Here is a 288358-nt window from a genome sequence, read left to right as displayed (position 1 = left end):
CTGCATGGGTTCACCCCCAGACAAGTCATCCCCAGGAGGCGTGGGAGGAGAGGGAGGCACGGGTGGGACAGCAAACGTAGGCGCCAATCTGTTAGAAGACCTCCGCAGGCTCTCCTTAAAGGAAGGTCTCTCCCTGAGTCTGGTGTCAATCAAAATCAGGAAAGAAATAAGAGACTCGAGCTCCACTGGTAGGTCCTTAGCTGCAACCTCATCCTTCAAGGCATCCGAGAGACCATGAGAGAAAGCAGCGACCAGAGCCTCATTATTCCAGCCCACCTCTGCTGCCAGGGTACGAAACTCAATGGCGTATTCAGCTACGGATCGTGAACCCTGTCTGATGGACATAAGGAGCTTCGCAGCAGAGGCAGCACGAGCCGGCACATCGAATACCTTCCGAAGAGAAGCAACAAAACCGGAAAACTCGGCAACCACCGGATTGTTGTTCTCCCATAAAGGGCTGGCCCAGGCCAAGGCCTTGTCCGAGAGCAGCGAGATCAAGAAGCCCACCTTTGATCTCTCAGTAGGAAAGGCATGTGGCAGCAACTCGAAATAAATGCCCACCTGGTTAAGGAAACCTCGGCACTGAGTTGGCTCTCCCCCAAACCGCTGTGGAAGGGGGGCAGAACCGGTCATACCCCGAGACACCGCAGGCGCAGCAACAGGTGTCGGGGTAGACTCTGGCGCAACAACCGGAGCGGCAGTAGGAGCGGGCCCAGGAGCGACAACCGACCCATCGGCAACGGAAGCGAAATGAGCCGTGCGTTCAAGCAGGGTTTGCAACGCCACAGCGAACCGACCCAACACTTGATCCTGCTGATCAAGTCTGGCAACCAGCGTAGGTAGCGAGGATGGCCCTGTACCGTCAGAATTCATGGCTTGGTCCTAATGTCATGGAACCATGAACCAGACGTACAACAAGAGATAAGTGGAAATAAGAAGGCTTTATTGAAAATCAAGCCGTAAGCAAAAGTCCAAACGGATGGCTAAACCGAAGCAGGGTCTTGCGTAGACAGAGGTCAGGAACCAGAAGGGTAGTCAGACGAAGCCTGGATCAGGAACCAGCAGGGTAGTCAGACGAAGCCAGGATCAGGAACCAACGGGGTAGTCAGACGAGGCCAGGATCAGGAACCAGAAGCAGCAGCAGTCTTAGAAGCATGTGAACACAGGAGGACCAAGCAAGGAACTGAAGCCACAGACCTCCTATAAGAAGGTAAGACCATGACAACCCCCCACCCCCTGTCACTTATTAACCCCTTATTAACCCCTGATCACCCCGTCATTGATCACCCCCCTGTAAGGCTCCATTCAGACGTCCGTATGTGTTTTGCGGATCCGCGGATTTGAAAAACACTGACACCGGCAATGTGCTTTCCGCATTTTGCGGATCCGCACATTGCCAGAACTATATAGAAAATGCCTTTTCTTGTCCGCAAATGTTCCAGTGTTCGCCCGATCAGGCCTGATCTTGTGCGCACACTTGCGTTCAGTCCGCCCCACCGCAGTGCCAGAATTTTCTGATCACTGCAAAAACACCGTAAAATCGCTGCGGTGCTATAAAAAGATCACTTTTGAGGGGCATGGCGAGTTCATAGAAGAATTTTTTTTGGGCACAAGTTAGCGGAAATTTTTCAGTCTCATATTCCACTAACTTGTGACAAAAAATAAAATCTCACATGAACTCACCATACCCCTCACGGAATCCAAATTTGTAAAAATGTTTAGACATTTATATTCCAGACTTCTTCTCACCCTTTAGGGCCCCTAAAATGCCAGGGCAGTATAAATACCCCACAATTGACCCCATTTTGGAAAGAAGACACCCCAAGGTATTCCGTGAGGGGCATGGCGAGTTCCTAGAATATTTTATTTTTTTGGCACAAGTTAGGGTAAAATTTTATTTTTATTTTTTTCTCTTACTAAATCATTTTCCGCTAACTTGGGCCAAAAAATATATATTTTTACAGGTAGCTCTGTAAGTAGCACCAAACACCACTACACTACACCCTCCACCCCCTGTCACTTATTAACCCCTGATCACCCCATCCCCCTGTCATTGATCACCCCCCTGTAAGGCTCCATTCAGACGTCCGTATGTGTTTTGCGGATCCACGGATCCGCAAAACACATACGGACATCTGAATGGAGCCTTACAGGGGGGTGATCACCCCATATAGACTCCCTGATCACCCCCCCTGTCATTGATCACCCCCCTGTAAATATTCTAGGAACTCGCCATGCCCCTCACGGAATACCTTGGGGTGTCTTCTTTCCAAAATGGGGTCACTTGTGGGGTATTTATACTGCCCTGGCATTTTAGGGGCCCTAAAGCGTGAGAAGAAGTCTGGAATCCAAATGCCTAAAAATGCCCTCCTAAAAGGTACTCATTGGAATTTGGGCCTCTTTGCGCATCTTGGCTGCAAAAAAGTGTTACATGTGGTATCGCCGTACTCAGGAGAAGTAAGGCAATGTGTTTTGGGGTGTATTTTTACATATACCCATGCTGGGTGAGAGAAATATCTCTCTAAAAGACAACTTTTCCCATTTTTTTATACAAAGTTGTCATTTAACAGAGATATTTCTCTCACCCAGCATGGGTATATGTAAAAATACACCCCAAAACACATTGCCCTACTTCTTCTGAGTACGGCGATACCACATGTGACATTTTTTTGCAGCCTATGTGCACAAAGGGGCCCAAATTCAAAAGAGTATCTTTACGATTTCACAGGGCATTTTTTACGCATTTGGATTCCAAACTACTTCTCACGCTTTAGGTCCCCTAAAATGCCAGGGCAGTATAACTACCCCACAAGTGACTCCATTTTGGAAAGAAGACACCCCAAGGTATATCGTGAGGTGGTGAGTTCATGTAAAATTTTATTTTTTGTCACAAATTTGTGGAATATGAGACTTTGTAAGAAAAAAAAAAAAAAGTCAAAATAAAATAATTGTGACAAAAAATAGAAACTTCCATGAACTCACTATGCCCATCAGCAAATCCCTTAGGGTTTCTACTTTCCGAAATGGGGTCATTTGTGGGGCGTTTCTACTGTCTGGGCATTGTAGAACCTCAGGAAACATGACAGGTGCTCAGAAAGTCAGAGCTGCTTCAAATTGCGGAAATTCACATTTTTGTACCATAGTTTGTAAACGCTATAACTTACCCAAACCAATAAATATACACTTGTTGCATTTTTTTTTTATCAAAGACATGTAGAACAATACATTTTGAGAAAAATGTATATAGAAATGTAGTTTTATTTGAAAAATTTTACAACCGAAAGTGAAAAATTTCATTTTTTTGCTAAACTTTTGGTAAATTTCGATTAATATCAAAAAATAAAAATGGCAGCAGCAATGAAATACCACCAAATGGAAGCTCTATTAGTGAGAAGAAAAGGAGGTAAAATTAATTTGGGTGGTAAGTTGTATGACCGAGCAATAAACCGTTTAAGCTAGGGTTGCTGAGGTGGCTAAGGGAGCTCCAGTCTCCAACAGCCGTTCCCTAATGATGCAACCTCGATGAGCTGGCAGATTGTTGTCCATGAAGATGAAATTAGGCTTGTGTTATTCATGCAGAGGCACAATGACTGGATTAATAATGTTATTCAAGTAGCATGGGTTTGTCACTGCACCATTTACAAAATGTAGGGCAGTTCTGTATTGACTAGACACACCTGCCCACACTGTAACACCGCCACCAAAGGCTTGTCTGGTGACAACAGTGGCTGATGCACAGCGTTCTCCTTGATGTCTCTAACATTGTTGGTGGCCATTATTAATGCTCAGCGTGAATTGACTTTCATCAGTGAACAGCACTTAGGTCCACTGGTCCCTCATCCAGTGTAGATGCTCCCTGGCCCCTGCATTCATCATTCTGTTCCGCAGGGCATTGTTCACAATGATGCGGTCATCAATGTGGGATGTGGCCAAAGGCTGTCCACTTCTATGCTTTTCTGTGACTCTTCCAGTCTCTCTGTTGCAACCTGCGATTACTCTGTGACACTCTAAGCTAAGTGGCCACTTCAGTCTGAGAGCATTCAGCTTCAAGCCACGCAATGGCGAGGTACTGTTGATATATTGTTAGGTGTCGTCTTGGTCTCATGATGTCAAAATGTGAACAGCATGATGAGGAGGACTGTTTAAATACCAATTCTAATTGAACCAGGAAATGTATTGGGCAATTCATGGATCAAACACCTGTCTGAATTTTGCTGCTAAGCTCCTTGTTAGAGAACAGCAGGTTGTACAAAAAGTACTGAAACATTGAACAGTTGGACATGAAAGGTCACATTACGTTCACCCGTAAAGGTTAAAGTACATTTTAGGTTCATCTTGAAATTCTACCCACAAGCCAAATATACTTTACTTTTTGTGAGTAGTGTATGACCCCTGTTCATACAAGTGCTGCAAATGGAAGGAGCAGGGAAAAGATAAAGTAAGCCTCCTTCCCAATATTTGTTCAAAAGATGGAGAACCTCTTTAGCGTCTTCCCGACATCCCCCGTAAACGTATCGCAGATGTCCAGTTTTAAAGAGCGAGCACCATAGCTGCCAGGGGCCTGCTGTTTTGCACAGCAGACACTCGAAGCTAATGTCTATAAATGGCGGTAATGGCGATCGCAGACATTTAACCCCTCAGATTCCGTGGTCAAATGTGACCATGGTATCTAAAAGGCCAAAAACCCAAAAGCGCATACTTTCCAGGAGGAATGCCCCTCCCTCCTCCCGGCTGAGATTGGGAAAGGCGTTTCTTTGAAGTAATAAGCCACATACTAGGCTTCTAGACTTATTACTGGTATATTCCAATTCAGGCCTGTAGGTGGCAGCACTGTATTGAACTATACTAGGGATGGGCAAACTGCGGCTCTCCAGCTGTTGTAAAACTACAACTCCCAGTATGCCCAGTCTGCCTACAGCTATGAGGCGCATTCATTAAAGATTTCACCTGACCCACTTCTATTTATCACAGGACGCTGTCACTGTACATGTGTAATGATATAAGTCTCTATAGGTTACATGCCAATTTGAAACTCAGAACTGATAACGGTCTTGATTTTACAAATGTATAAGGATTAAACCAGGCACTCAAATATGGATTATAGGTCAAAATTTTAATCAAATATAAAATATATCGATATACTCATAAAATGCAATATAAAATACAATATAAAATGCAATAGAATGACATAGAAATTCACATAAGGATAACCATAAATTACTAGCAGCAATGTGGCCAATAGTTATAGCAGCTATAAGTTGGAATAACCACAATCCGGACAAAGGTCTATATAAAATTCCAGGCGGTTTTTAGTTAAGGACCGCACCCTTGATTGTAGCCAGAACCAGCCTGGATGGTTGAAGTTCAGACAGCCGCAATTGTTATGTCAGTCTTTAGAGAAAACCGCAATCCCAAGTATATTAAAACGGGTCTTGTGAAACATTCACCGATCCTACTCGGTTTAAGGTAAAGGTGACTGTGCACTAAGGTGGCGTCCCACCTATTCAAGCAATTTTACAGCTTTACCTTGGTCGATGTTGCTTTGTCCTATGTCCGGACCCAAAGGAGATATGCTGTGGATGCCGAGTCAACCTTGTATCTGCTCACAGAACTATGTTTGTGGCTCTTTCTTCCGGTGCTCGTTCCTTTTACTCACAGCTCTTTAAACTTGAAGTCCAGGGGAGCTACTGTCCCAGCATGCCGGTATGAGGTGTCGGACCAAGGTAAAGGTTGACTTCGGCATCCACAGCATATCTCCTTTGGGTCCGGACATAGGACAAAGCAACATCGACCAAGGTAAAGCTGTAAAATTGCTTGAATAGGTGGGACGCCACCTTAGTGCACAGTCACCTTTACCTTAAACCGAGTAGGATCGGTGAATGTTTCACAAGACCCGTTTTAATATACTTGGGATTGCGGTTTTCTCTAAAGACTGACATAACAATTGCGGCTGTCTGAACTTCAACCATCCAGGCTGGTTCTGGCTACAATCAAGGGTGCGGTCCTTAACTAAAAACCGCCTGGAATTTTATATAGACCTTTGTCCGGATTGTGGTTATTCCAACTTATAGCTGCTATAACTATTGGCCACATTGCTGCTAGTAATTTATGGTTATCCTTATGTGAATTTCTATGTCATTCTATTGCATTTTATATTGTATTTTATATTGCATTTTATGAGTATATCGATATATTTTATATTTGATTAAAATTTTGACCTATAATCCATATTTGAGTGCCTGGTTTAATCCTTATACATTTTATACAATTTTTAGTGACCGGGTGGGTCACCTAAACCAAGAGCACCTTAAATCCACAAATCAGCTGTAGTGATCCACAGATTTTTCGATTTGATTTTACAAATGCTGAAGCGGTGTGAAGTTTGATAATGGACCCAGTGGAATACAGAGCAGCCATCAAGTTCCTTTACTTAAAAGGCTGCACACCAAAGTAGACGTTCAATGAGATGAAAGAGGTTTATGGTGATGATTCCCCATCATATGATGTAGTCAAGAATTGGCATCGTCAATTCAAATGTGGTCGGACTTCAATGGAAACAGCTCCAATTCCAGGGCAACCCCACTCTGCTATCGATGAACACACCATCCAGGAAGTGGAGGTCGCCATTTTGGAAAATCGCTGTGTAACCATTCGCCACCTAGTCCAAAATGTCAAGATTAGAGTGGGGTCCGTGGAAAAAATCATCAAAGACCATCTTCACATGCATAAGGTATCTGCTCGCTGGGTTCCTCGGCTGCTCACACCTTTCCAGAAGCAGGAACGATCTGAATGCTCTTTGGTTCTATTGACGATGTGCCATGGAAACCAGGAGGACTTTTTCAACAGACTGATCACACAGGATGAAAGCTGGGTCTATCACTATGATCAGGAGACTAAAGTCCAGTCTATGCAATGGAAGCATGATGATTCACCGCCTCCAAAGAGGCCCAACCCTCAGCAGGCAAGGTCATGCTCACAGTGTTTTGGGACCAGCACGGAGTAGTATTGATGGATTTCCTAGCAAAGGGTACCATGATCACAGGCGCATACTATGCTTCACTGCTGCGGAAATTGCGGGATGCCATCAAAACCAAGAGACGTGGTATGCTCACCAAAGGTGTCCACCTTCTGCAAGACAATGCACCAGTTCACAACTCACATGTTGCCCAAATGCCCAAATGGAAGCATGCTCCTGTGGCTTTAAAATGTTAACGCATCCCCCTTATTCACCCGACCTCGCACCATCGAACTTCCACCTGTTTCCAACAATGAAGTTATTTTTGAAGGGCAAGCATTTTCCAGATGATGAGACTCTGATTTCTGAAGTCACAACGTGGCTTTTAGAGCAACCTGGCGACTTCTACAAGCGAGGTGTTTACAGTTGCATAAAAAGATGGGAGATGTGTGTGTCCATAAATGGGACGTATGTAGAGAAGGACTAATAACTATGCCAAGTTTCACTGCTATCAGTCCACAGGAAGTGGGTCAGGGGAAATCTTTAATGAGCACCCCTCGTATGAGCCTACAGCAGGGCATGCTGGGATGTGCAGTTTTACAACAGCTGGAGAGCCGCAGTTTGCCCATCCCTGGACTATACCAATCTTTGCATATTGCAATGGATAAAGTTCCATTACTTTATACAAATTGCAATCTAATAATGGCATCTAAAAAAAAGTTAAATTTTTTACTTTTAAAAATTTCCCCAAAATTAAAATAAACAATAAAAAAGAAACATCATGGGAATTGCTGTGCCTGAAAATGTCTGTACTATTAAAATAAAAAATGTATCCCATGTGGTGAATCGTGTAAAAAAAAATATATATATGGCCGATTTGCCGTTTTTTCATCACTTCACCTCCCACCAAAAGATAGAATTAAAAGTGATTAAAAAAAAGTCATATGCACCCCAAAATAGCATCAATAAAAACTACAGATTGTCTCACACAGCTCCAAAAACATAACTATAGTAAAGTTATGGGGGTCAGACTATGGCGATGGAAAAGAAAGTTTGTTTTTTTTTTGTTTGTTTTTTAAACGATATCTGGTATCGCTGTAATCGTACTGACCAGGAGAATTAAGTGCACGGGTACGTTTTACCACATAGAAAATGCCATAAAAAATAAAAACCCATAAAACTATGGAGGAATTGCATTTTTCCCCGAATTCCACTACATTTTTGTCAGCTTTTTGTCAGCTTCCCAGGACATCATATTCAATATTAAATGGTGCCATTAGAAAGCACAACTTGTCTTGCAAAAAAAAAAAAAAAAAAAGCCCTCAAACGGCAATGTGAAAGGAAAAAGGAAAAATAAAAAAGTTATGGCTCCAGGAAGGACGAGAATACAAAAAAAAGGAAGAGTCCTGAAGGGGTTAAAGATACTTTTGCTATGAGCCTGAATAATAGCAGTTTGTATTATTGTAGTAACAGCGGTGATAGCATTCCTTTATACCGTTCTATAGAAAACGGCCGGGCCTCATACACGAAGGCTTCTTCTCCCCTTGTGGCTGGGCGCTACCACTTTAACAACGCATCGCAGCACAGGGCAGCGGAACGTGATGACGTCACGGGTGCAGCTGACTGGCCACGTACGCCGCAGAGAGCTGGATGGTACAGTGTCCTATGAGGGAAAAGCAGGCAGCGGAGGAGAGGGAGAGACGTGAGGGTGAGTCCGCGCCCGGTAACTGGAGGGGGCGCCGTGACGTCCTCTCACCGACCACCAGAGCGGACAGTGGGCGCGGTTATCTGCCGCCCATAGCGCTGCATTGTCTGTCATTCCTGCCAGAACACTCAGACTTTGCTCAGTGCTGTGGCATGTGTTCAGCAGATAGCACATACGTCTGAATGTGTGTGTATATATATATGTATTGCGTGCATGTGTGTGTATAATATATATGTATCTGACTCAAACACCTCAGTACTGTTTGCATTGCTTGCTGCCTTCCTCACGTTTATGGAATATGGAGAAGTACTTTATAATGGACGCTGCTCAGATAACTTTGATATGCTTTTATGAAATATTAAAGGCATATTCTTCTTTCGGTAAATTAAACTTCGCAGGGGCTTCTCGCTTCATAATAAACCCTAGTTGCCATATAATTATATAATATAATAATGTTTTCTTTGTTATACCATTCTGTAGCACTCTGTTTGCTGTCAGTGAATGTAATGAGTGTATTGTTTACGTCCGGAGGCAGAAAACTATAGACTTGCCGCAGTTTACGTCTTTGTTTTAGCCTCCATCACGGATTATGTCAAATAAAAAGGGTTGTCCTTCTCTCCCCACAGAATAAGGGATTAGTGTGTCTGATCATGGGGTCCGACTACTGTGGCCCCCACTGGTCACTGGAATGGAAGGGCGGACATGCATGCTGGCGCTCTGTGGGGCTGCTGAGTACAAGCGCTCTGCTGTCTCTTGCATCCCATAGAGTTGAATGGAGCAGCAGCAGCATGTCCACCTCTCTCATTCTAGTGATCGTCACGGAGTTGGACTCCATGATCAGACACGTATCCCTTAGGCTAGTTTTAGATGAGCGTCTGTACTTCCATAATGTCGTCAGTACAAATCATTACAGTTGAGGTCCGGCAGAGACACACAGCATTATAAATCATTATAATGCCATGCGGTCCGGGCAAAGGAGCAGAGTTTACCACAGGAATTCACTCTCCGACACGCCGTGAACACGCTCGTCTGAAACTGGCCTTATCCTGTGGATAGGGAATACGTTTTTGTAAGGGTACTTTCACACTAGCGTTATTCTTTTCCGGTATTGAAATCCGGTAAAGGGGCTCTATACCGGAAAAAAAACGCATCAGTTTTGTCGTAGTGCATTCTGAATGGAAAGCAATCTGTTCAGTATGCATCGGGATGTCTTCCGTTCCGTCCCTTGTACGGTATTTGACCGGACAAAATACCGGAACACTACCGCACTTACATTAAGGATCCGGTACCAAGTGTTCCAGAAATTGCCACGTTGCCGGATCCAGTATCCCGGTCTGCGCATGCGCCAGGACATAGGAAGAGCTAATTTCGCCTTCGAAAAAATTTAAATACCGTATCCAGTATTTCTCCGGATCTGTCTAACGGATCCGGGAAAAACTGATATCCGTTTACATACAGTTTGCCGGCAGGCAGTTCCGTTGCCGCAACGCTAGTATGAAAGTACCCTAAGGGCCGCTTCACACGAGCGGATGCCGTGCGTGGCATCCGCTCCGTGAAAGAGTGCCAAGACCCGCTGCAGACTGCAGAGGCACGGAGCAGTAACATGACTGTTAATGCTCCGTGCCTCTCTGTGATCTCTTTACTACGAAATCACAGTGACAACTGTGATTTCGTAGTAAAGAGATCACAGAGAGGCACGGAGCATTAACAGTCATGTTACTGCTCCGTGCCTCTGCAGTCTGCAGCGGGTCTTGGCACTCTTTCACGGAGCGGATGCCACGCACGGCATCCGCTCGTGTGAAGCGGCCCTAATAGACAACCCCTTTAATGGTGACCACCCTGGAAACCCATTGGTCTCCATTATAATAAGTGGGAACCGTTGGAGCCGGTAGTTTCCACCGAATGATCGGCACTGGCATTGTTAGTTTTTCTGGTCCTGTGAAGAAAAAACCTGAAATCCAGATGCAGATGTGAACCCAGCCTAAGGTCTCGTTCAGATGTCAGTGATTCACAGGCGTGTGCTTTCAGTGTTCCCCACATCCAGCACCGTACCAATTTGTTCTAATGTGTGTATCCACATATCCTTCATTTACAATGGTCCTGGGGTCCATGAAAAATCCCGGACACAACATGGCATCCATGTTGTAGTTTCAGAACAACTGGAGTGCCGGAGGTTGCTGTTCCCTTGTATCGTCTAGTTGACTTTTCTGAGCCTGGACGAGATACAGTAATAAATATTGCTGAATTATCATTTTTCTCCTATCTCCTAGGATTGGTGCAGAAACTCTCCCGCCATGCATCAGAAACTGCTTAAGAGTGCCCATTACATAGAGCTGGGCAGCTACCAGTACTGGCCAGTCCTGCTCCCCAGGGGAATCCGGCTCTACACCTATGAGCAGATCCCTGTCTTCCTTAAAGACAATCCATACATCACTGATGGCTACAGAGCTTTTCTTCCATCCCGTCTGTGCCTGAAGAGGTGAGATTAGTATTTCCACTCTATGCGTATACATTTTTCTATTGGTTATGTGTCTTTCCGTTCTGGGCCTCTGACCAAGTCTCTTAAAGGGGTTGTCCGGGTTCAGAGCTGAACCCGGACATACCCTTATTTTCACCCAGGCAGCCCCCCTGAGGCTAGCATCGGAGCATCTCATGCTCCAATGCGCTCCCTTGCCCTGCGCTAGATCGCGCAGGGCACTGGCTCTTTTGTTTATCATAACACACTGCCGGGCGGAAGCTTCCGCCCGGCAGTGTGTTCGGTGACATCACCTGCTCTGATGGGCAGGCTTTAGCGCTGCCCTAGCCGTTTTACTGGCTAGGGCAGCGCTAAATCCCGCCCATCAGTGCCGGTGATGTAACGGGGCTTCCTGGCAGCCCCATGGAGAGCCCTGGTACGTCACCGGATCTCCAAAAAAAGCCTTTGCCCTGCGCGATTTAGCTCCAATGCTCTTGTCAGGAGGGCTGCCTGGGTGAAAATGGAGGTATGAACCCGGACAACCCCTTTAACAGATATGAAATGGAACCACTAGGCCATCACTTGTTAAGAGCCTATCATGGGACTTAAAGGGGTTCTCCAGGTATTTTATACTGATGACCTTTCCTCAGGATAAACAAAGTTAAGCCTTTATTAGGGTACTTTCACACTTGTGGCAGAGGATTCCGGCAAGCAGTTCCGTCGCCGGAAACTGCCTGCCGCATCCGGAAATCCAGATGCAAAATGATGGTATTTATCAGACGGATCCGACAAACAACTGGACAGTGTGGGGATGAGTGATGGTGTAACGATTGCTCCTCCCCATAATGTGGAGAAGATAACTGCATGTAATAGCAGCGATCTCCTCCGCTAGCGAGCAGGCGATTGCCGGGAAGGAACACTTCCCTCCCGAGAGTCACCTGCTAGATCGTTTAATACAGCCCTTAGTCAGCCCCTCCTGTAAAATGGCTGAAAATACTAAATTACAAGCAAATAAAGCATTAGTTCATACATTCTATGCTTGTACTACCCTCCGGATAGGTCATCTGTATCTGATTGGTGGGGGTATGACAACTGGGGCCCCCACCGAGCAGCTGTTTGAGAAGCTCATGACGCTCCAGTAAGGCACAGCGTTGTCCATTGTATAGCAGATCTGCTTGGTAAAGCAGCTCAGCCCTCTTCACTTGAATGGGACTGAGCTGCGCCTAGACCAAGTGACCAATGAATAGGATGTCACTAGGGAAAGCCATGGTGCTTACTGTTCTCTTCATACAGCTGATAGTTGGGCCGCTGGAAGTCAGACACTCACCAATCTGATATTGATGACCTCTCCTGAGGATAAGTCATCAATATAGGAAACGTTTAGAACCCTTTTACAACAAAATATCACGTATGCTGCGGTTTAACAAAGGAAAAAAGAAAAGCTGGACACACTTAAAAAAATAAATAAATCTGGTTTTCAACTACATTAGGGTTGGGTTATTATAACTAGTACGAGAGCTAGGATCTTACCTGAAATCCGGTTGCTATGGGCCACTTGTCAACTTCTCCTCTGCCCCACATGATAAATCTCCCCCGCTGTGTACACAGGATGTTTTCCCTAAATCCAGCTCACTACAATGTGGCTGCTGCACTACAATACCAGGTTGGCCAAAATGCAGCTATATTGTTAGTATTCGGGTGCAGTTTTTTCCAGTAAAGATTTGTGTAGAAGTGACATATAAATGTGATCAATGGACGGTGACTTTTTGATTCTCCTGCAGCCTCTTTATTCTATCCAATGAGACGGTTAACATTTGGAGCCACTTGCTGGGCTTCCTGCTCTTCTTCAGTCTGGGAGTTTATGACATGATGTCTGTTTTGCCATCAGCGAATGCTTCCAGGGAAGACTTTGTTATCTGTTCCATTTGCCTGTTCTGTTTCCAGGTAAGCACATACCTGCTTTGGGTTTTCTTAAATCTTTTTTTTTGTGCCATTTTCATGTGTTCTAAGTTTTTTTCATACATTCTAAAACAATATACAAAAAACGCCATAAGGGTCCCTCAGGTTGCTTCACGAAGCATATTCTACATTTTTCAAACCTATATGAATCATTACAATGTCATTAGGTCATGTCACAGAGCAGCGTTCAGCTCGGCAAGTACCCCTGACACATGGGAAGTGTATTTCACGGACTCTACTCGCTCGTGTGAAATCAGCCTTATGTTACATGCACACGAACGTTAGGGCTCTGTGCTCGTGCTGCAGACCGCAAATTGCTGTCCGCGGTGCACGGGCACAGACTGTGGGGCAGCCGCATGCGGATCGCGGACCCATTCACTTGAATGTGGTCCTCGATCCGCATCTGATGGTCCCACCGCAAAAAAGTAGTGCATGCTCTACTTTTTTGCGGTGTGGAGGCACGGCCAGAAACACCATGGAAGCACTCTGTAGTGTTTCCGTGGGGTTCCGATCCGTGCCTCCATTTCGAATGGGTCCGCGATCCATGATGCGGAATGCACGCGGCCGTTGCATGTAGCCTTAAACTGAGACCCCAGCTTAATAATTAAGAATTCATCAAACAGGATAACTAAAGGTTATGGCAATTTTTTATTATTGTATTATACTCATTTCAAGCTAAAAATAATTTTTTCAATTGATCTTTATTAAAAAAAAATATTGAGCCCTTTTTCCTGCACAGCTATGAGTTTATCTAGTAATTGGTTCTGAATTTCCTCTCTTCCATCAGGCAGGGAGCTGAGGGCTCTTCATCTCTGACCTTGTAAACACTCATTTATAGCTCAATTCTTAACTTACTGATGAGGGTGTGGCTTAAATTAGTGTTTATGACCTTTTAGTAATTGACAGATAAGGGTTATTAGGGCACAAAGTGAAAGTGCGATCCACGCAGCTAGACAAACTGTTAACCCTTTGTAACAGAACAACTCAATATTTTTTATAAAGACCTACTGAAAAAAAAGATTTTTAGCCCAGAATGAGTAAAAAGCAATCATAAAAATAAAATTGCCCCCAAAGGTGTACATAGACTTTAAATATGGGATTTGTAAATCAGACTGCCCCTTTAATTTATATGTTGTGTCAGGTTCATCAGTGCATTGATGTTGTAGGTGAAGAGCCATAGGAGCCCATGTTACAGAGGACAGTAGTCTTCTGTGAATTCTCAGTAGCTGTGCCATACAGAAGACATCCAGTAGTCTGATCTGCGCAGTAGTTAGTGGGACCAGTAGTGGCAGCACTTATTGAGCCCAAGCCAAGATTTTGTTTGCTCTTGGTCTCCTATATGCCATAACTAAATTTTCAGTCCAGGAGACAGATTATCTGGTGCCTAAAGGGGCTATGACACTGCCCGATGTACAGGCCGTGCAAGCTGAATGGATGAGAGTACATCCGTCAGTGCTCGTTTGCACCGGCCTGATTACACAGGAGGAATGATTGGTACTGCAGTTGTTCCTCCATCATTCTGTTCTATTCATTATTGGCAGCACACCCCGGATTACACATCCTGATGCAAGATGCCCATCAGCCGATGAACGAGCCAGTTATCGCGAACTAGCATTCCTATGAACGCTTGTTCTCCATGATTTGCCGATAATCGTATGGTCTAATAGGTCATGATTAAGATGCTTGGTCAAAATGCGTAGACCGTTAATTGTTCTGGTCAGCCTATGGATTTTAAAAGAAAATAATAAAGAAATTGGATTTTATCCATGGCCTGTCTGCTGGAATTTCCTCGTTGTTTACAATAGAAAATCTTTATTCAGTTGATACTACAAATCAGTAAGAACACATAAAATGCAAAGAGGGTTGTGTACGTAACAAATCAGTGTTTAAACGGTTAGTCATTCCTACAGTAGTTACATGAACTCCATATTTTACAAATCAAGATCCCTGGATAGGATACAAATCCACAGACTAATACCATATGCTACACGCTGAAGTGCTATTAAACCTATCCCTCTAAGACCATAACAAGATTCGACACCACTGATATACTTAGGTAAGCTTACAGACTACAGTGTCTCTGACGTGTATCTCGTACGTCCAGGGTGGCACTTCAGTAGCCAAGGATATATGCATGAAGGTGTCTGTGAGTATAAAGTGCTGAGTGGCATTTTGACAATGTGCTGGGGGCGTCTACTTCAGAAAATATGGCTAAGTGGTTAGTATGATTTTTTGTATTTACTTAGGTTTTATATGTATATGTGGAAACTGTGAAAATTGTCCTGGCTACCAGAGTGGCAAAATGTCCAAACACCCATGATAGCAAAAGGGTTAAAGGGAGTTGCCAGAAAACTCACTGATAAACCAGGCACAGATCTTTGTAGGACTATATCAGCTGATTGTAACAGTGCCTTTCCCTTAGTGACTCACTTCTTCATTCTGGAGAAAAAGTCATTGTAATCCATATGAAAACCAGCAGTTAAGTGCACCAAGGACGGGCCCAAGCCACTGTGTGCCTCTTTATTTCTCCTGCTTCCTCTGGCTGCCCCTCCTTCTCTGGATTGTCAGGGCTTGACTCCTCCATGGTCATCTTCCCTACATGTTCAGCTGCTGGAGAAGCTACGACCCCAGCTTATTAATTTAGGGTTCGGTAACAGGGGATTTGTAAACCGGACCCCCTCCTTAATTTATATTATGATTTAAATTGATATGATGATAAAATGCTATGCTTTCTAAAATGCTTTTCTAAAACCACACAACATTAAGAAACCTCTGAAGCCCATGTTAATTAGGTAGTCACAGCAATAACACCCATAATTAACATATGAATATGCATAGATCTACATATTCGTATGTATCCCCTACTGGTAATACCACACCAGGCCCCAAATATTTTATAATCGAAAATCTTTATTCAGTTGAGACTACAAATCAATAAAGACCCATAAAATTGTAACTGAACACATAAAATGCAAAGTGTGTTATGTAAGTAAAAATTGGTGAAATACCAGCATTTAAATGGTTACAGTCATACCTACTTGAACTCCGTATTTTACTAATCAAGATCCCTGGATAGGATACAAATCCACAGACTAATACCATATGCTACACGCTGAAGTGCTATTAAACCTATCCCTCTAAGACCATAACAAGATTCAAGACACCATTGATATACTTAGGTAAGCTTACAGACTACAGTGTGTCTCTGAAGTGTACACAATGTGCCGGGCATCTACTTTCAGAAAATATGGGTATGGAGGGATAATATGATTTTTTTGTTTTGTTTTATTTTTATATGTGAAAACTGTGCAACATGTCCAAACCCATGGCAAAAATAGGGGTTAAAGGGAATCTGTTGCCAGAGAATTCACTGTTTAAACCAGGCACAATGCCTTGTAGGCCTAGCTCAGCTGAATGTAATGTCACCTTTCCCTTTGCGATCCATTGTTTAACCCCTTCCCGACTGCCATACGGCTATGTACGTGCTATTTGCACATACCCCGTGCAGCTAGCACGTGTATAGACGGCAAGGCAGCTCTTTAATCCAAGTGCTGCAAAACGCTTGGATTAAAGCTTCTGTCCCTGCTCTGCTGCTGTCATGGACAGCATACGGTCTAGTAATGCCGGCAAGGGACAACCTGCTCTATAAAAATAGCACAGGATCTCTACCCTGTCAGATGCATCTTGTTAAAAAAAAAAAAAAAAAAATAAAAAAAAACGGTGCCAAAACCGTGCCATTTTTTTGTTACCTCGCCTCACAAAAAAACGTAATATAGAGCAATTCAAAATCATATGTACCCCAAAATAGTACCAATAAAACTGGCATCTTATCCCCTAGTTTCCAAAATGGGGTCACTTTTTGGGAGTGTCTAATGTAAGGGTGCATCAGTGGGGCTTCAAATGGGATATAGCATCTAAAAATCAGTCCAGCAAAATCTGCCTTCCAAAAACCATACGTACCTTTTCTTCGGTGCCCTGCTGTGTGCCCATACAGCAGTTTACGATCATATGTGGGGTGTTTTTGTAAACCGCATAATCAGGGTAATAAATATTGAGTTTTGTTTGGCTGTTAACCCTCGATGTGTTGAAGAAAAGAAAAAAATTTATTAAAATGGAAAATCTGCCAATTCTTGTTGAACACCTAAAGGGTTAACAAAGTTTGTAAAATCAGTTTTGAGTAACTTGAGGGCTGTAGTTTCTAAAATGGGTTCATTTTTGGGTGGTTTCTATTATGTGAGCCTCACAAAGTGACTTCATAACTGAATTGGTCCTTTAAAAAGCAGTGCTCCAGACTAAAAAAAAATACCTAGTAGCCATTGGCTCCTGAACTGAAAAATTTAGGAGCCAAATCAAATTTTTTGTCGCCAAATCGAAACAGAATCAAAATTTTGGTATCGTGCCAAAATTTGGATTCGCTTTCGTCACCATAAAAAAGTATTGCGATACTCAATACCGTGCAAAAAAAAAAAAAAAGCCGCGTGCATTTTGCATTTTATGAAACGTTCGGCCCATAATAGAACAGTCCTATCCTATTTTTTGGGGTGACAAGGTGACAAAAAAATAGCGAATACTCACCGCATAGGAGATATTTTGTAATAATTTAATAGTTTGGACAGCGCTATGTAATATGTTTATTTATTGTTTATATATTTTATATGTAAAATTGGGAAAGGGGGGGATTTAAACGTAATATTTTAGGCTACTTTCACACTAGCGTTTTTCTTTTCCGGCATAGAGTTCCGTCCTAGGGGCTCTATACCAGAAAAGAATTGATCAGTTATATCCCAATGCATTCTGAATGGAGAGCAATCCGCTCCGGATGCATCCGGATGTCTTCAGTTCAGTCATTTTGACTGATCAGGCAAAAGATAAAACCGCAGCATGCTACGGTTTTATCTCCGGCGAAATAAACTGAAGATTTACCTGAATGCCGGATCCAGCATTTTTCCCCATAGGAATGTATTAGTGCCAAATCTGGCATTCAAAATACCGGAATGCACCCGCACTAAATCCGGACCCATTCACTTCTATGGGGCTGTGCACATGAGCGGTGATTTTCACACATCACTTGTGCATTGCTTGAAAATCGCAGCATGCTCTATGTTGTGAGTTTTTCACGCAATGCAGGCCCCATAGAAGTTAATGAGGCTGCGTGAAAATCGCAAGCATCCGCAAGCAAGTGTGGATGCGGTGTGATTTTCACACATGGTTGCTAGGTGACAGTCTATTCACTGTATTATTTTCCCTTATAACATGGTTATAAGGGAAAATAATAGCATTCTTTAACCACTTCAACCCCGCTAGCTGAAACCCCCTTAATGACCAGGCCACTTTTTACACTTCTGCACTACACTACTTTCACCGTTTATTGCTCGGTCATGCAACTTACCACCCAAATGAATTTTACCTCCTTTTCTTCTCACTAACAGAGCTTTCATTTGGTGGTATTTCATTGCTGCTGACATTTTTACTTTTTTTGTTATTAATCAAAATGTAATGATTTTTTGCAAAAAAAAAGACATTTTTCAATTTCAGCTGTAAAATTTTGCAAAAAAAAACGACATCCATATATACATTTTTCTCTAAATTTATTGTTCTACATGTCTTTGATAAAAAAAAATGTTTGGGCAAAAAAAAAAAAATGGTTTGGGTAAAAGTTATAGCGTTTACAAACTATGGTACAAAAATGTGAATTTCCGCTTTTTGAAGCAGCTCTGACTTTCTGAGCACCTGTCATGTTTCCTGAGGTTCTACAATGCCCAGACAGTAGAAAACCCCCACAAATGACCCCATTTCAGAAATTAGACACCCTAAGGTATTCGCTGATGGGCATAGTGAGTTCATAGAACTTTTTATTTTTTGTCACAAGTTAGCGGAATATGATGTGTTTTTTTTTTTTCCCTTACAAAGTCTCATATTCCACTAACTTGCGACAAAAAATAAAAAATTCTAGGAACTCACCATGCCCCTCACGGAATACCTTGGGGTGTCTTCTTTCCAAAATGGGGTCACTTGTGGGGTAGTTATACTGCCCTGGCAATTTAGGGGCCCAAATGTGTGAGAAGTAGTTTGCAATCAAAATGTGTAAAAAATGGCCTGCGAAATCCGAAAGGTGCTCTTTGGAATGTGTGCCCCTTTGCCCACCTAGGCTGCAATAAAGTGTCACACATCTGGTATCGCCGTACTCAGGAGAAGTTGGGGAATGTGTTTTGGGGTGTCATTTTACATATACCCATGCTGGGTGAGAGAAATATCTTGGCAAAAGACAACTTTTCCAATTTTTTTATACAAAGTTGGCATTTGTACCTGTGTGGTACTTCCGGAAACACTCCCCTAAGCATAGGGCAGGGTAGTCAGGACAGAAATAGCGGATGTCACGCCTTATTCCACTCCTGCTATAGACACAACATCTTTTTCGGGGAGACGGTTGGGTTGAGGTACCGGCAACGACATTGGGGAAATGTCGCTCGTGTAGACGGCTAACTACACTGGTGGATGGGGCCACGGAACCTCCTGGGTACAGGAGGTTCTCGATGATCTCTTCCTGAAATTTGAGGAAGGATCCTGTTCTCCCAGCCTTACTGTAGAGAACAAAACTATTACACAGAGCCAATTGAATCAAATATACAGACACCTTCTTATACCAGCGTCTGGTTCTGCGGGACACTAAATATGGAGACAACATCTGGTCATTGAAGTCCACCCCTCCCATGTTAAGGTTATAGTCGTGGACTGAGAGGGGCTTTTCAATGACACGGGTTGCTCGCTCAATTTGGATTGTCGTGTCTGCGTGAATGGAGGAGAGCATGTAAACGTCACGCTTGTCTCTCCATTTCACCGCAAGCAGTTCTTCGTTACACAAGGCAGCCCTCTCCCCCCTTGCAAGACGGGTGGTAACGAGCCGTTGGGGGAAGCCCGCGCGACTAGTTCGCGCGGTGCCACAGGCGCCAATCTGTTCTAGAAACAAATGCCTAAAGAGGGCCACACTTGTGTAGAAATTGTCCACATAAAGATGGTACCCCTTGCCGAATAAGGGTGACACCAAGTCCCAGACTGTCTTCCCACTGCTCCCCAGGTAGTCAGGGCAACCGACCGGCTCCAGGGTCTGATCTTTTCCCTCATAGACACGAAATTTGTGGGTATAGCCTGTGGCCCTTTCACAGAGCTTATACAATTTGACCCCATACCGGGCGCACTTGCTTGGGATGTATTGTTTGAAGCCAAGGCGCCCGGTAAAATGTATTAGGGACTCGTCTATGCAGATGTTTTGCTCAGGGGTATACAAATCTGCAAATTTCTGGTTGAAATGGTCTATGAGGGGCCGCATTTTGTGGAGCCGGTCAAAAGCTGGGTGGCCTCTGGGACGCGAGGTGGTGTTGTCGCTAAAGTGCAGGAAACGCAGGATGGTCTCAAATCGTGTCCTGGACATAGCAGCAGAGAAAATGCGATAAATTGGGTTCGTGGACCAATATGACCGCAATTCATGCTTTTTAGTTAGACCCATGTTGAGGAGAAGGCCCAGAAAAGTTTTAATTTCGGAAACTTGGACTGGTTTCCACCGGAAAGGCTGGGCATAAAAGCTTCCCGTGTTGGCGGTTATAAATTGTGTGGCATACCGGTTTGTTTCGGCCACGACTAAGTCTAAGAGCTCCGCAGTCAAGAACAGCTCAAAAAATCCCAGGTCCGTACTGATCTGAGCTGTCTCAACCCGAACTCCAGACTGTGCGGTGAAAGGGGGAACTACAGGTGCGGCTGAAGTTGGGGACTGCCAATCAGGGTTTGCCAGCACCTCAGGGATTCTAGGGGCTCTACGGGCCCGTCTTTGCGGTGGCTGCGACGGGGTCACTACTGCTCGTGCCACCGTACCAGCTTCAACTGCCCTTCTGGTGCTCACCACTTCACCAGGTTGTACGGCAGTGCTGGTACTAGGTCCAGGAAGGGCTGCGCTGCTGGTGTATGCCTCACCACGTAATCCGACAGCACCAGCCCCACTCTGCTGCTCTTGAAGCGGATCCTGCGCAACCTGTGGTCTAGCGACACGGGGCCGGGTACGCCTGGTGCTATCATGGACCTCAGCCTCCTTGTCCGAACTTTGGGTCAGAGAGCCACTGCTTTCTACAGGTTCATATTCTGACCCGCTAGATTCATCAGATGAGGGTTCCCATTCCTCATCCGACTGGGTCAGAAGCCTGTAGGCCTCTTCAGAAGAATACCCCCTGTTTGACATTTGGGCAACTAAATTTAGGGGTATTCCCTGAGACTACCCAAGAAAAAAAGCAAGCCTGTCTTACAAATGGGAGGCTAGCGAAGTACCGGAGGCTGCTGCGGTTGATAAAAAATATCAAAACTGATTTTTTTATCGCCGCAGCGCGTGTAAAGTGAATGTGCAGTGATAAAAAAAAAAAATAATTTGTCACTGCGGTGGGGCGGGCGTGGGTGAAAGCACGTGTGGGCGACCGATCAGGCCTGATCGGGCAAACACTGCGTTTTGGGTGGAGGGCGAACTAATACTATTATAGATCTGACCGTGATCAGTTTTGATCACTTCCAGATACTATAAAAGTACAAATGCTGATTAGCGATACGCTAATCAGCGAATAAGGGACTGCGGTGCGGTGGGCTGGGCGCTAACTGATCCCTAAACTACCTAACCAAGGGGCCTAAACTATCCCTAAAACCTAACAGTCAATACCAGTGAAAAAAAAATGTGACAGTTTACACTGATCACTTTTTTCCTTTCACTTTTTTGATCCTACCGACGAAAAGGACCAGCAGAGGAGCAGGACAGCCATCTAACAGATCATATTTACGAACTGACTTCTCCGTTCGGCTTCATGGAGCGAAGTGCGCATGCGCCGGCACTTCGCTCAACCTCCCAATGACCTGAACGCTGGCGCCAGCCTTCAGGTCATCGGGAGGATGAGCGAAGTGCTGGCGCATGCGCAGTTCGCTCCATGAAGCCGAACGGAGAAGTCCGCACGGGCGCATCAGGCACAGGCCTGTGCGCACGTGCGGGATGTTAGAGAAGAAGGAGGGGGGAGTGAGGGAGAACCGGAGGCGTAGCAAAGGATTCTGATGCGGCGCTGATGTCATAAAAAGGAGGAGCAGGGCACGAACGGCGGCGGGTGTGGGCGGCATCTGGAAGACATGAGTATCCCCTTGGGCACCTTAGTTGGATGAATGACAGGTTAGTTATAACGTTTTTTTAGACAAAATGAGCCTACAGATTTCAGTTATAAGACCACATTAGGAATCACTAAAGCTCCATGAACATAACCATATTTTTAAATGGAGGGGCAAAAAACTGGTGACAGAATCCCTTTAATGCAGAATGCTTAGTAGAAGGTCAATATAATAAACATTGGTGGCGCAGTGCGTCCCCCCCCAAGACCCCAGTATAATAAACATTGGTGGCGCAGTGCGCCCCCCCCAATATAATAAACATTGGTGGCGCAGTGCGCCCCCCCCCCCATACAATAAACATTGGTGGCGCAGTGCACCCCCCCAATATAATAAACATTGGTGGCGCAGTGCACCCCCCCAACACCCCAGTATAATAAACATTGGTGGCGCAGTGCGCCCCCCCCCCAATAAAATAAACATTGGTGGTGCAGTGCGCCCCCCCCCAATATAATAAACATTGGTGGCGCAGTGCGCCCCCCCAATATAATAAACATTGGATGCGCAGTGCGCCCCCAACACCCCAGTATAATAAACATTGGTGGCGCAGTGTGCCCCCCAGTATAATAAACATTGGTGGCGCAGTGCGCGGCCCCAATATAATAAACATTGGTGCCGCAGTGCGCCCCCAACACCCCAGTATAATAAACATTGGTGGCGTAGTGCGCCCCCCCCCCCTCAATATGATAAACATTGGTGGAGCAGTGGGCAGTGCCAATGAGGTTTAAAAAATAAATAAAAAATGAACTCCTGATCGTCTCCTGTTCTTTCTTCAGGACCTGTCAAAGGACCTTTGGTGACATCACTGTACTCATCACATGATCCATCAGTGACGTCACCACAGGTCCTGAAGAAAGAACAGGAGACCGGCAGCTACGCGATCAACTGGAGGAGGTGAGTTAATTTTTTTATTATTTTTAACCCTCATTGGCACTTCCCACTGAACCACCAATGTTTCTTATACTGGGGTGTTGGGGGGGCGCACTGTGCCACCAATGTTTCTTATACAAATACAGGAGCCGGGTGGCAGAATCAAATAGCCGGCACCCGACCTTTGTGACAGGGAGCTGCGATCAGCGGCAGTTAACCCCTCAGGTACCGCACCTGAAGGGTTAACTCAACTGCAGCTGATCGCAGTTCCCTGTCACAAAGGTCGGGTGCCGGCTATTTGATTCCGGCACCCGCCTCCTGTATTTGTAGAGAACTAACAGCTCCTGGGCCCGCCGCTGTTCAACGGCAGAGCTGCGGTGGCGGGTCTAGTCGTAAATGGTGACAAGACTAAAAAGTCTTGTCGCCATTTGTAAATTCTAAGTCGCATTGGCGACCATTTTGGTTGCCATCTGGAGCCCTGAAAAGTGGGTTTTGGAATTTTTGAAAACATTTTAAAAATTGCTTCTAAAATTCTAAGCCTTTTAACGTCCTAAAAAAATAAAATGAGTTTTGCATAATGATGCCAACATAAAGTAGACATATGGGGAATGTTACCGTATTTTTCGCCCTATAAGACTCACCTGCCCATAAGACGCACCTGGTTTTAGAGGGTGAAAATAGGAAAAAAAAAATTGGGGACAAAAGGTGTGTCAAAACTTTTAATAAAATAACAGACCAATATTTTAACAATGTAAACATTAACAGTAGTAACCAGCAGCATTAATAACCATCATGTACAGTACTCTATTCATCAGGGAACCCCCAAAACTCCTCATCACTACTGTCCAGTTAATCGCCCTCTGTGGCTCAGTATCACTAGTATCTCTGCCTTCAGATTCGTCGTACAGCATATTGTCCTCAGTGCCATCCAAGGCATTGCTAATGCCACACTTTTTAAAGGATCTGACGACGATTTCATCGTTGACTGCCTGCCATGATGTTTTCACCCACTCACAGACTTGGGTGATGGTGGGCCTCTTCATCCGTCCAGTGGGAGTCAGGTCATGGTTCCCAGCTGCCATCCAGTTGTTCCATTCCTCCCTCATGAACACTTTAAATGGCTTATTAATGGAACCGTCCAGAGGTTGTAGCTGGCTGGTAAGCTCCCCAGGAATTACCGCCAGATGGGTGTTCACTTCCTTAAATCTTGTTTTTGTGGATTCGGTGATATGTGCCCGAAACTGGTCAAGCACTAGTAGGGCAGGTTTCTTCAGAAGTTCTCCAGTGCCTTTGGACCACACCTTTTCGATCCATACTTTCATGCCATTTTCGTCCATCCACCCTTTGTCGTAAACATGGACAATCACTCCTCGTGGGATCACCTCTTTTGGCATGGTCTTCCTTTTAAAAATCTGCATTGGTGGCAGTTTGGTGCCATCTGCGCAGCAGGACAAGATAACCGTATAATGCGTTTTCTCGTGTCCAGATGTCTTTACAGTTATGAATTTTGCGCCTCTCACATCGACGGTCCTATTCGATGGAACATCGAAGGTTAACGGAACGTTATCCATGTTCCCAATCTGGCCTATTTCATAGCCATGTTTCTTTCTTGAATCCAGCACAAATTTATGAAAAGAAAGAATCTTGGACTCATATTCTTTGGGCATTTTTTGTGCAATTCTTGTTTTGGTGCGCATAGCAAGGCCACATCTTCTCATGAATCTGTAGCACCATGATGCCGATCCAGTGAAGTCTTCAATGCCTTTCTCTGATGATCATTTTTGTGGATACTGAGAAGCCGTTGTTCCTGTGACATGTGATCCACTCTTTCATGTCCACGTCTAGCTGTGGCCACTTTGCAGCACACCCACGAAGAGTGTGTTTACTTTTCTCCACTTTCTCCAACTGATCCTCTTGTTTCCTCCGTGCACGAATCATCTTTTCAGTTGGAGGCGGCCCAAAATGTCTCTCCGCTGCCCTGTTTCCATGCTCTTTGGCGTACTTTATCAGCTCTAGTTTAAAAATAATTTTATAAGAAAGCCTTTTCTGCTTTGACATCGCTCAGAAATGTACAGTATGCAGCAGGAGACTACGGTAATTTTCTGCAATAGAATACAGTAATAGAAGAACTGTTAGCACTAGGGTTGTTGCGGGTATCGAAATTTCGATACCCAATCGATACTTTTGTCCCGGTATCGATACGATACCGGGATTTCCGTTTTTTCGATACTGGGCTGCGCTTCTGCGCAGTCTAGTATCTCTGAACATGAGCGCGCTGCTATCGGCGCGCTCATGTTCTCTCAGCAGCACAGGGAGAAGGAAGCTGTCCCCCCCCCCCCCCCCCCTGTGCTGCTGCCGCTGCCACCAATGAGAAGAGAGGGGCGGAGGAGGGGCGGCAATGAGAAGAGAGGGGCGGCAATGAGAAGAGAGGGGCGGAGGAGGGGCGGCACCACGGAGGAGGGGCGGCAATGAGAAGAGAGGGGCGGAGGAGGGGCGGCAATGAGAAGAGAGGGGCGGCAATGAGAAGAGAGGGGCGGCACCACGGAGGAGGGGCGGCAATGAGAAGAGAGGGGCGGAGGAGGGGCGGGCGCACTGCGCCACCAATGATAGGATTATTTCCACACAGAGCGGCGCCCAGCGATGTCTCTGCACTCACCATTAGTCCTGGGCGCCGCTCCGTTCGCCCGCAGTGCCCCATTACTGTCTCCTCTCCTGCTCCACATGCTGCTGATTACTATCGGAGCGATGGGAGGAGACATCAGCTTCACTAGTGGGCGTTCCTTTTCCCTGCGCTGCGATTGGACAGCGCTACAGCCAGGGAGAAGGAACGCCCACTAGTGAAGCTGATGTCTCCTCCCATCGCTCCGATAGTAATCAGCAGCATGTGGAGCAGGAGAGGAGACAGTAATGGAGCACTGCAGGCGAACGGAGCGGCGCCCAGGACTAATTGTGAGTGCTGAGACATCGCTGGGCGCCGCTCTGTGTGGCCTGATAGTGAAAGTCTGGAGTCCCATATAGTAGTCAGTCTTTAACACATACAGGAGGCGGGTGCTGGCAGCAGAATCGCATTGCCGGCACCCTGCCCCTGACAGGGAGCTGCGATCAGCGGCAGTTAACTGCCGCTGATCTGCCAGTACCCGCCTCCTGTATAAAGGGGTAATTATCATTGGTGGTGCAGTGTGCCCCCCAACCCATTAAAATCATTGGTGGCACAGTGCGCTGGCCCATCTCAACCCCCCAGTATTAAAATCATTGGTGGCAGTGGCCACAGGGACCTCTCCCCTCCCCCTCATTGGTGGTGCAGTGGCAGCTTCTGATCGGAGCCCCAGCAGTGTAATGCTGGGGCTCCGATCGGTTACCATGGCAGCCAGGACGCTACAGAAGCCCTGGTTGCCATGGTAACATCCCTGATGCTGTGTGCACAAAGCACAGAGCAGCAGGGACAGTGTGAAGTCCTATTCACCCTGATAGAGATCTATCAGGCTGAATAGGAAAAGGGATGAAAGATCCCAGGTTCTAGCCCCTAAGGGGGGGAAATAGTTATTAAATAAAAAGTGTAAAAAAAAAACTAAAATATGAAGTATAAATCACCCCCTTTTCCCAATTTCACATATAAAATATATAAATAATAAACATATTACGTCGCCACGTCAGAAAAGTCCAAACTATTAAAATATAAAAAAAAATCTAGGTGGTGAATGCCGGAACAGAAAAAATAAAATAAAAACTGCGCGATTCGCCATTTTTAAAAGTGAGGAATGCACGTGGCTTTTTTTGTTTATTTTTTTTGCGTGGTATCGAATGGTATCGAGTATCGCAATACTTTTTCATGGTATCGAAACCGAATCAAAAATTTGGTATCGCAACAACTCTAGTTAGCACTACAATTATGGGGGTACTGTAGCTAAGAACATCATTGGATGACAATGTTATTGGGGGGATCTGCCACTAACACAATGTTATAGGGGGATATGCTGCTGACATACGGTACTGTACTTATTGGGAAAGGCGGGGATCCAATGACACTTTAAAGGGACACTGACAGGGCCAATAAGCATATTGAGGTATATATATGGCAGTACAGGTCTTATAATGGGTATTACAATCATCTAAGTATCCCCCCTGTCCACATTATACATACAGTAAACTTAAGTTTTATAACCTGCTCCAACGGTCTTCAATCTGCCCAAGGGGCGGCGTTTCACCTCTCTTGCGCCCAGCCAGCCTCCCCCAACTGCCGCTTTGAAGCGCCGCCCAGCTCATGAATATTCAGTTTGCTGGGCGGCTTCAGCGGTCCCCGCTCTGAAGCGCTGCGCTGAGCAGTGCCCTGCGCATGCGCCGGATCTTGTGAAGTCGGGGACAGTAAGCGCCGCCCAGCGAAGTGAATATTGATGAGCTGGGCGGCGCTTACTGTACAGGACTTCACAAGATCCGGCGCATGCGCCGGGCACTGTTAAGCGCAGCGCTTCAGAGCGGGGACCGCAGAAGCCGCCCAGCAAACTGAATATTCATGAGCTGGGCGGCGCTTCAAAGCGGCAGTTGGGAGAGGCTGGCTGGGCGCAAGAGAGGTGAAACGCCGCCCCTTGGGCAGATTGAAGACCGTTGGAGCAGGTTATAAAACTTAAGTTTACTGTATGTATAATGTGGACAGGGGGGATACTTAGATGATTGTAATACCCATTATAAGACCTGTACTGCCATTTATATACCTCAATATGCTTATTGGCCCTGTCAGTGTCCCTTTAACCACCTCCGTACCGCCTAACGCAGATGTGCGGTCCGGGGGTGGCAGCCCTGCGCAGAGTCACGCATATATGCGTCATCTCGCGAGGGCCGGGATTTCCTGTGAACGCGCGCACGCTTACAGGAACGGAAGGTAAGCGAGTGGATCTCCAGCCTGCCAGCGGCGATCGCTCGCTGGCAGGCTGGAGATCCGAATTTTTTAACCCCTAACAGGTATATTAGACGCTGTTTTGATAACAGCGTCTAATATACCTCCTACCTGGTCCTCTGGTGGTCCCTTTTGTTAGGATCGACCACCAGAGGACACAGGTAGGTCAGTAAAGTCGCACCAAACACTACACTACACCCCCCCCCCCCCCCCCCGGTCACTTATTAACCCTTTATGAACCCCTGATCACCCATGATCACCCCATATAAACTCCCTGATCACCCCCCTGTCATTGATCACCCCCCTGTCAGGCTCCGTTCAGACGTCCGTATGATTTTTACGGATCCACGGATACATGGATCGGATCCGCAAAACACCTTCGGACGTCTGAATAGAGCCTTACAGGGGGGTGATCAATGACAGGCGGGTGATCACCCATATACACTCCCTGATCACCCCCCTGTCATTGATCACCCCCCCTGTAAGGCTCCATTCAGACGTCCGCATGATTTTTACGGATCCATGGATACATGGATCGGATCCGCAAAACACATGCGGACGTCTGAATGGAGCCTTACAGGGGGTGATCAGTGACGGGGGTGATCACCCCATATACACTCCCTGATCACCCCCTGTCATTGATCACCCCCCTGTAAGGCTCCATTCAGACGTCCGCATGTGTTTTGTGGATCCGATCCATGTATCCATGGATCCGTAAAAATCATGCGGACGTCTGAATGGAGCCTTACAGGAGGGGTGATCAGTGACAGGGGGGTGATCACCCTGATCACCCCCTGTCATTGATCACCCCCCTGTAAGGCTCCATTCAGACGTCCGCATGTGTTTTGTGGATCCGATCCATGTATCCATGGATCCGTAAAAATCATGCGGACGTCTGAATGGAGCCTTACAGGGGGGGTGATCAGTGACAGGGGGGTGATCACCCTGATCACCCCCTGTCATTGATAACCCCCCTGTAAGGCTCCATTCAGACGTCCGCATGTGTTTTGTGGATCCGATCCATGTATCCATGGATCCGTAAAAATCATGCGGACGTCTGAATGGAGCCTTACAGGGGGGGTGATCAGTGACAGGGGGGTGATCACCCTGATCACCCCCTGTCATTGATAACCCCCCTGTAAGGCTCCATTCAGACGTCCGCATGTGTTTTGTGGATCCGATCCATGTATCCATGGATCCGTAAAAATCATGCGGATGTCTGAATGGAGCCTTACAGGGGGGGTGATCAGTGACAGGGGGGTGATCACCCTGATCACCCCCTGTCATTGATAACCCCCCTGTAAGGCTCCATTCAGACGTCCGCATGTGTTTTGCGGATCCGATCCATGGATCCGTAAAAATTATACGGACGTCTGAATGGAGCCTTACCAGGGGGGTGATCAATGACAGGAGGGTGATCAGGGAGTCTATATGGGTGATCACCCCCCTGTCATTGATCACCCCCCTGTTATTGATCACCCCCCTGTAAGGCTCCATTCAGACGTCCGCATGTGTTTTGCGGATCCGATCCATGGATCCGTAAAAATTATACGGACGTCTGAATGGAGCCTTACCAGGGGGGTGATCAATGACAGGGGGGTGATCAGGGAGTCTATATGGGTGATCACCCCCCTGTCATTGATCACCCCCCTGTCATTGATCACCCCCCTGGTAAGGCTCCATTCAGACATTTTTTTGGGCACAAGTTAGCGGAAATTTTTTGTTTGTTTTTGTTTTTCTTTTTTCTTACTAAGTCTCATATTCCACTAACTTGTGTCAAAAAAATAAATCTCACATGATCTCACCATACCCCTCACGGAATCCAAATGCGTAAACATTTTTAGACATTTATATTCCAGACTTCTTCTCACGCTTTAGGGCCCCTAAAAAGCCAGGGCAGTATAAATACCCCACATGTGACCCCATTTCGGAAAGAAGACACCCCAAGGTATTCCGTGAGGGGCATATTGAGTCCATGAAAGATTGAAATTTTTGTCCTAAGTTAGCGGAAAGTGAGACTTTGTGAGAAAAAAACAAAAAAAAATCAATATCCGCTAACTTATGCAAAAAAATAAAAATTTCTAGGAACTCGCCATGCCCCTCATTGAATACCTTGGGGTGTCTTCTTTCCAAAGTGGGGTCACATGTGGGGTATTTATACTGCCCTGGCTTTTTAGGGGCCCGAAAGTGTGAGAAGAAGTCTGGGATCCAAATGTCAAAAAATGCCCTCCTAAAAGGAATTTGGGCCCCTTTGCGCATCTAGGCTGCAAAAAAGTGTCACACATGTGGTATCGCCGTACTCAGGAGAAGTTGCGCAATGTGTTTTGGGTGTCATTTTACATATACCCATGCTGGGTGAGAAAAATATCTTGGTCAAATGCCAACTTTGTATAAAAAAATGGGAAAAGTTATCTCTTGCCAAGATATTTCTCTCACCCAGCATGGTTATATGTAAAATGGCACCCCAAAACACATTCCCCAACTTCTCCTGAGTACGGCGATACCAGATGTGTGACACTTTTTTGCAGCCAAGGTAGGCAAAGGGGCACATATTCCAAAGTGCACCTTTCGGATTTCACAGGCCATTTTTTACAGATTTTGATTGCAAGGTACTTCTTACACATTTGGGCCCCTAAATTGCCAGGGCAGTATAACTACGCCACAAGTGACCCCATTTTGGAAAGAAGACACCCCAAGGTATTCCGTGAGGGGCACGGCGAGTTCCTAGAATTTTTTATTTTTTGTCTGGGCCTGTAGTGATAACCTCATGTTCATTGTTCCGAAACTGCTGCAGCCAGTCACTGGCCTCAGTGGTCGGGTGTGTATGAATGCCACAGGAATGAAGAACAGCACATTACTGCTGTAGATCCAGCAGGGACCAGCGCGGGCATTTAACCGCTTGCCGCACACCTAACGCCGAAAGGCGTCATTGCTGCGGCGCTCTCAGGCTACACTATCGCGTGAGCCGAGATTTCCTGTGAACGCGCGCACACAGGATCGCGTAGTGCACAAGTTCATCTACAGCCTGCCGGCCGCGATCATTGGCTGGCAGGCTGTGGATTTTTGAATCGACCAATGAAATGGTTATGTCAGCTGCTATTTTGAAAATAGCGTCTGATATAACTGCTACCTGCTCCTCTGGTAGTCCCTTTTGCTTGGATCGACCACCAGAGGACACAGGCAGCTCTGTAAGTAGCACCAAATCACCACACTACACATTAGATATTACCCTGTCCACATTAGATAATAACCCCTTATTTGGCACCTGATCACCCATATTAGACTCCCTGATAACCCCCTTATCCACCCCCCTGTCATTGATCACCCCCCATGTAAGGGTCCCTCATCCCTGCCAGGTAGTTAGCTACTTGCTAGGTAGTTTAGCGCCCAGCCCACTGCACCGCAGTAACTGATTAGTCGTTGATTAGCGTCATCGCTGTCGCTAATCAGCACTAGTACTATATAGTATCTGTAAGTGATCAATACTGATCGCAATCAGATCTATATCAGTACATTAGGGTCACCTTAGGTTCTACAAAAAACGCAGTGTTCGCCCGATCAGGCCTGATCTTGTGCGCACACTTGCGTTCAGTCCGCCCCACCGCAGTGACAGAATTTTTTTTTTATGATCACTGCAAAAACACTGTAAAATCGCTGAGCCGCTATAAAAGATCACTTTTGAGCTTTTTGGATCTTTATTAGCGATCGCAGCTTTACTTCGCAAGCACTCCTTTTTACTAGGTAGGTTTGCTCTTTTTCCCGGGTAGTCTCAGAGGAATACCCCCTAAATTTAGTGAACCCAAAATGTCAAACAAGGGATATTCTGCTGAAGAGGCCTACAGGATTCTGGCTGTGATGGATGAAAGCGATGGGGACGCCTCATCCGCTGAATCCAGTGGTTCAGAATATGAACCTGTAGACAGCAGTGGCACTCTAACCGCTAGCGAAGATGACGAGGTAGAGGTCCCTGCTACGGTCAGGCGTACCCGATCCCATGTCAGAGTTCTGCATACCCCGCATGATGATCCTCATTTGCAGCAGAGTGGTGCTAGCGCTGATCTTGTTTATGGTGCGGCATACACCAGCAGCGCAGCACACCCTGTATTCCCTGGTGAAGTGGCTAGCACCAGAAGGGCAGTTCCAGCTGGTACGGTGGCACGTGCAATAACTCCCCTGTCGCAGCCACCGCGTTCACAGGCCCGTAGAACCCTTAGTCTCCCAGAGGTGCTGGCAAATCCTAATTGGCAATCCCCTGCTTCCACCGCACCCGTATTGCCCCCTTTCACCGCCCAGTCTGGAGTTCGCGTGGAGACGGCTCATTTAGGATCGGCCCTTCAGTTTTTTGAGCTGTTCTTCACCCCGGATCTCTATGACCTAGTTGTGGCAGAAACCAACCGCTACTCCACACAGTTTATTACCGCCAATCCAGAAAGCTTCTATGCCCAGCCTTTCCGGTGGAAACCAGTCACCGTTTCCGAGTTTAAAATCTTTTTGGGCCTTCTCCTCAGCATGAGTCTAACTAAAAAAAATGTATTGCGGTCATATTGGTCTAAAGACCCAATACATTTCATGCCCATGTTCTCTGCTGCAATGTCTAGGGCGCGTTTTGAGGCCATCATGTGCTTTATGCATTTCGCTGACAATAGCACCACCTGTCATCCAAGAGGCCACCCTGCTTATGACCGGCTCCATAAAATTCGGCCCCTCATAGACCATTTGTCATCCAGATTTGCAGATGCGTATACCCCTAATCAAAACATCTGCATAGACGAGTCCCTAGTACATTTTACCGGGCGCCTTGGCATAAAACAGTACATCCCCAGCAAGCGCGCCCGTTATGGGGTCAAACTGTATAAGCTCTGTGAAAGGGCCACAGGCTATACATATCGCTTTAGGGTCTATGAGGGAAAAGACTCAAAACTGGAGCCGGTCGGATGTCCTGACTACCTGGGGAGCAGTGGCAAGATTGTCTGGGACTTGGTGTCACCCTTACTCCACAAGGGGTACCACTTATACGTGGACAATTTTTACTCAAGTGTGGCCCTCTTTCGGCACTTACATCTAGTCGGAATTTAATGCTGTGGCACCGCACGACTTAGTCGCCGGGGCTTCCCCCAATGGCTCGTTAGTACCCGACTTGCACGGGGGGAGAGGGCTGCCTTGTGTGACCAAGAACTGCTCGCGGTGAAGTGAAGGGACAAGAGGGACGTTTACCTTCTGTCCACCATTCACGCAGACACGACTGTCCAAATTGAAAGGGCAACTGGAGTCATTGTGAAACCCCTCTCTGTCCACGACTATAACCTTCACATGGGAGGGGTGGACTTCAATGACCAGATGTTGGCTCCCTAGTTAGTTTCCTGACGCACCAGACGCTGGTATAAGAAGGTGTCTGTATATTTGATCCAATTGGCTCTGTATAATAGTTTTGTTCTCTACAGTAAGGCTGGGAGAACAGGATCCTTCCTAAAATTCCAGGAAGAGATCATTTCGGAAATCCTGTATCCAGGAGGGTTCTTTGCCCCAAGGCCCTGATGTAGTGAGCCGGCTACATGGCAGACACTTCCCGTCTGTCTATCCTGGTACCCCAACTCAACGTTCCCCAAGAAAAAGATGTTGTGTCTGTAGCAGGGGTGGAATAAGGCGTGACACCACCTTTTTTTGTCCTGACTGTCCTGACCAGCCTGCCCTATGCATAGGGGAGTATTTCCGCAAGTTCCACACTCAGGTACACTATTAGTGTAGGGATTGCGTCACACAGGACAGGCACACAGGGGTCTTAGGGCCCTTTCACACAGAGCTGCCACAAACCTCTCCTTTCACCTGGGACAAAGTGCATAATGTACTTCGCCACATCTCTGGGCGCTTTGCACATTGTCCCATGGGGTGTCATTTTACATATACCCATGCTGGGTGAGAGAAATATCTTGGCAAAAGACAACTTTTCCAATTTTTTTATACAAAGTTGGCATTTGACCAAGATATTTATCTCACCCAGCATGGGTATATATAAAAAGACACCCCAAAACACATTCCCCAACTTCTCCTGAGTACGGCGATATCACATGTGTGACACTTTTTTGCAGCCTAGGTGGGCAAAGGGGCCCACATTCCAAACAGCACCTTTCGGATTTCACAGGCCATTTTTTACAGATTTTGATTTCAAACTACTTTGCACGCATTAGGGCCCCTAAAATGCAAGGGCAGTATAGCTACCCCACAAGTGACCCCATTTTGGAAAGAAGACACCCCAAGGTATTTCATGATGGGCATAGTGAGTTTATGGAAGTTTTTATTTTTTGTCACAGGTTAGTGGAATATGAGACTTTGTAAGGAAATAAATAAAAATTCATCATTTTCCGCTAACTTGTGACAAAAAAGTTCTATGAACTCACTATGCCCATCAGCGAATACCTTAGGGTGTCTACTTTTCAGAAATGGGGTCATTTGTGGGGTTTTTCTACTGTCTGGCCATTGTAGAACCTCAGGAAACATGACAGGTGCTCAGAAAGTCAGAGCTGCTTCAAAAAGCGGAAATTCACATTTTTGTACCATAGTTTGTAAACGCTATAACTTTTACCCAAACCATTTGTTTTTCCCCAAAACATTTTTTTTTTTTTTTATCAAAGACACGCGGGCCGGCAAAATTTCAAAGACAAGTTCGTCATCAACCTGCCAGCCAATGATCGTGGCTGGCAGGTTGTTGATTTTCAAAAAAACGAATCAGCAGCCACCTAACAAATCATATTTAGTAAATATGATGTGGTTAAATGGCTGCTGTGCTCCTCTGCTCCTTCTTTTGGTCGGTTGGTTCCAGCAGAGGAGCACACATCACTGTGGGTACCCACCAACACCACACTTAGCCCCCAGATCACCTCCCAGCACCCCAATTAACCCCTTGATCACCCCTTCTTGCCCCTGTCAATCACTAGTGAAAAGGAAAAAAGTGATCAGTGTAAACTGTCACTTTTTTTTTTTTTCACTGTTATTGACTGATAGGTTTTAGTATAGTTTAGGTCCCTTGGTTAGGTAGTTTAGCGATCGGTTAGCGCCCAGCCCACCGCACCGCAGTCCCTTGTTCGCTGATTAGCGTATCGCTAATCAGCATTTGTACTTTTATAGTATCTGTAAGTGATCAAAACTGATCACGGTCAGATCTATAATAGTATTAGTTCGCCCTCCACCCAAAACGCAGTGTTTGCCCGATCAGGCCTGATCGGTCGCCCACACGTGCGTTCACCCACGCCCGCCCTACCGCAGTGACAAAAAAATTATTATTTTTTGATCACTGCACATTCACTTTACACGCGCTGCGGCGATAAAAAAATCAGTTTTGATATTTTTTTATCAACCGCAGCGGCCTCCGGTACTTCGCTAGCCTCCCATTTGTAAGACAGGCTTGCTTTTTTTCTTGGGTAGTCTCAGGTAATACCCCTAAATTTAGTTGCCCAAATGTCAAACAGGGGGTATTCTTCTGAAGAGGCCTACAGGCTTCTGACCCAGACGGATAAGGAATGGGAACTCTCATCTGATGAATCTAGCGGGTCAGAATATGAAGCAGTAGAAAGCAGTGGCTCTCTGACCCAAAGTTCGGACGAGGAGGCTGAGGTCCCTGATAGCACCAGGCGTACCCGGCCCGTGTCGCTAGACCACAGGTTGCGCAGGATCCGCTTCAAGAGCAGCAGAGTGGGGCTGGTGCTGTCGGATTACGTGGTGAGGCATACACCAGCAGCGCAGCCCTTCCTGGACCTAGTACCAGCACTGCCGTACAACCTGGTGAAGTGGCGAGCACCAGAAGGGCAGTTGAAGCTGGTACGGTGGCACGAGCAGTAGTGACCCCGTCGCAGCCACCGCAAAGACGTGCCCGTAGAGCCCCTAGAATCCCTGAGGTGCTGGCAAACCCTGATTGGCAATCCCCAACTTCAGCCGCACCTGTAGTTCCCCCTTTCACCGCCCAGTCTGGAGTTCGGGTTGAGACGGCTCAGATCGGTTCGGCCCTGGGATTTGAGCTGTTCTTGACTGCGGAGCTCTTGGACTTAGTCGTGGCCGAAACAAATCGGTATGCCACACAATTTATATCCGCCAACCCGGGAAGCTCTTATGCCCAGTCTTTCCGGTGGAAACCAGTCCAAGTTTCCGAATTTAAAATTTTTCTGGGCCTTCTCCTCAACATGGGTCTAACTAAAAAGCATGAATTGCGGTCATATTGGTCCACGAACCCAATTCATCACATGCCCATGTTCTCCGCTGCTATGTCCAGGACACGATTTGAGACCATCCTGCGTTTCCTGCACTTTAGCGACAACACCACCTCCCGTCCCAGAGGCCACCCAGCTTTTGACCGGCTCCACAAAATTCGGCCCCTTATAGACCATTTCAACCAGAAATTTGCAGATTTGTATACCCCTGAGCAAAACATCTGCGTAGACGAGTCCCTTATACATTTTACCGGGCGCCTTGGCTTCAAACAATACATCCCAAGCAAGAGCGCCCGGTATGGGGTCAAATTGTATAAGCTCTGTGAAAGGGCCACAGGCTATACCCACAAATTTCGGATCTATGAGGGAAAAGATCAGACCCTGGAGCCAGTCGGTTGCCCTGACTACCTGGGGAGCAGTGGGAAGACAGTCTGGAACTTGGTGTCACCCTTATTTGGCAAGGGGTGCCATCTTTATGTGGACAATTTCTACACAAGTGTGGCCCTCTTTAGGCATTTGTTTCTAGAACAGATTGGCGCCTGTGGCACCGCGCGAACTAGTCGCGCGGGCTTCCCCCAACGGGTCGTTACCACCCGTCTTGCAAGGGGGCAGAGGGCTGCATTGTGTAATGAAGAACTGCTCGCGGTGAAATGGAGAGACAAGCGTGACGTTTACATGCTCTCCTCCATTCACGCAGACACGATAATCCAAATTGAGTGAGCAACCCGTGTCATTGAAAAGCCCCTCTCAGTCCACGACTAGAACCTTCACATGGGAGGGGTGGACTTCAATGACCAGATGTTGGCTCCGTATTTAGTGTCCCGCAGAAGCAGACGCTGGTATAAGAAGGTGTCTGTATATTTAATTCAATTGGCTCTGTATAATAGTTTTGTTCTCTACAGTAAGGCTGGTAGAACTGGATCCTTCCTCAAATTTCAGGAAGAGATCATCGCGAACCTCCTGTACCCAGGAGGTTCCGTGGCCCCATCCACCAGTGTAGTTAGCCGTCTACACGAGCGACATTTCCCCAGTGTCGTTGCTGGTACCTCAAACCGACCGCCACCCCGAAAAAAATGTTGTGTCTGTAGCAGGAGTGGAATAAGGCGTGACACCCGCTATTTCTGTCCTGACTGTCCTGACCACCCTGCCCTATGCTTTGGAGAGTGTTTCCGGAAGTACCACACACAGGTACACTTAGCATAGGGATCACATCTCACCAGGACAGGCACACAGGGCTATTAGGGCCCATTCACATACAGCTGCTGCAAACCTCTCCTTTCACCTGGGACAAAGTGCATAACGCACTTCGCCACATCTTTGGGCGATTTGCGCTTTGCACATTGACCCATGGGGAAGGAGAGGTTTGTTCTATAAAGGTAAAAAAAAAAAAGTAAGCAAAAAGGTTAATGTTTAGTTCAAAAAGTTAAAGTTTATATGTTTTGTTCCAAAGTTAATAAAATTATTGCGTTGCGGCCTGCAAGACGAGATTTCTACTCTGCAGTAAAAGATATGTTTGCCAAGGCATACGAGCTGAGGAGGAGGCGGCGTTCCTATGCTTTGGCAAACACTTTGTATATAAAAAAAAATAAAAAAATCCCGGCAATGATTTATTCATCCACATCGATTGATGTGAATGGAGAAATCTGGTTTGCCAGGGCATACGAGCTAAGTGGGTATGGATGTTGGGCGGAGCTCCTATGTCCTGGCAGACGCCTTTCCCCTCCTTTTTTTTTTTTTGGGCAGAGATTTTTCCATCCACATTGATCGATGCGAATGAAGAAATCTGTGCCGTTCATTTTGCTGGCCATACATGTAATGATTGCGGAGACCCTCAAATGCCAGGGCAGTACAAACACCCCACAAATGACCCCATTTTGGAAAGAAGACACCCCAAGGTATTCGCTATGGGGCATATTGAGTCCATGAAAGATTTAAATTTTTGTCCCAAGTTAGCGGAAAGTGAGACTTTGTGAGAAAAAACAAACAAAAAAATCAATTTCCGCTAACTTATGCCCCCAAAAAATATTTATATGAACTCGCCAGGCCCCTCATTAAATACATTGGGGTGTCTTCTTTCCAAAGTGGGGTCACATGTGGGGTATTTATACTGCCCTGGCTTTTTAGGGGCCCTAAAGCGTGAGAAGAAGTCTGGGATCCAAATGTCTAAAAATGCCCTCCTAAAAGGAATTTGGGCACCTTTGCGCATCTAGGCTGCCAAAAAGTGTCACACATTTGGTATCGCCGTACTCAGGAGAAGTTGGGGAATGTGTTTTGGGGTGTCATTTTACATATACCCATGCTGGGTGAGCTAAATATCTTGGTCAAATGCCAACTTTGTATAAAAAAATGGGAAAAGTTGTCTTTTGCCAGGACATTTCTCTCATCCAGCATGGGTATATGTAAAATGACACCCCAAAACACATTCCCCAACTTCTCCTGAGTACGGCGATACCAGATGTGTGACACTTTATTGCAGCCTAGGTGGGCAAAGGGGCACACATTCCAAAGAGCACCTTTCGGATTTCGCAGGCCATTTTTTACACATTTTGATTGCAAAGTACTTCTCACACATTAGGGCCCCTAGAATGCCAGGGCAGTATAACTACGCAACAAGTGACCCCATTTTGGAAAGAAGACACCCCAAGGTATTCCGTGAGGGGCATGGCGAGTTCCTAGAATTTTTTATTTTTTGTCGCAAGTTAGTGGAATATGAGACTTTGTAAGAAAAAAAAAAATGAAAAATCATCATTTTCCGCTAACTTGCGACAAAAAATAAAAAATTCTAGGAACTCGCCATGCCCCTCACGGAATACCTTGGGGTGTCTTCTTTCCAAAATGGGGTCACTTGTGGCGTAGTTATACTGCCCTGGCAATTTAGGGGCCCAAATGTGTGAGAAGTACTTTGCAATCAAAATGTGTAAAAAAATGGCCTGCGAAATCCGAAAGGTGCACTTTGGAATATAGTGCCCCTTTGCCCACCTTGGCTGCAAAAAAGTGTCACACATGTGGTATCGCCGTACTCAGGAGAAGTTGGGGAATGTGTTTTGGGGTGTCATTTTACATATAACCATGCTGGGTGAGATAAATATCTTGGTCAAATGCCAACTTTGTATAAAAAAAAATGATACCAGATGTGTGACACTTTTTTGCAGCCTAGTTGGGCAAAGGGACCCACATTCCAAAGTGCACCTTTCGGATTTCACCGGTCATTTTTTACAGATTTTGATTGCAAAGTACTTCTCACACATATGGGCCCCTAAATTGCCAGGGCAGTATAACTACGCCACAAGTGACCCCATTTTGGAAAGAAGACACCCCAAGGTATTCTGTGAGGGGCATGGCGAGTTCCTAGAATTTTTTATTTTTTATCGCAAGTTAGTGGAATATGAGACTTTGTAAGAAAAAAATAATAAAAAATCATAATTTTCCGCTAACTTGTGACAAAAAAAAAAGTTCTATGAACTCACTATGCCCATCAGTGAATACCTTAGGGTGTCTACTTTCCGAAATGGGGTCATTTGTGGGGTTTTTCTACTGTCTGGGCATTGTAGAACATCAGGAAACATGACAGGTGCTCAGAAAGTCAGAGCTGCTTCAAAAAGCGGAAATTCACATTTTTGTACCATAGTTTGTAAACGCTATAACTTTTACCCAAACCATTTTTTTTTCCCCAAACATTTTTTTTTATCAAAGACATGTAGAACAAAAAATTTAGCGAAAAATTTATATATGGATGTCGTTTTTTTTGCAAAATTTTACAGCAGAAAGTGAAAAATGTCATTTTTTTGCAAAAAAATCGTTACATTTCGATTAATAACAAAAAAGTAAAAATGTCAGCAGCAATGAAATACCACCAAATGAAAGCTCTGTTAGTGAGAAGAAAAGGAGGTAAAATTCATTTGGGTGGTAAGTTGCATGACCGAGCAATAAACGGTGAAAGTAGTGTAGTGCAGAAGTGTGAAAAGTGGCCTGGTCATTAAGGGGGTTTCAGCTAGGGGGGTTGAAGTGGTTAAGTGGTTAAATGTGAGTAAGATGTTGTTTTGTTTTTTTACATTTTTACAAAGCACTCTCTGCTCCCCACCAGATTTGTAACAAATCTTGACGATCCCCCAAGTGTCTAGTACTGGTTGGCTACACGATGTGCCCTGTCCTCAGGGATGGCTGAGTCTTGATGTGTAGTCTTTCCCTGTCTTTCTGGTTGGCTGATTATCCAATGTGTAGTCTCTCCCTGTCTTTCTGGTTGGCTGATTATCCAATGTGTAGTCTCTCCCTGTCTTTCTGGTTGGCTGATTATCCAATGTGTAGTCTCTCCCCGTGTTTCTGGTTGGCTGAGTCCTGACGTGTAGGCACTCCCCGTCTTTCTGGTTGGCTGAGTCTTGACGTGTAGGCACTCCCCGTCTTTCTGGTTGGCTGAGTCTTGACGTGTAGGCACTCCCCGTCTTTCTGGTTGGCTGAGTCTTGACGTGTAGGCACTCCCTGTCTTTCTGGTTGGCTGAGTCTTGACGTGTAGGCACTCACCGTCTTTCTGGTTGGCTGAGTCTCATTGTAGTCCCTCCCTCTCCTTTGGATTGGCAGTGGCTGAAAGAGTGCAGCAGTGTAGACTCGCTTCATAGTATTCTTGTGTGGGTAGACCACAAGCTATAGCAGCTCCCCAAAGTTTAGCATGGTATTTGTTAGGCCTGCACGATATATCGCCAAAGCAATCCTATCGCGATAATCGACTATGGCGATTTGGCGGACCCAAAAATGCTGTGATTACCTACAATGATACACGGCCGCCGCACAGCGAGGTCGGTGGGTGTATCAACAGAGGGAGAATGGGCTGGGGGCCGGCATCTGTATTCGGAATGACAGCGGAGACCAGTGCAGTTCATGTATTCTAATGCACCGGCCCCGCTCACTGTTGTATAATCTTATCTAACCTGTAGGCATTGTTCAAATATAATAATCATGTGTAATCCACCTGTATTACTTACAACAAGTTCCGTAGGAGGGAGGGTGGGCGGTGCGTCACTCACTACGTCATTCACCTGCGCCGCCCACTTCATGAATGGAGCAGGTGGCGCGGGCGCGTGACATAGTGAATGACGCGCCGCCCGCCCTCCTGGCCTGCCTCCTCCCTCCTCTTTGCTACGGAACTTGTAAGTAATACAGCTGGATTACACATGATTATTATATTTTAACAATGCCTACAGGTTAGAAAAGATTATACAACAGTGAGCGGGGCCGGTGCATTAGAATACAGGGACTGCACCGGCCCCCGCTGTCATTCCTAATCCAGATGCCGGCCCCCAGCCCCTGTATTGGGGGTCATTCACACTGCAGGGACACTGTTATGGGGGGCGGGGGGAATCTGTGGATGGCACATAGCATATATGCTATATATGTGCCATCCACAGATTCCCCCATCACAGTGCCATCCACAGATGCCCCCATCACAGTGCCATCCACAGATTCTCCCCCCCCCCCCCCATAACAGTGCTGTCCACAGCAAATAGACCTCTAGCACAATTCCCTTAAAATATTGCATCGCATATCGTGAACGCAATTTTTAGGCCCTAATCGCAATCGCACAAAATTCCCATATCCTGCAGCCCTAGTATTTGTGGTTTTGACTTTAGTTGTATCTGATAAATCTTTTATTCTATTGGCTTTAGGAATGAAATGTACATCTTTATTTTGCAGGTGTGCATGTTATGCTCGGTGGGATATCACCTCTTTTGTTGTCACCGCTCAGAGAAAACCAGTCGGCGATGGATGGCACTGGATTACGCTGGCATTTCTATCGGCATCTTGGGTTGCTATGTCTCTGGGGTGTTTTATGCTTTTTACTGTAACAATGTAAGTAATCATTCATTCTGCATTTTCATACTTGATCAGTGCAGGAAGCCATTCATTTCCTGGCTGAAATCAATGAAGCCATCACATTGCTTTCCAGTGCCTCAGGCAAGGTTTTATTTTGTATTCTCCAGACCTTGAGTCTTATTTATCCTGCTAATGAGCACTGTTGGGAGCTGAAGTCCACATAATTTTCATGAGTGAATTTCCATATTAAAAATAACGAGTGAAGGGACATTTGAACTCGTGCCTTCTGTGCGTCCTGTTTGAACACGCTTTGCCAACTGCATCTGCAGCGCTAGAGCTTACACAGCAGTACTTCAAAAAGAGCCTTTTATGGCAGGGAGGCAAATGCCAACGGAGTCATTGGGGGTTCATTAAATATATATTCTGTAATTGGGGAATTGAGTGGGTCAGTGGATAGTGAACGGATTATGTACGAGATGCACACGGCTTACATAATCCGTACACTAGCTTCCTGCTGAAGTTGGGGAACAACTTATTGTTTGGTGAAACCATTTCTTTCTACAGCACAGATTACAAATCTTCTATTTTTGCCTTTCTACTAATTTTTACTTGCATTATATTCTTATTAGTGAATTACAGTAAGTTAGCCCGGGTTTACTGTTTTCTTAGTATCACAAGCAGCATCTTCTTGTTTTATCAGCACCTACAGAGATTTTTGGGTGTCAGTTTGGAGTCAGCAATAGTAAAGCCTTGTTTGCAGTGTATCCTTACTCATAGCAATGTCACGTGCTGAACTGTAGCAAGTGGCATTTTTACCCCCAAACATTTGTATACAAAAGTATGAAGGGGCGTGTCCTCCTAACTAGCTGGCAGTGCCAATGGAAGCCTGAGTGTAGCAGTGGCAGTGCCTCTGCTCAAAGCTTGAATGTGTGGACATGGACCAGGATGCAACTAAGGGTCCAATCACTCGTCCGTTTGTGTTTTGCGGATCCACAAAACACGGACACCGGCAATGTGTGTTCCGCATTTTGCAGATTGCACATTGCCGGCACTCTCATAGAAAATGCCTTTTCTTGTCCATAATTGCGTGAACATGTATGTTCTATTTTTTTTTTTTTTTTACGAATCTGGAAGTGCGGATGCGGACAGCACATCCCTGCCCCTTTGAAAATGAATGGGTCCGCACCTGTTCCTCAAAATTGCGGAATGGATGCAGACCCATTTTGTGGACGCGTGAATGGACGGATGTGCGTTTTTGAGTGATATTGTGGAGAAACGGCTGCGTCACCCAATGTTTGGCTATAAAGCAAAAAACTGTAAAATTAAAACATGGAAGTTCTAACTATTACTATTTTGACTGTGTAAAACTGATATTTTCAGTAATGCACTGCAGTGCTGCTGTATTGCAGAGTATTATTGCAGTAAAGTACTGACAGGCAACCTATGGGCAAATACATATGATAGGTGGCATAGGTTGGTGATGTGCCACAGCATCTCCTTACCAGCTTTCCCCTCCACAGCGGCACTCCTGGATTCATTTGAATAGAGCTGTCTTGCAGGGCCCTGCACAGTCAGTGGCTGAGAAAGCCCTCATGCATGGAAAATTTACAACCCATCAGAAATTGATGCCATACCCTGCTGACGCACATGTTAGGGAAACTAAACCCGTGAACATGCAACCTACAGTGCATTGCTTTAAATAGAAAACGTGACCTCATCATTTTCTTTACACTGAGGGATGCACTGGGGGCGAGCTTGGTCTGGTCAGCAGTACTTATATTGTATTATGATGATCATAAATTTTTGTTTTGTGTTTTTGCAGTACTGGCGCCAGGTATATCTGATCACAGTGTTGGCTATGATCTTGGCTGTCTTCTTTGCTCAGATTCATCCTAGCTACCTCACACAGCAGTGGCACAGACTGCGTTCCATCATATTTTGCTCTGTAACTGGTTATGGAATTATTCCTACTGTCCACTGGATTTGGATCAATGGAGGTATCGGGGCTTCTATAGTCCAGGTAGGTACTTGATACCAAGTAGCTCCTGTATTTTAAGTCAGTGACACTGAGCAGATCATATTTACTGTTGTATTTCTTCTTTTCCAGGAGTTTGCACCTCGGGTCATTGTCATGTATTTCATTGCAGCCTCCGCATTTCTGTTTTATGTTTCTAAAGTTCCGGAGAGATATTTTCCAGGTAACAAGCAATATAACATATTTTTTTTGTAACTTGTGCTACTTTTTGGGCTTCTAATGTTGCTTCTTTGTTGCTCCCAAATGCCCTCAACAGTTGATTTTAATTGCTGGTCAGATTACGTTTAACTCCTTTCTGACCTTGTGATTTTCAGGGTTTTTTTTTTTGTCGTTTTCATTTCTACCTTCCGAGAGCATCTTTTTTTTTTTTTTCTGTTCACGCAGCTTTTTTTTTGCGGGGCAAGTTTTTTAATGGCGCCATTTAATATTGCATATAATCTGGTTGGAAAAGTTCCAAATGGAGTGTAATCGGAATACCACAATACCCAATTTATATACTTTTTCTTTGTGTTTTAATCCTGAACCCTGCAGTGTAGAAATAACATTATAGTCAGGCAATTACCAGTACTCACTTGAGGGTCCAAGGCTCCCTTGTCACTTGCTTACAAGGGTTTTCATTACCGTATTTTAACATTAGCTGGTGTATAAGGCAATTAAAAATGAATTGATAAGTATGTAAAGAAGGAACTCTGCAATAACGCCATAAAATAATAGAAGTTCTATGAATTTAAAATCTGGTTTGATTTTTGTTTGTCTGAAGATGGCCTTAGAGCCGTGGTGGCGAACCATTTAGAGGCCGAGTGCCCAAACTGCAACCCAAAAGCTACTTATTTATCGCAACATTCCAACACGCCATATTTAACCTGAATACCAATATAGTATATCTTCCATGTACTTTATCATTTAACTATAATAGCCTGCCTACATTACATGCACTGCCTGTGCTGTTCATAGTGCACCTTGCGCTGATGAATGGCAGGAAAAGTCTAAGGCATATTGGTACGCCATAGACACCATTTTTTCCAGGGATTGGGTGTCCACAGAGAGGGCCCTGAGTGCCGCCTCTGGCACCTGTGCCATAGGTTCGCCACCACTGCCTTAGGCTACATGCACACGACCGTTGTGTGGTTTGCAATCCGTAAATCACGGATCCTAAAAACATGGATGGCGTCTGACAGCCTTTAATATAACTGCCTAGTCTTTTCTGCAAAGCGCGGACAAGAATAGAACATGTTATATTTTTTTAGCAGGCCACGGAACAGAGCAACGGATGCGGACAGCATCTTTTGCGGCCCCATTGAAGTGAATGGGTCCGCATCCGAGCTGCCAAAACTGCGGCTCGGATGCAGACCAAAACAAGTGTGCATGAGGCCATAGTGTAATTAATAATGCATACTACAAGTACACAGTACTGCATCCAATATTTATCATCCTTGTATTTAAAAAATTTTTGTGATTAAAATGGTGTCCTTGATGCTGTATTAAATTGTAAAGCTTCTGAGTTTCATGCAACACTTTTTTTATTTTTTACAGGGCAGCTAAACTACCTTGGTTCCAGCCATCAACTGTGGCATATTCTTGCAGTGGTAATGTTGTATTGGTGGCACCAGTCTACAGTTTACATCATGCAGTACAGACACAGCCAACCGTGCCCTACACATATGGATCATTCATGAGGTGGGGGAGGTCAGTGAAGTTATGCCAACAGTAGGCTGCTTCTTTTGAATAATAGCATGTGAAGGTATAGATACTAGTGTTGAGCGAACTTGTGTTTCAAGTTCAATGTACATAGTTCGGGTTATCTAAGAATTCCGTTATGGATTCCGTTACCACGGACCATAACTTATGGTTCCTGGTAGCGGAATCCATAAAGGAAATCTTAGATAACCTGAAGTTTGTACGCCTAGCTTGAAACACAAGTTCGCTCAACACTAATAGACACCCCTCCTCTTTTCATGTTAAAGCGTTCCTGAGTGTTGAAGTTTGCGTAATGGCTGTGCTTATTTGTACAATCATAACTGTGAATGAACAGTTGTTTGGGCTTCCTTAATGTTTTTTTTTTTATTTATTTTTTATTTTTTCTTCAAGCCATATTCGCTGTTTCAGCTGCACAGCTAGGTGCATGTCACTCAGAAACAGGGGGTGTCTCCCTTCTGCCAGCACTGTACTGCTGTGACATCCTTTCCCTTACTTCCCACTATGTTAGTTTTCAGATCCAGAGCTCACAGAACAGGTAAGGAGGGATAAATAACACTTATAGAAAGGCCTCTTTCAGATGAGTGTATGTGCAATGCGTATATAGTCCAGGTTTATGCTACCAGAATCCGCTGCTCACATGGGTGTATCATTTCCGTCAGTATTTGAAATCCGCAGCATGTCCGAGTTTTGTGCGGATTTGTTTCCAAATATGCACATTCCAGTCTTTGCACTGTATAAATAATAAAGGAAGGAAGAAATATGCATGTAAATCCTGATGACAGTACTTATGGTATATCATCAGGATCCTGAGCTAGAATACTGACGGATTTCAATATGCTTGTCTGAAAGCGGCCAAAGGCAGGAAGCTCCTGTGATGTTCAGAAGCAGTTGTCAGCTAGCTCTGACACGCCCCCACTTCCTCTCAGCCATCTTTTGTGTCTCAGTTACTAGGGACGGATCTTGCTTGATAATAGGCAGTGGACTGCTACTTAGGTCGAAGTGAGACCCCTAGTGGGCATGACAGCTTTTTTTTTTTTAGGCGGATGCAGGCAGATTTTTTAAATTAAGTGATTTATAAAATTGCTAGTCACACCATTCTCTATTAAATTAAATTGTGTGAAAGTACAGTGACCCTTTAAATTATGTGCTGCCACGTCCTGCTACATAAACACCAAGTGGATAGGTGCTAAATATTGCACTTGATTCAGTATTACCAACCTGAAATGCCAAAGTGTGAAATCAAATTATTATTTTTTGAAACGTCTGAAGCCTTTTAAAGGTTTGTGAACGTGCGCTTAGTCATAGCTGGAGAAGTATGACTAGTTCTTTATGGTCCTGCTCATAATTGCCATATAGGCATTAGTGATCCTTGCACTCTTTGCTATATGGTCCAGAATTAATCAAGGTGCAGAATAGCATGACGACAAAGAATATCCACCTACATGTCATTATACCTATTGTGTCCCAATAGATATATTGCAACAGTGTTAAATGCACATTCTGAAAATGGTACGCAAATAGTTAAGCCGCCTGCACACGGACCAACGCACATAAGATCCGTACGAATTTCTGTGCAGATTTATGTGCATTTCTGCAGCATATCCACACCAAAATCAGCAATGTTTAACAGCGGTTTTTGGCGAGGATTAGATGCAGTTTTGCCGCAGATCTCACTCTTCCATTGAAAAGGGTGAAATCCACAGCTAAAACCGCAAACATAATTGAAATGCTGCAGATTTGGAGATCTGCATGGCAGGTCAATTTCTGCACAGAAAATAAATCTGCAAAGTGTACATGAGATTTGTGCTACACTTTGCTGGTACTGTACTACGCTGCTGCTTTTCTGCAACAGAATCTGCATGGAAAAACCGCATGTATTCCATAATGTGTGCAGGTGGCTTTAAAGGGTTTTGCCCATTTCTCACTTTGGTGGCATATTGCTGTCTCTAGAACGGGGCCCTCAAAGTGAACAAGGGTGCACTGCGCAATCGCGGCCACCCTCCATTCACTTCTATGGGAGTGCCAAAAATAGCTGAGTGCCAGCTCTGCTATTCCCTAAACTCCCATAAAGGTGAATGGAGAGGTAGCCATGCTTGCTGACCACTTGCTTCTATGCGAGGTCCGCAAATATAAAATCTGGCTCGCTTGCCTCTTTTTGAATCTCCCATAGAAGTGAATGGAGAGCTCACTGCGCTTGCCTTCCCATTGGGGGCCCCATTCTAGAGATTGGTGCAGTTCCCAAAGGTAGAACCCCCACCAGTCAGACTTTGGTGGCATATCCAAGTGATATGCCACCAAAGAGGGAGATGGGCCAACCCCTTAAACTCCTTATACTCCACTAATAAAACTGGTTTGTTTCCTCCAGAATCTTCTATTCTTGTCGTTTGAGCACTCGCTGATGAAGAAATCTTAAACATGGGTGCTGGTTCTTTTGTTTTAGTTCTGCCAAACCCATGAGGCATCCATTCAGAGTACCAGAGGTTTGCTGCTGGAATGGGATTTTAAGGTGACACTGCACTGAGGAGACTGATACAATGCTAGATAAAGTAGTAGTAACTCGAGAAGACACTGGGCATGGAACTGCAATGATGGATCTGGTCCTTACTTGACATATGGAAAGAACAAATCATATTTTAAATGATAATCTTATGGCTTTGGGCAAGCGATAGTCTAAATCATTCCATATCTATGCCCAAAAGAGTGTTTATCATTATGGTGACGTGAAATATTTCAAGCATCCATCTGACAGTGTCTACAGGCCTGTGTATACGGGCATATACGCAAAAACATACCGGGTGCCAAATCGGCATGTAAAGGTTTATTCCCTTTCATGCCATGTCATACTGAATACCGTAGTGCGGAAATATTACTAGTCATTCAGAGTTCGATGTCTACGTCAAGCCAGAAAATCATGGACTTTTATACAACGGAGTGAATGTTAATTATTGGATGTCCTGCTAATTTATTAACCTAATTTAAACCAAATCAAGTGAAGTATTTAAAAAATACATAACTTACAATAAAGGATTGTTTTTGTATTGAAAGAATGGATCAAGTACTGTATGTACTGTAGACTAGCTGCCGCACTTTGGGCTCATTTGCACAAAAAATTTGTAACTTCTTGCATTTTTACACCATTAGTACAAGTGTTTAAAGTTGCACCAAATTTAAGAAACCATGTGATGTTTGATAAATTTGGTGCAGTGTACTCCAGTGCAGTCTGACTTACTTTTATTATAAATTCCCCCCATGGTGTTTATTACAGAAAAAAAGCTAGTGGGTAAGTCAAAGGGCTTTCCATTTGTGCTTCCCGAATTTAACATTTTTTTTAAAATACATTTCTAAATTAATAAGAAATTTTACAGTGCTGCCGCGTTTGTTGGTGCTATATCAGCAGATGCAAATGAAAGCTGTGACAAAGAAAAACTGACTGCATCACCTGACATAAAGAGACACTCAATAATTACATATAGAATAGTGGTTATGCCTCATTTATTAAACTTATACAATCAAATTCTATTGTGGTGACAAAGCGCCACAAGACTCTGTTTTGTGAAGATAGGACATGATCAGCTAATTTATAGGTGCCCCAGGACAATTACTGTAAGTGACTATGGGTTTGACTTTTCAATTAGGCTACATCCACACTTGCACTAAAGTGTGAACAACCCGCCGGAGTTCTCTGGATCCAACCTAGTCAAGATATGGCCGTTCACCACCAGAGCCCATAGATTACAATGGGAACCGACGGGGATATGGCTGTATACCGTGACTCAGCTGGACAAAAACTGTTGCATGCAGCAATTCTTGTCTGGACGGATCCTGGCATTTATGACGGGGACGAGACGGATTCTCTTTGGATCCCATTATAATCTATGGGGTTCGGTGGGCACAAGGCACTATCCAGCTATGCCAGAACTCTGGCAGGCTGTTCCTCTGCTGGTGTGAAACTAGCCTTAAAGGTTTCTTCCCACCAATAACACTATGTTCACTTCTAGGGGACTGCCAAGTACAGTACAATAGAGGTGAATGGATCATACATACACACCACCCCTCTTTTCTCATAGGGACGTATGGAAATCCCATCAGTTGGACCACTGGCGATCAGACATTTATTCCTTAAAATGTGGAGTTGTCCCCACCAATCACCTTTTAAACTGAAGTCTACTCATCGAGCTGATACAGTCCAGCTGTTGAAACCCTTGGTGATCAGTGATGTTGCAAGGAAAGATGTGGGTGGCCACAAATGTAGGAGTACATGGCGCCACTCCTTAAAGCAGTTTTACGCTCTGGCTAAAGCCTCATGCAGATGTCCGTGAGATACCGGACTGGCATTGCAGGAGTGCACGGCGTCATAGCAACCAATGACGCCGTGCGCTCCTGCAGTGCCAGTCCGGTATCTCACGGACCGTGTACCACGGACGTCTGCTTGAGGCTTAATAGAGGAGAGTAGCCCCCAGGAAGTCTAAATGGCCTAATTGGATGTAATGATAGTTGGTGCACAGTTGGTACAACACCTTTAATGCCAGCATGATAACTGCTATCATAAAAGAGGTATGATTATTTTTAGCTTTGCTTCAAAATATAACTGATTAGATCTTAGTTCATAGCAACAATCCATAGCCACTGTTTACAGGATGTATGCAAGTTACTGAACAAAACAGGAGCAGTGACTGTAAAACAGTAACATAAAAAGATTGCAATGAAGTGGTCAACCCTTTAATAATTTAGTGCATCTTTGGCTGCCCTTTCACAAGACATTGAAATCTAGATTTGCACTATATTTTGCACCGGTTTGTGTAAGTGATGGCAAATCTTTTGGTGGCTCCAGTTCTTCCTACCAAACCCTGTCCACTTTTCTCTCTGCTTCTAATAAGTGAGAATGAGAGCTTTGAAAAGTCACAAATGTGCTATGTGCCATAATTTGGAACTCTTCTACGTCAGAAAGTGTACTCCAAAATGGTTCCAGTGAAAAAAAACTACAAATTGTCCTCATAAAGGTATGTTGACGGGGGTCATTATGATTGCAGCATATATATTTTTTTTAAATTCCCTAAAAACTTTTACACAATAAAACATTTTTATTGTAATGTTTTTAAAATAATTGTATGCCACATGGTAAACTGTAAATACTAATATTGGCAGAATAGTTTTTTTCTATCCCCCCAAGAAATAATATTAATAGTAGTTATTCAGTACAAAATATGGCTAGTATCATAGAAAAATACAAAAAGTTAAAGGGGTTCTCTGAGAATGATGAGTTTTTAGAAAGTGCCCAGAGCCTGCTTCTCTAAAAAGAAGATTCATACTTGCATACGTGGACAAAATTCTTGGTACCTTTCCGTTAAATAAACAAAAAAACACAATGGTCACTGAAATAATAAATTGAAACTGACAAAAGTAATAATAAATAAATAAAAAAAATACTGAAAATCAGCTAATGAAAATCAGACATTGCTTTTGAAATGTGGTTCAACAGAATAATTTGAAACTGGGCTGGAGAAAAATGATGGTACCCTTAACCCTTTGGCTACCGGAGTTTTTCTTTTTTTGTGTTTTCATTTTTCTTCCCTATTTTCCGTGAGCCATAACTTTTTTTATATTTCCAGTCACATAGCTGTATGAGGGTTTATTTTTTGAGGGATAAGTTGTACTTTTTAATGCCACTATTAATTATAGCATAAAATGTAGTAAGTGGGAAGCGGGAAGAAAATTCCAAATAAGGTGGAAATGGAAAAAAAAACGCAATCCCTCCACCTGGGTTTGTTTATGGCAAAACTGACCTATGCCCTTCATTCTCTTGAACTTTGAGAATTAGTTTTTTACATCGCCATCTTCTGACCACCATAACTTTTTTATACTTATGTCTACTGAGCTGTTTAGGGGCTCATTTTTGGGGGGACAATTCATAGTTTTCATTGATATCATTTTGAAGTGTGCATGACTTTTGGATCACATTTTATTTATTTATTTTGGGTAAGACAAGCAATGGAAAAATGGCAAATTTGCCATTTTGACCCATTTTTTCATTTCGCCATTCGCAATATTGATTTTTTTTTTAGATTTTAATATTATGGGCTTTTTTCAGTTGCTGTTTAATTATACGGAAAGGGGGTGATTTAAACTTTTATATTTTTTAACTTTTTTTTAAAAAATTATCAGCATTTTAAGGCTCATAAATGACCTTATAAATGTTATTTTTTTTATTTTGACCTATAATGGATAAAAAAAATTACATTTTCTTAGCATTTTGCTCATTTCTTATGTTGGCCTTCCATCTGGTGGCCAAAATAAGAATTGTAGCATTAATGCTCTGAATTTCTTCATAGAGAGGGGCAGTTTTTGCGCATTCAGGTGCCGTGATCTCATATGATCACGGCATCTAAAGCATTTAATTACTGCGATCGACATTATTGCCGGTTGCAGTAATTAGCCGCAGGTCTCTGCTGTTTGAAACAGCAGAGACTTGCCGGCCATGACGCCCGCTGCATACGCAAGCGGGCTTCATGCTTGCACAGCGCTACCAGCGTTGTACTTGTATGGCGCCGGTAGCGAAAGGGTTAACTTAATGTCTTGAGGCAATTACTGCAATCAAGGGATTTCTGTAAGGCCTCTTTCACACTACCGTTTTTTTTTCCGTTTTGCGGTCCGTATACGGAACCATTCATTTCAATGGTTCCGCAAAAAAACGGAATGTGTTCCGTATGCATTCCGTTGCCGTATTTCCGTTCCGTTGAAAAGATAGAACATGTCCTATATTTGGCTGCAAATCACAGTCTGTGGCTCCATTCAAGTCAATGGGTCCGCAAAAAAAACGGAACACATACGGAAATGCATCCGTATGTCTTCCGTATCCGTTCCGTTTTTTGCGGAACCATCAATTGAAAATGTTATGCCCAGCCCAATTTTTTCTATGTAATTACTGTATACTGTATATGCCATACGGAAAAACGGAACGGAACAACGGAACGGAAACGGAACCACAACGGAAGCAAAAAACGGAACAACGGATCCGTGAAAAACGGAACGCAAAACACTGAATTCAACATACTGTAGTGTGAAAGAGGCCTAACTCTCAATGAGACTTCTCAACCGGTATTTTGGCCCACTGCTCATAAGCAAACTGCTCCAGGTGTCTTAGGTTTGAAGGGTGCCTTCTCCAGACTGCATGTTTCAGCTCCTTCCACTGATGTTCCACAGGATTTAGATCAGGGCACATAGAAGGCCACTTCAGAATAGTCCAATTCTTTGCTCTCAGCCATTCTTGGAGGTTTTAGCTGTGTTTTGGGTCCTTATCCTGTTGAACCACAATTCAAAAGCAATATATGATTTTCATTAGCAGATTTTCAGTACATTTTTATTTATTATTACTTTTGTCAGTTTCAAGTTATTTCAGCGACCATTGTGGGTTTTTCTTTCGATCCTCTTCACTGCCTCTGATATGTCCATGTTCCGGTCCTGGAGTGTTTATATCTGGCACTGCTTGAGCATGATAACATGCTTCGCTGCAGCCAATGACTGGCTTCAGCAGTGACCTGCTGCTTCTTGCCACATCACCGCTGAAGCCAGACATTGTCTGCAGCAAAGCATGTGATGATTCCCATGCAGCACAGGATGTCAACACTGTGGGGACCAGAAAGTGGACATCGCGGAAAACAGGTAAATACAAATCTTCTATTTAGAGAGGCAGGCTGCGGGCACAATTCCTGGAGAAGCCCTTTTATGGCTCTCAGACTGCAGTAATGACAAAGCTATACCTGGTAGAACACCTTAGTTGTGTGCATTTTATTTCATCTTGGCCTTGCAAACTTTAGACTCTTTCAGAAGTGTCAGGAGTCTGCTGGTGATTATCTAATATCAATTCCAACAGGTATTAACTTGCATACATGCCATTTATTTCTAAACCACTGTTGCAGTAATGAATTGGGGGAGGGGGTTCTTTTTGCATGACGGTATTATTACCAATTCTGTGTACATATTTGTTGCAATTGACAGGAAAAAAAAATATTTTTATTTTTTATTTTTCTCTACTGTGATGTTACGCATCTTTAACAACAAATATAAGGACAGACTAGAGACTCCCAATATACAAGTGAACAAGCCCTATTATGATGTCATGCTGACAGTACAGGATTGATACATGCATTCAATTATTAAAGGAAATGTGTGAGCAGTTTTGACCATGCTAAACTGCCTCCAGTGCTAGGTAGGGGCTGGAGAGAGCAGGTCAAACATACATTCTGACAATTTTTAAGAAGAAGTAGCACTTGCATGAGCACTGTGAGTCCTTCAAATAACTGATCAGCTGGGTGCAGGGAGTCGGAACCCCATCAATCTGGTATTGACGACCTAGCCTGAGGACAATAGTCAGTATTAGGGCTCATGCATACAGCGGGTCCACAATACACAGGCACCGGCCGTGTGCACACCACATCACAGATGTGGACCCATTCGCTTGAATGGCTCCGCAATCAGGGAGATGGGGTGCCGAACGGAGGCACGTATCTGAGTGCTTCTGTGGGTTTTCTGTCCGTGCCTACGCACCGCAAAAAAGTAGTGCATGCACTACTTTTTTGCGGTGCGGTTTGTGCACCCCATTCAAGTAAATGGGTCCGTGATCCGCATGCGGCGGCCAGACGTTCGTGCCCGTGCATTGCGGACTACAATTTGGTGTCTGCAGCACGAGCCAGGCCAGCACAAGCCAATGAAGCACCAGCTCCTGGTTAATTGAAGGATCAGTGTTTGGCAGAATAATACTTCATATTCACACTTACTGATAATAGAAGCTCCCCCCAGTTTCTACTAAGTGCTGTCAGCAGTTTAAGGCTACACGCACACAACCGCACCATGTTTTACAGTCTGCAGTTTCTGGAACGGAATGCGCCGCCCATTTTAGAAATGCCTATTCTTGTCCGCGAAACGTTTTTTTTTTGCAGGGCCAAGGAATGGAGCAACGGATGCGGACAGCACATGGAGTGTTGTCTGCATCTTTTGCTGCCCCATTGAAGTGAATGTGTTCGCATCCGAGCCACGAAAAATGCAGACTCAAACGGTCGTGTGCATTTGGCCCAACATTGATGTGTCATCAGAAAATATCCTATTGTTGAAATTATGTTTAATGTTTAGCATATATTTTTTAAGAATTTTTTGTTATTTTTACATTTTCCATGATAATATCTATATTTCAACAAAAACCATGAAATCCTAGATTTCAAACTGGGCACTAAGCCTAATAATAGGCGCCAGTGGCGTCTGTACAAATGACTTTTCTGCAGTTGTATATCACCTCTGTGTACAGATAAGACAGGCCCCACCACTCACAATAGGTGATTGTCTTATCTATTCTTCCCTTGTACAATGACCTCTGTACAGGGCACAGAACATGCCTAGAAAACTCTCCTACAGAAGTCAATGATGTCCCCTCCTGACCATTGTGTCTATAAAACATGGGGCTGCTGTAAAGCAATTTCTTAATGCTCTGTAAATGCTGTTAAGAACCGTTCAGGCAAGATGGCCAACCCCAGAATAATGTTCAGAAAAATAGAATAAAATAAAAAAAAATCTGCAATCAGAAAATAAAATTGGATTAGAAAAAAAGGATGTGTGTTGCTATCTGGTTTTTACTGGCAGATAAAAATGTTGGTGACACATTTCCTTTAAAACACTAAACAGAAATTGCACCATAAATATCTGTCACAGCAGCTTTGTTGCAACCCCATTAATGTCTGTGGCTGCACTGCTACACAGCAATCCTTGGTCATGTCCTCCACTGTACAGTGACGGGCTGTAAAGGCAGCCAAAGTCTAAGGCTACTTTCACACCTGCGTTTGGTGCGGATCCATCTTGTATCTGCACATACGGATCCGCACTGATAATGCAAACGCTTGTATTCGTTCAGAACGGATCCGTTTGCATTATTCTTTAAAAAAAAAAAGTCTAAGTCAAAACGGATCCGTCCTGACTTACATTGAAAGTCAATGGGGGACGGATCCGTTTTTAATTGCACCATATTGTCTAAGTGAAAACTGAATCTGTCCCCATTGACTTACATTGCAAGTCAGGACGGATCCGTTTGGCTCCGCATCGTCAGGCAGACACCAAAACGCTGCAAGCTGCGTTTTGGTGTCCCCCTTCAGAGCGAAATGGAGGCGCAACGGAGCCAAACTGATGCATTCTGAGCGGATCCTTATCCATTCAGAATGCATTAGGGCTGAACTGATCTGAAACGGATCTCACAAGCAAACCCAGAAACGCCAGTGTGAAAGTAGCCTAAGGTGTATAGGGAGCTCTTGACTCTGAATCAAATATGTATGTTTAATCCGGAGTTGGGAGAGTTTTTTTCTGACAGCTGTTGAATCTTTATGGCTATGCCTACATTGTAGGCAATGTATATACCGGTAGGTGTGTATATATAAAGTGTGTGTTTATGTGTATACGGTGCCTTGAAAAAGTATTCACACACCTTGCACTTTTCCAAATTTTTTTTTTTTTTTTTGTGTTACACCCACAAACTTAAATGGATTTTATGTAAGAGACCAACACAAGCAAGTATGTGTGAACTGAAAAGAAAATTACGATGAATATAAATCTGGAAAGTGTGGGGTGCATTTGTATTCAGCCCCCATGAGTCAATACTTTGTAGGACAACCTTTCACTGCAAGTCTTTTGGGGTACGTCTCTATCATCTTTGCACATCTAGAGGCTGAAATTTTTGCCCATTCTTCTTCGGAAAATATCTCAAGCTCAGTCAGATTGGTTGAAGAGCATGTTGTGACAGATTCTCAATGGGATTTACCGTATTTTTCACCCTATAAGACGCACCGGCCCATAAGACGCATCTACGTTTTTGAGGAGGAAAATAAGAAAAAAATATTTTGAACCAAAAGGTGTGCTTTTGAACTAATTGTGGTCTGTGGATGGCGCACTGTTATGGGGGATCTGTGGGTGGCTCTTATTGGGGTCTCTGGATGGCACATATATAGCATCTTATGCTATGTGTCATCCACAGATCCCCTCCATAACAGTGTCCCTGTAGTGTGAAAGCATCTGCTTTTATAATGACAGCGGGGCCCGTGCAGTGACTGTATTCTACTACACGGGCCCCGCTCACTGTATATAATCGTATCTAATAGTTAATTGTTATGTATATAATCGGGTAATCAGCGCCTGTATACCTACAACTACAAGCGCTAGGTAGCAGGGAGGAGGCAGGACGGGCGCTGGCAGCGTGAGTCACTACGTAATGTGCCGACGCTGCCTGCTTCATTCATAAAGTGGGTGGCGCAGGCGCGTGCCGTAGTGACTCACGCTGCCAGCACCCATCCTCCCGGCCTGCCTCCTTCCTCCTCTCTGCTAACGAGCGCTTATAGTTGTAAGTATACAGGCGCTGATTACCCGATTATATACATAACAATTAACTATTACAGATACGATTATATACAGTGAGCGGGGCCCATGTAGTAGAATACAGTCTCTGCACGGGCCCGGCTGTCATTATAAAAGCAGATGCCGGCCCCCAGCCCCTCCTCCCTCTCAGCTGATACACCCGCCGCTCGGCATCGCGGCGGGTGTATCATAGAAAATTTTGCAAAATGCAGCATTCGCCCCATAAGACGCACTGCTATTTTCCCCCCACTTTTTGGGGGGGGGGGGGTTGGAGTTCGTCTTATAGGGCGAAAAATACGGTAGGTCTGGACTTTGACTGGGCCATTCTAACACATGAATATGCTTTGATCTAAACCAGGCATGCTCAACCTGTGGCCCTTCCGCTGTTGTATAACTACAACTCCCACAATTCCCTGCTGTAGGCTGTTCGGGCATGCTGGGAGTTGTAGTTTTCCAACTGGAGGGCCACAGGTTGAGCATGCCTGATCTAAACCGTTCCATTGCAGCTCTTGCTGTATGTTTAGGGTCGTTGTCCTGTTGGAAGGTGAACCTCCGCTCCAGTCTCAAGTCTTTTGAAGTGTCTTTGAAATGTAATTTTTACCCCTAACTAAACCTGATATTTGTCTGCTAATTTATTCACCCTATTGTAGAAAGCACTGCCTTTTGTCACTGTGCAAAATTTCTAAGTGTTTCATATTTTACAAATTATTATTTAAATGTATTTCTAAAGCTTTGTGGTTACTGTGTAATAAAAAGTATTTATGGTATAGTTATTGACTCACTTGACTTTCATTGTAGCAAGACCATTATGTACACTGTATTTCTAAAAAAAATAAAAAATGCATTGATCTTTCCACAAATAAAGCAGCCAGCTTCCTCTCTTCACATCCAGTGCTGGGAATTGTATATTTCCAGACACTATTCTTCTGTGACTAAAATTAGCAGTTTTCTAAAATATGGAATGGGGGGGGGGCAGGTTTGGGTACACAAGATTGCCCTCAAATATCCCGACAGAATGTGCAAACATATGATACATTTTACACAGAATATCCCTAATATGAATTTCTTTTATGTTAAACATAGTTTTCAGTTTGTGAAATTCAAAAATAATCCCAGATCTTTTCAGAACTATTTTATTTAAAAAATAGCAGGGTACAACGTACAATCTTCTGCATGTCATATACCTAGTATCATCCAATGAAACACATTGAACCGTAAAAACAAAGTCCGAGTGCCTTATTGCTATTTCCCTTTGCAAAAATGTATATTTAGAACACCTAAAAATGAACATTGACTGGTCTGCAATGCTGCTTTCTTTAGTTTCTCTGGAATCTAGAAAAACCTGGTTGGTCCATAATTTGTTATAAGACTCCTGGAATGTAGAATGCATATTTCTTAATGTTTGCTGCCCAATATTAAACGTTTCACATAAATTGATATCTGATATAAAAACAAAAATACAAACAGAGTCTAGAGAATTGAAAATGAAATGATGCTAGTGCCCCAAAGATACAGATTATAGATTCCCACACAGTACAGGAAACATCGTATTTTAGTTGTATGCTCCATGAACTCTATCAACATTGGAAATGGTGGTTGAGCGTTGCAATCTGTCATAAATAGGCAGTATTCACACAAACATATTAAAAGGTGATGTGTGCCTAGCCTAAGACAAATGGACAGTCGTCATGCGACAACCCCTTTAAAATACATTTCTGACTGCATTGTATGTCCGAAACCATTGTTTGGCCCTCATGACCAAATGGTGTTTTTGAATATTTTTCATAGGCTCCATTTACGTCAGCGGTGAGAACATAGCATCTTGCAGATTTTGCTCTTAGACCTTTCTAATACATTTGTGTGAATAAATCAATCATAAACACCACTTTTTGAGATTTACTGGGCAAGATCATGGATAATCACATTGTGGGTATGTTTAATTGTTTTGGCTAGGCTCTTTTATTCTAATGATAATAGCACTTTTTTCTGAAATCAGGTAGGCACAATCGATGTATGTTTCAAATAAACGTATTACTCTGTGAATGGCAGGTCAAGAGGGGCAATGAGACTATGACTGATTTTGTAACTTGTGAAGACGTAAGGCCTAGTTCATCCTGCAGTTATTTGGTCAGTGATTTTCATCAGTGACTGTGAGGCAAAACTAGAAATGGAGGCTACACATTGATAAGGTATAAATGAAAAGATTTGTTCCTGTTCTGTGTTTAGATCGCACCTTGTTTTGGCTCACAACTGACCAAATTACTGAAGTGTGAACTAGGCCTAACATGCTTGTCTCATTGTTACAGAAATATTGGTAAGATTACTGTTTATGATACAGTCTTGTGTCATCTATGTAAAGCATGTAAATTCTAACATCTAAGCATAAAAAAATCTATTTGCAGGATGTGATTTACAAAAGACCAAATTCCACAGAAAGAATCCTGCATCGTTAGCATTACACTCAGATGTGTGTCACATTTTTCAGGTATCGGAAGTAAACACTGCAATCATGGTACCCTGGATATTGACTAGAACATATATTACAATCATTTGATATAGACATTACACTTAAACCAAAGAAACCGGCCTCAGTGGTTCTCCAGCCAGTAATTTCTTGACTTAAAAGTCGCAATTTGTAGTAAAAGAAAACTACACACAGTTCCTGTTCCTCAGTGGATAATATACAAATGTAGAATACTTATATAAAGCATCAGTTCCAATTTGGCAATATTCATGTTTTAAAGCCCCCATGTGTTTACATACATGTAAACAATTAATGACATATAGTAGGTCCCTGACATATGGCACAAACAGTGGTCCTCCACTGAGCTTTGCTTTAAAGTCTATATTCCACGTACTCAGCACGGATGGCTTAAGCAATGTTTTGTGACGTCTACCACATTCAATTTCCTTAGATCAGGGTTTCTCAACTCCGGTTCTGGAGACCCACCTACCGGTCAGGATTTGTGAATATCCCACAGAATGAATACCTGTGGTAAGTCCTGATGCATGGAAACTAATTATAGCACCTGCTCAATACTAAGGAGATCCTGAAAACATGACTGGTACGTGGGTCCCGAGGATCGGAGTTGAGAAATACTGCCTTAGATAAAAGAGTTTTCCCTCTTAAGTAGCACATTTTAACTTCTCTTGAATTATCTAATAAAGGGTTCTCTCTGGGATTCCAGAAACATCACCACTATTGTCAATGGGCTGATCTGGTAATGTAGGTCATCCTAGTCTTTTTTTCTAATCCTGAAGAACCCCTTTGATGGATTTTAATTCTAATAGAAAACAAAAGCAAAACTGAATTTACATAATCTATCAGGATGTTACACACTTGCTAGTGAATAACATTAACCAGAGGCTACTGTAAATTAACAGTGTAAAAAAAGTGGTGAAACTGCCATCACTGTAGAAGGGTCATACACCTCTGCATGTGGTTTCACAGTCCACAGATCTGTACAGATGTGTCCTTCCTAACCTTGGCTTTTGCGAGACGACCAACTTTGAAAAAATAAAACTTTTGTGTTACAACACCCAACACAGTAATACAAAGATTTTTTTATTTTTATTTTTTTTAACGCTGATCATTTCACACCACGCATTCCAGGATATCTGAAACCAAGAGCCAAGGTAAGGAAGGACACATTTGCATGTTATACCAGCTAATAGGAACATTTACACTACTCCAGAAGTGCAAGTTTCAAGAAGGAATGTGTGAGACATATATTAAAGCTATTATAATTTCGCCATAGTATTTAAAATAACAATAAAAAATATAAATATGCTCCCAGACATTGTCTAGGTGTTAAAAATGTGCTAAAGATAATGCTTTGTGTTATCTAAGAGAGCTGTATAGTTTAGTATTAAAAGTAGAATATAACAATCCAATAGTCTAAATAAAAATTGTAATTACTGCTTTGAAGGAAAAGGGGCTGCACCAAATGGATCTAAATCTAATGGTTGTGATGGAGGCTGCTGGCTTTGTTGTTGTGTTACACTTTGTAACACTAGTTCAGTGAAAGGCACGGCACCAAAGTCATCAATTTTGGCATTATCACTGCTGAGGTAAGCTCCATGCAGTGAACTCTGCCTTGGCCTGCTGGCTGCTGCTGGGTGATGATCTCCACGGTTATCTCCAAGACCGTGATGTTGAGGTTGCCTCAAATCTTGAGGATGGAACGGTTTGGCACTGAAAGGGTCCACCATACTTTCATCTGCTTGTAAAATATTGTTGCGATCTTTAACATCATTAAGAGAAATGCTAATGTTTTCCTTTGAGTCAGAAATAGTAAGAAATTCGTTGCTGCTCTGTGAGTCACGTCTTCCCCCTTTTCTGTGACGGCGGACTTTTTCAGGAGTGCGGTAACTGGGCTTGGCTGTCTTTTTTGTGCTTGATGGAGTGCCATGGTGACGCTTTCCATTGTTGTTTGCTGGTTCCTGTTTTGTGCGTCTCTGACAAGATGATATTTTCTGCAGATTGCGTTGTTGCTTTACCTTTTGCTGGGTATGGTTTCCAGCTATTTCTTCAAATGGCACCAAACCAAAAATGTCCTCTCCACTACAAATCTTTTCTTCCTGCACTGAATGAGGGTAAAAGGGTGAGCAGCCAAAGACATCAACATTACCTGGAGAAACTGGAGACGTGACCTGACCATCTTGCATGTCTAATTTTCGACTGAATGGTGCTTGAGAAAATACATCAAATTCGTATTTTCCTTTTTCATCCATCCTAATTGGTTGTGCTTCCTTTATACATTGTTCTTCTGTAACTTTTTGTGTATTTAGATAATAAAATGGTATAGCACCAAATGCATCAAGCTGTGGATTAGTGGTATTTTCCCTAGAACTCTCAGTGGCACCTACTGGTCTACTTAGCTTCACATTGGAATTTTTTGTTTTTGTGCGGTCATTATCTGAATCTGAACTGTGCTTTTCTTCCTCCTCCTCTTCTGAATCCATTAACAGAGGCCTTTGTCCAGTGATCTCTGGCTCAGTGTCATTGTCTTCATGGAAGATGCCTTGGTCTCCATGTAAAGTATCTTCATCTTCTGGATCATCATCTTCACTGCTCTTGGGTGAAGGAGGGTCTGACTCAAAGTCACTTTCAGAGTCTGCACACTCCCTTGAGGCCTTTTGTGAAGACTTATTTTGGACATTTTGCTGTTGCTTTTGCCCTTTCAGGGAGACATTTTGTTTTTCAACTTTGGTTGATACTTTTGAAACATCTTCCACATCTAATAGAGTGTCAGATATTTGTCCAAGTGAACCTGTAAATGAAATTAAAATAATTTAGAAATGATATTGCTAAGCACCCAAATAATATGGAGTTTTAGTACAGTATTTATTACATGTAGTTTGTTTTGTAGACTGTAAACATATAAAATGACTGTACTTTTTAAAGATATTTTAGAATAGGTAAAATGATTTCTTCTATGGGTATATACCGTAATAAGTTGTAGCAGCTGTCTGGGCAACAGCTTTGGGTCAGTGATCTTGTACACAGTACTTAGCTACTTAAACTGGGTGTCTGGTTTACAAAACCGAGCAAACATAGGGGGCAGAAAGCTGCTACAAAGAGTGTCCCTTGCTATCTCTGGAGGACCTAGCTGGTTCCCTTGATTTCAGTTTCATTTCTTCAGCGATGGTGCTGCAGGGTGATTAAATATTTGGTGTCAGGTTCCACCATAGATTAAATGAGTTGTAAGAGATCAGAAGATTCTCAGGAGGAGAGAGCATTACTACACATTCAAAAGTTGTTTACATATTAGATGTACCGCATGTCAGCCAATGGGCTTTGGCTGAACCAGCTAATCATCCAATGGGTATGGTGACATACTGACTTTGCCCTGAAAGGAGCTGTTGGGGAAGAAAAGGATCAGGTTGCTGGATTTGAACATGCCCGATCTTTTCAATGTGAAAATCTGAAATCATATTTTTTTTTTATTGCTCTAATGCACCCGAAAAAATTTCAATAAGCAACTGTGCAGTAGGTCTTGATTACACTTACACTCCTATCGTTTTTTTCTATAGCTCCTTTGCAGATTTATGCATCTCTATGATAACAGACTACCGTTTATAGTCTGATACTGCAGTTATAATCATTCCACTAACATACAATTGTTAGGTAGGCACAAAGTAGGGGTTAGATAGAAGGGGATACAAAGGGAATGTTCATAGACTAATTGTGGTGTATGCCCAGGTCTGCATAGAAGCCATAGGCATAAAACAAAAGGACTGACTCCAAAGTTGTTACATTTTCATTTTAGATGTATTAGGATAATAAAATAAAATAGTTGTAAAGTTTCTACCTAGCCTTAAAGAGGACCTTTCACTCGTATACAAACTAAAAACTAACTCTATGGCCCCTTTCACACGGGCGAGTTTTCCATGCGGGTGCGATCCGTGCGGCGAACGTATGGCACCCGCACTAAATCCTGACCCATTCATTTCTATGGGGCTGTGCACATGAGCGTTGTTTTTAACGCATCACTTGTGCGTTCAGTTGAAATCGCAGCATGCTCTATATTATCAGATTTTGACGTGACGCAGGCCCCATAGAAGTGAATGGGGTGTGTGAAAATCGGATGGCATCTGCAAGCAAGTACGGATGCCGTGCGATTTGCACGCACGGTTGCTAGGAGACGATCGGGATGGAGACCCGATCATTATTATTTTCCCTTATAACATGGTTATAAGGGAAAATAATAGCATTCTGAATACAGAATGCATAGTAAACCAGCGCTAGAGGGGTTAAAAAAATAATAGAGCCGGGTGCGTTGCAGGAAAATGCACGATTTTCCCGCGCGAGTGCAAAACATTGTCATGCGTTGCACTCGCGTGAGAAAAATCGCGCATGTTTGGTACCCAAACCCGAACTTCTTCATAGAAGTTCGGGCTTGGGATTGATGTTCTGAAGATTGTATTATTTTCCCTTATAACATGGTTATAAGGGAAAATAATAGCATTCTGAATACAGAATGCATAGTAAAATAGCGCTGGAGGGGTTAAAATAAAATAAATTTAACTCACCTTAGTCCACTTGATCGCGAAGCTGGCATCTCCTTGTGTCTCCTCTGCGCTGAGCGGCTGAACAGGACCTGGGGTGAGCTGCTCCATTAAATATCGGTTAAGGACCTTCGATGACGTCACTCCGGTCATCACATGGTCTTTTACCATGGTGAATAACCATGGTAAAAGATCATGTGACGTACCATGTGATGACCGGAGTGACGTCATCGAAGGTCCTTAACCTGTATTTAATGGAGCAGCTCACCCCAGGTCCTGTTCAGCCGCTCAGCGCAGAGGAGACACAAGGAGATGCCAGCTTCGCGATCAAGTGGACTAAGGTGAGTTAAATTTTTTTTATTTTTTTTAACCCCTCCAGCGCTATTTTACTATGCATTCTGTATTCAGAATGCTATTATTTTCCCTTATAACCATGTTATAAGGGAAAATAATACAATCTTCAGAACATCAATCCCCAGCCCGAACTTCTATGAAGAAGTTCGGGTTTGGGTACCAAACATGCGCGATTTTTCTCACGCGAGTGCAACGCATGACAATGTTTTGCACTCGCGCGGGAAAATCTTGCATTTTCCTGCAACGCACCCGGCTCTTATCCGGGCAAAAAAACTGACGCCCGTGTGAAAGAGGCCTATCTGTGGGCAGAGCGGCGCCCAGGGGTCCCCCTGCCCTTACTAGTATGCCTGGGCGCCGCTCCGTCCGCCCGGTATAGGCTCCGGTATCTCAGCTCCGTCTATTGTACTGGACTGATTTTTTGTAGGAGGCGTGTCCCTTGCTGCAGCACTGGCCAATCGCAGCACACAGCTCATAGACTGGCTATAAGCTGTGTGCTGCGTTTGGCCAGCACTGCAGCAAGGGAAACGCCTCCTACAAAAAATCAGTCCAATACAACAGACTGAGCTGAGACCCGGGAGCCTATACCGGGCGAACGGAGCGGCGCCCAGGCATACTAGTAAGTGCAGGGGGACCCCTGGGCGCCGCTCTGCCCACAGATAGAGTTAGTTTTTAGTTTGTATACGAGTGAAAGGTCCTCTTTAAGTCTCTGGTGGTAAAATCTATGTGCAAAATGCCGTACTGTAAAGTGTAAATCGTTAGTTTAAAGAGGATCTTTCATCAAGCTAGCTCTAGTCTAATTATTATCCTACCTTATACTGGCAGCCCCCACTGATGCGATGGCACTTTTTTTTTTTTTTTCCCCCTAAAGAGTTCGTTCGGTTATACTAAGGCAGAGACTTGTATTTTCCCTGGGAGTGGTTATCTTCTCCCTGGCTGTGAGCGCATCCAATCAGAGCTCCCCGCTTTTAGCCAGGGAGAATGAGCTCATGTTCTCGTGAGCATCAGTGGGGGCCGCCCTATAAGGTAGGATAAAAATTTGACTACAGCTAGCCTGATGAAAGGTCCTCTTTAAGTAATTTAATGCAAAAGAACGTACAGAGATGGATTGGGCACAACCTGTGCCACTGGTGGTGTCACCTGTCTGTAATATACAGCTGGTTGGTATTCCACTGAAATGGGCGGGATCAAAGCTTTCTCCAATCAATCAGTAGTGACCGTGGTATCTAAGCAGTTGTAAATAGGGAGGTAGCTCCCTCTGTCACTCCATTGGCCTCCACAAGACGCGATCATGGGGTGCATATGGTTAGTATGGCAGTCGGGTCCAACAATGGGCTCTGGGTCGGCCTAGTACAGTAGTCTGCTAGGCCTTATAGAAAAAAAACTTGTACAAATCTGGTACCACATCCATAACGACCATTAGTATACAGTATGACATGGTAGTGGTGCTAACTCAGTAGCTAGGCCCACTCCATTGCTTTTGGGTGCCAGCTGTATTATACAGCTGGCACCCAGCTCTCACTGCTAGGAATGATGATCTCAGAATCCACATTTTAACCCATCTCACTGCTGAAGCCAGTCATTGGTCGCAGCAGTGCAGTTGACTATGTCCATTCCTTGGCAGGAAGAAAACAAGCCAGGGATCAGAAGATGGAGGAACAGGAGCCAGTATGCAGGGGCGGCAGGAAGCTAGTAAGTATGAATCTTTCAGTAGGTAGTTTAGGGGCCTTAAGTTAGTAGTTAATTAATCCTGGAAAACCAAACAAGGCCGCATCCTTAAGGGACTAACCCACAAGGTGAACTGTGGAAAAATCCAATATTGCTCTTTTTTGTTCATCCTGCCTCGCAAAAAAAAAGAATAAAAAGAAATCAAAAAGTTGCATATACCAATAAAACTATAGGTTGTTCTGTAAAAAAAATTTTTTAAAAAGCCCTCACGGAACTCCATCAGTTGAAAAATAAAAAGTTATGGCTTTTACAATAATGCAAGACAATTTTTTTTTTTTAAGATTATATATATTTTTTTAAACATGCAAATTGTTAATCCTTCCCAAAAAAACAAAAACAATATAAAAAGTGATCCAAAAGTCATATGCACCTTAAAATGGTACAGATTAAACCTACAGGTTTCTCTACTAAAAACAAGCACTCACAGCTCTGCTGATGGATGGAAAGGATAGAAAAGGTAGCAGGCAGAATAGGGTGAGGAAAACGAAAATAGCAATAGAAAAACAATCCAGAATAGCAGTTTTTTGTTCATTGTGATGTTTTAATATATGCAAATAAGTGTCTAGGTGCAATGGGGGCGGTGCTGGTACTCCTAGAGGCTCAGTTCTCTCTGCATCTGCAGCCCCCCCACCTGCACTTTGATTGACAGTGCCAGGCAGTGTAAATGTGATCACACCTGGCCTGACTTCTCCTAAAGTCAAAGAGCAGAGGGCACAGCAGTTGCAGAGAGAGTAGAGCATCTACCCCCATTGCTGCTAGTGGCTCATTTTCATATATTAATACTATATATTAGTTTTTCTCAGAAATGCAGACACATATGAACATGAGACCAACACAGATGCCTTCAGCTGCCAAGCACACATGTAACAGGTCAGCCAGTTTCATAGGTACAAATCTGCTGACAGGTGCCCTTTAAACGCACCAAACTGGCCAGTTTGGAAGGGGTTCATTTATTTTTGGGATCTTTTTAAACCCTTACTACAGCTTATGATGTCAGTGTTTATTTTGCAGAAATGCAGGAATGGTTGCAGTCTTGTGATTGCTTTTTTAGTATATATATCTTTTACTATGAAATTATTAGCCTCATTCTGGTTATTAATGGTAAATACTCAGATTGGGTCACTGTCACTAGTGGGGTACATCAGGGGTCAGTATTGGGCCCTATTCTCTTCAATATATTTATTAATGATTTTGTAGAAGGCTTGCATAGTAAAATATCAATTTTCGCAGATGACACTAAACTGTGTAAAGTAATTAACACTGAAGAGGACAGTATACTACTACAGAGCGATCTGGATAGATTGGAGGCTTGGGCAGATAAGTGGCAGATGAGGTTTAACACTAACAAATGTAAAGTTATGCACATGGGAAGGAATAATGCAAGTCACCTGTACATACTAAATGGTAAAACACTCGGTAACACTGACATGGAAAAGGATCTAGGAATTTTAATAAACAGCAAACTAAGCTGCAAAAAACAGTGTCAGGCAGCTGCTGCCAAGGCCAATAAGATAATGGGTTGCATCAAAAGGGGCATAGATGCCCGTGATGAGAACATAGTCCTACCACTTTACAAATCATTAGTCAGACCACACATGGAGTACTGTGTACAGTTCTGGGCTCCTGTGAACACGGCAGACATAGCAGAGCTGGAGAGGGTCCAGAGGAGGGCAACTAAAGTAATAACTGGAATGGGGCAACTACAGTACCCTGAAAGATTATCAAAATTAGGGTTATTCACTTTAGAAAAAAGACTACTGAGGGGAGATGTAATTACTATGTATAAATATATCAGGGGTCAGTACAGAGATCTCTACTATCATCTATTTATCCCCAGGACTGTGATTGTGACGAGGGGACATCCTCTGCGTCTGGAGGAAAGAAGGTTTGTACACAAACATAGAAGAGGATTCTTTACAGTAAGAGCAGTGAGACTATGGAACTCTCTGCCTGAGGAGGTGGTGATGGTGAGTACAATAAAGGAATTCAAGAGGGGCCTGGACGTAATTCTGGAGTGTAATAATATTACAGGCTATAGCTACTAGAGAGGGGTCGTTGATCCAGGGATTTATTCTGATTGCCTGATTGGAGTCGGGAAGGAATTTTTATTCCCCTAAAGTGAGGAAAATTTGCTTCTACCTCACAGTTTTTTTTTGCCTTCCTCTGGATCAACTTGTAGGATGACAGGCCGAACCGGATGGACAAATGTCTTTTTTCGGCCTTATGTACTATGTTATGTACTATGTTAGTACTATCTGCACATGCGATTTTCAGCATTTATACCAGAATTAACCTGCTTACTTTAAATTTCCCTGAAGGACACGAACATCAAGCTGTACATTTGGTCTGAGTCCAAGCTCAAATCTCTCTGTGTTAATTCCAAACGTACATCAAAATATTTACGTTTTGATTCTCAGTACCATCCTTGTCAAATTAAAAGTATATCTTTTCAAAATTTGGATTACATACTTTAGTATAAATGTTAGGTAACAGAGAAAAGAAAACATTAGTTGTTTTCTTGCTTTCACGCCTGACTTTGATATGAAAGACTTGACATTTCTTATTAAATTGTATAAAGGCCCTTTTATATGGGCAGTTGATTATCCAATGAACAGTCATAAAACATGCCCCATTGATCATATCTTTAAGGCTACCTGCACACGGGTGCTTTTAAACAGGCAGAAGATCCAAACAAATTTCTGTTTCCGTACCCAAACCACACCAAAAACAACCATCCTTTCAAACCCCTCCCAATAATTGCCATGTGAAAATGAAGATAAATGAACACAGATTGACTTACTATACCAGCGACTGTCAGTCCTTTTACATCTAAGGGTAATGTTAACTGTTTCAGTTTGGATTATTAGGGCAAAGTTTTGTTGTTTTGTTATATGGGCTTTTCGTGGCGTAATGTTTATATTATTTAACCTCTTAGGCTACTTTCGCATTAGCATTAAAATTTTCCAATATTGAGATCAGTCATTACCAGGAAAAAAAAAAAAACGCTTTCGTTTTGTCCCCATTCAAAACCTCCAAAATGCATTCCATACCATTCTCATACTTTCCGTCCTGAGATGCGGAGCAAAACTGATCCGTCATGACCCACAATGCAAGTCAATGGTGACGGACCCGTTTTCTCTGACAATAGAAAATTGATCCGTCCCCCATTGACTTTCAATGGAGTTCATGATGGATCCGTCTTGGCTATGTTAAAGATAATACAACCGGATCCGTTCATAACAGATCCAGATGGTTGTATTATCAGTAACAGAAGTGTTTTTGCTGAACGCTGCCGGATTCAGCAAAAACGCTAGTGTGAAAGTAGCCTTATCCAGCCAATTTTCTTTTTAATTTTCTCCCTGGCTTCCAAGAGCAATAACTTTTTTATTCTTCCGTTCACGTAGATCTATAAGGACTTGCTTTATGCATGATAAGTTGCAGTATCTATTGGTACCATTTAAAGGGGTTGTACAGGACTAGAAAAGCATGGCTGCTTTCTTCCAATAACAGCGCTACTCGTGTCCACAGGTTGTGTGCAGTCTTGAACATGCGATAATTAGACTGTTTATACCATAGACTGCAGGGCTTAAAGAAGCTTTTCTATGGCAAGCCTAGAAGCCTTCAGAAGTTTCCTAGCTGCCACAGCAACCAAACAGCTCTTGGAATCTCATTGTAGGGGGCGTTCGGTCACTAGCAGCAACCCGATTCCAATAAATGACTTCTCAGATGCCTTTGTCGGAATGGATCATAGCATCTGAGGGGTTAAATGTCCACTGCCAGCAGGTGTCTGCTGTATAATACCGCATTTACCAGTTAGCTATGGTGTCTCTTAGCTCCATATATAGCAGATGTCACTAATGGGTTAAACGATTACTATAGGTTTTGTATATACTTAAAAGGGTTTTCCAGGACTAACCGGATAGATAATCAATGTAAGGCCTCATGCACACAACAGTATTTTTTCACTGTCCGCAAAACGGGGTTCCGTGTCCGTTTTTTCTTCCGTGTGTCTTCCGCGATTTTTGGAGGATCACCAGACATGAAGGATTTTTTTAAAAAAGTCGTTTTGGTGTCCGCCTGGCCGCGCGGAGCCAAACGGATCAGTCCTGACTTACAATGCAAGTCAATGGGGACAGATCCGTTTGACGTTGACACAATATGGTGCAATTGCAAACGGATCCGTCCCCCATTGTCTTTCAATGTAAAGTCAGGAGTCCCTATCGGAGTTTTCTCCAATCCGATGGTATATTTTAACTTGAAGCGTCCCCATCACCATGGGAACGCCTCTATGTTAGAATATACCAACGGAATTGAGTTACATCGTGAAAACTCAGATCCGACAGTATATTCTAACACAGAGGCGTTCCCATAGTGATGGGGACGCTTCAAGTTAGAATATACTAAGAACTGTGTACATAACTGCCCCCTGCTGCCTGGCAGCATCCGATCTCTTACAGGGGGCTGTGATCCGCACAACTAACCCCTCAGGTGCCGCACCTGAGGGGTTAATTGTGCGTATCATAGCCCCCTCTAAGAGATCAGGACCCCCCCCCTCCCTCCCCAGTTTTAAATTCATTGGTGGCCAGTGCGGCCCCCCCCCTCCCTCCCCTGTATTAAATTCATTGGTGGCCAGTCCGCCCCCCCCCCCCCTCCCTCCCTCCCTTCCCTGTATTAAATTCATTGGTGGCCAGTGCTTATAGCACAGACCTGTCACTTACCAGTAGGAGGAGCGCCCGGCCGGTCACAGACAGCGCAGGTAAGTATAATGCTTCTAAAATTGCTAAGTAACCATGGCAGCCAGGACTGCAGTAGCATCCTGGTTGCCATGGTTACTGATCGGAGCCCCAGCGATTAAACTGGGACTCCGAGCGGAACTCTCCGCTGCCACCAATGATTGGGGGGGGCCCGCACTGGCCACCAATGAATTTAATACAGGGGAGGGAGAGAGGGGGGGCCACACTGGCCACCAATGAATTTAAAACTGGGAAGGGAGGGGGGTCTGCCCCCCTGCTGCCTGGCAGCACCTGATCTCTTACAGGGGGCTATGATACGCACAATTAACCCCTCAGGTGCGGCACCTGAGGGGTTAGTTGTGCGGATCACAGCCCCCTGTAAGAGATCGGATGCTGCCAGGCAGCAGTTATGTACACAGTTCTTAGTATATTCTAACTTGAAGCGTCCCCATCACTATGGGAACGCCTCTGTGTTAGAATATACTGTCGGATCTGAGTTTTCACAATGTGAAAACTCAGCTCTGAAAAAGCTGTATGCAGACGGATCTGCGGATCCGTCTGTGCTAAAGTAGCCTACGGATCACGGACGCGGATGGCAATCTTGTGTGCCTCCGTGTTTTTTCACTGACCCATTGACTTGAATGGGTCCGTGAACCATTGTCCGTCAAAAAAATAGGACAGGTCTTATTTTTTTGACGGACAGGAAACACGGATCACGGACGCGAATGACAAACGGTGCATGACGGTGAATGACAAATGGGTCCGCAGAAAATCACGGAACAACGGACACGGATGCACACAACGGTCGTGTGCATGAGGCCTAGGATTGTGGAGGGGCCTGACATTCAGCATCACCGCCGACCAGCTATTAGCAGTATCCACAGATTCTGGGAGTAAACCACAGCTCCATACTTTGTGTAGTGGTCATTCTCAGGTACTGCAGCTCAGCTGCCATTCACTAGAATAGGAGTATCAGCTGCAGTTCCTTTTGAACAGCCACTACAAAGTGTATGGAGCTGTATTCTCTATTCTCGTTTAAAGGGGTTGTCCGGGTTCAGAGCTGAACCCGGACATACCATTATTTTCACCCAGGCAGCCTCCCTGAGGCTAGCATCAGAGCATCTCAAGCTCCGATGCGCTCCCTTGCCCTGCGCTAGATCGCGCAGGGCAAGGTCTCTTTTGTTTTCAATAACACACTGCCGGGCTGAAACTTCCGCCCGGCAGTGTGTTCGGTGACGTCACTGGCTCTGATGGGCGGGCTTTAGCGCTGCCCTAGCCGTTTTACTGACATCACTGGGCTTCCTGGCAGCCCCATGGAGTGCCCAGGTACGTCACCGGATCTCCAAAAAATGCCTTTGGCCAGCGCGATTTAGCACAGGGCAAAGGAGAGCATCGGAGCATGAACTGCTCCGATGCTCAAGTCAGGGGGGCTGCCGGGGTGAAAATGGAGGTATGTCCGGGTTCAGCTCTGAACCTGGACAATCCCTTTAAGGGGGTGTTCTTGTAATTAAGATTTTTTGTAAGTACCCGCATCCTGCCCCCTGTAACAGAAGATTCATACTTAACTGCTCCATGCCGCTTTGGAACTCCACTAAATCAATTTTCTAATCCTTGCACTGTTGTCTTCCGGCCAATGACTGGCTTCAGCAGTGTGTCCACAAGCAGCACGTCACCACTTAACCACTGGAGCGGGGCATGTAGGACCAGAGCGGCGTGGAGCAGGTAACTGTGAATAGTCTGATTCAGGGGGCCAGGCTGTGGGCACTTGCTCAAAAATCACTATAACCAGAAAACCCCTTTACACAATTTTTTTTTATAAAAGCGTTTTCAATCTTCTTTCTTTTTATTACTTAGGGCAATAATGGCTAACCTCCAGCACTCCAGCTGTGGTGAAACTATGACGACTCCCAGCATGCTCCATTCATTTCTATGGAGTTCTGACAACAGCCAGGCAAGTGTACCTCTTGGGAGTTGTAGTTTTACCACAGCTGGAGTGCCGGAGGTTAGCCATCACAGATTTGGGTATGTTTGAATTGTTAGTCCAAACGAGAAACAAGTGTTCATGTGAATCTTCATTCCTGATAATTAGATCATATAATCGTGCCGCTGACCCTGTGCAACCAGGAATGTTCTGCCAATAATCAGAAGAACCAATGGGGGGAGAATGAGTGTTATAGTAATCATCCCTCCCCCATATACTGTACTTTGCATCAGCCTGTGTAATAGGCTCATTCAAATGAGTGCTGATGGATGTGTTTTTATCAATCAGCCCTCGTTCTGCCTGAATATTGGGCAGTCTAACAAGGCCCTCAGGCTGGATATTTACAAAGATAATACAGATTTATAGGACAGATTTCTGCTGCAGACAAAAAGCCTCATAAAATGCCTGACTTGCTCAGCGTTTTATAATGTGTTTTTGTGTGTGTTTGCCCATATAGTGTGTGTTGTGTATGCCTTGCCTTTTCGTGCCACCGTATAATTTCACTCCCTTTGTAGAGCAGCATGGGGAAAATACACTGGTATAAAAAACACAATTAAAAACATCTGAATGTGTGCTTTCTTACAGCTACAAAAAAAAAAAAAAAACTACAATGGGAGAAAAATACTAGATAATGAGTGTCAAAAACGCATCTCAAAAGGTAAAAACACCTGTTTGTCCTGCCTTTAATGTTTCCCAAAATAAAATAAAGGTGTTCGCGCTGCCAAAAATTGTCAAGTCCAATCAGGAATCGGTTCTCCAGGTCAAGAGTTCCTCACAATGCAACCACACAATCAGAATCCAGACGTAGGACGCTCTTTCAAACGCCCAAATCCTGGAAAGAAGTTAGGTGCACAATAGTGAAGTGCACCTAACTTCTTTCCAAGATTTGGGCGTTTTAAAGAGCGTCCTACGTCTGGATTCCGATTGTGTGGTTGCATTGTGAGGAACTCTTGACCTGGAGAACCGATTCCTGATTGGACTTGACATTTTCTGGCAGCGCGAACTGGGATATTTAAGTGAACTTCACCCACATCACACGGTGGAGCCGCAGCGCCGATAAGTACCATAACAGCTTTACAGAGACGTTTCTATATTTCATTATTGTGGCTTTAATATTTCCCACAGATTTCCATGCAACATCTGAAGGTGGTGCTTTTTGCCTCAAAACATTAGCAAAAAGACCCACCAAAACCCATTGAAGACATGAAACAAAGCCTAGGTATGATACCAGCCTCACAGTTTTATTTCCAGGCTTGTTTTATACATAGGGCAAACGGCGCAGGCCTAAAGCATGCAGTAATTCCAGCTATGTCACTGCTCTACATCCTACATGGGAGCTCTCTTCCATCTCATCCTTGTTTTTCCTCAACTCTCTCCCCACTCAAACACGACTAATCGCTGTATAATGGTTGCTCCTATATAAACCAGGCCCCTGACCCCTCAGCTACACATTCTCATGGAGTCCTAACCCTAAAACACCATCTTCACATGACCGTGCAGGAATACAGTGCATGTCATGATTACTAGGGATGAGCGAATCGACTTCAGATGAAGCATTGTTCTAATATTGTACAGAGCAGGAGCTCCATACAGTATCAGAATGTACTGGCTCCGATGAGCCAAAGTTATTGCTTCGCGAAGTCTCGCGAGACTTCGAGCAATAACTTCATAAATTAATTTGTACTGTAAAAAAACATTTCCCGGATTCGAGTTCGGTTCCAAGGTACCACTTTTTGCATCTCTGGCATTTTTTTAAAAAAATACAGCATATTGAAGCTTTTGGCATATTTTCGTCCGCTTTGATGTAGAGAGAAAAAAAAAAGCCTGAACAAAAACTGCCACTAGAAACCACATGCAGTATTGAAAAACTCAAGTAGCTTCTAGGGCTTTTAGTTTTTTTAGGTGTAGAAAAACACCAGAGTGAATCCATGTATTTTTCTATCTAGTGCAGTAAGGTGGAAGCTATATTCCAGTGGTGTGGCTTGGAATGTATGAAAATGATGCGAGAAGGCCACAAAAAAAACACTGTCAAGTTTTGCACACATGCAAACTGAATTTGAAGTTGCACTTCTGACTTTCACTAATCACAAAAATTATTTCCTTAGAGTTAGATATCGGTAAAGCATCATCTGTCCTATATTTAATAAATGACTTGTTTTTCACAATTTATAGTTACTTCAAGCAGCAAATGCCATCTTTGCTTTCATATGTGCAACCTTCACTGAGCGATCAATGAAAAAAAATGTTATGAAATATAAGTGAAAACAATTCTGAGTCAACAGCTGCTGACAACGGAGGGCTTAAATTTCTCCACTTATAATCACGCCTGTAGCCTTTCAAGGACAATTGCTCATTCCTCTAGCAACAGTCAGGGGAGCATCTTTAATCATACAAGATCATCCCAATCTTCAAGGAAATGTTATGTTCTGATGTTCTTTTTCCCAACATCCGATTAAACCTGATTAATGCCTTGCAACCAGTAATTACATGCCTTCTGCTGCATCGTCATCTGGGGGGTGGGCGCAACAAGCTTTAGGTCTTCTCTCAATTGGTAACATACTGATACCATCTTTTCACAGCAATTGGCCACATGTCAGGCTCAAGGATTACCGAGACATTTCACCTAAATCTACACAATTTCTTTGAGGAATGGCAGAGAAGCATCTGCTCAACATTGCTGGAGATTTGTGGCACTGATGCTGCTGTTTTCAAGACATACAAAGACTGAAAATTAAAAAATGCCTCTGAGGTTTATATTTTGTAATATAAATCTTTGATGTAGGTCAAGCATAAAATACACAAGATCATTAAGACGACTATTCGTTCAGAGGGTTTTAAGCATTATGCAGTGAATTTCTGTAGTAGGAGATGACAAAATAAATTGGTTTGCAGAAGTATTATTTCCTATAAAAATGCAGTTTGTCACAAGATAATAAACTGTTGGTGGAATGGGGGTCAGTATATCATAATTACAATAAAGGGATAATTAAAAAGGGATTCATTGTTGACCATAACTGCTATAGTTCTCCAATTAGTTTTATACTGAAGCTCCGATTTATTTTTACATTTGCACACATATATATATATATATATAATTTTTTTTTCTTTTTTATTATTTGTCCCCAGAATGTTCACAAGTACAATGTATCATAAAAAATATAAAATTAAAACTGATCTAGACTGTTTACAATGCATCTATAGCCTTAAGCAAATGCCCTGTTTACTGTTTTTACTGCAAGACGTAAATAAAAAATATTGGGACTGATATGTTATTTGCTTTCCACAGATTTTTGGACACTTAAAAAAGTCCTCGGAAATTTTGCGATCTGTGTACATCCTGCACCTTTCTCATGCTCCATTGTAAAAATGCCTATAGGACATGCTCCATAATTTGCAGCATGGCCGCACGGATGTGGACAGCACACTAATTACATCATTGTGCTGTTCACATTTTCTGCGGCCGCATAGAAATGAATAGGTCCATGTGTGATCCGCAAGAAAAATGGATCGGACCGAAAATACGGTCGTGGGGTGTAGCCTTAAACTGTGGGCCCACAGATTCTCATGAATTGGGTCTATTATGGAGAAAATAGCAGCAGATTGTAAATGTATATCATCAGAGCACTCCATATTAGGTTTTATAGCTTCCCAAATACTCCCAACACATTCCATTATAGATGTCAGCAGTTAAAAAGGATTTTCTTGACTTCAATTTAAGAATAAGATAAGAGCAGAGAAGGCAATATATTATAGAATTACTTAGGAATAAACTCATAAAATGTGTTACAAGCATTCAGCCATTGTAGAAAACAGATGCACTTGCCTGAAGCAGAAATAAATGGAACAGAACCAAATGCATCTTCAGAGTGTTTGCTTTGTGAGGCAGGAATTGTGACTGAGAATGGCCTACACTCCTCAAGTTTATCTGCAAAGATAAATGAAAAATACAACAAAAAATAAAAATGGAGGAATGCATGCATGTCTGGAACATAAATACATAAAAGAAAGAAAACTGAAAAGGAGATATGTATTTAAATGAAAAGATGCAACAGCTATAAAAAAAAAACCAAAAAAAACGTAAGTAGGTTTGTATTTTTTTTTTTTCTAAAGCGAGCATTGAACCCTAAAGAGACTGAAAGTGTAAAAGAGAAACCTATGTCTACCACTTTTGTATCCAGTAGAGATTTAGCTACAGAAACCAAGTAATCAAAAATATACTATGTGAATAAGGTGTTTAGGTTGTTGGTCGAGTAATTATTACATGATTTAATCAGTTTTTTTTTTTGCAATAACAAAGCAAGGGTTAACAGCCAAACAAAACTTAATATTTATTACCCTGATTCTGCAGTTTACAGAAACACCCTATATGTGGTCGTTAACTGCTGTATGACCAAACGGCAGGGCGCAGAAGGAAAGGAACGCCGTATGGTTTCTGGAAGGCAGATTTTGATGGTCTTTTTTTTTTTGGGCACCATGTCCCATTTGAAAGTCCCCCTGATGCACCCCTAGAGTAAAAACTCCATAAAAGATACCCCATCTAAGAAACTACACCCCGTCAAGGTATTCAAAACTGATTTTACAAACGTTGTTAACCCTTTAGGTGTTCCACAAGAGTTATTGGCAAATGCAGATAAATCTTCAGAATTTCTATTTCTTGTAACCTTGCCTCACAAAAATGTAATATAGATAAACCAAAAATCATATGTACCCTAAAAATAGTCCCAACAAAACTGCTACCTTATCCCATAGTTTCCAAAATGGGGTCACTTTCTACTCTAGGGGTGCATCAAGGGGGCTTCAAATGGGTCATGGTGTAAATAAATCAGTCCAGCAAAATCTGCCTTCCAAAAACCATACAGCGCACCTTTCCCTCTATGCCCTACTGTGTGCCCGTACAGTAGTTTACGGCCACATATTGGGTGTTTCTGCAAACTACAGATTCGGGGCAATAAATACAGCATTTTGTTTGGCTGTTAACCCTTGCTTTGTTACTGGAAAAAATGGATTAAAATTGAAAATTTGCCAAAAAATATAAATTTTCTAATTTCATCCCCATTTGCTAATAACTCTTGTGCAACACCTAAAGGGTTAACAAAGTTAGTAAAATCAGTTTTGAATACCTTGAGGGGTGTAATTTCTTAGATGGGGTCACTTTTATGGAGTTTCTACTCTACGAGTGCATCAGGGGGGCTTCAAATGGAACATGGTGTAAATAAACCAGTCCAGCAAAATCTGCCTTCCAAAAACCACACGGCACACCTTTCCCTCTACGCCCTACTGTGTGCCCGTACAGTAGTTTACGGCCCCATATGGGGTGTTTCTGCAAACCACAGAATCGGGCAATGAATATAGCATTTTGTTTGGATGTTAACCTTTGCTTTGTTACTGAAAAAAATAGATTAAAATGGAAGATTTGCCCAAAAATCTAAATTCTGAAATTTTATCTCCATTTGCTAATAACTCTTGTGGAACACCTAAAGGGTTAACAAAGTTTGTAAAATCAGTTTTGAATACCTTGAGGGGTGTAGTTTCTTAGATGGGGTCACTTTTATGGAGTTTCTAATCTAGGGGTGCAACAGGGGGGCTTTTTTAATTGGGACATGGTGTAAATAAACCAGTCCAACAAAATCTGCCTTCCAAAAACCATATGGCGCACCTTTCCCTCTATGTCCTACTGTGTGCCCGTACAGTAGTTTACGGCCACATATGGGGTGTTTCTGCAAACGACAGAATCGGGGCAATAAATATAGCATTTTGTTTGACTGTTAACCCATGCTTTGTTACTGGAAAAAAATTATTAAAATGGAAAATTTGCCAAAAAATCTAAATTCTGAAATTTTATCTCCATTTGCCATTAACTCTTGTGGAACACCTAAAGGGTTAACGACGTTTGTAAAATCAGTTTTGAATACCTTGAGGGGTGTAGTTTCTAGAATGGGGTTTCTATTTTGTAAGCCTTGCAAAGTGACTTCAGACCTGAACTGGTCCCTAAAAATTGGGTTTTTTGAAAATTTCTGAAAAATTTCAAGATTTGCTTCTATACTTCTAAGCCTTGTAACATCCCCAAAATATAAAATATCATTTCCAAAATGATCCAAACATGAAGTAGACATATGGGGAATGTAAAGTAATAACTTTGGAGGTATTACTATGTATTATAGAAGTAGAGAAATTGAAACTTGGAAATTTGCAATTTTGTAAAAAAAATTGGTAAATTTTGTATTTTTTTATAAATAAAAATGAATTTTTTTTAACTTCATTTTACCAGTGTCATGAAGTACAATATGTGACGAAAAAAGTCTCAGAATGGCCTGGATAAGTCAGAGCTTTTTAAAGTTATCACCACCAGTTATCACCAGGCCTCTTTCACATGGGCGTCATATTTTTGGCCCGGATAAGAGGCGTGTGCGTTGCGGGAAAATGCACGATTTTTCTGCGTGAGTGCAAAACATTGTCATGCGTTGCACTCGCGTGAGAAAAATCGCGCATGTTTGGTACCCAAACCCGAACTTCTTCACAGAAGTTCGGGCTTGGGATTGATGTTCTGAAGATTGCATTATTTTCCCTTATAACATGGTTATAAGGGAAAATAATAGCATTCTGAATACAGAATGCATAGTAAAACAGCGCTAGAGGGGTTAAAAAATAATAAAAAATAATTTAACTCACCTTAGTCCACTTGATCGCGAAGCCCGGCATCACCTTGTGTCTACTCTGCTGAACAGGACCTGGGGTGAGCATTAAATAGAGGTTAAGGACCTTTGATGACGTCACTCCGGTCATCACATGGTACGTCACATGATCTTTTACCATGGTGATTCACCATGGTAAAAGACCATGTGATGACCAGAGTGACGTCATTCAAAGGTCCTTAACGTCTATTTAATGCTCACCCCAGGTCCTGTTCAGCAGAGTAGACACAAGGAGATGCCGGGCTTCGCGATCAAGTGGACTAAGGTGAGTAAACTTTTTATTTTATTTTTTTAACCCCTCTAGCGCTGTTTTACTATGCATTCTGTATTCAGAATGCTATTATTTTCCCTTATAACCATGTTATAAGGGAAAATAATAATGATCGGGTCTCCATCCCGATTGTCTCCTAGCAACCGTGCGTGAAAATCGCACCGCATCCGTACTTGCTTGCGGATGCTATGCGATTTTCACGTTTCCCATTCACTTCTATGGGGCCTGCGTCGCGTGAAAATCGGACAATATAGAGCATGCTGCGATTTTCACTCAACGCACAAGTGATGCGTGAAAATCACCGCTCATGTGCACAGCCCCATAGAAATGAATGGGTCAGGATTCAGTGCGGGTGCAATACGTTCACCGCACGCATCGCACCCGCACCGAAAACTCGCCTGTGTAAATGGGCCTTAAAGTGACACTAGTCAGATTAGCAAAAAATGGCCTGGTCCTTAAGGTGAAATAAGGCTGTGTCCTAAAGGGGTTAAAATCAAATCAAAATCATCAAAAAAAAGCCCTCATACAGCTGCATAGATGGAAAAATACAAACGTTATAGCTGTTGGAAGGCGAAGATGAAAAAAGGAAGAAAAACACTTGGTCAATAAGCCCCAAAACAGGCTGGTCACTAAGGGGTTAAACAGCAACTGAAGCACTTAAGATGATTTTTTTTTTTTTTAACAGAAACTCTAAGGCCCTGTATTTTGCAGGTTGAATTGCATAATTTTAATGCATCGTTTTCAGGTACACACCTGGTCCTGAAATGTGTAACACTGATCATCTTGCAAGGGGTGGAAGTTAACAGTCCTTATTTGAAGTTAAAGCAATAAAATGGGGATGTTTAAGAATCTAAGCGAGTTTGACAAGGGCCAAGTTATAATTGCTAGACAACTACATCTTATGGAATGATTCCAGTGTACATACCAAAAGTGGTCCAAAGAATGAATGTCGGTGAACTGGCGGCATGGTCAAGGGCAGCCAAGGCTCATTGATGCATGTGGGAAGAAAGCATCTACTGCATCAGAACTGGACCATGTAGCAATACAAGAAGATGGCCTGGTCTGATAATTACACTTTTTTTTTTTTTACATGATATAGATGAATGGGTGTACATGATTCACTTACTTGGGGGGAAAGAAAAGCTAGCAGCAGGATGCACTATGGGAAAAATTCAAGCCGTAATGAGGTCCTGGGCAGTGTTACTTTGACATGTACCACCTAGTAAACATTGCTGCAGACCAAGTACACCCCTTAATGGCAGTAATACCTAATGGCAGTGGCCTATTGCAACAGGATCATGCTGCAACACAAGTTGTTCAGGAACGGTTTACAGGGAACCTGTCGCCATGAAAATGCTAAATAATCTGCTGGCAGAATGTTATAGAGCAGGAGGTGCTGAGCAGATCGGTAAATAGTTTATGGGAAAATATTCTTTATAAGTTGCAATTTATTCATTCAAGTCCAGGAGGCGGTCCTATCAGTGATTGACAGCTCTCTCTGTATACACAGTGATAGAAGGAAGGCTGTCAATCACCGTCTCCTGGTCTTCAAAGCCCAGAATGAGCTGGAATATAAGTGAATGAATTAAAAGTTATACTGAATATTTTCTCCTAAAACTATAAATCAGTCAGTTAGGCTCCTCCTGCTCTATAACATGCTCTCTTCAGCTTAGACATTGTCAGCGTTCCTTAAAGGGAGCCTGTCATTTTAAGCACAAACAGTTCAAGCTATTGATTTGGCATCCAAATTCACTGAATCCCAACCCAATGGAGCATCTGTGGGATGTGCTGGAAAAACAAGTTGGTCCTGAACCATTGACAGCATGAAATCCAGACAGGCTTTTACATTTGCAACCATGTTTTAGTTAAATTACTTGTGTGCTTTGGGTCGCTTTCTTGTTTTATCACCAAAAATCTCTTCGGCTTGCGGTCACGGACTGCTGCTCTTACATTCTGTTGTAAAATGTTTGATACGCCTTACAATTCATTGTTCCCTCAATGATCACAAGGTGTCCAGGCCACAAGGCAGCCCAAAACCTTGATGATCCCTCCACCATGCTTCATAGTTAAGATGACGTCTTGAGGTGTAGTGTTCTTTTTCTTAGCATCAGCTGTGCTGTGTGATTTTATGATATTTTGGATGCTGGAAGAGCAGGGCTTGCCACCTTTAGGATAATGCCAGTCAGTAAGGATGCCAAAAAAACCTTACTACCAGTACATGGGCTGTAAATAAAGCTATTATCTACAGATGTAGCAGAGTTAGGGACGGTGCTACCATAAGGCAGACCAAGCGGCCGCCTTAGGGCGCACCCTGGGGGAGGGCGGAAAAATGTGACATGGAGGGGGAGAAATGTGACATGGGGGTCTGATGGCTGACATTGGGGGCTGATGTCTGATTAACATTGGAGGTCTGATTGCTGGTCTGACCTGAGGTGTAATGGAAAATATTTTTTTCTTATTATCCTCCTCTAAAACCTAGGTGTGTCTTAGAGGGTGAAAAACATGGTCCTTAAACCAGCCATTGTCTGAAGCAGAGAGAAGATACCAGGACCACAGAGAGGAGAAGCCAGCTTCTGCAGACGGGACCAGGGCCAGGTGAGCTGTAAGGGGGAGGGGGGGGCGCCAAAATGTAGCTTCGCTTGTGTTGGCAAAAATCCTTGCACCGGCCCTGAGCAGAGTTAACACACACTTGGTGAGTTATCACCTATAGTTAATGCGTTATGACTGTGACTTAACTCTGCTACATCTGTATGTTGGTACTAAGATGGAGAAACAACTCTGCAACCGCAACTGTCCTACTCAAATGTAGCAACATTTTAATAAAATATAGCATGCTCTAATGGAACAGTTCACCTTCAGTTGACATTGCTGACATATTGTGTGCTTTACTAGGGACAGTACCCAGGCCAATCTGGGACATTATGCACACCGAATAGGCACAGTATTCTTGGTGCTGCCCTACAGTACCTCAGAGTTAGGTCTTATTGTGTGGAGAGTTAAAGGGGTTGTCTCATCTGGCCATTACTAAGGTGACCTCCTGGCTGCTCCAAGGCTCTGCTGTTTCAGTAGCTCTCATTGCCATGCATGAGAGCTATGGAAACCGTGTAGCACAACAAGCTATCCTGTTTCTGGCTTATGGAGACAGCATAGCTTGTTGTGCTACGCCGTTTCAGTAGCTCTCATGCATGGCAATGAGAGCTACTGAAACAGCAGAGCAACGGGGCGCTCTGCTTTTTCCTAGCCAGGAGATGGTCGGAACTGTGTCCCATTTCACCTTAGGGCTCTTTCACACTTGTGTTGTTCTTTTCCGGCATAGAGTTCCGTCGTCGGGGCTCTATGCCGGAAAATTCCTGATCAGGATTATCCCAATGCATTCTGAATGGAGAGAAATCCGTTCAGGATGCATCAGGATGTCTTCAGTTCAGGACCGGAACGTTTTTTGGCCGGAGAAAATACCGCAGCATGCTGCGCTTTTTGCTCCGGCCAAAAATCCCGAACACTTGCCGCAAGGCCGGATCCGGAATTAATGCCCATTTTTGTGAATGGTTACCATGGCTGCCAGGACGCTAAAGTCCTGTTTGCCATGGTAAAGTGTAGTAGGGAGCAGTATACTTACCGTTCGTGCGGCTCCCGGGGCGCTTCAGAGTGATGTCAGGGCGCCTCACGCGCATGGATGACGTAATCGCATGGATCACGTCATCCATGTGCATGGGGCGCTCTGACGTCATTCTGGAGCGCCCCGGGAGCCACACGGACGGTAAGTATACTGCTCCCCCGCTCCCCACTACTACTATGACAACCAGGACTTTAATAGCGTCCTGGCTGCCATAGTAACACTGAACGCATTTTGAAGACGGATCCGTCTTCAAATGCTTTCAGTTCACTTGCGTTTTTCCGGATCCGGCGTGTAATTCCGGCAAATGGAGTACACAACGAATCCGGACAACGCAAGTGTGAAAGAGCCCTTAGTAAAGTCTTTAAGCTAGGGCTACACAGCAAGGATCACTGTGTAGCACGGCCTGTGTTGCAAGTAACTGAATGGAGAAGCCGTACAGCCTGCAAGTAGCCACGACCCAAAAAAGTCACAAAAAATCCAGAGATGTTTTTCCACTGCCAGGCCATGGTCATAGAAACTTGCGTGTTGCAACACAATCCCATTCACTTCCACTGTTTTGTGAGGCTGCCGCACTACATAGTGATCTTTGCTCACCATGTCGCCCCAGCATGGCCTTTTATTATGTAAAGTATTCTGTACTGTTTAAGTATTCTGAGCCGACAGAACACACGTTAATGTAACATCTGTAATCACATGCAGGTATTACAAAGACAAGGAAGAAAATGGAAATTAAATACTTCTCCTCCTTACAGTGTCAGAGAGGAGGCAGTTTGAGTTCCATACTTTTGCTTACCTATTATTTGAATTGCTTGCTCTTGAAACGAGAAATACTCCATGCAATGGCTACATATATAAATTATCAGACCCTCCCCTTTAAGTTTAGGTGCCACTGCATGTAAATGGCATGATACACTAATTGACTCAGAAGAAGCACATGGTTAGTTTTCTTTAGACCATCTAAATAAATGCCTTTAGTTATAGGGGTATGACAATGTGACAGATTATTCATGTAAATCCTTAGTATACTGTTACAGACAGTGGATGTGAATCCAATGTGCCAACCAACTGGTTTGACTTTGTGCTAGTCCTGGCTCAGTATGGTGAAAAGGCATAGGTCCGGTCAGACAGCAGACGATCAGGAAACAGGCAGCAGTCAGTACACAGGCAGACAAACAGACCACAGGTCCTACATAGGATCTAGCAAACTAGAGAGCCCTAGGTACAGACCAATTGCTCAGGCAAGGAAACTAAGTCAGTAACACAACTACATAGGAGAAGCTGATTAGCAATTGGGAATATCCTCACAGCAGCTCACAGAGGAGGTTATCTACTGCAGTAATACAACAGAAGAGATATACATAAACAATGGCCTTAATTCACACACAGGAAGCCAACGCCAATAGACATGGGACAGCAGCAGCCATGAACTGCCATTGTAACATATACACGCTGCTGTTCACAAAGTGTAAAACCATATTCTAAAACCATTTTACAGAGAACTCACAATTGGCTGCAAGTTATTATTTGTAATTGCAAAAAAAAATAAAAAAATTATGGGTAACTTGTACGTGTAAAACTTAAAAATACCATTGGTCACTGCCAAAAAATGCCTACCCTTTTTGTGGTCACATGGGGATCTGCACTTTGATTAACTGTGTAATGGAAAAATACTATTCTACTCTGGATGTGATGCAAGCATGTCATCTTTCGTTTTCCTCTCTCCTCTTTATTGTTTGGTAACAGGAACAGGATCAACTGTTTTGGACAAATACAGCTGAAATAACTTTCTTATTTCTGTTTCCTGCATCTTCCAAGTTCTGTCTACACTTTTGCAAACAGTCAGAGATCAGCATTTCAGTTTGGGTTTACCCTATTACTAACATAGTCACCCAAAAGAACTGCATTCTGAACAATGTCTATATATAGTCATGGGCAAACATTTTGAGACTGACACAAATTTAGTTTTTCATCAAATTTGCTGCTTCAGTGCTTTTAGATCTTTTTTTGTGAAATGTTTCTATGGTATGCTGAAATATAATTATAAGCATTTCATACATTTTTAGAACCTTTATTGACAAATACAATGTATACAAGAATTTTGCAAAGACTCAATATTTCCAGTGTTGAGCTTTCTTTTTCATGACGTCTGCCATTAGATATCAGCTTGCCTGATCAGTGCATGGTATTTATCACAACTTCAGTGTTTTTGTTTGTCCATCTGTGTTTTTAAGTAGGGATCGACAGATATTGATTTTTTAGGGCCGATACCAATACCGATAATTTGTGAACTTTCAGGCCGATAATTTATACCGATATTCTGGGAATTTTTTTTTTTTAAAAATACATAAAAAATCCCACAAATCTGCTGAAAATGTATGTTTATTGTTAATGTGTATTTTTTTTTTGTAAATCTTTCTTTTTCATTTATACTTAATATTTTGGTGTTTTATTTTTGTAACTTTTTTTTTTTTTTTTTTTTTTTTTTTTTTTTACTTACTAACTTTTAGCCCCCTTAGGGACTAGAACCCTTGTCCTATTCACCCTGATAGAGCTCTATCAGGTGAATAGGAGCTCACACTGTCCCTGATGCTCTGTGCTTTGTGCACACAGCAGCATGGAGCTTATCATGGCAGCCAGGGCTTCAATAGCGTCCTGACTGCCATGGTAACCGATCTGAGCCCCAGCATTACACTGCTGGGGCTCCGATCGGAGGAGGAGGGGATCCTGTGGAGGGGCGCACTGCGCCACCAATGTTTTTAATACTGGGGTGGGGGGGGCGCACTGGGGTTGTCCAAGTTATATTTATTGATGACCTATCCTCAGGATAGGTCATCAATATCAGATCGGAGGGGGTCCGACACCCGGCACCCCCTCTGATCAGCTGTTTGAAGAGGAGACTCGCACGGTGTCAGCGCTGCCTCCTCTTCACTGTTTACCTTCCAGCCGTTGCATCTGCAGTGGTGAGCAGGTGTAATTACACCCAAGCCTTCCTATTGAAATGAATGGATTTGAAATGACCCCCGCCGATCTGATATTGATGACCTATACTGGGGATAGGTCATCAATAAATATAACTTGGACAACCCCTCTCTCATTTATTCATATACAGGAGGCGGCAGCTGGCTGCAGAATCACATAGCCGGCTCCCCACCTCTATGAGCAGTAGCTGCGATCCGCGGCACCTGAGGGGTTAACTACGGCAGATCGCAGCTAATGCTCATAGAGGTCGGGAGCCGGCTATGTGATCCTGCAGCTCCCGCCTCCTGTTGTATATGAATAAATGAGAGATTAAGCTTCATTGGTGGCGCAGTGGCCATAGCTCCTCCCCTCCTCTTGTCCCCTGTCCTCTCATTGGCGGCAGCAGCAGCACAGGGGGAGGAGACACTGCTTCCTTCTCCCCTGTGCTGCTAAGGGGAACACGGAGAGCGCTGACAGCAGCACGATCTGTGTTCCCCATACGCTATCGGAATATCGGCAAAATAAATGCCGATAGCGTTCAAAATCCTGAATATCGGCCGATAATATCGGTAAATCCGATAATCGGTCGATCCCTATTTTTGAGGATTGACAACAGGCTCTCGGTAGAATTGAGATCTGGGGAGTTTCTTGGCCATGGACCCAAAATTGCAATGCTTTACTAACCAAGTTATCATTTTTGCCTTATGCCATGGTGCTTCATCATGCTGGAAAAAGCATAGATCATCACCAAATTGTACTGTATAAATAGGAGAAGTCACTTTTGGAGGCTTTGGAGTGTTGCTTTTGGAGTGTTCATGGCAGTGTTCTTAGGAAAAATGGTCTCAGGATGCTTTACTGTTGGCACGCACAGTGAGGAGGTGGCTTTTGGAGGATGGCCTGGTGTCAAAAAGGGCAGCAAAAATGCAACCTAGAAAAACATCTAGGAAATACAGTAAACTTATTTTCTCTTATGAAGCCACCTTCAGACTGTTTGGGACATCTGGAAAAATGATTGTCCAGAGAAGAAAAGGTGAGCACTACCATCAGTCCTGTCATGCCAACAGTAAAGCATTCCTGAGACCATTCATGTGTGGGGTTGCTTTTCATCTAAGGGAGTGGGCTCACTCACAATTCTGCCTGCCATGAATAAAGAATGCTATCAAAACATCCTCCAAGGCAACTTCTAATGATCCAGGAGCACTTTGGTGATGAATATTGCTTTTTACTGCATGATGGAGCACCTGATCACAATGCAAAAGTGATAACCAAGTGGGTTGGTGAACAAAACATTGAAATTTTGGGTCCATGGCCAGGAAACTCCCCCAGATCTCATTCTTTAATCCCATAGAGAACTTGTGATCAATTCTCAAAAAGCACCAAAATTGTGATAAATTCTAAGCACTGATTAGGCAAGGTTAGGTTGCCATCTGTCAGGATTTGGCCCAGAAACGGATATCCAGCATGCCAGAACTAATTGCAGAAGTCTTGAAAAAGAAGGGTCAACACTGATAATATTGAGTCTTTGCATAAACCTGATGTATTTGTCAATAAAAATGAGAAAACTTATGAAATGCTTATATTGTACTTCAGTTTACGATTAGAAACTTCTATAAGATCTTAAAACACTAAAGCAGCAAACTTTGTGAAAAACAAAATTTGTATCAGTCTCAAAACGTTTGGCCATGACTGTATATCAAACTGCTGATTTTTTCACTGAAAAAAAACTATACAGTAACCTCATGTTGAAATTTTTTTATGTAGTCTTATAGCATAATTCTATATGTAACCTGTACATTTTTTGCAAAGGTGAATCTGCAGTTTTGAATGCATAAATGACTGAATTTCATACGGAACATTTTATATAAAGCAAACAATTTCATCTTTAGTACATTACTGTGATCTTTATGGTGCAAATGCTAAGTTTGAGAAATGAGATGCACTTTGCTGCCATCATGTGGGCACATTAATGAACACCAGACAGTTTCCATTCTGTGACCTATAAAATAAACTTTACATTTGACTTTTTGTCATTAACTTTTTGTCTTACCTATAACCATCTATAACTATAACAACAACCAATACATGTTTCTTACTAGAATATGTAGCTCTGATTTTTATAAAAGAAATCCTGGATCTATGTAGATTACATAAAATTTAATTATAGGTTTACCTTCCAAGAGATCATCTAGACAATATAGACCAAGGAATGCTAATCAATATCATAACCTTTTGTTATATGAACACACACACAAATGCACAATATGGTTTAAATAACATTACTATGTGTTTATTATGTAGTGTAGTGATTAAAGTTAACATTGAGAGCATAATAAACTAGAAATATTGTGCATAGAGATTACATATAATTATATATTGTAGATTATTTAATATGTGTACATTTTGTTAGCAGTCAGTACCATGCTGTGGTGCAAATTGGTTATGCAAGATGCAGTTTGAATGACAAGAAGTTCCTCACCAAAATGTAGGTTTTTTGTTTTTCAGAAGAATCAGATTTGCAATGCAAATTGGACAATGGCATGACTTACATACCTATGTATCATTGCATTTAATTGAAGCTGTATAAATCCCTATGCAGTGATCCCCTAGTGGGAACTGAAGGCTGGATTTTATCATTTTACTAGATGGTGGCGTGAAGGGAAGTAGGGAAATTGTAGTTCTGTAGCAAAAAGCTCTGATTTCTATAAAACTAAATTCTAGCTCTATCTACATTACATACAATTAAATTATAGGCAACATAGACCAGGGAGTTCTAAACAATATCATAAACTTTTGCTATTATATTTCATTATTACTGTGTATTAAAGGGAATTTGTCGCTGCCTTTATGATGCCCTCTCCCTGATTAAAGTGATTTCCCTGCTGTGTGTCTATAATGTCGTTTCTGTGAAATGTACCATTTATTAGATACAGCGCTGGTATCACACATGTATTCATGAGATGAGAGTACTGGTCTGCCCTCCTACCAGTGATTGACAGCTTACTCCTTATTACTATACAAGAAGAAATGAAGAAAGATGACGATTACCGGTGAGTTGTGCTATCCAAACATCTATCTCACCGTGCGATGCTAGTGCTGCAGCTAATAAATACTACTTTTTACAGAAACTACCTGCTTGAAGAAGAATAAAGTTGAAGTTCGGAAATGGCTAAGGCTACTTTCACACTAGCGTTTTTGCTGGATCTGATAATACAACCATCTGCATCCGTTATGAACGGATCCGGTTGTATTATCTTTAACATTGCCAAAGTTGATCCGTTTTGAACTCCATTGAAAGTCAATTGAGGACGGATCCATTTTCTATTGTGTCAAGACGGAAAGCAAAATACAACGTGTTGCGGTTTGCTCTCCGGTCTGGGAACGCAACTCAAAGAAACAGAATGCATTTTGGAGCATTCCGTTCTGTTCAGTTCAGTTTTGTCCCCATTGACAATGAATGGGGACAAAACTGAAGCGTTTATTTCCAGGTATTGAGCCCCTATGACGGAACTCAATACCGGAAAACTTTAACGCTAGTGTGAAAGTAGCCTAAGTCAAAGTCCTGTCCAACAGAAATGCTATGGAAGGGACTGAAGTAAGCAGTTCATGGGATGAAACCCACCAGAATAACAGAGTTGAAGCTGTTTTGTATAGAGGAATGTGATATTGGATAGTTTTCTTCAATAAACAAGCAAGTCTTATGTTTTATTTGGCTATCCTTATCTACTTTGAGGACTTGTGTGAAAATGTGATGTAGTTTTAGGTCAACTAAATATAGAAAATTCTTTAAGAGCCGACAAACTATCAAGCACCATTGTATTTGTTATATGCCAGTGTTGATCTGTGCTTCGTAACACTATTCTTACAGCTGTCCATTTGTTATATAATTTGGCTCTACTGTAAGTCCTGGTTATATCCGAGTACTGCAAGATGCGAGTGCTATAGGTCAAGTCGAGTTCTGCAGTCTTGTGAACAACCAGCTTTGTTACATTATCACTGGTGTAAAATATAGAAGCTGTATCATGCCAGACTGTGAATTTTCTGATGCATGCTGCTCCTACCCAGTTAATTATACAAGAACAATTTACTTAAAATATGCAAGAGGCTACTGCTACTCCTCCACAATCCCCAGCACCTTTAAATAATTTACCAATTGTATTTCTGGACACTGTGCTCAGTTTAAATATTTTTTGTTAAAGTTATAAACTTTATTTTATCAGAGGCTCTAAGAGTAAGGGTTATTAAAGGAGTTTTCTGGTTAAACACCAAAAAAATTAAGTAAACAGTGGCATTCAACTTTACTGAATTATATAAGTCAGATGATGAAGTTCTCAGTGCATTTTGACTCCTCCAGCATAAATGTGATCTGTGACCCGTACCCTGTGTTTACACCCCACACAAGACTCACAGTGAGTGTCTGTCGCATCAGGTCTCTGCCTTCCTTTGCCCTCCCAGCTCGAACATCACAGATCCAAACCTGCTTGATGCCCTGCTATAAAAAAAAACACCATAAAGGCGGAATGCATACGGCCGTGGAACACAGCCGTGAGCGGTCCATGGTATCCCGGCATGGCATCCTGCTGAGAGCATGAGTGCACGGCATCATTGGTTGCTATGACGCTGCACGCTTCATGCCGCCGCTGCACTACTCATAGCAACCAATGACGTTGTGCGCTCCTGCTCTCAGCAGGATGCCAGCCAGGATACCACAGACCGCTCACGCCCGTGTTCCACGGCCGTGTGCATTCGGCCTAAAACACAGCCTCAACGCTGACGTCATGTCTACAGGACAGTGTCTAGGACACCACCCTCAGATGCAAGGTTTTTGATGATGTGTCTACAGGGCAGATTTTTTAAAGCCTTGCCCTCATATGCCCATCTGGTGTCATGAGGACAGGGAACGAACACAGCAGAAAATGTCATGTGACCACGATGGGTTGCAGAAAGATGGGGCATTAGAGATAAACAATCACTATTAGTAAGTGATAACATGTTGTTTCCTGTCAGGTGATGATGAAAATTTTAAAACCGGAATAACTCTTTATGACTCTTGCCCAGAAACCCCCTGTCCTGAGCATTCAGCCAGAAGCCTGGAGATTCAGCTATATAAAGTGTTAACCCAGATGCCGCCTCGTCTGCCAATGCTGATCTCTGTGTCTTGAAACAGGGACACAGGGCAGTATAGGAATATTCTGCAGAGTTTAGATAGTGGGTTACTGCCAGTGGTTGAACTGACTCTTCCATCCATAGTCAATATAGATTAGGTCTCTCTGATAATGAATTACAATTTATGGTACAATTTCCCCTATGTGGATTCTAATTTCCTTGGTGATACTGACAGGCATATCAGAGACAGAAAGCCAGAGCAGACATCTCCTATCCTATATAATGTGACTGAGACTGAATTAAAGAAATTGGTCCCATGAGACTCTGCAAAGTTGACCAGGATAGCAGGAGATTCCTAGGTATTTGTTTATAACGTGGTAATAAGAAGCGCACCCTCAAGCAAGGAAATTTCCCAGGCTAAAAGATACAAGGGAAGTTCTTCTGGGTGTATTTAATTTTGCTCCCAACAATATTTTGACATCATCTTCAAAGACTGAATGGGAGAGTGTTTCTTTGACTGTACAGGTTTTCGTAAAATATGGCTGCAGACCTTCTTAGATTTTTATTTGGACCAAAGATTGGGTATTTATCCTGTGCCTCTGGAGATAACCACTATCATTTGTTCATTTGTTCTTAGATGGCTACCAAGTTGTCAGTAGGATGTATCCACTGGGTTCATTAGTTCATTTTCCTTATCTTGTTATATTGGGTTATACTTAGTTAGCCCTACATATTGGGGTTCTGGATAATTAACCCAATAGATAAAGGCATACCTGTAAATGGGAGGATGATTTAATTCACTTGTTACTGTTGCTGTCTACAGGGTCTCTTAGCAGAGTATCATGAATTTGTGGATGTTTTTTTTGTGTGAAAATACTGATAATAGTCTGCCTCCTGAAAGAGAATATGACTGCCCCATGGATTTAATTCCCAGTCCTAAGATTCCCAAGAGGAGGATTCTCTCAGTGAGAGAGAAGGGATTTATTCATCCTTCCAGGTCCTCAGCTGCTGCTGGATTCTTGTTTGTAACCAAGAACGTCAGTGATCTTCATCTCTGCATAGACTACAGGAGACTGAATATTATCACCATAATAAACAGTTAGCCTCTACTCTTTACCTTTGCTATATCAATGTCACTGCACCTAGATTGTGTCTTGATTTGCTCCAGAATTTATGGCTTGCTGAGCCAAATATACTAAGCATATTTGTGCCACATTTTTGTCTGTGCCTACTTTGTGCCTTCTTTTGTTTCCTTTATTTGGACAAGATTTATACCAGCTCCAAGGTGGTATAAAAGAGGGGTAATATTTTTATAGTATAAAGCACTCTTGTGCATTGGGTCGCACCTTTCCCTTCACCATTTTATAAAACAATATCACAGATTTAGACACGTGTAACAATCTCAATCATACATTTAGTACAAACTAAAAATGGTGTAGGCACAATATTCTGGTGTTAAAAAAAGCTATCCTAATATATCTGTTCCATTAATCTCTTCTGGTCCTTAATAACTCAAGATGTTGATCTACAGTTTATAGTTAAAGCAGATGGCTCTAATTTTGAAGCAGGGGGCTATACTTCCTTGACCTTAAGAGAATCCTTACACCATAAGTTGCATCCATGTAACTTCTTCTCCCAGATATTTTCTACAGCAGAATTCAACTCTGATGTTGGAAATCAGGAGTTGTTGACAAAATAAAGCGGGAATTTGAAGAGTGAAGGCACTACTAGCTGGAAAGAACAAAGTTCCAAATTGTTGTTTATACAGATCATAAGAACCTCTTGTATATAGAATCTGCTAAGAGGCTTAACCACTTGTTTTTCTCTAGATATTATTTTGTCATTACCTTCCGTCCAGGTTCCAAAAACCTAAAAGCTCCTGCTTTTCTACAATTCCTCCCCTTGCAGGTTAAATCTCATGGACCTCCAGAGAAACCCCCTCAACTGTTGTTTGTTCTTAGAAATCTTAGGTCCACTGTTCTTTTGGAGTGTCATGGAAGCAACATTGCCCATCAATTGTCCAAGTATTGCTAAAGATGTGTATGGCCTTGTCTTGAACTGTTTTATAACCAGTTATGATGAAGGATGTGGAGAGGTTTATTGGGGAAGGTGACATCTGTAGGATGGGTTTTGAAGTTCCATTGCTCAGATACATGTTCAGGGTGGTAAAGTCAGTGTAGAGTAATGCGATGGTGGTGCTTTGTGCTGCCACTGTCCCGCTATATGGGGTGGGCCACAGTCTCTGCATTGCTCACTTTGTTTCTGCCCAGGAGCCAGGACCCACTGGTACTTCTCTGCTCTCCAGCTGGCCGCCGGAATCCTGTGTCCCACATTGGAGGCCACATCCTGTATGAAGCTGCAAGGCCTCCTCCAGATTCCTGTGTTCCCCTGCTCTTAAAGGACCAGTACACAGTAGCTTGACACATGTGGGTACTTTTGGCACCTTTCCCAAGGGAGAGGTGCCTGAGCTTTAGGTCCCTTACTTTGCTAGTTTCCAGTAAAGTTGTGCTTATCTGTTAGTCTGCCCATGTACTGAATTCTGCCTGTTTATTGACTCTCTACTGCCTCCCATGACTTATGCTTGTTTACAGTGTTGCCTCTCTGCTGCATGCCTTGACCTCAAATTGTTTTACGGATATGCATGAACTCTGGTGCCGTGACCACTGCCTGTTTCCTGACCACAAGTTTTGCACTAGTGTCTCTGACGCCCGTAGGTCAAATGCAACGGGACTATTTGAAGAGGTAGTGGCCTGGTAGCTCCCCTGCAGAGAAGACCATATGCCTGTGCAGGGGTTAAATGGTAAATACCAGGGGACTACCAGGATAGCTATCTTACGAATAGCTCAAAGCCAAATTGGTTGTTGGTAAAGTGGATCCACATCCATTTTCAATAACAAATAAGATTCATAGGGCTTTGGGCTCATCTGCTCTGTGTGCTAAATGTAAGTCTGATCTCCACCGCAGGCCACATAAGTTCAAGGTATGAGATAGTGTGGATGTCTGACAAGAACATCATGCTAAGGCAACCATGTGGCAAGTTCTGTCCCAGGTGTATTGGTCCCATTAAGACAAATCAAACCAGTTTCTTTTATTTTGGACTTGCCTCGAAGCCTGTGTCTCCTTTTGGAAGTTCTGTTCATAGACTCTCACCAGTTCTTTTCCAGGGTCTGCCTATGTACATGGTTAAGAAGATTCTTGATTCTACATGGTGTGGCAGACAGCTCCTTCAGCTTCATTTGGCAGGTTTATGATCCTGAAAAAAGGTGCTTAGAACCAGATAGGAACATCCATGCTAAAAGATTAATAAGCCTTTTATGTAGCTCAGAATAAAGAGCTCTTCAGACTCCCTGAAGAGGAAGGGCGATAAGACCATCAGGTTTTTGCCTGCTGCATCGTCATCTATTAGTTTGGAGCTGTACACATTTGTATACAGCAACAATTTGTTTCCCTTATCTAGTTCCTTGTCTGTGTAGTTTGGTTCTTGCATTTATTTTAATCCAGATATTGTTTCTGACAATAGTCATTTTTCTTTTAGGTAAGTATATAAAAATTCTGCACGCCACGATTATAGTCTTAAAACTTTCATGGTAATCCATATTAAAAAGTAATACAGGTCAACATTTTACACAGAAAGTATTGATCTGTCTGTGTTGTTTAGTTCAAGGTCAGTATTCACGGAAAGATCTTAGGAAGATTCAGGAATAGCTAGGGTCAGGGTCAGTTATTGTCCATTCGTTATTATTGGTTATCTTCATCCTTCAACTTTATTAGCCGTCATCATAAGCTGCCTGCTTTATTACATCACTGACATTTCCATCATCTGTTTACCATCATCGTTTGGTTCCTGTCATCTATCTATGAGTTTCCTTCTGTATATTTGTTGCCTGTCAGTGTTGATGCCTGATTTGATGGTCCGATTGTAATACAGCTTGGCCCTACTTTAAATCTTGGTGGTATCTGAGTGTACCAGGAGACACTGTCAGTACCTGGGAAAGGTGACTGCAAAAGATGAAGTCCAATTGTACAGTCCTGTGAACAACCAGCGTTGTTGCAACACATAACATAGACAGTGCTGGAATTTGTGTGATTGTCATTACCTTATTCTGCTCTCAAATATACTAGATATTAAACAGTAAACCACACTGAGACCCCAAGGATGCTACATGAATATCATCAGCAACCCCTTCAAGGGCTATCCCTTTTAAAGAGATTTCATATTGCTAGGATATACCATCAGCCAGGGAGGCTGGTCAGTACTGAAAACTATTTCTTCCTTCTCTTAGTTCCATGAGAATACAGATTCTTAAATGGGTGGCCCAACATTTATTGTATGTGTTATTTATAGGTTTGCTCATGCATCCCACTACTTTAAGATTAAGAAAAGACAATGTCATGCAGTTGGGTGTGGTCTGGTTAATGAGTAGAAACATACAGACATCAAGTGAAAGCAATAGGCACTGTCTGCTTTTGTCAGAAGCTGCTGGCATTCTACAGTACATTATTTTGTGAGACAGTAGACTTAAAGGGGTTGGCCCATCTGGGACATTAATGGCATACCGCAAGGATATGCCATCAATGTTGGATACTGTAGCTGCAGGTCCCACATCTGGGACCAGCTCCTATCTTCAGAATAGAACCCCAGAAGTGAACAGCCGTGCATCTGCGGGCACCTTCCATTCACCACTATGGAAGTTCTGAAAATAGCCAAGTGCTGCTATTTCCAGAAGTCCCATAGCTGTGAACAGAGGGTTGGCCGCAATTGCACAGTACGTTTTCGATTCACCACTATGGGACTTCCAAAATTAGCTAAGCGTGCTGCTCTCATAGCAGTGAATGGAGATCACGTTGAACATGCGCGGTGTGCTCTCCTTTACTTTAGGGGCCCTGTTCTTTACATAGGGGCGAGTCCAAGAGGTGGGCTCGCGCCTATCTGACATTGAGCATTATCCTAGCAATATGCCATCAAAGTCCCAGATGGGCCAACCCCTTTGACTATTCATGAGTCAAGGATGAAAGGTTTAGATTCTACCATATGCAAGCAAAACAAACAGAACAGAAGATGAATAGGTTTATTTAAGATATTATGGAACAGGAAAAGTGACTCTTACAGGCAGAGACATATCAGATGGACTTAGCAAACATTAACGTAATGTGAAAAAAGGCCAGCTCTTCTTTCAGGCATCATCATAGGGCATCACTGGTCCGAATGAAGTAGGTAAAATGGTTTCAAAATAATAAAAAATAAAATAAGCAAGAGATGTGAGTGCATCTCATTTATAATCAATGTCTTCTCTTAAGCCCTTTCCCATGTCTTTTAATCCTAATAAACCTGGACACAATGTTGCCCCTCAGATACGTAGAAAGAAGTTGTGTGTGTAATTCTGGTCCACAAGACAGGGCAAATTCTGGCTGCGAGTTTTGTGTGTCCAATTTATTGTGAAGCAAATTAAGCCTTCAATGTCCCCTTACTTGATCTCAGGAGGTCAAATTCCCTGTCCAGCAACTCTTCCTCTGTTAGCTTGGAGAAGTTATCATCACCAAATGGATTCCAGCCTGACATGTCCGGGGGGTTGCTGCTGTTCTGTTTTGGCAAGTTAGAAGTGGGTTCCTTTTCTGGTACACCTGCAGACCTGAAGCATAAACAAATTCCATTATAGATTTACATGGCTTTTATCTAGATTTGGTGGTAAAGTATCTGAATGGAGAAAGCAATGTGACGTAACTCAAAATACCTACGAACTATAGTTACTTTTCATTTAGATTTAAAATGTGAAATCTTGCAAAACATTTAGATTTTTTTTTGCTTAGGTTTGCTGCATAGACAATTTAGATAGATGGTCCTTAGCGACAGACTACAAACTGCAAAGTGACAGTCTGTAGCTAAGAAGCAACAGACAGAATTAAAGGGGTTTTCCACTTTCAGGCGGAAACCAAACACATGTGATCCACCAGCAATAAAGAATAGATCATCACTTGCCTGACAGCTTCACTCCGCACTCCGTGCTCTGTTCACCTGGCTGCCGTGGTGGCATCATATCGACAATATGTGACTACTACAGTCAATCAATGTCCTTAGCAGTGCACTGTGGTCATATGTTGTCGATGTGACATCACTAGGTAAACAAAGCCCTGCTGGGAGAACCAGAGCAACTGGAGCAGGTCCTGTTGGGTAATTAACGTTGGATTCTTTGCTGCAAGCAGATTGCATGTTCTCTCCGGTTTCCTCCTGAGTTCCATACATGTCAAAGCATTTTATGCATTTGAATCTCAGGTTATAGACTGAACTCTCTTAAAACTGCCCATAACTTACTGAAAGATAAAACTCCCCAAAGCTGCCCTTTGCTTTTGGATGGTGACAAACTTTTCTTTTACCTCTATAAAACGAGTTGAAAAAACTGTACATTCTATCAAACACCACAGACATGTCATGGTGAGATAAATAGCAGCCTCTGAGAATGGTCCATTCACAGAATGCAGCCCATCATAAATGGAGCCTGTGTCCGCCTATGGCACAGTGCGCCCCCTCCACTGTGGCGCGTAGAAAACATCTCAGGTGGGATCTGCTTGTCATGCCAGTAACGTTGGAAACCATCAAGGTTAAAATTTTTCTCATCAGAGAATAAAACTTTCTTCTACCTTTTGAATGTCCCATGTTTGGTGCTCTCTTCCAAAGTCCAAAAGAGCAGTTCTGTGGCGTTCAAGGAGACGAGGTCTTTGAAGAGGTTTTTTTGTTTTTGAAGCCCTTCAGTCTCAGATGCCGTCTGATTGTTATGGCGCTGCAGTCAGCACCAGTAAGGGCCTTAATTTGGGTCGAGGATCGTCCAGGGTCTTGACGGACAGCCAATTGGATCCTCCGGCTCAGTGCTGATGAAATTTTTTTAGGTCTTCCACTTGACTTTTTTGTTCCATAACCCTCAGGATCATTTAAGAATTTAAGAAATTCCAAATGACTGTCTTACTGCGTCCCACCTCAGCAGCAATGGCGCGCTGTGAGAGACCCTGCTTATGCAGTTCAACAACCCGACCACGTTCAAAAAGGGAGAGTTTTTTTGCCTTTGCCATCACAACGTGTGACTACCTGACAGAAAATGACAATGAATCCACATCTTTGCACAGATTTGACCTTTTAAAAGGCATGTGGTCCTAAACTTTTGATCAGCTGAAAAACAGCCTGTTTCAGTTTATTTGTTGTTTTTATTAAATTGAATGCTCAAAAAATGTTTTATCTCACTCTCATTTCTTCTTGCTGCATGTTGAAACTCTACTTGGAACCTTGTTAAGATCCAGCCATGCTAAATATGATTTTTTGCAATTTTTCAAGTGGTCTTAAACTTTTGATCAGGACTGTATCATAGCTGGTTGTAATAGCCTGCATGAATAACATAAATTAGGTTTTATAAGATATTATACTGTAAATTGCTACATTGCTATACCTTATTTTTACGTGTTTCTCATTTCACTGAGTTTACCTTTATGACATTTTAATTCTTGTATTAAACACACTGTCAGGTATCAGTGTAAACTACTCCTAATAAACCCTACAAAAACCTAACTACTTAGAATCTCAGAACATGTTTAATAGGCTTGTAAACGGCATTTATAGATGGAATCCAACTTGTAGAACAGGCTATGTGCAGGGTAAATTTTATTTCCTCTATTGTCATGCATGATATATGATGGATTTGGTTGTCAACATAACACTTCATTTATTCTCACAGCAAAAGCACAGCCAGAAATGTTCTGACGATTCACTTCAAGTTGAGCCTCACCAAATGGCTTTGCTTTTTAGCTTACTTTTAAGGCTATGTTCACTAGGTTATATGCATGCAGCAAGGTCCTCTCCATGGACAAAAACTATAATGTCATGTTTCCTGAGGTTCTACAATGCCCAGACAGTAGAAACACCCCACAAATGACCCAATTTCGGAAAGTAGACACCCTAAGGTATTCGCTGATGGGCATAGTGAGTTCATGGAAGTTTTTATTTTTTGTCACAAGTTAGCGGAAATGGAATAAAAAAAAAAATAATTTGTTACTAAAGTCTCATATTCCACTAACTTGTGACAAAAAATAAAATTTTACATGAACTCGCCATGCCCCTCACGAAATACCTTAGGGTGTCTTCTGGCAATGTGCGGATCCGCAAAATGCGGAAAGCACATTGCCAGTGTCCGTGTTTCGCGGATCCGCAAAACACATACGGATGTCTGAATGGAGCCTTACAGGGGGGTGATCAATGACAGGGGGGTGATCAGGGAGTCTATATGGGGTGATCAGGGGTTAATAAGTGACGGGGGGGGGGGGGTGTAGTGTGATGATTGGTGCTACTTACAGAGCTGCCTGTGTCCTCTGGTGGTCGATCCAAGCAAAAGGGACCACCAGAGGACCAGGTAGCGGGTATATTTGACGCTGTTAACAAAGCAGTGTCTAATATACTTTTTTAGGGTTCAGCTCTTTCGGGATGACGTGCCGATGCGTCCATGAGGAATAACCCGGCTGCCCGCAGGACGCATCCCTGCATTAGGCGGTCGGGAGAAGGTTAAGCTTAGCGGCCAGTGCAAAAACTGTAGGTTTTTTGTTTAAATATAGATATTGACACTGAAAATTTAAAATAACATCAAAAATAGGTCATTTTCTGATGACACATTCCCCTTAAATTACCAGATTTTTTCAAAATTCACAATGTTTTTCATAAATCTTTGTTAAAGAAATATGTTACTCCTCTGGTTTCACAGAACTGGACTGGTGGAGGTAGAGGTGGAGGTAGAAGGTGAAACAGAATTTGAGTCAGGAAGAATTCTAGATTTCAGAGGGGTCTGTAATAAGTTACAATATCTAATCCACTGGAAAGGTTATGGTCCTGAGGAGAGGTCTTGAAGAGGTCCACGCTGATCGGTTGATTAAGAAATTTCATGACAAAGAGGAAGGGGTGGGGGCTACTGTCACGATTCCCTTGGACACTGCTGTCTCCATGTGGCAGCAGAGTCAGGTTGCCGGAGGAACCAGGGCTGCTGGGCAGCCTGTGCAAAGAGGAGGTGCGGGCGCATGGCTGGCAGCTCTACCTGGTGTGCAGGCACACCGGCGTGAGCTGCGTTTCTTCAGTATAAAAAGCCAGAACCTACATGCACAGGTGCCGATGAATTCCTTGTCCTCTGGCTCCCCCTACTGTTCCATTGCGTTTACTGAGAACTCCTTTAGTTTTCTGGATTTTATATTGCGACTACATTTTTGGCTTCTGTCGATTTGGTATTCTATGGATCTCCTGGTTCTGACTTTTTGGCATGTTTGGTTTTCTCGTTTGCCCCTGGAATATCTTGTACTGCATTGTCTGGCACTTCACCGATTTTCCACACAACTACTTAGTATTTGTACATTTGTTTGTCCCTGTATGTGCGTCACCCTTCACCTATTTCAGTATAGGGACTGCCGTCCAGTTGTTGGGTCAATGCCGAGGGTGACCGTGCATGTAGGTAGGGATAGTGGATCCGGCCAGTTTTAGGGCTGCACTATCCCTGTTTGTATGGGACGGTAGTCATTATCCTGACAGCCGTGCTGCAAACGCTGGGGGAGTAACAGCTGAGTATAGGCTCATTTTTTATTTTATTACATTTTGACATTATAACCAATGTATGTCAGAAAGTCTGAAAAGCATGATATCTAATGAACACTGAAATGTCATGTTATTTTAGTGCATAGGTCCTAGTAGGATGTGAGCAATCTGCAGAATAGAAGGCTTAGACTTGAATTATAGCACTGAAAGCAGAGGCACTTAGTACAAATCTAAGAAGAGTGGCAAATGCAGCGGGGTGCTTTACCAAGTGCCATGGAAGTGTACCAATGTTGTCTTCGAACAGGTCATGTAAACTTTTAAACAGGACCTGTCACTACTCCTGAAATGTATGTTTTAGCAATTGTTTGTATTCCACGTGAAATGATAATTCTGTATCAACTCTATGTTGTTCCATTCTTCTATTATTCCTACTAAAAGTTTATGATTAAAGTTACAGCTGGTTGTTTGAGGTATCAGTGACATCATCCCGCCAGCCTGCGCTAGGATGTAGGCATCTTATTTGTTCTTTCCTAGTCTGGCCCACTTTGGAGAACACACTTCTGGGGGCTTCATTTCTACTGAAGCCACTCTGGGAAAGTGTATTACTACCGACACTCTGCTTAGCATAATGATTTTTGTATGCTATTCGTATTTTTAAGGGGCTATCTGTATGGCACTATTTTTTCTGCAGTATAGTATTTGGGGGCACTGGGGTACAGTATTGAGGGTAGTAGCAGGATGATGATGCTGTTGGGGCACTGGGATTGGGAGTTTGTGCTAAGAAGGTGAGGAGGATGATAGAAAAGCGAGGCACATAAGATAATTGGTATGTAGTGCTGTATTCTCCTGTATGTTTGGTAGTGCTGAAAGACCAAGCAGCTGAAGCTAAAGCTGGCTCAGTGCTGTGGCCCACGTCTCACCTCCTCAGCCCCCTCTACCATATCCTAATGGCACTGTGGTATTTAGTTCTGCTGGGGCAGCTTATTGTGCTGCACTGTTGTATTTTGTTCTGCTGGAGTGGTATTTTTTGTTGCACTATGATATTGCTGATCCCTGCCTTCTGCCAATTTGGACCCACTTTTTTTTTTTTTTTTTTGCAAGGCCACTTTAGGTCCCCAATTCTCCCCTGGCCATAAATTTATAGTGGGAATAACAGAGGGACAGCACAAAACAGAGTTACAAAAAAACATGTTCCAGAACTCTTACTTCCTAGGGAATGCAAGCTGTTACTGAAGGAGGTTATAGGTTCTCTTTAACAATAGCATAAAAGATAATAAATGTTCCCCATGAATATTTTTTTTAATAAATACATATTATTCTGCATTTATAGTAATATTTAAGAGCTACTTACATGTTAGTATTACACAAGTTTCTCATTGCTCCCACATGCTCCAGGTGAGGAGTGGCATATGATACTAAGGTTGGAGTGAACTGCTGAGGAGAAGACAGATACTGAGGAGGGTGAGACTGAAGATGGACCATGGCTTGCTGCTGCTGTTTTAACGGAGCCTGTTGATACTGATGAACCTGTTTATAAAAAAGACATTCATGAAACTACAACATAAGCTGGGAGTTACAGATAACAGCTCTGTCATTAACCCTTTCGTGACACTGTAATTTTCAATTTTAGCGTTTTCCGTTTTCTTTACTTCCTATCCGCTGGAGTCATAACCTTTATTTTTATTTTCGTTCACAGTCGCAAGTTGTACTTTCTAATGTCACCATTTCATATTCAAACAATGTAGTGGAAAGCTGGAAAAAAATTGTAAATGGGGTGGAATTGGGAAACAAAATTCTGCCACAATTTTATGGATTTTGTTTTTACGACATTCCCAATCCGGTTTAACTGACAACTGACCTGTTGCCCTCATTCTACGGGCTAGTACAATTACAACAATACCATTTATGTTTTTTTCTTCTGTTTTAATACTGAAATAAAAAAAACTATGGATACATTTTTTTTTCTTTTTATCTCCATATTCTGACACCCCCTCCCCACACACAAAGCTGTGTGGGTACTCATTTTTTGAAGGACAATCTGTAGTTTTTATTGATACCATTTTGGAGTGTGTGTGACTTTTTGATCACATTTCTTTGAACTGAAGTTGAAGGGAGTTGAACTTGATAAAAGCTCTCCTGATTATAAAAGCTCTGCAAAAGGTATGTTTATCCTGCTTACCCCAGCAGATTAATGAGCACCATATAACAAGCATATATAACACTAAAAACAAAGGAATAGACACTTAGGACTGTTTACATCCCTGACCATCACACACTGAATATTAGATGTTTCACTGAAGTTGACTTAGTTACAAGTCATTTTTTTAAGTGTGCCTTGAGTGCAGTACCTTTACCAAACTTTTCACTTCTAAGTTCAGCAGTTTGTGCTGCAGACTTCTTCCTCCTCTTAACAGGAAGTTACTATTGTCTGCCATGTTACCAATAAAATGGAATTGCAGCCCAGTCCTGGACCTTTACAAGCACAGCTCTCTCAAGGGGGCTGTCTACTTGAATCAGTGTCAAAACTGTACTGACAATGCAATAATTTGTAATTCTCTGTTGGGGTGAGACAGTAGTGTTAGAGTCCTGTCAGATATTCTACACTCAAAGATTATCTTGTAATTTAGAACAATCTAACAAGTATTTGAGCGATAATCGCTTAGTCTAAAAGGGGCCTTAGCTATAGCTCTATCTCGATCTCAGCAGGGAGAAAGTAAAGGGCTGCAGTAATTCAGGTGTCCTTCTACCCTGTCACATACTGAAGCAAATTGACACTGCAGTCTGCAAGTGAATAAAAAGAGCACATTTTTTTCATCCTAGAATTTACACACTGAGACAACTGTAGACAGACAGTCTAAAAAAAATGTGCAGTAGCTGATGCTCGGTGAAAAATCTGGTGTACATTTACACTGCCTTATACCACCTATTAGCGTAGCTTATGCCGAAAATGTGTCCGCATGCCCTCAAAATCTACCCCAACGCGCCAGAATTCAGTCTTTGCACCAAAAAGCTGTTCCAACCCTGAGACAAAGGTCTGTCCCAATGCTCCAAAATTAAGTCCACCACAAACTTTAGACAACTCTTAGTTAGCCTAATCTTTACTACTATTATGTGTCAGAATCATGGATTTCAGTGTCATATATGCACCTTGAAGGTAGACTAGAGCTGGCCACATCCATATTCTAGTTTAAAACCAGGAACAGTTTTTTTGGCGCTTCTGAATTATAAATGTCTATAAAATGAGTTGTGCCAGAATTTTAGCACAAACAATGCTAAGAAAGTGGCACACTTATATAGTAAATGTGGACCATTATAATTCCTCCCGAGTGTGGTCTCTAATGGACAGTAACAAACTTTATTACTACAACGAATGTACTATTAAAAGGAGATTCAAATGTGAAAACATTAGTAAATCACTGATCTAACGCTGACTTACCATGGCTGGATATTGAGGTGGGATATGTTGTTGGTGGTATATGGAGTGCATCAAATATTGTTGCTGAAGAAACTGCTGTTGATACTGTTGATACTGTATACAACAAAGACATACTGGTGTTTAGTGTAAAATAAAATCTTATATAGTGTAACTTTTATCCTACTATTTAAAAAAAAAAAAAAAAGAACTCTGTCGCCATATTTGAACACCCATAACTTTTTTTTTTCTGGCAACAGAACTTTGTGAGGGCTCCTTTAACAGTGACCTCCACAGCGGCCGTCCCTTTATTAGTGACCTCCACAGTACCCCATTTCCTTAACAGAGATTTCCACAACACCCCGTCCCCTTAACAGTGGCCTCGACAGCAATCTGCCCCTTAACACTAACCTCCATATCAGACCTTCCCCATAATTGTGACCTCCACAACAGCCTGCCCATAGGGTGGCCAGAGATCCGGTTTTAGGCTGGACAGTCTGGCTTTCAGACTCCCTGTCCTCCGTCTGGTGCAGGGCCTTGAACAGCTCACTCTCAGACAGCAGCACTGTGCTGTTTGAGCGTGAGCTGCAGGGAGAAAGTCACCATCCCTCCCACCCCTGCAGCTGACAGAAGTTGATTTTTAATGTAAAAGCTTCTGGCTGGCACTCAAATAGATGGATTTACATGGACTGTTCGGTTTTGTAAAATATTCTGCATTTATTGAGCATAAACATACATATATTTAGTAAGATCACAAAAAAAAAAAAACTAAAATACTAAAAACTATAATCGAAAAAAAATTAAAAATACTCCTGAGTCTCCACCTCTAGGGATCACTGTGGTACCTACAGTGATAAGTCCCCACTTGTACGTTGTTTCTTCAAGCGCTCCTTCAACGTACAAGTGGGGACTTATCACTGTAGGTACCACAGTAATCCCTAGAGGTGGAGACTGACGAGTATTTTAATTTAAATTTTGATTATAGTTTTTAGTGTTTTTTAGTGATCTTACAAAATATATGTATGTTTATGCTCAATAAATGCTGAAATTTTAACAAAACCAAACAGTCCATGTAAATCCATCTATTTGAGTGCCAGCCAGAAGAGGTTTTTACATTATTGTAATATTTTTCACAAGACAATAGGATGTGTCTGCTGGAGAGAGCGCCTTTACCATGTTGCAGCTGAGGTTGAGCCACTGGCACAACATTTTTATTCAGAAGTAGATTTTTACCCAAATTTTTTTAATCCCCGTCGGCTGCGGAGTGGGGGGGGAACACGTGGGCTAACCGGATCGGGGGCGTGGCGTAGCAGGACCTGGGGTGGAGTTTTTAAGTCTGTCTTTTGAGGCTGGCCTGAATGGTCACCCTACCTGCCCCCTTAACTGTGACTTTCACAGCACTCCGCTCCCTTAACAGTGTCATCCACAGCGCCCTGCCCCTTTAAAGCTAACCTGCAGCAGTGAAGAAAAATGGTTGGTTTGTTATGGAAACCTGGTGTAAAACTGTGTGTATGTGGAGACTAACGACCTGCGAACTTCTATTTGCTGATAAGGGTCATGTGATGGTGCCATATTTGCATTTTTGGGGTAATATCTCAGGAACGGTACATGCTAGAGAGCTGAATCTCATTGTAAAATCTTCCCGGACACCTGATGTACCTGTGTGCCAAATTTCGTAATTGTAAATGCGACGGTGCAGATTCCTTTAGCGGACATACACACATACACTCAGCTTCAGGGGCGTAACTATCAGGGAAGCAGCTGCTTCGGGGCCCTGATCTTAGAAGGGGCCCGGGAGCAGTAGCAGGGGTGTCAGCAGGGCAGGGTTGCATGTACTATGATGTAAACTTCTGGCCTCACAGGCAGCGTATAGTGGAGGGCCGCACTGAAGATAACAGCAGCTCTTGTCAGCAGCAGCTTATGCTGCTACCTTAAAAAATCTCCCTGGAGCTTCCTTAAGACCCCCCCCCCCCCCCCCCCCCCAGTTTTGCTCCTCTTCACTTACTGTCATATTACGGCAGGGCAGTAGTGCTCTTTGCTCTGCTGTCAGTGTCGGGACAGAGTGAGGGGGGGGGGGGGGGCTGCACTGCTCTGAGGAGGAGACACCCAGCCATGTGCTCCGGGGTTAGAAACTCTTCTGGATCCTCCACAGCCTGACAAATCCATCTAGCCTGCCCAAAAGGCAAGTGTATGTATGTGAAAGGTGTGTGTGTGATTATCTATCTCCTATCTATCAAATATACTGTAAATATATATATGTAACAGGACCTAGTTATCTCACCAGTGGAGGCATTTGGTGGAAATTTCAATGCATAAAATGCATATGTGAAATGAGAAACAGGCCTAAGACTATATAATGAATGTCTGTGTATATTTACACATTCAGCCCCATACTGAGGAGGCATAGGGGAAATACACTACCCAGTGGTTGCTATTTTATTCTGTGTATTCAAGTAAGCAAGAGTTCACATCTCCATTTCATTTTCGGTTCTTCTGATCCGTCAGAAGAACAGAAAAAAGGATCCTGTAAACAAATGGATCCTGTTGCATCCTGTTATGCACATTTGGCATCCGTTTGAGCCATTTCTACCTGAGATCCATTTTTTAGACAGAAAGAAAACTCCTGTACGCAGTACTTTTTTCTGTCTGATAGAACAGATCTCAGAAATGGCTCAACGGATGCAACAGGATCCATTTGACACATCAGAAGATCGGAAATGTAAACTCTCCCTAATTATATTTGTTTTGAGTACTTTTTTTTTTTCATTTTTCTTGTAATTATGATAACAGACCTTTTATTGGCATTGTATAGTGAGTATAGCTGTAATATTGTGCAAGGCAGGAGCGTACCTATAGTGGAAGCAGGGGACGCAGCTACTGCGGGGCCTGAACTCAAAAGGGGCCCATCTGAGATGAGGACTAAATTGTAAAAGGGCCCCCACAATAGTATTATATACAGTGACATGATATGCAGTATATGTGTGGGAAACGGACGAAGTCGCAGGGGGGGGGGGCATTCAATAATTTGGTGTGGGGCCCAGTCAGTTCTAGTTACGCCACTGCTCAGCTTTATATATTAGATTGTTGACTGTGCAGAATAATATTTATTAGATCGTGCTGTGGAAAAGTGTATCATTTGAATTTTTTTTTATCTTTTTAAAATATCTTTTAAAAGATTTATTGAACTCTTTTTACACTTTTTTGTCTAATTAGCGGAACCTGTGATGATTTGATCTCTTGTATCATGCACTGTAATATTCATGTATTGTAGTGCATAGTTATTCTGACAGGTAAGGTACTGCATCTTGGTGGAGGCAGAAAGTTTTAGAGGCAGAGACCTTCAGAAGGCCCACAGTAGCCATGCCTGAGTACTTCTTCCCTCTAACTGCTCAGATGCTGCTGCCACTACTGACCACAGCACTGAACTGCCTGAACTCCAATATCCTGGCAATGAGAGTCGGGTACCTGCTGTATAATACAGCCAGCACCTGCAAGCAATGGTGCAGTCCCAGCTCCTGAACCTGCACCATTGCCATAACATACTAGCACAGAGTAGGAATGGATCTACTTCCTTGAAATAATAGTATGTTATAGAGCAGTAAGGGGTTAAATGTTTTTTATGACCCAATGCCTTCATTAAGATGTCTATTTATGGCCAGTTTAGACTATAAGACCCTCATAAACTTGGAGGTGTATCTGTTTTATCAGAGGCAACCCCTTTCAAATTGGAGTTCCTACTAGCACCTTGACCAATAACTGGTTTTGGTGGGGGGAAATTGTGGCCAGGCATCTAAACCGCCATGTCTCATTACATGGTGGCGACACATACATGGAAGGCTTGGGTCCCCCAAGCAGCTCTTGGTTCTAGCTCATATAGCAGGGCCCCTTCTATAACATCCATATGTAGTAATGGGTCCTATGGATCAGAGTGACCTTCTTTAAAGTGAACCTGTCAGCGGGATTTTGTGTATAGAGCTGAGACCATGGGTTCCTAGATGGCCGCTAGCACATCCGCAATACCCAGTCCCCATAGCTCTGTGTGCTTTTATTGTGTCAAAAAAAACGATTTGATACATATGCAAATTAACCTGAGATGAGTCCTGTACGTCAGATGAGTCAGGGACAGGACTCATCTCAGGTTAATTTGCATATGTTTAAAATCGTTTTTTTTTACACAATAAAAGCACACAGAGCTATGGGGACTGGGTATCACGGATGTGCTAGCGGCCATCTAGCAACCCATGTCCTCAGCTCTATACCCAAAATCCCTGGTGACAGGTTCCCTTTAATAGGATAAATAACATTTAACCTAAGAATTCACACTTCTACTACACGGTCTACATAGCTCTTGAGAACATCCCAGGTTCTAATTATTATTCATGCAAGTATTAATATAATAGAAATGTATCCTGAGCACTGCCACTTGTAAAGCAAAGCACTGTATGCAGAATCCTGTTCTTCAGGTTTCATTTACATACCTAGACAGGAATTCCACAATACACTCCTTATCAGAATCCCTTTATCAGAAGGGATCCAATAAGAGAAGATACTGAAGTCACAATTCCAAATCTACCTGGTCAGACAGTCCTTTGCCTGCTGTGCCTGTGGATCCAACAAGTAAAATCATATCTTCTTTACTGACAACTGATGTCATTAAAAAACGCACTTCATGGTCTGGTCTGATGCGTTTCAACCAGGGCTAAAACGATTACTCGATTGAATTGAGTAATTCGACACACAAAAAAATCATCAATGCAATTTTTTTGCATCGAGGATTCGTTTGCGTCTTGTGACCATGGAGCTGGAGTGAAGCGCTTGCTATTACTTGCCGCTCTGTGGAGTGGCGCCCCTACAGGAAATGTAAGTATTCTATTTCACTGGCGCTGGGGTCATGGCACTGAAGGGGGACAGCCGGCAATGGATGGCATGGAGGGGCAGATGGGAGTGGGATACATGAAGGGGCTGATATAAATGGCACTGGGCGAGTGGGGGACATGGAGGGGCTGATTTGATGACACTGGAGGAGTAGGGAACATGGAGGTGCTGATCTGATGGCACTGGGGGACATGGAGGGGCTGATTTGATGGCACTGGGGGACATGGAGGGGCTGATCTGATGGCACTGGGGGAGTGGGGGACATGGATGGGCTGATCTGATGGCACTGGGGGAGTAGGGGACATGGAGGGGCTGATCTGATGGCACTGGGGGACATGGAGGGGCTGATCTGATGGCACTAAGGGAAATGGAGGGGCTGATCTGATGGCACTAGGGGACATTGAGGGGCTGATCTGATGGCACTGGGGGAGTGGGGGACATGGATGGGCTGATCTGATGGCACTGGGGGAGTAGGGGACATGGAGGGGCTGATCTGATGGCACTGGGGGACATGGAGGGGCTGATCTGATGGCACTTGGGGAGTGGGGGACATGGCAATGGATGGAATGGAGGGGCTGATGGCACTGGGGGAGTGGAGCTGAAGGCACTGGGGTGGGGGAGAGCTGAAGGCACTGGGGGAACGGAGCTGATGGCACTGGGGGGATAGTGGAGCTGATGGCACCGGGGGAACTGATGCACTTGGGCTGATCGCACAGGGGGAACGAAGGGTGTTGGGGACTGATGGCAGGGGGTCTGATGAGTTTTTATAAAGGAAAACAGTCTATTAATTCATTTTTTTCTTACTAGATTACTCAATGAATCATAAGAAATAATCGATAGAATACTCTATTACTAAAATAATCGTTTACTGCAGCCCTAGTTTCAACCATAACAACAGTCTTAATCATAGACATGTCTATGAGTAAGAACGTTGTTACAGTTGAAACGTATCAGAACAGACTATGAAGTGCGTCTTTTAATGTCAATAGTTTTTAATAAAGAAGATATGATTTTACTCGCTGGATCCACCTCCTTTTCTTCCAAGTTTCTCCAGGGTGTGGACACACCTTAGGATTCGAGCTTTGAGTCTACAAACTGTTCTCTTGGGAGCTGGGCATCCACCACATGTAAGCCATACGCAGAATACAGGCTGCTGTAAATGATAGCCTAAATTCTCCTGATACTTAGGACAACAGCAGGGATTTGATTTTATGACCAATTTACCCAAATCTATTAACCACTCATACAGTTTCAGATAGTAAATGAATGTCATAGAATTGCAGTAAATGCACTTGACTAACATTTCTGTGAAGGAACATAAATCAGTCGACACCTTCTTCTCCACCTCTTCCGATCCCTCTACCCACCCTCCCATTTACAAGAACATGGCAGCGCTGACTGGATAGTGTCAGACTGTGCAGGAACACAGCTGGAAACCGATCGGAACCTTCACTGCAAACTTACTGCAATTCATTCATATTTTCTCCAGAATTGTTCTTACATGGATAATGCAAGTAGTTACTAAAACTGACATGTCAGGTGAGCAGAAAATATGTTCTCTTTAAAGACCTTAGAATTTCATCTTCACAAATGAGGAAACCATTTTGGCACCACAATGAATATACTGACCTGCTTTATGTAGGTGTCCTGGAGCAGTTGCTGCTGCTGCAATTGATGTAGCTGCTGTAACCTCCAGTCTCCAGGTTGAAGTTGCTGTAAAACTCTGTGCTGCTGGAAGGACTGCTGGCTACTTTCCTGACTCAACAGCGTGCTAGGCCCATTGCCAAGCCGTGGAGTTGTATCTGTAGCTGCTGAAACAGGATATGACAAATATGTGTTAATAAGTGTCAATGTCCATCTCATCCCATAGAAGTAATGACGTCCTAACACAATTATAATTTTACATTCTACTGGTATATCATCTCCAGGTAAATTCCCATACCATTGTGGATCTGCTGACTTTGAGCACTCTGTGTTGGCATCTTAACAGGGGTTGCAGCATTTTGAATATTGAGCACCTTTGTCTGGGCTGTACTGGAAAATGCCTTAGGTCTCTGTCTTGGCGCAATGGATGTTTCTGTGGGCCCAAGTGAATCTGTTATTCTGTAAGATGAAACAAAATGTGACTGTTAAAACAGAAATGTAAAAATACTCTTTCATCCAGGGAACGCTAAGGATATTCTGATCTTCCTGACCTGGCAGTGTACCACCAGCAATCTGAGATTTTACCACCTGCAACGCCCTCTATTTGGGATCTTTTCAAGAAAGCAATTTAGCAAACATGTTATATTCACCCCCTGAAGAAGCAACCGCGCAAAGTGCTCATTGGGGATCTACCTAATGCGCATAGTCATATTCAGAACATGGTTGTGATATGCTTCTTTAGACCCTGACCAGTAATATCGACTGCTCACTTGCTGAGTGGTTAGGGCAAATGTTGAGAAATTCTAAGCCTAATTTAATGAATATCATAGGACCAGATTTATGAATTGTATTCATTACATAAACCCCATTGTTTTATCCTACTTGGAATCAGTTCTCACATACTTTCTGAGGATTTGACTTTAAAAAAATTGAATAATTTATTTACTTGTTAGTAGTTTAGGATTCCTTTTGGCTTTGTGGGTGATCTAATTGTATTTTGGAGTTTCTACTCTTTATTGCTTTATGATATGGGCAGCAATAAAATGTTATATAAGATGTGTCTAGCCTGTTTAAATTATAGCCCTGTGAGATTCTTTCCAGGAAATAAGTTCTAAAATAAAGATACTGAACTGAAATATAGGTAAGTAACCCTGTTCTTTAATTACTGAGAACTGAAATATAGGTACCGTAAGTAACCCTGTTCTTTAATTACTGAGAACTGAAATATAGGTACCGTAAGTAACCCTGTTCTTTAATTACTGAGAACTGAAATATAGGTAAGTAACCCTATTATTTAATTACTGTGAACTGAAATATAGGTAAGTATCCCTGTTCTTTAATTACTGTGAACTGAAATATAGGTAAGTATCCCTGTTCTTTAATCACTGTGAAGCGAAATATAGGTAAGAACTGTAACCTTGTTCTTTAATTACTGAGAACTGAAATATAGGTAAGTAACCCTGTTCTTTAATTACTGTGAACTGAAATATAGGTAAGTAACCCTGTTCTTTAATTACTGTGAACTGAAATATAGGTAAGTAACCCTGTTCTTTAATTACTGAGAACTGAAATATAGGTAAGTAACCCTATTCTTTAATTACTGAGAACTGAAATATAGGTAAGTAACCCTATTCTTTAATTACTGAGAACTGAAATATAGGTAAGTAACCCTATTCTTTAATTACTGTGAACTTAAATATAGGTAAGTATCCCTGTTCTTTAATCACTGTGAAGTGAAATATAGGCAAGTACTGTAACCCTGTTCTTTAATTACTGTGAACTGAAATATAGGTAAGTAATCCTGTTATTTAATTACTGTGAACTGAAATATAGGTAAGTAACCCTGTTCTTTAATTACTGAGAACTGAAATATAGGTAAATAACCCCGTTCTTTAATTACTGAGAACTGAAAAATAGGTAAGTAACCCTGTTATTTAATCACTGTGAAGTGAAATATAGTTAAGTACTGTAACCTTATTCTTTAATTAATGTGAACTGAAATATAGGTACCGTAAGTAACCCTGTTCTTTAATCACTGTGAAGTAAAATATAGGTAAGTAACCCTGTTCATTAATTACTGTTAAGTGAAATATAGGTAAGTAACCCTGTTATTTAATCAATGTGAAGTGAAATATAGGTAAGTAACCCTGTGCTTTAATCACTGCGAAGAGAAATATAGGTAAGTACTGTAACCCTATTCTTTAAATAATGTGATCTGAAATATAGGTACAGTAAGTAACCCTGTTCTTTATTCACCGAGAACTAAAATATAGGTAAGTAACCCTGTTCTTTAATCACTGTAAAGTGAAATATAGGCAAGTACTGTAACCCTGTTCTTTAATCAATGTGAACTGAAAAATAGGTAAGTAACCCTGTTCTTTAATTACTGTGAAGTTAAATATAGGTAAGTACCGTAACCCTGTTCTTTAATTACTGTGAAGTGAAATATAGGTAAGTAACCCTGTTATTTCATTACCGAGAACTGAAAAATAGGTAAGTAACCCTGTTCTTTAATCAATGTGAAGTGAAATATAGGTAAGTAACCCTGTTCTTTAATTATTGTGAAGTGAAATATAGGTAAGTATTTAAAGAATAGGGTTACAGTACTTGCCTATATTTCACTTTACAGTGATTAAAGAACAGGGTTACTTACCTATATTTTAGTTCTCGGTGAATAAAGAACAGGGTTACTTACTGTACCTATATTTCAGATCACATTATTTAAAGAATAGGGTTACAGTAATGTGATCTGAAATATAGGTACAGTAAGTAACCCTGTTATTTAATCACTGTGAAGTGAAATATAGTTAAGTACTGTAACCTTATTCTTTAATTAATGTGAACTGAAATATAGGTACCGTAAGTAACCCTGTTCTTTAATCACTGTGAAGTAAAATATAGGTAAGTAACCCTGTTCATTAATTACTGTTAAGTGAAATATAGGTAAGTAACCCTGTTATTTAATCAATGTGAAGTGAAATATAGGTAAGTAACCCTGTGCTTTAATCACTGCGAAGAGAAATATAGGTAAGTACTGTAACCCTATTCTTTAAATAATGTGATCTGAAATATAGGTACAGTAAGTAACCCTGTTCTTTATTCACCGAGAACTAAAATATAGGTAAGTAACCCTGTTCTTTAATCACTGTAAAGTGAAATATAGGCAAGTACTGTAACCCTGTTCTTTAATCAATGTGAACTGAAAAATAGGTAAGTAACCCTGTTCTTTAATTACTGTGAAGTTAAATATAGGTAAGTACCGTAACCCTGTTCTTTAATTACTGTGAAGTGAAATATAGGTAAGTAACCCTGTTATTTCATTACCGAGAACTGAAAAATAGGTAAGTAACCCTGTTCTTTAATCAATGTGAAGTGAAATATAGGTAAGTAACCCTGTTCTTTAATTATTGTGAAGTGAAATATAGGTAAGTATTTAAAGAATAGGGTTACAGTACTTGCCTATATTTCACTTTACAGTGATTAAAGAACAGGGTTACTTACCTATATTTTAGTTCTCGGTGAATAAAGAACAGGGTTACTTACTGTACCTATATTTCAGATCACATTATTTAAAGAATAGGGTTACAGTAATGTGATCTGAAATATAGGTACAGTAAGTAACCCTGTTCTTTATTCACCGAGAACTAAAATATAGGTAAGTAACCCTGTTCTTTAATCACTGTAAAGTGAAATATAGGCAAGTACTGTAACCCTGTTCTTTAATCAATGTGAACTGAAAAATAGGTAAGTAACCCTGTTCTTTAATTACTGTGAAGTTAAATATAGGTAAGTACTGTAACCCTGTTCTTTAATTACTGTGAAGTGAAATATAGGTAAGTAACCCTGTTATTTCATTACCGAGAACTGAAAAATAGGTAAGTAACCCTGTTCTTTAATCAATGTGAAGTGAAATATAGGTAAGTAACCCTGTTCTTTAATTATTGTGAAGTGAAATATAGGTAAGTAACCCTGTTCTTTAATTATTGTGAAGTGAAATATAGGTAAGTACCGTAACCCTGTTCTTTAATTACTGTGAAGTGAAATATAGGTAAGTAACCCTGTTATTTCATTACTGAGAACTGAATGATAGGTTAGTAACCCTGTTCTTTAATCACTGTGAAGTGAAATATAAGTAAGTAACCCTGTTATTTCATTACTGAGAACTGAAATATAGGTAAAGGGAACCTGTCACCTGCATTTTGTGTATAGAGCTGAGGACATGGGTTGCTAGATCGCTGCTAGCCAATCCGGAATACCCAGGCCCCATAGCTCTGTGTGCTTTCATTGTGTAAAAAAACCTGATTGGATACATATGCAAATTAACCTGAGAGGAGTCCTGTCCCTGAGATGAGTCAGGAACAGGACTCATCTCAGGTTAATTTGCATATGTATCAAATCGGTTTTTTTTACACAATAAAAGCACACAGAGCTATGGGGACTGGATGTTGCGGATGTGCTAATGGCTATCTAGAAACCCATGTGCTCAGCTCTATACCCAAAATCCAGGTGACAGTTTCCCTGTAAGTAACCCTGTTCTTTAATTACTGAGAACAGAAATACAGTTGTGTTCAAAATAATAGCAGTGTTTAAAAAAGTGAATAAAGCTCAAAATCCTTCTAATAACTTTTATTTCCATAAACACAAATGCATTGGGAACACTACACATTCTATTCCAAATCAAAACATGAAGAAAAATATATCACATTTGTGTTGTTACTCAAAAAAAATAGAAGAAAAGTGAATATTAGACTGTAGCAGTGTTTGTATTCTTCTTTACAAACTGAAACATTCACTATATAAACTGAAAATGTTTGGAGATTTTGCTTTCCTTTGAATCACTTAACTAATATTTTGTTGTATTACCACTGTTTCTGAGAACTGCTATACATCTGTGTTGCATGGAGTCAACCAACGTCTGGCACCTGTGAACAGGTATTCCAGCCCAGGATGCTTGGACTACAGTCCACAGTTCTTCTCTATTTCTTGGTTTTGCCTCAGAAACTGCATTTTTGATGTCACCCCACAAGTTTTCTATTGGATTAAGATCCGGGTATCGGGCTGGCCACTCCATAATGTCAATCTTGTTGGTCTGGAACCAAGATATCGCACGTTTACTGGTGTGTTTGGGGTCGTTGTCTTGTTGCAACACCCATTTCAAGGGCATTTCCTCTTCAGCATAAGGCAGCATGACCTCTTCAAGTATTCTGGTGTATTCAAACTGATCCATGATCCCTGGTATGCGATAAATAGGCCCAACACCGTAGTATGAGAAAGATCCCCATATCATGATGCTTGCGCCACCATGCTTCACAGTATACTGTGGCTAAATTCAGTGTTTGGGGGGTCATCTGACAAACTGTCTCCGGCCACTAGACCCATAAAGAACAATCTTACTTTTATCAGTCCACAAAATGTCTCTTTAGGCCAGTCAATATGCTTTTTGGCAAATTGTAACCTCTTCAGCACGTCTTTTTTTCAACAGTGGGACTTTGTGGGGGCTTCTTGCAGATAGCTTGGCTTCACATAGGCGTCTTCTAATTGTAACTCACAGGGAACTTTACACCTTTTTTCATCTTCCTGGAGCTGATTGGTGCCATGCCATTTTGGCTATTTTTCTATCCATTCGAATAGTAGTTTTTCTCTTTCTTCCACGTCTTTCAGGTTTTGGTTGCCATTTTAAAGCATTTGCGATCATTTTAGCTGAGCAGCCTATCATTTTCTGCACTTCTTTATATGTTTTCCCCTCTCCAATCAACTTTTTAATCAAGGTACGCTGTTCTTCTGAACAATGTCTGAAACGACCAATTTTCCTCAGAATTTCAGAGAGAGATGCACTGCAACCGGCATGTACAACATTTGCTGCCGTTCTTCCTTAAATAACGGCAATAATTGCCACCTGTTTATCAAAGAATAAATGACCTCACTCATTGAACTCCACACTGCTATTATTTTGAACATGCCCCTTTCAATTAGTGATTCAATTACACAGAATCAGCAGCATGCATGTCATGACTGTTGAGTCTGTTGGATTTCTTTTACTCTACTACACCTGCTAGTAAATTATTTGGCATGTAGAAATATCATTTCTACTAAAAACAGTGACTGATCAGGTTAGTGATGTCTGACTGCTATTATTTTGAACACAACTGTATAGGTAAGTAATCCTGTTCTTTAATTACTGAGAACTGAAATATAGGTAAGTAACCCTGTTCTTTAAATACCGAGAACTGAATGAATCTATAATTTCTATATCATCCAGAAAATACAATATCAGAAGTTACAGATTTTTCTTTATTTCATTCTCACAACTATAACACATATGCTTATATCCTCCTTTAGCATACTTTGTGCAGCAAATATGCACATATATGCCCTGAGGTTTTATCAGCTTACACTGTGTAGACTTGAGTACTACCATGAGTCAGACTGGGCTATCAACAGTATTATGTGGAAAGATGGAGGATAGGGTGATACTGGGAGGACATAGTAGGAGAAATTTACCTTTCTGCAACGGTCTTGATATCGCCTGTGCTGCAGGAGGATGCGCTTAACTTATGATGAGGCGCAGGTCTCATCATAAATTAAGTGCATCTTCCAGCAGTTATGGCGCCCCGAACAGAGAAGCCATAAATCTTTTGGCTCATTTGCGCCAGAAAACTGGCGTAAATAAAGATAAATGTGTCGTAGCATCGGCTACTCCCCCGTCCAGCCCAGGTCAGTACTGCCATATGCATAATCAAAATTAATGTGAAGGATTGAAGTAACTATTTTGTGCAGCAAACAAAAGCTTTATGAATAAAAAACATGCTTATTTCCTACCACAAGGTGGTGGTGTTGTTCCACCTTTGATATACCTGAAATGGCTTGTTTTCAGAGACTGGAATTATATGAATTAAGCAGATCTATTAAATTATTATTTATTTGTCTATTTAAGAAGCAGAACATCAGAAAAGCGAGGTTATGATAAAGCTAAGTATATGCATAAATATGTTCTATGGCCGCTCAGTGCCAACAAAATAAACATTTGCAGGGGAACAATGATGACAACTGTGGTATTCTGGGTTGATAAAACACATAATATAGGCGGATACGCACCTATTATATATGAAAAAAAATATATATATATAACTAGGGTAACAAATGGAGTTTATGCTATGTAAAGTCATACATGATGCTTTTGGTAGGGATATAGGAAAAATCTACTTGATCCAACACCCAGATATCTCTCAAGCTACAATCATGCTCTAAATTGTTAGTTATAAAAAAATAGTTTTTAAATATCATCAAAAAATGTGAGAGAATGAAAGCTATACAGAAGTGACAAACAAAAGATAGTCTAATACTATCTATTGCTACATTCAGTGAGACTACCAGTCCAAGTTGGGTAAATACTGTAATCAAACACAATTATGTCTGATATGTAGTAAAACTACAACCTTAAAGGGAACCTGTCATCGGGATTTTGTGTAAAAAAACCGATTTGATACATATGCAAATTAACCTGAGATGAGTCCTGTATGTGAGATGAGTCAGGGACAGGACTCATCTCAGATTAATTTGCATATGTATCAAATCGGTTTTTTTACACAATAAAAGCACACAGAGCTATGGGGATTGGGTATTGCGGATGTGCTAGCGGCCATCTAGCAGCCCATGTCCTCAGCTCTATACACAAAATCCCGGTGACAGGTTCCCTTTAAAGTGGATGTCCAGCCTCCTTAACCTTTTTTCACCAAAAGCTTAAAGGGGCTCTCTGGCCTTTTAATATTGACCTAGCCTCAGGATAGGTCATCAATATCAGATCGGAGGGTGTCTGGATACCCGGCACCCCCGACGATCAGCTGTATGAAGAGAAGGCGCAAGCACTGCGCGCATGCCGTCTCTCTTAGACTTAGCAGCAGCAAGGGGGGAAGAGAGAAGGGAGACGGCAAGTGCGCACTGTGTGTGCCTTCCCTTCATACAGCTAATCAGCGGGGGTGCCAGGTGTCAGCACCCCGCCAATCTGATATTGAGGACCTATCCTGAGGATAGGTCATCAATATTAAAAGCCCAGAGAACCCCTTTAAAGGGCTTGTCCCATTACAGCAACTTAGGGGATAAGTGTCTGATTGGTGGGTGTCCGCAAATCATGAATACATAGACTGATGTTTCCCCACTTCAAATTCAACTTGATGGGGCTGAGAGAGATAGCCGAGCGGTAGTACCATAGAGTTGAATGGAGTGGTGGATGTGTGTCTGCTGCTCCATTCAAATAGGGGAATATAGGCCCCTGTGCTCGGGATCAGTGGGGGCTCCAGCAGTCGAAACACCCCCTCTTCACCTCATCTGATACTTATTCCCTATTCTAAGGATAAGGGATCCATTTTTTGAATGGGACAACCCCTTTAAAATGTCATACCTTATCAATTTCCTGTTGCTTCTGAGGTCACTGTTGGTCTCTGGAATCTGGTCTCCAGTGATGATGTTACAATATGAACATGTGACCACTGTAGTCAATCACCGGCCACAGCAGTGACCTCAGCAGTATCCACTGCAGCCAATGACTGACTGCAACAGTCACCCAAGTGTGTCAAAAAGTCATCTCTGGAGGAAAGGATACAGAGACTGGTGGGGGATTGGAGGGCAATTAGCTCATTTCAATGGCACCGGCCTACCATTGAGTGTGTATGAGGGTGTTCTCAACTCTCCCATGATGGGCAGGTGTCAGGTTAAAGAAGAATGATCAGACAATGAATTCAACATGTCTAAATTATTTTGTTCTCAAGGGCAGTAGGACACCACCAGAGGTGCCTGACAATGGCTTTCTCCCCTGTTTCTTTTGAGAACACATGCACGCACAGCCTAAGCAAGAGTCCATAGGAGTAGGCATGCATGTTGGCAGAATGATTGTTTGTCCGATAGCCATCAAAACTCTATGGCCACCTTTAATGTCCCAAACAAACAATTGTAAATGACTCCTTTTGAACTAAATGTTGGAGAGCCATATTCAATCTTCAAAAGAACCTTACCTAGTTTTAATCTGAGACTTTTTAGAGGCAGCCTCACTTGCTGTTAGTGGTTCTGGAAGAACTTGAGGGATTGTGGAATTCTGCAAAACAATTTGCAAAAAAAGTGTATATTTATTGTGTTTAGCTGCAGTCTTGGATTAAAAGTTAATTCTGGTCAGACGTGATGAGGCTTTAATTGGCAGACAACGAGACTACCATAGACACTGTCTAGACATTTGGTTGTGTAGGTAGATCAGTGTAAGCAACCAACATCATCTGTCCCCTGACTCAACACTTAAAGTACTGCTCAGCTGCTGGGAGCTGTTCACAACTAAGTGAAAGGGACATTAACAAGTTTCATCCACACTCTGCAGAAATGCGGCACATATTTAAGATCCACAACATACCAATTCTTTATGTGATTTTTACCCTGGATTTCACCCCTTTCAAAGTAGCAGGGTAAAATCCATAGTGAAACTGCATTAAAAACCTGTGCCACAATCTGTAGGCTAGGATTTCTTCATTTTTTTCAAATTACTATTTATAATTTTTCATTCTTGCGCCTTCTGTATCCCTTTAACCCTATGAAGCCACCTTATGATAATGGGACACGATTAGGAGCTTGCTGCACCTTGATTGTAAATGCTTCCATACCAGGGGGTGCATTGCTAAATTCCTCTTTAGCTGAGAAAAATGGCTTTAGATTCCATGCAGCAAGCGATTCCTTAAATTTCACTGTGAAAGTAAAAATATAAATATTTCTAGCAGCCAAAATAACAGCTTGTGTCAGAGTTTCTCCCATGAAATGTTTTGAGAAAGAATAGAAATCTTAATGTGAGTTTTGTAAATCGTGTTAAAATAAACTCACATATACGTTAGGTACTGGACATTCTCTCTTGGCTAATGTGAAGGCAAAATAGGAAACTTGATAGATGTCTGGTCTTCGTTCCTGATCAGGTTCAAGCATGTACCCTGCAAAACAAAGTCAGGGTTAATAAAGAGTTAAAGGGGTTTTCTTACTCTTTGTGATGACCTATCCTCAGGATAGGTCAGTGGTGGGCAAACTTTTTTTAAAGCCACATTTTTAAAACCTAAAATATATAGGAAGGAAGCGCATGCTGAAGTGAATGGGTCCATGATGCGGGCTGCACACGGCTGTGTGCAGCCCGCATCATGGACCCATTCACTTCGATGGGTCCAGGATCCGGTATATGAGTGCTAGAGAGTGCTTCCGTGGTGATTCCGCACCGCAAAAAAGTAGTGCATGCGCTACTTTTTTGCGGTGCGGAGGCACAGCCAGAAGCACCACGGAAGCACTCTGTAACACTCATATCCCGCATCATGGACCCATTCACTTCAGCATGCGCTACTTTTTTACTTTTATTAACACCTTAAGGACCAGGCAATTTTTTTCTAATCTGACCAGTGTCACTTTAAGTGGTGATAACTTTAAAACGCTTTGACTTATCCAGGCCATTCTGAGATTGTTTTTTCGTCACATATTGTACTTCATAATACTGGTAAAATGAGGTAAAAATAAATACATTTTAATTTATAAAAAAATACCAAATTTACCAAAAATTTGTAAAAAATTGCTTCAAGTTTCAATTTCTCTACTTCTATAATATATAGTAATACTTCCAAACATAGTTATTACTTTACATTCCCCATATGTCTACTTCATGTTTGCATCATTTTGGGAATGATATTTTATATTTTGGGGATGTTACAAGGCTTAGAAGTTTGGAAGCAAATCTTGAAATTGTTCTGAACTTTTCAAAAACCCAATTTTTAGGGACCAGTTCAGGTCTGAAGTCACTCTGTGAGGCTTACATAATAGAAACCACCCAAAAATGACACCATTGTAGAAACTACACCCCTCAAGGTATTCAAAACTGATTTTACAAATTTTGCTAACACGTTAGGTGTTCCACAAGAATTAATGGAAAATAGAGATACAATTTCAAAATTTTACTTTTTTGGCAGATTTTCCATTTTAATATTTTTTTTCCAGTTACAAAGCAAGCGTTAACAGCCAAACAAGACTCAATATTTATGGCTCTGATTCTGTAGTTTACAGAAACACCCCATATGTGGTCGTAAACCACTGTACGGGAACACGGCAGGGCGCAGAAGGAAAGGAATGCCATACGGTTTTTGAAAGGCAGATTTTGCTAGACAGTTTTTTTTTTTACACCATGTCCCATTTGAAGCCCCCCTGATGCACCCCTAGAAAAGAAACTCCATAAAAGTGACTCCATTTAAGAAACTACACCCCTCAAGGTATTCAAAACTGATTTTACAAACGTTGTTAACCCTTTAGGTGTTCCACAAGAGTTATTAGCAAATAGAGATGACATTTCAGAATTTTATTTTTTGGGCAAATTTTCCATTTTACTATTTTTTTTCCAGTTACAAAGCAAGGGTTAACAGCCAAACAAAACTCATTATTTATGGCCCTGATTCTGTAGTTTACAGAAACACCCCATATGTGGTCGTAAACTGCTGTACGGGCACACGGCAGGGCGCAGAAGGAAAGGAATGCCATACGGTTTTTAGAAGGCAGATTTTGCTAGACAGTTTTTTTGGACACCATGTCCCATTTGAAGCCCCCCTGATGCACCCCTAGAGTAGAAACTCCAAAAAAGTGACCACATTTTAGAAACTACGGGATAGGGTGGAAGTTTTGTTGGTACTAGTTTAGGGTACATATGATTTTTGGTTGCTCTATATTACACTTTTTGTGAGGCAAGGTAACAAGAAATCGCTTTTTTGGCACCGTTTTTTTGGTTATTTACAACATTCATCTGACAGGTTAGATCATGTGGTATTTTTATAGAGCAGGTTGTCACGGACGCGGCGATACCTAATATGTATACAATTTTTTTTATTTATGTAAGTTTTACACAATGATTTCATTTTTGAAACAAAAAAAATGTTTTAGTGTCTCCATAGTCTGAGAGCCATACTTTTTTCAGTTTTTGGGCGATTATCTAAAGTAGGGTCTCATTTTTTGTGGGATGAGATGATGGTTTTATTGGCACTATATTGGGGTGCATATGACTTTTTGATTGCTTCCTATTACACTTTTTGTGACATAAGATGACAAAAAATGGCTTTTTTTTACAACATTTTTATTTTTTTACGGTGTTCACCTGAGGGGTTAGGTCATGTGATATTTTTATAGAGCCGGTCGATACGGACGCGGCGATACCTAATATGTATAAAAAAATTTATTTATGTAAGTTTTACACAATGATTTCATTTTTGAAACAAAAAAAAATAATCATGTTTTAGTGTTTCCATAGTCTAAGAGCCATAGTTTTTTCAGTTTTTGGGCGATTATCTTGGGTAGGGTATGATTTCTGCGGGATGAGATGACGGTTTGATTGGCGCAATTTTGGGGTGCATATCACTTTTTGATCGCTTGCTATTACACTTTTTGTGATGTAAGGTGACAAAATTGTTTATTTAGCACAGTTTTTATTTTTTATGGTGTTCATCTGAGGGGTTAGCTCATGTGATATTATTATAGAGCTGGTCGATACGGACACGGCGATATCTAATAAGTATACTTTTTTTATTTATGTAAGTTTTACACAATAATATCATTTTTGAAACAAAAAAAATAATTATGTTATAGTGTCCCCATAGTTTTTTAATTTTTTGGGCCATTGTCTCGTGTAGGGGGTCATTTTTTGTGGGATGAGGTGACGGTTTGATTGGTACTATTTCGGCGTACATGCGACTCTTTTGATCACTTTTATTACCTTTTTTGGGAAGTAAGGTGGGCAAAATTTCCTGATAGTTTTTATTTTTTTATTTTTATGGCGTTCTCCGTGCCATAAAAGTAACATGACCGTTTTATAGATCAGGTCGTTACGGACGCGGCGATATCTAATATGTGTAGTGTATTTTATTTTTTTAATTTTTATTCAGTGATAAATGTGTTTTTATTATCTTTACTTATTTTCACTTTTTTTTAAAATTTTTTGGACCCAGACCCACTTGGTTCTTGAAGATCCAGTGGGTCTGATGTCTGTATAATACAGTACAGTACACTATATAGGGTACTGTACTGTATTTTACTTACACTGTCTGAACAGATCTATGCCTTTAGCATAGATCTGTTCAGCACCATGGACAGCAGGACGCCTGAGAAGACGTCCTGTTGCCATGGGAACCTTCCCCGTCTGCCACAACTGAGCAGACGGGGAAGGAGGTGAGCTCCCTCCCTCTGTCCCCCCATCCATCTGGGGGCTGCAAAGGCACAGCAGCCCCCCGATGGCAGAGGGAGGGAGCTCCCTGACGTAACCCTTTCCATACCGCGGTCCGTACGGACCGCAGTATGGAAAGGGTGAAACGGCTGACATCGCAGCGATGTCAGCCGTTTACACCAGAGTGTCAGCAATGTGCTGACACTCTGGTAAACCACTGACCACCAATAAATATTCAGCGGGAGGCGGGCAGGGGATCGCGATCCCGCCTGCCGCACCGCCCGTCTCCCGCAACTGTCAGCACCGCCCGCACCGCCCACAACCCGCCCCCCTGCACCCCGCCGACATAAAAGCATTCAGGGGTGCGGGGGGAGGGGGGGGGGAAGTAATTTTCTTTTTTACTTTGGCCATTTTAAAAAGTTTCTGATCCCTGCGGTCAGGGACCGCAGGAATCAAACTACAGCAAGCGCTGCAAACCGCAGGTCTGAATTGACCTGCGGTTTGAAGCGATCGCCGATACGGGGTGGGGTCGCAGGACCCCCCTCGGCATTGACCCTGGGTGCCTGGCTGTGTGTAACAGCCGGCACTCAGCGCTGTCACCATGTCTGCAGACATGGTGACAGTTTAATGCCAGGACGAGTATACTCGTCCTGGTGCGCTAAGTACCAGTGTTCCAGGACGAGTATACTCGTCCAAGGTCCTGAACGTGTTAAACTTGTCTGCAGACATTACTTTTGCTGTTTAAACACATGCCAAGTAAATGCTGATGCCAAATAATTGAGTCACCTGTAGAAGGAGGTACACTGACTGACTTGTAGTCATGTTCAAAGAAAGCGCCTACAGCGGTGTTCTGTCTCTGGCAGATTTCACTGCCCGGGAAGTTTTCACTACCCCTCGTCACTTCCTCCTCGTTCCGACGTCTGGAAGGAGGTGCGTACTGCTTACTGTCATGATGCGCGTGCGCTAATACTCTCTTGCTTTGTGGAACGCAAATGCGTCCCAGAGGCAAGATTCCTCTGTAGTGCAGGATGGGTTGGTTTCGCTGTGGGAGCCTGCACCAAAGAGCCGCATTGAAGGGTCTAAAGAGCCGCTTGTGGCTCGCGAGCCGCACTTTGCCGACCACTGGGATAGGTCATCAGTATCCGATCGGTGGGGGTCTGACATGCAGGGTCTCCACCGATCAGCTGTTTGTGAAGGCATGGCACTCCAGTAAGCACCGCAGCCTTCTCACAGCTTACCAAGCTCAGCGCCGTACATTGTATAGCGACTGTGCTTGGTATCTCAGTCCAAACCCATAAACTTGAATGGGATAGCGCTGTACCTAGGCGACGTGACCAATGAACGTGATGTCACAGGCCTAGGGAAGTGAGAAAAGTCCGTACCACTAACAGAAGCGCCGGTGCCTTCTCAAACAGACCTCCCACTGAATAGATACTGATGACCAGAAACAATTATTCTGTAGGACTGTTGAGATCCCTCGTCCTCATACTGTGGAGGTGGTCATTCGGTCTCCTTCACTGAACGAGCAGCCGACTGTTGGTAAGAGACGATTCCTTCAAGACAATCGGCTGCTACATCGTGCAGTCTAAACTCACCTTTAGGCCAGACATGCACATTAGTTATCTTTCTCGACCCCCCTCAACACATGCCTGCTCAGCTTGCCCGACAGTGTGTCTGGAACACAGAGAAAGTGGTTTCAAGACTCCTCTGGCAGCAGTTTATCTCACAAGAACAAAAGGATCGGGCAGCTGAAGTCCAACTGCTGAATACTTATCTTACCAGATATCTGCCATAGAGAGAGAATAGGGAAGCCCTCCATACTCATTAGATGGTCAGTAGGTTCAGCCAACATTTCTAAAAACTGTATATGGCCACCTTTACTTCAATACTGGAATATGATTTCTTTAAATGAAAGGCCTAAGGATGCATTATGAATTGTTTTATGACAACCGGACCCCTTCTGATTTTATGTTCTCACTGAATTCAGGTGAATGCGCTCAGTGTATGTGCCAGGAAAGCTTCCGATCAATTCATATAAATCAATTTGACTAGAGCTCTACACCTGTGTGGGGCTGTCCCTGTACCTGAAGAAGCTCATCCTGCCTCTTGATTGACAAGGCCGGACATCTTGGCCTGAGTTCATAATCTTGCGCCTCTGCAGCTGCCCCGAGTAACAGCGCAAGTGTAAAAGCTCTGCTTCCGCTACTGGAGCAGCAATTGTGCATTCACTGCTACACTTTTTAGAAGAGGCCGATGAATAGCTGCTGCTCCGGAAGCAGAGCCCCTGTGCTTACAACATAGGCATTAAATTGTCAGGGCTCTCCAAAATGTCTGGCTATGTTAATCTAGCGGCAGGGGCAGTTTCTTTAGCTGCAGGGACACCCTCTCCCAGGTGTAGAACTCTGGTTGGTAAGATAAATCAATTCACTCATCATTACTTCCACTTTTGGACTCAATGGAGCCCAAAAGAGTATCCCTTTGGCCACTGTCTGGGTAGTATGCATCGGCATAACTTTCTATTAACTGGATGGCTTACGTATGCCATTGTATACAGCACAGGTGTACTCTCGATGTATACCTTTAATACATAAATGAATACCATTCAATAGATTGAATTGGTGTAAAAAACACATACTGTATATCATGAATTGGGGGATTCTGAGTTAGAATCAATTATATTTTATTAAAGTATTACTTTAGGTATTAGTGTAATAGGAGTAGGGGCACATCCCCAATGGTACCCAATGGTACAGGAAACATCCAGTACATCAAAGAAGGTTGGGCAGCACTTGATTCTAGTGATGCAATGGTGTGATCATTTATTGAAGCTCTAAGATCACAAATCTCAGAGCAGCAACATTTCAGAAATAAGGGATTGTTTATCAAGCTGTTAAGGCAAGTGTCTCGGGAACCCAGTTGGTGCATCAAAGGACGCTTTATGTCCGAAACATTACTACTGAGAGAAAGGTGACTTAGGAACTTCAAAAAACAATTGCACTCTCTGACATATTGGACCTTTTTCAGCGTAGAGAAGCTTCAAAGAGAATTTCTCTCCGTTGTAGCCAGCAGATCCGAGCAGAGATAGACAGTACTTGGTTTCAATGGCCACTGTGCAGCGCTTCATTTCTGCTGCAGGGGAGCTGGTCAATATGGGCCCCAGCAGAAATATACCCTGTAATCAGCTTATTTTGGGGTCTCAATACCCATACTACGGAAAGTTTTAATTCCACACATTTCAGTGTCCATTTCAAGTCTTTACATATCATACAGTTTATATATTTAAAGAACATCATTATCCTTTTCCTCTCTTTAGGCCTCTTTCACATTTGCATTAAGAGCTCTCCGGCAGGGAACAGCCCGCCGTAGCTCTCTATAGCCGGTTGTTACTTCAACGCCCACCAGCCCCACTGACTATAATTGGATCCAGTGAACATCCGACCACTACCTGGCAAAATATGCCGGGATTCCTTCGGACAAAAAACATTGTGTTGAGTAGTTTTTGATGCAATTTTTATAGCCAAAGTCAATAGAGAGAAGTATACATCTTTCCCTCATACTTTTCCTTCCTTTGCTGTGGCCAGAATAAAACTGCACAATACCCTGCATGTGTGATTCTGGTTTGAAACAAAAGAAGTGCAAACTACTAAGTAATCACAGAGAGTGAAATTGGCTAAAAAAGTGAGGATTTTACTTTCTTAGTCTCCATAACCCACTGCACAGGATAAAATCACGAACAAGAAAAGACACTTACTAATCAAACAATGCAACTTGTGGTTGTATCGAGAACTGTCTGGTATGGTGAAACTCCCATCACAGATAGCAACTTGACTTTCTCCAAATGGAAGGGTGAAAAAGCAAAGTTTGTATAATAAGCAGCCCAATGCCTGAAAAATAAGATGAATATTAATATCAATAAGAATATAACACAACCAGGAGTCATACAGCTGTGCTAAATGCCAATACAGGGATGCACAGCAAAAGCAGAGGGATAGCTGACTGTTCACTGCAAACAGCGAGAAGCCAGCCTGGTGTGAAAAGCGTTATATTCACTTTTAAGTCTTCAAATTACTGCTTTAAATTAAAATGAATAATGACTACCTTTATAAAGTACAACCCAAAAATGACCTACAGTTTCAAGATTTTACATTAAACACTTTTTAAAGAATTTTTGTATTTTTTTAATGTCATTATCTATATTAAATCTTGTCGTTTTCACTCTGTCCACTGGACATCATAACAAACTCCAACGTCTGTAGAGGTCAATTTTCAGTAGTCATTTTATTATCATTACAGTCAGGATTGGTGGTTACACCTATATACAGATAACACAAGATCCACCATTTACAATAGAGGATGGTCACAAATTGCTCTCCTTCCTGCACAGTGACCTCTTCCCAGGCCACATAGCATGTGTAGAACACGTTCCCGTAGAAGTCACGAGTCATCTCTAGTCTACAGGCCACATAGCTGCTGTAAAACATGTCCCTGTAAGGATACTAACAGCAGCTTAGGCAAGGTCCATAACAAGGTTTGGTTTATAATTGAGGGTTCATTCCAACTCAAATGTGTTGCTGTTGAGGTCAGGGCTCTGTTCAGGCCACTCCAGTTCCTGCACACAAAACTCACCAAGCTATACATGTATGATTTTTGCATAGGAACACGGTCATACTGAAGCATGTAAGGCCTTCCCCAAAATATTGACATAACATTGGAAACCTAAAGTAGTCAACTGTCCAAAATGTCTTTGCATTCTGTAGAATTAACGGCATTCTTCACTGGAAATAGGGAGCCTAAGCTAAACCCTGAAAAACAATCCCATAACATTATCCCCCTCCACCAAATTTCACAGTACACTCTATGCCATTCTGGTAGGTATCATTCTTCAGACATCCACCAAACCCAAATTTCTCCATCAGGCTGGCAGGTAGCTAAATGCGATTTATCACTGCAGAGAACATAATTCCGCTGCTTCAGTCCAGTGATGACGTCCTACACCACTCCAACTGATACTTGGCATTGTGCGTGGTAATGTTAGGCTTGCATGCAGCTGTTCCACCATGGAAACCCATTTCATGAAGGCCAGATACACAGATCTTGTGGTAACGTCACTTCAAGAGGCAACTTGAATCTCTCCATTGAGTAGCACAAAGGAGGATTGGGGATTTGTACTCAAAACATGCTTCAGTTCTTGGCAGAACCGCTCTTTGAGATTGCATGGTCTGACTCTTAGTGACTGCGCTTGCTGTGGCATCCTATGCATTTAAAATCACTGGCCTAGACCAACACTGCTACTAATGTATGTCAATGGAAATTGCATGGAAGTGGACTTTATCTTATTCACCTGGTTGCAAAGGGTATGGCTTAAACACCTGAATAATCAGGAGGGTGTCTACATTTTTTTGGTTGTTGTTATTGAGTATAGCCATTGTGATTATTTTTATGGTCTACTGGTTTAGATGAGATCAAACTAATTTCCATATTTCCATGTACATGTTAAAGATATCCTGTAAATAAGCTGATAGGATACACTAACCTGATTCTGATATAGAACCCTGTTCAGTTGCTTTTACAGCAGGTTTCAGCTATAGCAATTTACCAGATGATCAGTCTGCAAGGCTACGTGTTAGCAAACTTGATGGCAGGAACGGGAATCAGTCCAGCTGTACAGGGAAAAGCCGTGCCAGACTCACAAGGCTCTGAAATCCAGTATTTACCATGTATGGCAAAGAGCACATTGCAGAAACCCAAATAGGCCTGATAAAAGAACATGTCGACTCTGTGATGAGATCACATAAATAAGCGTGCACTGTTCGGTGGACTCATTTTATATGTCTATGCTTTCCCAAAGCATAATTTGAAATTAGAGACGTATGAGAATAATGGAACATGACCTTTTACTAAGCTTTACTTCATACTGGGACTGAGGCTGGCAGCCATCTTGTTTGACAGCAAAGGGCAGTACAAGATCATAGGACATTAGGTATTACTATATAAACATCGAATCATGAAGAAGCTGCATATCAGCTCTTTAAGACATCATTTTAATTTATAAAAAAAAAAAAGTGGCAGATTTTCTGGATATAATTCTTTTAGTCACTTCATGTATTCTACTTCCTGTTCTGGCTCTCTAGCATCTTTGTTTGGACTGCACTTGACTTTCTCATTCATGCCAACCGGAGAAGGACAGTGGATGAGTGATTCGATTAGACCATTATGCTGATATGTGCAGTGCTCTTCTATAGACATCTTTATAGTGCTATCGAGAGAAAATTAGAGCCGTCACTGTTATCCTAATTCTACTAGTCTAGTATTTCACTAGCAGATTACAGCAGCAGTAAAATAACAATGGGTTATCTATATAGGACTTTTATCTCTCTGTGCTGACTGCTACAGAAGGACAATATTTTGTATTTAACTTTCAATGGCATAGTACTGCCAAAATGAAAAACCTATTAATTACTGCTACTCATTAATTATAATGAACATTGATATAATTGCTATAAATAGTCCAATCATTACTTCTCATATCAACAATGTTGTGTCCATGTCCTATACTAACATATATGATATCAAGTGACTTTTATCTACCCTTTAAAACGAGCTCCCATGCGCATTTTGGTGAGTCTTCGTCCAAAACGTGTGTTGGGGCTGGCGTCATCCTGGTGAGCCACACCTCACAGGTGAGTTCCATTATCACTCTTTGATGTGTGGCTGATTTTCATTTAACTTGTGCTCATTGAGGTTCTAGTTCCATTCATTACCACTATTTACATGTGTGGGGTTCTAGCTATGCAGGCCATCATTGCCTTTTTTTTAACTTATATTTGTAATAGGTGCCCCAATATACTCATGACATTATTACCAGCAACGGACCATCTTGGTTATCTATGGGAATTGTAAGTATCGTCTATAGGAGGGGCCTGGGCATTGGGGGTGGGGGTATTTCTACTTTTGGATAACCCCTTTAAGGTATTAAGTGATCTCCACTTTAGGTTGTGACAGTAGGATGTTGGCTCTTAGTTACGACGAGCACCCACTGGTGAAAAGAGTGGGCACATCTTGTGTGTCTGTAACAAAATCTAATGGTATGTTAGTCCAAGAGAATAACATTACATACTATTACATCATGGGTCAGGAAAAGGGTTAAAAACAATCTTGGCTTTCAAACGATACCAGGAAAGCTCCATTTGTGGAGCAGCACTTATTCGTCAGGGAATCGACAACAGTTTGACTTCCTGGTTGTTGGTGTAGGAGGTTTTCCTTCCTTTGAGGGATATCTGGCTTTCACTGTGTTGAAGACCCATAACTGGGGCTCCACAGCTATTTTGCATATTAATGTTTCCCAGGAGACTTTGGATTGCTGTGTCGAGACTCCTAAATGAGGCTCCACAGTGTTTTCTGTAGCTAGTCTCCCTTAGATCAGCTATTGTTTTGTTTGGTGTAGAAGGGAGGCCTAGTCCACTCACTTGATGACTTCATGTTTACTACTATCTTGATGATAGAGATTCATGAGTTTGATGATGGTATAATGATTTTATGAAGATGTGCGCAAGTAGACATTTACAGGCATAAATGGCAGGTATGACCTTTTGTGTGTCTCAGGCTATGCATGAATTTTAATGCATTTTTCACAAAACATTCCATATAAATGCCAGGGGTCTACACCTGGCATTTATATGGGAGTAGTCTCCAGGGCATGAAGACAAAATGCTTGTAAACGAGAGGCATTAATTTAAGGGGGTTTCCTGGGAGTACTATACTAATGGCCTATCCTCAAGATAGGTCTACAATATCTGATCAGTGGGGGTCTGACTCCTAGCACACCCACCAATCAGCTGTTTGAAGTGGCCGCAGTGCTCCAGTGAGAACTGCAGCATCCTCACAGCATACCAAGCACAGTGCCACACATCATATAGAGGCTGTGTCTGTCATTGCAGCCCAGGCCCATTTGCCCGATTCCCTATAATGATGACATATCCTCAGTATAAGTAATTAATATCAAATCGGCCAAAGTCCGACTCTCGGCACCCCTGCCGATAAGCTGTATGATGCGAATGCAGTGCTCCTGATAGCACTTCATTCTCTTCACTGTTTTACTTCACTGCTCACCGTTGACATTGCAGCGGGAAGCAATGTAATTATAGCTCCTCCATCCCATTTAATTGAATGGGAAGGGGCAGATACACTTAGTCCCATTGAAGTGAATAGGAAGAAGGAGCAGTAATTACACCTGCTTGCCGCTGGCGAGCAAGAAAACTGTGGAGAGAGTGCAGCGCTCGCAAAGGTATTCAGAATACAAAGGTCAACACAGTGAAAACACCCCAAAACCATGATCCATGTTTGTGTATGAACCCAGCCGTACTTGTCAAAAGCATTAGAATAGTCTCAATAATATTATCAGTGAATAGGTATTCAGTATAAAATGACACCAGCTTGCAAAATGACAAATTAGGAGTTAAAAGCTTCTAAAAAATGAAATCACAAAAATATGACTGTCAAGGTAAAAATAGCATTACTTGTCAGTGCAACAAATGGTCTCATCTATATTAACATGATCCATTTCTTACCCATATATCAGCCTTTGTGGTAATTGGCTTTCCTCCATAAAGGTTGATCATTTCAGGTGCTCTGTATGAAAGCGTGGTATATCTGGAAGACAGTTCAAGTAAAACAGGATTATTGAAAATGAAACGACTGGGTTGCAGTTCTCAATTAAATCAATCTGAGAGATTTTAGACACAAATTCGGTAATTAATCAAACTGGTATAAATTAATACTGGCTTAGTTGCCCATAGCAACCAATCAGACTCCACCCTTCATTTTGGACACCTCCTTCGGAAAATGAAATGAGGAATCTTATTGGTTGCTATGGGAAACTAAGCCAGTTCTACTTTACACCAGTTTGATAAATGTACACAAATTGTATCTGGCCCAATAACAAAATTTAGTATGGGCCTCCTGCCCCGCTCAGGTTGCCAGTATGCGTACGTCATTCACTCCCAGGCCCAAACCCGGATCTCTGACGAATTTACATAGTTTTTTTTTATTGGGGTGAAGAAATTTTAATAAAAAATAAATAAACTTAAAATTGATCTATGAAAAAAATTGCAAGAGAGGCTTAAAAACATTAAAAGTCACACTTTTTTTCACAACTGGTGCTTGCAGAAGGATTTGTGACATTTTGACTTTACTTTTTTACTGATGTACAGGAGGTTGATAAATTCCATGTCTGGTATAGAGGAGATATAGATTACTGAGCCAGTAGTTGACTGCATTACACTTATCCTATCTATCCTTTCTCATATGATGGGGGACAATAAGGGTGCATTCATATGACCATATGTATTTTGCAGTCCGCAAAATGTAGATCCGCAAAATACAGGTGACATCCATGTTGAATCAGTTTTTTTGTGAACCCATTCAATGGGTTTAGTTTTTTTGTGAACTTCAATGGGTTTGTCATCTACATTTGTGGCCAAGAATAGGACATGTTCTATCTCTTTGAAACGCACGCGAATGTCTTCCATGTGGACCGCAAAACAGAGACTTGTAGATGTTGACAAAAGGAGGCACGGTGTATGAGGGATGTGTTGTCACACTCCATATGGGAGTATATAGCTGCACTTGGAGGACAAATGTGGCTTGAATCTATAAGGCCTCTTTCACACGGGCGTCTTATTTTTGGCCCGGATAAGCGGGTGCGTTGCGGGAAAATGCGCGATTTTTCTGCGCGAGTGCAAAACATTGTCATGCGTTTTGCACTTGCGTGAGAAAAATCGCGCATGTTTGGTACCCAAACCCGAACTTCTTCACAGAAGTTCGGGCTTGGGATCGGTGTTCTGTAGATTGTATTATTTCCCTTATAACATGGTTATAAGGGAAAATAATAGCATTCTGAATACAGAATGCATAGTAAAACAGCGCTAGAAGGGATACATTTTTTTTTTTTTAACTCACCTTAGTCCACTTCATTGCGAAGCCCGGCATCTCCTTGTGTCTCCTTTGTTGAATAGGACCTGTGTTGAGCATTAAATACAGGTAAAGGACCTTTGATGACGTCACTCCGGTCATCACATGGTCTTTTACCATGGTGAATCACCATGGTAAAAGATCATGTGACGTACCATGTGATGACCGGAGTGACGTCATCAAAGGTCCTTTACCTGTATTTAATGCTCACCACAGGTCCTATTCAAAAAAGGAGACACAAGGAGATGCCGGGCTTCGCGATCAAGTGGACTAAGGTGAGTTAAATTTTATTTATTTTTTTAACCCTTCTAGCGCTCTCTTACTATGCATTCTGTATTCAGAATGCTATTATTTTCCCTTATAACCATGTTATAAGGAAAAATAATAATGATCGGGTCTCCATCCCGATCGTCTCCTAGCAACCGTGCGTGAAAATCGCACCGCAGCCGCACTTGCTTGCGGATGCTATGCGATTTTCACGTTTCCCATTCACTTCTTTGGAGCCTGCGTCACGTGAAAATCAGTCAATATAGAGCATGCTGCGATTTTCACTCAACGCACAAGTGATGCGTGAAAATCACCACTCATGTGCACAGCCCCATAGAAATGAATGGGTCCGGATTCAGTGCGGGTGCAATGCGTTTAACTCACGCATCGCATCCGCACGGAATACTCGCCCGTGTGAAAGGGGCCTAAGGGAGGTTTTACACGAGCATAATCAACGCAGGAAATACACTCCGTGTGACAGCAGTATTTCCTGAATTGAACACTGCTCCTGTGACATGAACTCACAGCATTATAATGATTTATAATGCTGTGTGCGCCTGTCCGATATGACTGTACTGAAGTACAATTCGGTGCAGCCAAGATCAAGCAGGAACAACAAAGCATTATAAATCATTATAAGGCTACATGCACACGAACGTTGTTTGTTTCCGTGTCTGTTCCGTTTTTTGTTTTTTTTGCGGATAGGATGCGGACCCATTGAACAGCGTGTGCTGTCCGCATCAGTATGTCCGTTCCGTAGCCCTGCAAAAAAATAGAACATGTCCTATTCTTGTCAGTTTTAGGCATTGTTACAATGGATCCGCAAAAAAAACGGATGGCATACGGCTGTCATCCATATTTTTTTTTTGTGGACCGCAAAACACACAGTCGTGTGCATGTAGCCTAATAATATGAGTCTGTGCCATAGGAGCAGTGATCAATCCAAGAAATACTGCTGTCACACGGAGAGTATTTTCTGCATTGAATATGCTCGTGTGAAGTTGCAGGGGGCATCTGATAGCACACAGGTTGCACAGGTGACTGCACTCAATATAGGGCGATATGGCTGGACTTTATGGAGGCATATGGTTGTTCATGAGGACACAAGTGGTTGCACTCTATATAGGAGACATGTGGCTTGCACTGTTAATGAGCACCATGTTCTGAATGTCTGAACTAAAACGATATACAGAGAACATGCTGCATCTGTAAAAAAAAAAAAAATGGACCCAAAAACACACCAAAAATGAAGAAAGATGCCAAAAAACATAGTTTTTAGTACATTTTATAATTTAATATTGGCTATCAGCAAACATATGGCCAGTGTTGTTTTTGGGCAGAAAAAAAATTGAAAAATTGAAAAAACAAAAAACATTATATTTTTCCTAAAACCGCCATGTGTGAAACCACCCTAAAAGCATTTCCATAAAAAACCGTTCCAGCCAACAGAGTGCATCTTCAAAACATTTCAGTAATGAGCATTCAACAGCATCAATACGTGACACGCTGAAGACATGCTGACAAACACATTGATGTCTGGCAAGTTTTAAAGCAAGCAAACGTGTTTTCAATTTTCTGACAACTGCCCATAAGCATCATTGAGAGGCCAGGCACGAACATTTGCTGATAAATCTGCAGGACACTTACTGAACATGAAGAGAATAGAAAAAGAGACAGCAAAGGGTGGGAGAAGCGTACACATGCAGGTAGAGCAGAAGTCACATATGGCTTTAACATCTGCAAGTATGGTGGGAATGTGAGCATAAAAGTATCATACCCCAAAAAATGTTCTATCGACTACAACGCATCCAAAAACACACTAAAAAGCTGCATCTAAAGCGGTGATCACCAGTAATAAACAGATCTATATGTATTCCTAGCAACGCTCTGATGGAAAAGAGAATTGTGGTTCCAAATAGTATTTCTACATGTGTATTTCATGCCATGCTGTTCAACATTCAGCATGATAGGGATAAGAAAAAAGATGCAATCTTGAAGTGAATGTGCCATCAGACATTAAGCCAGTTTTTAGAATTTTTGTTTTTATTTGTCATGTCATTATATATTAAAATAAAGGAGCAACACCGGTCTTAATAAACCCCTGTGCTGATGGTGGATCTGTGAATTTAGAGGCGCAGGTGTCTCCATAACTCATCCACCACCAATGGTGGATGGTGGCGCATCCACCACCAATTCTAAATGTAAGACAGCTTCCTTACTGTCTTACATTTAGACCACTTTCTACGCCTAGGCATAGAAATGATGAATGAGTTGGGCCTACCGGCCTGTCCCCGTCCACACCACTCCCTTTTTTTTTTTTTTTTACACCTGGCGTGATTGAGGAACAAGTCTTACATTCTGCCGCATGCGACAGAATCTGTGCCAGATGTACGCCACAAAAGTCATGTATATATGTGAAAGGTGGAATCTGGTTGCTACGGGCAACTAAGCCAGTAGTTTTCGGGCAAATAAGCCCCAGTTTTCCCTTACACTAGCTTTGATAAACTCCCCTCTAGTCTTGACATATTGTTAGGCCTAGTGGCCAGTGCGCAAACCAAACTTTTTTAGGATTTAAAAAAAAAGTATAGATCGGAATATAGTAAATGCAAAAAATATGTTTAACATAAAAATTTGATTGAAACAACAGGTCATTTTCTGACGATACATTCCCCTTAAGAAACGGTGAAGTCTTACAGAATTAGGCCTTGTTTACACAACTGTAAATTCAGTTTCCATATTACAGCTGCAAGACCCAAACCATAAAGTAAATTTTTTCCGCTTCTTGCAGACAAAATATGGACATTGGCTGCATTACGGTTATTTGAATGCGGTCTTAGAGTCATAATTAATATACTCATGAATGATGTTCATTGATTGTTTATCAGCCCTATTGGCGGCACGGTTATACAGGCCAATTATTGGAGACGAGCGTACCTATAAACGCCTGTTTCCGATAATTGGTCCAAAAACTGTACAGTGACCATGACATCAGAATACGTCATTAAGGCTACTTTCCCACTTGAGTTGTTAATTTCTGGTATTGCGATCCGGCAGAGGATCTCAAAACCAGAATTGAACGGATCAGTTTTGATTTTGCACATCAGGATGCATCCGTTCCGTTAGGATGCAGATGTGTGAAATCAAAACGGAAAAAAAAGGATCCAGATCCAGATTTATCAGGCTCCTAAAAAAAAATTGATCCGTCACTATTGACTTACATTGTGTTCAATGCCAGATCAGTTTTTTTTTACGTATTACCGTGTCCTGTCACAAAACAGAATGCTGACGAAACGGAAGACACCCTGAACGGGTCTCTCCATTCAGACTGCATGAGGACTAAACGGAAAATTTTTTCCCGGTATTGAGATCCTCTGCCGGATCTCAACACCGGAAAACACCACAAGTGTGAAAGCGGCCTCACACCTGCTTTGAGGAAATTATATACCTAGATATCTTACATAGAGTAGTTGTGTTGGTAGCGATAAAACCATTAATTAATTAACACAATGTTCCTTTATTTGTGCCTCTGACAATTTTGAGAACTAATACAGAATCAAAAAATGAGGGACTGTAAATTAAAAAAAAAAGTTTCCCTGTGATCGTGGCTCATGCATCCAGCCTTGAAAGCACAATCCAATCCGGTAATTATGACTAGCTTTAGTTTACAAAGCGCCAACGTATTATCCCGCACAGTACACAAAGCATGTGCAGAAGCAAGACAAAAGAGGAGACGATAGCCCTGATCAAATGAACTTACAATCTAAATACTGGAGAAACTGTTGACAAAGATTTATGGAGCTGAGGAGGGTGGAGAAAAGATGCAAAATTGGGTAATATGTTACCAGAAAGCATCACAAAACACTAGTGATGATCGAGCATTGGCTACACAGCCAATAAACGTGCAGGTAAGTACTGCCCTCACAGTCATGCCAGTAGCCATGTTGGCTATTGGCATTACAGTGATTGGCTGTCCGGAACACGCCATCGGGTGCTATATAGCACCCGATGATGCAAAACACATCACTGTACATGTATGTACTGAATACACTGTATTCCCATGTTTCCACCACAAACAAGGGTATATGTTCAATCTTCCTTTTTCTCACCCTCCTTCTCTTTCATCATATCAACACATGCTTATTCGTTGCATATAATGCTCTCGCATATATGTCCTTCGCATATAATGTTTTACAGGGTCAGCTCAGCTGCAGGCCCTCGCATATAATTTTTTAAAGGGTGAGCTCACCAGCAGGCCCTCGCATATCATTTTTTTTACAGGGTCAGCTCACCAGCAGGCCCTCGCAGATATTTTTTCCGTGTCAGCTCACCAGCAGGCCTTCACCTACAATCTTTTACAGGGTCAGATCACCTGCAGGCCCTCACCTAATTATACCCAACAGGTATTTTGCACGCATGCTGCCTTGCTTGGATGTGGTAGCCGTAGCAGTTTCTCAGGCTCCCTCTCCGGAATCTAACCCCGATTCTCCGTTACCCATATTTACCATGGCTTGTGCTGACAACAACATCGAAAGTTGATAGGCCAGACATCCAAATGGATTGTCGCAGTCACGGGGACATGCGATCGGCCCCAGGTTATCCAGAGTCAGCAGGCCCTCACCCATAATGTTTTAGGTGGTCAGATAAGCAGTCCCTTGCTCCAAATGTTTTTGAGGGTCACCAGCAGGCCATCAATCATAATTTTTCAAGGCTGTGTACGATGCCCTCCTTTATGTGTAACAAAGGGTGTATTGTAGTGCCGGTTCCTTGTAATTTTAGGCAGTGCATAGGCTTTATGAGAGTAGGAGTCCCACTACATGAACAATTGTACCACAATGTGAATGAGGCCCTCCTTTATGTGATATACAGGTTGTATCGGAGTGGCTCTTCCTTGTAATTTTTGGCAGCACTTGCACAAGTAAATACAGGAAAGAATGTTTCCTAACAATTTTTCTTCTAAAATCGATTTTATCTTCAGTTTTGTGCGTATTATTGTCAGTCTATAAAAGTGGCGTACTACTCGGACAACATTGTTCCCAGCAGTGACCTGGGAGTCCAATATGCATCCAGACATTCTCCCCATGCTGTTCCTGGACCATTTCGGTGGTGTTTCCGTCATTTTTTTGACCTTTTCCTATGAACCAGGCACCCTCCCTCTTCAGAGCAGGGGGTAACTTGTTTAATGCTCGGGTTTTCCCATTGACTTCCATTATACTCGGGTGCTCGATAGAGCACCCGAGCATCCCGATGTGTTCGGCCCGAGCCCCTGAGCACTATGGTGCTTGATCAACACTACAAAACACAGATTAAATTACAACTCTGTGTGAAACCTGTATAATAAGGAAGTTTTTCTTAAAGGGGAAATTCATCCAAATCAATGGCCTCTCTCCACCAGTCAGTGGTTTACAGAGCAATAGAGGGACTCCAACCTAAGTTAATTCAGCTCATCATATACAACATAAACAAATACTCTTTTCTTTTTTTTTTTGTGCAACACCCAGTGATAACCGAAATCTCAAGGACACCCAGGGAGGGACTAAGGAAGGGTGCTGTCATGGGGTCTGAAAATCTGATTACCGGTAAGGGTAATCATCATTTTTCCCTACCCCCACGACAGCACCACAGAGAGAATTACAGAGAATGGAACCCTTCCTAGGAAGGGACCACTGCTTGAAGAACCTTTCTACCAAAAGAGAGATCAGAGGAAGAGTTGAGATCCAAACGATAGTGCTGAAAAAAGGTAGAGGGAGAAGACCACGTGGCAGCACTACAAATTTTCTTAATGGATGCACCAGATCTTTCCGCCCAAGAAGTAGAAATAGAACGCGTGGAATGAGCCTTCACCGAAACAGGAGACAAACCAGATTCCAAATAGGACAGAGAAATGCAGAGTCTTATCCACCTAGCCAGGGAACTTTTAGTAGCCTTCTTACCCTTGTTTAGTTCTAATAATAGGACAAACAAGGCAGAAGACTTTCGCCAATCCTTAGTCGAGTGAAGATAGCGCAACAGGCACCCTCTCACATCTAAGGTATGAAACTCTTATTCCTTCTTCCTTAGGGGACTTGGGATTGTCACAAAAGGAAGGAAGCACAATTTCTTGGGATCTATGAAACTGTGATGAAACTTTCGGCAAAAAGGCAGGATCAGGTTGTATAATAACCCTATCCTTCAGGATCGTTGTAAATGGAGGATCTTTAAAAAACAGCATGTAGTTCGCTAACTCTACGGGCTGATGCGAGTGCCAAAAGTAAAACCAGTTTTAAGGTCAAGTGTTTAATGTCACAGGAATCAATAGGCTCAAACGGTGGCTGGGTTAAGGCCTTCAGGACTACACTCAAATCCCAAGGGGGTACCCTTTGAATCTGAATAAAAGCACTACTATCCACGGCTCACAAAAGTCTGATAATCCATGGATCACTGGCAAAATTCTGAAGAAAAAGGGCAGAAAGAGCCGAAACCTGAACTTTAAGGGTGTTTTTGGCCAAACTTAAAGCTAGCCCTTTCTGTGGAAGCTCCAGAATATAATGGATGGGTACAGAACTAGGCAATGAGCTAGGATTGAGATTATAACAATCTATAAACTTCCTCCAAATTTTTGCATAAATAGAGATAGTGACTGCTTTTTTACTTTTAAGAAGGGTAGCAATAAGTTCCTGAGAAAACCCTTTTTTGGCTAAAAGGACCCTTTCAAATTCCACGCCGTCAAGCGTAGACCTCGAACTGCTGGATGGTAGACTGGACCCTGGGACAACAGATCCAGGATCTCCAGAGGCACCCAGGGATCTGAAACCAACATCAGCCGGAGAAGAGTAAACCATGCCCTTCTCAGCCAAAAAGGAGCGATTAATATCACTCTCGGTCTGTCCCTTCTGATTTTTTTCAGTACTATATGCAATAATTGAAACGGGCGAAATGCATAGGCTAGAGGAAAATCCCAATTTAGGAGAAGGGCATCAATTCCATAAGGGAATTCCCTGGGTTTAGAGAGCAGAACCGATCTATCTTCTTGTTGAGACGGGAGGCAAACAGGTCTATTACCGGCATCCCCCAGAGCTTTGTGATCATCCAAAAAAACTGACTGGTTTAGAGACCATTCTCCCTGCCTCAGACGACATCTGCTCAGGAAATCGGCCTGGGTATTCTTTTTCCCCTTTATATGGAGCGCCGAGATGTGGCCTACTTTCCCCTCCAAAATCTGCAACATACACTTTGCCTCTAACCAGAGGGAAGCTGACCTTGTACCCCCCTGGTGATTGATATATGCTACCGTCGTCTGATTGTCTGACAACACTCTGAGATGACTCGAGCCCACCAGGGATTGGGAAGCTAATATCGCTAGTCTTACTGCTAAACAGCTCTTTCCTGTTGGAGGAGAAGGACTTTTGAATTTGGGACCATTGACCTTGAAAGCTGTGACCCAGAATATGAGCCCCCCACCCCCAAGGGCAAAAAACTATTGGATCTGGGTATGTCCATGGAACCCCTTGTATGAGATTTTTTCTGTCTTTCCACCATGTAAGACTTTTTATTGTACTGCTTGAAATTCTTCGTCTGGAATCCAGGAACTCCTTGCTTTTCTTGAATGCCTCCAAAATTTCCATATGCAGTTGCCGAGAATGCAGTTGGGCCCATTTTACTGCCGGAATACAGGACACTAGGGACCCGAGGACTGATATAGCCTTCAATCTGGGGAATGTTAGGGATCGTATCTGATCTTGAACCTTGACAATCTTCTCCTCTGGTAGAAAAACCCTTTGAGACTATGAGTCCAGGGTAAGACCCAGAAATCTTTGACATTTCTGTGGTATTAGTCTGGACTTTTTCTGGTTGACTAACCATCCTAGCTCCTGAACGGTCTTCATCACTACTTGAACTGCCTCTTTGCAACCCTGATGGGTCTTTGCAACTATTAAGAAATCATCCAGGTATAGTATCAGCATAATGTCCCTTAACCTTAAGAATGATACCATCTCCGACACTACTTTGGTAAAAACTCTTGGGGCCATAGATCGGCCGAACGGAAGGGCCTGAAACTGGCATAGACTGTCCTGCATGAACACAGCTATCCTGTGGATCCGATATTTCTGAAACTCCGGATGGATAGGGATATGGAAGTAGGCATCCTTCAAGTCTAATACCGCCATGTAACATTGAGGAAATAGAAGCTGAATTGTTGACCTCATTGTTTCCATTTTGAACCTCTTGTACACCAGGAATTTGTTTAGATTCTTTAAATTAATTATGGCCCTGAAAGACCCGTCTGGTTTGGGTACTAAAAAGAGAGGGGAAAAAAAAACCTTCCGATAGCTCGTGAACAGGAACTGGAATCAAAACACCCTTGACCAACAATTCTTGCACTTCTTTTATTATTGGGGAAAGTTTTTGGTTTACAGAATGAGTCTTTGTAATCACAAATCTTTTTGGTGGAGAGGAAAGGAATTTTGGTTTTAACCCTGAACGGATAATATCCAGTACCCATTGCCCCGCCACTTTTTCCCAGGCGGAGAGGAAAAAATGCAATCTTCCTCCCACCTTTGGACTGGCGTCATTGTTGGGAGTTTTTTTTTTAACTGCTGAGGAAGAATTTCTGAATAGAAATCCCTTCTCTGCAAAGTTCCTAGATCTGAATTTCTGATCGTTATCCCTAAATTGCCTTTTCCCTCCCATCCCCCCAGAAGGCCAAAAGGGCCGCCTAGATCCAAGGAAGGGATAGGAGGGAGGGTAAGTGCTAGGGAATCTCTTCTTTCTATCTGCAGCTTTTTCCAGCAGGTCGTCCACATCAGGGCCAAAAAGAAACTCCCCTTGACAAGGGATGCTGCACAATTTTTGCTTTGAGGCTACATCACCACCCCTCGAGCTCTTAAGCCAAAGCGCTCTCCGAGTAAATTTAGCTAATGAGGCAGCCTGAGCGCCTAGTCTAACTGCATCCACCAAAGCGTCTGACAGAAAGTCAGTCGCTTTCTGCAAGGTGGGCAGAAAGGATAATATTTGTTCCCTAGGGCATCTTTCCCTTAGTTGGACTTCTAACTGCTCTAACCACACTGCTAATGATCTAGCAGTCACTGTGGCTGCTATACTAGGGAGAAAAGCGGAAGTAGTAGCTTCCCAGGCCTCTTTAAGGAAGGATTCTGCTTTTTTATCTAGCGGGTCTTTAAGAATACCTGTATCCACAAAGAGTAGAGATGACTTTTTAGAAATTTTAGAGATGGCAACATGAATCCTGGGGGCCTTATTCCAGGATGATGAAGCCTCTCCATCAAAAGGATATTTCCATTTAAAGTTCTTAGGGATAAACACCTTCCTATCCGTTTTTTTCCATTCCTTATTAATTAATGCTGAAACGCTCTTGTGAACTGGAAAGCATCTACGCTTCCTTTCCTGCAGACCCTCAAACTTGGAATCTACTACTGACTTTTCCTCTTTAACCTCTTCAAAGTTCAAAGCGGACCTAATTGCTTTAAGTTATCTTTCCGTGTCCTCTATGGGAAAGTAAGATGTACTCTCAACTTCTTCTTCAGATGAGGATGAACAGAGGGAAAATTTTCTAGAGGGGAGTCACTGTTAGCAGACGATTCTTCCTGAGACACATTATCTGCCGCCTTCCTCTTCTTATTGATTTTAAGAGTATTCTTCACCTCTGATCTAATCAAAGTCTTGATATTTTTTTTTAAAAGGAAGGGGACTCCTCTGCCACTTTTCTATCAATACATGGTTGGCACAGTTTTTGGTCATAGAAGGATGAAAGAGATGTCCTACATAAGGCACATTCCTTGTTCTTTCTCTCGACCAGTACCTTCTTAGGCTTGCTCTTAACAGACAATCAAACAAGAAAAAAATTTCAGTGAGAAAAAATGCAGCTGCATGATAACTCACCCAACCGTTTCATCTGTGCCCAAAGTACCGGAACTGGTGTCACATTTTCCCTCTCTACAAACTCCTGTGTCCTGTCTTCCTCCATCATGGCAGTGGATCAGGCAATATTCGCATAAAGAAAGGCAGCTCTAATGGGTTAAAATTTTAGATTTATCCTAGGAGTCAAAATATGACATGGGACCCTCACTGCAGAGAGAGAGAGGGGAGGGAATATGGGCACAGAAATCATGCTTCCGTAACCTAGAAGCTTGAAGCGGTGCAGTCCTTCCGCGATGAGTTGTCCTCAGTATGGGGCACACGTGTGCTTCACTGCTTCAGAGTTTGCAGTGGTGCAGGCTTCTTTACATGCTGAAGGCCGGAAGCACGTCATCACATGATTCCGGAAGTATGCACCAAGCTCCGCCCCCACCAGAAGAGACCGGCTCCAGCGTCCAACACATGGCGTGGCATTACTTCACTGAAGATGCCCAGGCACCTGCTGCAAGAAGTAGGGGAGCCCCCGGAGCTCCCATGTATCCTAGGGTCCTGACAGCCTGAACCTCAGTGCGATGGACCCCGGCAGGATACCGTTAACCCTCTAGGGACCCACTAGGAAGCAAAGACCAGCGGTAGATGACCTGAAAAGAAACTGTAGGTCTCCTACTCCAGGGACAGGAAACTACTGATGGGTGGAGAGAGGCTCCACCTTTTATTCTGTAGGTTTCCTGTCCCTGGAGGTGGATCCTCTCTCTCTGTGGTGTGGTCGTGGGGGAAGGGAAAATAAAAGTGTTTTTAACAATAAAATAAATAAAGTTTAAAAAAAGCCCCCTTCCTAAAAAAAATGACATATTCGGTATTGGTGCGTGCGGAAAAACCTGCTCTATAAAAGTATCATGTGATTCACCCCGTCTGGTCAACACTGTAAAAAAAATATATAATAAAAATTGTGCTAAAAAAGATTTTTTTGTCACCTTTGATCACAAAAAGTGTAATACCAAGTGATCAAAAAGTCATATGTACCTGCTCTATAAAAATATCACGTGATCTAACCTATTTAGTGAACACTGTAAAAAAAATAAAACCGTGCCACTTAGAACCAAACCCGAGTTCGGGAAATGTTTTTTTTACAGTATGTATTTGGAAATGGGCAAGCACTCAAACCACATCAGCCTATTCAATAAATTTTTTACAGTACTAATTAATTTATAAAGTTATTGCGCGAAGACTTCGCGAAGCAATAACTTCAGCTCATTAGAGCCAATACTTCCTAAATACTGTATGGAGCTCCTGTTCCGTACAGTATTAGAACAAAGTTTTATGCAAATCGACTTTGGATGTTTCATCCGAAGTAGATTCGCTCATCCCTAGTTATTACCACATAAAGTACCGGTAAACTCCCAGCACTGAGATTGGAGGAGCGTGGTCGAAATACCTTAAGTTAACAGAAGGTGTTAGACTAGCATGGTCCAATTGCCATTCTGTCTTAGCAAGACGGAAGAGTTTGAATAATCTATGAGAGTAGATGTGTATTATGGTATATATATTACATTTACTATTTATTTAAGAAGAATAGTAATTAAAGGGAACCTGTCACCCAAAAATCGCCTATTAAGCTGTTTACAGTACCTTATAGTGCTGTATAGTCGTTTCCTGATGCACTTTTTGTTAGTTTTGCAGCATGTATGCTCAGTCAGAAATCGATGTTATATTCAGCTGCTGCCCCGTGCTTCAAGTCAGGTATGAAGTCACGGGGGCAGCGGCCTCGGCGTCTTACATGGCCCTCTCCCCGCCCCCTGCCTCTGTGACTGACAGCCGAAATCCGATTCCGGGACCGCGCTCAACGGCCGCATGCCCAGTAAAGGGCGGCAGGAGCGCGGTCCCGGCTGCCGCGCGTACTACGCGCCGTCTTACTTTCGCCGCACTGCGCATGCGCCCGACATCCTGTATCAAACGCGCCCGCGCCCGGCATCTGGGCGCGGGCGCGTTTGATACAGGATGTCGGGCGCATGCGCAGTGCGGCGAAAGTAAGACGGCGCGTAGTACGCGCGGCAGCCGGGACCGCGCTCCTGCCGCCCTTTACTGCGCATGCGGCCGTTGAGCGCGGTCCCGGAATCGGATTTCGGCTGTCAGTCACAGAGGCAGGGGGCGGGGAGAGGGCCATGTAAGACGCCGAGGCCGCTGCCCCCGTGACTTCAAGCCTGACTTGAAGCACGGGGCAGCAGCTGAATATAACATCGATTTCTGACTGAGCATACATGCTGCAAAACTAACAAAAAGTGCATCAGGAAACGACTATACAGCACTATAAGGTACTGTAAACAGCTTAATAGGCGATTTTTGGGTGACAGGTTCCCTTTAAGTGCAAGCAAGCAATATCAGGAACATTTAAGAACTTCTTACTCACTTTTTAATTTCCTCTTCCACTATGTTTACTCCATCTTTTTGTGGGTTGAGAAATCTGTTTGTTGCACTACCGAAGTCACACAGCACATAATTTCCATTGTCATTTAACAAAATGTTCTCAACCTTAAATGGAAAGAAAAAGATGGCTTATATGATTCTGGATCAGGAAGATAATTGGTTTGCAATTAAAATTACATCCAGTGCATGTAATTATATTTCTATGCATACAATACACAAGGGAACTTCAAGAGGACCTTTCACTAGAATACAAAATCTAAACTAACTATACAGACATGGAGAGCGGCGCCCAGGGATCTCCCTGCACCTACTTGAGGCTTTTTTTTTCTCTCAGGCTATGAGATGAGCGCTGCGATTGGCCAGCGCTACAGCATGGGAGAAGGAGACTCCGGCAGGTTCCACTGGGTCGAGCCTAACATATGAAGATACCGGAGGCTATACCGGGAGAACGGAGCGGCACCCAGGTATAACAGTAAGTGCAGGGGAGATCCCTGGGCACCGCTCTCCATGTCTGTATCGTTAGTTTAGATTTTTTATTCTGGTGAAAGGTCCTCTTTCAATTAACACATTAAATATTTCTTGCAATATTATATTTAAGGGAAAAAATATATATATTTTTTTTTAAATCTCATTTTTAAGCATGGACTGTTAGGGTACCTGCTCACGTTGCGTATTTGTACGCAGAAAATCTGCATCAAAACCACATAAAAAAAAATCATATTTGTACTATTTATCACTGTTTTTGTTTAGTTTTTATGCAGTTTTTGGTGCAGATGTTGGTGTGGATTTTCTGTTTATTTTAACAAATATATATATATATATATATATATATATATATATTGTAATGTTCTGAAATGAGGTAGGGCAGTGTGGTGGTGACACAGACACAACAGTCCCAATGCAGTAACAGAGATTTATTTCAGCTCCACAGGGATTCAGCAAGACAACAGAAATAAAACCAAAATACATTTACCTGGCTCGGCTGGTATAATGACTAAGGCCTCTGCCTCACGCTCCCAGGGTATGGTAACACTCGGCTCTGTTACCAGCCTGTAGACTGCTGGTGTCTCTCAGCTGGGTTGTTTCCAGAGACACTGCTGGTTCCCTCAGACTTTTATGTACCTGTAATGAGGGACTCTTTCCTCAGCTGAACGGGCTGAGTCTCCCCCACTCTCTGTAATTAGGCTACTTTCACATTTGCGGCAGAGTGATCCGGCAAGCAGTTCTGTCGCCGGAACTGCCTGCCGGATCCAGCAAAAAATGCCTGAAATGGATCCGGCATTTATTTTTTTACACCTTTTTTTCGGTCTGCGCAGAAGGACGGATCCAGCATTCCGGTATTTTGAATGCCGAATCCGGCACTAATACATTGCTATGGAAAAAAAAATGCCTGATCCGGTATTCAGGCAAGTCTTTTTTCGCTGGAGATAAAACCATAGCATGCTGCGGTTTTATCTTTTGCCTGATCAGTCAAAATGACTGAACTGAAGACATCCTGATGCATCCTGAATGGATTACTCTCCATTCAGAATGCATGGGGATATGCCTGATCAGTTCTTTTCCGGTATAGAGCCCCTAGGACGGAACTCTATGCCGGAAAAGAAAAACGCTAGTGTGAAAGTACCCTAATGGAGTGGGAGTGGGAGTGGTGAATCCCGCCACCACCTATTCACCACTCCAACCAAGCCGGCCCTGATTTTACCATTTCCCAACAGTTCAGCAACTAGGCTCTTGAACAAAACAACATTACCTGGCTTTTAATATCTCGCCCAGCTTAGCTTTCCGGGCGAGAGAATACACTCCCTCCGATATAATTCCTGCTGTCTGCCTAATAAATATATATATATATATATATACACACACACACACACAGTATATATAGAATAACACAAACAATTTACATGTTGCTGATTAAAATCCACACAGCGGGTCAATTTTCCCACTTAAACATATAGACAAAGTGTACATGAGGTTAGGACAAGCCCGATATTTTTCTGTTTTGGACCTCACGAAGGGTACTGGCAGGTGCACTTAACGGAGGCTGCCAAAGAGAAAACTGCCTTTTTCACATCTGAGGGGCTGTATCAGTATAAAATGTTATCCTTTGGTCTGCATGGTGCCCCCGCCACGTTCCAATGACTCATGGACATTGTACTCCGTCCACATCGTAGGTACGCGTCGGCTTACCTGGACGATATTGTCATCCACAGTACCGACTGAGAAAGTAATCTACCCAAAGTGCAGGCTGTAGTGGACTCCCCTAAGAAAGCTAAACTGACCACTAACCCAAAGAAACGCACGATAGGGTTAGAGGAGACTAAATACCTGGAGTACTATTATATGAGTTTATGAGTATATGAGGGGTTTAATTCCTACCACATCTCAGTTGGAGTTCCTGAGAAGCTGTGAACAGGTGATCCCTTAGCACCAGTTCACACGCGGCGCTGGACGGTGGCCGTCGCTGTTTCTGTGCTGTGTTGGTGGAGTTGTGGGATCCGAGGCCTAGGTGGCTCCGCCGTATAGCGGGGTAGCTGTGTGGCTGCTGGATCCCATTGCCTGCTGGAGCAGTGTGGAGACGCGGTGGTCGCCGCACGGCACTGCGCTATGGTTAGAGTAGGTTCCCACTTAACAAGAGGCAACCTTGTCGTGGTAAGTGGGCCTATGCTCTTTGATCAAACTGTATACTAATGCCTCTTAATAGTGCACAGCAAATGTTTGATACCAGCGCTGTATAGCCATGGTTTATCAATAGAAATGCTGCAAATCACGTACAGTAGTCATAAGTATAGGAATGAGGATGTGCGATTTAGATTCTCTCTACAAACCATGTACTATTATATGAGGTTCCGTTCCCCATTTTGCCACTTTAGCGGCTCCGTTGACAGGGCTCTTGAAGGGATGGAAGGCCGTGATGGTCCGCTGGAATGACAAGGCGGAAGAGGCTTTTTCCGCGTTGAAGTTGGTCCTGTGCGGGTCACCGGTTTTGGTGACGCCCGACATTCAAGAGGGAGTTTGTGGTACAGACCGATGCCTCTGAAGTAGGCCTCTGAGCTGTACTCTCTCAGGAAATCAATGGGGAGGAACATCCCGTTGTTTCCTGAACTGCAAACTCACCCCACCCGAGACTAGGTACAGTATAGTGGAGAGAGAGGGCCTGGCCATCAAATGGGCACTCGAGACTCTCCGCTATTATGTGTTGGGGAGAAAGTTCAGTTTGGCGACCGACCACTCCCCTCTCGTGGATGAGCCAGGCCAAAGACAGGAATGCTCGGGTCACCAGATGGTTCTTGTCAATACAGAACTTCAAGTTCTCAGTGGAACACAGGGCAGGCCGCCTACAGGGAAACGCAGATACCCTGTCCCGAGTACACTGTCTGGCAAGTGTTCACCTTCTCAGGGTTGAACCAAGGGGGGAGGTATGTAGGAAGGTGCAAGGGTCCGTCGTTGACGGAAGGTATGTGTCACCGAGGTTCCTGGCCTCAGTGAAGTAAGAGCCGTATTTTCAGGTGTTAGCGGCAGCTAATGCCGATGGACACTTTTCTATTTTAGTATGGCTGTATAGCTGATCCGGGACGGCTCTTACTGGGAGTAGCCAAAGTGACTACTCCCCATGTTCCAGGCCAGGTTTTCACTGGCCTATAAAAAAAAAACAGCCAGTAGTGTCAGCTGTGAGTGGATTACTCCTCTCTGACAGTGGAGCTCTGTCAGTCTCTGTGTTGGGACCCGGGAGTTTGGGCCTGGATTAAGGCCTGCTACCTTGTTGGTGTGAAAACAGGTGGATTCGGCTTTGTCCAAGAACTTCTTCTTTGCTGCATGGTGTGAACAAACACCAGAATCACAAGGTGACTGTTTTCCTTAAAGCTGACTTTTTGTTTTGTCATTTACTTAATGTGTGAATAAACATTGAACTGTTTAATTCAAAGACTTTGTTGTTGCCGCTATACTGTGTCCGCTAACCTGCCTACCAGAGCGAATCCCCACACTGGCTAAAGGACGTTTACTGTTTATCTCTATAGGAATTTCACAAGTGAATATATAACATATTAGCCCCCTGTTCACATCACCATGTTAAGGGGCTATGCTATGTCAGAAGGATAGAACAGGTTGCCTTGTTATAAAAAAATGAAAATAAAAAGAAGAAGAAAAAACTAACATGACAGAAGATAAACTATCCAAGAGGTGGCTAGTTAAATCTTCTTGAAAATTTCCAGGTGATCATTATTAAAGAGGACCTTTCACTTGTATAAACTATGTGAACTGAGTATGCTGCCATATAAAGCGGCGCCCGGGGATCTCACAGCACTTACTATTATCCCCGGGCGCCGCTCCGTTCTACCGTTATAGGCTCCGGTACCTTTGCTTCTTAAGTTATAGTAGTCGGGTCTTCCCTTGTCCTGTGGGCGTCTCCTTCTCCTAGGCTGCAGCGCTGGCCAATCGCAGCGCACAGCTCACAGCCTGGGAGAAAAAAACCTCCCAGGCTGTGAGCTGTGCGCTGCGATTGGCCAGCGCTGCAGCCTAGGAGAAGGAGACGCCCAGCAGAACAAGGGCAGACACCGCCTACTATAACTTAGTGAGCGGAGATACCGGCGGGCACAGCGGGAGAACGGAGTTGCGCCCAGGGATAATAGTAAGTGCTGTGAGATCCCCGGGCGCCGCTCTATATGGCAGCATACTCAGTTCACATAGTTTATACAAGTGAAAGGTCCTCTTTAAGTGGACATTTGTAAAATTCACTGTCATTTATGGTTCACTTGTCAAAATATGTGTAATAAATAAGTTATTGCCTGAGCAGGGTTAATGAAAGGATTCTGACCTTTAGATCCCGATGGACTATTGGAGTTTTGCACTGATGAAGTCTGGCCACCGCTTCACATGAGTCACAGAATATCCTCAAGACCTCCGCTTCTGAAAATCCTGACTGCAGCCTCTGGTTCATTTGGTTCACAACTTGTCCAGCTGGTGACGCAAAGTAGACGTTTAATTCACCGTTTTAGTGATAATTCACCAAGTGCAAAATGTACTGTGGGACAGACAGACATGCACGCAGACAGATAGAGATGAGAGATAGGTCGATAGGAATAAGAGAGAGGCAGATAGACACCAGAGATGACAGACAGACAGACAGATAGATAGATAGATAGATAGATAGATGATACATGTACAGATGAAATCTAATTGTAAAGTGCTGCGGAATATGATATAACTATTAGGATATAGAGCGATATATTAAACTAATAGGAGATGAGGCCAATTTACACAGTACAATCTTCAAATTGAAATCGTCCAGGGGCAATATTGTTCCATCTGTTAAGACCTGTTACATCTAATAAGCAAAACAATAAACTTCCATGCATATAATAAAAATACAATATTAAATATTCTTATTATTTGTTTAATTCATTTACACAGGGCAATTTTGTCTGAAAAGGGTTGAAATCATTCTTCATAAATGGATCTTTAGCCACAGCGTCTCATTTGAAATATATTGACCATGGTCCAAATTATTAGGAAATACATTTGCCTTAACAATTACCTTAACAATTCTCACTCATAAACAAATATTCTAATTAAATGGTTCTCTGGGATTTTCATATAGATGGCCTACCCTCAGGCTAGCACTGCAGCCTCCTTGCAGCTTACCAAGAACAATGTCATTTATTGCATTGTGGCTGTGCATGGTATTGCAGCTCATCCCCACTGTTGTCACAAGTCACTATGTCAAGTGGCTTGACTGCAGCTCAGCCCCATTTAATCGAATGGGGCTGAGATGCATCCAGGCCATGCGACATAGTCGTGGAGTCACTGGCCTGCAGGAAGCAGCAAGAAGGCAGCGGAGCTACTGCGCGCACTGCTGCCCTCTCTCTCAGCTGATTGGCGGGGATCCTGGGTGTCCGACCCCCACTAATAAGATGCTGATGACCTATGCAAAGGATAGATTTAGGGATGACGAATCGACTTTGGATGAAACATCCGAAATCGATTCACATAAAACTTCGTTCTAATACTGTACGGAGCTCCATACAGTATTAGAATGTATTGGCTTCGATGAGCTGAAGTTATTGTAAAACATTTTTTCCCGAACTCTGGTTCGTTTCCAAGGTACCACTTCGAATCTAACCCCAGTTCAGGAAATGATTTTTTTACAGTACAAATTAATTTATGAAGTTATTACCCGAAGTCTCGCGAGACTTCGCGAAGCAATAACTTCGGATCATTGGAGCCAGTACATTCTAAGGAGCTCTGTACAGGAGCTCAGTACAGTATTGGAACAAAGTTTTATGCGAACCGACTTCGGATGTTTCATCCGAAGTTGATTCGCTCATCCCTAGATAGATCATCAGTAAGAATAAGGCGGGAAACCCTTTTAAGGAGAATTAATAAGAGGATCGGCCATTAGGAGAATGTTCCTGTATACAGCAATGACAAATACTGCATGAAGGATGCCAACAACTGTACAGTAAAAAGACCAATAATTGTTGTAATAAATAAATGAAAGTAAACGAGAACCGACCGACTTGCTATATCGTCAATCGGCGCTCAATCAGGCAATTTATCCAACCATGTAAAAGGAATAACAATTCAGTTAATCTGTGGAATACTTGGTCAGTTCATGTGCCTTGACTTGACGTACACTGTTTATGTGCAGTCAGGAAATAGTTAAAAACCCCTGCAGCATATTAAGATTTCAAGCTTATTATCATTCAGTCCTCTAAGACGCCTCACAGCTTAGAGATACTGAGTGGATTTGTCATTTCAGAAACAGTTCATCAGTCAAGAATTTAAAGGCTGGTTCACACTTTAATATCTCTTGCTGTCGCCCTGGTTCTCATCTAACACACCTACATAAAAATGCAAAGCACCGACGTGTAGTTAAGAGTCTCGGGGATTTCAATAAAGGGCTCTTCTAAAAAGGTTTTATTTTGAAAGGTGCATTTTACGTGGTGTGAAAGCTTTATCTGTGCTTGGCTATGGATGAGACAGGCATAACAAACATCAGTGCACAGAAGTGGGATGATTGCACTGAATTCCCAGAAAAAGATGTGTACAGAAGGCATAATACTGGAAAGATGATGAGCGCATGCTAATGGTGGGCAAATGAATAGCTCTTCACTGATACTTGCTTTCCATGTGCTATATAAGGGTATGTTCACATGATGCTTTTTACATAATCAAAGAAAAATAACCAAGAAATATCAGTACGTCCCATCTAGCTTTCTGGACTCCATCAAAAAACTCTTTTCAGCATTCGTTTGGAAAAATTCTCGCCCACGTCTATCTTACAAACTCCTGTCTTTGCCTAAGAGTATGGGTGGCTTCATCACAACATATTATAGAGCGATCCAACTATGCCTACACATAGAACTACTCAACCCTCATACTAACAAACTAGGTGTACACATAGCTTCCCTGCTTCTTCCGCCATCTGAGATATCCAATCTTTGGAAAACTCCCATCAAACCCCAAACAAGCTTGACAATTCACCCTCTATTTAAAGGGGTGTTAAACATATGGCAAACTCTAGCCACCCCTTTACAACTACTCGATTCTCCTTCTATCACTCCTGCCAAACTCCTCCCTTACCTGATGTGGTTTGATTACAAAGATGACTTAGGGATTTGGTCCACATTAGGCAATGTCCCAATTAAAGATTGACTAGCGGGTAATTTAATTCCCCCTCTGGAAAAGATCATGGATTCTTATTGCACTAAACTATGGTCTGTGAACCATTATAAACATTTCTATAGGGTATGTCCTCATTTCCTAGAGACCAGAGGCCACAGAGGTCTCAATCCTGGTTTAAGGCACTGTTAGAATCTAAAACACAGAGTAAAGTACTCATTTCTTTGTTCTATAAAAATATATTGTAAAATTATGCTACAATTAAACCCACCTTCCTCATACACTGGGAGAAAGACCCCATCTGTTCCTGTGAATTGCTGAAGATGTCATGGAGCCCAAAGTTCCATGCTCCACATATGGTGGGAATGCCCACGTATCTCTATATTTTGGGGGAAAATTACAAATGCTATCAATCAGATATGCTCCTCGTCCATTACGCTCAACCCATCTCTAGTTTTACTTAATAAACCGGAGCATGATTGCCCGCTTAAGAAATTGCTTCTTAGCAGAGGCAGATTTGTTTCATATGCTTTGGGCATGTCCTTTATTATCAGCCTATTGGACAGAGGTGGTGCAACTAATTAATAAAGTATACAGCACATGTCTTGTTCCCGATCCCAGGATGTGCCTGTTGGGAAATCTGCCGGTGGAAGATCTACAAGTGGTTATCACCATTGGTATTAATAGAATGCTGTATCAAGCGCGCAAAACGTTAGCGGCAAAATTGATGCAACCAACGCCTCCCATGGTATCGGAATATGTGAAGAGACTGAATGTGATTGTTCGTTTGGAGAGAGGGGTCTATCTAAAAAAGGAACAGTTTGTCTAAGTTTGAAGCTATATGGGGTGCATGGATCGACAACTCAGGGTGCTGTAGCCCATGGCTGGCACTTACCAGGGGGATCTTACGATCCATTTAACCTTGGTGTTTGGTGGGTGCGGATGTGGCTTTGGATGGTGGAGAAAGTGTCGATGCTGGTACAACTGTTGGATGGAGTAGGGTACTGGGACTACGGATTAGCAAGGTACTTGGTGCTCTATCAATATAATGGGCCTGGATGTATAGGTGTTTAGTGGATGCGATACTTACAATAATACATGCACTTTCCCTTGATGTTGATGCTCCCTGCTGTCTTCAAATTGGGATTTGTGGTGTTGACACCCCGGAGCTGACTGAATGGGTCATACTACTGACAATGGGTATTACGCTTACTGCTTTGTATGTCTATTTTTTTTTCTAGGAGGAGACCACATATGGACTTTATTATTATTATTACCTGCTCTGGTTATGTTGGGGTGGGTGGGGGGGTTTCTTGTTATAGGGGATATATACGATGTATATGTTGCTTTTTGCAATGCTTGTCAGAATCGTCTTTGTATATGGCATTCCTTAATTTGTCTGATTCACATTTTGTATGTGTATGTTGGATTATGCAAAACTTGAGAGAGAAAAAAAAAAAAAAAAAAAAAAGAAAGTGCTCCTTCCCCCAATGCTTATTATGGCTGCCAAATTATTAATACTTAAATTCTGGCTCAGTGAACAGACGCCTTCGATCACTGATTGGGTTGTGAAAACGCAGGAAATTTATAGAATGGAAGAACTGAGTAGTTGGACAACATTATCACAATATCACATGATAAATTTCTATCTATCTATGTGGTTAAAGTGGTATAAGTCTTACTCACACTGATTGTGTTTATGTTTGGCAGTCTGGTCTCAATATAGTGCTCACTCTTTCTTACATCATTTTGCATATATGCACACTCCAGGGATCATTGGCGTTTTATGCCACATGGGTTCCATAGGGTACAAGTTCATGTATATGCTCTCTTTATGCTTGATATGCACGCATACCCCATTTTCACATGTCTTCGTTCTTTGTTAGACAATGTTTATGTTTCTCGTGTATGGCTTCATGTACAAACATGTCTTTATAATACTACTTAAATAAAGATTTATTAAAAAAGAAAAATCAGTGCCAGAAATTCATGAGTTTTCTAGTGGATTTTTAAAATTTTCAGTGCATTTTGACATCTGTTTCTGCCTCCCATTAATTAGGAAAACAAGGCCCTCAAAACCATGTCAAGAAGAGATGACGCGATTATTTGTACGCCATGCAGATTTCAAATCAGCGCTGTAAAGGTGTGTATGCTTATACGTATTTGCCATTGAAATTGAGGAAACTCGTTTTTTGGGTCTATTTCACTTCTATTTCGTCATAGAAGATGTGTGCATTCTGCACTGAAATACATATTACATACCCTGATATGATATCTGGTTGAATGCCTAGGGCTTTTCCTTGGTTAAAGAGAAGCCATCGCTAGTTTTATGGTGTCCTAAGGACAGCATAATCTAGTGACAGATCCTACTAGGAAAATGCTGGGTCATTAAACAGCTCCAGTGCATGCTGAGGAGTCCTGATATCCATAAGCTCCCGTCTCTCCCCACCTATCTGCTGCTGATTTCATTTGGAAAAAAATCTGTCAATCAGCAGCAGTGGAGACGGGGAGAGCCAGGAGCTGATAAATATCAGGACTCATCAGCATGTACTGGAGCTGTTAGGAGTTAAACAGTTAATAGTAGTTTCTCCACCACTGGCTAAAAAAGACAGGCACTATTTGGATTGGAAAACCTATTTCAGATACTCTATTAAAAGGGGTTTACTGGGAGTACAATAATGACGACCTATCATCAAATTAGGTCATCAATATCAGATCGGTGGGGGCTGAGGTTAGAATAATATTGATGACCTATGCTGAGGATAGATCATCAATATTGTACTCCTGGAATATTGTACACCGTGTTCAGGAATCTTATCAATCAAAGCAGGGAATGGCTTTTTAGTCTCTGATGGACCCAATTATCCATGTGCAGGGAAAACCTGCAAAGGACTCTTTCAATCTGGGGATTGGTGGCGTTCCCTGCAGCACTTCTCCTATGTGTTATGGCTTCAGTTGTAATAGGGGTGGTTTACCACTATAAGTAATAAGGGGTCAAAACAGCGGCAAGTGCTGCAGAATACGTTAGAATAATACCCAAATCACATTCACAGCGCTGGTCAGTTTTCCCCACAGTTTTGTGAACCAGGCAAATCGTTTCACCATCCACAAGTTGTCATGTAAACTCTAACATCAGAGCAGCCGATACATTTTATAAGCAATGAAGGAACTTGTTGCCATACTGGATATGCACATATTATTAGCATGTATGCTTCTGTGCATGTCCAAATTATAAATGGATACATCCAATATTAATAGAAAAAGTATGCGTTTGTAGCAGGTAAATATGCTTCTCTTGTACACAAGGGAAAAGGAAAGGTAACAATACATAATGTAATGATAATCGATGCAGCAACTTGGAATCTGCAGGAGGTTACATATTCCTCCAGGTACTCCTATTTCCACCCACATGCCAAACCCATACTTTATCTAATGACTTCTTATGAAATCTGTCCTAACGTGTGCGATAGGAGAATCACATTGTGAACATTAGTGTCAGGGGTTATGTGAGTGCATTATTAAAGGAAATTAATAATGATAATAAAGACAATAATAATAATTCTATAACTACTTCTGCTACTAGTACTGATAATAAGTCATAATCATAACAATAGTACTAATAATAAAATTATATTACCATTACTACTACTACTAATAATACTAGTCATCATAATCATAACAATATTACTACTAATAATATTAAAATATAATGCTACCACCACCAATAATAAAAGTAATCTTCATAATATTACCACTACTATTAATACTAGTTATCATCATCATCACAATATTACTACTACAAATAAAATTATATAATGCTGCCACCACTACTACTACTACTAATAATAATAATAATCATAATCATAACAATACCACTAATAATGATAATAAAATTACAATACTACCACCATTATGACTAATAATAAAAAATATACTAACACTACTCATAATAAAATTATACTACCACCTCTACTATTACTACTACTAATAAAAGTATCAATAAATAACTCTATTACTATTGATACTACTACTAATGCTGCTACTACTACTAGTATTACTATTATGATATATACAGGCTCTGAACAGCACAACCAATGAATTGAGTCTTTTTATGCCTCTACCTATGTACGATTCTCCTAGGTACTCTCCTTCCAAGCCACACGTGTGTATTTACTAGCATGTGCATGTGCATGCTTCAGATAGGGACAATGATGTATAATCACACATACAAAGCTGGGAGAGATGTCAGTGCTCCATGACTAAAGATATATTGAATAAGAGAGAGTTGAGACATGTACATTGACGCTCCACAGTAGTTCATGCTCACCTCTGCAGTACTCCATGAGGATAAGGATCTCCCAAACGTTATCACTAGCCGAGTTAATTGCACAGTCTAAATATCCAACAATATTCTTATGGCCGGATAGCTCTTTCTGCAAAAGATATAACAGAAAATAATGCTTAAAATACAATAAACTTTATAATATCCACAAGTACACAGAGCAGTATTCAGACCGGGACAAACTGTATCTACGGTGATAACTCATGGTTAGTGGTGTAGCACATCATCATATGAAGTGTCAACCATCAGAAGCAAAATCCTATTAACACTGCAGATATTCCAATCTTTGAGGGAATCTGTCATCTCTGAAACACCCCTCGAACTAGAGTAAGTGGTGTATACTGTAAGTGACGCAGAGTCCGGTCCTGTAATTTTTATCTTAATACTCACTTACATGCAGACACTGTGCTCAGACAAACCAGCAGTAAAATGCATTGAGAGGACTCCTGTACTCATGCACATGATGCAGGAGTCCTTTTAATGCATTTTACTGCCGCTGTGTTGGAGCAGTGCTGGAATAGAAGTTAGTATAAAGAAAAATGACATAATCAGACTTGGTGTCATCTATACTATACACTGCTTACTCTAGTTTGGGGGGTGTTTTGGAGCTGACAGATACCCTTTAATGACCAAATTGACAGAAACTAGGACCCACTTGCATGAGGTCTCATGGGATGCATGGATTCTCCATTGTCACTGGCTGCCCATCCAATTCTCAACTACTCAAGAAGCAGTGGGTCACATTACATTAACGGTTTTGTTATCATAAATCCTTATCAAGTTCAACAAACCTAAACTTGCATAGACTGCTATTCCATAAATTGTTTTTTCATCCGTATCATTGGGGTACACAGGCTTGAATATGGGTATAGCTGTTGCCGCTAGGAGGTGGACACTAAGCACACAAAGTGCTCCCCCTTTCAATACTCTCCCCTCCCCAAGTTCCTGGTCCCTACGAGGCTGGGTCCCTCCAGTAGGTCTCTGCTGGGCGTTATGTAGAGTGGTGGTGCTGTCGCCCTGTAACATGTACCTGCACTGTTCTGGGGGCGTCTGTTTTCCAGTGCTGGCATGCAGCGTCAGGGGCACATATGCTGCTCTCTTGACGGCGTTTGCGCAATTCTCGCACAGAGAGGTCTCCTGATCGGCGCAGCACAAGGTTCAGGGCCGCGGTTAATAGAGGCTCTGGATTCCGTGGGGTCTGCTACTGTACGTACATTGCTGCGGCAGGGGGTGGTTGTTCGGTTCCTGCGCAAGATCCTTTTTTGGGGGGCGGTCTGTCCCGTTCTGGACCTCAAGGCACTCAACTGCTTCCTTCGCATCCGCAGTTTACGGATGGACTCCCTGAGGTCGGTCGTTGCGTCCATAGAACCAGGGGAGTACCTGTCCTCGATAGACATCAAAGATGCTTATCTTCATGTGCCCATCTGCATCAGTCATCAGAGATTTCTCCGGTTCGCAGTGGGTCCTTTTCACTTCCAGTTTGTACTTTGTAGCCCTACCGTTCGGCCTGGCCACGGCTCCCCTGGTCTTTACGAAGATTCTGCCAGCAGTCATGACCCTGCTCCATGCCAGGGGGATCGTGGCGATCCCTTACTTAGACGATATCCTGGTGAAGGGTCCGTCATTCTGGGAGACAGCGGACAGCCTGAGCATAGTTATATAGTTATGGATACCCTGGAACGCTTCAGATGGATCCAGAACAGGCAGAAGTCTTGTCTTTATCCATTGCAGTGGTTGACTTATCTGGGCATGGTGCTCGAAACACATTGCAGGCCAAGGTGTTCTTGCCTCCGGAAAAGCTGTTCGCTCTTCGTCTTCAGATTCTCACCTTGTTGCGGCCAGGTCCTGTTCCCATTCACCGCGGCATGTGGGCTCTGGGTCAGATCTCTGCTTTTGAAGCTGTTCCCTATGCTCAGTTCCATACGAGAACGCTTTAGCGAGCCATTATGTCCAGCTGGGACAGTTCTCCAGCCTCCCTGGATCGGCTCATGCGTCTCCCTGTCCCAGTCCGCCGGGCCCTCAGGTGGTAGCTGGTCTCTCCAATGGTGAAGTCGGGCCGCTTGTTCCTTCCTCTCCATTGGAAGGGGTATGGTCACGCGAGGAACGCTCCCTTCCAATCAATGTTCTGGAGTTGAGGGCGATTCAGCTCTCTCTGCGGCATTGGGCCGACCATCTCAGGGGTTGTCCAGTTCGGGTTCAGTCCGACAACTCCACAGCGGTGGCATACATCAATTACCAGGGCGGCACACGGAGCCCGGCAGTCATGGTGGAGACGGAGCGGATTCTCAGATGGGCGGAAAAACATGTTCCGGCACTGTCGGCAGTTCACATACCCGGTGTCGAGAACTCAATGGCCGACTTCCTCAGTCGGGAGCGTCTCGATCCCGGCGAGTGGGCTCTTCATCCGCTGGTCTTTCAGTCCATCTGCGATCGGTGGATGAAACCGGATGTGGATCTCATGGCCTCCTGCTTTAACAACAAGGTAGAGTACTTCGTCGCGCGGCCCAGGGACCCCATGGCGTGCGACGCGCTGGCATTTCCGTGGAGTCGGTTCACTTTACGTGTTTCCGCCTCTGCCTCTCATTTCATGCCTCCTCTGGAAGATCAGGGCCGAGGGACTGCTCATCATGCTCGTGGTCCCTGATTGGCCGTGCCGGGTGTGGCACGCGTCTCTAGTCCCTTCTCTCGGCGACTAACCCTGGTGTCTTCTCTTCGGGATTACCTCCTGTCGCAGGGGCCCATGTTCCACCCGAATTTAGGGTCGCTACATTTAACAGCATGGCTGTTGAAGCCACCGTACTGAAGGCGTGGGGTTTCTCGGATGCGGTGGTCCAGACCATGATTCAGGCCAGGAAACCATCGTCTTCCTGAATCTACCATCGGACCTGGAAGTCCTCAAAAGGCAGGTTTCGGCTCTCTCCTTTCTGTCTCAGCGGAATTTGGCTTCACTTTCGGCAGTTCGGACTTTTCTGCAGGCGGTGGCGCATGCTGCTCCCCCTTCCCGTCATCCGTTGGATAGTTGGGATCTTAAACTAGTGCTCAACGCTCTCTAGTCTTCTCCCTTTGAGCCTTTGCAGCAGGTGTCGCTTCGCTTCCTGTCTTTCAAGGTGGCTTTTTTTTTGTGGCAATCACTTCCATCCGTAGTGTGTCGGAACTCACAGCTCTTTCATGTTGGTCACCTTTCCTGATCCTCCATAAGGATAAAGTGGTCCTTCGCCCTGTTCAGTCCTTCCTTCCTGCCAAAGGTGGTGTAAGAATTCCATCTAAATGAGGAGATTATTCTCCCCTCATTTTGTCCGGACCCGTCTCATCCTCGGGAGCAGTCGCTTCACACCCTAGATTTGGTACGAGCCATTCGAGTCTATCTGTCCAAGACGGCATCTTTCCGGCGGAAGGAATCCTTGTTCGTGATTCCAGAGAGGGCTCATTCGGCTCGGGCGCCTTTTGGGCGGTGCATCACAGGGCTTTGGGCCTTCAGGTATGCAAAGCGGGCTACCTGGTCGTCTCTGCATACTTTTTGTAAGTTTTACAGATTGCACACTATTGTGTCTTCTGATGCTGTTCTGGGGAATAGAGTTTTGCAGACGGCGGTTCTCTGAGTGACGAGAGGGTTGCTTGTTAAGCCCACCCTTGGGGACTGCTCTGTAACGTCCCATGGTCAAGCCTGTGTTCCCCAATGATACGGATGAGAAAACTAGATTTTTGTACTTACCGTAAAATCGGTTTCTCTTCCGTTCATTGCGAGACACAGCTCCCACCTATTCTTTTGGTTATGGGCCTTTTCATGCCTGTGTGGTTCTGGGTTTGTACATAGTGTGATTTTCTTTGTGTCTTGCTTCTCCTACTGCTTTTGCACTAACTGTTTTAGCTTAGTCCCTGTAGGAAGGGTATAGCTGAAGAGGGGGAGCTTACACTTTGTGTGCTTAGTGTCCGCCTCCTAGCGGCAATAGCTATACCCATGTCCCCCCCAATGAATGGAAGATAAATTTTTAGTACAAAAATCTAGTTTTCTACTTGGATTAAATCCATGCCTTAAACTCGATCAATAACATTAACAAAACAGACAAAATTCCTACAGCTTCCCTTTAAGCTTCTATAGACACCACACAAGGAAAAAAAAAAAAAAAAACACAAAATACATTCTTCTTCAATGACATCAAGCACCAAATGTTTTTTTTCCAGCTTCTATGAGTTATACAAAATACAGTTGCTCATATTTCTCATGAATACAGTAAAAAACCCATCAACAAAATACAGACGTTTCCTAGCTGCCCCTTTTCACCCAGAGTAGTCTGAAACTCATCAACCAGTGTCCTGAACATCAATCCCACCAGTAATACAGGCATTTCATGTATTTTTCAGAAAATTTACATTTTCTTTTTAATCTTATACACAAGTAGAAATTTATTTTGTTAACGGAAACCTTTAACAGGAAACACACTATAGATCTGGGTATTTACAATACACTAGCCCACTGAATGGCCCTTCTGGGGCCCAAATTCATAAAAAAATAAATAAAATGCTTGTGCGATTAGTTAGGGTGTATTCATATGTGGCAATTTTTTCCACAAAAATCTGCCATGTATGAAATCCTCCTTAGGATTGCAGGGCTAATGCAACGCTGAGCTAGGTTAAAAGGAGGGGGAGTACTGTCAAAGATGGTACAGCGAATAGTGATTGTGGAAAGCTATGTGCGTAGCAGATCGAATAAAGAAAACGCACGGGAACTTTGCCAACAAGTACCCAGGAAAAAAACAAACAGCTAAACGTTGTATTCAGGGTCTGGTTTGGAAATGGCATCAAACTGGCTCTGCTGCAAAGATGAAGAAACCGAAGCCTACATTGTTCAGGACGACTGAAGTTGTGCATGAAATTCTCAACAAATTGCAAATAGCCCCCGAAAATTAACTTGAAGACGGTCTCAGCAAGTTGGTGTATCAGGAATGACGCGTCAGTGAGTGTCTGAAGCTAAAACCGTACCGTATAACGTGTGTGCGGGAACTGAAAGAGTCTGACAAAGCTAAAGGCGTAAATTACAGGGCTTGGTTGCTGACTATTATTGCTGACAGACATTTGGACCAATTGTGAGGGGTGAAGCTTGGTTTTATTTATCAGGTCACATGAATTCCCAGAATACAAGGTACTGGTCCGCTGAAAATCCCCATTTGACTCCCGAAACACCACTTCACAACCAGAAAATTAGCGTTTGGTGCGCAGTGTCAGGAACACGAATAGTGGGCCCAGGTTTCTTCATATCTACTGTGAATTGTGCAATTTACCTGGACATCTAGTTTTATAACAAACACCAGAAGAAGAAAAAATTCCTGATTTTTCCAACAAGATGGGGCAACATGCCGCACCTCACGGAATGCACTGGCACGGGTTCATGAAATGTGAGCAAGGGGTTTGGCCACCACATTCCCCAGACTAATGAGGGATTCAAGAGTATATTAGGGCAAAGCTGCACTGGGGAATTTCTGATAACTTGTTACATAAGTAGCCATGAAGTAAAATTTACTTGTGCCTAGATAATACTTCAAGTACAGTATTTATAACAAACTTGCATCACGTCACTAAGTAATGTTTGAAAGACTATTGCCATTTTATAGTGATAGAATATCACAAGGAAACGCCACCACTTTATGATCATGAGGGTCTAACCTCTGAGACCTCCACTGATCCTGAGACTAAAGGGGCCTAAATAATCAAGAAGACGTAGAACTACACCAGCAATGTTGCCCCTTCATTTTCAGGGTCAGTGGGATGCGCGATTGGAACCCCACCAGTCATGACATCATGGCATACTCTAGCAATATGCTATCAATAGAGAATACTCTTACCTTCGCTTGGGACACAACACCATTTTCAACTCGCAGTTTCCCATCCCAACCCCGCTGTTTGGTGTAAACCCTAAGTTATGGTACTTTCACACTAGCGTTATTCTTTTCCGGCATAGAGTTCCGTCCTTGGGGCGCTATACCGAAAAAAGAACTGATCTGTTTAGTCCCCATGCATTCTGAATGGAGAGTAATCCGTTCAGGATGCATCAGGATGTCTTCAGTTCAGTCTTTTTGACTATCAGGATGGAGATAAAACCGCAGCATGCTACGGTTTTATCTCCGGCCCAAAAAACTGAAGACTTGCCTGAATCCCGGCATTTTTTTCCATAGCAATGCATTCAAAATACCGGAATGCCGGATCCGTCCTGCAAAATGTGAAAAGAAGTTGAAACGGATCTGTTTGTCCATATGACAAACGGACAGACTGATCCGTTCTTGCAATGCATTTGTAAGACGGATCAGGATCCTGATCAGTCTTAAAATGCAAATCAGTTGGCATACGTTTTACTGGATCCGGCAGGCAGTTCCGGTGATGGAACTGTCTGCAGGATTCCTCTGCCTCAAGTGTGAAAGTAGCCTAAGGTCTATTCACGCATTTTGCGGGAACAGAATTGCGGACCCATTCATTTCTATGGGGCCGCACGATGTGCTGCCCAGATCCGGAATTGCGGAGCCGCACTTCCGGGTCTGCAATTCCGTTCCCGAAAAAAATAGAACATGTCCTATTCTTGTCCGCAATTGCGGACAAGATTAGGCATTTTCTATTAAGTGCCAGCAATGTGCCGATGTCCGTGTTTTGCGGAAATGCAAAACACACATGGACGTGTGAATGGACCCTTAAACTGGTGATTTCTACATCAAATATTTGTTTCCATCAAGTCAATTTTACTTTATGGCTACTTCTGTAACAAGCCTCAGCCATTAGTTAGATCTGACATTATGGAGAAGACATATCAAGACTAGCAGAGCAAATGAAAAAGCAAAATAGTAGTTCACAGGAATGCGGTTGGATTCATCCTACTGAAAAATAGGAGACTTTAGTTAAATCATAATTGTTTTATTATGCGGTATTACTGATACACTTTTGCAGATTTCTTTTCAGCTACAAAAGTGCTAAAATCTAAAGAAATGTAAATTATGTATGGTTTCATCAGGGCTTACAGCATATCACTGTACAAATCACTATCATGTACCATCAAAGCTATATCACTGAATGCATTGAGTATAAACAATCTGCAATAAGTTCAGGATGAAAGCCTATTCCAATTTACAAACCTATAAAAAGAAAGGGGGCAGGTACAAGTACAAGTGCAATTACAAAAATCACATACAGTGGTGCATAGAGATAAGTAACACATGGGTATGATAACTACAATAACCTATAATGAAAGGGGGGGATACTGTTCCTAGATCTGACTTTACATGTCCTCAGGCACAGTGCACCCCCCACAATAAAGGTGACCCCGTATATGAACCGATCGCAGTGGCGCAGAGAAAGTAGGAATTTTGTTCATCATCACTACCAAACCTACAGTAGGCGATTCCTTTGTATAGCGCATGCATCTATCATCCCCTGGGAATTTTGTCTCTGCTACGCTACTGCAGCGCCACTCTGGCAGACTGCATTTGGCGGGTTTTTCCTCAGCTATGACTTCATCTGTGGGTGTGATTGTAGCAACTTCCTGGCGCTGCAAGCCTACATGTGTTTGGGCAGTTGCACACTGGCTGCACTCCGGACTATCCACATGGGCACGAGGTCCGAGTTAGTGGCTCCATTTTGAGCCCAGTGTCTGCTACCATTTTCCTGAATCTATGATGGTGTTTCATCAGGCCACCTAAGCAATCCTATTCATCATTTCCCCCCCCCCCCCCCCCCAATTAATTAGTTGGGGGAACGTGTTAGGACAGTGTGGGGGATTTAACAGAGTGTATTAGGTATAGGTTTCTGTATGGGGTTGCTCTTTTTTAAAGGTGGGTGTTAGAGCATCTGGGGTTGTATCTAGGGACAGTGGCCCTCTTCACATAGCTCGCCTACCCCTAATTGCCAGTTATTGGATTCATCATACCAACATATTGCTATGAACCATAGTATGTGATTATGTACACTGCACTTGTGCCTGGGCTCCATTCAATACATTTGTAATGTGGAACAGTCTTTTATTCTGAATTTATTAAAGATTATGTTTTATACTCCATGCATTCGGTACTTAAGTAGCACCCAATGAAACAGAAAGCATATTTTCATAGAAGAAACCGGGGGAAACAAAACAACTCAACCACAGACAAATGCAAACAATGTGGTTGGCTTTTTCAGAGGAAGAGCAGTAAAGGGAAGCTCAATGAGAAAATAATATATATACATATTTGAATGCAAAATAGTTTAAGAAGTCCCTCTTTATCTTGTTGGCAAATGCAAAGGACTTACAAAAATTAACCATTTCATGGTCAAGGAGCACAGTTCAGAAGGTTCACCAAGGGTATTGTAAACAATGGACTACCAGCTGTTGCTCCTAACTAAGCTACAGGACAAAAATTAAGTCTTGTAATTTGCCATCACCCTGTATGTACAAACCTTTAAGGTGCTAAAGTGGCCCATCTCAATAACAATACTATATTAGGAAATTGTTGGAGATCTACAGTGTATTTATACTGGAACACTGTGTGAGTGATGCATCAGGATCTCCCCTCCATACATCATGTGCCTCATTCAGAATACAGCACGGGCTAAGAGCTACAGCCTATTGAGACCTGGAAAGCCCAAACCACTGAATTGGATGTGTTGGAAAAAGTATAGAATACTGGTGTCATACTACATCCTATATAAAACCAGAAAGATCCATTTGTCTTTACCCTACAAACAAAGAATTTCATGAACCACTTAAAGAGGACCTTTCACTACAATAAAAATAATCTAAACTAAGCATACAGACATGGAGAGCGGCGCCCAGGGATCTCACTGCACTTACTATTATCCCTGGGCGCCGCTCCGCTCTCCCGGTATAGGCTCCGGTATCTTCATATGTTCGGCTCAACTGGGTGGAGCCTGCCGACGTCTCCTTCTACCAGGCTGTACAGCTGGCCAATCGCAGCGCTCAGCTCATAGCCTGAGAGTTTTTTTTTTTCTCTCAGGCCATGAGCTGAGCGCTGCGATTGTCCAGCACTCCAGCCTGGTAGAAGGAGACGCCGGCAGGCTCCACCCAGTTGAGCCGAACATATGAAGATACCGGAGCCTATAATCGGAAGAATGGAGCAGCGCCCAGGTATAACAGTAAGTGCAGGGAGATCCCTGGGCGCCGCTCTCCATGTCTGTATGCTTAGTTTAGATTTTTTATTCTAGTGAAAGGTCCTCTTTAACAACCCATGATGAATATATCCATGATAGGTGAGCAGGGTATGTATTGATTGGGCTCACAAGCAAAGCCTGCTCGATAAGTCGCAGATGCACACGGTGTAATACAGATGTCACCTGACTCGAACTGACCACTGATAACGCCAATCTCAGTAATTTAACCCTTTGGATGCTGCAGTCACTAGTGACCGTCGCATCTGAGGATATATATATATGGATGGGGTTTCCTTTGTCCTCCGATCTGAGCCCCCCACAGTGAAATATCAGGGTTCTAATCGGCTACTATTGCAGCCTTGGCCTTCTCAAAGCTCCCAGACCTTGCAGTAGTAAGCTGCCTGTTAAGCCCTGTAAGCCCTTGCAGTTTATGGTAGAAGCGATCAGAAAAGATTGCCTAGTCAAGTCTCCTAAGGAGACTATAGTTACATTTCCCAACCATCTAAAGTAAAGGATGTTCATTTATCAGAAGAATAAAGAGAAAAAAAATTCTGCAGGATGTTTATGTACTATATGTATTCATTCGTACATATATTGTCGTGTACTTGTATGTGATGCCCAGTCACAGCTGCTTGGCTCTCCACCCATAGTTTCACTCTTAATATGAGTAAACCTCTTTCACTTTCAGAGATGCTATAAAGCAATTCAAGTAAAAACACTCAAACAAGGACAAGGAGTTTACAGATGCCTCGAAAATCCCCTCCAAAACCACTATCTGGTTAACGGGGTTATCCCATGATTAATGTAAAAAATAAAAATCAGACATCATATAGTATATGGCAATATTTTCTAGCAAAGCTAGAACCAGCCCTGTACCTCACATGGATCCAGAGATCTCCCCATTCAATGCTCTGCTAGATTGATATCAAGCTGGCAGCTCAAGGGGAGTGTCTTCTCTGCTGCAGCTAAGGGGGCGTGTCCATGCTCACCCTATCACAGCTCAGGAGCCAGTTGAAGGATGAAATTGAGCATGTGCGGCCATCTCAGGGAGCAGGTCAAAGAAATAAGAAAAAGAGCAGGTGACGCTACACAGACACATTTTCAGTAGCTATGCAAAAAAATGTATTAAATGCAATTAAAAAAGCATTCAGATCCAGGTGCTGGATTGAAAACTGTAGAATTTTTGTCATGGGACAACCACTGTAAGCGAATAACATTAATTATCCCAGTACAACAACAACTGCCTAGATGTGTAATACATTCGGCAGCAAGCGAACAGGTACACAAAAAGGACTGACAGACTTTGACAAGGGTCAAAGACAACTAGGTTTGGGCATGTCCAAAGTGGCAAGTCTTGTGGGGTGTTCCTAATATGTAGTGGATGGCACTATCAAAAGTGGTTCAAGTTAAGACAAATTGTGAACTGGCTACAGGATCATGAACTCCCAAAGCTCAATTATGTACGTGGGAAGCGTAGACTCCAGTCTGGTCCGATCCCACAGAAGAACTACTGCAGGGCGAAGAACTGACAAAGTTAACACTGGAGCTAACAGAAAGTTGTCAGAAAACACAGTGAATCACAGCATGCATCATGCTGCTCATGGTGCTGCATAGCTTCAGCCTGGTCAGAGTGCTCATGCTGTTCCCCGTCTACTGCCAAAAGTGCCTACAGTGGAAACGTGAGCACTAGAACTGGAACATGGAGCAATAGAAAAGAGGTCACCTGATATGATGAAATCACGTTTTCTTTAATATCAGGTGGACAGTTGGGTACATCAAACACAATGTAGGCATGGCAAATGAATACCAAGTGTCTATTTTCTCACCAAGGTTTGTCCACTACAGCACTAACAGCTTACACAACAAAAAACACATAAAAAAGTATCAATTTATTACCAGTCATTATGGAGCTGAAATACAGTGGTTAAAAGGAACCCGTTACGAATCTAGTGCTGCCCAAAAAATGGGCATCTAGAAATACTAATAGGCTACCTAGTTACAAACAAATATGTTTTAATCTGAAATGTTGCAGTTGTTAAAGCGTTGGCTCCTGCCATCTGCCCTGTGCTCACCTACTTCCCCGCTCCCAGCAGCTCTGGCCCAGCTACTCGGCAGGCCTGGCTACTGGAATAGCTACACTTCTCCCTTGCAGGCTGGGGCCTGCTCCTGCTCGAAGCCGTAAGGTAAGTGCTCCTTCTGCCACTTAAACCAATGGCTGGTAACTTTCGGGTACCATGTACTGACGTCTGCCTGTTTAATGGATTTAACCCTTTACTGCCTAATCTTACCTCTCCCTGATTTTCATTCTGATCCTCAGCTGACTGCCCTGACCTCAGAATGTACCCTACAACGATGTCTCTTAACCCCAGTCAGCAGTCACTTGAAAAGGGGCTACTCCAAGAGGTAGTGGCCTCGCATTTCCCCTGCAGACGAGTCCGGATCCCTGTATAAGGCCTCATTCACACGACCGAAGTGTTTTGCCTATTCTTGTCTTGCCTATTGTGGACTAGAATAGGACATGCTCTATCCTTTCCGTGGAGCCGCGGAACGGAAACACGGATGCGGAAAGCACACGGTGAGCTGTTGCCATTTGTTATGCCCCCATTGAAATGAATGAATATGGCTGTCGGAATGGGCCCTAAGGATTACAGGGTAAAGACCATGGGGTGGTGGGGCGAGGAGTGGTTTTAACTTAGATAACTCCCTTAAGAGTAGCCATAAGCCAAATCTGTTCCAGTGAAATGGCGGATCAACATCTGCTTCTTAATAGCGGTTCAAAAATAATCTGGGTGGGTCTCCAATGTCTTCTCCCTGCCTTGTCTTGATTGACAGGACTTTCCCAATATTTGTAGCATAAAGGATCTGCCAGGTTTTCTTTAACAAGTCTTGAAAAATAATTTGAAAAATCAGCAAAGGAAAATTTAAAAGGAAACCTGAACTGAAGTAACACAGGCAAAAACATATCGTAAGCCCTTACTTCTGTACCAGTTGTGCAAAATTGCCAGGAAAAGCTGACATGCTGTATATGGGTTTCCTGATAGAAATGTAAGCAGTTTTTTTACTGAATATTTGCTGATCTAGCACTGCAGCTATCAACAACAAAGGCTGAATGACTCAAAGAGGAAACAAGTACAGAAAAGATGAAGGCCTAAGCTATAAATAAAGTGTACGGGTAACCTTAATGTATCAGCATAAATCCCACTGTCCTTCTTCTAGATATTAAAGGGAACCTGTCATCAACTTTATGCTAACCTCACTGAGGGCAGCATAAAATAGTGACAGAAATGCTGATTTCAGCGGTGTCACTCATGAGCAAATAGTAAGTGGTTGCTGAGAACCAGCATCATAATCATTGCAGACCAGGCCTGGAAAAGAGTCACGGCCACCTGAGAAGAGTCCTGGTTATACATAATCTACTGCTCTCCCACCCATCTGCTGATGATTGGCAGTTCTCTCCTAGAGAGAGAGGGAGAAAACTAGGTAGAAGCCTGTCACTCATCAGCAGGTGGACAGGAGAGCAGGAATTCATGTATAACCAGGACTCTTCTCAGGTGGCCGGGACTCTTTTCCAGGCCCAGTCTGCAATGCTTGTGATGTTAGTTCTCGGCAACCACTTACTTATAAATGACAGACCGCTGAAATCAACTCGCCTGTCTCTGCTTTATTCTGCTATTAGTATTGGCAGCATAAAGTTGATGACAGGTTCCCTTTAAAGCAAAACTATTTTCTCCCTGGTATTACAAATGGCCACATCAGACAACTATTGATTTAGCAGCTAAATACAGAATCAAAGTGAATCACAATTCTCTGCCAAAAGAATATTAAAAATGTATGATAACCTTGGAAAAGCCAACTTCAGATGAACAATATACAAGCAAGGGGGATTTCCAAGTGTGTTGGTTCTAACCCAGATTATATTCACTTTGCAAATTAATAGTTTGCCAGGAGCAGCAAATTAAGTCAGCGCGCCTGGGCACACATGGGCACGTCATGTCCACCTGTTGCAGCCAATTGCTGCACGAATTAACTACAAAATCCTGCATTCATTGGCTGCCAATAGTGAGTGCACCTTGGCCCCATGCAGCCAGCCACATCGTGTGGCCAAAGACTTAAAAGGGGTCTCTCGCATCGGACCCCGCTCTACCAACTAAAGATGAGAGTTGCTCTACAAACCCAGCCACAGGACAGCTATTTAGTTGAATAGACACCATGTGATGTTACATTTCCTCTGCAGTGGAATTCAGGAGGGAGCCTGAAATAATTATTATTGTAGCCCTGCCAATACTTAAAAACACATGCCGCAGTCAGAGACTGCCTGATGTGGGGATATGATGGTGCCACTCAAACACATTAGCGCAACACGGCTGCCACTGTCTAGTACCCATACACCATATCTTTCCCTTTATAAGATACACTTTCCCCCCCCAAAAGCAGGATGTCTTATAGGGATCTGATATGGGGTCTGCTCTGAGGATCTGTTATGGGGGGTCAAATCTGAGGTCTTATACGGGTGTCTGATCTGAGGTCTGATATGGGTGTGTGATCTGAGGTCTGATATGGGGATCTGAGGTCTGATGAAAAATATTTTTTTCTTATTTTCCCCCTCCAAAAACCTAGGTACGTGGTAAAAAAAAATACGGTATATAAAAGTCCAGTATTGAAAATGAACAAATGCAGTGGTGCTTGAAATTCTGTGAACCCTTCTGAATTTTCTATATTTCTGCATAAGTTTGGCCTACAACAGATTTTCACACAAGTCCTAAAAGTAGATAAAGATAACCAAATTAAACACAAGTCAAAAATATTAGACTTGGTCATTTATTTAGTGAGGAAAATATGCCAATATCACATGACTGAGTGAAAAAAGTATGTGAACCCTTGCTTTAAGTATCTCGTGTGCCCCTCTTTTGCAGCAATAACTGCAACTAATCTTTTCAGATAATCGTTAATTAGCCCTGCACATCAGCTTAGAGGAATTTTAGCCCATTCCTTCATACAAAACAGGTTTAGCTATATTGGTGCCCCCCCCCCCCCCCCTCCCCCCTTTTTGGCCATTCCAAAATGTACTCTTAACTCTTTGGCAGAATGGCTTGTGTGCTTAGGGTCGTTGTCTTGCTGCATGACCCATGTTCCCTTGAGATTTAGCTCACATACAGATATCCTGACATTTCCCTTTAGAATTTGCCAGTATAATTCAGAATTTATTGTTCCATCAATGATGGCAAGCAGTCCTGGTTCAGATGCAGCAAAACAGGCCCACAAAATTATGCTACCACCACTGTGTTTCACAGATAGGAATGCAGTGCTTTCCATTCTCCAAATGCTTCTCATTTAAACCAATAATTTGTATTTTGGTCTCATCTGTCCAAAAAACATTGCTCCAGTGCCCTTCTGAGTTGTCCAGGTGATCTTTAGCAAACTGTAGACAGCCAGTAATGTGCTACTGGGAGAGCGGCAGCTTTTTTTCCTTGCAATCCTGCCATGCACACCATTGTTGTTTAGTGTCTTACTGATGGTGGACTCATAGACATTAACATTAGCTAATGTAAGAAAAACGTTTAGTTGCTTAGAAGTTCCAGTGGATATAAAAAGTCTACACACCCCTGTTAAAATGTCAGGTTTCTGTGATGTAAAAAAATTAGACAAAGATAATAAATCATTTCAGAACTTTTCCACCTTTAATGTGACCTATAAACTGTACCACTCAATTCAAAAACAAACTGAAATCTTTTAGGTAGAGGGAAGAAAAAATATAAAAATAAAATAATATGGTTGCATAAGTGTGCACACCCTTAAACTAATACTTTGTTGAAGCACCTTTTGAATTTATTACAGCACTCAGTCTTTCTGGGTATGAGTCTATCAGCATGGCACATTTTCACTTTGCAAGATTCGCCCACTCTTCTTTGCAAAAACACTCCAAATCTGTCAGATTGCGAAGGCATCTCGTGTGCACAGCCCTCTTCAGATCACCCCACAGATTTTCAATCGGATTCAGGTCTGGGCTCTGGCTTGGCCATTCCAAAGCTTTAATCTTCTTCTGGTGAAGCCATTCCTTTGTTGATTTGGATGTATGCTTTGGGTCGTTGTCATGCTGAAAGATGAAGTTCCTCTTCATGTTCAGTTTTCTAGCAGAAGCCTGAAGGTTTTGTGCCAATATTGACTGGGTTTTGGAACTGTTCATAATTCCCTCTAGCTTAACTAAGGCCCTAGTTCCAGCTGAAGAAAAACAGCCCCAAAGCATGATGCTGCCACCACCTTGCTTCACTGTGGGTATGGTGCTCTTTTTGTGATGTGCAATGTTGTTTTTGCGCCAAACATCTTTTGGAATTATGGCCAAAAAGTTCAACCTTGGTTTCATCAGACCATAACAACTTTTCCCACATGCTTTTGGGAGACTTCAGATGTGTTTTTACAAAATGTAGTCTGGCTTGGATGTTTTTCTTCGTAAGAAAAGGCTTTCGTCTTGCGACTCTACCCCGAAGCCCAGACAAATGAACAATACGGGAGATTGTTGTCACATGTACCACACAGCCAGTACTTGCCAGATATTCCTGCAGCTCATTTAATAGTGCTGTAGGCCTCTTGGTAGCCTCCCAGACCAGTTTTCGTCTCATCTTTACATCATGTTTGGAGGGACGTCCAGTTCTTGGTAATATCACTGTTGTGCCATATTTTCTCCACTTGATGATGACTGTCTTCACTGTGTTCCATGGTATATCTAATGCCTTGGAAATTCTTTTGTACCCTTCTCCTGACTGATACCTTTTAACAATGAGATTCCTCTGATGCTTTGGAAGCTTTCTGTGGACCATGGCTTTTGCTGTGGATGCAACTAAGGCTCCATTCACACGTCTGCAACGTGTTTTGCGGATCCACGGGCCGCGGACCCGCAAAACACAGAAAGAGGCAATGTGCATTCCGCATTTTGCGGACCGCACATTGCTGGAACTAATAAAATATGTCCGTAATGCGGACAAGAATAGGACATGTTCTATTTTTTTGCGGACCCGGAAGAGCGGATCCGCATGTAATGACCGGCGTATCACACAGGGAGGAAAACAGGGAAAGCCCTGCCCAAGGGAGAGGGAAAGGTGGTGACCCCTAACTCACCTAGCGGCTGGCACCTGACTGCCCTGACGTCCCTAGACGGGTTCCTCACCCGTGCGGCGATCACGTGCCTAAACCCTGGCTTTCCCTGAAATGAGCCCTAGATAGTGAACGGGCCGGTGGGATCGCTAGTCCGCACCACTGCACTAAGAGGGAAACACCAGGGAGAGGACAGACAAATACAAACAAACACAAACACCCAGGTGGGCGACCACAGCAGTCCACAAGGGTCCAACAGGGATCCGGAGGGAAACGTTCTGAAACAACCATCCGAGAACGCAGCAACACAGCTCCAGTGGGTCAGAATAGATGTCCAGGCAGGAAGCTCTATCTCTGGCAACCAGAGAAGTGTGAGAGAGGAATATAAGGAGGTTTGGGAGTGCTGGACAAGGAACAGCTGAGGAGAAGGAGCTACGGATCCCTGAGTGAGCCAAAAGGGTTTGCAAAGCAAACCCAGAAAGCTACCATAAGGAAAACAGCCCCATCTTAAATAGAGCGTGCAGCCAACCGCTGCGACTTCCTGACCCCGGGTATAACGGAGTCAGGCGTGGTTCTCGATACCCTCGTGACACCGCAATTCCGTGTCCGGGCAGCACATCGTGCTGCCCCATAGGAATGAATGGGTCCGCAATTCCGTTCCGCAAAATGCGGAACAAAATTGCAGAAGTGTGAATGGAGCCTAAGAAAATTTCAGGAAAGACCAACTAGAGCAGCTGCACTTTATTTGGGGTTAATCAGAGGCACTTTAAATGATGGCAAGTGTATGCTGACTCCTATTTAACAGGATTTTGAATGTGATTGCTTAATTCTGAACAAAGCTACACCCCCAGTTATAAGAGGGTGTGCACACTTATGCAACCACATTATTTTAGTTTTTTTTAGTTTTCTTCCCTCCACCTAAAAGATTTCAGTTTGTTTTTCAATTGAGTGGTTGTTTTTCACATTAAAAGGTGGAAAAAGTTCTGAAATGATTTCTCTTTACAGCATAGAAACCTGACATTTTAACAGGGGTGTGTAGACTTTTTATATCCACTGTTACCTTGGGTTCTTTTGTGACCTCACAGACTATTACACACCTTGCTCTTGGCATGATCTTTGTTGGTCAACCATTCCTGGGGAGGGTATTGACGGTCTTGAATTTCAATTTGAATACAATCTGTCTTAATGAGGATTGGTGAAGTCCAAACTCTTTAGAAATGGTTTAGTAACCTTTTCTAGGCTGATGAGTATCAACAACTCTTCTTCTGAGGTCCTCAGAAATCTCCTTTGTTCATGACATGGTACACTTCCACAAATGCACTGTGAAGATCAGACTTTGATAAAACCCTGTTCTTTAAATAAAACAAGGTTGCTCACGCACATCTGATTGTCAATGCATTGACTGAAAACACCTGACTAATTTCACCTTCAAATTATCTGCTAATCCTAAAGGTTCACATACTTTTGCCACTCACAGACATGTGATACTTGCAATCATATTCCTCAATAAGTAAATGACAAAGCCAAATATTTGACTCATTTGTTTTATTTGGTTATTTGTATCTACTTTTAGGATTTGTGTGAGAATCTGATGTAGTTTTAGGGCTTATGCAGAAATATATAAAATACTGAAGGGTTCACAATCTTTCAAGCACCACTGTATGTCATCTTGAAATGCAAGCCAACATGACAGGTTTTCAACTATTTTCATAGTTTTCCAGTTACGGTACATGTTATAAAATAACAAAAAAGGAGAAAAACTCATTTTACCAATTCCAGTCCGACACTTTCCTTGTCCCTGTACGAACCTTCGTTATCCAACTAATACTGTGCATTTCACTCCTTTTGTTATTTTATATCATTGTTAGCTGTTTCTGTATAAAAAAAACCTGCTTCAAGAGAGAATATAGGGCTTGTCCAGTTTCAAGAGGATACTTGACAACTCAGGGGATTCAAATGTAATAAAGAACAGATGATTACTTACGCCAGTTCTCCCAAAAAGGCTATGCTTTTCTGGCGGTATTGGTGATATCACATCAACAAGTAACCGATGCAGACAATCACTGGCCTCCGCAATGCAGTGATGAGGTTAGTGATTGGCTGCAGTGGTTATGTGTCGTCTGCATGTCGTCACCATTGCAGCCAGGAAAACAGAGCGCTTTTGACAGAAACCAGATAACCCCTTTAAAGCAGCAGTTTTACATACATAAAACAGTTTGAATGTAGTTTGGTATATTAAAGTACATCAGGTAAGTTTTGTATCGGGGGGGGGGGGGGGGAATAAATAAAAACAAAACACATTTTCCATTCAGATAGTGTCCCTGTCAATGGTAGTTTCACACATTCATGTGATCATATTCAGTGGCGTGTAAAGTTGAGGACTGTGTGCATTCAGCACCGACATCAGAGATGTAGACATGATTGCGTGGTATATGCTTGTTATCTAACAATATGGTCTTTATACAGACAAAAAAAAAATAAATTCTGATTTCAGAGCAGCTGTCAGCAGGAACAACCATATTAAACCATGCATATTGCCTGATAGGTTTGCTCCTGCTGATTATAATGATACCAGATACAGCATTCCCTAGAAAATGTAGGATTTGGCAATGCATGGCTAAGCACTGCAAACCTGTGAAACGAAGGTGCACCGAGGGGTTAGGACTCCACCCCCTCCATGCACTAAAGCCCTCATTTGCATGCAGAATAGAAGTCTTTTTCTTGGGATCACTGCAACCTATTTTTAAAAGACATTTAATCAGCAGGATCATACCAAGTTGATCACTGCTGTAAGGCATGCTGCACAGTCAATGAGGCAAAATGAGATGATTGCCTCAGGCAGCACCACCTAGGGGCAAAAGGCAGTGGAAGGAGGCAGAGCAATGAGCGCTTCCATTGTGGAAACGCTCATCTCTACATAATCAACTGCATCGCTGTACTCGGGACAGCAATACAGTTGAATGCTGCAACAGGGCATCAGAGGCCGGTGTCATTATCGTGCTGCCTGAACCGGGCTGCATAGAGCTCAGGGCACAGAGTAGAAGAGGTCTGTGTCTTGCATTGCATCACTGACAGTAGAATGTGGGGGTAACTATTTGAGTTTATTATTTCTATTTGTCAGCATGCTGTTGGGCCACAGTGGGGTGGGGGTCATTACTTTGTAACTGGAAAAAGAATTATGGGGACATTGCAGCTGTACAAAGAAGCACTTTTGCACTGGCACACATTGTAAGGGGGCCACTATGGGGATAGTCATTCTACTAGGGGCACTAAAAGGTAGTTTTCTGTACTGACACATTTTAAAGGAGCATTTTTTTGTACTGGCACATAAGGGGGCATTTTTTGTACTTAGCACACAATTGTAAGAGAGCATTTTTGTACTGGCACACATCATAAGGGAAAATTTTATGGACTGGCACACATTCTTAGAGGTGGCCACTATGGGGACATTTGTTCTACAATAGTTTTTTTTGTACTGGCACACGTCATAAGGTAAAATTTTTTGTATTGGCACACAATACAAGAGGGAGTTATTTTACTGGCAAACATTATACGGGTTCATTGTTTCTACAGGCACACATTATAGGGGGAATTATTACTACTGGGGGCATTATTACTTCTTGGGGCAAACTGAGGGATATTATTACAAAAATAAAAATTACTATTGGTAGGACACTATAGCACTATAGTTTACAGCACTATAAGTTTCAGGAACACTATTTGCTGGGGACAGTTATTTGTGTGCCAATAATTATTGAAGGGGGAATTAGCTGTGTGGTAATAGTAATTTCAGGGGGGTTATCTATTTCTGGAGTATAACATTCATTGGAAAGCACAGTGGGCACAGTATTAGAGGTGACAGAATGGGGTGTTCAGAAGGTGGGGAGGAGGATGTAAAAGTGGCAAACTAACATTACTGTTTGTCAAACTCTGCAGAGACAAGCGATGGCTGGAAGAAATCATCATGGCGGTCTGGTCTGAATGGAGAAGATAAAGAAAGAAAACGTCGACATCAGAGGACAAGTCACCGGATGTAAGAGGTATGTGGCGCTGTATTACCCTGTATGTTCTGTATGTAATGTTTTCCAAGTATGTCTTTACCAGTAGGGCTGGAGGGAAGCGGTTAGGTTAAGAAATTGGCATGTGGGGGGAGGGGGGGTTCATTTATCGCAGCAGAAAGGCAAGGTGCACCCCTGCTTTAAGGGTTGTTAGATGAAATGGCCAGGTATTGAAATTCCATGATCATGTCCATGCAGCTCTTTCTTACTTCCTGTGATGTTACATCCATGATAGGGGAGTGTCTATGTAACTAGCTGGGTGGGAGGAGATATAAACTAGTTGGATGGTAAAAGGGGCAATGATAGGGGAGTGCATTATGTAACTAGATGGGTGTTAGGAGCTATAAACTAGCTGGGTGTTAGGGGTGATGCTGGAGCTGTGGCAGACAAAGAAGACTGCATCATGGGTTTGGCCTCTTGCACACGACCGTATATATTTTGAGGTCCGCAAAAAATACGGATGACATTCGTGTGCATTCCATATTTTGCAGAACGGAACAGCTGTCCCCTAATAGAACAGTACTATCCTTGTCCGTAATGCGGACAATAATAGGATATGTTCCATTTTTCTGCGGAACGGAAATACGGAAATGGAATGCACACGGAGAACCTTCTGTTTTTTTTCCAGAACCATTGAAATGAATGGTTCCGTATGCGGTCCGCAAAAAAAAACTAAAAACGCAACTGACATGGAATGAAAACACGTTCGTGTGGAGGTCTTTGGATGGATAAACAAACAGGATGATGGAAACAAACTGGAGTGATTTGGTTACATGGTGAAAACAGGTTAGAAGAGTCCAAAGTTGAAAAAGAAATAGCATGGGGAAAGATGTACATGAGTTAAACAGCTAAATGGGAATATCCTAGAAAATCCCTTTAACCGCCTCCCAACCGCATAACGCACGGATGCGTCCGGGAGGCGGTCGATTCATTCCTCCTGGACGCATCCGTGCGTCATCTCGCGAGAGGTGAGACTTCCTGTGAACGCGCGCACACACAGGCGCGCGCGTTCACAGGATCGCAAGGTAAGAGACAGGATCTACAGCCTGCCAGCAGCGATCGCCGCTGGCAGGCTGTAGAAGCGATTTTTTTAAACCCCTAACAGGTATATTAGACGCTGTTTTGATAACAGCGTCTAATATACCTGCTACCTGGTCCTCTGGTGGTCCCTTTTGTTTGGATCGACCACCAGAGGACACAGGTAGCGCTGTAAAGTAGCACCAAACACCACTACACTACACCCCCGTCCTGTCACTTATTAACCCCTCATGAACCCCTGATCACCCCATATAGACTCCCTGATCACCCCCCTGTCATTGATCACCCCCCTGTAAGGCTCCATTCAGATATCCGTATATGTTTTACGGATCCACGCATCCATGGATCGGATCCGCAAAACACATACGGACGTCTGAATGGAGCCTTACAGTGGGGTGATCAATGACAGGGGGGCCATCACCCCATATACACTCCCTGATCACCCCCTGTCATTGATCACCTCCCTGTCATTGATCACCCCCCTGTAAGGCTCCATTCAGACGTCCGTATGTGTTTTACGGATCCACGCATCCATGGATCGGATCCGCAAAACACATACAGACGTTTGAATGGAGCCTGACAGGGGGGTGATCACCCCATATACACTCCCTGATCATCCCCCTGTCATTGATCACCCCCCTGTAAGGCTCCATTCAGACGTCCGTATGTGTTTTACGGATCCACGCACCCATGGATCGGATCCGCAAAACACATATGGAGGTCTGAATAGAGCCTTACAGGGGGGTGATCAATGACAGGGGGGTGATCACCCCATATAGACTCCCTGATCACCCCCCTGTCATTGATCACCCCCCTGTAAGGCTCCATTCAGAAAAAAAAAATTGGCACAAGTTAGCGGAAATTGATTTTTTTTGTTTGTTTGTTTTTTCTTACAAAGTCTCATATTCCACTAACTTGTGTCTAAAAATAAAATCTCACATGAACTCACCATACCCCTCAAATGCCAATTTTTTTTTTAGACATTTATATTCCAGACTTCTTCTCATGCTTTAGGGCCCCTAAAATGCCAGGGCAGTATAAATACCCCACATGTGACCCCATTTCGGAAAGAAGACACCCCAAGGTATTCCGTGAGGGGCATATTGAGTCCATGAAAAATTTACATTTTTTTCCCAAGTTAGCGGAAAGGGAGACTTTGTGAGAGAAGAAAAAAAATTTTAAAAAAATTCTGCTAACTTGTGCCAAAAATTTTTAATTTCTATGAACTCGCCATGCCCCTCATTGAATACCAAAATGGGGTCACGTGTGGGGTATTTATACTGCCCTGGCTTTTTAGGGGCCCTAAAGCGTGAGAAGAAGTCTGGGATCCAAATGTCTAAAAATGCCCTCCTAAAAGGAATTTGGACCTCTTTGCGCATCTAGGCTGCAAAAAAGTGTCACACATGTGGTATCGCCGTACTCAGGAGAAGTTGGGGAATGTGTTTTGGGGTGTCATTTTACATATACCCATGCTGGGTGAGATAAATATCTTGGTCAAATGCCAACTTTGTATAAAAAAATGGAAAAAGTTGTCTTTTGCCAAGATATTTCTCTTACCCAGCATGGGTATATGTAAAAAGACACCCCAAAACACATTCCCCAACTTCTCCTGAGTACGGCGATACCACATGAGTGACACTTTTTTGCAGCCTAGGTGGGTAAAGGGGCCCACATTCCAAAGAGCACCTTTCGGATTTCACAGGGCATTTTTTACAGATTTTGATTTCAAACTACTTCTCACGCATTTGGGCCCCTAAAATGCCAGGGCAGTATAACTACCCCACAAGTGACCCCATTTTGGAAAGAAGACACCCCAAGGTATTCCGTGAGGGCATGGCGAGTTCCTCGAAAAAAAAAAAATTTTGTCACAAGTTAGCGGAAAATGATGATTTTTTTTATTTTTTTATTACAAAGTCTCATATTCCACTAACTTGTGACAAAAAATAAAAACTTGCATGAACTTACTATGCCCATCACGAAATACCTTGGGGTGTCTTCTTTCCAAAATGGGGTCACTTGTGGGGTAGTTATACTGCCCTGGCATTTTAGGGGCACAGATGCGTGCAAAGTAGTTTGAAATCAAAATCTGTAAAAAATGGCCGGTGAAATCCGAAAGGTGCTCTTTGGAATGTGGGCTCCTTTGCCCATCTAGACTGCAAAAAAGTGTCACACATGTGGTATCGCCATACTCAGGAGAAGTTGGGGAATGTGTTTTGGGGTGTCATTTTACATATACCCATGCTGGATGAGATAAATATCTCGGCAAAAGACAACTTTTCCCATTTTTTTGTACAAAGTTGGCATTTGACCAAGATATTTCTCTCACCCAGCATGGGTATATGTAAAATGACACCCCAAAACACATTCCCCAACTTCTCCTGAGTACGGCGATACCACATGTGTGACACTTTTTTCCAGCCTAGGTGGGCAAAGGGGCCCACATTCCAAAAAGCACCTTTTGGATTTCACCGGCCATTTTTTACAGATTTTGATTTCAAACTACTTCTCACGCATTTGGGCCCCTAAAATGCCAGGGCAGTATAACTACCCTACAAGTGACCCCATTTTGGAAAGAAGACACCCCAAGGTATTTCATGATGGGCATAATGAGTTCATGGAAGTTTTTATTTTTTGGCACAAGTTAGTGGAATATGAGACTTTGTAAGGAAAAAATAAATAAAAATTCATCATTTTCCGCTAACTTGTGACAAAAAATAAAAAGTTCTATGAACTCACTATGCCCATCAGCGAATACCTTAGGGTGTCTAATTTCCGAAATGGGGTCATTTGAGAGTTTTTCTACTGTCTGGGCATTGTAGAACCTCAGGAAACATGACAGGTGCTCAGAAAGTCAGAGCTGCTTCAAAAAGCGGAAATTCACATTTTTGTACCATAGTTGTAAACGCTATAACTTTTACCCAAACCATTTATTTTTTTACCCAAACATTTTTTTTTTATCAAAGACATGTAGAACAATAAATTTAGCGACAAATTTATATATGGATGTCGTTTTTTTGGAAAAATTTTACAACTGAAGGTGAAAAATTTAATTTTTTTTGCGTTAAATTTCGATTAATAACAAAAAAAGTAAAAATGTCAGCAGCAATGAAATACCACCAAATGAAAGCTCTATTAGTGAGAAGAAAAGAAGGTAAAATTCATTTGGGTGGTAAGTTGCATGACCGAGCAATAAACGGTGAAAGTAGTGTAGTGCAGAAGTGTAAAAAGTGGCCTGGTCATTAAGGGTGTTTCAGCTAGGGGGGTTGAAGTGGTTAAAGAGCATTTTCACGGAAAAGCTGGTATGAACCCACTGTACCACTGACTGGCTATACTCTGGAGGGCCGTGTCTAAGCAACTACCTGGTTTTCATTAGAGCTTCAGATGGTGAGGATAGACTTGAGCCGTTAGGGTAGTTGCCTGGGGTACTCCAGAGCAATCTCTGAGTCAGTGGCAGCTGGTCCGGGCAGACCAGGAGATATCTAAGTAGGTACCAGAAGTATAAGCGTTGGTCAGGCGGGTAGAGACGTTACCAGGAGCAACGGTGCAGGACCGAAGGATGAGGTCAGACAGGCAATAGGTCAGGGCAGGCGGGACAGGAACAGATCGGCAACTGGAGAGTCAAAGCAAGCAGGCAGGGATCAGATGATAAGCAGAGTCCAGGAATAAAGTATAGATCAGGGGCACACGAGAGTATCAGGAACCCGCATACTCAAGGACCTTGACACTGAGGCATCTGGGAAGGGGACTGAGCCACTTAAATATACGCAGGAGAGCCAGAGTTGATCAGCGAGGTTACCTGACCTAACCCACACACAGCCCAGGGAGTGATGCGCTCCGCCCTTAGAACAGTGTAACATGAAACCAGCCGAACTCGAGCTGTGTCCAGGGCTGAGTGGAAGCTGTGGAGCAGGATCCTCAAAGGCAATAACACCTACAGAACAGAGCCCAGGACCGCAGTGGTGAAATGGGAAGTACCGGCCACAGGTCACCGGGACCGCGACGATAAGCGGGGAAACAGCGGCGTACAGCAGCCGCTGTTACAAGTATTAACCCACTGAAAATTACTAATTCCATGACCAAAGTCTAAATATTTTCTTTTTCTTCACTTTATTTTAATCTGTACATTTTATTAATGCACACTTTTTCATTTAAAGTTTACTGAGAGTTGTAAATTTACCTCCTACTCAAGAAAACTTTTGCTATAGGATCTTAAAAGGAACACAACGTACAATTTTTCTCCCAGTTAAAACCATATATTGACATATTTTTGTTCTTTTCTTATCTCTTTATTTTCTGACTGTAGATTGCTTTTATTCTACTATCTAAGCAAGACTATGGTGACTGCCATCTTGTCTGAACTGTTGTTATTAACATTTAGATATATGATTTACAGCAATTACCTAGACCACTAGCACAACAGACAGGAGGGTCTGGACTTCAGTGGGAGTGTTTTTCTAGCCATGTTCCGTGCGTGACCTGTACAGAGGTCAGCATGCAGGGAGGGGGAGTAGACATGCTGAGACCATCACCTATTGTGAATAACTGATCTTGTATTATCTGTACAGATGTTTCAGCTATTATTGTAATCCTCCCTGTGGTGAAAATGAGACTGTTATAAGACTTAGTACTGAATGCAAAAACTGCAGATTTTTAGGACTTAAAAAAATAATAATAATAATATATACCGTAGATTGACATGAAAATGAAAGCAAAATCCAAACTTCTAAAAAATATAAGTTTAACATTTGATTTAGAGACTGGACATAATAAAGATTACTGAATACCTTAAGTCATGCTTATGAAAAACAAACAAAACAAAAAAAAAATTATCATCAACTTCAGATTCAAAAACTTTAGGGCATCTTTAGGTGGGGATATCTCCCTTGAAATCACAAAGTCTGTGGTGTTGAAAATTAGCTCTATATGAACTTACCCTTTAAGGGGAACAAATCATTAGAAAATTACTTTTGTTTAAAATCAGCATGACTAGAATTGTTTGAAACATCTGTATCATTTCCATGTCATATTTATAAGAAAAGTCTAGATTAGAAAAAAAAAATGACAGGCTATATATTCCCTATAACGTAAAAAGTAAAGTGAAAATACACTCGTTAGTGACAACTGACATATCTTTTCACAGGGGTCACAAAAGGGCCTTAGGCTAAAGCCTTGCCTTTTTATGGTGTTCTAGTCTAAAGGCCCTATTACACTGCCTGATAAACTCAATTGGCGACTGTTTGTATCGGCCAGGCTACTGCTAAATAGATGGGGGAGGAATGATCGCTACCGCAGTCATTCTTCCCCCATTCAGTTCTAGTGACTATCAGCAGCACATCCCTAATTACACATTGCGATGTGCTCATGATAATCGTACATCTTTCATTCCGATAAAATTGGCTAATTGGCGGCACCATCATAAATTATCAGTGCCTATAAAAGCTTGTTCCTGTTAAAGAGGTTTTCCTCAATTTTGTTACTGATGACCTATTAACAGCAGAAACCCCCGCCGATCAGCTGTTTGAGAAGGCACTGGTGCTCCTGTGAACGCCATGGCCTTCTCTGTGCTTACTAAGCACAGCACCGTACATTTTATAACGGTTGTGCTTGGTATCGCGCTCAGCCATATGGGAGTGAAGCGCGATACCAAGCACAGCCGCTATACAATGTATGGCGCTGTGCTTGATAAGCTGCGAGAAGGCCACGGCGCTCACAGGAGTGCCGCTGCCTCCTCAAAAAGCTGATCGTCAGGGGTATCGGTAGTCAGATATTGATGCCCTACCTTGAGGTTAGGCCATCAATATTAAACCCCTGCAAAATGCCAAATATTAGTTATATATACCCCAAAATTGTACCATTAAACAATACAACATATCTTGCAAAAAACAAGAGAACATGCTAAGATTTTTCATGAAGATGATGCATAAAAAAAAAAAACTAATGGGTCAGGAGTCAGTCCCCAGATGCTACGTGTTTACTATGTGCATCACATCCGGACAGAAAACTCGTTCGCTGTGAAAGAGGCCTAAAGGTATTCACTGCTATGTGGGGGGAGCAGACCACCAAGTACTACCCGGTGGTGTCCGTTTTACAAATGGTACTATTATGGGGTTTCCAGTAGAAAAAAGTTCCCTGTATCACAACTAGGACCCATAACTTTGAAGTTCATATTTATAAACAAAAGTAATAGGGGTATTCCAGCTATGACAATGTAATTTTCACCTATACCTGGATAGGTGGTAACTTCTAGATCAGGATATCTCAACTCCAGGTCCTCGGGTCCTTCCCACCGGTCATGTTTTCAGGATTACCTTAGTATTGAGCAGGTGATATAATTAGTGTCCATGCATCAGGACTTACCACAGGTATTCATTCTGTGGGATATTTAAAATCCTGACCGGTAGGTGGGTCCCGAGGAGCGGAGTTGAGAAACCCTGTTATAGATCATTAGCGGTTTGAATACTGGGACACTCTCGGTCGCCAGAATTTCATAATACCTCATTGCAGGACACATTTCCTCTCTAATTTGAGAACACATTATAAAATTGTCTACCGCGGACAAAGTCTTTCAAACATGGTTATCATCATTGTCATCTTCAAGAAGATTGCATTACACAACTTATTAAGAAACATTGTTGGGACTCTATGGATTTTAACGAATCGCAGTACAGAACACAACACAACTTAAACCTCTATGATAAAGACCTTCAAATGCTATCACCCAGAACCTGGCATCAAAGATGAATAATTCATGTCATTTTATTTATTCTGTACGGCAATAAAAAAAAAGAGAAAAGCACAGAGAAGAAAGGTGGACTATTTTTAAATGTCCTTTAAATTGCGCTATTCTACTGATGGTGAGGTCTTGGAGGCTTTTGTCTTTGAAGCAATGACAGCACTGCACTTGAACAGTACTTTGTAAATGATGTGGGAGCAGAAATAATCAATAGATTTTACTATGGTATACAGCTTAGGCTTCACAAACGGCTAAAATGGATTTGCTTGTTCAGTTCAAACCATGTAGTATAAATGATACAAAGAAATAAATTAACCCCATGGTGACTTGCCATTTTTTTCATCATTACATTCATTTTTTATTTCCGGAGGTTGGCTTGTTTTTTGCGGGGCAAGTTGGAGCTTTTAATAGCACAATTTTAGGCTACACATAACTCAATGATACTCTTTAGGGGTTGGAATAGAAAACACTTCCACTGTTAACATTTCACATTTTAAATTGTGTGCCGTTCACTCTGCGCAATAAATACCATCACAACTTCATTTTCTGGGTCAGCACGATTACAGCCATACTAAAAGGTCCATTCAGACATCTGTAGTTCAGGGTCCGCATCTGTTCTGCAATTTTGCGGAACGGATGCAGACCCATTTATTTCAATAGGGCCGCAAAAGGTGTGGACAGCACACCGTGTGCTATCTGCATCCGTAGTTTTGTTGCGTGGCCCCGCAAAAAATATCAAGGATGTCCTATCCTTGCCCGTAATCGCAGACAATAGGCATTTCAATCACAGGGCCAAGCATGTGCGGTCCACAAAATGTGGAATGCACACGTCTGGTATCTGTGTTTTGCGGACTGCAAAACTCTTGCGGATGTCTCAATGGACCCTAAATACACTTTTTTTGTCTGGCATCCCAGTTTTTTTTTTTAACTGACAGCTCTGTTTTTTGTGTTCTCTCTTACAGGACTGTTGATTGGGTATTGCCTGCTAGAAGAAATTGACAGACTTTGAAAAGGGCCAAATAGTGAGACTTCAAGAAGATGGATGGTTTATGCGTCAAACCTCAGAAAGAGTTGGACAAGAAGTTTCTGTAGTGCATCGGTGGTTTCGAAAGTGACAGAGGAGGGCAATCACATATGTATAAAGGCTCCTGGATGGTCAAGACACCCAGATGCATGTCGAGATCATGACCTCTCATGATCGCTAAGAGCGCCTGCACTGTTGGCAATAGAGAGCCCATAAGAGGCATGAATCATGAATAGTGTGGGGACACACAGTACCAACACCAGCGGGGGAATTTATCACAGACCAGCAATTGACACTGATCTAAAATATTCTTTGTGCTGCTGCCTAATGTATGACAAAATACCAGCATCCTCCAGTAGTCTGAAATCTACAGGCGCTCGGGGCCATAGAGGTCAGAAAATTGGTGTAAATAAAAATGAATGTGCCGGGGCCCACCAACCCTGCCAAACCCTGGCCACACCCCATTTTGGGAAAGTGGAGAGGACAGCGTACAAATGCCACCAGCGACATAATTTGTTACAGTGGTGTTTAAAAAATTAAATAAAAGATTAGCAAACAATCATTGTGTTGGACGCCATTAGCTACCATGGCTGTTCCCCATCTGGAATTCATGGAGGAAACATTGACCAGCCTTTGTAATGTCTTTTTTTGACTCAGGAGACCTTGTGTTCCAACAAGCCGCTCACACTGCCCACGCTACACAACGTGCTCTTCAGAATTATCAGCGTCTCTCCTGGCCAACTCAATTTCCAGATCTCTCCCCCTTCGAGAATGTCTGAGGTTGGATGAGGTGACAGATCCCCTATACACAGCAGCCAACAACTACCATAGCTGAACTAGGGGACCAAGTTGAAAGAGCTTGGAATGACATAACACTAGAGGATATCCAGCATCTGTATGACCGTTACCATACAGTGGAAGCCTGTATCAGAGCAAGAGTAGATGCCACTCAGTATTAATGTGACTCTGCCTCAACATATACTTTGCTAGAGGACACAAAATAAAGGGCTGCACCACCTTGGTTGTGTGATTATTGACCAAACTCCACTAGCAGTTTATACTTTTTCAATCAGCCCAAATGTCTTAATAAAGGGGTTTTCTGCTTTCCACGTATTGATGAACAATCTTCAGAATAGGTCATCAATATTAGATCGGCGGAGGCCTACTGCTGGAACCTTGAACGATCAGCTGATTGAAGAGAATACAGCATTTGTGCAAGTGCTGCCCTCTCTACACTGTCTACCTGCTCGCCGTCAACATGGCAGTGGTGAGCTGTGTAATTACAGGTCCTCCATCCCATTCACTTGAATGGTACAAAGCAATTGTAGCTATACTACATCCCAAGTAAATGGGACAGAGAAGCTGTAATTACACTGCTCACCAGTGATGGCCAGTTCGCAGTGTTCGCCCGCGAACACATGCGGGCTGCCATCTTGACTCACAAGTCTGGCGATGCACAGGTAAGCCCTTACCTGTGCCGCGAGCCGGTCTGAATCAAATGCGGTCACCGGGAGCAGGCAGTTCCGAGAACAGCTACCAGGGGCCTTCATCGGGCTGTTCTCGGAACTGCCTGCTGCCGGTGACCGCATTTGATTTCAGACCGGCTCCCGGCACAGGTAAGGGCTTACCTGTGCATCGCCGGACTTGCGAGTCAAGATGGCAGCCCACATGTGTTCGCGGGCGTACACTGCGAACTGGCCATCACTGCTGCTCACCACTGAAGTGTCAATGGCAAGCAGGTAAACAGGGAAGAGAATGGAGAGCGCACAAGCGCTGCATTCTCTTCAAACAGCTGGTCTGCGGGGGTGACGGGAGTGGGGCCCCGCCGTTTAAAGAAATGATGACCTACAGTATCCTGAGGATAGGTCATCAATATGGGGACTGCAGAAAAACCCTTTATGTTTTCCAAGTGTTCTCTTTTCATTTTCCGCTCGTGTAGTTATAGAGCACATTTATTAAGACTGGCGTTTTAGATGCTGGTCTTAATAAAGCCCCTGCGCTGGCGGTGGTTCTGTCAAAGTTATGAAGAGGAGCTGGTCTCTCCATAACTTCAGCGCATCTAGGGTCAGTTCTAAATGTAAGACAGCTCCAGAGTCTTACGTTTATACAATTTTCTACGCCTAAAACAGGCATAGATAATGTGACAAACTCCCCTCTTTTGAGGTTGCCACGAGTGCTTGGAGAGGACTACTTGCCAGCCTCTTACCATGTGATTACGGTCCCATGTTGTATGCACCGGTTTTATGCAATAGCGGCATAGTTATATAAGGTCATGTATTTTGCTGTCTTTTGCTACCATGTGGCTAATGGAGTCTGGCCTCTGTCCTTGGGAGATAAGTGGATCACTTCTCAATTGTCTCCAGGACAAAAGACTGTGTAGAACCGGTTTTGGAAAGAAAAGCCATGAGTACAGCCAGGCCAAAGAGACTTGTACTAACTTTTGAATTCCTGGTCCAACTCGTGCCATTTTAGGATGTGTTAAATGTCTATGTGTATTGTAAAGGGTGGGACATTGTATATTTGAGTAAGTGATGTCTGTCCTATTGTCTCCCCGTGTGTATTGGTGATTTCCCTTTGTCCTGAGAGATAATGGAATTACACCTCGGTTGTCTCCAGGACAGAGGACATTGTGTATTGTCCTGCCTGGGATAATTATGTTAACCATTGTACCATAATTATATCAGAGGCAGACGGGAGGATGTTATGTGGGTTGTAACCTTTGTGTTATTGGTTAATGTATGTTTGTTGTAGGTGTCTCCCTTGCATGGGAGCAGGGGATAAAAGAAATTGTATTTTTGAATGTAGGTGGCCTTCCAACAAAGTATTTCTAGCATTTGGCGATACTAGCGATTTATTGCTCTGTGGATTACTTGGCGGCGCTATTTCAAGAGAAGAAGGGAATACTAGACAGTGACAAGGATGATACCGTCACAGATAATGGTTAATGAGACGGGCCTACCAGCCTGTCCCCTTCCCCTCCCACAAATTCAGACCCGTCATGAGTGGGGAAAAGTCGCAGATAGCGGTGCAACTAACCGTTGCTCCACCGATCTGCGCCTGAAATATGCCAAATTTTTGCTTATTTCAGTTTAGTAAATTGCCCCCACAGTTTTTAGATAATTTTTTTATTTAGGATTATGTGGTGGATAAGCCCTTTATTTGCTTTCAGTAGAAAACTGGCAGGCAATCTATTAGGTCTAATAGGCGTACACAGAAGACCAGTCCTGGGTCCTTCATTAGACTCTGGCAGCCATGTAAAGGCATCAGCATCCTGAGATCGCATAAGCAGGGCGCTGATGACTGACAGATGGAGCATCTACCCTTTGAAACTATTTACATAAACGGGGTCGCTATTGACCAAGGCAGTCACCCTTCTATACACGCAGTGATTAATTCGTATGAGTAGATTACACAGCAGCTGGATATACTTAAAGGGAACCTGTCATTATGAAAATGCTATCCATTCTTCCAGTATTATGTTATAAAGCAGGATGAGCTGAGCAGGCTGGAAAAGATTCAGGAAAACATGGAACTAACTGATTGAAAGCGATCCTCCAAAGGTGGTCCTACTCAAGGACCGACATCCATCTCTGTATGTACATTTATACAGGGAAGGCTGTCACTAACTTAATTGGACTGCCCATTGGACTCCTAAGCCTCCTAAGACCAGGCATTTCAATCAATAAGTTACAAGTTATATTAAAGGGAACCTGTCACCAGTTTTAACCATAAGAATCATTAGCTTCCCGAGATAGTTCTCCCCGACCCTAATCATCTATTTTTATTTTTTTTAAACACCTCCAAGTACTTCTTTTACAGTCCACTTTTGCTTTTTCCAAGTTATGCAAATTAAATGCTTACCTAATCAATTCCCATTCCTAACCCCACCTCCCATTATAAGAGTGACAGAATCTAAAAGATCCTACCCTCCTCCCGAACTCAAGTCCCAAACCCCGCGCATGTGCAGAACCAGTCACCTCACTCCCTGATGAAAAAATCTAGAATATTCGTGATTACGAAGTGCTGATATTAGAGATAAAAATTTGCGATTAGAATATTCTCGATCAACACAACTACTGATCATATATGGCTGCACTCCAAGAGTCAGAGAACGCTGGACTCATCTCTGAAGCATGGAGGAGACAGGACTCATGTAAGGTGCATTTACATATATGGCGGAAACATTTATTTTAATTTTTTTGTTTTCGTTCAGAATTGATTTTAATATCATTATTAATGTATTAAAATGTATTTTTAGAAAAGTAAGTGGATAAATAGGCTGACAGGTTTCCTTTAAATCTTCTCCCCTCAAAACAACTATATCTCAGTCTACTCAGCTTCTCCTGCTCTATAACATGCTGCCCAGAGATAGGACAGCATGTTCAATGTGAAAGAATCCCTTTAACATGTAAGAAACTGAAGAAATGTACGGTAAGTTGCATAATGTTACATTAGAAAAATCACAAAAGGCTTCTATAAATGTAAATGTCACACTAGCAGGCAAGTGTAAAAGTACAGCAATCTTTGTATAAAACCGAGACTTACCATAATAGTTATTTCTCTCTTGCAAATATTAAGGTCAGGCACATTGTTAACATACATTCTCTTCAGAGCACAACGTAGTCCTCCATTAGTTCGAACAAGAAACACAGTTGAGAAACCACCTACAATAACAAAGATGTAATGATGGTCAAGGGCAGGTCAGCAAGAAGTACGAGGGACAAATAATACTCTAGTAAATATATTCAAATGTATGTTATATACTGTATATATGTGATTTATTGGCTATTTTACACTTCAGTCCCAAGCTGTCACAGCAAATGCAAACCCCAAAATCAGATTTTGAACTGGTCTTGTCTGCAGTACCTAATCTACAAAAATGAAGATGAAAAACATATGTCTAACATAAGTAAGGATATTACTTTAATGGTCAATAACAAAACCAACAAAAAAATCAACAAAAATGGGGAGGAGGGGGAGCCAAGAATACTAAAGGGGATAAATGGAGATAGAAGAGGAACTATGTTAAGGGGACAAAGCATAGAACACTGCCAATGTTGATCGAAGGGGCAGATATCCATACTAGTTATTGTGTCTAACTAAAATACCCATCACAGACGCATGGGGGATAAATATCCATTGGGATCATAAATAAAATGAAACAACTGAAATGGAGTTGTTCATTGAGGCCTAGGGGGAAATGGTGCACAGGACAAAAGGTCCAACGGGCTTCTAGTTGTAAGAGTAAACAGTCCCAATCACCCCCTCGAATTGGGGGTGGGACTGCCTCTATGCCCATGATTTTAATACTTTTGGGGTTACCTTGATGATGGTCATGGACATGTTGGGACACAGCCGTATCCCTCTTATTATCAATGTCCCCCAGATGTTCACCTATACGTCTACGCAATTTTGCCTATATATTCTTTCTGGAAATGAAACGTGATTTTATAAATTACACCTCGGGGATGACAGTTAATGAAGTCCCTGATCGAAAAAGTCTGTTGGAGGTTAGTGCTAAAAAATTTTTTGCCAATCTGTATGGTATTAAAGGCAACACAGCCACTCCATTTAAAGCAACCCAAGGGTTTTCAATCCAGCCAAGTGCCACTTTTCGGAGCAGGACTGTAGTGGCTGTGAACAAGAAGGTCCCTAAGGCTATTGTCCCTTCTAAAGGTGATCCGTGGGTATTCATGGATAATGTCCCTAATTTCGGGGTCCATAAAGAGGATAGGGCAGTGTTTGCTAAGGACTCCGATGGCTTGGTCAGCAGCCTCAAAGGTAGCGATGAGACGGATTTTATGATCAGTATCTGTCTTCTTTTTGGGCACCAATAATTCTGTGCGTTTTTTAGATAACTCTGTTTGATAGGCGGTTCTGAATATAGAATCAGGATCCCCTCTGGAGAGGAACCTTTTTCTCAGAATAGCAGCCTGCTGAACAAATTCTGCTTTTTCGGAGCAGTTGGGTCTTAGGTGTAAATATTGCCCGCATGGAATGCCTCTTTTGAGAGGAGTGGGATGGCTACTGCTCCAGTGAAGCACAGAGTTAGTTGAGGTTGGCTTTCTATAAATGGTGGTAACTAGTTCCTCAGGTCCCTTTCTGGAGATACGAATGTCCAAAAAAGGGAGGGTTTTAGTGCTTAGCTCAAAATGTGAACCACAGTCCAATATAATTTTTATTTAGATCGTCAACAAAGTCCGAGAAAGCAGACTCCGTATCGTTCCAAATAATGAATATATCCTCAATGTACTGAGCCCACATTGCGATGGCCCCGGTACATGCTGAGGATGTATAAGACCAGCCCAGGAGCAGATTTTGTGTTCCCTGAATTGGCAACCCCTCATACTTAAGTAAAATCTCAGGGATATTACTTTCGCTAATGAACAACGGTTTTCCATGGATGATGATAAATATTAAAACTTTGCGAAATGCATACATGAGAATTGTAATGACAAATTAAGCTATTGGGTCGATCACCAATGAACATCTAGGCTACGACTTCAAGAACCCATGTCAATGTACATACAATATAAATTACTAATCATTTTCAATAAGCAGCGCGTTTTAGTAAAGGATTTAAAAGGCTAACAGTTACAATTTCAGATTGTGCAATTTAAGCAGTAATGAATACAGAACACAGATGGAAAAAAGTAGCAGATTATGGCACATGTCATATCTGCACCATAATTTACGATTTTTTTAAGGGGTTGTCTCACTTCAGCAAGTGGCATTTATTATGTAGAGAAAGTTAATACAAGGCTCTTACTAATGTATTGTAAATGTCGATATTGCTTCCTTTGCTGGCTTGATAAATTTTTCTGTCACATTATACACTGCTTGTTTCCTTGGTTACAACAACCCTGCAATCCATCAGCGGTGGCCATGCTTGCTCACTATAGGTAAAAGTGCCGGCTTCTCTAGTGGCGGGGACCGTGGGAACGCACATACATGTAGGCTGGCGCTTTTTCCTATAGTGTGCAACCACGGCCATTGCTGATGGATTGCAGGGTGGTCATAACCATGGAAACGAGCGGTGTATAATGTGATGAAAAAATGAATCCAGCAGCAAAGAAAGCAGGGACAATCACAATACATTAGTAAGTAGCTTGTATTAAGTTTCTCTACATAATGAATGCTATTTGCTGAAGTGAGACGACCTCTTTAAGCTTCTTGGCACTTTTCAGAAGTGCAGAGAAAAGTGGCTTGGCTTCATGTGGACCGCCGCATTTACTATAAACTTTCTTCAGAAAGTGGAGTAAGTTTTAGCTAAAGTCCATACCAGCTACAAGGCATGGACTTCAGTATTTGGCGCATTGCAGAGATGCGTTGAATATATTAAAAGGCATCTGCCTCTTATTAGGCACATCTCACACCAGCGTAGGGAGATCAAGACCGGCATATGGACAAGTCAATCTTGATAAATGTCCCTCATTGATTTTTTATTTTGTGTCTAGTAAGATCAGACCCTTTATATTTAAAGTTGGAAAATAGTTTACCCCCACTTCTTCACATGAAATAGATTTTCAAATTATGCAAACTTCATTGAAAATCTGTCAGTCAAGGTCGCAGAAGTACTTTGCCACCAGCATTGGATACACTATAGAGGGTCAGCATTGGCGTAACTATGGCCATAGCACTTGCTATGGGGCCCAATCAGGTGCAAGAACGTTGTACCTTTTTGTGAGAAATAATATGAAGGCTTTTTACCATAATTTGGGTTTTCTAATATGTGGCAATATTATACATATCTTTAACTATTGGTACTTAGGCTGTTGTTTTAATTTTCTTATACTAGGTGGTGGGGACCCCCATCTCATTTGAATGTATTATAGTTACGCCCCTGAGGGTCAGTAATTAAATGTAAAGTTTTATTCTAACGAGCTTGTATTTCACATATCATTTATTGGCTTACATGTTGCATCAATCTTGCAAGCCCAGTCATTATCAAATGCTGAGGTTCAGTCAGCTGAAGTAAAACTGGGTTCCTTATTACGCAGTACAAAACTGTCTATTCATCTCAAAGTGAGCATGTGATAAAAGAGCCGCGCGCTTATCTGCTGTGTTCACAAACACGCTACAACAGCAGCTTCACAGCACGTCTCTTGGCCAGTACATTGCTTGTGCAGGAAACAAAGGGCACATTGTTGGCCTCATATCACAATTTTTTGAATGGGGAAAAATATGTTTCTTGAGTTTAGCCATTCCACATACAAGAAAAGGTGAAAACCAAAAAGAAACTGAACATCCGTACAATTTTCTTTTTTATCAACTTTCCGGCCTATCCATGTTACTATTATCTTATCTGTAATGCATTGCTTCTACCAAACATGGAACAAAGACAGTTCACAGACTCATTACTTCATCACATACATAGAAGAGGACATCCCAAAGCTGAGCAACAATGATTCCATCCGCATACGATCAGGCGTGCAGGAAATTTTCACTTACAGCAGATATCCAGAAGAAATCACTGACGCCTGTACTGCATGAAGCCATACTCTTCTATAAGACATGGGCGTCTTGATCCTTCCAGACCTTAATGTTGGCCAGTATCTGCACACTCATTTGTGAGAGCAAATTACAGAAAACCCTGAATCAAATGCAAGGTCACTTATTTTTTGTCCAGCTATTTTTTTTAAAAGCTGTGTTGAGCAAGCTCCCGAGCACTGAAATCCATCCCCTGATGACTGACAGGTTTCTTCCTATGTGTATAGGTCAAAATCTGACAATCAAAAGCGTGGAAGTGGTGAAGCCCAGAACCCATGAATAAGAGGAATCCACAGGATATGCACATCTTTTTGCGCTTACCAGTAGTTATATTATTAAACTGACATTCAATTTTCTACTTTAGTTAGTGATACTAGAGATCGTGGACATTTAATCCCTCAGACGCCGTGGTCAAATCTGACTATGGCATCGAAAGGGAGAAAATGCCAGATCCGCATGCTTTCTTGCCTGTAACAGTCTCCCCTTGCTGAGATCGGGGAAGCTGGTACACTGCAGTAATAGGCCTAAGCCTGCTTGAGGCTCCGATGTCTATTACTTGTGTATCCCGATACAGGTCTGCAGGTAGCAGCACTGAATTGTAATATACTGAAATCTATCTTCTGTACTGAATATAAATTCATTGCAGAAGAAATATTGCCTGGGGTAGAAAGGGTTGATACAAGCGCAGATCTGTTATGCTGTGTCATGATTATGATTAACTGGACAAATCCATTACGATATTTGCAGTGATATATAAAAGGTCCAACAGGTTTTGGGCAGTTACCATTGGATAGACAAGTAATTATTATCTTTATTTTTTTTTAATTATTGATGTCAATGTGTGGCAGTTTAAAAAACTGATGTAAACTGGTGTCAGCAAGTGATTCGTGACGGTTTTTCAATCAGTTTAGATCAGAACATCAGATCAGATGTTTTTTAAGCTCTTGCTGCAAATTCTGAGACACATGTATGGAACAGTTATTGCAACCACTCGCGGGTCGTTTTCTGTCCAATAACTTCATCAGTATCAATATAATCAGTGCTAGGGGAGGTGCCACACCTAGCTTTTTAGTGCAGTATTTTGGTTGTTTTTTTATATTTTTAGAATATTTTTTATTTTATTTTTTAGCTAAAGCCAGAAGTGGGTTTGAAGGAAATGAGAAATACAAAGCAAGGACTTAACCACTTCCCCTTCTATGCTTTTTGTAGCTTAGTGAACAGGCAATATTTTTTATTTTTGTGTCGCAATCCAAGAGCTATAACTTGTTATTTTTCTGTCAGTTTAGATGTATAAGGGCTTGTTTTTTGCAGGACAAGTTGTTTTTAATGGCACCATTGAATAACTTTTATTAATGCCTTTTTGGGGGGGAAGTGTTAATAAAAACAGTAATACTGCCACAATACTGGGTCAGCACAATTACAGCGATACCAAATATATTGAGGGTTTTTTATGTTTCAATTATTTTGCGTAATAGAAACACTTTAAAAAATAAAATGTTTTTGCTTTTTCACGTCCACAGACCCATAACTTGTATTTTTCATTCTACGGAGCTGTGTGAGGACTTCTGTGGATTTTTGTGGGACAACTTGTAGTTTTCATTGGTAATATTTTGGTGTACATAACTTTTTTTTTCATTACTTTTTTATTCAATTTTTTGTTTGAGAATAAGCAAAAAAAACTTTTTTTTTTTAGGATAAATTAAATGATAATTTTATAGAGGGTGTCAATATGGATGCTGCAATACCAAAAATGTGGGTGGGGTTTATTTTTGCAATTTATTCCATTTTAAAGCATTTTTTCAATGTAGATTTGTTTTTACTAACTTTATTTCATTCTTTATTTTTATCCTTTGATCGCTCACATCTTCAGGCTGCATCTCTTGAATAAAGCCTATTAATGATCGCCGAAGTATCATTAAGGGATTAAAATTTTAATTCTAGCTAGATCCACTTCTGGCTTTTGCTCAAAAAGCTGCATCAAGACCTGCCACAAAAATCTCAACTAAGTTGTGTGTGACATCATGCTTAAAGGGGTTGTTTGGCCTTTGCTAAGTGATGACTTATCCTTAGAATATCGCTAGCGGATTGGCGAGAGTCCAACAACCCGCACCTCCGCCAATCATCTATTTTTTTAAATTGTAGTGAATAAAAGCTAAATAAATGGAAGCAGTGCTGTTGTAAAAAACTCACTCCACTAAAAGACTGACGAGCTGTGTAGCTCTAACCATCTTCTGTGACTAAGCTACAACCAAATAGATGATCAGCAGGGGTGCAGGGTGTCTGAACCCTGCCGATCAGCTAGTGATAGCCTAAGGCCTCTTGCACACGACCGTATGCCCTCCGAGACATACGGTCCGTGAGCAGGCCATATGTCTCGGAACAGCATTGATCGTGCGCACGGGAGCACACAGCATCATAAATTACAATGATTCTCTGCACGTTGGGCCCCCCGCGGGACTATTGTCCCGCACTTATATGATCTTAAGAGTACAAACAATCGTCCCGCGGGCGGCATGACGTGTACAGCATCATTGTAATCTATGATGCTGTGTGCTCCCGTGCGCACGATCAATGCCGCTCCGGGACATGTGGCCCGCTCACAGATCGTATGTCTCGGAGGGCATACGGTCGTGTGCAAGAGGCCTAACTTGAGGCTAGGTCATCACTTGTAGTGTAAAGGTCAGACAACTTTTTTTTTATGTAGTTCTTTTTATCAGTTGCATGCCAGTCCCAGAAATGTGATCCTTACTGGGACTTCTGATTTTAAATGGACAGAGCGGGACCTAAGGACCCGAAGGCAGTCTAGAAATAATACCTTTGTTTTACTATGCAACTGAAGATGTAAGAAACCAGACCTAAAATTAAAAGAATAAAGTTACAGCTTATGAAATGGGGCTTAAGAAATAACCTAAGAGGGTTGTGAAAGATCATTAAACATTGTCCATATTTATCAAACCTGTGACATTTATTTTTATTTATTTTTTTTACGCTATATTTATATCATGTGTGACTTATGTTTCCGCAAACATAATGCACTCTAATGCATGCAACACATAAACTTCAGGAATTTAGTGTCTTTGTTTTCAATGAAAAAGTTTCCTTTTTCATTGAAATAAAATCCATCAAATATTTGCTTAGGTGTGAAATCAGAACAGCACTACTGGACTGTCCCTTTTAGTTACGGTATTTTTCTTGAGCTCCTCACTGAAGCATAGTAATTACCAGAGAACATTTACACTGAAGGTCAAAGGCTTACTAGCTTAGATATATTTCTACCTAATGATTTATAATCTACTAGCAAACCTTGCCCATCATGTGAGATGAAGCAACCACATGTAGACTGAATGCAAGGTACAACTTTAATGGGGAGAGATTCCACCTCTCTGATCAGTCACTTTATTATTGTAATCCACTCATTTTTGGCTAAAAATAATTTTTTCGATAAAAAAATTTGCCAATTTAAAGAGTTTTTTTTTCATTGGTAGACTTTGTGCTGCATACCGAATGCGTCAGGGAGCTATTCTGATGGCTAACTTTATAGCCCTTATCTGTACTTTCCTGACAGCTCATAAACACTCATTACAGTTACATTTTATCAATCTGTTTATGAGCTGGCAGGAGATCAGAGGTAAGAACTAGGGATAAGCTAATCAACTTCGGATAAAACATCCGAAGTCGATTCGCATAAAACTTTGTTCCAATACTGTACGGAGCAGGAGCTCTGTACAGTATTAGAATGTATTGGCTCCGATGAGCCGAACGTATTGCTTCGAGACTTCGCGTAATAACTTCATAAATTAATTTGTACTGTAAAAAAAAACATTTCCCAAACTCGGGTTCGGCTCCAAGTGGTACGAAGTTTTAGGCGAATCAATTTTGGATGTTTCATCCGGAGTCGATTCGCTCATTCATAGTAAGAACTACAGATCCAGCAAACAGAACAGTTCTCTGAAGGATTCCAAGGGAAGCAGAAAGCCTGCTAGTGTGTTAATGTGGTGAAAGCAGTAGAATGAAAACTGTTGAAACATTTTAACCTTTAGGTGTAACGGCAATGCCCCAGTTGCTCCTAGAGGCTCTTCTGCATATATTAAAATTATTTTTTCTCAGCAATGAGGACACATATGAACATGGGACCAACACAGATGTCTTAAGCGGCCAAGCGCACATGTAACAGGTCAGACTGTGTCATAGGTACAAATCTGCTGACAGGTGGACTTTAAATTATAATGGATTGCATGGGAAGTGGCTGCGGGGTACTGAAGGTTTTAGATACTAAACCTTACATTGGCAATGGAATGTACAACCTAAATCTAAATGCTTTCACTTTTATTGCTGCATTTTTTAAATCGCACAACTGTTTATGTTTTCACTGATACGTGTATTCATTATTTTAGGATTATATGTATTAACGTAAACTTGGAAGGAAATGCTTTCCATACTTCAAGGATAAAAATTGTAGACAAGAATAAATTATTTTATGGTTCTCTTCACATAACGTTTTTTATTTTTCCGGCAATATAACCATATGAGGGCTTGTTTTTTGCGGGACAAGTAGTAGTTTTTAATGGCAACATTTTAGGGTACACATAACAAACTGATGAACAGCCATTACGTTTTTGTTATAAATTTCATGCACATGGCCGTTGCCCAGCCATGGCCGTATTGCGGCTTGCAAACAGCGCATGCACCCCACATTCACTTGAATGGTTCCGCAATCCGGAGCACCAGTGTGGAACGGACGCACGGATGCACTACGGAGTGCTTCCATGGTGTTTCTGTCCGTGCCTCTGCACCGTAAAAAAATAGAACATGTTCTATTCTCAAGCTGAATGGGTCTCGATCCGTCTCAAGCACCGCACGGATGTTGCCCGTGCACTGGGGACCGCAAATCGTGGTCCCCAATGCACAGAATGGCCGCACAACGTGTGAGGCCTCAATAACATTATGCCTGGGTCAGTAAGATTACAGTGACATCAAATAAATATAGTTTTTATGTTTTACACATTTTTTATACAATTAAATCCCTTTAAAAAAAAAAAATACTATTATTTTGTATCACCACATTCCCCATTCACCAAGACCCATAACTTTTTTATTTTTCATTCTACAGAGCTGTGTGAGGGCTGTGTAAATGCAGAGGGTATACAGAGATCAGTGGCTACACCTGCCTGGAAAACAATGGTGTGGTGCTCACTCCGCGAGACTCACCCCAATGCCGCAAAATGGAATAAGTGCTGTGTAGTTAGTGGATGTGGAGGGCACTCGATACCTAGGAATGGATGGATGTTGTCAGTATAAATAATTGATGTCTGGAATGATTGAAGGTATAGAATGACTGCAAAATAACTAAAAATAGAAATGTTATTAATATATTAAAAAGGGTGGTTTAGGGGTGGTAGGTGAGAATTAAAAAAAAATATATTTTTTCTATTTTCTAATTTTTGTAGAGCTTTTGGATGGGCTTAATGGCCTTTTATCGTTCGTAATTGGAGAATACCGTTAATGGATATTTGGGATCCGCGAGTTTGGCTGTTTTCATCACATGAAGAAAAAGTGGACATCAGTGGGAGCAACCTTGAGTGTGTAGTTATTTGCAAGTTGTCATTGTGGTATTATTAGAATAATCTAAAGTTTTACAGTGGTGGTGATGGAAGTGTGGAGAAACTGGTCTGATTAATACGGTTCCAGTCAGCGTGAACTACACGCACCATGATACACTGTATGTGAAAGGTAGGGGTCGATATCCATTGAATTGACCTACTTGTGAGAGTGAAGTGGGGGAGGGGGGTGATAGAGGGTGCCACTACGGTCCCCCAGACTGCCGACCGGGAAACCAGGGGACTGCCAGGGGATCGGTGCTTAATGGTGAGACTATCGTGGTAGTCACCAGCAGCTAAGTGCGCCCCCTTAGCCCTCCTTGCCACCCACGGAGACATATGTGAAGTTTGGATGTACGTTCGCTTGGGTTTCTCCCACTGATGTTTAACCTGGATGTAAACATTCCAGGTTACTATGACCACAGGCACGCCCCTTACAGCTGAGTGGATGTGGCCGTGTCACATGGTCTCCCCCCTCCTCCTGGCGCTGCTGCACGTGCGATGCGCTCCACGTTGAGACGCTGCGTTCCAGTGAACGTGGACGTGGGCCGGGAGGGAGGTGGCTACTGTCAGGCCCGGCGCATGCGCAGAGCAAAGATGGGGACGCCAATGCTCGCTGGCACGCTGATACATTAATGGTAGGCCCTATGTTTTTAAAACTTTATAAGATACAGCCGTAACTCTTCTGTTAAGAGTATGTTTTTAAAGCTCAGCATACCGAGCACTTTTGTAATATGATCTATACAGGTCCTTGACTCCGATTTGTTGGAGGAATAGGAGTATAGACATATGTATAAGATTTACTTTATGCACAGTAGATTTGCACTTATACCACCACTGGAATTGTTCCACATTTTTGTACTAATATGTATTTATTCAAGTTTATGGAAATGTCATAGAGAGCGTCATATGACGTAACACTAATGGTGATCACGTGACTGATAATTTGAAATTGTTAACATGTGTGTCCACTAATTGTACAATGTGATTGCACTGGCTTGTGGGTATATATACCCAATGTTTGCACTGTTGTATAGCTTGACAAAGGCCTCATTGAGCAGGCGAAACGTTGCTGGGGAATAAAGTTTGGGGTCTTCACCCTTTCACTGAAGTCTTGAAGTGCTGCCTCGTTTTTTGGAACGTATATTTTGTGGAGGAGAAGCCGGCCCCCCAGGAGGAATTGCACCCAGTACACACAGTCTGACTGTGCTGCGGTATTTGCTAAATATATATATATAATATATGTGAAAAATAAAGATATCAAATTCAAATCAAAAGAGGACTCCAAAAGATGGTATTCCAAAAAATGGTATGAATCGGTACAGAGTCTTTTGGAGAATCTTTGAGTTTATAGAAAACAGTGTTCCCACTGATTATAGAGAATACTGGGCTTTGTAGTACTACCTGTTGTAGGGCTATGGCTATTCACATTTGTCTGCTAGTAGCAGTACTCAGCATTGAGCGGCGATCTTCCGGCTTGTTGCCACAGATGCTGCGTTTTAAGGTGCTACACAGAGATGTGCTGTGCAGATCGGATTGGTGTGCTAGCAGAATTCACCAATGTTGCACAGCATGGTTATTGGTTGTGCAAAGGTAAGAGTCCTCCTATTTTGCCAATATGAGCAATAGCTATTTGTAACAGTCGTATTGGTTTGATTTGTGATACTGCTCAATTCAGTGTTTGTTATTTACAGCTTTTAAGTATATTGGTCACATTTGTGTCGATGCAAACACTGAATTAAGCTTACTTGGCGCTGTGACCTGGACACTGGTGAACGTCTGGGTTATGACATCAATAAGCGGCCCAATTAGGCGCAGAGGGGCGATTATAGATGAGCAAGATCTTATTTTCACACTCCTTTTCTAGAAAAAAAAAAGACTCCCATATGAGACAATCAAAGTGCAAGTATGCCCTCTGATTAAGGTTTCATGCACGTTTAGTCCGCATCCAATCCGCATTCTTTGCGGACCCATTCATTTCAATGGAGCTGCAAAAGATGCAAAAAAGCACAATGTGTGCTGTCCGCATCCGCACATCAAATCCGCGGCAAAAAAGATAGAACATGTCCTATCCTTGTCTGTTTTGTGGATAAGAATAGGACATTTCTGTTGACGTGAAGAAGAAAATGACAGCATGCACGCGAAAATTATCATTTGCTCATCTAATCACCCCTTTGCCCCTAATTAGGCAGTTTATTAATGCCACAGTACAGAAGTTTACCAGCGTCAAGTTCACTGCAGCAAACTCAAAAAAATCATTAGGCCTAGTTTACACGAACGTGTGTGATCCGTGGCCATATTGCGGCCCGCAAATTGCAAGCCGCAATACACGGCCACAGTTTTGTGTGCATACCACATCACGGATGCGGACGCATTCACTTCAATGGGTCCGCAAATCCGGAATTGCGGAACGGCTGCACGGAACGGGACCCCTCGAAAGCACTACGGAGTGCTTCCGTGGGGTTGCGTCTGGTACTTCCGTTCTGCAAAAAGATAGAACATGTCCTATCTTTTTGCGGAACGGGCAGATTGCAGACCCATTAAAGTGATGCGGGCCGCAGCACAGGCACAGGTCACACACGTTCGTGTGAACTCGGCCTTAAAGTTTACATTTTACACTGGTCCTCCTGTACATACCTGTTTTCCCAGACAAAACCTTTCACTGTATCACTATATATATATATATATATATATAAAATCTATGGTAACAGTAAGAACATTACATCTCCAGTATCTACTATGTTAAGGCCTCATGCACACGACCGTTGTGTGCATCCGTGGCTGTTGTGCCTTTTTCTGTTTTTTTTCGCGGACCCATTGACTTTCAATGGGTCCGTGGAAAAATCGGAAAATGCACCGTTTTGCAGCCTGAGACCGTGATCCGTGTATCCTGTCCGTCAAAAAAATATGACCTGTCCTATTTTTTGGACGGACAACAGTTCACGGACCCATTCAAGTCAATGGGTCGTGAAAGAACACTGATGCACACAAGATTGGCATCCGTGTCCGTGATCCGTGGCCGTAGGTTACTTTCATACAGACGGATCCGAAAAAAAACCTCAGATCCGACAGTATATTCTAACACAGAGGCGTTCCCATGGTGATGGGGACGCTTCTAGTTAGAATATACAACGAACTGTGTACATGACTGCCCCCTGCTGCCTGGCAGCACCCGATCTCTTACAGGGGGCCGTGATCCGTACAATTAACCCCTCAGGTGCTGCACCTGAAGGGGTTAATTGTGCTATCATAGCCCCCTGTAAGAGATCCGGGGCTGCCAGGCAGCAGACCCCCCTCCCTCCCCAGTTTAAAATTTCATTGGTGGCCAGTGCGCCCCCCCTCCCTCCCTCTATTGTAATGATAACATTGGTGGCACATTGTGCCCCCCCCCCCCCCCCGGCCCCCTCCTCCCTCTATTGTAATAATAGCATTGGTGGCACAGTGTGCGGCCCCCCCTCCCTCCCTCTATTGCATTAACATTGGTAGCAGTGTGCGCTCCTCCCTCTATTGTTTTAATACATTGGTGGCAGTGTGCACCCCCCCCTTCCTCCCTCTATTCTTTTAATACATTGGTGGCAGTGTGCGGCCTCCCTTCTCCCCCCCCCCCCCCCCCCAGATCATTGGTGGCAGCGGAGTTCCGATCGGAGTCCCAGTTTAATCGCTGGGGCTCCGATCGGTAACCATGGCAACGAGGACGCTACTGCAGTCCTGGTTGCCATGGTTACTTAGCCTTAGCAATAGTAGAAGATTCATACTTACCTGCTGGCTACTGCGATGTCTGCGTCCGGCCGGGAGCTCCTCCTACTGGTAAGTGACAGCAATGCGCCCCACAGACCTGTCACTTACCAGTAGGAGGAGCTCCCGGCCGGACACAGATATCGCAGCAGCCAGCAGCCAGGTAAGTATGATGCTTCTACTCTGCTGCCACCAATGTTCGGGGGAAGGGGGGGGGGAGGCATCACACTGCCACCAATGTATTAAAACAATAGAGAGAGAAAGGGGAGGGGCGGGGTGGGGGGGGGCGCACACTGCCACCAATGTTAATGCAATAGAGGGAGGGGGGGGGGGGCGCACACTGCCACCAATGCTATTATTACAATAGAGGGAGGGAGGGGGGTGCACACTGCCACCAATGCTATTATTACAATAGAGGGAGGGAGGGGGGCGGGGGCGCACACTGCCACAAATGCTATTATTACAATAGAGGGGGGGGGGGGGCGCACACTGGCCACCAACAAGTTAACTACAGGGGAGGGAGGGGGGGGCCCACTGGCCAGCAATGAGTTAAAAACAGGGGGGGGGGGGTCTGCCCCCTGCTGCCTGGCAGCACCTGCCAGGCAGCAGGGGGCAGTCATGTACACGGTTTTTTTTGTATATTCTAACCTGAAGCGTCCCCATCACCATGGGAACACCTCTGTGTTTGAATATACTGTCGGATCTGAGTTTCACGTTGTAGCTCATATCCGACAGTATATTCTAACATAGAGGCGTTCCAATGGTGATGGGGACACTTCAAGTTAAAATATACCATCGGATTGGAGAAAACTCCAATCCGATGGTATAAAAGAACTCCAGACTTTACATTGAAAGTCAATGGGGACGGATCCGTTTGAAATGGCACCATATTGTGTCAACGTCAAACGGATCCGTCCCCATTGACTTGCATTGTAATTCAGGACGGATCTGTTTGGCTCCGGACGGCCAGGCGGACACCAAAACGACTTTTTTTTCATGTCCGTGGATCCTCCAAAAATCAAGGAAGACCCACAGACGAAAACACGGTCACGGATCACGGACCTACGGACCCCGTTTTTGCAGACTGTGAAAAAATACTGTCGTGTGCATGAGGCCTAACTATTTATTGGAGTGGATTTACAAAAATGTGACTCGCAAGTTGCCTCAACCCCAACCCCAGAATCACAGGAAAAACAGAATCCAATACTGCTGGATTTTTTGTGATTCTAAAGTCATGCACGTGGCTTGGGGTCATACAGGCACCTGAGTGGTTATATACAGGGTACAGTGATGGCATATTAGGGGCAGAATTTTCTAGAGCCCATTGTATTTTTTTCACACAATAAGCTTTATTGTTAGGTCTCTCACACGACCGTATGGCTTCTTCAGTGTTTTGCGGTCCGTTTTTTACGGATCCGTTGTTCCGTTTTTTGCTTCCTTTGTGTTTCAGTTTCTGTTCCGTTTTTCCGTATGGCATATACAGTATACAGTAATTACATAGAAAAAATTGGGCTGGGCATAACATTTTCAATAGATGGTTCCGCAAAAACTGAACGGATACGGAAGACATACGGATGCATTTCAGTATGTGTTCCATTTTTTTTTGCGGACCCATTGACTTAAATGGAGCCACGGAACGTGGTTTGCGGACAAGAATAGGACAAGACTCAAAATGTAGCGGAACGGAAATGCGGACATAAGGAAACGGAATGCTCACAGAGTACATTCCGTTTTTTTTTTGTTGCAGACCCATTGAAATGAATGGTTCCGTATACGACCGTATACGGAACGCAATAAACGGCCTGTATACGGAACGCAAAAAAACGTTCGTGTGAACGAGCCCTTAGTCAGATGAGAAGGATTCAGTCAGAAAATACATTTTCTCTCACTGACTGTACCATAGACAATCATTTTCAATTACGGTAATTTTATAAAACAAAGGCTCCCCTAGAGGAGGAGATCAGGGAAGCCAGAAGGGGATTGTGACAGCCTTGGGCCTCCTGAATGATCCGAGGCTGTCACGCACAAGTTCCTATGGAACCCCTTGCCTTTGGCAGGACTCGATAGGAACATAATGTAATCCTCATAATCCTCGCTAATGCATTGATGTCTATGAGAGAAGAAATCGAATGATTGCTCGTTACAGTTCCCTATGGGAACCATAAAAAAAAAGTGTAAAATAAAAATGTTTTTCTAAAATTATAAATACATTAAAAAAAAAAAATAATCAAAAATCCAATCACCCCCCATTCCCCAAAATCAAAATACATAATAAAAAAAATGCTGATACTATTAAATATTAAAATATCTAGTCCATATGGCAAATGTAGAAACTGAAAAAAATTATTAAAAAGTGATCAAAAAGTTATAAACACCCCAAAATGGTATCAATAAGTACAGTATTAAAAGGCAAGAAAAACTATATATATGTGGTATCGCCATAATTATACTGACCCAAAGAATGAAGGGAACAGGTCAGTATTACTGCATAGGGAACGTCGTAAATACAAAACCCATAAAACTGTTGCGGAATTGTTTTTTTTTTTATTTTTTTTTTTTCAATGTCATCCCATTTGGAATCATTTTTCAGCTATATTAAATGATGCCATTTAAAAGTACAACTTGTGCTGCAAAAAAACAAGCCCTAATACAGTGATGTGAACGGAAAAATAAAAAGGTTATGGCCCTGGAAAGGCAGGGAGTGAAAAATGAAAACACAAATATGAAAAAAAAATAAAAATAATCTGGGGCTGGAAGGGTTAATGGGCTTCTCCTTTGCGTTCCATCACAACCTCAGTGTGCCAAATTACATGCATGGCAATCATGAGAAAATGATCGCACACATCTGCAAAAAGGAAGAATGAGTTCTAGGAATTGTTCCCAGATTTGTAGATTTGGTCAGTATTTTTTTTATTTATTTTTTTATCACAATTATGATGATGCCAAAATTAGGAGTAAATACAAAAGAGGAGACGAAGTGTAAATCTTTATACTATACTACATGCAATGTATGAACAAGGCCTAGTACACGAGTGGATTGATAGCACATACTGACGGGGTACTAGGCGTCCTGCATTCCTATGTCTGGGGTGTAAATATAAGATAAGTGAGGCCGCTATATTGGGATTTATTTCTTAGGCCATTGTAGGAATGTTTCTTTTCCACTGTGACGTGGCCTCGGAGTAAACTGCAGCCGTTCACAGGCCCTGTCAGGACAGTCACTGGACGCGTTCCTCCTAGAACTGGTCTAAACCAGATCACTTCCTTTACAAGGCTATTTTCCTGTCAGGCAAAGAACTCACAGCAATAGTGAAATCCAACAAAGACTACGTGAAAAGAAAGGGGCGAGAAGTGGCTCTCACCGGTTTATATTCTGGGTGTTATGCGTCTCAGCACATTAGAGACAGTCTGTATGAAAGTGGCATTATAAGCCTCAGTGCTTCCTAACCTTCCTTCTTTTTAACCCCCCTGTGTGAAGGGTTTTCCAGTTTGAGCAAATAAAGCATGATAAGGCAATTTTCTAAAAACACTTTGGCCAAGATTTACTAAGCTCTCAAGCATACGGCCGTTAATCGGCCATTCCGTGCAATTTGCGGTCCCCATTGCCACAGGCAAGATCAGTGCGGATTCCGTAGACGGATCCAGACCCATGTACTCCTTTTTTGCGGTGCGGAGGCACGGACAGAAACCCTGCGGAAGCACTCTGTGGTCCAAGTAAAAGGGTTGCTTCCCGCTGTTTGCGGGACGCAATACGTGTACGGCCAGGCAACGGCCGTGTGCATGAGCCCAAAGCCTGTGGATGGAGTCAGCTAAGGCTAGTTTCCTCTCCAGCACAAAATCCTAGGAATTAGCCGGGCCAAAAACCGTAGAGCGCAGCAGTTTTTCTCTGATGGATTCCAGGCATATTTGTCAGACCCCATTATAGTCAATGTGGTCCAGGGGACAGGCAGTAGTATCCTGCAATGTCGGATCCAGAACAGCCTGCCGGAGAGGACAGCCGCACATGTGAAAGTAGCCTTAGGCCGCCTGCACACGTGTACGGGTGAACGATATAAGATTTATGTGCATTTCTGCACCATATCTGCGCTTATTTCACAATTTCATTCATGACATGCAACTTTTTGATTGCTTTTTGTTATAATTAACAAAAAAAAAATGCAATTCTGCCAATAATGTTATAGTTAAAGTGATTATGGATGTTATAGTTCAGGCCATGAAAGATGAGATGATACCAATTACATTTTTTTTTTTCAGTAGTGTTTCCGTTTTTCCGTATGGCATATACAGTATACAGTACTTACATAGAAAAAATTGAGCTAGGCATAACATTTTTAATAGATTGTTACGCAAAAACGGAACGGATATGGAAAATATAAGGAGTACATTCCGTATGTGTTCCTTTTTTTTTTTTTTTTTTGAGGACATGTTCTATCTTTGAACGGAACAGAAAAAGGGGAATACGGAAACAGAATGCATAGAGTACATTCCGTTTTTTTGCGGAACCATTGAAATGAATGGTTCCATATACGGAACTAAAAAAAAAACGGCCCATATACGGAACGCAAAAAAACGTTAGTGTGAACGAGCCCTTATATATTTATTTTTCATCTCAGCTGTGATCTTGAAAATAAGATTCTCTGATCGCTTGCATTATACATTGCAATACGTCTGTATGCAATGTAATTTATTCCTTCCAGATTTATGCCTTAGGCCTCATGCACACGGCCGTGTTTCACGGCCGTGTGCGGGCCGTGGAACCGCGGCCTGGATCCCTCCTGAGAGCAGGAGCGCACGGCGTCACTGGTTGCTATGACGCCGTGCGCTCCCTGCTGCCGCCGCAATACAGTAATACACTGGTATGATCTATACCAGTGTATTACTGTACTGTGCCGGCAGCAGGGAGCGCACGGTGTCATAGCAACCAGTGACGCCGTGCGCTCCTGCTCTCAGGAGGGATCCAGGCCGCGGTTCCATGGCCCGCACACGGCCGTGAAACACGGCCGTGTGCATGGGGCCTAAGGGAAAGATCTTCACCTGTTCTGTGTTTAGCCCCACACTTGCTTTTGGCTCATAATCACTAATGGAAATCACTGACCGAACACCAACTACGCCATTATACTGTCAGTTAGCCTATTAGGGCCTAATGGGCTTCAATAAATGGCAGACCGAGAGACCACTGTAAGGCTAGGTCGACATTTGTCGCGCGACATTTTGTTGCACTAATGTCGTGCGACAATTTTTATAATGGCAGTCTATGGTGTCGCACTGCAACATGCGACATGCTGCGACTGCGACGCAACAGTCGCAGAAAATCCATCCGAGATTTTTTTCTTATTTTCCTCCCCAAAACCTAGGTGCGTCTTATGGGCCGATGCGTCTTATAGGGCGACAAATACAGTAGGCCTATTTTTTCATTTCGATTCCATTTTTTTTTGCGTTCCGTATACAGACTATATACGGAACCATTAATTTCCATGGATCCACAAAAAAAAAATGAAGGTACTCCGTATTCCTTCCGTTTCCGTATTTCCGTTTAAAGATAGAACATGTCCTATTATTGTCCGCATAACGGAAAAGGAGAGTACTGTATTATCAGGGGCCAGCTGTTCCGTTACGCTAAAAACAGAATGCACATGGACATCATCCGTATTTTTTGCAGATCCGTTTTTTGCGGATCGCAAAATACTGAAAAAGCCATGCGGTCTTGTGCAAGAGGCCTTAGATAAAGGGCTCCTTACTAGATAAATGCAGGTGGACTAGAATAATTCTTCTAGCGATCGCGTGCGTTCCAGGCTAAAACGCACACGTCATTGCGCTGACTTCCTATTCTGCCACTTCTCCTCATTTTTGGTTTGACGTGTGCGCTCTGCTCCACAGCGCACTTTAAACCCACCCATTAGCACCCCTCAATTGTGTTACAGGGTGTAGTGTGATGCTACAGTCACTAGAACAGCTGGGATCCAGTGGCATGCCTGCAATAGAGGAAGACCATGCAACTGCTATGATGGGGGGTTGGCAGTGAACTTCTCTTCCACACTTGAAAACACAGCATTTTCACACAGCCACCACTAGAGGGAGCTTGATACAGCTTCCATTGTAGTTGTAATAATTCCTATGCACTGAGCTCCCTCTAGTGGTGGCTGCAGGCAGCCAGGTACAGTCAGGTCCATAAATATTGGGACCTCGACACAATTCTAACATTTTTGGCTCTATACACCACCACAATGGATTTGAAATGAAACGAACAAGATGGGCTTTAACCGCAGACTGTCTGAATTACAACAGTTTGCATATGTGCCTCCCACTTGTTACGGGACCAAAAGTAATGGGACAATTGGCTTCTCAGCTGTTCCATGGCCAGGTGTGTGTTATTCCTTCATTATCCCAATTACAATAAGCAGATAAAAAGGTCCAAAGTTAATTTCAAGTGTGCTATTTGCATTTGGAATCTGTTGCTGTCAAATCTCAAGATGAGATCCAAAGAGCTGTCACTATCAGTAATACAAGCCATCATTAGGCTGAAAAAAAAAACATCAGAGAGATAGCAAAACCATTAGGCGTAGCCAAAACAACTGTTTGGAACATTCCTAAAAAGAAGGAACACACCGGTGAGCTCAGCAACACCAAAAGACCTGGAAGACCACGGAAAATAACTGTGGTGTATGACCGAAGAATTATTTCCCTGGTGAAGAAAACACCCTTCACAACAGTTGTCCAGATCAAGAACATTCGCCAGAAGGTAGCTGTATGTGTGTCAAAGTCAACAATCAAGAGAAGACTTCACCAGAGTGAATACAGAGGGTTCACCACAAGATGTAAACCATTGGTGAGCCTCAAAAACAGGAAGGCCAGATTAGAGTTTGCCAAACGACATAAAAAAAGCCTTCACAGTTCTGGGACAGATGAGACCAAGATCAACTTGTACCAGAGTGATGGAAAGAGAAGAGTATGGAGAAGGAAAGGAACTGCTCATGATTCTAAGCATACCATACTACCTCATCAGTGACGCATGTTGGTGGTAGTGTCATGGCGTGGGATGTATGGCTGCCAATAGAACTGGTTCTCTTGTATTTATTCATGATGTGACTGCTGAGAAAAGCAGCAGGATGAATTCTGAAGTGTTTCGGGCAATATTATCTGCTCATATTCTGCCAAATACTTCAGAACTTATTGGACGGCACTTCACAGTGCAGATGGACAATAACCCAAAGCATACTACAAAAGCAACCAAAGAGTTTTTTAAGGGAAAGAAGTGGAATGTTATGCAATGGCCAAGTCAATCACGTGACCTGAATCCGATTGAGCATGCATTTCACTTGCTGAAGACAAAATGAAAGGCAAAATGCCCCAAGAACAAGCAGGAACTGAAGACAGTTGCAGTAGAGGCCTGGCAGAGCATCACCAGGGATGAAACCCAGCATCTAGTGATGTCTATGCGTTCCAGACTTCAGGCTATAATTGACTGCAAAGGATTTGCAACCAAGTATTAAAAAGTTAAAGTTTGATTTATGATTATTATTCCGTCCCATTACTTTTGTTCCCTTAACAAGTAGGAGGCATATATGCAAACTGTTGTAATTCCTACACCGTTCACCTGATTTGGATGTAAATACCCTTAAATTAAAGCTGACAGTCTGCAGTTAAAGCGCATCTTGTTTGTTTCATTTCAAATCCATTGTGGTGGTGTATAGAGCCAAAAATGTTAAAATTGTGTCGATGTCCCAATATTTATGGTCCTGACTGTAGCTTTGTAATAGAAGAGGAGCAGAAGATTTATTAATGTATTTTTACCACTTTTCTGCTATAAATACATTGAGAAATACGGTGTTCAGAATAAGCGCCTGTTCCACTTTTTCCAACATAAAAGTGGGATAAAAAGACTACTTATTTTTAATTACAATTTGAATTAAATTAAAATTTCTTCCACATAATTAAAAAATAAATTCATAAATTCATCAGGATTCTGGGTCGTTGCACATGTCCTCTATTGCCTGGGAGTGACTGACACACGTGCACTGGGAAATTAGGTGCAGGGGCCCATACTAAAGTTTTCCATAGGGCCCTATGAGATCTGCATACACCCCTGCTAACTTCATCTTGGATTCTGGCCGTCACGGCAGCTGTCATTAGACTGAGGAGTTCCCACTACGCCCTTTGCTGGGCCTCTGATGCAACACTGAAAAAAGAAGAATGCATCAGAATAAAGGGTCTTCCTGACTGCAGTAAAAGGTGGGTGGGATATTGTTTTTTTTTTTCTTTTTCTTTCTTAAATAGATGTTAGGTTTTGGGGGAATTTGTTACATGTCTTGATCTGAAATAAAGATAATTAAGATTTTTTTTTTTTTTTTTAAGCGTATTGGCAGTCAATAAGGAGTTAAGATTCCTGATTGTAGATATTGAATGGAAACCTTTATTATTTACCTCAGAGGATGAAGTTTTATCCTGTACGTTCTGTCCTTTACTTATGTGACTATACTCCTAGGAAATACACACTAAGGGCCAATTCACATGGCAAATTTTTTGCAGAAATTTATATAAAAGACAACTAGTCTCATTCATTTGAATTAGGGCTGTGAATTTTCCTTATAGAGGACCTGTCAACTCAGCTGACATGTCTGTTTTAGTAACTACTTGTCTTCATCATGTAATAACAGTTCTGTTCTGTTGAAGCATCCATTCTAGGGCTGCAACGATTACTCGAGTAAATCGAGTAACTTGACACAGAAAAATCCTCGATGCAGATCTGTTTGCGACCACGGAGCATGAGTGAAGCGCTTATGCGGTCACCCGCCGGCCCGCACCACGCTGCACTGGATCCTGACACATCGTCAGGACATAGTGCGCTCTTACGTGCACTATGAGCCGACACTGTGTGACGTGGCTAGAAGCAGGGATGGTGGCACTGGGGGAGCTCAGGGCACGGAAGACTGATGGTGCTGGGGGAAACTGATGGCATGGGCGGAAGCCGATGGCACAGAGAACTGATGGCACTGAGGGGAGATGATGGCGCTGAGGACTGATTGTACGGGGGTCTGATGATGGCACGGGCGGGGCTGATGAGTTTTTATAAACAAAAACGTTATTTTAATTAGTTGTTTTTCTTAATAGAATACGTGATTACTAAAATAATCGATAGCTGCAGGCCTAATCCATTGTTATGACTATGTTGTGCCATTCCTCTTTTATTCTAACTAGAAATTTATGAACTGCCAGCAGTCAGCAATAAAGGTCCAGCTGGGTGTTACCAGTTGGGGAAGGGGGGAGGGGGTCTGCACAGTTTGGCACTGGCAGAACTGATTGGATAGTGTTACACCCCCAACTGGTAATGCCACATGGTTGGACCTTTGAATTGGCTGCAATCTGCAATATTTATAAGAGAGGAATGGCAAAAAAGACAGTCATAGAAATGTTAGGGCTCATGTACACGACCGTATGGCTTTTTCAGTGTTTTGCGGGCCGCTTTTAACGGATCCGTTCTTTGTTTCGGTAGTGTTTCCGGTTCTGTTCCGTTTTGTTTTTCCGTATAGCATATACAATATACAGTAATTACATAGAAAAAATTGGGCTAGGCATAACATTTCCAATAAATGGTTCCGCAAAAATTGAACGGATACGGAAGACATACGTAGTACATTCCGTATGTGTTCAGGTTTTTTTTTGCGGACCCATTGACTTGAATGGAGCCGCGGAACGTGATTTGCAGGCAATAATAGGACATGTTCTATCTTTGAACGGAACGGAAAAACGGAAATAAGGAAACGGAATGCACACTGAACCACTTCACTTTTTTTTCAGTATAAGTAACGCATACTGAACTAAAAAAACATGTGTGCATGAGCCCTTATTACATGGGGTAAGAACAGTTACTAAAACAGACATGTCAGGAAAGGAGAGGGGTCTACTTTAAGGCCAGAGTCACATGAGTATATGCTGGATGTGCTACTCACGGCAAATACGTTTAACCTGCTTTATCGAAGGTAAAGATGTCTATTTAACTGCAGGCAATTCCCACCATCGATAGAGGTTATACGAGAGCGAGTTTTTCTAGATTGCCTAGGTGTGTTCGCATAAATATGCTCTCTGCACACAGGATATGATAAATACGGTGAAATTGCCCAGGCCTGCTCTCAGTAACACCTGCACGTTTCTTTCACGCAGAAAACATATCCAAGTGAGAAATCAATTCTACATGGCGTGTTTCTAGTTGTACCGCCCAGCAGGGTGGCCCCCTGCTAGCATGCCATATTCTGAAGCAGTTGTCTTCTGAATCGTAAAATATATTGTAATAACTGGAAATATTTCCAGTAAGGATGACTATAATCAATGATTATTACAGCAAGTAATAAAAATATCAATATTAAAGATAACTAAGCACGCTACCAACACCCAATTCTTCTTATTTTCACAGCAAATTATAACAAATGTATTCCCTGTAGCCAACTGTGTGGTGAAAAAAGTTAGCAATAACATTCAAATAAATTATTTAAATAGCATAATAATGATAAAACGTCCCATCTCAACTATACACCATCTAAATATTGTTTTCATGCATTTTTTAGCATCACAAAAACAGAAGAAAAGTACTGTACCTAAGTGTCTATGCTGCATAAATCTAAAAAAGATATATGTATATAGAGAGCGCAAGAGAAGGCCTTTATTTCACATTTATTTCAATTTAAAAGAATATATGAGCCACCTATATATGAGCCAAATAGAAGAACAGAAAAGTTGAAGGGTGAGCCTCTGTATACAAAAGTTCTGAACACTTCACCATGAACAGAATAGGTCCTCATTCATACATCCGAGTCTGGGATGACATCAGCGACAAGATGGTCAGTGGTTCATCCGTGAAGATGTCAGTGAAGGATCCATGTGTCATTTGTATTCCACGGACACTACTCATCTGAAAATTAATTTCAAGACTTCCTTGCAACGATCTGTGAAACACGGAAGCCATCCGGGTTGTGTCCGTGTTTTGTCATGGATCCATAGACTATGACTGGCATAACATTTTGGTGGACAGTAGTTTGCCGTTGGCCATCATGAATGGTTATTCGTGTACAATTATTCAATGATGGCTGGTCAAAATCGGCTATTTTGGATCCAGTGTTGGCCACAGATGGCGGAAGTTCAGTTTAACGGGTGACATACAGGATTCTCCATGAGAGTAGGAGAGCTGGCAGTGTCAAGCTTGCTCCCTTGCCACCAACATGGATACCAATGACTTATAATAGATCTGTCAGGTATGCTTTTCTCCTGTTTAATAGATAAAAGAGCGCAATGTGCTACACTGTTCTGGCCATCGAAGAGGAATGCAAACATAATCGGACGTATGAGCATACACTTACTTCCATGGGGGGTAGAGCTGCAATATCTCAGTAGCTACAATTGTTTGAAACTGATATCTACGAATGGCAATATACCGTAAGTGAAGAATAAACAATAATCTTACAGGGGTTCTCCAGGACAAGAAAATCACCTGTCTTCTCACCTGTGGACAAAAGATTGTTTTCTCAGTCCTTATCCATTCGTCTTCTCCCAGACTGGTGAGGGGCTCTTCCGCTCAGGTCCCAACCGGATGTGTTCCAGAGTCTTCCTGTAGAGTTGCATATACAGCAGGGAAGGCCAACCTGCGGCTCTCCAGCTGTTGTAAAACTACAACTCCCACCATGCCCTGCTGTAGCCAGTGTGGACATGCTGGGAGTTGTATTTTTGCAATAGCTGGAGAGCCTTAAGGTTGGCCATCCCTGATATACAGTATATGAAGCTGAAGAAGACGACTCGGGAACACATCCGGTTGGGACCTGAGCGGAAGAGCCCGCCACCAATCTGAGCCCAGACGAATGGGTAAGGCCAGTTTCACAGTTGCGTTGTTAAATCTGTTTTTGAGATCCGGCAGAGGATCTCAAAACCTGAATTAAAAAGGATCAGTTTCATTTAATACATCCGGATTAATCCGTATCGGTCGGATCCGGTTGCATTAAATCGAAACCAGATCTGGCATGAAAATCATTGAAAGTCAATGGGCACCGGATCCGTTTTTTTTTGGCTAGCAAAAACAAGACAAACATATCCGGCACAATTTATTTTCATGCCTGACCCGGTTTGTTCCATTTCGCAGATGGGACATAAAACCGAGGCTTGCAGCGGTTTTGTGTCCGGTAAAAAAAAAGCTACAAAATGGAACGGAAGACATCGTGATTAATTTTGTTCCCATTGACAATAAATGGGGAGAAAACTGGCCCAGTTTTGAGATCCTCTGCCAGATCTCAAGACCGGAAACCAACAATGCAAGTGTGAAACAGGCCTAAGTCCACAAAATCTTTTGTCCACAGGTGAGAAGACTCTCACCAAGAATATAAAAATGCAAAAAAGAACCCCTTTAATAATGGTCCATATTTCAGACCCCCATTGACTGGTAGAACAGAGTGGCACAGTCAAGCTGAAAATGGGCTAAATACTGTCTGTGCCAGCTTACCTCACAGATGATGAGGAGAAGGGCAGGGACTGAGCAGGCACAGCAGTCAAAACAGCAATTGTGTCAGTTCCTTTTACATCCTCTATTATTGGTAAGGGGTGGTATACATCTGGTAGATATTTTCTAGGTCCCTACGACAAGTCAGATCAAAGCCAGGACACAGACAGGAGCTGTGGTCATAAACATCTGCAGGTTTCTGGCCTATAACTTCAAGTTGTGGTCGGGGCACTCACGAAAGAAGGACTCCTACCTGCTGGCTAGCTAAAGCGGTTAGAGTTATGCCGAAACCGCGACGTCGAAGGGATAGCTGAAGGAGGCCATCCCCTTGTTGTGAAGCTGAGATTGAGGGTGGGTAGGGTGGGAGAGTTTGACACGTCGTTCATTGAAGGAGGGGCAGAGGTGCCATGATATAGGCAACCGTGCCCCTCCCACAAATACAGGCCAATTAATCGGCCTTAACACAAGTCGTAAGCTATTCAGATGTTTTTTTACAATTTCCCTGCATCCTGCAGCAGCTCTTTATACATTCCTTCTGGTGGTCCTCCAGTGCCTACATGAAGTAAGTACACTGAATACTGCAGGTCAAGTGTAGGAAAGAAGTGCCCCTCCTAAGATGGCATGAAGACACTCATTATAAGTAAATTATAATGATCTGTATAAAACACACCCAAAGTTACAAAGGAACATTTCAGTGGTTTTAGTGTCTGTGACCAAAAAACTTCATCCATTAACCAGAAGCAAGGCATGTAATTCTGGGACTGCATAGTTTATGAAGAAAAGATATAAAATATATAAGGTTACTCATTAAAGGGGTTTTCCAGGCTTTTATTATTGAAGACCCATCCTCAGGATAGATCATCAATATCAGACTGGCAGGGGTCAGACACCTGCGAACCCCACCAATGAGCTGTATGAAGAGGAGGCATGCGCAGTAAACGCGTGCCATTTCCAGTTTCTTTTCCTGCTTGCCATAGACATAGCGGCAGCGAGTCTTCTCTTCATACAGCTCACGAGGATGGGTCATCATAATTAACAACCTGAAAATCCCTTTAATAAGTAACCTTATATATTTTATATCTTTTCTTCATAAACTACAGTATGCAGTCCTAGAATTACATGCCTTGTTTCTGGTTAAGGGAAAGTGGGGGGGGGGGACTATCTCTCCTTAGGGAGAGAGCACCTTAATCAGTGTGAGAAGACTTATAGGCCATACATGCTCCTCTGGAATTCTGGGAGGAAAGGGATGCAAATGCTCTCTTAACGAGCTCTGCCTCTAATACCACCAGATGTAAGGCAGCTATCCTATAAGTCAATGTTCAGCTCTTATAATAAGCCTTGAGACATGACTTGGATATTAAATAAGCCAGCAACTCATCTGCAGACAGCTGTTTCAGGGCGATTGCCCCTCATCAGTGCAGAGCTTGTTTCTGGTTAACATGGATGAAGTTTTTTGGTCACAGACACTAAGGCTGGGTTCACACCTGAGCGTTTTACAGCGCGTTCCTACGCGCTGTAAAACGCTCAACAAGGGGAAACCAATGATTCCCTATGGGAATGGTTCTCACCTGGGCGTTTTACAGCGCGTACGATTGCGTTGTAAAACGCCCGACGCATAATCAAGTACTTGAGCTTCTTTGGGGCGTTTTGACGCGCGTTTGTGGCCATAGGACACTGCAGTCAATCACACAAACGCGCGTCAAACGCGCGTTTACTATTACAAAAAACGCGCATAAAAACGCGCGACAAAAACGCGCGTTTGAGAAACGCTCAGGTGTGAAAGCAGGGTAAAACCACCGGAAAGTTCATTTGTAACTTTGGGTGCGCTTTCCACATCCATATGTCCATATGTCCATTAGGCCTCTTGCACACAAAGTATTTTCTTTCCGTGTCTGTTCAGGTTTTTTTGCGGACCGTATATGGAACCATTCACTTCAATCCGTCCGCAAAAAAACAAAAAAAACGAGGTTACTCTGTGTGCATTCCCTTTCCGTACGTCCGTATTTCCGTTCTGCAAAAAAACAGAACATGTCCTATTATTGTCAGCATTACAGACAAGGATAGTACTGTTCTATTAGGGGCCAGCTAATCCGTTCTGCAAAATACGTCATGAACACTGATGTCATCCGTATTTTTTGCGGACCACAAAATACATACGGTCGTGTGCAATAGGCCTTAGGCAAAAGACAGACCATGTCTTATTCTTGACCGCAAATGCAAACCAAGCACTCAATGGGGTCAATGGGTTCAAATAAATAAAAAAAAGATAGAAAACCAATATCATCTGTAGTCTGAAGATCTGCATTTTGCAGATCACAAAATATATGGTCGTGTGAATGCCCCCTTATGATGATACGTGTTCTCATCAACACTTTAGTAAACACCTTTTACAAAAAGGAACTGCACTCAGACCAAAAACTACCATTAAAGTCTATGAGTGCAGGAAAACCAGACAGCATACAGATGCCACCCGCGTTCAGTCCATTTTTTATGGTGTGTTGGCAGACGACGCCCAGGAAATCCCCATTTCGACCTAGCAGTGCATGTAAAAACAGATGAGACATGAAAGGCAAAACACGAAGAAAGTCGCAGATGAAAAACATTTTTTTCACAAAATAAAAACTTAGGCCTCATTCACATTTGACCACCATGGAAAAATCCATCTGGGTTCATCCATGAAGACGTGTAGATTCCTTTTTTGGTTTGTGTGTCCGTTTTCTGCACACTATGTGTCATCCATATTCCACGGACACTGGTCTGCTGAAAATTAAATTCCAGAGCATCTCCTACCAATGGTCCACGAAAAAACACTAACAGAATACAGATGCCATCCATGTTTCGACAGTGGTTTTTCACAGACTCATAGACTTCAATGGGCGCATACATGCTCCCGTGAGTTTTCCACTTAGAAATCCATCGATGTATTTGTACATGTGCTGTATACAGCGACCTTGCCCTCAATAAGGATCATACGTTCACTATGGTACTCCAAATCAAAGCGAGCGTGAATGAAGTCTTGCTGAAACTCGCAGGTTGCCATGACAGGGCTGGATTTCTTGCGATTATAGCGTCGTAATGCCACTCCGTTCACTTTCAATATGCTGGAAAGTAGCATGGTGAAAGTGAGATCTTCAGCTGTGCTATGGGCGTCTAAGTCATGGTCACTGTGTAGACTAGCCTTAGGGTACTTTCACACTAGTATTTATCTTTTCCGAAAGAGTTCCGTCCTAGAGGCTCAATACCGGAAAAGAACTGATCAGTTTTATCCTAATGCATTCTGAATGGAGAGTAATCCGTTCAGGATGCATCAGGGTGTCTTCAGTTCAGTCTTTTTGACTATCAGGACAGAGATAATACCGCAGCAAAAAACAAACACTTGTTTAAATTTTTTTCTATAGGAATGTATTAGTGCCAGATCCAGTATTCAGGATCAGTGGCAAATGTGGCAAAAATAAATGCCGGATGTGTTTTTCCGGATGACACTGGAAAGACGGATCTGGCATTTCAATGCATTTGTAAGACGGATCAGGATCCTGATCAGTCTTACAAATGCCATCGGTTGGCATACGTTTTGCCAGATCGGCGACGGAACTGCTTGCCGGATCACTCTTCCGCAAGTGTGAAAGTAGCCTTAGGAAACCTTCACATGTGGCAGATTTGGTTGCAGCTGTAGAAGTTACACGCCACTTTGCTGGGCACCCAGTTTGCTGCACCTTCATGACACTTCTCCAGAGACTACCTAGGGTTAATGTATAGTGGCACCCACTCTGTATCTCTAAGGGCTGATGCACACAAACGTATTTTCTTTCCGCTTCCATTCCGTTTTTTTGCGGACCGTATGCAGAACTATTCACTTCAATGGGTGCGCAAAAACAACAGAAGGTACTCAGTGTGCATTACGTTTCCGCATTTCTGCTCCATGTCCTATTATTGTCCGCAAATCACGGTCCGAGGCCCCATTCAAGTCAATGGGGCTGCAAAAAAATACGGAACGCGCACGGAACACATCCATATTTTGTGGATCCATACTGTAGAAATGCCCAGCCCATATTGCTTATGTGTTTGGTGATTAATAGGTTACGGTTTCCGTTTCCGATCCGCAAAAAACGAATCGCATACGGATATGTTTTGTGGAATAAGGGAACGGAAGAGGACTTAAATGGGAGTGGAAAAAAAACTCAGATACGGAACAACGGACTCGTGAAAAACGGACTGTCAAACAATAACGGTTGTGTGCATGAGCCCTAATTTGCATTGAAAATAATCCTAGCACCTTTTTGTTTTATTAAAAAAAAAAAAAAAACACAACCCAAAAAGCAGAGGAATGGAGTAAGGCCTCCTGCACACGAACAATGCACGAAAATAGTCCATGGGGCAGACGCAGCGGATCGCTGACCCATTCACTTTAATGGGTCCGCGATCTGGCCGCTCCGCAGAAAAGATAGGACATGTTCTATCTTTTTGTGGAACAGAAGTATGGAACGAAACCCCACGGATGTGGAATGCACACGGAACTGGTGCCCATGTATTGCGGATCCGCAAATGCGGTCTGCATTAAAGCAACGGGAGGCACACGTTTATATGCAGTAGGCCTAAAACAGAGGCTTCAAATTATTTCAGCCCCTGAAGTTAAATTACATTTGGAATCTGGATGGGGGCCTCCCAAAACTTCAGATGCTGAGGGAGGGGGGGAATCAGGCAGCTGGATTACAACATGCCTGATCCCTTTGTACTGCAAGAGCCATGACGCCGTAGGAGGTGACTGGCAGTGGCTTGCTGCCCCTCCTATTCAGAACACCTGCATGCTCAGCCGGGGGGATTTGGGAGAGACAGCTGTCAGATGAACGCGCATTCATTCGACAGCCATCTTGAATGTACAGCCTGTTCTAATGAGGTCACTTTAATCAGATATTTCATGAGGATGAAGTAAATTTGGGGCAAAATGAATAAGATGAATGAGTGTCAGAATCTAGGGGTGCTTCTGCCCAGTGCCCCTTTGTCACCAATGTAATTCCAGCTCCTGGGTTTGGTAGCAGACAGCTTATAAATATGCTGGAAAGAGTAGAACTTCATTACAGCCACAAGCCACTTAACCTACATTTCCGTTACATGCTTTTCAAATGGCTTTTCTCGTTTCTAGAAAAGACAAATATATCGTTGTCTCTGTATAAGCTAAAATCAAATTAGAAGACTTTCCGAACGTTTCCACTCAAACAGAGCGAAAGGATTATTCAAGCTAATTTAGCAAGATATATGATCAAAAGACTCAGTTAGCGTAACATAATTTCATTGGCTCTAATTTATCAGATTTCATCTTTGCAGTATTATCTTATATATGAATCACAATCAACTTGCAAACACAACAGGCCCAGAGACCACGTGAACCTGCAGACGGGCTTCAATTCATTATCCGCGCTGCCCATTTCCTTGCAGACTAATGTTGTAATGAATCTCATCATTGGAGACAATCTCATTACCTAGGACAGTGTTAATTCCTAGAAGAAAGCTCTCCTATTGAACAATATTTCACAGGCAACAAAAGCCACTGAAGGCGGCTTTACAATGCCAATTGTCGGGGACATTATTGGAGACGAACGCTCATTCCGTATAATCTGCCCGCGTAAAGGTGCCGCTGATCACCCCCAAGAATGGGCAAAGTGCTTCATCAGGGATAAGCCATACGTGGCAAGTCTGCTGCAGATATCAGTAAGCCACGTTCCCTTTCTACAAAGCCGTGCCTATTGATGAGCTTGTTGTAGTGAACTTCTTTAAAACGAAATCATGCCAAATTGTGCCAGGGTTGACCTGTGCCAATATAGGCCTTGTGTGTTTTTGGTGGTAAAAAAAACTACCTGCACACTTTACCTTTTCGTAATGCCGTATACGGGCAGTTTTTTGCTTTCCATATACGGACCCATTCATTTCAATGGTTCCACAAAAAAAAAAAAACGGAATGTACTCTGTGTGCATTCCGTTTCCATATTTCTGTTCAAAGATAGAACATGTCCTATTATTGCCCACAAATCACGTTCCCTGGTTCCATTCAAGTCAATGGGTCCGCAAAAAAAACAGAACACATTTGGAATGTACTCCATATGTCTTCCGTATCTGTTCCGTTTTTGCGGAACCATCTATTGAAAATTTTATGTCCAGCCCAATTTTTTCTATGTAATTACTGTATATGCCATACGGAAAAACGGAACCGGAAACACTACTGAAACAAAAAACGGATCCGTTAAAACCCTGAAAAAGCCATACAGTCGTGTGAACGAGCCCTTTTTGTAACACTTTAAACAGCCGTTTTTCAACTCCCCCCCCCCCCCAAAAAAAATTGTATATCTAAAGCACACAGAGACCCAACACAAAAAATGCCATGAAAACATACTTTTTTTAACTAATACCTGCCCACATAAAAAAAGGTAAAAAATGTTTTTAAAAAATGGTAAGAATGTCAAATAAATGTTGTGAAACCACCCATATTTACACATCAGTGATTTACATCAGTGATTTTGAGTCAAAGGCCTCTTTCACACAACCATATGTATTTTGCGGTCCGTTTTTCACGGATCCGTTGTTTGTTTCCGTTCTGTATTTCTGCAAAAACATCTCCGTGTGCGATCCGTTTTTTGCGGATTGCAAAACGGAAATAGAAAATTTGTAATCATTACTGTTATGTTTGTAAACACATGGGCAAAGTGGGCACGGATCCGCAAAATACGGATGACATACGGAAGTGTTCTGTATGCACTCCATATTTTTTGTGGACCCACTGACTTGAATGAAGTGATGGAACGTTATTTGCGGACAATAATAGGACAAGTTCTATCTTTTAGCGGAACCGATATACGGAAATGGAATGCACACGGAGTACAGTCAGTGTTTTTTTTTTTTACGGAGCCACTGAAATGAATGGTTCCGCGTAAGGACCGTAAACGGAAATCGCAAAAACGAAACAGAAACAGGGAAAAAATATATGTTCGTGTGAAAGAGGCCAAAACCAGGGGTGAAGCCTCCACAGAGATAGGCCGAATGCAAACGGCCGTGGTATCCCGGCCTGGCATCCTGCTAAGGGCAGGAGTGCACGACGTCATTGGTTGCTATGACGCCATGCGCTTCATGCCGCCGCACTACAGTAATACACACGGCAAGTGTATTATTGTAGTGCAGCGGCGGCATGAAGCGCACGCCGTCATAACAACCAATGACGCCGTGCGCTCCTGCCCTCAGCAGGATGCCAGGCCGGGATACCAAAGCCGTGTGCATTCGGCCATAATGGAAATATTTGCTCCTGTTCTGTGTTTCTGACCAGCACTTGGTTTTGGCTCATAATCACTGATGGAAACTACTTACCAGGTGTACAAGGGCGCATGCACACGTCTGTTGCCGTTTTACGGTCCACAAACCGCGGATCTGCAAAATATGGATACTGGCCCTATTATAGAAATGCTTATTCTCGTCTGCAAAATAGACAAGAATAGGACATGTTATATAACGTGCAGAGCAGACAGCATGCGGATGACATCTGTACGCTCTCTGCACTTTTTGTAGCCAAATAGAAATTAATTTTAGCGGATCGAACGCAGACTCAAAATACAGTCGTGTGCATGAGCCCCAAGGCCTAATGCTGCCATACTAGGGGGAGGGGTGTGGGTTTTAAAAAAACGCCATGAGGGTCATGCAAGTGTTTTTAGTCACACAACATTTTACTAGACTTATTTTTCCAACAAAGGAGTCTATGGGATATTGCCTGAAAAAACTATACATACAGTGCATGTTCGGCAAAAAGGCAATTTTCTTTTTTTTTTCTGAACTGATTTTTAACTTTTATTAACTTTTTTCTTCATTTCAGTATGGAACCTGAACACGTGATCATCTGTTCACTTATATAATACACTGCAATATTTATGTATTACAGTGTATTATGCCAAGTCAAATGTGCATGTGCATGAAGGAGTTGTGAGGGACAGCTGTTGGTCAAACTATAGCTACTGAATGTGTACCCTTCCATTGCAGCACCGATTCCACGATCTCAGCTCAGATCATGTGACTACCTGACTGGCTGCGGATTCTGTACATTCATGTACATTACTCAGCTTAACGGGAAAAAACACATCCAGTTGGGGCCTCAGGAGAAGAGTCTGCAGCCAGTCGGGCGATGAACTAAGATAGTAGAATCAATGAAATTCTCTTCCTTCCACTGGTTAGAACCCAATATTATACAAGGGTTAGCTTAGTACTTTGTATGTGAAATAAAACTGGTTGTGGTAAGTCGCGCCTGCAGGAACATGACGCAGGTCCTGTGAACCAATCTACTTTCATACATCAGACAGCTATAATAGGCTATGCATACATGACCCCAAGGAAGAAGCACATGCAGACACCACACAATTCTGCTTTCACCACACAAAGATTTTTCTTTATTTTTTTTATTGCTAACTGGAAAAGTAAATTAGAGAGCTGGCCTCATGAGACATGAAAGCTGGGGATTAAACGTCTTTGAAAAGAAATCCCCTGATTTTGAGAACTCTATTCAATGGTTCTGTGACACATAAGTGGATTTGATTTCAAGGCCTTTGGCCAAATAAAAAGGTATTGAAAAAGTTAGCCTAGAGGGCCTTGATTAGTTTGGACTATGCTAAATGCTGTGATATACTAAGCGCGGTCTTGAAATCCAAACCTGTCAGTGCCAAATGGCCCTATTATTAAACCTATAATAAACAGAATGTCATTGGGGTATTGGTTGTCCAATAAAATGAGCAAATGCTGTAAAATACTATGGAAAAGATGGCAGCCTTCTGTACTACTAGTCCAACATAATCTGATATACAGCTAAAAATAAAGGACAGGGGACTAAGGGCTCAAGCACATGAAAGTTTTTTTTCCGTGTCCATTCCGTTTGTTCTGCGGCCTGTACATGGAACCCTTCATTTCAATGGGCTCGCAAAAAACGGAAATGACTGTGTGTGCATTCAGTGTTCATATGTTAAGGATAGGACTGTTCCATTCCACAAAATACAGAATGCACACAGCCAGTATCCGTGCCTTGTGGATCCGCAATTTACAAACTGCAAAACCTCCAACGGTTGTGTGCATGAGCCCAAACATATTTTTTGTCTGTGTTCATTCTGGGTTTTTTTGTGGCCCATATGGAGAAACATTAACTTCATTGGGGCAGCAAAAAAAACTTAAATGACTCCATGTGCATTCTGTGTCCGTATGTCCGCCTGCTCGTTCCACAAAACAAAAGAACATGTCCTATTATTGTCCTCATTACAGACAAGGATAGGACTGTTCTATCTGGGGCCAGCTGTTCCGTTCCGCAAAATGTGGAATGCACATTTCCGGTATCTGCGTTTTATGGATCCGCAATTTACAGACCGCAAAACAACAACGGTCGTGTGCATGAGCCCTAAGGCCTCCTGCACACTAACGTGTGCGACCCATTGCCGTATTGCGGACCGCGTTTGCGGATCTGCAATACACGGGTGCCGTTCCGTGGGCATTCTTGCATCATGGATGCGGACCAATTCACTTCTATGGGTCCGCAAATCCGGAGATGCGGAATGTTGCGGGACGGAAGCATGGAACGGAACCCTACAGGAGCAGTACGGAGTGCTTCCGTGGGGTTTTGGCCCGTACTTCCGTTCCACAAAAAGATAGAACATGTCCTATCTTTTTGCGGAACGGCCGGACCGCGGACCCATTAAAGTGTGCAGGAGGCCTAAGGCTAATTTCAGACGAGTATGTTCATTCCGGAAAACACACTCCGTGTGTGAGAAGTATTTCCCAGCCTGAACGCTGCTCCTGTGAAGAGAACATGCAACATTATAATTTCATTTATGATGTGAATTCAAGTCTCACTGCTGATCTACTGAACTGTAGTCACTGCATTTTGTGATAACAGTTTAGTAGATCAGCAGTGAGTTCACTTTACAGGAGCAGTGTTCAGGCTGGCAAATACCAATACCTAGAATAAACACTCATGTAAAACTAGCCTGAGGCTACTTTCCCACTTGCGTTTCTGCCTGATCCGGCAGGGATTATCAAAAACACTTCGTTTGTGATAATACAACCGTCTGTATCTGTTATGAACAGTTCTGTTTGTATTTGTATCTCTAAAATTACCAAGACGGATCCGTCACTAAAACCATTGCAAGTCAATGGGGGACAGATCCGCTTTCTATTGTGTCTGAGAAAACGGATTCAGCATGACCCACAATTTAAGTTAATGGTGCCGGATCCATTTTCTCAGACACGTTAGAAAACGTTTTGTTTGCTGCGGTTTTCTGTCCGGTATGTAAATGCAACTAAACGGAACAGCATTTTGGAGTATTACATTCTGTTCAGTTTTGACCCCATTGACAATGAATGGGGACAAAACGGAAGCGTTTTTCTCCAGTATTGAGATCTTCTGCCGGATCTCAATACCGGAAAAGTTAAACCAAGTGTGAAACTAAGGGCTAATGCACACGAACGTTTTTTGCGTTCTGTATACGGGCCGTATTTTGATTCCATATACGGAACCATTCATTTCAATGGGTCCGCAAAAGATGCGGACAGCACTCTGTGTGCTGTCCGCATCCGTTGCTTCGTTCTGTGGCCCTGCAAAAATGATGAGTCCTGTCCTATTCTTGTCCATTCTGCGGACAAGAATAGGCATTTCTATAATGCGGAATGGCACACGGGCCTGCAAAAAATGGCACAGTCGTGTGCATGAGCCCTAAAGGCCACTTTCACACAGTCAGTATTTGATCAGGAGTGGAACCTACAGAGAAAAAGTATAAATGGAAAGTGTTTTGTAACCACTCCTGGTTTTGGCTTCAAAAGATGCAAACAGGACTTTCTGCAATCTCCAGTGGTGTGGATCTGGATCCAGTAACTTAAACGCTCCTAATTTTTGAAATATAGACCTGTTCCTATTTTGGATCTCGCAGCCAGGTCCAGTAGAGAAATTAACGCAACATATCTTCTTTTCTTATGCCATTTCCTCCATTCTGTCAATTTTCTTCTGATCTCAGAAAAACCTCTTTAAAGGATATAGCATTATAGCCTAGCATGCCGTCCAATGAGCCAAAATATAACCTTTTTACATTGTAAAAACTAGCAGGATCTGGTACTGTAACACACATACAATTACTGCCTGCAACTGAAAGAATAGCTGCATGGTAAAACCCAAGAGGCTGCAGAGGAACAGGAAGCTTCTTCCACCTACCGGACGTGAGGGCTATACCGTGACATGACATTAAAATGTTTTGTGCTAATATACTACAAAACGTGAGTGTTTTCTGCCTGATCTTCAATTCACTTTATTTACACAGACCCGAAAAGCACTAGAATAGTGGCAATACAGATTTAGGCCTCCTGAACACGACCGTATGGTTTTGCCGTCCGTTTTAAATGGATCCGTTTTTCTGTTTCAGTAGTGTTTCTGTTCCCGTCCGCCATTTGGTTTGCGGATTGCAAACGGAAATGGAAGCATATAATAATGTTTAAACAGTAAGTACATAAAAAAATTGGGCTGGGCATAAAATTTTCAATAGATGGTTCCGCAAAAATGGAACGGATACGGAAGACATACGGATGTATTCCGTATGCATTCTATTTTTTTTTTTTTTTGCGGAACCATTGACTTGAATGGAGCCATGGAACGTGATTTGCGGGCAATAATAGGACATGTTCTATCCTTGAACAGAACGGAAATACGGAAACGGAATGCATATGGAGTACCTTCCGCTGTTTTTGAGGACCCATTGAAAGGAATGGGTCCGCATACGGAATACACAAAAATAGAATGGAAACAGAAAAAAAAAAAGTTTCTGTTCAAGAGGCCTTACAGTACGTTTAGTCTGGGAATTCTTTTGTGAAACATAGGGGAACCACAACGACAGCAAATTCCTAATATACATTACTGTATTTTCAACTGAAATGCTCCATTTAGTACTGAGGGCTATGCAAAAATACTAAAGAACAGGGGGTAACATTCTAATAGCGCGTGGCCTCCATGCAGATATGTCAGCAAACTATGGGCTCATGCGCACAGCAGGGCCCTCTGTATGAAGAACACCGAGCGGAAGCTCAGCCTCTAAGGGCATATTCTCTACTGGAAATAGTGTTTTGGAAGGTAAAATCTCCTCCGGTAGTCCGATGGAAAATGCCACCATTTTTTTCTGTTGGATTAGTATGGAATTAACCACAAAACCTCAAACATGGTACTTAAGGTGCAGTGAGTAAGGCCACACAGTCCTGCTTGACCTCCAATTTAAGGACATTCTTCTCAGGACGAGGGTTAAGAAGACATTTACTGGTTTGTTTGTTTATTAGGACTTTCCCAAATTAAAGGTGATTATCCGTTGACAAGTTTCCCTGATAGTTCAATCAATAGCCTATGTACCAGGATCACAGTTTTATACCGGCCATCTTATTCGGTCAGGATTACGGACAGCAGTACCATTACATGCCAATTTATAGGCTGTTCTCACGCTAGAAAGTGCAAAATTATGGCTGATCTCGATTAGCTAAAAAGGAGACACCCAACATTCTACATTTCTCAGAAAAACAACGATCCTGGCTTTGCCGTCCTTCCATCCGCTATATGCAACTGGACAGATAATGAAATATTAGTCATTCACACTAGAAGATTTCTTTCAGTTTCCAGTCAGCCATATAATGATTCTGGAAATCCCAGCTGCTTCCTGAGACCTCCACAACTCCTCCAAACAATGTTTGCTATGGCTGCAAAATCACAAGACTCCAGCAAGTTTCCATGTGCAGAAAGTGAAAAATGACTGTCTGTATCAGTTTAGAAACCAGAAAATAAGCAACTTGAAAGAACTTTAGGAGGAACTTTAGTGTTCTGCATTCTCAATCCAAGCAAAAACATAAAAGGGAGGCTTTCTGGGGATCCTCTAGTCTTATTTGATCCTATTCTGTTTGAATAAGGCAAAAGATCAAATATAAATTTTTTATTTTTTTTTAAAAAGTCACATATGGCTGGGGGCATTCGTTTCCCCCCCTCTCATAATGAACAATGGCTTTGGGAATGAGGTATGCAAGTTGGTTTGTGCTTGGCTTGGAGGCAACTTGCAGTAACAGAAACTTCATGTTGCTATGCCTGCAGTATAAGGGCTCACACACACAAACATATTTTCTTTCCGTGTCAGGTCAGTTTTTTTGCGGACCGTATGCGGAACCATTCATTTCAATGGTACCGCAAAAAACGGAAGTTACTCCGTGTGCATTCCGTTTCCGTATGTCTGTATTTGTGTTCCGCAAAAAAATAGAACATGTCCTATTATAGTTCGCATTACGGACAAGGATAGTACTGTTCTATCAGGAGACAGCCGCAAAATACTGAATGCACACGGATCATCTGTATTTTTTGCGGATCGTTTTTTTGTGGCCTGAAAAATACATACGGTCGTGTGCATGAGCCCTAAGGCAACACTAATTATCTTCAATTACACCTCTGGCAATACTAAACAAAATATAAGGACAAGCAGTGGATGGTTGAAAAGTCAGCTTGATTAACAACTGTCTTAGGTCATTTTGAAGGAGTTGTCTTATCATTATGCCATGGGGAAGCCGAGGTCATCCAGACATTACCCCTGCAGTGGGCAAAAGTAGTATGGCATGGTGGCCCTCCAGATTAAAGGGGTCGTCTCACTTCAGTAAGTGGCATTTATCATGTAGAGAAAGTTAATACAAGGCACTTCCTAATGTATGGTTATTATCCATATTGTCTCCTTTGCTGGCTGGATTCATTTTTCCATCACATTATACACTGCTCGTTTCCATGGTTACAGACCACCCTGCAATCCATCAGTGGTGGTTGAGCTTGCGCAATATAGAAAAAAGCACCGGCCTATGTGCGCTGCCATGGTCCCGGCCACCAGAGAGGCTGATGCTTTTTCCTATAGTGTGCAACCACGACCACTACTAATGGATTGCAGGGTGGTCTGTAACCATGGAAACGAGCAGTGTATAATGTGATGGAAAAATGAATCCAGCCAGCAAAGGAAGCAATATGGACTAGGGCTGCAGCTATCGATTATTTTAGTAATCAAGTAATCTATCGATTAATCCCACAATTAATCGAGTACATCAGCCCCATCAGCTTCCCCCAGTGCCATCACCCCCCCCCCCCCCGTGCCATCAATAGCTGATTGGTGGGGGTGTCAGACCTTCACTGATCACATATCAATGGCCTACTGTGAGGATAGGTCCTCAATATCAGGAGCCTGGAAAAGCCCTTTAAATAATTAAACAAGTTGTCTTTGAGTGACAACTTATCACCTATCCACAGGATCCCACCTATCATAAGAATGGGATTCTTGTGTTCCCAGTTTGAACGGAGTGGTGGTTAAGAATGCCGATTGCAGCTCCAGTGCTGTCTCCCATGGACTTCGCATGGAGTGGTAGTGGATATGCTCTCTTGATTGGTGGTGCTTCCAGCAGTCAAATCCCCGCCGATCACAATTTTATCATAAGTGAACTATTGACTGAAACATAATATTTTTATGTTCTTTTGAAAACTGTAATGTTATAAGCTAAACACGCAGTCACACAGTCAATAGTCAGTCTACTTCCTAAATCTATGCCCAGCTACAGTCTCTTCTCCAGGGTGGGCACCATTACTTTCAGCGAGTTTTGACTGTTTCGATATGCTGTAAGGACATTCGTCCAGTTGAAGACTGCTTGAAGAAGTTGCATACTCACAATCAATCATTTACACCAAGCAAGTAGCAATGCTTTTATACAATGTGCATTATAGTGGAGTAAAAGACAGTGTGTATTTTTTTTCTCCCTTCACGTACAACGTACATTATGGCTCTTCCTTCACAAAGGAAATACAGTAAAAACACATAAAACCCGCACATTAATTCAACTGTGTTATGACGTCTAGCCCAAATGGAAACTAGGAGAAAAGTGACAGATGGGGTTTAACTATGTTGTCTTGTTCTGCCAGACTGTTATGACATGTGAGGAGTCAGTTTGCTCAATAACTGCCACTTGGAAAAAATATGCTGACACACCATGTAATCCAGAACTACGAAAAAAGAAGGTAGAAGAACTAATTGGCTCTGGCTGTGCCAAGATAACGGAAATAAAAATAAGCACACTTTGTGTGATCTAAAGGGTTTGTCCCACACAAGCTTTTCATGGCCAAGTTGGGAATAACAAAGGAAGTGCCGGCCATAGGTTTACGGACTTACAGAAAGGCGAAGCGGTTGGGGCTCAGCTGTTTCTGTAACTCCAATAGCAGTGAATGGGAGTTCAAACAGAGCAGGATAGCTAGTTACATTGTTTGCATAGCTCCCATTTACTGCTAAGAAATTTACGGAAACAACGGAGCGCTTGCCGCTCAGCCATTTCTATAACTCCACCTCCCCAGGCCGTACTTACCGAAGTTATTCCCATATCAGTCATGGAAGGCCAAGATGAGGCAAACCCTCGAAGGCTGGGTTCACATGCAGTTTGTTAATGGTGTTTTTGCCAGCTACTAATACATTATTTTAAATGTATTTGTTTTAGGTGCATTATTTCTTTTTGTTACCTGGAAAGCTATGGGAGTTATTAAACGCGGTGAATACATGCGTTTTGCTTTTAATAGTGGTGTTTTTCATTTTTTTTTTTCAATTCAACATTTTTTTGGGCAGCATGTTGTAGCAATAGTGTTTGTTTCCGCCATTTTTGCATAATATAAGGGGGGAAAAAAAAATTCACATGTGAATACAAAAAAGGCCACCACAGAAAAAAAAAAGACGCTATGAAAAAGCACGTGACAAAGAAATAAAGCATGCACTTTTATGGCTTTTTTTTTGCAGCAAAAAAACAAATAATATATAAATGTCAGAACAAATTTATATATTTTTTTCTTAAAAAAAATAAATCATATGAAACACTGGAGGCTATGTATTAATAGATATAGGCCTCATGCACACGACCGTGTTTTGTTTCCGTGTCCGTTCCAGGTTTTTTTTGCGGATAGGATGCGGACCCATTCATTTTATGTCCACATCAGTATGTCCGTTACGTTGCCCCGCAAAAACAAATAGTGCATGTCCTATTTTTTTTCTAGTTTGTGGACAAGGATAGACATTATTACAATGGATCCGCAAAAAAAACTGATCCGCTGAAAAAAAAAGGGATGCCATACGGAACGTCATCCTTTTTTTTGCAGATCCGCAATTTGCAGACCGCAAAACACATGCGGTCGTATGCATGTAGCCATACAGTGAGAAACAGAAGTATTTGAACACCCTGCGATTTTGCAAGTTCTCAAATCATGGAGGGGTCTGAAATTGACATTGTAGGTGCATTCCCACTCAGAGATAGAATAAATAAAATAAAAAATAAAAAAAATAAAAAAAATCAGGAAATCACATTGTATGATTTTTTTAAGAATTTATTTGTCTTGGGCCTCATGCACACGACCATTGTGTGCATCCGTGGCCGTTGTGCCGGTTTCAGTTTTTTTTCGCGGACCCATTGACTTTCAATGGGTCCGTGGAAAAATCGGAAAATGCACCGTTTTGCAGCCGAGGCCGTGATCCGTGTTTCCTGTCCGTCAAAAAAATATGACCTGTCCTATTTTTTTGACGGACAACGGTTCACGGACCCATTCAAGTCAATGGGTCCGTGAAAGAACACGGATGCACACAAGATTGGCATCCGTGTCCGTGATCCGTGGCCGTAGGTTACTTTCATACAGACGGATCCGAAGATCCGAAGATCCGTCTGCATAAAAGCTTTTTCAGAGGTGAGTTTTCACTTCGTGAAAACTCAGATCCGACAGTATATTCTAACACAGAGGCGTTCCCATGGTGATGGGGACGCTTCAGGTTAGAATATACTGAAAAACTGTGTACATGACTGCCCCCTGCTGCCTGCCCCCCCCCCCCCAGGTCTGTGCTATAGGCTGCAGTAGCGTCCCGGTTGCCATGGTTACCGATCAGAGCCCCAGCGATAACACTGGGACTCCGATCGGTACTCTCCACTGCCACCAATGATTGGGGGGGGGGGGGGGGGCGAATTTAATTAGAAGGGGGAGGGAGGGGAGAGGGCCCACTGGCCACCAACGAGTTATCTACAGGGGAGGGAGGGGGGGCCCACTGGACACCAATGAGTTAACTACAGGGGAGGGAGGGGGGGCCCACTGGACACCAATGAGTTAACTACAGGGGAGGGAGGGGGGGGGGCCGCACTGGCCACCAATGAGTTAAAAACAGGGGGGGGGGGGGTCTGCCCCCTGCTGCCTGGCAGCACCTGCCAGGCAGCAGGGGGCAGTCATGTACACAGTTTTTCAGTATATTCTAACCTGAAGCGTCCCCATCACCATGGGAACGCCTCTGTGTTAGAATATACTGTCGGATCTGAGTTTCACGATGTAGCTCATATCCGACAGTATATTCTAACAGAGGCGTTCCCATGGTGATGGGGACGCTTCAAGTTAAAATATACCATCGGATTGGAGAAAACTCCAATCCGATGGTATAAAAGAACTCCAGACTTTACATTGAAAGTCAATGGGGACGGATCCGTTTGAAATGGCACCACATTGTGTCAACGTCAAACGGATCCGTCCTCATTGACTTGCATTGTAATTCAGGACGGATCCGTTTGGCTCCGCACGGCCAGGCGGACACCAAAACGACTTTTTTTTCATGTCCGTGGATCCTCCAAAAATCAAGGAAGACCCACGGACGAAAAAACGGTCACGGATCACGGACCTACGGACCCCGTTTTTGCGGACCGTGAAAAAATACTGTCGTGTGCATGAGGCCTTGCACTGCTGAACATAAGTATTTAAACACCTGAGAAACAGCAAGAATTCTGGCTCTCAAAGACCTGTTAACTGTGCCTTTAAAAAGTCCACCTCTACTCCACTCCACTCATTAATCTAACTTAGTAGCACCTGTCTGAGCTCTTTAAAGACACGTGTCCACCCCACAGTCAGTCAGACGCCTACTACCATGGGCAAGACCAAAGAGTTGTCAAAAGACACCAGAGACAAAATTGTGTACCTCCACAAGGTTAGAAAGGGCTACCGGGCAATTGCCAAGCAGCTTGGTGAAAATAGATCAACCGTTGGAGCAATTGTTAGAAAATGGAAGAGGCTAAAGACGACTGTCAGTCTCCCTCGGACTTGGGCTCCATGCAAGATCTCACCTCGTGAGGTATCCCTGATGATAAGAAAGGTGAGGAATCAGTCCAGAACTACAAGGGAGGAGCTGGTCAATGACATGAAGAGAGCTGGGACCACAGTTTCAAAGGTCACTGTCGGTAGAACACTACGCCATCATGGTTTCAAATCATGCATTGAACGGAAGGTTCCCCTGCTCAAGTCATCACATGTCCAGGCCCCTCTGAAGTTTGCCAATGACCATCTGGATGATCCAGAGGAGGCATGGGAGAAAGTCATGTGGTCAGATGAGACCAAAGTAGAACTTTTTGGTCTAAACTTCACTCGTCGTGTTTGGAGGAAAAAGAAGGATGAGTTGCAGCCCAAGAACACCATGCCTACTGTGAAGCATGGGGGTGGTAACATCATACTTTGGGGGTTCTTTTCGGCGAAGGGGACAGTACGACTGCACTGTATTAAGGAGAGGATGAATGGGGGCATTTATTGTGAGATTTTGAGAAACAACCTCCTTCCCTCAGTCAGAGCATTGAAGATGGGTCGCAGGGTGTTCAACTACTTCTGTTCCCCACTGTATACCATGAACATGAATCGACACTGCCCTTCTGGCTGCCTATGAACAGTGTGGCCTGGCTATGGGATCCCCAAGCCATTGATTTAAATAGAAATTACAGGTGCAACCCATTAATTATATGGCAAGTACAGCCAAAGTCTGTCAATAAGCGGTCATCTGCAGACGTGCTGTATATGTATATACATATAGGTATATATGTTGTGGTCACTGCGGTAGTAGTTTTTTAAAATTGCAGCAAAATAACATGATGTGGCCATATTTAAAGGGGTTGTCCACTGTTGATCAATGTGTTTCTAAGATAACTGTGTGGCACTTGCTAATATAGTCTTTGGCGACATTCTGTGCCATTTTCTATATTTCATAAAATATGTCTCCTGGCTCAGGTGGTTATTAACGGTACACACTCAGATTGGATCACAGTCATCTTTTTTCTAAAGTGTATAAAGTGACAAAGGGGAGATCTAATTACTATGTATAAATATATCAGGGGTCAGTACAGAGATCTATCCCATCATCTATTTATCCCCAGGACTATGACCGTCACAAGGGGACATCCTCTGCGTCTGGCGGAAAGAAGGTTTGTAGACAAACATAGAAGAGGATTCTTTACGGTAAGAGCAGTGAGACTATGGAACTCTCTGCCTGAGGAGGTGGTGATGGTGAGTACAATAAAGGAATTCAAGAGGGGCCTGGATGTATTTCTGGAGCGTAATAATATTACAGGCTATAGCTACTAGAGAGGGGTCGTAGATCCAGGGAGTTATTCTGATTGCCTGATTGGAGTCGGGAAGGAATTTTTCCCCTAAAATGAGGAAAATTGGCTTCTACCTCATGGAATTTTAGTTTTGACTCTGGATCAACTTGCAGGATAACAGGCTGAACTGGATGGATGGTTGTCTTTTTTTTTTCAGCCTTACAAATTGTTACTATGTTGTCCATAAATTGCCACCACTGCTGATGGATTGCAGGGTTGTTGTAACCATGGAAACAAGCAGTATATACTGTGATGGACAAATGAATCCAGGCAGCAAAGGAAGCAATATGGTTAATCACAATACATTAGTAAGTGCCTTGTATTAACTTTCTCTACATGATGAATGCTATTTGTTGAAGCGATACAAGCCCTTTAAAGGGAACCTGTCACTGGGATTTTGTGCATAGAGCTGAGGACATGGGTTGCTAGATGGCCGCTAGCTCATCCGTAATACCCAGTACCCATAGCTCTGTGTGCTTTTATTGTGTAAAAAAACTATTTGATACATATGCAAATGAACCTGAGATGAGTCCTGTATGTGAGATGAGTCAGGGACAGGACTCATCTCAGGTTAATTTGCATATGTATCAAATCGTATTTTTTTACACAATAAAAGCACACAGAGCTATGTGGACTGGGTATTGCGGATGTGCTAGCGGCCATCTAGCAACCCATGTCCTCAGTTTTATACACAAAATCCCGGTGACAGGTTCCCTTTAAGGCCTCATGCACACGACCGTTGTGTGCATCCGTGTCCGTTATTCCATTTTCCATGATTTTCTGCGGACCCATTGACTTTCGGAAAATGCACAGTTTGTCACCCGCGTCCGTGATCCGCGTTTCCTGTCCGTCAAAAAAATATAACCTGTCCTATTTTTTTGACGGACAACGGTTCGCGGACCCATTCAAGTCAATGGGTCCGTGAAAAAACACGGAGGCACACAAGATTCTCATCCGCGTCTGTGATCCATGTCCGTAGACTACTTTCGCACAGACGGATCCGACAGTATATTCTAACACAGAGGCGTTCCCATGGTGATGGGGACGCTTCAAGTTAGAATATACTAAGAACTGTGGACATAACTGCCCCCTGCTGCCTGGCAGCACCCGATCTCTTACAGGGGGCTGTGATCCGCACAATGAGGGGTTAATTGTGCATATCATAGCCCCCTGTAAGGCTACTTTCACACTAGCGTTCGATCGGATCCGTTCTGAACGGATCCGCTCATATTAATGCAGACGGTGGCTCCGTTCAGAACGGATCCGTCTGCATTAGAACTTAGAAAAATTTTCTAAGTGTGAAAGTAGCCTGAGCGGATTCATTCAGACTTTACATTGAAAGTCAATGGGGGACGGATCCGCTTGAAGATTGAGCCATATGGTGTCATCTTCAAGCGGATCCGTCCCCATTGACTTACATTGTAAGTCGGAACGGATCCGCTCGCCTCTGCACGGCCAGGCGGACACCCGAACGCTGCTTGCAGCGTTCAGGTGTCCGCTCACTGAGCGGAGCGGAGGCTGAGCGCTGGCAGGCGGATGCATTCTCAGTGGATCCGCCTCCACTGAGAATGCCTTAGGGCCAGACGGCTGCGTTCAGGGCCGCTCGTGAGCCCCTTCAAACGGAGCTCACGAGCGGACACCTGAACGCAGGTGTGAAAGTAGCCTAAGAGATCGGGTGCTGCCAGGCAGCAGGGGGCAGACCCCCCTCCCTCCCCAGTTTTAAATTTATTGGTGGCCAGTGCGGCCCCCCTCCCTCCCCAGTATCAAATTCATTGGTGGCGAGTGCGGCCCTCCCTCCCCTGTATTAAATTCATTGGTTGCCAGTGTGGCCTCCCCTCTCCCCCGACCCCCCCCTAATTAAAATCACCCCCCTCCCCGATCATTGGTGGCAGTGGAGAGTTCCGATCGGAGTCCCAGTTTAATCGCTCCGATCGGTTACCATGGCAACCAGGACGCTACTGCAGTCCTGGCTGCCATGGTTACTTAGCAATTTTAGAAGCATTATACTTACCTGCGCTGTCTGTGGCCGGCCGGTCGCTGCTCCTACTGGTAAGTGACAGGTCTGTGCTATAAGCAATGCGCCGCACAGACCTTTCACTTACCAGTAGGAGGAGCGACCGGCCGGCCACAGACAGCACAGGTAAGTATAATGCTTCTAAAATTGCTAAGTAACCATGGCAGCCAGAACTGCAGTAGCGTCCTGGCTGCCATGGTAACTGATCGGAGCCCCAGCGATTAAACTGGGACTCCGATCGGAACTGCCACCAATGATGGGGGTGGGGGGAGAGGGGAGGCCGCACTGGCCACCAATGAATTTAATACAGGGGAGGGAGGGAGGGAGGCAGCACTGGCCACCAATGAATTTAATACTGGGGAGGGAGGGAGGGGGGGGGGGTCGCAGTGGCCACCAATTAATTTAATACTGGGGAGGGAGGGGGGTCTGCCTGGCAGCACCTGATCTCTTTCAGGGGGCTATGATATGCACAATTAACCCCTTCATGTCTGGTAATCCTCCAAAAATCACGGAAGAAAAAACGGACACGGAACAACGGAACCCCGTTTTGCGGACCGTGAATAAATACTGTCGTTGGCATGAGGCCAAAGTCTTCTCCATTCAAATACAGTACACTGAGTCTGCCATGTGCCCTTATGCGAGTTTAGTTCAGGTGCGACTGTGTTTGAATGGAGGAGTCCGAGTGATGTGTCTAGTCTCATGACTCTACATCAGCAGCCATCTTATGAACAAGACCTTGTTGCAGACAGCGCAGAAGATTTACCCAACAATATTACAGTTTATTAAATACAGCAGTAGAAACCCCCAAGCATATTTATAAAGCACCTGCTCAACTCTTTCTGACACAGAACTTGGGAAAAGTGGATAAGATTTTTATTTATTTTTTTCAAAATAAAAATAAAAATTGTTAGCAATCACTCTAAGTTTTGGGGCTCTATGAGATTTGTGCACATTCCTGTGTTATAATAAATCTCCATCTTCAGCTGATTGACAAGTATTAGAAGACCTGGATTGCAATGTGGTGACCAGTGGATTTCAGTGGGCACCATGTAATGCTTCATTTCACCCTTCGGCTAAATCAATCAAGCTTCTACTAATTTCACTACCGGTATATATCATAATAATAATAATAACATTTCTTTTCTAATCTGAGAATGCTGGCAGCATTTTTATTATTTATTTGGTCAGAGAGCAACAGGATGTAAGAGATAAGAACACATTTCCTATATACACTCTCATTACTATAACCAAAGTTCATGTTGTCTGAGTAAGCACGTAATAATGGTCACATGAGTATGAACATTACGGGACACAAATGGACAAATCTCCAAAGCACATTTCCTTTAAAAGGGTCATCCACACTGCAGAAGGGGGGCCTTTCCGGCAGACCCCCCCGGCACGTGGAGGGAATCATACTTCCCCGATCCCCGCCACTCCTGAATAAAATATGATGACATAAAGGCCCATTACAAGAAACAGTAATAACTAAAAAAAAAAAACTTTACAATAATTTTATCAGTACTGCACATGGAGATAACAAATAAGGATACTTAAAAATAAAAAAAGAAACAATACAACTAATAATAGAAAGGGCACACTACATTGGGCATATGGCATGATCTCCATGATAAAAGAGGGGTATTCTCTCAAACAGCTGATACCGAACAAACACTTGGCTGCCAGAATCCTGATAATGCGTACAGAGGCCTGCTGTGTACAAAATGCCCGCTATGAAAGAACTATTCTGTTTGTGAATGGCACAGAAAAGGCTCTTTCAATCTGTACCCAGCACAGAAAGAAATTCCCAACATCTGAATCACAAGTCATTTTTTATCAATGGTGAAGCGGCTAACAAACTAATGTGTATGTATAGCAGAACGTACTGAACTCAAAATCATGATGCAAAGTGGCAGCACACAAACTAACAAAATAAGTTATTTGTCCAAATCGACCAGAATGGTCCGTTTAAAGAACGTCACATAGAGCAATTCCCTAATATACTTCTAGAATAAAATGTATCTATCTACATATACACACATATACAGGTGAAACTCGGAAATTTTTAATATTGTGACAAAAGTCCATTTATGTCAGTAATGCAAATTAAAAGGAATTGCATTAATGCAGCTTAAAATTAGAATATTGTGAAAAGGTTCAATATTCTCGGCTCAAAGTGTCACACTCTAGTCAGATAATTAGTCCATACCCCCTGAGCAAAGGGGACCTCAAAATTGTGACTTTGGGGGATTATAAGCTGTAAGCCATAATCATCCAAATATAACAAATAAAGGCCTGAAATATCTCACTTTGCATGTAATGTGTCTATCTCATATGTTAGTTTCACCTTTTACGTTGCATTACTGAAATAAATGAACTTTGCACGATATTCACATTTTTCAAGTTTATATATATATGTGACACAAGAGGTGCAATACATTAGGCAGCAAGGGAATAGTCAGTTCTTGAACCTGATGCTTTGGAGCAGGAAAAATGGGCAAGCGCAAGGATCCGAGTGACTCTCACAAGGACCAAATTGTGATGGCTAGATGACTGGGTCAGAACACCTCAAAAACAGCAGGTTAGAAATGTGTCAGAACACAGTACATCACAGCTCGCTGTGCAACGGTCAGTGTACCCCCTGTCCACTGCCGAAAGCACCTACAATGTGTATAGGAGGACACTCAAAGGTCGCACTACATTTTTTCCACAAGAGTAAAAATACTCCTCTGACCATTTTCGAGGAATATTTGTTACCCGAGGAGGAGTACGAAGGTTACGGTAATTAAAATACATAATACACAGGCCTGCATTCGCTCGCTGGAGGCTGCGTTTGGAGCCGCTGTTGCAGGTTCTGTTGAAAGACCAGACAAAAAAGCCTCATATGCAGCACTTTTTTGTCTGGTAAAAAGACAGGATCCCGAACGGAAACTGAACAGATCCCATCATAGTCAGCAGAGTTTGTTCTGCTTCTTCCCTGTGGGGTGACAGGAGCAGGGGGAGCAGGGATACTAGTGGGGTGACAGGAGGAGGGGGGAACAGGGTCACTAGTGGTGTGACAGGAGGAGGGGGGAGCAGGGTTACTAGTGGGGTGACAGGAGGAGGGGGGAGCAGGGTTACTAGTAGGGTTACTAGTGGGGTTACAGGAGTAGGGGGAGAGCAGGGATACTAGTGGGGTGACAGGAGCAGGGGGGAGCAGGGTTACTAGTGGGGTTGCAGGAGTAGGGGGGGAGCAGGGATACTAGTGGGGTGACAGGAGCAGGGATACTAGTGGGGTGACAGGAGTAGGGGGGAGCAGGGATACTAGTGGGGTGACAGGAGCAGGGGGGAGCAGGGTTACTAGTGGGGTTACAGGAGTAGGGGGGGAGCAGGGATACTAGTGGGGTGACAGGAGCAGGGGGGAGCAGGGTTACTAGTGGGGTTACAGGAGCAGGGGGAGCAGGGTTACTAGTGGGGTTACAGGAGTAGGGGGGAGCAGGGATACTAGTGGGGTGACAGGAGGAGGGGGGAGCAGGGTTACTAGTGGGGTTACAGGAGGAGGGGGGGAGCAAGGTTACTAGTGGGGTGACAGGAGCAGGGGGGAGCAGGGTTACTAGTGGGGTTACAGAAGGAGGGGGGAGCAGGGATACTAGTGGGGTGACAGGAGCAGGGGGAGCAGGGTTACTAGTGGGGTGACAGGAGAAGGAGGGGAGCAAGGTTACTAGTGGGGTGACAGGAGCAGGGGGAGCAGGGTCATTAGTGGGGTTACAGGAGGAGGGAGGAGCAGGGATACTAGTGGGGTGACAGGAGCAGGGGGGAGCAGGGTTACTAGTGGGGTTACAGGAGGAGGGGAGGAGCAGGGATACTAGTGGGGTGACAGGAGCAGGGTTACTAGTGGGGTGACAGGAGAAGGAGGGGAGCAGGGTTACTAGTGGGGTGACAGGAGCAGGGTCATTAGTGGGGTTACAGGAGGAGGGGGGATCAGGGATACTAGTGGGGTGACAGGAGCAGGGTTACTAGTGGGGTGACAGGAGAAGGAGGGGAGCAGGGTTACTAGTGGGGTGACAGGAGCAGGGGGGGAGCAGAGAACTGGGAGACTGGATGGAACCACTTACCTGCTCTCCTTACTACAGTCACCCCCAGGAGCTGGTCCCTCCTCCTTCCAGCTCCCGCCGGCTTCCCTTGCCTGACCCGACCTGTATTGCTCTGGCGCGCCAATACCAACCTAGTAACAAAGCTCCTTGCTGTAAGAAGCTTTGTTTTTGGTTATTTCAGGCTCAGGCAGCAACACTGCGCAGCCTGTGCTGTTCACAGAGCTCACTGCTCTGATGAATGTGGGAGAAAAGTCTAAGGCTACTTTCACACTTGCGTTCAGAGCGGATCCGTCTGCATTATAATGTTAAAAAATGTCTAAGTGTGAAAGTAGCCTCAGACGGATCCGTCCAGACTTTCAATGTAAAGTCAATGGGGGACGGATCCGTTTGAAGATTGAGCCATAGTGTGTCATCTTCAAATGGATCCGTCCCCATTGACTTACATTGTAAGTCTGGACGGATCCGCACGCCTCCGCACGGCCAGGCGGACACCCGAACGCTGCAAGCAGCGTTCAGGTGTCCGCCTGCTGAGCGGAGCGGAGGCTGAACGCTGCCAGACTGATGCATTCTGAGCGGATCCGCATCCACTCAGAATGCATTAGGGCAGTACGGATGCGTTCGGGTCCGCTTGTGAGCCTCTTCAAACGGAGCTCACAAGCGGACACCCGAACGCTAGTGTGAAAGTAGCCTAAGGTGTATTGGTACGCCTTAGACTTTTTCCAGGGAGCAAAATTGCCTAAACAAGCGCGATCTCTGGGGACACTGACGACATGCAGTCAGTGTGGGGTTACATGATGGTTGACATACCTTTGTACTACCTTCTTTAATTTTAGTTTGCATTAGAAGAACTATATGGGCCATTTATTAAGACGTGCTTTTTAGACGCCGGTCTTAATAAGCCCCTGCGCTGGCAGTGGATCCGCCAAAGTTATGTAGGGGCACCGGCCTCTACATAACTTCTGCGCATCCAGCACCGGTCTAAAATGCAAGCCAGCTTTCTTGCTGGCTTACATTTTGACCATTTTCTATGTCTAACGGACAGGGCGTAAGTGAGGAAAAGTCGCAGATTTCAGCTCAAATTACCTTTGCGCCACAAATACGCATAATATATTTAGGATCGTAAATGACCCCCTATTTTGGGGGAGATGACCCCCTACGTTCAGCAGGAAACGGGTATTGTCTGGTGATCATCGTGATCTTTCTACTGCTGAAGATTTAGCAATCTGCTGTGTTGGTAGGTGCACCACCTTGGTCTAGTGGACCAAGACCTGGGTTATGGAGTGTACCAGCGGATTTCTCTCCTGAGCCATTCTTACAAAATGTACAAAAACATCAAAGTACCAGGTTATAAAGCCGATGAATGCAAAGGTAACCAAGACCTATTTCAACAAGCCATCCGCAAATGTGGATGTAACCAGTTGTAACAGGGGTTGACATCAAATGTATTCAGATTTTCTATTCACCTGTGAATCTGAACATCTAACAATACCTCAATACTCCCCGTGAAACAGAAATCTGACAGCAAACAGCCCAAGAGCGTTTTGACAGGAGGCAGCCCCTGAGGGGAAGTTTTCCTTGTTTGATCAGCAGAAGCAGGTTTTGCAAGTATGACTGTGGATGGATGTGTTCATTTTATACAGACTTGGGTCTGCATTTGGATGTTATCTGTGGCTGGAGAGAAACCTCACTTAGGGTCCATTCACACGTCCACAAAATGGGTCCGCATCCGTTCACACGACTGTGCAGTTTTTTGCGGTCCAGAAATTGCGGATCCACAAAACACGGATGCTGCCCGTGTGCCTTCCGCAATTTGCGGGACGGAACAGAAGGCCCATTATAGAAATGCCTATTCTTGTCTGCAAAACAGACAAGAATAGGACAGGACTCAAATTTTTTGCAGGGCCACGGAACAGAGCAACGGATGCGGACAGCACACAGAGTGCTGTTCACATGTTTTGCGGACCCATTGAAATGAATGGATCAGTTTACTGCGTAACACAGAAAACGGCCCGTATACGGAAAGCAAAATAGGTTCGTGTGAACGAGCCCTAACGCTACATGAACAGGACCGTATGCGTTTTCCGGTCCGTTATGCCATCCATTTTTTTTGCGGATCCATTGTAACAATACCTAAAACGGACAAGAGTAGGACATGTTCTATTTTTTTTTGAGGGGCTACGGAACAGACAAACTGATGCAGATAGCACACGGTGTGCTGTCCGCATTTTTTGTGGACCCATTGAAATTAATAGGCCCACATCCTGTCCGCAAAAAAAAAAATGGAAAGGACGCGGAAACAAACAACATTCGTGTGCATGTAGCCTAAGGCCTCATGCACACGACCGTTGTTTTGGTCCGCAACCAAGCCGCAGTATTTACGGCTTGGATGCGGACCCATTCACTTCAATGGGGCCGCAAAAGATGCGGACAGCACTCTGTGTGCTTTCCGCATCCGTTGCTCAGTTCCGTGGTCCACAAAAAAAAAATATAACCTGTCCTTTTCTTGTCCGTTTTGCGGACAAGAATAGGCAGTTATAATAATGGCTGTTGGCGCCGTTCCGCAAATTGTGGAACACATACGGACGCCATCCATGTTTTGTGGGACCGCAAAACATAAAGCGGTCGTGTGCTTGAGGCCTAAAACAGGCTTTTTAAAAAAAATAAAACACAGGGACACAATGGGGTAGACTTATCTGATGAAAAGGAAAAACTGGCTTAATTGCCAATAGCAACCAAACAGTTATTACTTATATTATTTTCTCTCCCCAGTAGTTCCGATTATACACTACAAAATTTCAGTGCTGGTGGAGTGATCTGATTTTGGGGCGCAACACAAGTATTGCAGCGTAGCAAGGTAGAGAATTAAAAATAATAAAAGCAGCACTACCGGTCAGTAGATGCCATAATGATTTCCATTTGGTGGCAATGCAAGCAGTGCTAAGCCTTAGCCATAGGCCCCAGCAAATACTATAATGAAGTAGGGTTGTCACCATACTAAAATTTTTATTCGATTTTGATACCATAAAAAAGTATTGTGATACTTGATACCATTCGATACAACGTGAAAAAATAAATACACCCAAAAAATTGCGTGCATTTCGCATTTTATAGAACAGTCCTATCTCATTTTTTGGGGGACAAGGTGGTAAAAAAAATGGGGCTATCTATTAGCCCCCTTAGGGGCTAGAACCCTTGTCCTATTCACCCTAAGGCCTCTTTCACACAGGCGTCCCGGATTTGCTCTGGATGCGTCGTGTGTGCATTGCGGGAAAACCGTGCGAGTAGGTATGCAATTGCAGTCAGTTTGGACTACGATTGCATTCCGATGTTCAGTTTTTTTCCGCGCGAGTGCAATGCGTTTTGCACGCCCGTGAGAAAAAAAACAATGTGGTACCCAGACCTGAACCCGGACTTCTTCACTTGGGTTAGGTGTTCTATTCATTTTATTATTTCCCCTTATAACATGGTTATAGAGGAAAATAATAGCATTCTTAATAGAGAATGCTTACTAAAATGTTGCTTGAGGGGTTAAAAAAATAATAATAATTAACTCACCTCATCCTCTTTTTCGCGCAGCCGGCATCCTCTTCTTTCTTCATCTTTCAGGACCTGCAAAAGGACCTTTGATGACATAATCGCGCTCACCACGTGGTGACGTCAGCGCAGGTCCTGCTAAATGAAGATCGAAGGATTATGTCATCAAAAAGGTCCTTTTGCAGATCCTGAAAGATGAAGAAAGAAGATGATGCCGGCTGCCCGAACAAGTGGAGGCGAGTCAATTTTATTTTTCAACCCCTCAAGCAACTAGTGCTAAGCAGGGTGTTCTAGTGGGTGACCAGCACTGCTCATGTGAGATGTTCTGGCCAATCCAGGACCGGGGCTGGATAGGCAGGAAGTATCTTCGACTACTGATATATATATATATAGTATGCATCAGGTAGTCAGAGAAATGGTACGGCCATCTTGGATGAACGAAAAGGAGCCCGGGAATCGGTGGATCTGCAGCTTAAAAGAAGGTCACCATGTAAGTGTTCTGTTCATTCTCCAGTTAATAAGATATTTTTTTCTTGAACTGGAGGGTTGCTTTAAGTATATTATTAGCAGTCGCTATCTTAAAGAAACAACCCGTACTGTACCATCTACATCCCTTTGAAGGAAAATATTTCACTTGAAAGCTAGCAGAAATTCCCTTTGCCTTCACACCTATCCATGTGATACATAGGAGACAGGGCATTTAATAGAAAACAGCACAGATGTATGGCATGTTTCAGATAAGGTTTTTCAATCTGGTAGTGAATTAAACTAGAAAACATTTACCAAGCAGAGTCGAAACATGTCACGCTGACTAATATTCCATATGGTATCAGGCTAGATATCCTATACAACAATGAAAGCATATTGGTTTCCCTTCCTCCCACGCTGCCAGGACCATTTTTCTATCCTCGGGAAATGTTTGTGACTGAGAAAGGACAAAAAAGGTCCAAGGATTTTAAAGGAGTTAAGCCAGGATGAGAGGTAACCAACTGATTGGTGGGGTCTGACTGCTGGGACCCCCACTGATCCTGAGAACGGGGTTCCCGTTCCCTCAATCTGATGGAGCTGCATGCTCCCTGTCACTCCAAGTACAGTGGGGGTCCCAGTGGTCCGAAGCCCACCAATCAGTTGGTTATTACCTATCCTGTGAAAACTTGGCCCTTCTCCTTTTATAAGCTACAGGCTCTAATATATTTTTTGGAATAGTGGCCAGCTTCAATCTGCTGCTCATGGACAATACAATTGCCAGATACCGAGCAACTACATATGTTCATAGGCCATTACAGGAGCCAACTTTCTTTTTCTAGAGGCAATAAGTACTGAAAAATGATAGCAAATAATTAAAAAGATTGTATAAAAAATAAAAAATAAATCAGACACTAGTAGCTAATTTCTAAGCACATTGTCTACTCAGCGCCGGGGAGTAATCCAGCCCTATCACTAGGTGACAGTGTAATATATAAACCACTGTATTTACGTCATTTAAGGAGCATCGCTGGCCAGATAATAAAAGGAGACTTTAATTGCAATTTTCTGTACAGTATTCCATCTGTGTGAAGAGCCGTTTGTGCTCCAGAGCTGCTCGTCCTGCTGCGATTCGGCAATAGGAAGTTGCATTATGTACGTATGACTTGTGGTCTCGCAGACTATTTTCTGCTCTACTCTAGCTCCTTAAAGTGCTCATACACAAAGGGATTGTAGTATTGATGACCTCTGTTTAGGACAGATCATCGATAACAAGTCAGTGGAGATCTTCAGTTTCCTGGACCTCACTTGAATAGGTCCAGCACTACTATGCCCAAGCATGGCCATTAGGCTGGGTTCACACCTGAGCGGCTGTAAAACGCTCAACAGGCAAAAACCAATGATTCCCTATGGGAATGGTTCTCACTTCAGCGTTTTACAGCGCGTACGAACGCGCTGTAAAACGCCCTACGCCCCAAGAAGTACATGAGCTTCTTTGGGGCGTATTGTCGCGCGTTCCCGCACATAGACTAGCGGGAACGCGCGAAAATGGGCGTTTCCTTGTTTCACTCGCACGTATGTAAACGCCCGATAAGCACGCTTGTAAACAGCGCTTATCGGGTACGCTCAGGTGTGAACCCAGCGTTACACAGTGGATAGTGCTGTGTAGTTCCAATGCCTGGTTCCTGGAGAGGGTGAGGTGCCTGGAGTTAGACCCCCACCAATGTAATACTGATGACCAATTCTAAAGATAGGTTATCAATACTTAAGTTTCAGAGAACCCCTTCAACAGCTGTCAGCTTTTCTTCTCAGCGCTACAATTCATATGCATGCTCGGCCAAACGTGTATGTGTATGTGAACTCATTCATTAAAGTGTATGGGTTAGGGGGAAAAACGGAAACATGAAGACACCATATGTATGCCCACATGGATTGGCATACATCCGTATTTTGGAGCCACGAACTGGAACAATACAAGGCACTTACTAATGTATTGTTATTATCCATATTGCTTCCTTTGCTGGTTTAAATTCATTTTCCATCACATTATACACTGCTTATATCCAGGGGTTTACAGCGTCCGCTGAAGCGCAGATACAAGGTGGCCAGGACGAGAGCTCCTGCGCATGTGTACTTATATGCTCTCCCGCGGTCCTGGCCACCAGAAAGGCTGGTGCTTTTTATTATAGTGTACAAGCATGACCACCGCTGCTGGATCACAGGGTGGTCGTAACCTCTGGGTATAAGAAGTGCATAATGTGATGGGAAAATAAATCCAGCCAGGAAATGAATTAATATGGACAATCACAATACATTAGTAAGTGGCTTGTATTAAACTTTCTCTAGAAGATAAATGTCATTTCCTGAAGTGAGACAACCCCTTTAAGGGATTGTTTGGAAGTAGAAGCTTAGTTGGCAATCACCATGGCCACAATGCCATCTCCCACTGAGGTTTTCAACTAGTTTCACCAATTAAAATCTGCCTAGTCACAGTATACATTCTTGTTGCTGTAACATTGCACAAGGGGGCAGAATTGCTGCTCAAGACTTTAAGTGTTTTTATGGCAGTTATGTTGACTATTGTTCAGATTTCCCACAAAAAGGATATAACTATGAAGCAGATGATAATTTGTAATGTCCGATGATTGGAACAGTTTGGAAAGTTTGCATGTAACGTTTTCATGTATTTCCTAAGAAAAATAAGTGACCAAGCACCCATCAGTCATATGTACAGAGCTTGTACGGAAGCTTTTGTTTTCCTGTTGGAGAGTTTTTCTTAACTTCCTGATTATGAAATTTACTTGATCTGCTGATGTACAAGAAAAAGAAGGAAGCGCTGCCTTCACAAAATACATTTAAAGAGCACCAGTCATCAGGATCAACCCTATTCAACCAGGCATACAGCCTTCTGGCGTTGATCCTGGTGATTAATACCCAATACTATTCTTGCGAAAATGTTCTGCAGAATTCCTTGGAAAAAAAAAAAAAAAAAGAGGCTACTTTCACATTTCAGTCAGTCCTCTCCGGAAGGCTGTTAGGCCCCTTTCACACGAGCGAGCTTTCCGCGCAGGTGCAATGCGTGACGTGAACGCATAGCACCCGCACTGAATCCTGACCCATTCATTTCAATGTGTCTGTGTACATGAGCGTTTTTTTCACACAGCATGTTCTATAGGCCTCATGCACACGACCGTTGTTGTGTTCCATTCTGCAAAATGGGGTTCCGTTATTCCGTGATCCGTTTTTGTTTCCGTGTGTCTTCCTTTATTTTTGGAGGACCACCAGACATAAAGGAAGGTAAAAAAAAAAGTCTAAGACAGGTTTGCCATGCAAATGATAGGAATAAAATGGAAGCGGACGCGGATGACAATCTTGTGTGCCTCCGCGTTTTTTAGCGGTCCCATTGACTTAAATGGGTCCGCGAACCGTTTTCCGCGGACAAGAATAGGACAGGTTATATTTTTTTTACGGACTGGAACCACGGACGGCAAACGGGGCACTATCTGCATTTTCAACGGCTCCATAGAAATGAATGGGTCCGCATCTGAAACGCTAAAAATCGGCGGAACGGACGCGGAGACAAACAACAGCCGTGTGCATGAGGCCATATTCTGCGTTTTTTGCACAGTCCTGGCCCCATAGACGTGAATAGGGCTTCGGAGAAAAACGCATCGTATCCGGAAGCAAGTGCGGATGCAATGTCTTTTTCACTGATGGTTGCTAGGAGATGTTTTTTGTAAACCTTCAGTTTTTTATCACACGCGTGAAAAACACATCAAAACGCACTCACGCGGAAAAAACAAAACGCAATTGCAAACAAAACCGACTGAACTTGCTTGCAAAATGGTGCACGTTTCACTGAACGCACCCTTAACGCATGTGGACCTAATCCGTCACGCTCGTGTGAAAGAGGCCTTATTGTATAAAGTTCTCCGGATCTGGCATTGCTGCATACTATTGCCGTTAACTATAACGGGGTGCGGCCGCTACCTGGTAAATGTGCAGGAAATCGGCTGGACAAAAACCACTGCATGCAACGGTTTGTGTCCGGCCAATTCCGGAGATCAGAAGATGTGAAAATAGCCTTATTCTTTATGCAAATTAGAGCTTCAGTGCACTAAGGGGTGTGGCCAGCACTGGAAAGCTGAGGTCCTGCTGTAGGTGCACTGAAGTCCTCATTTGCATAAAAAAAAATGCCACAACTGAAATTCACAACACAGGTATCATTTTATTCTGGCAGAATCAACCCTAGCAGGCAGTATGCCCATGCTCTTTAAAACCAAATAACCTTGTTACATAAAGGGAATGTGTCACCAAAAATGTTATCTGCTAGTTAAAACCAGGTGGCAACACATATTCTTTTTTTCTAATCTGTTTTTATTTTTTTATGGCAAATTTTTTATTCTGTTTCCTGCCCATTTGGGGGCTGATTATGGGGGCTGCCATCTTGCCTAAGCTGTTCTTAATAGCATTTACACAGCATTAAAACATTTGCTTCACGACAGCCCCATGGGCCATAGACACAATGATCAGGAGCTGACCCTATTGATATCTATCAGAGAGTTTTCTAGGCACGCTCTGTGCCCTGTACAGAGGATATTGTACAAGGGAAGAATAGATAAGATATGACAATCGCCTATTGTGAATGGTGGATCCTGTCTTATCTGTACACAGAGGTGATATCATTACAGGCAGGATTAGAATGACAGATAAGCAGGTAACTGCAGTAAAGTGATCTGTAAAGACCAAGAAGTGGTGCCTATTATTAGGTTTAGTGGCCAGTGCAAAAAGTGCAGGATTTTTTAATTTTTTTTTAAATCTAGATATTTAGGCTACTTTCACACTAGCGTTTTCTTTTCCGGCATAGAGTTCCGTCACAGGGGCTCTATACCGGAAAATAACTGATCAGGCATATCCCCATGCATTCTGAATGGAGAGCAATCCGTTCAGGATGCATCAGGATGTCTTCAGTTCAGTCTTTTTGACTGATCAGGCAAAAGAGAAAACCGTAGCATGCTATGGTTTTCTCTCCGGCCAAAAAAAAACTGAAGACTTGCCTGAATGCCGGATCCGGCATTTTTTTCCATAGGAATGTATTAGTACCGGAATGCCGGATCCGTCCTTCCAGTCTGCGCATGCGCAGACCTTTAAAAATGAGAAAAAAATTAATACTGGATCCGTTTTGCCTGATAACACCGGAAAAACTGATCCGGTATTGCAATGCATTTTTCATCCTGATCAGTCTAAAAAAATGCCTGATCAGTCAGAAAAATGACATGTGTTTGCATACAGTTTGCCTGATAAGGCAATGGAACTGCCTGCCGGAGTCAAACAACGCAAGTGTGAAAGTACCCTTACAAAAAGTCTTTAACAATATTTTAAACATAAAAATATGATTTAAACAAAAGTCCCTTTTCTGATGAAACATTCCCAGGATGACAATAGAAAACATCTACACAACCAATTTCCGGACGCGCGCAACATCAACAACAAAAAACGAAGCGCCCCCAGCAATACAAATGCTACACAAAAGGGTAAAATGAAGTTCATACACTGTACACAATAGGTTGGAAGGATTACAGTCCAACTCCTGGGCTGCGGGAAAGATGAAATGACCAAATTTGGCAAATGTTTCACTGGATCTGCACCAAGCAAAGACAATTAAGATTCTGCAAAGATAGCTTAGAGCGAAAAACTCGGATGAATTTAAAATCATATGAACTTGTGCTTAATCTTCTTAAAAGAAGCATACTGGAAGCCAGGGAAGTAGGCATAACACTGCAGGGGTATTCCGTACTCACAGCCTCCTTTCATGTCGCATCGGTACTGTACGCATGAGTGATAACCTCCGATTTTACAAATGCTCTGCAATCCTCCCAGATGCTAATTATTTCTAGCACAACTCTCTGGGTGGGTGGAAAATCAAAGTGGGAATTAAATCATATCATGCACATGAACACGACTGGATTTTTATGCCGGAAATACAAACCGGTGATTATGACCTCTCGCTTTCTTATTTATGAACTGCATCTTCTAACCAGAGAAGAAAGGAGATGCCAAACTTACTTAGGCTACTTTGTTGACACTTGCATTTTTGCCTGATACGGCAGAAACACAAGTGGCTGCATCTGATGAACGGATCTGGTTGTATTATCTTTAAAATAGCCATGAAGGATCCGGCGTGAACAACATTAAAAGTCAATGGGGGACGGATCCGCTTTCTATTTTGTCCAAGAAAACGGATCCGTCACCATTGACTTGCATTGCCTGATCCAATTTGCTCCACATCCCACGCCGCACAGAAAACCGCAGCTTGCTGCGCAACCAGATGGAACATAATGCATTTTGGAGCACTCCGATCTGTTCAGTTTTGTCCCTATTGGCAATGGATGGGGACAAAACGGAAGCGTTTTTCTCCATTATTGAGATCCTCTGTCGGATCTCGATACCGGAAAAGTAAAATACAAGTGTGAAATTAGCCTTAGGGCACTTTTACACTATGCAGATTTTTTTTGCACAATTTACGGCAACTGAAAATTAGTTCCATTCATTTGAATGGGGCAGTAAGCACATGGATTTCTGCAAGCCAGGTTAGGAATGGAACAGATTTTTTTATCGCACCCTAAGGCCTCTTTCACACGGGCGTAATGGATTTGGGCCGGATAAGATGCGGGTGTGTCGCGGTTTAATGCTTTTTTTCACGCGTGTGAGAAAAATAGTCATGTTTGGTACCCAAACCCGAACTTCTTCACAGAAGTTCGGGTTTTGGTTAGGTGTTGTGTAGATTTTGTTATTTTCCCTTATAACATGGTTATAAGGGAAAATAATAGCATTCTGAATACAGAATATATAGTACAATAGGGCTGGAGGGGTAAAAAAATGTATAAATTATAATTTAACTCACCTCATCCACTTGTTCGCACAGCCCGGCTTCTCTTCTGTCTTCTTCTTTGATGACCAGGAGGAAAAGGACCTGTGGTGACATCACTGCACTCATCACATGGTGATGGACCATGTGATGAGCACAGTGACATCACCACAGGTCCTCTTGTACAGCAAAGAAGAAGAAAGAAGAGAAGCCAGGCTGTGCAAACAAGTGGATTAAGGCGAGTTAAATATTATTATTTTCTAACCCCTCCAGCCCTATTTTACTATGCATTCTGTATTAAGAATGCTATTATTTTCCCTTATAACCATGTTATAAGGGAAAATAATAATGATCGGGTCCCCATCCCGATCATCTCCTAGCAACCATGGTTGGAAATCGCACCGCATCCGCGCTTGCTTGCGGATGCTTGCCATTTTCACGCAGCCCCATTCACTTCTATGGGGCCTGTGTTGCGTGAAAAACGCACAAAATAGAGCATTCTGTGAAGTTTTACGCAACGCACAAGTGATACGTGAAAATACGTGCACAGCCCCATAGAAATTAATGGATCCAGATTCAGTGCGGGTGCAACGCGTTCACCTCAAGCATTGCACCCGCGTGGAAATCTCGCCCATGTGAAAGGGGCCTAAGGCTACTTTCACACCAGAGTTTCTATTTTCAGGTATTGATATCATTCATAGGGTCTCAATAACGGGAAAAAATGCTTCCGTTTGGTCCCCATTTATTGTCAATTGGGACAAAACTTAACCGAACAGAACGGAATGCTCCAAAATGCATTCCGTTCCGTTCTCATACTGGAGAGCAAACCGCAGCATGCTGCAATCTGACACAATAGAAAACGGATCCATCCCAAATTGGCTTTCAATGGAGTTCATGACGGATCTGTCTTGGCCATGTTACAGATAATACAACCGTATCCGTTCATAACGGATGCAGATGGTTGTATTATCAGTAACCAAAGTGTTTTTGCTGAACGCTGCCGGATCCAGTAAAAACGCTAGTGTGAAAGTAGCCTAAATAAAATACAAAGAACTGAAAGCAGAAACTACTGACAAATTGCACATGACAGATTAGAAAATTCTGTGATGACCAACAGGGGTTCTTCATGAGGCGTGGAAGGCAATTTATATAGTGCGCTGGTTTCTTCTGGATAATGATCAGACAGGAGTTATATTAGAACGTCATGTACATTATGCTCCTGTACTACAAAGTACTGTATGTGTGTAGTATTTATCGTACTGCGCTGCAGCCTGTATACAGTACGATTGTGTTCTAATGACTGATTGTGTTAAACACTATTTTCAATCAAAGAGGTCCTGCGTCTCCCTGTATGAAGAGCGTTGGTTGATCCTCCATGGTCGAAACCCCACTGGTCAGACTTGCAAAATAACGAACTTATCTTATGAGTTACCTGATGTTTTCTTCTTTGCTCAAGGCTAAAGCTAAACTCAAAATACTTGTGGTTTCCCATCAACCAGACAGCAATGCATTGTGGGATCTCTTTCCACCACAGAATGCCTGACAGTGATTGCAGAGGTTTCATTTCAGTAGGGGGTAACAATCATAGACGATTTCTAGTTCATCCGGCAGGACTCTAACGCATTTTATGATGTCTCTTTTGGCACCACCAATCTGTCAAATGACAGTTTCAATGCTGATGGCAGTAAGCACATCTTAAGGGGTTTTTCCACTTTGCATCAACATCCTTTAAAGGGAGTTTTTCACGCAGATTCACCCTATTAACCTAATAACAGTGTTATGTCCACGGCATCCCCCCTATTAAAACGGTGCTTACCGTTTGTTTCTTGCTAGCATCGTTGTGGAGAAAAACACTTAATCCGCAATCCCGCGAATGCGCACGCTAAACTGCGATGCCCCGGCCCGACAGTGCTCATTCAATGCGCACGCGCCGATATCGCGTTCATCGGCGCATGCGCGGGATTACAGACGGGAGAAGGGAGGTTAGAACAGAGACTAAGGGCGGGCAGATGCGGCGGAGGGGGAGTGCCTTCGTATGAAAATGACCCAGGGGCCTGGGCACCGGCCGTTGTAACGCCGCCCTTGGGCGCCTTCACAGACTCATTTGCATGTGGATTAAAAAAGTGTTTTTCTCCACAACGATGCTAGCAAGGAACAAACGGTAAGCACCGTTTTAATAGGGGAGATACCGTGGACATAACACTGTTATTAGGTTAATAGGGTGAATCTACGTGAAAGACTCCCTTTAAAAGAATAATTTTTATTTAAAGGGAATGTGCCATTCGAAAATGATTGCCGAAATAAATTTTGTATTTTTGAATAATTTTTGATGAGGTTATTTTTCATTTTGCATGTCAATATCTATATTTAAACAAAAACCATACAATCCTGCAGTTTTCACACTGACCAGTGGCGTACATACCAGGGTCGCAGTTGCGACCGTGCCCGGCACTCCAGGGGGCCCGGCCGCCTGTGGACCCCCCCAGGCCGCTGGCAGGGCCCCCGCTGTACTCACATGTAATAGAGCGCTCTGATGGGGCCCGGCATGAAGTACAGTGGCAATTTCGGGCCCCATCAGAGCGCTCTCCATGCCTCCATTACATGTATAATATGGGGGTGGGGGGGCCAGAGGGTCAAGGAAGAGGGGGGGGAGCGCACTCACACACACCCGGCCGGCAGTTCCGTTTCTATAGTGAAGCAGGGAAACCTCTCTGCTCCCTGCTTCACTGATCTTCAGAGCTCTGGAGCTCCCCCTGCTGGCCCCAGATCGCGCTGCCGCCTGTGGGAGGAGACCTGAAAGCCCGGCAATCTGCCTCCTCTCATCAGGAAAGAAGGTAAGTATGTGTATTTTTATTTTTTTTCTAACGCTGCAGACTGGGGGCGGAGGGGGGGGGGGGGTTTTGATGGGCAAAACTAGAGTGAGGGGGCACCAAAGTTGGCATCTCTACTGAGGGGCACCTAATTATCTGCCATAACTAATTTGAGGGGGCACCTAATGTGGCATAACTACTGTGAGGGGGGCACATATAAAGGCATAACTATGAGGGGGCACATATGAAGGCATAACTACTGTGACGGGGCATGTAATCTGGCATAACCAATGTGAGGGGGAGGGGCACATATTTGGGCATATCTAGTGTGAGGGGCACATAATCTGGCATAACCACTCTGAGGGGACACATATCTGGGCATATTTACTTTGAGGGGGCACATAACCGGGCATAAATACTGTGAAGGGGCACATAATCTGGAAATACTACTGTGAGGGGACACATAATCTGGCATTACTACTGTGAGGGGACACAATCTGGCATAGCCACTTTGAGGGGGCATATATCTGGGCATAACTACTGTAAGGGGACACATATTTGGCATAACTACTATGAGGGGGCACATATCTGGGCATAATTACTGTGACAGGAACAAAGGTGGACATAACTACTGTGAGGGGCCACAAGGTGGGCATTAGTACTGTGTGGTTCCACTTAGGGTAAATGTCCTAGATTACCCTGCTATACATGGGCATGGCTCAGTCTTACAGGGCAGCACAGCGCCCCCTGATGGTGATTTCACAGGGGCAGTCACCATCCCTTCCTTATGTGATTATTCTTTTTTTCTCTATCACCACAGGGACCTTGTTCACCCAGCGGACATCACGCCGACGCCAGCGACACCCTGGATGAGGTAGGACCAGATTTTATTAGGACTGGGTGAGTGTAGCCATGTATTGGGCTTAGGGCTCTGCGTGAAAGACAGCCAAGCCCCGTTCCGGACAGCAGGGTCTGGAGCATTAACATGATTGGTAATGCTCTGTGCCTCTCTGTGATCTTGTTACTACAAAATAACATAAAGAGACAAAGTTGTCACCGTGATTTTGTAGTAAAAAGATCACAGTCAATCATGTTACTGCTCCGTGTCTCTGCTGTCCAGAATGGGGCACTCAGTCACGCAGCGGATTACCCGCACGGAAAGAGCCCTTAGTAAGAAAATCTACCGATTCTTTATAAAAATGTTTGCACTGTGGCCTATTACACTATAGTTACAACACTAGTAGGGGAGGTAGTGGGGGGGGGGGCGACGGGGAGGGGGCCCCATAGATCAGTTTTGCACCGGGGCCCCATGGATTGTGTGTACGCCACTGACACTGACCACTACACCTAATAATAGGGACGACTTCCTTCTCTGTACAGGTCACTTTACTGCAGTTATCTGCTTATCTGGCATTTGAATCCTGCCTGCAATGAAACTACCTCTGTGTAAAGACAGGATACACCATTCACAACAAGTGATTATAAAAGCTTATCTATTCTTTCCTTGTACAACGACCTCTGGACAGGTCACAGAGCGTGCCTAGAAAACTCTCTCGTAGAAGTCAATGAGTTCCTCTAATGACTACTGTGTCTATGGACCATGTGGCTGCCCTAAAGCAATTTTTTTATGCTTTTTAAATGCGGTTAAGAACAGCTCAGATAAGTACGGTAGTTTTGGGAAGGTGATGCTAAAAAAAAAAAAAACGCTGAATTTTTTTATTCTGTTACAGCATTCAACGTATGAGATAAATACATTTATATTTTCATAGTACGGAAGAGTTTTGGGACATGCAATGACTATGATCTTTATTTTTTTATAGTATATTTTATTTTTAATATGGGGAAAGTGGAGCGATTAGAATTTTTTATTTTATTTTTTAAAACTTTTTTTTTAAAGTCCCCCGCAGGGTTGCACAACCTGCGGCCCTGGGGCCACATGCGGCCCCCAACCATCTGGGGACAGACATGTATGTCTATGTCTTGTGGCTGCTCACATGCATTTTTCATGTATTCTCCCATTAGATAGGCATCCATTAGGTGTAACCAGGCATTTATAGTATATACTGTATGTACAATACACCATAAATACAGTATTTTAGTTGGTAATACCCCTTTAACTTGTATTTTCAGCCCTTGGGATTCCTTCAGTCTGATAATGTGGCCCCCAACCAGAAAAGGTTGTGCATCCCTGCCCTAGGGGATTCGAACATATGATCATCTGAGATTCACTATGTTCCAATTGACCATAGCATCTGAAGCGTTAAATGTCCATGATTAACGATCCCGTTGATTAACGACCCCAATGATCACGGAAATTGCCGGGGCTGCTCTGTAAAACACCTATGGCGCCCACTCATCTTCTGAGGGGGTGCCATACACCCAGGACTTCTACTTTACATATACGGATGTCATCCTTAAAGAGGACCTTTCATCAGTTTTGACATAGGCTAATTATGGTAATACCTGCCATGTTTTTTTTTTTTTTTAAGTCCCACATCCCCCCCGATGATTTGGCACGCTGTATTATAATGAGTAGTATACTTGCAACGGGGCGGAGACACAGTCTTCTGCTGTGGGCGTCTCCTTCTCCCTGGCTGTGAGCGCGAACCAATCGGAGTGAGACCGCTCACAGCCAGGGAGAAGGAGCAAGATTCCTGAGCGGTCCACTCTGATTGGATCGGCTCTGATTGGATCGCGCCAGGGAGAAGGAAACGCCCACAGCAGAAGACTGCATCTCTGTCCCGTTGCAAAGTTACAGCTCATTGCAATACAGCACGCCAAAATAACGGGGTACCACAGCGGACGAAGGGGGGGGGGGGGCGTTAAAAAATAAATAAAAATACACCCATGGCATCAGTGGGGGGCCACTTTACAAGGTAATACCATAATTAGCCTATGTCAAAACTGATGAAAGGTCCTCTTTAAAGGGCATCTGATTTGTACCTATAAAACTGGCTCACCTGTTGCATGTGCACTTGGCAGCTGAAGGCATCTGTGTTGGCTCCATGTTCATATGTGCCCGCATTGCTAAGAAAAATAAAGTTTTAATATATGCAAATGAGCCTCTAGGAGCAATTGGGATGTTACTTTTGCACCTAGAGGTTCTGCTCTCTCTGCAACTGCTGTTTGGCACTTTGATTGACAGGACCAGGCAGTGTAAACGTGATCACGCCTGGTGCCGACTTCTCCTAAACTATCATGCTGCGCGCTCCAGTACCCAGCACAGGCACAGTACAGAAAAGAGGCTCGCTGGCAGTTCTCTTCTGTACTGCGCCTGTGCTGGATACTGAAATGCACAGCACAGCACAAAACTGGGTGAGAAGTCAGAGGCAAGTGCGATATTTTCACTGCCCGCTCCTGTCAATCAAAGTGCAGAGGGCGCTGCAGTTGTAGAGAGAGCAGAGCCTCTAGGTGTAACAGCAACGCTCCTGTTGCTCCTAGAGGCTCAGCGATGCGGGCACATATGAACATGGGGCCGGCACAGATGCCTTCAGCTGCCAAGCGCACATGTAACAGGTCAGGCAGTTTCATAGGTAGAAATCTAATGACAGATGCTCTTTGAGGGGTTAATTTCTAGTAGGGCTGACCTAAATAACAGAGTATTGACAGGAGCATAACATACTAGTAATTAAGGGTGCAAAACTCTAATTACAGGTACTCTTTAGGGACCTTTCAGTACCTAAGAAATGGCCGAAGCAATTGACTATAATTATTAATTCTTGTACTTGCACAAGGTAGAGGCCTTTGCAGCTTGATGACAGCACAAATAATTTCCCATTAGTTTAGATCTTGTCCTAGTTATGAATAAGCAATATGATTATGAAACAGAGAAAGAATAAAATGCAACAAAAGGAATACAGACAATGGAAGCCTGCACTGGAAAACAACCATGAACTGCGGATGTCAGGGCTGGAGGCCGCACCAGCGTCTGTACAGCAACTCCCTTGTTTGGAGTGACCTTCCATGCAGTGTTTAGTTCTCGGTGTTCTTCTTACCAAAAAATAAGAATCAACAAACAAACATACAAATTCCTAACTGCGCAATGTATCCACTGAGCATTGCTTCAAGGCAAGGATCATTAAAAGAGAAGAAAAGGTTCTTTTTTCCCGAAATCTCGATAATTTGATAATACATACAATGATGTAGCAGTGGAAAACAAACAGGGTGGGCTAAAGGATCCAAAATATTAAAGGGGTATCCGAGATTTTGATATTGATGACCTATCCTTAGGATAGGTCCTCAACATCTGGGGCTCTGATTCCTGGCTCCCCCGCCGATCAGGTGCTTCAAGAAGGTGCGGCGCTCAGGTTACAGAGTTATGTCTGAATCAGACAACCAGTACTGCTTTAAGGGACCCTCTCATGAGAACATGGGGCCCAGCAATAATCATGCTACTTTACACACAACACAGGTTCCTCTGGACCAGGCATGCTCAACCTGCGGCCCTCCAGCTGTTTCAAAACTACAACTCCAAGCATGCCCGAACAGCCTACAGCTATCGGCCTACAGCAGGGCATTGTGGGAGTTGTAGTTTTACAACAGCTGGAGGGCCGCAGGTTGAGCATGCCTGCTCTGGACAATGCCAGTCTCCAAACTGAATATGGTGGTTGTGGGGGGAGGGGGCTACAGAATCATGGCATCAGCAGTCTTCTCTAATATTGTTCGCCCTAAACTATCACCTAGTTCCTCCGAATGTAACCTCTTCCTCCCCTCTCCCAGGGCTGCCATCAGTAAATCCAGGGACCCATACAGGCACATCCCCTCAAAGGACTGTAAGTGTCATTTCTTTAATAGAAGTCTATGTGATGGGAGAGGGCCCCTCTCCCAACCCATGACCCAAAGAGCCCCACAGCTTCATTAAAATTAACTGCACTGGAGTAAATAGTATTGAGGCTGCGATGTCCCAGACTGAACCCCCAAGCTTCTCCAGGCCCTTGACTACAGTCCCACAGTACTGCCCTGATGGCGGCCCCGACTGCACCTATTGGACACTTATGGCGTATCCTAGCAATATGCCGTAAATGTCCAAATGGGACAACCCCTTGATTTTTTACCTTGTGTTCTCCAAAAGTTGGTTTATAGGAAGGGGTGTGCCCTATAACGTTTAATCAGATTTTTTAATACTAAAGCTAGAAAATGGCACAAATTATGATGTGAAATCTACATCTGCTTATGGCAGGCTATGATATAATTTGGTGTTTGGATAGTCTAAAATGTAAATGTGCAACTTTTAATACATTTGCTGTACATCACTCCAAGCTAAAGTCTTAATAAATGTGGGCCAGAGATTTATGAATATTGTATCTTTTGGCATTTATTTTACTCAATTATAGCGGTGACATATTACGTGGCGCTTTACAGACATTACCATCATCACTCGCAATCCCTAGTGGAGATCACAATCTAAGTTCCCTATCAGTACGTCTTTGGAGTGTAGGAGGAAACTGGAGGACCTGGAGGAACCCACACAAGCACAGGGAGAACATACAAACTCCATGCAGATGTTGTTATTGGTCAGATTCAAACCTAGGGCCCCAGCGCTTCCCAAAGTAGCCCTAAAGGGTCACAACATATCTGGTAAAGAGGATTTAATTTTTTTACACAGTCCCAGTTACTGGAGAAAAAAGCCCAGTACTGAGGCTTTTGGATCTTGCTAGACTCAGCAGACGCAAAACCATGATGGAACACTGTTGAGATGTCAGAAACTGGGGACACATGAACTACACTCAATAATGTCATAAAACATATGAAACAAAATGGTGCACGCTAAAATATATATTAAAAGGGTTTTCCGATATTTTAATACTGATGACTTAGGCTACTTTCACACTAGCGTTTTGCTGAATCCGCTTCCGTTACTGATAATACAACCATCTGCATCCGTTATGAACGGATACGGGTGTATTATCTGTAACATATCCAAGACGGATCCATCATGAACACCATTGAAAGTCAATGGGGGACGGATCCGTTTTCTATTGTGTCAGAGTCTTGGTCCGCATCCCAGGACGGAAAGCTAACTACAGCATGCAGCAGTTTGCTCTCCGGTATGAGAACGGAACGGAATGCATTTTGGAGCATTCAGTTCTGTTCAGTTACATTTTGTCCCCATTGGCAATGAATGGGGACAAAACTGAAGCGTTTTTTTTTCCAGTACTGAGACCCTATGGTGGATCTCAATACCGGAAAATATTAACACTAGTGTGAAAGTAGCCTTAGCCTCTGTACCTGATCAGTGGGGGTCCGACACCCAAGACCCCTGCCGATCAATTGATCGCCGCGGCCTTCTCCATGTTCGCTGAGCACTGCACCGTATATTGTATAGCGGCTGATGACCTATTCAGAAGATAGGTTATCAGTATTAAAATCACATTAAACTCTTTTAAGTGCAACTCACGGTATACTCGACGTACTGGAAATACTTTGCTCTACACCATCTCATGACTGCTATATATGTATGCCAATATTTCTCACCGTTTTCCAAATCTGTTGTATATTTCACAAAATAATGTTGTAAACGGCCCACATCTTTCACAATTATAAGACGTTACATCCGTCATAAATGGAGAGTCTAGCTGCACATGAACTAGCTTTGCCAGACACTGACTTTAATGTAAGTCCCGCACGTCATGTGGTTCGCTTGTGACTTGGCTGTGTGTTCTAAAATTGTTGTGCAATGGCAAGTTGTGCATATTTTTTTGCCATGCGTGTAGATGAACCCTAGGAGATGCATTTCCTAGTCACCCTGACACACGCCTTTTAAAATAAAATGTTTTGGTTGCAACCGGACTGCCTCAAATGATTCCCTGCCCAGTAGATCATTCCCACCACCTGCCCAGGTCCTCTTGTACCTGGTCTCAGAACATCTACTTAAAAGGGTTTTCCAAGATTTCAATACTGATGACCTATCTTCTGAATAGGTCATTAGTATCTGATCGGTGGGAGTCACCCAGGAGTCCTGCCGATCAGCTGTTGGAGAAGGCACAGACACGCACAGGAGGCTTCTCCCTGCTCAAGCACAGTGTCAAACATTTTATAGTGGCTGTGCCTAAGGCCTCTTGCACACAAAGGTTTTTTTTTTCTGTTTCAGTTCAGTTTTTGCGGATTCCGTTCATTTCAATGGTTCTGCAAAAAATGGAATGTACTCCGTATGCATTCCGTTTCTGTATTTCTGTTCCACTGAAAGATATTGTGTTTTCCCAAAAATAAGACATACCCATAAAATAAACCGTAGTAGGGTTGCGGCTTATGTTCAATATAAGACATACCCCGAAAATAAGCCATAGTGATAGGCGTGGCTATGTACCGGCGCAGAGCGGTAACGAGGACGCGGGCAGCCCTTCTCATCTGCCGCATCGTGACAGCCGCTGTAGGTGCTGTCTCACCTACTGTACCCCATCGTGACAGGTGCTGTCTCATCTGCCCCACATCTGTAGGTGACGGGAGAGTTGCGGGCAGCCCCATCAACTCGGTCGGCTGCCCGTGTCAGGTCCCGGTCGTTTTGTGCACAGCAAGCTGAGGAAGAAAGTGAAAGTAAAAGTCTCCTCAGCATCAGTGTGCAGATTGGACCCAGTTCTCACTGGATCCCTGATAAATAAGCCATAAGACATCCCCTGAAAATAAGCCATAGTGTGTTTTTCTGAGGAAAAATAAATATAAGACAGTGTCTTATTTGAGGGGAAACACTGTAAAACTTGTCCTATTATTGCCCGCAAACAATGATCCGTGGCTCCATTTAAGTCAATGGGTCCACAAAAAATAAGGAATGCATACGGAACACATCCATATGTCATCCATTTTTTGCGGATCCATGCCCACTTTTCCCATGTGTATACTGTTAAAACACATTACTGTACGTTACATTAATGATTAAAAATGTTATGTTTCTGTTTGTGATCCTCAAACAACGGATTGCATATGGAAACCATACGGAGATCTTTTGCGGAACTACGGAACGGAAACAAACACTACTGAAACAAAAAATGGAAAAACGGATCTGTGAAAAACACTGAAAAAGCCATATGGTGGTGTGCAGGTGGCCTAAGCCATGTGACCAATGAACATATCATCACAACTTGGCCTAGGGAAAGCTGCGAGTGCAGCTGGCTTCTCAAATAACTGATCTGTGGGGGTCCCAGGTGTCGGACCCCCACTGATTAGTTACCAATTACCTATCCAGAGGATAGGTCATCAGAATTTAAAACCCCTTTAAAAGAGGACCTTTTACTAGAATAAAACATCTAAACTAACTATACAGACATGGAGAGCAGCGCCCAGGGATCTCCCTGCACTTACTGTTATACCTGGGCGCTGCTCCGTTCTCCCGTTATGTCCTCCGGTATCTTCATAGTTAGACTCCACCCAGGGGAACCTGCCCCATGCTGTAGCGCTGGCCAATCGCAGCGCTCAGCTCATAGCCCGAGAGGCTTTTTTTTCTCTCAGGCTATGAGCTGAGCGCTGCGATTGGCCAGCGCTACAGCATGGGAGAATGAGATGCCAGCAGGTTCCCCTGGGTGGAGCCTAACTATGAAGATACCGGAGGCTATACCGGGAGAACGGAGCAGCGCCCAGGTATAAGAGTAAGTGCAGGGAGATCCCCGGGCGCCACTCTCCATGTCTGTATAGTTAGTTTCGATGTTTTATTCTAGTGAAAGGTCCTCTTTAATGTGTCCAGTTCCTGTGAAAAAAAAAAAAAAACATATCCAGTAGATCATTCATACCACTTGCCCTGCCCTTGGACATGGATGTTCTAAGAACATCTACCTAGTGTGTCCTGTGAACACACATGCCCAGTAGCTCAATCCCACCAAGTACCTGGGTCCTCTAGTACTTGGTCTCAGAACATCTACCTAGTGTGTCCAGTGCCTATGAACATACGTCGCCAGTAGCTCTTTACCACCCATCAGGGTCCTTTTGTACATAGTCTCGGAATATCTACCTACTGTGCAGAATAAGCAAGTTTTAACACACTGGCAGGGTCTCCCACCAGCACCAAATACTATACGTTCTGAGAGGAAGTCATAAGAGCACCAGGGGCCACCATGGCAAGTGACAGCAACATTTAGAGACTATTTTTTTAAATGACACCAACTAAAATAGTCCAAGGTGTAACATTTATTCATGGAACTACTTCTCTGACCATTTCACGTATAATAAATCTATCTAAAAGATAGAAGGTGGCCTTATCGCCTCCAGCAAGCAGAGTTCAATTGTCATTTTCTCTAAACTTATCTTGGAAACTTACACAACCACTCGTATCAAATGCCATACGTAACAAGGTCGCTTGAGGCACAGATCTAGTAATCACCTTTCACAGTGTGATGTGACGACCCACTGCTTAGCTAAGATGTGTGAAGGGAGCATGCTGGGAGTTGTAGTTTCACACCAGCTGGATTAGGGCCTAATCTTTCACTGCTGTGTGATCTACTGTATGTGTTCAATAGACAGGCAGCTGTTACAGATTTTGACTGCACTACTTATACAATTACCTCTGTGTATCAGGAAAAGACATCTACTGCGTCACGTTGTTCAGTCTTCTGCTCCATTTCTGAAGTTGCACCCAATCTAGTGACAACATCTGAAACGTCTGCCTGTTACTGTTATAAAATGTAATATTGTGGTGCTATCTTGACCATATCAGCAATCCTTGTAGTAGATGTCACAGCTAGCAATACTAGGCCATAAGACTCTGGATATCTACAGAGCAATAAAACAAAAGGACAACCGAAACTGGGTTTACACGCAATGATTTTCACTATGATCAGGCCTTTTCAGATGGGCCAAAGCAATAAACTCTATGTCACATAAGCAAAATGATTAGACATGGGCCTTAGGCGTGCGATGACTGTTTATTTTTTCACTTGTTGTAAATATCGGACGGCACTGCGTAGAAGTGTGGGTGCGCGGTCCGCGGGCGACGCCCCAAATACTTAAATAGAGAAAAGGAACCGGCACTTACCACTTGCTGCTCATTTGTGTTTGACAAAGGCACTTGCATGTGCCGAAACGCGCGTCACTTTCATTTATGAGTGGCGAATAAAGCATTCATTATCGCATCGCAAGGAGTGCCGGTTCCTTTTCTCTATTGTTTATTTTTTAACGTCCGTCGCACGGCCATTTTCAGAGCAATGATAGTCTATAGTTGTATTCACATGTCCTTTTTTTAATGGACTGTGGATACTGGCCGTTAAAAAACTAGGACATGCCCTATTTTGTCCGTTTGAGGTCCCGACAGTGCCCATACAATTCATAGGGGACTTTAATGGGCTTTTTTTCAGAAAGGCATCTATAAAACACACATACTGTATAAGGCTGAGTTCACACTTCAGGTCAGTTTTTATTAATCAGTTATTGTGAGCCAAAGCTAGGTGTGGGCCAAAAACACAGAAAAGGTGCAATTCTGCAAATTACACCTGATCTCCGAGTAGGCTTCACTACTGGTTTTGGATCGCAATAACTGACTAAATAACTGAAGTGTGAACTTGGCCTTGTATAAATGTGACTGACTTTGGAAAGATCGGCCTACAACTAAAAATGTATTCTGTTGTTCCAACTTTCCTTACTGATGTTTTAGCCATAATATATTTACATAAAAAAAATATTATATATATATATATATATATATATATATATATATATATATATATATATATATATATATATATACACACACATATACACACACACACAGTTTTACCCACCCCTGTTAAAATGTCAGGTTTCTGCGCTGTAAAACAAAATTTGACAAAGATAAATCATCTCAGAACTTTTTCCACCTTTAATGTGACCTATAAACTGTACCACTCAATTGAAAAATAAACTGAAATCTGAGGGAAGAAAAAAAATATAAAAAACAAAATAATATGGTTGCATAAGTGTGCACACCCTTAAACTAATGCTTTGTTGAAGCACCTTTTGATTTTATTACAGCACCTTTTTGGGTATGAGTCTATCAGCATGGCACATTTTGACTTTGCAAGATTCGCCCACTCTTCTTTGCAAAAACACTCCAAATCTGTCAGATTGCGAGGGCATCTCCTGTGCACAACCCTCTTCAGATCACCCCACAGATTTTCAATTGGATTGGCTCTGGATGGGCCATTCCAAAACTTTAATCTTCTTTTGGTGACGCCATTCCTTTGTTGATTTGGATGTATGCTTTGGGTCGTTGTCATGCTGAAAGATGAAGTTCCTCTTCATGTTCAGCTTTCTAGCAGAAGCCTGAAGGTTTTGTGCCAATGTTGACTGGTATTTGGGACTGTTCATAATTCCCTCTAGCTTAACTAAGGCCCCAGTTCCAGCTGAAGAAAAACAGCCCCAAAGCATGATGCTGCCACCACCATGCTTCACTGTGGGTATGGTGTTCTTTTGGTGATGTGCAGTGTTGTCTTTGCACCAAACATCTTTTGGAATTATGGCCAAAAAGTTCAACCTTTGTTTCATCAGACCATAACACCTTTTCCCACATGCTTTTGGGAGACTTCAGATGTGTTTTTGCAAAATGCAGCTTGGATTGGATGTTTTTCTTCGTAAGAAAAGGCTTTCGTCTTGCCACTCTACCCCATAGCCCAGACATATGAAGAATGCGGGAGATTGTTGTCACATGTACCACACAGCCAGTACTTGCCAGATATTCCTGCAGCTCCTTTAATGTTGCTGTAGGCCTCTTGGTAGCCTCCCAGACCAATTTTCTTCTCGTCTTTTCATCAATTTTGGAGGGACGTCCAGTTCTTGGTAATGTCACTGTTGTGCCATATTTTCTCCACTTGATGATGACTGTCTTCACTGTGTTTCATGGTATATCTAATGCCTTGGAAATTCTTTTGTACCCTTCTCCTGACTGATACTTTTTAACAATGAGATCCCTGTGATGCTTTGGAAGCTCTCTGTGGACCATGGCTTTTGCTGTGGGATGTGACTAAGAAAATTTCAGGAAAGACCAACTAGAGCAGCTGAACTTTATTTGGGGTTAATCAGAGGCACTTTAAATGATGGCAGGTGTTTGCCGACTCCTATTTAACATTATTTTGAATGTGATTGCTTAATTCTGAACACAGCTACATCGCCAGTTATAGGGTGTGCACACTTATGCAACCACATTATTTTAGTTTTGTTTTCTTCCCTCCACCTAAAAAAAATCAGTTTGTTTTTCAATTAAGTGGTACAGTTTATAGGTGGAAAAAGTTCTGAAATTATTTATCTTTGTCTCATTTTTTTTACATCACAGAAACCCGACATTTTAACAGGGGTGGGTAGACTTTTTATATCCACTGTATAAATTTAAATTAAAGGGCTTCTGTCACCCCACTAAACGCATTTTTTTTTTGTCTACTTATAATCCCTATCCTGCCATATTGCCATACATTATGTTATTAATAATTTTCGTTCAGTAGATTTAGCCAAAAAATTACTTTTATGATATGCTAATTACCTTTCTACCAGCAAGTAGGGCGTCTACTTGCTGGTAGCAGCCGCAGAAAACCGCCCCCTCCTCGTGTTGATTGACAGGGCCAGCCGCGATCTCCTCCTCCGGCCAGCCCTGTCAGCTTTTCAAAAAACGCGCGCCTGTGTTGATTCGGCGCAGGCGCTCTGAGATAAGGAGGCTCACCTCCTCAGCACTCCCTCAGTGCGCCTGCGCTGATGACGTCTTCTCTTTCGGTGACGCAGGCGCACTGAGGGAGTGCTGAGGAGGCGAGCCTCCTTATCTCAGAGCGCCTGCCCCGAATCAACATCTTCTTAATCGTAGTGAGACCTCAGCACACGTTTAGTTAAATGGCTTTTGTGGGTGCTCGTCTCCTGATAGCCTCCTTCCACCCGCGGAGTGAAATAGTAGCTTTCAAATAAGTTTTTGAGAGACAGCACACCAATGTAGCTTTAAATTCAACCTTTATTTACCAGTGGTATATTCTCAATATATTCTTATGACATTTATTGCTATGTGCAACGTTTCGGGCCCATTTGGTGCCCTTTGTCAAGCTGGATTGCCGGTATGCGTGTTTCCCCACCGTGGAAGGGGACGGATCCGTTTTCTCTGACACAATAGAAAACGATCTGTCCCCCATTGAGTTTCAATGGAGTTCATGACAGATCCATCATGGCAATATAAGACATAATACAACCGGATCCATTCATGATGGATGCGTGCGGTTGTATTATTGTAACGGAAGTGTTTTTTGCACATCCATGACGGATCCGTAAAAAACGCTAGTGTGAAAGTAGCCTTACTAATGGATGCATTTTACAGGACTTTAGGGAGAGGCTATTGTATAGATATACAGTATTAAAGGTCTGCAAGCAAACTGTTTAATTGTTTTATTAGAATATTGTTCAACATCGTATTCTCTAAGTGAATAAATGGACCAGAATACCTCTATAAAGGCCTCTATGGTCTGATGGTAGAGAAATGCTGCCATGCGCCACTCTCTAGGGCAGTGGTGGTGAACCTATGGCACGGGTGCCAGAGGTGGCACTCAGAGCCCTCTCTGTGGGCACCTGCTCCCTGGTATGGTGTACCAGAATGCCTTAGACTTTTCCTGCCATTCATCAGCGCAGGGCTCACTATGAACAGCAAGGGCAGCGCATGTAATGTAGGCAGGCTATTACTGCTACATGATAAAGTACATGGAAGATAATTAAAGTGCGTGTTGGCACTTTGAGATAAATAAGTGTGTTTTGGGTTGCAGTTTGGGCACTCGGTCTGTAAAAGGTTCGCCATAACTGCTCTAGGGGCTCAGGCTTCTACATTTACATGAGGGACAGTTTTCTTCAGTAAGACATCTTAGTGGTGTCAGATGTTCAAGAAGCTGAGAAAAAGTACTAATACTTATTTTTTTAATGTTGGGAATTGGAGCTTTTGCAGTAACCACTAATATACCCCTTCTGTAAAATGTCTGATCATCATGCTTCAAAGCAGCTGATGGAAGCGCACAATTAATTCCAAACATTCTTCTCATGCCCCCGTTTTCATTGGCTATTTCCTGGGTGGGGTTTTTTATATATAAATAGCAGGAAAAATAAAATAGAAAAAGATAAAACATTACTGTAAAAATGTCCTGCAAAAAAATCTTGGTGATCAGACTTGGAAACTTTTTAGGTAGATCAGAAAATGATCTTATCTGATGGACCTAATCATTATGACCCCCGATATGTCTAAAAAATTATCTGGCAATACTGGTCACATCACCCTAATAATTGCTGCATGGAACCCAAGTAGTAAGGCAGTGTAAACGTGGTCACGCCTAAACCTGTCAATGAAATTGCAGAGGGCGCAGCAGTTGCAGTGAGTAGAGCATCTAGGAGTAACAGCAACACTCCCATTGCTCCTAGAGGCTCATTTGCATATATTAAAACATAATTTTTCTCAGCAATGCGGACACATATGAACATGGGACTAACACAGATGTCTTCAGCGGCCAAGCGCACATGTAACAGGTCAGACTGTTTCATATGTACAAATCTGCTGACAGATGCCCTTTAAGTGTTGATTGTGGGAAGGCTCCTTTAAAGCCAGACTTATTTTTAACATGTTCTGGTACAATTGTACATCATTATACTAGATAAAATGATGCCACTTTTTCTACTTATCCCTGATCTCCTAAGACTCCTTAAAGCTAAACTCTTTTCAAACTGATAAGAATATGGCTTCAATGAGTGCTTACCAGGTGATGAGATCAGAGATAATGCTTCACATGAGCAGTCAGCTGATGTGACTGACAAGTGATACTGATTTTTTTAACCCTTGTATATCAAAAACAGCTGAACATTTTTTTTAATAAAGACCAATTGAATAAATTATTTTTTGCCTGTATTGAGTAAAAAATTGCCCTGAAGGTGTCCATGACCTTTAAATGTATCAGAAAAAAAAAAAGGAGGCAAATACATTTAACCATGTGGACTAGAACATTTCCTGCTAGATCCCAGATGCTTGTGCCACTAGAACTTCTGCTGTGTGCAGACAGCCACATCAGTGAAGATTCAGGGTGGTCCTCTTCACTGATGGCGAGGACGCAGCACAAACCCATTCAGGAGCTTGCATGTCAAGTTTTGTAGACTAAAATCAAATTCATCAAGGCAAATCATGGCCAAGCTAACGAATAATCAAAATTAGAAAATCCCCAGAGTTTCCTTTCTAAACTAGAGTGTAACAGAACAATTACAATGTTTTGGAAACTTCCGAGCTGTTTGCTAGAGAAAACGATGGAAGACGTGATAAACTGGCAGCCGGCCCGAATTTAATCAAGCCTTATTTCTCAGTAATGTAATACTGTTACTTTTGCACTTGTACAATCAGATTTATGCGAAGAAAACAAAAATCAATACAAGTTACTCCAACTTGAAGCTGCAAACCAGGAGAAATGATGCCATCGGCGTGTACTTCAAATACCGCACATTGCTAGGGGAATGGAAAACAGAAGGCTTTGCATGGTATGAAGCTGTGCGGTGGCTGGTGAGGTTCTCTTTCCAGAGAGCACGGGGGCCGTCTAGTTGCCGATGCCTGGAGCCTATTGTGCACAGGTCCTATTCTAGTCCCATGTGGTGTCAACACTGTGGATTTGCCATAATGGATTTGTATGCAATAGCAGCCAAGTAGATGTGATTGTTAGACATCTTATCCACTCACTACAAAAAAACTACAAAAAAATACCACCTAAGGCCTCCTTCACACGACCGCATGGCTTTTTCGGGCAATAATAGGACATGTTCTATCTTTCAACGGAACAGAAAAACGGAAATACGGAAACAGAATGCATAAGGAGTACATTCAGGTTTTTTTTGCGGAACCATTGAAATGAATGGTTCCGTATACGGAACGCAAAAAATAGCCCGTAAACGGTAAAAAAAAAAACGGTTGAGTGAAAGAGGCCTAAACCAACTTGCAATGCAAAGTTTGAAAGCAGAGGAAAACCCGCCATGATACTGTTGCAAAAACCAGCCCGATTCAGGTTTTCATAAAAACCTGCTGATAACCTTCTATGACAGAAATTCTGCAGACTCTCTATGTGGAAGGGGTTTTCCCTAGATTTTTTTTTTTTTTTAAACTGCCAGTTTGGAGAAAAAAAATAAAAAATTTCCTCTTTGCTCCTTAAATTTCTCTCTTTTTGATCTGAGGTATAGATTTGCATTATTACAGTCACAATATTGACCCAGAAAGTGTTTGTTTGGTTCCTCTCTGTATATTTGAGCCTGTCTTGTATATTATTTCATTATTTAATGCAGTTGAGATTTAGGAAAGTTCTATATTCAAATTATTTTGGCGCTATTTCGCAAGAGAAAACTATTGAAGTGCATAGGTATGCAGGGGAAATAGATCTTTCACATAGTGGACCATAAGTGTCCCTGAGTTGGGAGGTATGCCACTGCAATGCTGATCCCCGATGAGCTCTACTTCCTGGTTCAGGCTCAACTCACGGGAAATGACTGAAAATGCCTGTTTAGGGTTCTTTCACACTAGCGTTATTCTTTTCCGGCATAGAGTTCCCTCCTAGGGGCTCTATACCAGAAAAGAACTGATCGGTTTAATCCCCATGCATTCTGAATGGAGAGTAATCCGTTCAGGATGCATCAGGATGTCTTCAGTTCAGTCTTTTTGACTGATCAGGACAGAGATAATACCGCAGCATGCTGCGGTTTTATCTCTGTCCAAAATTCCGTAACACTTGGCGGAATGCCGGGTCCAGCATTTTTTCCCATTAAAATAAATTAATGCGGCCCTGAGTGTTCTGGCAAAACGGATCAGTTTTTGCGGTCTGTGCATGCTCAGACCGCAAAAAATAAATAAATGCTGGATCCGTTTTTCCAGATGACACCGGAGAGACAGATACGGCATTTCAATGCATTTGTCAGACGGATCTGACTGCCGGAATCCTCTGCCGCAAGTGTGAAAGTACCCTTAGCCGATCACCAACTTAGGTTTGTCACTACTGCTGCTAGTGATTGGCTGAAAAAGCCTTTCCAAGCATTTCCTGTGCGTCTAGCGCACCAAGTCAAGAGCATGAGATCCAGAGCAGTGTCAGCTATAGGAGAACAGTGAGGTGAGTAACGCTTCTTTTTCATTTTTGACCCATACCGGCCCTTTTAAACCCCTGTAATAAGAGCACAATACTCTTTGGACACTGTACAGTTGCCTTTCGCAACTCTACCACCTAGCATGGACTAGTGCTTCTTCACACTCCAGGTCAGGTGGGAGATTGGTACAGAAGAACATTTTAAATTCGTTGTGTAGATTTTCTCTGAAACAACCCCTACAGTGGTGGTCTGATGCCACAAAGCCCTACAAACCATCAGCAAGACTGGCATGCTGATAGCCTACTAAATACTGCAAACCAATCCTAGTGAAAACATCGAACCAAATCAACAAGACGGCGTACCGACTGCTGAAATGTGCACAACGCTAGACAGTCTTCAAGGTGTTAGATTTTCTGGAAATATTATCCAGTCATGGATTTTTATATCATAGCAATTAATAGTCTTTCAATATTAATAGAAAATCCCCTAGAAAGACCACCATACATGTTTCCTGTAAAGAGGACGTACTACGGGAAACCACTTTATAGGGGTTCTCCAGGATTTAGAAATTTGTATTAGCACAGAATCGCTCAAATTACCCTTTGTTCACATGTAGTTAGCAGTAACAAACACAGATTTCCTAGGTGGATGTTCATAAGGTGAACTACCCCCACAGATGACCCATAGATGCACATGTCCATGTCCGATTCATGGTTGGACAAACAACAAATCCTTGAAAGGCCTCCTTCACACGGCCGTAGTGCTCCCGTGGCCGTATATGGCGGTTCCGCAATACACGGGGCACCGGCCGTGTGCATTCCGCATATACAGATGCGGACCCCTTTACTTGAATAGGTCCACAAATCCGGAGATGCGGTGCGGACACACGGAAGCACTACGGAGTGCTTCCGTGGGGTTTCGTTCCGTGCTTCCGTTCCGCAAAAAAAATAGAACTAGTTCTATCATTTTGCGGAACGGATGGATCATGGACCCATTTAAGTTAAATGGGTTTGGATCCGTCCCGGCCACCGCACGGACGTTGCCCGTGCATTGGGGACCGCAAACTGTTTGTGTGAAAGAGGACAAAGGCAGCTTCTGTGTGCATGTTTTTCTCACTAATGTCAATTGAAAGAGCTTTGCTCATGCACAAAAACGGACATGATCAGCACTTGAAGTGAGATTCTCAAACCAGGCACATGGATCCACAAAAAAACACAAATTGTAAAGACAGATAGCACACTGAAGAAAAATAAAGTAAAGGGGGTAATCCCAAGAAAAAGTATTTACCACATGGCCACATAATAGGTGACAAATATCAGATCACAGAGGGGCTGACAGCTGGGGTCCTAAGTCCCCTCTGTCGGTCCACCGCTCCTGGGACTGATGAAGACTGATGAACTACTGCAACGTCAGTCCCATAGAAGTGAATGGAGCGATGGGCTCACCCACAAACTACTACTCCTTTCAGAGAGGGGATTCGGGGACACTCCACCGACCCATATGTATCTATCATCTATAGTGTGGATAGGTGATAGTTTTCTTGGCATAAGCCCTTTAAGGGTATGTTCACACGGATTAAGGTCTATATTTAGTGCAGAAATCCTTATGAAATCCACAAATGATCTTTTTTTTTCCATGCAAAATAAAAATAAGTCACTTATTGATGTGGATTCAGCTGATAAACTGCAAATAAGTGGCAGAAATCTGAGGGTCAACCTCGGATTTATCAGCATATGATTTTTCTATCCAAAAATTCCATCGTGTGAACATGCCCTTGAAAGGGTTTTCCGAGATTTATTATATATTTTTTTTTTTTTTACTAATGATCTATCTTAGGTCACAAGTATCTGATCGGTGGGGGTCCGACACCCGGGACCTTCTCACAGCTTACCAAGCACACCACCATACATTGTATAGCAGCTGTGCTTGGTATCGCAGCTCAGTCCTATTCACTTCAATGGGGCTGAGCTGCTCCTAGACCACGTGACACATAAATGTGACATCACACAGCCTAGGAAAAGCAGAGAGGAGGCGCCGTGGTACTATTGCTGCATTCTAAAGCAGCTGATCAGCGGGGGTCCCGGGTGTCGCACTCCCACCAATCAGATACTGATGAACTATCTAGAGGATAGGTCATCTGTATAAAAAACAACAACTTTAGGGCCCATGCACACAACCGTTTCCAGTTCTGCGGTCCACAAATCACAGATACTGGCCGTGTGTTTTCCGTGTTTTGTGGAACAGAATGTCTATAAAACAGTCCTATCCTTGTCTGTAATGCAGACAAGAATAGGACATGTTCTATTTTTGCCGGGCCACGGAACAGACACAGATGCAGACCGGACACGGAGTGCTGTCCACATCTTTTGTGGCCCTGTTGAAGTGAATGGGTTCACATCAGATCTGCAAAAAAATTCAGATCGGATGCGGACCAAAAATACATTCGTGTGCATGAGTCTTTAAACTGCGTTTACATCCACATCAGGAGCAAGGATCTGACATCCAATGACACGCAGCGGTATGTTATTCCTACAAGCGGCAGACACCACGACGCAACCATCGTAATATGCCAACGGGGCGTCTGTTGTGCGATGGCTCCTAGGACAGAACAGGAAAACGGAATCACACAGGATTCTGTAAGGCTGGGTTCACACCTGAGCGTTTTACAGCGCGTTTCTACGCGCTGTAAAACGCTCAACAAGGAGAAACCAATGCTTCCCTATGGGAATGGTTCTCCCCTGGGCGTTTTACAGCGCGTACGATTGCGCTGTAAAACGCCCGACACCCCAAGAAGAACATGAGCTTCTTTGGGGCATTTTGTCGCGCATTCCCGTACATAGACTTTCGAGAACGCGCGACAATGGGCGTTCGCTTGTCTCTGTATGCGCGATTGCAAACGCCGGTACAATCGCGCATACAGAGCGCTCAGGTGTGAACCCAGCGTAAGGATGTAGACGTGAAGCCCACTGACACTGCATGTGAATGAGATATTATACACCTCAAATCAAAAATTCAAACTTCAAATTTATCATTCACCACAATGTGAGTCCAGTGGCGGATTTGCTTCTGGCATATCTATGGCATGTGGGTACAGCACAGCAGCAGTGTGGGTCTATCTACTTATGTAACCAGCAGTCCTAATATCCTGACATATGCTTGTGTATAGAAGACACCCCCATCTGCAGCCCCGATTCCTGACAGACTTTAGGCCCATGGACACCTAACATCAACCATAGCAGGTTCTACAGTAATAGTCTCTGTCTTGGGAGAATTGGGGAAAGTGGGAAGAATGAGGTTTACTGCAGTTTCTGCTTATCTGTCAGTACACCACACTGGCAGTACACTCCCTGACATTGCACAATCACCAGTGGGACAGGGTTACTTCACTGCAACTTGGAGACAGCTAAAAGAAATGGTGGCGGCGGAACCAAAATGTCACTTATTTAGAATGTAGGATCATTATATGCAATGTGTAATAGAGCTGTGGACTGATAATGTATCGATCGAGAGATAATAGGGTATACAGTAGATAGATCATAGATAAATAATGTAGATAGATGATAGATAATGTATAGACTGATAGACAGTGTATAGGTAGATAGATAAATTCATAATAGATAATGTATAGATACATAATCCATATAGATAATGTATATAATAGATAGATTTACAGATAATCCATATAGATAGATAATGTATAAACAGATAGAAGGATACACAATGGATAGAAATATATTTTAGCCATAATACTACAAGAAATTACAAAAATAAAAAATTAAATGTACACAGCTTCACCTTCTGCGAGCAGCTCTTCCACGGTGACCTGGTGGCGTCCCACGGTGAACCCTCTGCCCACGGTCACCCCTCCAGTGATAACATTTCCAGATGCTCCTGTACCCAGGCTTGGTCCTCCTCCTCCTCCACTCTCTGATTTTGGCATCCTAGAAAACTTCTTCATGGTGTCTTCACCTTACCCAGCACGAGCACTCTTGGCACCCAAACTGGCAGGGTAAAAGGCTGACTGGCACCCTCAGCAAATATGCCCAATCACAAGGCAGTCACATACACACAAAGGCTGCTTAACGTACAGCAGCGATCACACTGATCTACAGCGGCAGCCGAGGGGGGCACTGCCTACATGCACTCAGGCACAAAGCACAATATCAGGCAGGAGAGGGTACCACACTGCACCCGCAGCATGCCACGCACTATCACATCTGGGACCTGCGAACAAGGCAGTGCCCCCTGGTCTCCGCTCCAGCCAGCATGCCCATCTGTCACACACACGGGGTATGGGTGTGCCCTCCCTCTGCCCCGGATGCCTCACTACTAATAGTTGTTGGTTTCTCCGGCTGTTGAAGTGCTGGAAACGGAAGAGGAGAATCCGAAGTTCATCCATTCAGAGGCCAAAAACCTCCTCCTCCTCCTCCTGCTGGTGCCAGCTCCTCCCCGGGCCCGCCCAGGAAACTGACAGCGAGGGAGGGGGCGAGGGCACAGGACTGTCCGTGACTGCTGGGGCGTCCTGAGGGGTGACCCCTCATCCCAGACACACCGAGAGGGGGCGTCCCACACCACATCAATTTAGGTCTAGCATAAAGCATTGGTCGTCATCACTTTTCTCTCATGCACATGAACCTATTTTCTTTCCATGTCTGTTACGTTTTTTGTTAGCGGACCGTATACGGAACCATTCATTTCAGTAGGTCTACAAAAAAACGGAAGTTACTGCGGGTTCATTCTGTTTCCGTATGTCCATATTTCCATTCCTTAACAACATAGTCCTAATGGCCATGTGCATAAGCTCTCATGCCTCAGTTACAAGTCAGTGTTTGGTCAGTGATTTCCAGCAGAGATTTTAAGCCAAAACCAGGTGCGGCTCTAGACACAGAACATGTGCAGATGCTTCCCTTAGGGCTCATGCACACGTTTTGCAGTCCATTTTTCACGAATCCGTTCCAGATACACACTTCCGGGTCTTCAATTCCGTTCCCGAAAAAAAATAGAACATGTCCTATTCTTGTCCACAATTGCAGCCAAAAATAGGCATTTTCTATTAAGTGCCGGCGATGTGCGGTCAGCAAAATGCGGAACGCGCACCGCAGATGTCCGTGTTTTGCGGATCCGTGGACCCTAAAAGGGGTTATTTCACTTCAGCAAGTAGCCTGTGTCATGTAGAGAAAGTTAATACAAGGCACTTACTAATGTATTGTGATTGTCCATATTGCCTCCTTTACGGTCTTCATTTTTCCATCATATTATACACTGTTTGTATCCAGAGGTTACGACCCACCCTGCAATCCATCAGTGGTGATCATGTTTGCACACTATAGGAAAAAGCACCATAAGCCGATGCATGCAGGGTAGTCGTAACCATGGAAACAAGCAGTCTATAATGTGATAGAAAAATGAATCCAGCCAGCAAAGGAAGCAATGTGGATAATATAGGCTTCAGGCCTTGTGTCTGTATTAGAGGATCGGGGAAGGGAGACTCCTCCAACTGTATTGCTGTCCTGAGGACGGTGATACAGATGAATGTAGAGAGATGAGCGCCTCCACAATGAAAGCGCTCATTTCCCAAGGTCCTGCTGCCCCTCCACTTATTTCCAAGGCCGAGCCGCCTAATTGGCGGGAGCTGTGGCCCCGGCACTTGCCAGGTGCTGACGCCAGCCCTGGGTTTATGTTAGCCCCACCCATTTTCTACCTCGGGGACACCCCAAATTTGCCAGGACTGTCTCTGAAAATCAGGGACAGTCCCAGCAAATTTGGGACAGTTGGCAGTTATGTAGCAGCCACATGCCAGGACCCGAGAACCGGACCAGCACCACAAAGACTGACACTGGAGGAAGGGGTCAGTAAAAGATCTTTTGGTTTAAGCTGTTGAAGGGTTTATCTGAGATTTTTAATTATCTTGGACAACCCCTTTGGGACAGTCCACTGCCAACTAGGGCCTCTGCAGTCCGCAAAATACCGTCCGTGTAGCATCCGCATTTTTGTGGACTAATTGACTTCAATGGCTCAGTGGTCTGCATTTTACAGTGGTAGCATTTTTAAAGTTATTCTATCAGAATTTAGGCCTATAAGCTAAACATATGGCGAGGTCCCTACTAATACACAGAATCCTAAAGTGACCGTATCAAATGCGCCTGTGGCTCTATAATCATATAAAACAGGTTTATATAACCTGTCACTCACGTCACAAATGTGTCCAAGGGGACGTCTCGCCATGCAGGGTGGCCGCTGCCAGGAGTCCCCGCGCGTGCGCACTAGGTATAACCTGATGCGCCCGTGTGATCTGGCTGAGGAGGCGGCTCTAATGAAAGCGAGGCCATCGATTTCAATTCAGAGGGTGGCGCTGGGCACCGAAAGGAGATAGCTGCAGCCGGGCACCCTGCACGGTGAGACGCATTTGTGACGTGAGTGACAGGTTATATAAACCTGTTTTATATGATTATAGAGCCATTTGATACGGTCACTTTAGGATTTTGTGTATTAGTAGGGACCTCGCCATATGTTTAGCTTATAGGCCTAAATTCTGATGACAGAATCTAAGTATAGGACATGTTCTACCTTTTTGTGGAATAGACATATATGGCGGATGCGGAAAGCACACCGCTCATCGAACATGCCTACAAAATGCGGACCACAGACCCATTCGGTCTGCAAAAACAATGCGGACGGCACATGGACCGCATTTGTATTTTGTAGATCCACAGTTTGTAGACCACAAAATGGGCAGGGTCGCTTGCATGAGGCCTAACATAGTTATGGTCTGCATCAAATTTGGCTGGCCCAAAGTGGTTGTGGGCACAGCAGCTGGCATGGAAACGAAGAAACAGACACTTTTTACTGACTTGTGACTGGTGGTTTCAAAAGGTTAAAAGACTTTGGCCCACTGATATCTCACTGTCCAGACACACAGATAGGGTTGTCCCTCATGGCCCAAAGTGGTTCTGGACTTTAAAACTGGCATCAATGTAGGCAGTTGGTAAAGTTTTTCTGATTTGAATAGGTAACTTGTGTTTTCAAAGGGTTAAAGGGGTTTTCCGAGATTTTCATACCGATGACTTAGTATGAGAATGCAGCGACATTGACAGGAGCGTCGATACCTTCTCAAGCAGCATATGGATTTCCCACAAACTGCCACATGGCCAACCTTCGCTTCCTTCAAATGGCTGACATGGGACCCCCTTTCTTGTGATCAGTGAGGGTCCCAACAGCAGGGTCTCAAGTGATTAGACACTAAGGGGGTCATTTATTAAGACCGGCGTTTTAGACGCCGGTCTTAATACCCCTTTCACTGACAGTGAGTGCGGCAAATCTATGCAGAGGCACTGATCTCTACGTAACTTTGGCATATCCACCGCCTGTGTAAAACAGGAGTAGAAAATGATAAATGAGATGGGCTGCTGGCCGACCCCCTTCCTGCCCACACCCACTTTTTTTTCCTGGCACGAGCGGGAAAAAGTCACAGATTGTGGCAAAAATAACATTAGTAAATGACCCTCTAATTATCTATCTTGTGGATAGGTGATAAGTGTTGTTCCTGGGAAAACCTCTTCAAAGGGGTTGGCCACTATATACTGTATTTTTCGCCCTATAAGACGCACTTTTCCCCCACAAAAGTGGGAGGAAAATGGCAGTGCGTCTTATGGGGCGAAGACTGCCATTTTTACACTGATACACCGCCGACTGCAAGCTGCACAGTGCGTCCGGCGTGTGTATCAGCGAGGAGGGGCTGGGGGCCCGGTGCAGTCACTGTATTCTATTGCACCGGGCCCCGCTCACTGGTATCTGTAACTGCAGGCAGGCAATGGTTAACTATACATATGTTCGATCCAGCACTGAGCAGCCTGTACTTACGATCATAGCAGGTTGGATAATGGAGGCAGGAGGCTGGGTGGACGGGCACTGGCAGCGTAACTTCCTACGTCACGTGCCTGCTCCGCCCACTTTATGAATGAAGCAGGCGGCGCAGGCACGTGACGTTGGAAGTTACGCTGCCAGTGCCCGCCCACCCAGCCTCCTGCCTCCATTATCCAACCTGCTATGATCGTAAGTACAGGCTGCTCAGTGCTGGATCGAACATATGTATAGTTAACCGTTGCCTGCAGTTACAGATACCATTAGTACAGTGAGTGGGGCACGGTGCAATGGAATACAATGACTGCATCGGGCCCCGCTGCCATTTAAAAACTAGTGTAGATCCCAGCCCCTGTATTGGGGGTCATTCACAGTGGCTGACACTGTTATGGGGGGGATCTGTGGATGTCAAATAGCATAGGATGCTATTTATCTTTCATCCACAGATCCCCCCCCATAGCAGTGTCATACCATCCACAGATGCCCCCATAACAGTGCCATCCACAGACACCCCCATAACAGTGTCAGCCACAGACCCCATAACAGTGTCAGCCACAGACCCCATAACAGTGTCAGCCACAGACCCCCATAACAGTGCCATCCACAGACCCCCATAACAGTGCCATCCACATACCCCCATAATAGTGTCATTTATAGTCTACCATTAGTTCATAGCCCACCAAAAGCACACCTTTTGGTTCAAAATATTTTTTTTCTTATTTTCCTCCTCAAAAACCCCCTCAGACTCTGTCTCTACAACCGGCTTATTCCTGTCAGAGTTCGGAGCGGGAAGAAAAGTAAGAGTGCGTCGGGGAGGCACATATGCAAACTGTTGTAATTCCTACACCGTTCACCTGATTTAGGATGTAAATACCCTCAAATTAAAGCTGACAGTCTGCAGTTAAAGCGCATCTAGTTTGTTTCATTTCAAATCCATTCTGGTGGTGTATAGAGCCATAAATGTTAGAATTGTGTCGATGTCCCAATATTTATGGACCTGACTGTAGTGGCCAACCCCTTTAATGACTGCTCAAAAGGTAACAATTACCACACATTGGACAACTGCTCAGTAAGCAATTCCTTATAAATTGCACATTGCAGCCAAAACCTTGTACATGAAATAAATCTATAAATTCATTATTTATTACACATTATTACATACTGCACATTATTACATACTAGCAGAAGGACCCGGCTTCGCACGGGTATATTTCATCTATTTCATTTAATGTTTGTGTGTGTCATTAAAAGATAGACAGTATGCCCCTTAACAGTGACATCTACAGTACCCCGCCCCTTTAACAGTGACCTCCACAGTCCCCCGCCCCTTAACACTGACTTCCCCACAGTGCCGCGCCACTTTAAAATAGAACCTCCACAGCAGCCCATCCCCTTAACTTTGACCTTCACAGCAGCCCGCCCCTTCAACATTGAGTTTCACAGCACCCCACCCCAGTCTGATGGGGTGAGTGATGTCACCCGCCGTACCCAACACCACTCACTTCCGAGGGAGAGAGCCACCCCTCTGTCATTTTTTACAATACCATTTGGGTTGGGTATTACTTGATCACTTTTTATTCAATTTTCTTGAGAGATAGGCCCCATGCACACGACCGTTGTTTTATTCCATGTCCGTTGCACCGTTTTCCGTGATTTTCTGCGGACCCATTGATTTTCAATGGGTCCGTTGAAAACTCGGCTAATGCACCATTTGCCATCCGTGATCCGTGGTTCCAGTCCGTCCAAAAAATATAACCTGTCCTATTATTTTAGCGGAAAACGGTTCGCGGACCCATTTAAGTTAATGGGCCCGCTAAAAAATGCGGAGACACACAAGATTGTCATCCGCGTCCGTTTTTTTCCTATCATTTGCATGGCAAACCTGTCTTAGACTTTTTTTTTCTTTCCTTTATGTCTGGTGGGCCTCTAAAAATAAAGGAAGACACACGGAAACAAAAACGGAACAACGGAACCCCATTTTGCTGAACGGAACACAACAACGGTCGTGTGCATGAGGCCATAAAGTGATGAAAAAAATTCGAAACAGCCTTTTAAAAAAAAAAAAATCTGTTATGCCATTAACCATATGGGCTAACTTTTTAAAAAATATTTTAATAGTATGGGCACTTTTGCATGCAGCAATGCCGATAATTTTTATATTTATATTTTTTATATGTAAAACTTTTAATTTTCTTTTTCTTTTTGTTAAGTCCCCCAAGTGGACCACAACTTAAAATCATCAGATGTAAATTGCTCCATTATCCTGTTTAGAAATCACTATATCACAGTTCAGTGCTGCCATCTAGTGGCCTGAATTAGGATATACTAACAATGAGCCTGGAAGCCTAGTACAGGCTGCGACTCATTTTTAGAACAGGGTGCTTTCCCTGATCTTCTCTTGGGGAAAGCGTGCCTGAAGAGGAAGCCCGCGCTTCTGGTTTTTAACACTCTCAGATGCTGTGAGTAAGAGGAACTCATTGCTGTGAGGGGAGGGGGCATGTGGCATATTCTGGGGCCATGAGGGTGAAGAACTATGTGAGGAGCTTTATGGGGTGTAAATCTGTGAGGGAAGGCCAGAATCAACAGAATGTAACTGTGTTATTAGTACATTATTACAAGATTTGGGGCCCCACTTTTGATTTTGCCCAGGGCCACATTTTGTCTAAAACCGGTCCTGACTATGTGAGAGCCCAGAACTGTGTGTCAGACACGGTGAGCTGTAGTATAGGGGCACCGCAGGGTACAGTTCTTGCTCCTTTCCTATTCACACTGTACTCTGCAGACTTCTAGCTGCTACTTACAGAAGTTCTCTGATGACTCGGCAATAATAGGCCTCATCGCAGATGAGGATGACATGGAATACAGAGAACTGACATGGAAATTTATGGATTGGGGCCAGCTGAACCACCTTAGGATCAATGCCTCGAAGACTAAGGAGAAGGTTGTGGACTTCCGCAAGCACAGACATCCTCCTAATCCAGTGGACATCCAGGATATGTACTTATAAGTACCTGGGTGTACTCCTCAATAATAAGCTGGACTGGGCAAATAAAAAGGATGCAATATACAGAAAGGGCCACAGCAGGCTTTACCTGCTTAGGATGCTGAGAGCTTTGGGAGTGCAGAAGGCAATTCCTAGGGCCTTGTTTAACAATGTGGTGGCATCAGCCCTCTTCTTCAGAGTGGCCTGCAGGGTAGCAGCATCTCAACCAGGGAGAGGAAGAGACTTGACAAACTGATTAGAAGGGCCAGCTCTGTCCTGGGGAGCCCCCTAGAACTAGTATAGGTGGTAGGTGAGAGAAGGATACAGTATTATCCAAGTTGATCTCCATGCTGGAGCATAACTCCCATCCCATGCATGAGACAGTGATAGCGTTGGGCAGTACCGTCAGTAACCAACTGCTTCACCCCAAGTGTGAGACGGAGCGATATCGCCTCCGTGCTGCTGTTAGGCTGTACAGCCAACACCCACCCAAGCAGAGATAGCCTGCACTCATCGCTTCCAGGTTTCTGTGGATATCATTCTGTCCAGAGACTGAATTCTATGAGCTGTGATATCTACATCCATTATTTTTTACATTTTTTATCTGTAATCTACTGTCACTGTAATTCCTTTATTAAGACGCTTTAGTATTCTCTGTGCTGCTGTAACACTGTGAATGTCCCCATGGTGGGACTATTAAAGGATTATCCTATCTTATTTATCAGAATGTGATGTTAGCTACTCAAAAGGTAATTGATACATGGGACAGCCGCTCAACTGGAAATTCTCCAACTATGTAGCAGAGTGAAATTATTGCCCAAAGTCATTTAACCCTTTAAAATGACCAAATTCTTAGTAAAATCAGTTAATTAATACGCCATCTACCTAACTTGATGCCTATATGCATGACCATAACCACTGATGCAGATGCTAGACTTGCCTATCTGTGTGTGCTGGCAGTGTAAGTGTCAGTAGCTCAATGTATTAACTATTTAAAAACATCTGGTACCTATAACCTATGCAAATCAGAATATTGTCTTCATCTACACTATTATGTATGCCCAGAACCAATTTGCCCAAATTTTATCCCTGACCAAGAATATGGACAAATAAGGAACCAACTTCAGTTTCTTTGTCCAGAAAGGGGAGGAGTGCAATCCGCTCAAACATTATCTCAATAGCATTAGTCGCTTTCTTAGGCCTCTTTCCCACGGGTGTGTGCGCCTCATTGCCGTATTGCGGACCGCATTTGCGGATCTGCAATACACGGGTGCCGTTCCGTGGGCATTCCGCATCATGGATGAGGACCCATTCACTTTAATGGGTCCGCAAATCCGGAGATGTGGAATGGTGCGGAACGGAAGCACGGAACGGAACCCTACGGAAGCACTACGGAGTGCTTCTGTGGGGTTTCGTCCCGTACTTCCGTTCCGCAAAAAGATAGAACATGTCCTATCTTTTTGCGGAACGGTTGGATCGCGGACCCATTCAAGTGAATGGGTCTACGATCTGCTGCGGCTGCCCCACGGACTGTGCTCGTGCATTGCGGCCCGCATTTTGCAGGCCACAGCATGACCACGGGGCGCACACGCCCGTGGGAAAGAGGCCTTAAGCTGACAGAGCCAGTGCTGGCCAAAGATTTAATACACATTGTAGTTTTGTCACATTAACACCATTCACGCAACCGTATCCATTTTGCAATCCGCAAATTAGGGATCTGCAAAATACGGATACCGCCTGTGTGTGTTCAGCATTTTGTGGTCCCGCGCGTTTCTCCCTATGTTAGAAATGCCTGTTCTTGTGTGCAAAACGTGGGTGCATTCAAACGACCATATGGATTTTGTGCTCCACAAAATGCGGATCCGCAAAAAATACTGATGATATCTATGTGACGTCTGTGTTGCATCATTTTTTTTTTTTGTGGACCCATTGTAACAACGCCTAATCTTGTCTACAAAACGGACAAAAATAGGACATGTTCTATCTTTTCTAAGGGGCTGCGGAATGGAAGTGCAGATGTGGAGTGCACACAGTGTTCTGTCTACATATTTTGCGGCCCCTTTGAAATAAATATGAAAATATGGTCCTATGAATCGGGCCTTAGGTCTCACTCACACAACCATATTTTTGGTCCATGTATGATCCGCATTTTTTGCAGATTGAATGGGTTCACAATTTGCAAGATTTGGCAAAAGGTAGGACATGTCTTATATTTTGTGCAGTGGAGGCACAGACCCGATCGCAGACCCATTTGCAACGGGCGGCCTTTCCCCAGGGCTTTCTATTTATCGCGCGTCCCAGGTGTAGGAATGCCAAGTGGTATAGTGCAGCCTAAAATGTCTCTTTATGTGTGTCACGGTGGTCCTACCTGGATATGACTGGACCCCCGGCTTTGGCTCCGAAGCAATAAATAGGGGGAATAATTGAGGGATAAAAGAATAACTGGAGTCCAGACCTTGAGACGTTCAATGGCAGCTTTACTTTGAATAAAAATTCTCCAAAACTGTTTACAGGCTTTAGCATGAAACTGGCAGGCAAACTCCACTCTGCTCAGTGGCGTAGCATGGGGAGGCCCTTTCCCTGGGCGCAAAATTTTAGGGGGCGCCAGCAGGGCCGCAACGCCCAGTAGGCAAAGTGAGGTGATCACCCCAGGTGGCACTGCCCTGCTCACAAGTGGGGCACGGCGGCAGGTCACAGGGAGATGAGCGCTTCCATTGTGGAAGCGCTCATCCCCATAATCATCTGGATGTGCTGCGGGGCAGGGGAGGGAGAGGCATCTCCCTTCCTCTGAGCAGCTTATCAGGCCGGTGCAGGCGGCGCGATGATTTCATTGCGCCGCCTGACCCGGACAGCGCGGAACACAGGCCGGAAGAGGCCTGCATCGCATCGCTGCCATGGAGGTAAGTATAAGTGTTTATTGTTTTATATAATACAATACTGGCTACTGCCACATGATTGGGGGGCCATCTATGGGGGGCACTTCTTACTGGCACATGATTGGGGGCAGGGGCGTACATAGAAATCACTGGGCCCAATAGCAAGAATCTGAATTGGGCCCCGTAACCCCACCCACTACCCACCACTGGGTTGTCGCAGGTAGGGCTGCAGTAAACAGAAATTTTAGCAATATTCTACCTATTATTTTTACGATTAATCGAGTACTCTAATAAGAAAAACCTTCTTAA

General features: G+C 43.1%; 2 protein-coding genes across 7 annotated transcripts; one reads left to right on the top strand and one right to left on the bottom strand.

The window, feature by feature from the left end:
• The first annotated feature begins 8564 nt into the window (after window positions 1-8564).
• PAQR3 (progestin and adipoQ receptor family member 3) lies at window positions 8565-48795 on the top strand. Of its 4 annotated transcripts, none has more exons than XM_044304978.1 (8): window positions 8565-8663; window positions 10931-11139; window positions 12897-13059; window positions 41899-42054; window positions 43841-44038; window positions 44126-44216; window positions 45587-45730; window positions 48192-48795. In XM_044304978.1, exons 2-7 carry the CDS (start codon window positions 10955-10957, stop codon window positions 45727-45729), a joined length of 936 nt encoding a protein of 311 aa, XP_044160913.1. In that variant the 5' UTR covers window positions 8565-8663; window positions 10931-10954; the 3' UTR covers window position 45730; window positions 48192-48795. The 4 variants fall into 4 exon arrangements, with proteins under 4 accessions (XP_044160913.1, XP_044160887.1, XP_044160904.1 ...); XM_044304952.1 differs by having other exon boundaries at window positions 48117-48795; XM_044304969.1 differs by having other exon boundaries at window positions 45587-45739.
• A 9458-nt stretch (window positions 48796-58253) lies between these two features.
• On the bottom strand, window positions 58254-278770 carry BMP2K (BMP2 inducible kinase). 3 transcript variants are annotated; one of them, XM_044304924.1, is made up of 16 exons: window positions 278126-278770; window positions 192347-192465; window positions 158722-158827; window positions 151588-151730; window positions 146758-146879; window positions 132833-132914; window positions 128017-128149; window positions 120917-121020; window positions 120070-120149; window positions 111360-111520; window positions 111047-111228; window positions 104567-104659; window positions 102482-102657; window positions 97050-97210; window positions 76764-76865; window positions 58254-62409 (listed from the first exon to the last, which is right to left on the bottom strand). In XM_044304924.1, the coding sequence occupies exons 1-16, from the start codon at window positions 278286-278288 to the stop codon at window positions 61052-61054; spliced, it is 3285 nt and encodes a 1094-aa protein (XP_044160859.1). In that variant the 5' UTR covers window positions 278289-278770; the 3' UTR covers window positions 58254-61051. The 3 variants fall into 3 exon arrangements, with proteins under 3 accessions (XP_044160859.1, XP_044160868.1, XP_044160875.1); XM_044304933.1 differs by having other exon boundaries at window positions 111047-111225; XM_044304940.1 differs by lacking the exon at window positions 76764-76865.
• Between the last annotated feature and the right edge of the window lie 9588 nt (window positions 278771-288358).

The sequence above is a fragment of the Bufo gargarizans genome, chromosome 1 (assembly GCF_014858855.1).
Source record: "Bufo gargarizans isolate SCDJY-AF-19 chromosome 1, ASM1485885v1, whole genome shotgun sequence".
Classification (NCBI taxonomy): Eukaryota; Metazoa; Chordata; class Amphibia; order Anura; family Bufonidae; genus Bufo; species Bufo gargarizans.
The sequence above is the reverse complement of the archived record's forward strand: the minus strand, read 5'-3'. Positions and strand labels throughout refer to the sequence as shown.

What these genes read in the sequence shown, in the direction of transcription:
- PAQR3 (XM_044304978.1), top strand. Translation starts at nt 10,955, where the DNA reads ATGCATCAGAAACTGCTTAAGAGTGCCCATTACATAGAGCTGGGCAGC. An exon ending in ATGCTTTTTACTGTAACAAT is followed by an intron (nt 42,055 to 43,840) that starts GTAAGTAATCAT and finishes GTGTTTTTGCAG; the next exon opens with TACTGGCGCCAGGTATATCT. An exon ending in TCGGGGCTTCTATAGTCCAG is followed by an intron (nt 44,039 to 44,125) that starts GTAGGTACTTGA and finishes CTTCTTTTCCAG; the next exon opens with GAGTTTGCACCTCGGGTCAT.
- BMP2K (XM_044304924.1), bottom strand. Translation starts at nt 278,288, where the DNA reads ATGAAGAAGTTTTCTAGGATGCCAAAATCAGAGAGTGGAGGAGGAGGA. An exon ending in CCTCATGGAGTACTGCAGAG is followed by an intron (nt 151,731 to 158,721) that starts GTGAGCATGAAC and finishes TTGCGTCACCAG; the next exon opens with CTGGACAAGTTGTGAACCAA. An exon ending in CCACAAAGGCTGATATATGG is followed by an intron (nt 128,150 to 132,832) that starts GTAAGAAATGGA and finishes CTTATTTTTCAG; the next exon opens with GCATTGGGCTGCTTATTATA.